The sequence below is a fragment of the Phyllostomus hastatus genome, unplaced genomic scaffold, assembly GCF_019186645.2.
Source record: "Phyllostomus hastatus isolate PE091 unplaced genomic scaffold, TTU_PhHast_1.1 phas_contig_137, whole genome shotgun sequence".
In the NCBI taxonomy this organism is placed as follows: Eukaryota; Metazoa; Chordata; class Mammalia; order Chiroptera; family Phyllostomidae; genus Phyllostomus; species Phyllostomus hastatus.
In genome coordinates, this window is record NW_025333583.1 from 3,367,333 (window position 1) to 3,655,690 (window position 288,358).

General features: G+C 42.0%; 1 protein-coding gene across 1 annotated transcript; it reads right to left on the reverse strand.

The window, feature by feature from the left end:
• Positions 1 to 20,273: 20,273 nt before the first annotated feature.
• On the reverse strand, positions 20,274 to 231,704 carry NYAP2 (neuronal tyrosine-phosphorylated phosphoinositide-3-kinase adaptor 2). Its single transcript, XM_045851867.1, has 7 exons — positions 231,638 to 231,704; positions 223,644 to 223,881; positions 134,657 to 134,958; positions 93,698 to 94,792; positions 65,836 to 66,042; positions 50,391 to 50,494; positions 20,274 to 20,917 (listed from the first exon to the last, which is right to left on the reverse strand). The coding sequence occupies exons 2-7, from the start codon at positions 223,862 to 223,864 to the stop codon at positions 20,690 to 20,692; spliced, it is 2,157 nt and encodes a 718-aa protein (XP_045707823.1). The 5' UTR covers positions 223,865 to 223,881; positions 231,638 to 231,704; the 3' UTR covers positions 20,274 to 20,689.
• Between the last annotated feature and the right edge of the window lie 56,654 nt (positions 231,705 to 288,358).

The following is a 288,358-nucleotide window of genomic DNA, read 5'->3' on the forward strand; positions in this document are numbered from 1 at the left end:
CCTCGTTGTGACAACCAAATATGTCTTTAGACACTGCCAAGTGTCCCCTGGGAAGAAAATTAACTCCTGATGAGAGCCACTGGGCTAACTGGACTGCATCTGCCACATAGGTCGCCCTCCCTGTGTGAGATGGTAGCCAGTCTCCATTGTCCCCCAAAGGGGTGACCACTGCAATCCATCACTGTCAGCTCCATCTCCACCGCTGTTGGGCTACAGCTGGTATCCTCTTCACGCTGTGGTCTGGGCTCCTCCTGTCTCCTGAGAATTTTTCTCTGGCTCGCTCTCCTCTCCTGAAACAGTTGGTGAGTTGTCCCCAACTTTACTTGCTACCCTTACATGACTGTACAGACCAATTTAGCTTTGAACCTCAAGCTTCTGGCACTGCCTTTGCATATGTATACATACATATATCCCAATCAAAGGTATATACACACACAGGCATACATATGTTAGCATGGATGCATTTACATGTAAGAATATGTGTATATACATTGTCATGCACAAACAAAAACATTTTTGCTAAACTGTAAGGGACTATATGCCTGATCTTCACCTCTAGTAAAATAATCAAAATCTTATTCAATACAGATGCTTCTCAATTTACGATGAAGTGACATCCTGATAAACCCATTGTAAGGTTGAAAATAATGTAAGTCAAAAATGCATTTAATATACTTCACCTACCAAATCTCAGATCTCTGCCTAGCCTAGCTTAAATGTGTTCAGACACTTCAATTAGCCTGCAGTTGGGCAGAATCTTCTCTTTCACTGCCCAGCATCACCAGAGAGCGTGGTACTGCATATCGCTAGCCCTGAAAAAGATCAAAATTCAAAGTATGGTTTCTGCTGAATGTGTATCACTGTTGCACCATCATCAAGCCAAAAACTGTAAGTCAAGCCACCAAAACTCAGGGACCATCTGAAGATTTCAAGCAAATATTCTTGCAGACCTCCTTCTCCAGAGCGAGGGAAATGTCAGGAGTCACGGAACAAGAGTAACTGACCTGCTTCCATAAATGTGGCAGGTGGGTTGGTATCTCCTTCTTCTCTTAACCCGTAACCTACCCAGAATTAGGCAATAAAAATCATTTTTCTATGGGTAGTATAAGGCAAGGGAAGGAGACGTACTCTTGTAGCCTAATGAGAGAGGGGCATTAGGCAAGCAGGTTAACCTTCAGTATGTGCAAGTCCGATTGCCACTTAGATCCCTTACATGAAAGTCAGGCTATCAGACTGTACCAGTAAGGCCCTCACCCCTTTCCTTCTGCATATCAAGTTCCAAGGCAAGTATTCCTCCCCTGCAACAGCCACTCTGGATGATACCAGGAAAACGCTTCACACGCTACATGCTGGACCATCCCAGAGGAGAAAGAGGCTGATGAGAAAGGTGGAGGCATGAAGAAGAGATGACTCCTGCTCATCACAGAGTCATTGCAAGTGGTTTTTCTGGGATCAAATGCTCAGACCAGAGGCTGGGAGATGGAAAACATAAAAATGAATAGAATAGAAAAAAATTATAGACTTTGTATGGATTGGAATATTGCCTAAACTTAAGTATGGCACTGATTAACCAGTCTCCAAATTTTACCTGCAACACCATTTTTGGAGCAATAAGAAAGCCTGTCTTCCATCACTAGGGGGTTATTTCTGGAATCACATCAATGACTTTATGTTAGAACTAGAATGTCCCAGGCTGGGGGGCACTTTCTGGTGCCATACTTAACTATCCAAGAACTGGGGCATCAATGGCAGTCACCCTACCACAGGTGAGTGATTAAGTGAAGAACTAAGGAATTTGATTCTGATTTGGGGTCTAATGGCCTAGGTTTAGGTTGTATTTTTATTTTAACTAATTTTTCATTTGAAACTCTGAAAAAATGTTTTCCACTCAAAAGTAATAGAATGTTTAGAATAATGTATAGAATGTATAATGTATAGAATGTATAGAATAATACAAAGGGACGTGCTTTAGGCAAAGGAGACAAAATTGTGTCAAGGGATATGAATTAGCTTTGCAGATTTATCTCAGAAGTACACTTGTATCTCATGGTCTTCTTGTTAAGCAGAATATAGTTATTACACTTGGATTCTACACAGTCCTGAATTTCCCTTACTGGTGTTGCAGAGGGACCCATGTGGTATATTTGGAGGAATATCACAAGTAAGGTTTATCTCAGACTAATTCACAGGTCACTGTCCTTATACTAGTCATGCCTCAATAAATACACATTTTTAAATGCACATATCATTGCAAGCAGATATCTTCATTCCATCCACTAAGTTGTGAGTTTGCACAAATAGCTGTATTCATTTAATCTTTCAGGTCTCTCTAGCACCCAGTGGGTATTCAATACATATTTACAGAAGACAAAATACCGGTTATTGCATTTTGGCTTCTTCTTACTATAAACTAATGAAAGTTTCAGTTTGACTTTCATGGTGTCGCGGCAGGGAACATTTTCCCAGCACCCCTGCATCCCGCCATGGCACAGATCTGTTGGGGAACTTGAAGCGCTCTTCCGGTGATACTGATGCTCTAGTTGCGGCCGGGCCACCCTGAGATGCTCGTGCTCCCGTTGGAAACCTTCCAAAAGCACACCTGAAACTGGGCTGTTGCCACATTTACCTTGGCTGGTTTCTGGGATATGATTTAAATCTTTCAAGGTACTATGAGTCAAATGTAAATGACATTATGAAATGTGTATCCGGCTGACTTCAAGGAAGCATTTGTTCCCATGCATTTGCAGATAATATCTTTGTTCTGACAATATACAAATCTTAGCACAACCCAATTATTTATGTGAAAAATTAAACTTCTAGTCTCTAGTGATAGTGATTTTTATCTGTCCCTTTGTAGAAGAAGAAATGTATCTTTGAACTTTCTTAAAACATAGTCCTGACACTGAAAATGCTTTTCCTCATTTATATCATGAGCCCATGCCCAATTATAAAATATCCACTGAAATATTTAAATATCAAATATATTGAATGATGTTTATTGTACATCTTTAGTATCATTTATTATATTAAAGTGATTTAATCTAATCCTATGAAAAATGATCAACAACTCCATTGTGAGATGAAGATTTTTCTGGATGAGTCATGAATCCATGATTAGAACAAAATGTCTGTGTAATTCATCCTTGCTTAATCTGCATAGTTATAAATAAAGAAATTTAAAACACTGGAAGAGAGGTCAAAGCGAGAATTCCCTGAGTGAAATTCAGTGGTGCTTTAGGGTAAAAGAAAAAATAAGCTGCTCAGCCACTCTGCATTGATTTCCAAATGCCAGCTTTGAGGATTCTTCTGGAAAGCCTTGCCATCATTACGATTTATGTACGATGCATTTGTCCACATGACTCGCCCTGTTACTATATGTCAGATCATTTCCCAGGCACTGAGGATATAGCCATAACCAAGACAGACAAGGTTCCTGCTCCCATGTGGTGTGAATTCTAATATGGAGAGTCAGAGAATAATGCAGAAGAATATTTCTGACAAGAGCATTCAAGACAATAAACACAGTGATATATCGAGTGTTACTTGGAGCAGAAGGGAAGGACCACGTATCAGACGAGATTCTCAGAAAAACCATGAAGGTGCCTTCTGATCTCTGATGAGAAAGATGACAGCAAAGGACATTTGCTAAAAAGCAGCTGAAAAGCAAACAGCAAGTACTAAAGAATTGAAGAAGTGAACTTGGCAAAAACAGCGTCACTAAGACCGAATCTTAGAGATCAGGAAGAGGTGGGCAATGGCGAGGGCACATAGGGACTTCCAGAATTTATGGGTTAAATAAAGGAAATTGGATTTTATGCCAAAGGCAAGAAGTCATCAATGAGTTTTAACCCATAGAGGGACATGATCCTACTAATATTTTTGAAACATCTCTCCTTCTGCCAATGTTAAGGTCCAAACAGAAAATCTACTGCATTAATAGTCTTGACTCTGGCTGGCTAATTGTCTAAGCCACAGCCCATGAAGTGTAATTAGCAACTTTAACTATGGCTTAGTTTTTAAAAGCTATCTTTTTTAAATTTTTATTTTCAAGCATCATCATAATCATTAATGTTATCTATCATTATTAGGGTATTCCTTCTATACGGGCAAAAACTGGAGCTTTACTGGATTTTTGTCCGTAAGAAGTTGGGCCTTAATATTCTTAATATTTTAATTCAACATATGACATTTTCTTTCTTTTTGTCTGTCAATGGACATTAATATGAAAAGCTGTATTCAAGCTAAAACAGAACAATTAATGCTTCAGAAAATCTTTTAGTAATGACCAACTACTGAAAATCTAGTGATAACTTCACAAATCTCCAAAGGTCATACAAAGCAATAAGTTTGAATCAACAAAAAATAATTGACAGGGAAATAAGTTATAATGATGTGAAAAAATATTATTAAATATTGGATTTTTTCACAGATATCAAAGTTCCAGAAACAAAAGACATTGTTCTTTCTCTACAGTTGTCTATTTTCTTTTTTTTTAAGATTTTATTTATTTATTTTTAGAGAGGGGAGGGAGATAGAGAGAGAGAGAAACATCAATGTGCTGTTGCTGGGGGTCATGGCCTGCAACCCAGGCATGTACCCTGACTGGGAATCGAACCTGCAACACTTTGGTTTGCAGCCCGTGCTCAGTCCACTGAGCTACGCCAGCCAGGGCCTACAGTTGTCTGTTTTTAATTTAAAACCTCCTCTTTCTTATGGCTGAGCAGTAGTCCATTGTATACACATACATCTTCTTTATCCCATTATCTATCGATAAACACTTCAGTTGTTTCCATGTTTTGGCTGTTGTAAATAATGCTGCAATGAATGTAAGGGAACATACAACTTTTATGAATAACTATTTTCATGTGATACAGGTACCAAATGGAAAAAGCAAATAATGCTGGTAAATCAAAGGTGTTTATCTTAAAACTCGGTCACCTAGATCACTACAGACTGTACCAGAAAAGAAAATATCAGGAGACTTAGAAAGCCAGAAAGTTTCTACTCCCGTGCAGTGTGAATTCTAATATGGAGAGTCCTAGAATAATGCAGAAGAATATTCCGGACAAGAGCATTTAAGATAATAAACACAGTGATATATCGAGTGTTACTTGGAGCAGAAGGGAAGGACCACATACCAGATGTGGTCCCAAGGGAGAAAAGAGATCCCAGGTTATTTTGTTTTGACAAATAAGTGATAGATATGTTAGTCATCATTTTCCAAATAAACTGAACCAGTAGGACATGTGTATACACAAACAGAGAGTCCTAACAAAGGGCTCACATGATTATGGAGCTGAACAAGTTTCAAGATCTGCACTTGGTAAACTGGAGAGAGACCCAGGAAAACCGACGCTTCTGTTTAAATCTGAAGCTAGAAAAAAAATGGATGTCCCAACTCAAAGGCAGTGAGACAGGAGGAATTCTCTCCTCCTTGAGAGAGCATCTGCCCTTTTGTTCTATTCAGGACTTCGACTGATTAGAAAAGGCCCACCCTTGAAGAGGGTAATCTGCTTTACTTAGTCTACCAATTTACATATTAAGTTCATCCAAAACACCATCACAGAAACACTCAGGATAACATTTAAGCAAATATCTGGACTCCCCGTGATCCAGTTAGGTTGACATAGAAAATTAACCATCACAAGTAGTAATACACTTTTTAAAGCTCAGGCCAAAATTTATTTACCCGTGGATTCTACCAATGTTTATTGGTCCACTGATGAGCAGCAGGTCTACTCTAGATGCAGAGATTCAGTGAGATGTGTGAAATAATCTCTGACTTTGGGGCACTGTGGCCCTTGGAAAAGAAGACATACCTACATAAACTAAATGCGGTGAGACAATTACCAAAGGGAATGGTTAGAAGGGGAGTGAGGTCACAAGCACGAAGTGGGTATTCAAGAGTTTCAACACTAATATTTAGAGAATGGTGATGAAAGTCTCGGCAAAGAGGAGGTGAACATTCTAGAGAGAGTGAGTGTCCTGTGTGAAGAACTACACGGATTGGCGTCAGAAAGGACGCAGTGGGAAATGCACGTGCCCTAGGGAGCCGGGAGGAGCCTGGGTGGCTGGAACAAGCCCGAGTGACTGAGGGAAGTTCTGTCTGAAATGCCTCCTACGCACTGAGCACTGCCCCGTGTGCCCTCGAGCCGAGCACAGTTCCCGCTAGATGAAAGGCAGCTCAAGAAGTCCCAAAGAATCTTGTTCCATTTTTGGAAAACTTTAGGTGGTTTTTACTTAAATTTAGACAAAATCTTTTTACTTCGCAGTCACCAAAACTTGTTCTGTCCTCTAATGACTTACTTAGCCCTCATAGCCCTCTCCTGGCTCTTTGGTCGAACGCCCATCAACTAAGCACCAATCCTGGTGGGCACCGTGCAACGGGCTGGTAGATGCCAGTGGACAGAAGAGAGGCTGCCCGTTCCTCATGAAGCTGAAAGTTCTCTAGGGAGGAAAGAAATAGGAAATCATATAAGATACATGCTTTTAAATATGATTACTGCAAAGAGTATGAAGTATGCAAAACTTAGTTGTCAAAGCTAAAGTCATGGTCATCCCTACACGAAAGCATCCCAGAGAGACATATGGAAATCTTAGGTTATTTTTATCATGGAGAACCAGCGACACCATTACTAAGCTCCAAACCAACTCCCGGGCCTACTGGAACACACGCATAAACCCATAGGCTCACCCAGGCACCTACCCGCTATTGTCAATCTCCACCTGGAAATGAGAAATGCATTTGAAGTTCCCTCTTGACCTCAGGATCCGACTCATTCAGTCATTGCTTCTGTCACTGACTAGTTAATGGAACTGCTCCTTTTCAGCATTGTTGTTCATTTGACTTAGAAATCCTACCTCGAACCTCTGCTATCCAAGTCCCAGAGTGAGATAAGGAATAAGAATAAAGCTGGTCACAGTTTCCCATTGGTTATTAGATTTTTATAGCATCTTCTTATAACTAAGTGGGAAGCATAAATCCTATCATTGAAATGAGATGACCCCATTTGCTTACCTGAAATCCAAGCTGCTTCTCATCATGCCAACTCCACTCCAAGGTTCCCCACATCCTCAGCCTCAAACAGAAAGCAACAGATGTGTGTCTCCAGGTTTTGGGTGAATCACAACCAAAATGGTTATCATATTGGAAGGGAGAGAATGAATTTTTAAAAACCCAGAAGGACAATGAAAGCAGATCCGTACCCAGAAAGTTCTGGCTCAGTTCTCCTGGTTGGCCCTTGTAGGAAAAATATTTGCAAGCTGCAGTAATTGCAACCCAAACAATTGACGGAAGGCTTTCCTCATCTGCCCCATGCACAGTGGGAGGTCTTCCCACTGAGTTTCTCTCCTAGTCAGTCCTCCTCCTGGTGGGAACCCAGCCAGGACCACTCACCACCCCACGTTAATCACACACCTGCCTCCGGCTGCCCGGACCACTGGCCACTCTGCTTCCCAAAGTCCTGCCTTCACAGCATCCACGCTCACTGCTGATGTGACAGAAACCCTTTACAGCTTCTGGCTGGCTGGGATCCTGTGCATCATGACCACGGCGAGAACAAATAAAGGCTGAAAGGAAACTAACGTTTGGCAGTGAAAGCGTTTTAGTAGAGAAAAGGGCTCTACACGATGAATTACAATAGATAAAACATTGAATAGCCCAGTTTTGGCTCTCATATTGCATTTACATATCACCTATTTTAAGAATACCTAGGCATTTATACTATGGATTAAAGGTTTTAATTCTACAATGAGAAAACTCAAATTGTAACAGCAGTTAAATTCAACTAGCTGTGTTTAATAGGAGTTCACTGGCTTAGAATGAACACATATTAATTCATTCATCTGTTTAGCCATTCATGTATTAATTCACTCAACAAATATGTATATAGAATCAACTCTTGGTAATACTCTGTTCTAATCAGAACCCCAAACAGTCAGAAAAAAAATGGGTTTTATTTTCTTATCATATTGGATTTATATGGCACAGAAAAAGATTGTATAATGTATTTTTTGAGATCTTTAGGAGTGGAATAAATACTATTTCTGGAATCAAACAAACAACAGGGTTATTACAGTTATATAATCTCATTCACTCATTTCATTTTTTATTCATTCATGTATTTGCTGAACATGTGTTGAAATTCTACTATTGATACTGGATGAAGCTAAGTTCCTACAGAGAGGAATAATGATCTCAATAGATTATTTTGGTTAAGAACCACAGTTCAGTGGGCTTGCTCAGGAAATGCTAAAAGGGGGACAAAATAGATCAGTCGCTTTGTCAAGAAATGGAAACTTTCTCCTCAGGCAACTGGGAAGCGCCGAAGATTTTTATGGATGAAGAGGAAGTAGCCCATTCAGAAGAGATTTTCTGTCTCCATCAGCATGCAGATGAAAAGCCTAAATATAACCTCTCTGTAGATTTGAGTCACCATTACACAAGCAAATACACGTCTGTCCAGGCAAAGCGCCGGGCGGTAAAACCCAGTATTCACAGAGCACTTCCACAGTGCACAGATCGGTTTTCAGAGATTACACCCACAGTTTACATCCTTGCAATGATAAAAAAAAAAGGAAGTTACAATTTCTCCTCCATTTCACAGGTGAAGAAACTAAGACAAGAGAGGTTAAAGAATGTGTCCTAAGTGTCTGAGTCTCTAAATACTGAGCGCCAGATTTAAAATCCAGGGACGCTAACATCCATGGATTGAACCACTACACCAAAAGGCATGACTGTTACAGTTCTTGAATATTGACTGGAGTAATTCTTGCTCACAGTAACACCAAACCGTACAGAAAAATAATAGTAAAGTTCTGAAATGCTTTCTTTTTTTTTAATCCCGTGCTCTACAGATGCCTTTTATTTCAGATAGTTTTTAGAATTTACTGTGGTTACCTTCATGATTTTCTATAACATGCTTATTAACATTTTAAAATAAAAACAGTATCAGTGTCTTGCCACTGTGATAGGAGGACTTAGCTTATATGCACTTTGACCCACATCCTCCACCCCTCGTCCCCGTGTTGGATAGTTGCGTCATCGCTCTTAGTGAGTGTCTATGTTGCCCTTGAAGACAATAGAAAGATACATAAAGTCTTATTTCTTATTCCGTAGGGTTTTCATGGTATCAGCAGGCCCTTCCCCACTTTCAGGATGAAATGGTCACTACCCTTACAGGTCACTTACGCATATTCCTCCAGTTCCCTCTCTCTTCCTTCTCCCACTTTGCCAGGGAATTTTTTCCTTTCTAAGTGATTAACTTTATCAACATTATTCACAGGCCGACTGCAGAGATTCGGGCCTCCATATGGTGACCTTATTAAGATGGTGCCAGTAGGGTTTTTTTGTTTTTGTTTTTGTTTTTTTGCTCAAACACTGCATTAGAATTATGTTTTCATCTCAGAAATTTCATGTTGGGACCACTGTGAAAGCTGAGAGACTGTTTCTACTACCAAGGTTACATTGATTTGATTCTATGGCACGAAATCTAACGACTATGGAGACTACAACTTTTTTGTCCATTTTAGTTTTCTCATTTGCAGTTTCCTGTTTTCCTTGTTTATTCTGTTCCTTTCCTTTCCCTTTCTGTTCCTCTTTCTCTTTTCCTTTTTTCCTCTCCTTCCTTCCTGTACCCTTGACCCCTCTCTTCAAACTATGCAGCTTGACACTATCCTTTGAGTTTCCAAACCTCTCATGCAGAGACGTAGCAGTTACTTTGGGACGTTTGGGGGCAATTAGGGTTTCCCCTCTCCCTCCCTTTCTAATGGAACGCTAGTAATCTGGGGGCTCCAGGGTGTTCAAAGCGTGGGGGAGGGAAGGTAGGGGGAGCTGGTCCTTGGTGCTCGCCTGCCCGTCCCCTGAGATGACGCGGCCCTAACTGGTCCTCCTCCCCGCGTGTCCTCAGCAGTCCCCCTGGTGCACATCCGCGACACTCGGCACTCCTGCTGCACTCCGGTCCGGAAACTGGGCGGTGCTGACGTCTGTCTTGAATGTCTTCACACCCCCATCGCACGCTTCTATTCCTGGATCACGCACGAGGGACTCTGTGAAGCTAGACACTCGGGTTTTAGATAGAAGTGCTATAAAAAGGTCTTCTCTTTTTCAGCTCCCCAAACTCCGTGGGAAAGCTATTTCCAGCTCAGTGCCTATGCTCCACCCCCTCTTACACCCACCCACATCCACCCCAACCCCGCGGCACTCAGGAATTTCGCTTTAGGGAAGAGTGGAGGGTGTGAGTACCTTTATCAGACCACCATCAGTGAGGTACTGCCTGCGTTCTTTTCCTGAACTTGCACCTTTGTCCCCAACCCTGCTATAGAGCATCCTCTTCTCTATAGCCAGGAAGACCCACTTGCCACACGTTTTCCCAGTCCATCATTTGGACCAGGACTTCAATAATCAGCTTCTTTTTTATAAAGATTTTATTTATTTATTTTTAGAGAGGGAAGGGAGGGAGAAAGAGAGAGAGAGAAACATCAACGTGCGGTTGCTGGGGGTCATGGCCCACAACCCAGGCATGTGCCCTGACTGGGAATCAAACCTGCCACACTTTGGTTCGCAGCCGGAGCTCAATCCACTGAGCTACGCCAGCCAGGGCAATAATCGTCTTCTTTTATTAACCTTGTCTTTTTCTCTTCTAATCCTACCCAGTGTGCAGAATATCCTTTTGACCAAACCTCTCTGGAAAACCCATTTGTTGAATGACTTCTCGGTGACTCTTAACACCGCGCTCCAGGAACTTCTGAATCTCAGTTTAGTCTCCAGCTGGAAAATAACTACACGGGCCTCCCTTTACTGCCTCGTGAGTTTTACCAAACACTAAACCTACACATTTCTCAAAGTAAAACTAGCCAATGAAAATATTTTCAAAACTGAACATGACCCAAACTGATAATAAATCTTCCTGGTTTAATTCCAGAAATAAAATTGTTTCGCATTTCAACCTCAGCTCAAGATGTTTAGACAGGAAGCCAGTTAAAAACACCCATATCTATTAGTTGTAACTTCTGGTCTCGGGCAAATTCTGGGCATTGGACTCCCTGTTGTGTTCAGGCCCCGACTTCCAGCTCAGCCCCGGTAGGGAGGGACTAAGGAAAAGAGGGCTGCTGGACTGAGGTGCCAGCATTTCTGTCTCCTGGGAAGCTGCGTTCCCAAAAGCTGCTAACTCCTGTGAGCGGGTGGTTCTCCAAGGCCCTTCGGAGAAGAGGTCAGCCCTCAGCGGTCTGCAAATATCAGACTTTTTTTTCCTTCTCAGTTTACTCTCTTTTCTCCTTGGAAGAACATTTACATGGGTTACGTAGGAGCTGTGGTCATCTTTAAATTGATGTACCAACAGTTTTCATGAAAGTTTAAAGAGTCTTCTCAAAATAAGAAAGTACTCATTGGCAGGTACTATGCAAATTTTTGAAGAGAAAGGTGAATCTTTAAAGTGACTCAGTTTTATGCTTAAAAATATGAAGGACATATTGTATTGTTGCTACACACGGCTGTACAATAGCCCTTTTGTCGTATATCCTTAGGGAATCCTGAGGAATTTTAAAGCAGAAGAGAGTCTTGAGACCTGGAACCATTAAGATCAACATACAGGAAGAGCGCTGCCCAGGTAATTTGGTAAAACCCTGTAACCTTTTAATGCCTTGATTGATGAGTCTGATAAGTGTTCGCTTCAAGCTTCCTGAGTCCATTGGCTATTAATCAGGTTTAATCAATATAATTCCACTTGAAAATATTAAGTACCATAAATTATCACCTTGATGGTTTTTAATGAAGTGCAACCATAAAAATCTGTGGCAATTTTCATAAGCAGTGGTCATTGAACAAAGCTGTTTTCTGGACGTGACATACCACAGCCAATTTACTTAAAATTGTATTCTGAGAGGCTTTTCCAGTTTTTCTGTAATACAGGCTGAAAAGTTAACTAGGCAATGAGAAGTTTCTTAATGTGCCTTTTAATATAGAAGCTAACTAAGAAAAATCAATAATGACCATTTATTTTCTCAAAATGAAAATAGAGTTTTAAAAGTAAGAGGGCAGATCTCTTCGTGATAAATACACATTTGATAACTTGATAGCCTATGGGTAAAAATAGCCTGATCTAAATGAAAATTTAAGGAATCAATTAATATCCTTAATGCTTAATGCCACCCAGAGGAATTTCAAAAGAAGCTTCTGGAAGTTTTTCACAGTTTATTCACGGATCAGGTTAACCACTGCAGCATCAATGACATTCAGCACAAAGCGTTTTTCCATAACATAAAAACATAGCTCCCGAAAAACACATATTATACATTTTGAGAAGATAAGAATGGTGGTTTATTATATGGTTACACCATCTCGTTTTTGGAAAGTTAATATCTAGAAAAACTGCGAGTTCCAGAAGCAAGTTTTTTGTACTGTGAGGCTCCTATGATGGTTCATTTTGTGTGTCAAATTGATGGGAACACACACACACACACACACACACACACACACACTCTTTCTCCGGAGAACCCTGACTGATACAGTTCCCATTTGCAAGGGCTCACTCCGTGAAAATTTGCATTCTTATGATTTTAAAGTAATGTTCAACGCCGGTCAACATTTACTTAAATTATTATTCCCTTTGGGGGAAGCAAGGTGGTGGAAAGTGAGTTTGTTTTAAAGCCAGATTTAAATTTCAGTCCTTGCTCTGCCACTAACTACACGAGTGATCCTGAACAGATTATTCTACCACCCTGAAAAATAGGTTTCTGTGTTTATGAAATAAGCCTAAAATTTTTAAATTAAAAAAAAAACCCCTCCAGGCTTGTGTGGCTTAAGTGGACAATATATGTGTATGTGGTAGAACTTCGTACACAACCCCAAAAGACAGGATCGCTCCCGGAGACCTGCTGCGGCACTGCACCTGACCTCATTAACGGTCAGGCCTTAGTCCCTACACGGGATACAGGGCAAAGACTCCCGGAGATTAATTTGGCCCCAGAGTTTACCACCTTGCCACATCTGGTATTCTGTTGAGATGCCAAGCAAACCTGAACTGGAGGCAGATTAGACGACATCAGAGGGATACGGATAGCAAGCCGATCCTTCTAGGGTTCTGCGTGTTTTTTCCCCGTGAAAGCAGACCAGCAGACCATGTTGATACAGAGTGTTCTCCGCGGTCCCTGCCATTCTCTTCAGAGTCTTCCCACTGTACAAAGAAACGTTCCTGTTCCGGGAGATCAGCGTGTCTTTAGGTCTGATCCCTGACACCTCCGCGTCAGATCCCAAGGGAAACAGGAGAGCGTGGGCTGCAAAGCCCCCTAGGGGGGAGCTGGTTTGCACTCCCCTGTCCTCAGAGCGGGCTTCTTTCGGCCAGTCAGGTGCCTACGACGTTCGCCCTGTTCGAGTATCCCCTGAACGTCACACCTCGTGGTCCTTGAGGTCTGAGTCGGGGGTTCCATCGGTGCCACCACCTCCAACCGCGACGTGAGTAATCACCCTGTTACGTCAGCTCTAAGGGGGGCAGGGTCAGCGTCGAGTTTCATTCATGACCGCATCCCCACCGACGGAAAGAAAGACGGACGTATAAGAAGCAGTCAACAAACACTTATTCCAGTGAATCTAATCAAGTCTTTTAATAACCTGGCTTCCTATTTAGAATATGCAAAAATTCTTAACTGTTACAAAGAAAAGAAGCGTTGGTCTTTTCTGTGTGTCCTCAATAACACGTTCGAGGGCCCTTGTGAGGAAATGTCCCTGAAGAAGACAGTGTCGAGCGAAGTGCCTGTGCCAGTGTCTCTGCGACCGGTGAGAAGATTGATAAGAAATGATCAATAATGACAAAATTTCTGAAAACCGATGTCCCCTGCACTGAGTTGTAACTTTGGGGTTTGTTCTGTCGTGGGGAAAGTACTGCCTCGCTGGTGTTAAGTCAGTCAATCTAAGTTAGATGCGTTGGTTCCACTCATGCTGCTGGTGTAGGGTGTTTGCATGGGCTTCAAAGTATCTTTGAATCTCCGTGTGTGATGAGTAGCAAACTGACAAACGTTGCTTGAAACGAGAGGTGGCGTTGCATTGGTTTTGCTTTAGAATCAGACAAATCTGACATGAGTGTCCAGAGACTATAACTGCTATCTGTGTAAGTCTGGGAAAGCCCTGTCAACTTCAGCTACTTTATCCAGAAAATAAAGATGATCATAGGGCTGAGGTAGGAAACAAGTCAAATACACTTAAAATGGCACAGTATCGGATACAGAGTGCGCAGTAGATTCCAGCAGTCATTATGATCATGATTGGAAGTATTGTTATTATGATGAATTAAAAAGTTACAGCTAACAATTACATAGCGTGACATGGTTTGCATTTTGTGAACTAAGATCACTTAGGCTGATTTTATCTCAGACCCCAATCTTTTGTTCCCTTTTTCTTAGAGTTCTCACACATTTCTAACAGATGGTATCTTTCCATACTTTATGCATTTATATGAAGTGCTTTACTTTTTAGCAAAGTGGACTTTCAATAAGTGTGTAAATGGACAGATATAAGTAGATAACCATGTAAATAATGTGTGTATTTACAGTAATCTTGGGCCATAAATCACAAAATGTCACAACACCTCATACAATTTTTGTCTTATGGAATCAAAGAGAGGAAGTAGGAGACACAACCTTGAAGGAACACATAAATCGAGAACTTCAGCTTTACAAGTGCACAGGCTTTGCCCTATTACAGTCTAGAACACTGGTACACAGAGGACTTCGATGAATACTTGTTGAATAAGTGTATATAAATAAACTCAATGATCATTAGTACATTCATGTAGCAGAGCAGTGGGCCAGTCACTCTGGGGGACAAAAGATTTACAAGCAAACACAATTCTTCTTTCTGGAGCTGACCATATTGTGTTAGAAAACGAACTCCCAAGAAGTAACTATTACAAGGCAGAGGGCGTTGTGATGGAGACTCAAGCACAATATAGTGTGTGTGTGTGTGTGTGTGTGTGTGTGTGTGTGTTGCAGGAGAAGTGGGTACTTGAGGGGTGTACATCGGGCCGTTCTGGGAGAAAATCTGACACAATCCTCATACTGGCCACAGGTCCTCTGTTTTAGAAGCTTGCTGAACTCCAGAACCTTACATGATCTATTTCAGGTGCTCAGTAACATCATAGTTATCGATAACCTGGTAATGGCTAACATACTGACTTGCTCCCTATTTAACGTCTAGAAACAAAACTGCATAAATCAGCACACTAAGTAGCCTTCCAATAAAGATCGTGTCTGCATACATAGGTCTAGGATTCATGGAAATGTTTCTCGAATGCCTCCAGCACATTTGAGACACATGCTGAGTAATTTCATTGGAATGAGGTGTAACCTGAAGAATGAGTGATGTCAATTCCCCTCTTATTTCGTGGATCACCTACTGGAGGCAGAATCCACGCGGTGACTGAGGACACTTGTGGGTCACATAACCACACTACAGACCTGGCCCTGCTCCCCCCACCCACCAATCTCCCACAAGACACACGATCCCGTGAACAACGTGAGGAGTTAAAAATGTGTGCGCTTTTCTTTGAGAAAGTTCTTCCTATTCTTGTTTCTTGATGAATAAACACCAGTGACCACAAAGTCAACTAATTTAAATGATTGCTTTTATTATAATTACACAGGAGCACAAATAAATAAGCACAAAAGTATTGTAAAATATTGTCGATGCACTAAAGAAAACAATTTGTTGTCAAACAACACCTGGTTACTTCAGTAGTATCAAAGTACACTTCTAGTTACATGTTACCTAGAAAAATCAATACAAAAATGAAGAGAAATGAAAACATCCGAGTTTATATTAGTATGTATATAGAAATGGCTAACAACACGTGGGTAGAGAAACCTGTTACCTAATGCTTATTAGCACAATTTTCCAGGCACATACCTGACATTTTTAATGTGTTCTGAAAAATGCAGTATGACATTCAGATTTTTTTGATACAGTAAACATGTTATGCTGGAATGGATGTTAAATGGTTTCTTTTAAAAACCCTGTCTTTTAAAAACGTAGTGCTGTTACCCACTAAAAAACATATTATTTTATATAATGTTCTCAATAGCTATTTGCTTCCACTTCTGGAAAAGAGCAATGAAGTAAACGTACAGCTGCTAAATACGTAAACACATTTTTAGTGCAAGGTAACACGACCTGTGACTTTACTGTGCTTCGATCTGTGTACGCACAGCGCACTCGACACAGATTGCTACACTACAGACGTCAACTGAAGGAGTCCCGAACAAAAGGAGTGCATACTAAACATTTTCCTATATATTATATACAGTATGTGTACTGTATGTGGGTGCGTACACGTGTAAATGTAGATGTTTTTAGGGCAGGCAAACCCAGCCCCGTTTGGAAACAGTTGAACACTCAAAAAGATCTTCATCTATGTGTGTAGTTGAGAGAAATCCAATGTTATCTCTGTAAAGATGTTTCCCCCTAAATGTCAAACTATATGTTTAAATGGAAACATACAGACATCATTTTCCAGTGTACACACATTTTGCTACAATGTACTTGACCCTAGTATCCAAAGATTTTAAATTAATCCAAACCCCACGCGGTAGTGCTCAAGTCCAACATAGGAAAACACGTCATCCTCTTACTGATTCACGGATGGACAGCAGTACGCATCCTATGTGCACGTGGAAAGACTTACACATAAATATACTTTGTACACAGACACTGATTACATGTTTTAGCATTTTATTTTGACTGTACATTTGATCTTAAAAAAAAGAGAATACTATAAACACAAAGGAGATGTCAAAACACATGTGATATTGTGTATCTTCTTGAAAATAATTGGCTTTGTTTTGAAAATATTAATGATTGCATAATTAAGCTTTTTAAAGGCAGGACCACATCTTTTTGAATGTTTAATGCCAAGTGCTTCAAAATGTTTTTTAAATAACTGATACATAAGCTGCTCACTCGTGAGCTGTCAAATGAATGATGCACCAATAGCAAATTGTCTACATTCTACAGTTAGCTATCAATTTTTCCATATAGGGAAGATGTAGGGAGTTATCTTAAGTGCTATTCAGTACCAGTTTTCTTTCACTTGCATTTGAATTTGGGACATAATGAGCTCTGAACTGCTACTCTCTTCTACTTCTATTCATTTGCAAAGGTGAATTATCTCTCACTTCATACGCCTCTTTTCTTAACTTCACAGGTAGCCATAATCAGTTTACAGGCGCTGTTCTGTTTTAGTCGGGTGACTCACCTTAACATGTAAGTACCATGAAAACTGCATCCTACATGCATTGTGTGGTTGTCTCAGTTAGTTAGTTAAACAATATCCCGATCAGTTTGGTCAGTGTTTTCTGACTTGATCCTTAATCTCACTTGAGAGAATTAACCCAAAAGGGGTGTGAGGGTGAGGCTAAAGCCAAGGTGTAGTAAGAAAAATGTTTCTCTCCTCTCCAGAAGCATTCCAAGAAGACTGTTGGGAACCTCGGTGTCTCTGAAGCCTGGCATCAAAAGTGAACTAGTATTCTGTCTAGTCGTGGCCATGCAATTGCCGTGTGTTTGAAAGTGCATATTCTGTTAAACGACAAAATGTGACCTCCTGATGTCTGGTTTGGTTTCACTCTCCCAGCGAGAGTGTGCGGGTGGACCTGTGCCGTCACGGACGCAGATCAATCACTTTACACTGCAGACCCGCTGCAACAGCCTAAGTGTGGGGGAGTGGGCAGCCCTGTTTCCACACAGGACGCTCGGCCGCTGGGATCGGGCAGACAGGCGGGGTTGATTTGCCTCCTCCCTGCAAAGACTTTTCTCACATGGAGAAGCATCTTGCTGACAGACAATAAAATTCTGTCTCTCTCACCTTTGCACTGTGAAAGGGCCATTTTTCACAGGTATGACCGCTTTCAACCTGATAACCATGCCATGAGAAGATTTGTTCTTTGGCACTGCTGAAAAAATATGAGCCTGTCATTCAATCATGTTCTGGCTGTAGATGGATTTTAAGAAAAGAGAAATCGTCCGACCCCATTCACAGATTGAAGTGTCCTGATTGACGGGCACTAGAGAGTAAGCTTTTTTCCTCTATCCTACTCATCTCCCCCCTCCCCCCCGCCCAGAAAGAAACGCTGTACTGAGAGGAAAGTTGTTGTGGAATGGCTGTTACCACACAGGCGAAGCCACAGCCGACAGGTGTGTCTGCACAGAATAACGGTTCTTGAGTCAACATCAGTGAAGCCACTTTCCAGATCTTTCCATTACTTGCCACGGAAAGCAAGATATGGAGAAATTAAATGGCAACTGTTGACTGAGATCAGAATTTCAAACAGGTTGCCTTTCTAGAAAATCACTGACTTTAAAAAGAAGTGCCTGAAACCTGGCACCAGCCTGAGTTTGGCGGAACCAATGGGGATGGCCGAATCCAGCCCAAGTCATGTCAGTGCCTCCGTTTCCTTCTTGACAAGTGGCCAGCATTGAAAAAATGTCTCGGCTCGACTCGGAGAGATATGGAAAAGACCAGTGTCTGAAAACCACACTTGCACGTATTGCCGAAATGTAAATTTCAAGGGGATTCTCCAGTCGTCACCCCACGGAGCCTGGCCATGCACCTCGACCCAGATCACCACAAAGATGCCGAGAACCTGTGTCTCTTACATCTGACTGACTGGCCTGAGTGTACGGGGTCCTGACAACTTAAATCAGCGTAACAACTTGGGTCAGGAACACATTTTATTTTAATTCTGATTTGATCTTAACACACTTCTGTCACCCGGAGCCGCGTCCCATGGTTTGTTGGGGTTCAGAACTGGTGAAATGTGGCAACATGATCAGCTTAAGCTCCTTAAGATCCCTCTGTGACTTCCTGTATTTGTGATTCTGCGTTTTTTTTTACCACCTCAGTTGTACAAGCAAAGCCTGAAACTCTAGAAAGCATTTTATGTATACAGTTGTCCCCCTGAGTCCTCAGTCACGCACATGCGCACACAGCAGATACACATGTTCCCACTTACCTGTTTCCTTATTTTTTTTTTCAGAATTCTCGCTGGACATCAAAATATACATTAATTATAAAATATTAAAAAATTATCTTACAAGATTTCAAAGGCTTGAAAGAAACTATTATCGATAAAGCATTACTAGGTTTTTAGCAATATAGGTTACAAAAATTCCCTAACTCCCGTTATATTTGGTTTTTATTGAGCAACACTGTACTATTGCTGTCAAAACCCTTACAAGGAAAACCACTATGACAATAACTTCAAACACATACCTTTCCTCTCAGAAATATAATACTCAATTGATTGTTAAAGAAGAACCACATACTGTCAATTTTAGGAAGCATAAATAGTAATTTAAATATACAAAATATATGTGATAGTTTCCTTTTTATTCATTTGTGGCAATATTTATATTCAACTAACAAGCTATTCTTAAAAGATATATATGCTTTGTTTAATGTAGATTTCACCACCACATACAACGGAATCCACCCTGTCCCTGATCCCCTGCCCTTCCTGTTTCTTCCGTGAAACAAAACAAAATCAATCCGTGGTCATACGTCTTTGGTCCTGGCGTCGTAATCGGTGGGAATGGGTGTGAATTGTGCACAGGAGATTACAACCCAAAAAATGTGGTAATAACTTGTTTGAAAAATTTAACAAAAAAAATCCTATTGCATTAGCATACCTCAATTTGGGGGAAGGTTGGCATTTAGAGTGCTGAAAGATGGAAACGCATCTGGTTGAATGTGTCTCATTTTCTGGGGGAAGAAGACGTAAGCATGGAAAGTTGTTTAGAAATAGTGACTGCAGTGGCTGTGATGCCACAGGTCCCAGCTTCCTGCAGGTCATCGGGCTACCTAGCTCTTGACTCCTCGTTCCTTCCCTTGTCACAGTGAACCCTGGTCTCCTCCAATCAGATCAACGATGCAAGGATGCGTGTCCCTAAGGTCAATTCCGAAGGAAATGTTTCTGCAGGGGTGTCCACATATATCCTAGTAACCTTTCCCTGGTGTCTGCCTAACCATTTGCTTAGTGTCAGGACGGTATGAAAGAGAAATTCTTATAAAGCCAAAGTAGCAAAAATGTTGGTGCTGATGGAATATGGACACCCAAAGTTAGCATCATACTTGCATTCATTTCCTGTCACACTCTTAAAAACTTACAAAGCAACAGGTGTTCTGAATGAATATGAGATTCAACTCGTACTTGACTAGCACCAGATCAGAGAGTATGTGACTGACATGATTTATAGCTGTGAGCTGTTAGAAGACAAATGTGGGCAGAAAAAATATTCTAACTGCAAAAATTAATAACAAAAGGCATCAAGGGATTACATATATAAAAGAGATAACAAACCAGTTAATACCGAAATTATATCATATAGTAAAACTCTTGATATTTCTGTCGTTTATATACGTATAATGTGTATTATTTCAGGTGTCACCCATAAACTAGTAAAATATGTACATCTTAATCTTTTCTGGATTCAAAATAATCCGTGATAAATAAGTGTGCCTTAATTGCAAGGAAATAGACATTTGATCTTGAACTTGCCATGAGTAGGCACAGCTCCCCGTGGGTTTTCCAGGGAAGTGCTGGCATTCCATTCCAACAAAGGAGACCTGTGACAGTTCCTCAGCACACGTCTGAGCCGACCTGTCTCTTCACAGTAAGTCACGTGGAACTCACGCCGTCCTGTGCACAGTCATATGGCCGTGTCCCAGAACACCGTTTGCTGTTTAGAATAGGGCGGCGGGCTGTACTTCTTTGCACCTGCACTCTTCTTCCAGCTGGGGAGGATAGGCATGCTCTCCTGTTTGCAAAGGCCCTTTTCCGTTTTCTGTCTAGCCTTTATCTCTTTGCACAAGCAACGCTTTTTCTCAATCATCTCAAGCATTGTATGGTCTCCTTGAAACCACTGCATGCATGCCACCTAGCAAAAAAGAAAGAGTGAATACAGAAGAAAAGAACGGAATGAAAGCAGGGTTGGGGGTGTTTTTTTTTCTTTTTCTTTTTTTTTTTGCACTGTGCTAGTAGTTGTTTCGAAAAATCTCAGCTGTTTGAAATTCTTGCAAAGCAAAGTTAAAGTATGGAAACTATAAATACAATGTCTACATAATTAGTAAACACTGGAATATTATTAAACAATAGTTTAGGCATGAGTACTTTTGCAGTATGTTGCCGAAGTCCACATCTGGAAATAAAACCTTCTTTTACCCTTTGAAGCAATTTGCCAAATATTTACCTAATTACATTCATAGATTTCAATATGTCTACATTAAATTATTGGAATTACTTTTTTAGTGACATCTAATACGAATGTGGTATGTTTTAAAGATTTTAATGAACATTTTCATTCTTAAAACTTGGGCTTTTTTTTCTTTTTTTCACTTGATTTTTATTGTTGACACTGTTACGTATGTCACCATCCCCTTTTTCTGGCTTATAAATTGCATATAGAATTAAGACTTTTAGTCCTTTTTACCAATACGAGGACTTTCAGTGTGCATCTAATGCTCGGCATTTAAATGCTTAAGTAATTCCTGTGCAAAGAAGTTTTTGTTATACTCCCCCCCAGTGCCTCTGCAAATGTCTAAACTGGGGTCACCGGTTTCTGGAGTCACACTGACACAGACCCTCCAGTTCTACAGCTTCAGAGAGGCGGACTCATCAGGTCAAATGGGGCCCAGGAAAAGATTCAGTGCTGACTATATATGGATGCACATACATATATTTTTGTTTTATAACGATTTTGTTTACTTATTTTTAGAGAGAGGGGAAGGAAGGAAGAAAGAGGAGGAGAGAAACAGCAATGTGTGAGAGACACATCAGTTGTCTGCCTGGCCCGCCACCCAGGCACGTGTCCCGACCCGGCGACCTTTTGCTTTGAGGGGCAATGCCCAACCCACTGCACCGCTCCAGTCAGGGCTACACATAGTTTTGGACAGATGGACACTGCTTCTGGGTGCATGTGGCCATGTCCGCCAGTACCTGATCTTTAGAACAAAGCTAGCGGTTGGGCCTGTCACACAAGGACAGTGATGTAACTGAGTCAAGGGGACGTTTCTATTGAATCGTTTAAGCACATCTACTCGATGACTAGAAAGAGTAAAATAGCTCACCCAGGGTCCCTGAGTCTGACGTTACAACCTTAGCGTAATAATCAGAGCAAATGCTTATCTAATGTTTACTCTACACCAGATCCCATGCTAAGCACTTTGCACAGCTGAATTCGTTTATTCCTCACAATGATGACGCTCCGAAGAAAGTATTATTAACCCACAAGGATGAGCAAAATGAGAGATAGAGAGAGAGATCTGGTGACTTGGCTAAGGTTACAGAGCCAGCGAATGGCAGAGTTAGGATTTGAACCCAGGAGTTCATCTGCAACACCCATGCCTTCGACAGCTACACTACACTGACCCTCAATGCACACACAACCGAAAAGGATCAGGAAAATAAATTAGGACACTGCCCTCACGTGCAGATGGGGACATTAAGACTTCAAGAAGTCCCATCTTCGCCAAAGCCAAGCACAAAGGTTTCGGCATGAAAGAGGCTGTATCAGATCCCCACAATTCCTGGCCCTCTGCGGGACGGCGGGACCTAGAGCTCAAAGACGAGAATCTGCTCCCGGAGGTTTCAAATTTCCCCCAATGGCCTCTCTGTCAGAATGACAGAACTGAGAACATCTCAGTTTCAGAAGTTGCTGTACGGATTCAATTGGATAATGAACATGAAGTCATTTTTAAAAACGGTTAAGGAATTGCCTGAGCATTATTATTCTGATACTGACAAATACCTAGGAGTTTTCCACACCTGCTTTCCGCCAAGCATTTGCAAGGAGCTGTATAGACGTTACATAAATCCTGCCAGATACACTGAAAGTTAGGATTCGCCCACCTACCACAGGCGAGAAAACTGACTCGCAGAAAATGTAAGGCACTAACTAGATCAAAGTCACAGCTCATTAGCTGTGATGTAGACGCATCAAACTCAGATGTGTTTGGAAAATGAATATTCTTTCTACTATAGCATGCTCCATCTCCTGAATATTACTTAGAAATCATCATAATAGCTATTATCTGTACCACTGTTTCCAGATGCTACTCAAAAATTCAAATATATTTATGGCTTTATGAGTCAATCAAAAGTGCTTATCAAATAAAACAAAATAAAAGTACTTGGAGTTCCAAAACCGATACTCTTAAAGTTCTTCTGTGTACCTAACTTGATATAAAATTGTTTGAAAGGATGAGCTGTGTCTTATGCCTTTTGGTGTCTGCTGGCCCCGAGCTCAGAACCTTGACCATGAGTGTTCCCTTTAAATGCAAGTCTAGGTGTTTGTTGACTTGTTATAATCAACAGGTTTGTGTCCCCATAGAAGACTGCCAGAGCAGCTTGGAAATTTTTAAAAAGATTTGTAATATTTTGTGAATGAATCATCTATGCAATAATAATACAGTCGCTCTAATTTGGTGGAAATACAAGCAAAATTTATTGTGGCTATAAATTGTTATAAATGGAATTGATAACACCCAGTTCTCAGAGGGTACGCCCCCAATCTCTTCCATGCCGAACAGTCGTTAAGCTCTCGATAGAGATTTTATGCACGAATAGAAGCCGCCACCATTAACAGTGCGTATTGCCTCTTAGAAAACTCGCCAGATAAGATATTTACAGCGTTATTTCAATATTTGCATAGCATTTACTGGCCCACACAAACATTAAATCATGTATTAGTTAATTTCTATGAGTATTTTAGGTTGTGAATCATTATACCTCACTGCAAAATAATTTTCCTGGATTAACTCTGTCAGCAGCATCACCAATACATCTCATCGCTGTCGCTACATTTTACATATGCAAAACTGTATCACACCATCTGCGATCAGTGCGTGGTTTCTGTCCATTAGAAATCGGTGCCATAGATAAGGATCTCAATTTGTTAAGAATAATCCATTATTTAGAAACCTAAAGATAGAAGCTTAAAAATAAAGTTATAAAGTATGGTTTTTCATGTTAGTTGCATTTTTATTCTAGCATATTTACATGTCCATATGATTGACTTGATGGTTTAAAGTATTAGTAGATAAAAAGCAACCCATTTTTTTTCACACTGACTCTGTAATTTTAACTTTTGGTAGCCAGGTGTCAACACAAATTCCACGCGAAAGCACAGCCCACACGAGGAAGAGAGCTAGGCAGTGTACGGCACTCCCAATCCAAGTTGTTAGAGAATAGCCAAGTAATTTTTTTTATTCTAAATCTTTTTACAAATGTGACCAGTGTGATACAGAATTCTCTCGTGTTCAATCTGCTACCAAACAATCTTTCTTGTTTAGAACACCGACAACTGTTATCACTTTGTTAGAATGAGGTGAGGGAAGACAAATAAACCTGCTCCCCATAATCACTTTCAAATAGCACGTTTCGAAATATGACTTTCCGGGAGGGGCACATTCTTTCCAATTTTTCTACACTGAACCCCAATGTTCCTGCTATGGCCATGTATATGGCCAAATCCCTCCCCTCTAAAATGTGTCTAAAAGTTATATTTCATTCTGATAATAAAATGTTATTCTTGAATTCATTAGTTTTGGCGAAATAAATAGCATGTTTAGCAATTTTATGAAATGTATTAAGAAGGCTACCCATGAAAGGTTTCATACTTTACTTAATCTTTTCTTTTATTATCAAATTCTTCATATCTGATTTAAATTTAGCTGTAAAACCCCATTCTACTTCATCCCGGAGTTAAATGAACTCTGGGTTTAGATTTACGACTAATTTCAAACTAAGCCCAGTAAATGAACTCTTCTAGTTTAGCTATTTAATCAAGTGGCCTTGCTCCTCATCTTTATTCCACCTGTGTTCATCACATACACCGTGGAGGGATAGAAGGAAACATACACAGGCAAGTTCGCATACAATGAGCGCAAACTGTGAACAATTGTTCAGGTGGTATGAACACACATGTCTTGGACAAGATTTTCATATTACCATGGTTCAGCAGAGACAATATTCTTGGCTAATAAGTCCATAAAGTCAAGTGGAGCTCCTCTTCAAGGTCATGAAAAATAGACCTATGCCCCTTAAGAACAGGCTCTGCGCACTGACTTCTCTCCAGAGGGCAGAGCAGGGAAAGGGGAGCAGAGGACCTTTCTAGTGGAGACACCTGGGTGGCACTACTCGCCCCACACCAGGTGATGAACAGTGACAAGTGACGCTGACAGCGTGCGCCCTTATTACAACGTGAAGAGAAAGGCCGGTTACGTCTGAAGATGTCCTTCGCTAAACCAAAACTCCCATCTAGTGATGAGAAAAACACTGAACAGATGCAAATGAAAAAACATTCTGCAAACCATCAGTCCAGCAATCCTCAAAACTAGGGAAGCCAGGCACAATATGCAACGTGGAGGAAGCTGTCATAGTCTAGGGAGGAAAGGAGACAGGACGACTAACACCAATTGATGTGGCCTCCTGAGAAAGACAGATTAAAAACGAAGGAAAGCTGCCCTGGCTGGCGTAGCTCAGTGGATTGAGCGCGGGCTTTGAACCAAAGCATCGCAGGTTCGATTCCCAGTCAGGGCACATGCCTGGGTTGCAGGCCATGGCCCCCAGCAACTGCACATTGATGCTTCTCTCTCTCTCTCTTTCTCCCTCCCTTCCCTCTCTAAAAATAAATAAATAAATAAAAATAAAGGCCTCAATTTCTAAAAAAAAGAAAAAAAAACAAGGAAAGCCAAATAAAGTACCACGGGCTTTAATAATAATGTATCAATATTGATGCACCAGGTGTGACAAACGTATTGTGGTTAATGTAACATGTTAACAATCATGCAAACTGGGTGTGGGTTACACAGGGACCTTCTGTAAGTGTTTTGAAATATTTCTGTAAATTTAACACTGTTTTGAGTCAAAAAATAGATATTTTTAAGAATCACTTGAAGAGACTCAATTCTTTCCAAAGAATATGTAACTACCTTTCATTCTTTAGATGGAAGCAATAGGCTGTCAAGGAGAGTTAAATGACACTGAGGTCTCTATTGTTTTGTGACATGCTTTTTGTGAATTATTTTTCTTTTCTTTTCTAACTGTATTTTGGAAACAAGAGGTCAGCTTGACATAGCAGAGGCGGCAAGCCAGGCCCTCAAAACCCCTTTTGGAATTGACATAACATGGAGCTGCAAGAGTTATAATTAGCTGGTCAGCAGATTCACAGATAAAACCACTTTATTAGTTAGTTGTCAAATAACAAGTGATCAAACCCATATTTTTGATCATTACATAGGAAAAAAAGTCTTTTGGTTTCAATGAGTGAGGTTTGCTACATGTTATCGGTTTTATAATATTTGGTATTTTGAAACTACATAGAGGTGACCCAATATCACATTGTTGTGTATGGAAAGCATTTAAAAAGTCTAGTCAAACAATCCTTGTGACTTTATAATTATTATCAACACCACTTATTGAACTTTTGAAAGTATAAATTCAAGGCCAGGAAGATGACTGAACACAAAGATTTTCCCCCCCTTTTCTCTACAGGTCAGAGTCAGGCGGTTTGAACAGATAACCTAAGTGTCTGCCCATTTGACCCTGGCTGTCAAGTTCACTTCTGTGACGTCGGACAAGTTCTTCACCCTTTTTCCTGCCCGAGAGGTTAGGAGAATTAAAGATTACAGATGAAATGCCCCAAACTTTTAGATGTTTATGATATTGTTTGAAATAATAGCACCTTTGGTGTAGCTTTTGCTTTTACCATAGTTTTTGGAGTTGTTGTTTTTTATTTTTTTTTTTTCATCTTTAAGTCTGATCTATTGACCAGGATTTTTTTTTTTAAACGTAATCTCTTGTAATCCTTGCTCATTTACCAGCAATGTTGACTCAGAACCTATGCTTTATGGAAGAATCATTAGATAACTTTACACCTGAGGCATGTTTGGGAGCTACAGCTTATTTCACGTGTTTCAATTGAACTTTTGGAGACAGACACACTGACAATGTGAGTGGCGCGTCTCGGCTGCAGAGCTGCGCGTGAATGCCGCGTGGTGAGTACACATCAGCTCCCCTCCGTTCCCGCACCTGAAGACGCCCCTAGTATACCGCCGCTGATCTACCACTGGACATGCAATGAAAAACGTGATGTGGTGCTATTTTAAGCCACGGATGTGATTTTTTTTATGTATCCGTGCTTGCCTGCATGATCAGTTATGTCAAATCCACTCAAAAAAAGGTTTAAGAATAAGGTGGTAAGTCTTAGCATGGCATGGATACACAGACACAAGAGAGTTCCACGTTCACATAGCCTGCTCATTTGTGCTGTCTGCAAAAAGGAGGAGAACACCTCAGTCGCCAGGGTGATAGCGGTGTCCTTCTATCAAGCCCTGGGGCACAAGTCACTTCCAAGGGCAGAGGTTGGTTTTAACTTTTGTGCTAAACAGTGACAATTGTAGAGGATCCTACACTCCTCCAACACACTGTGCATCCCTCTTATGTAACAACGAGCCTATTTGTGTGATGAGCATGTCGTATCTTCTGTCCTAGGAGACAGCGGAGGTGGACACAATGGATAACACAACAGGGTTGGCCACTTATCAGCTGGGAGATCTGGGATGAGTCACTTAGCCTTCCTGACACCTTGTTTCCTTATCTGTAAAATGAAAACAACTCAGACCTCGTGTTCTGAGAGGACTACAATCGTTTAGCTCTAACTACAAAGTAGACACAGAAACTGTAATCCTCTACCCCCCGTAGATGGTAAATTTTTTGAAGATGGGGCCCTGTTGTTCATCCTCACTTCCTTAGCCTTCAGCACCATGGAAGGAGGTAATAGATGCTCGTGAAATGAATGACAAAACAAACACGTGGAAGACTAGAAGTGTAATGCCCTCTGAGCATTTTCAGGAAATGAGCTTTTGATTTTTTTTTCATTTAATGAATGCTTTCATTTCTCTTTGGCTTCACTGAATCTAACAATTATCCTAAATTGTACAGGGTTTAAGAAGGTCTATTTCCTGGGAGTTTTGAACCCAGGCGGCATCTACCCTCAAACTCAGCGCTCCGTCCACGCGAGCCACAATCTGTGTGTTCCACAACTGAAAACATCTCCCTCGGAGCTGCGGGTCTTTGCATCCTTGGGTGCCTCCAGGATTCAAATCCTGGGAATCCTAGGGGCTCAGAACCCCTACCCTTTGGACTTAGGTGACACGGCAAACTGATGCTCCCGGGTTACTATATGTACTCAGCCTCCCTTGGGCATTCGCTAAAATGCAAATTCCTGGGCATTGTGTGTGTGTACGTGTTTATGTGTGCATGAGTGCGTGCATGTGGTAGGCTGCCAGACAGCCTTCAGAAGAGATTTTTAACCTTGGTTTAATGAGATGTTAATATAATGATACACAGCATCCCGTACAGTAATCACAGCAGCAGACCGCACAGTAACGCCCACATGTATTTGTGCTTCTCCAAACACATTCACGAGTATGGTGAGGTTCTAGTGTCTCTTGACTGGGTCACACAGAGGTGTTAGCTGATTTAATGAGTTGCTCTAGGAAGCAAAGCCCAAGAGAAAGGCTGTAGGAGGGGAGAACGCCCCGAGTGGATTTCCCACCACCACCAAAGAAGATGTCAGTTTCGTGAAACCATCATTTTACAAATTCCTGGTGGTACCAGAATTTTGGAGAAGAACAAAATTCATCCGGAAAAAATGAAAGTTTTCAACATTTAAAAGGCATCACATTTGCATATAACAAGATGACGACTGAATGCAAAAGGAAATTGCCAACATAGCATGCTAACTTTGTATCGACAAATGCACATTGGCAACTGTATGTGATTTAGCTCCTGTTCTCTGGGGCAACACTAGGATCGAACCTCTCCACCCAGCGATACATCATCCGTCCGGGAGTGAGAGACATGCTGTTTGCATCTTTGTACATGCATTTGGAGCACAGAGAGAATTCTTCTGTGTAAAGACAGAGAAAAATGCAGTGCCAATATTGGATGAGAAATAGTTGGTTTGTGATATAATCCTCAAGTATCTGAAATTACCTTAAAATATTGCCGCTTTAAAATTTGTATAAAGTTGTGAAGGACATCTAATAGAAGCACAAATGACATATGAAGTGGTATACGACATGCATATATCAAAATGCAGCATGAGGCTTTTCAGAGTAAAGCTGTCCAAATATTAAAAATACTATGTCTATGTCCATAGTCAGGACCCTATACAATCTTAAAAATAATTGCATGTAAGTACACATGTATCTAAGTATATATTCTTGCTTTGGCTTTTACTAATTTATTGTTATGAAGTGTTTGCCCTTGGAAAATAAAAAGGCAATAAAAAAATGGCGATACATTTTTCCCAATAAAGAAGACATGACATATTTCTCAGCAATTAAACCTAATGACTACAGATATAATTTCAGCTGTTAATTGATTAAGCTAATTGTTTGTAATAAAGAAAGATAAAAAACCTCTGAGCAGGTTTCAGAATTAATTTATGTTTTTAAATGAGCAAGGAGTTTGCAAGTGGAATGTCTTAAAGAGACATTCCCTGAAGGAGCAAAGAGTATTACACGATAAAATTCAATTATGGCGCATGCATTGATGTTTTCCACCAAGTATATTCTGTTAGTCACTTACATGAGCATTAATTTAATTTCAGGTTTAATTTTATTACAAAAATATTGGTTTTTAATAGTGCACAGAAACTGGACCACAGGAAAATTAGGGAGAGACACAGTCCACGCTCGTTTTATCTGCCAAAAGACAAGGCAGTGGACAGGCAAGCAGAACATTCTAATCCTCAAGAAACAAACTTTAATGCAAATCTCTGGAACAGCTACCGATCTTCTTGAGCTCTTATAACCTCGAGTAGAGCTGGGCAAGTGCATCAAACACATTTTCTTTCTCCACCAGAATGCACGGCCCCCTAGGAACACAACTTCGTCACAGAGCAAGACGTTCGCTGACTCTGCTGTTTGCTGGGTGCAGGCGAGTCATTTCCCTGGTTGGACCTCGTGCTGGGCACGATGACCAGAAGGCACTGACCGCGAGATGCAGGGCTGCTGCAGGCTCGCGGCCGTATTTTGTATGAAGTGCACACGATGTTTAACATTGTGAGCCAATGTGAAGTGAATCACCGAAGTATCCGTTGAGAGACAGAGAGAGAGAGAGAGAGAGAGAGAGACGGAGGAGGGAGTAGGAGGGGCAAGAGCACCTAGATTTTGGGTTTTCTTGAAAAAGGAGAGAAACCTGGGCCCATAGCTGTCTGGAGCTAGTTTCCTGGGGCTTCTGTGAGTAGGTGTCTCTTTCCAGTTTAACACGGCCTGCATTGTCATCTGTCACTGAGGCAAAGCGCCACTTGCCACTGTTCATTTCCCTGGCCATGCAACTTTCCACAGAATAGAAAAATACGCTCTGCACTGTGGGTTCTGTCGGCGTGAGGAAGGACTCACGCCCAGCGCCTCCCAGGCCGCTGCCTCCCTGTAGCTGCACCATCGACAGACAGGTCTCTCCACTCCGGGACCCCGAGTCGGGCTGCGTTTGCCTTTCGTCCTCCTTCAAACCCCTCCCCCCCGCCCCCCCAGGAATCACAATAATCCCCGTCAGGTTGATCATCGATCAACGGGACTCCTGTTAGAACTGAATTCTCTCAAAAGTAGTTGGACTTTTTTTCTTCGGCCAAAATTTATTCAAATTCTTCATGGGGTCCGGGTGGAAAGGCAGGAACAAATGAACACTCTGAACAACCCAAGTCAGCCTGTAAGGACCCAAGTCCAGAGTTCAACACGTAGCCCCTTTCCTTGCTGCCCTGATGTCTTCGATCCCCCCTTCTTCCCTCCTGCCCCCGCCCCCACTCGCTGCCCAAGAAGATACCCCCGCCCCTGCCCCCAGCAGCAAAACACAAAGGGCCCCGGGCTCCTCTAGCAGGTGAGGGAGAAGCCGTCCCCCCCTTCGATGTTCGGCTCGACAGAGACGCCAAAGGCTCCCACTCCGTTTGCATGGCGTGGGGTGCTATTTTCCCATACCTCGCACCCTGTCCTTAAAAAGACTTCTGTGGAAGTACACGCATGTCACTGTGGAAACGCCATACAGAGGGAGGGCCTCTCTGCGTCATTTTTAAGCGAATGTGTGGGTTCAGGACTACAAAACTCACTCAGCGTGTTACAGTCAAAACAGCCCATTCGCAGTTTCCAGGGAACCGAACTCCCCGGGGGGCGGGCAGCAGGGAAGTTATGAACTGCCTCCGTTTTTCACTTTATAAAGTTAAAATCCCAGTCTCTCCAAAAGTATGATTATGTGGGGGCGATGAAATATATCGTATACTTATAGTAAAGTTATGTAAATAAAAGACAGTACCTCTGCTATTTAAAGATTTATGTTGACCATGAAATTCCTTGAATTAAAGAAAAATGAAGCTCTTGTGAAAACTGAGCACTAGAACTCCAGAGAAAAGCAAACTATTGTGGGAAGAAGAATGCGGGGAGCAAGGGCATGGTTGGCAGTGACAGCAAGGCAGGCTCTAGGAATAAACTGCAAACCCTCCTCGCTGGCGTGATAGAGCCCCAGAATCACCCTGGCTGGTGTGGCTCAGTGGACTGAGTGCTGACCTGCAGACCACTATGTCGCTGGTTCGATTCCCACTCGGGGCACAGGCCTGGGTTGCGGGCCAGGTCCCCGGTGAGGGGCATGCAAGAGGCAACCACACATTGGTGTTTCTCTCCCTCTTTTTCTCCTGCCCTTCCCCACTGTCTAAAAATAAATCAATCAAATCTTAAAAAAAATAAATTAGTGAGTTTTTTTGTTGTTGTTGTCTTTAAAGCAGAATCAACTCCATACTCTCATACTCAACAAGGCAGGGCCTTGAGAGAACTAGAGTGCTTTCACTGTCCTGAACTTGAACAACACTTTGTTCTCGGCCCAAAATACCTTTGGTTAATAAGGAAGAGAGACCTCTTTTGTCAAACTTCACGGAAACAGCTTTTGGAGGTTTCCATTGACATTCTCAGTGGGCGTGGAGGAGACCAAACACTCAGGGGGCACGGGAGCGTCGGACACAACGAGGGTAAGAACGACAGGTCAGCTGACCGGCTCAGTGTTTTAAATCCCGCGCTGACTGCCTTACAGATCACTGCATCCTGTGTCTCCGCCCACGTTTACTAAAAACAGCTGCGAATGTGTCTGTATGGTAGGTAGGTGAGGAGACAGAGGTCCAGGCTGGCTGGTGAAGAACAGGAAGTTCAAAGCCAAGGCCGATGATTCTAGGACCTGCCATCTTTCTCCACACCAAAGGATTCTCTCAAATTAGAAGAAAGAAAAAAGTCAATAACAAAATAGCCTTGAAAAAGAAATTAAAACCCCTAGAAACTCCACTCCAAACGTGAAAATGTATTATCAGTGGTTTGCAGTAATTAAATAGTGTTTTAAGTCACATTATATGGTAACGAGAATTCCTGTAATTCAATGTGATTATCAAATGTTCTAATGAATCTTGTAGACAAAATTGCAAAAAAAAAAAAAAACAAAACCCACCAAGGCACTTTCTGTATTATATCTTGTAATTAGTGCAAAACATCTCACTTACTAGTTTTATTTTTTTCTAAGACCAGATTTCAAAGTAAACAGTGTTTTTCATATTTTCTTTCCCACCTTTTTCCCTGCAATAAAGTACTTGCTTTTTTAAAGCATTCCTTAAAAATGAGAGCATGCCTCCAAAAGCAATTTGTAATTATGTCCACACTTGCTAAGCTGCATTTTTCCCTGAAACATACTTGCCAAGTTTCTCATACAATACATTTAATATCTTTCCCTTAGCTGGAAGAGAAATAAAAATCATTTACTCATTGTCCTTGGAGAACTGAAAAACGATAACAAAACCAATGCAGTTGTCAAATCCATTTCATCATAAATTGCCATTATCCGATACTCTCCAGGCCTATAATTATAGCTCATCTTCATTACAACCATTTCCCAGATAAGGGACCTGAATCGGAGAGGTTAAATAATGCGTCCGTGGACCTCAGCAAGAGGGAAATTGGGCCGGGACTGAACCCAGAGATTCCGCCCATCTGCCCGTTCACCCCCAATCTCACCACAGCGGTCGGCAACGCGCTTCGCAAATCCCTTGGTTTCCTGCCTGGACTCCTCTGGGCTCCCCACGCTCAGGTCTCACGCCTTATCGTGCAGGTCAAAATATTCTGAGAACTAAATGGTCTTTCTTTGTATCGTCACTCACTTTAACCAAGTCTCACAAATGGAAGGGAAGGTTGCCTCTTTCCCACGAAATTTTAGAAAAAGGTCCCAAAGAACTTGACCTCTGAAGATAGAAGCCATGAACGGATTCTAAGTTTCGAGAGGAGCGATTGGAGCCATTTCATCATGAGTAAGCAACGCCCAATGAAAGTCAGCAATGTGATCTACGAGGGCTGTGAACAGTTCTATCTTGTCAAGGGTTTTGGGAAGCCAGTAATAGATAATCATTTATCTTTCTATGGAAATTAGGAATCCCATCATTCTCCCCTTTTAGCACCTAAGACTAGAGTTTCGTCCCTCGCTTGGCTCAAACACCATCTATTCTAAAATCAATATGCAATTAGAAATATAACCGCTAGATTACACCTCACGTTCAAGCTCTCTGAACCCGCGTGCCACCCCCCCCCCCCCGTGCCCTTGGCAAACATCAGCGAATCTTCGAGACCGTCCCACCGGGACCAGATGTAACCTCTGGTTCTCTCTCAACGTGCTGCTCCCGGGAGAACCTGCAAGGGGGTGAGCTTTGGGGTGTGACTCGTCCCGCTGTCCCATCGACTAATGGCAGACACAGAGGGCTTCCTGGTCTCAGAGAAAGGAGAGAAGTCAACCGAGCGACGACAGGTCACGGGTCCTGGACCGAGGCCAGTGCATCTGGACCGAAGGTAGCTCTCCATCCCGCCCTGCTCGTGGGCTTGGCTCACCCCGCGCCCCCCGGTAACCACAGCCGCACCGAGACTCCGGGCCCTGCGCATGCTCAGCAGTTACAGCCCCACGGGACAGGCGTGACTGTTCCTCGTCAGTGGTTCCCAAGGAACTAACGTCCCCACTCCCCACCCAAGCTTCTAGATAAAGATAAAGGAATAATGAACTCTCCTGGGAGGGACTAACAGGAGCTCAGACTACTTTTTATCCTAATTTCTCAAAGCATTTCATTTGCAAACACCAGAAAGCACAGCCCTCTTAAACAAAGACAGGTCAGAATGCTCGCTAACCCTCCGAATCCACGCGCCACAATCTAACGTGATCCCAGCGCCCTAAACTCTTCAGGTTACACACGCGCGAAAGTCTCGGTAGGAAACCCAGAAGCGCTTCCTGGACCTTTGCGGCCTCTCTGGACCCAGCATCTCTCGCAGCAGAGAGAGCTCGTGGCTGAAACTCCTACTGGGCCCAGCTCAGGTGCACTGAGACCCGCAGCTTCGTGGCTTCGGCTGACGCCCTCCGCTCACCACACAGCCTGCATGTGAGCCCAAGGTCAGCTCAGCTCGGCAGCAGGGCACCTGCTTGGTCATTATGTCCAAGGTCAAGGTCAACAGAGAACTGTAGGTAGCGAGTGCAGAGCTGGCTGAAGATTCCTTTCGCACGTTCACCGTCTCTGCCCACGGACAGTGGGACGAGGCCCTACCATGGGCGTCCCAAACTGTCCCTGTGTCACCGCGCGTCATCTCTCGAAGGAGGCTGAACTTTCTGGCTGATGGCTCAGAAGTGCCAGAATGCTGTGGTCCACACGGTCCCACGACCACACGTCAAGAGAGTCATTGGATGCACACATCTAACACTGCCTGGAAAAAAAGTGTAGTTGCTATTGATTGATAGTAGTAATCCAGGGATCGTGTTTATTTTTCTTTAAAAAAAAATGGCTATGACAAGTGAAAAGAAATTTTAGGGAAATTGATTTTAACCCAGATCACTGTCATTCTGAAATGTGCACAGCATTTTTTGAATTATGATTTGGTGTTCCCAAAATAATTGCCTAAAGCCTATAGTAAGACTTTTAGGGAAAATACCGAAAGCGTTTTTTTCCGAGGAAGGGATAAACTAAGTCAATAGTGCCGCTTTGTGGTGATAGGAGGGAATGCACCGTAATCAAGACCATTATTTGAGAAGGGTCGTTAAAAAAATTCCTATTGTATCCATACAGGCCTACAGACTCACGCACGTCCTTGCCCTTGCCTTCAGGCAGAGCTACACTGGAGTCACCTCCCAAGTTTGGGAACCTGCTGTGGTTTGAAAAGTCTCCGAAGCGAAGATATTGTGACATCTCCCAGTGCCACATGCCAGGATTTCGCTCTCAAGTGTAATGAAAACCGCACACTGCACGCGCCCATTTCTCCAGCTACACCTGCGTCTTTGGCTGAGCTGAGAACCGGATGGTCTCACTGTTTGATTGCTCGGCGTCTGTGCAGATCCTTAAGGCAACAGAGTGGGAGAAGGAACCATAGCAAGATCGCAGGACATGGATCCGGTCAGAGGGATTCATTTTGAAGTCACACTCGCAGATACGCAGCCCATTGTGCAGAGCAGACGCTGTGCTGTATTGCGCCGGAGTGTGCCAAGCAAAGATCTCCGCCTGAAGCGTGTTGCAGCTTTCCCGGGTGAATTCCTGCCACCCCGTGACCTCGGACACTTTCGCACCCGCCCCACCCATCTCCCGGGTGGTGTTCAAACCGGTCTAAACAAGAGAGAGTTTTGAATCACAGTATCTATTCATTAAACTTCTGCACAACCTCAGACCGCAGAAAAGAACGAAGATTTCAATGTTTATTTTTTGCTTTAAAATCTAGCATAATTATTCCTTTTGTAATACTGAAAGGAAAGTTACTTTATATTTTCCTCATCTAACACTTTACATATTAGTGGTTTTGATTTTTTTAAATGTTATTCACTGTAGCAATTTCCCAACAAATTTTTTTAAAGTATAAAACAAACTGAAGCCCTGGCTGGCGTAGCTCAGTGGATTGAGCTCGGGCTGCGAACCAAAGTGTTGCAGGTTCGATTCCCAGCCAGGGTACATGCCTGGGTTGCAGTCCATAACCCCCAGCAACCGCACATTGATGTTTTTCTCTCTCTATGTCCCTCCCTTCCCTCTCTAAAAATAAATAAATAAAATCTTAAAAAAAGAAAAAAACAAACTGAAATCTACCCAGTAGCTCCTGGATACCAGTTTTCATAGGGTTGGTATGAGGGGACTGTGTTTCTTTATTATGCTTTATCTTCCCACTAAATACAGTATTTTCATTAAATAGTAGAAATAGCAATCACACTATTGTATTAATATTGTTCCTTTGGGCAGTTAAAAATGTAGGATTCTACTAATGGCTCCGGACAGGGGTTGTTTTTGTAATCCAGCCTGTGCAAAACTTATCTTTGGCCCACATATTTCCACTGGAGTGAGCTTTAATGGGTGGATTAGCCATACTGGTGTGTTGTTTGTAGTAGTTAAATATGTGAAATGGAGAGACTTATTTGGGAGTTTTAACTATAAATCAGCACATTCAAAGGAAGATCAAACTCACATTCCATTGTGACTTTTGGCCTTTTCTCTAAAAAGGAAAGGAGATGCATGAAAATCACCTTTACCCTAAGTGCATGTACTCTGGTTTATGATTTCAGGTCAATAATACATATCGTAAACAAAAAACCCCAACTGCATTTCCTTACCTAACCATGTTCTTGCATAGTCTATGTATATTTTCATCTAAAATTAGCAAACAAAAAAGAGGGGGCACACCCAAATAGCTCCCCGCCCCCTCCCCAGGAGTAAGCAGGGCCCAGCATTAATTTGGTAACTTGTCAAAAGATTTCTAGTCCTCTTCCTCCCTCTAGTGGTGAGGAACGGTATAAGCTTTTGCAGTAAGGATCCACCTGATGTGTACAGGAAAGAACAGTACATCCAGAGTCCCGGATCCACCATTTCTAACTGCGTGAACTTGAGGCTTCACGTGACCTTTGTCTTTCCGTTTTCTCATCAGGCATATAGTAATGATTATGATTTGCAAGGTTATTGTGACTGGTCACAAGGGAAAAGGTTAAGTCAAATCTGTTCAAAAACTGATGAAATAAAATGGGGGATTTTTTTCTTTTTTCTTTTTCTTTTTGAAAAAATCCAGGGGGCACACTAACTTTACTGAACTGCACTGGTCCTGTGGGGGGCAGCCTTAGCCTCCACTGACCCTCCCTCTCGGCCCGCAGAGTATTTCGAAGGCAGAAAGGGCTTTTACCAAGCGATGAAACACCACGTGCCACCTGAGAAGACCTCCCTCCACACTTAGTTTTCCTGCTCAAAATGTTCTGTTCCAATCTAACCACAAAGGGACCATCAGGATACATCAAAACGAAGGGTTCACCTGAAAAAGGAGAAACTGGCCTCTGAAAATTTCAGTATCTTAAAAAAAATCAACGAGGCTGAGCCATATTCACGATGACGAGAGATTAAAACAAACACTGCAAACTAAAGGTGAGGTGTCAGCTCGGACGACGGGACCCCAGGTCGGGAAGAGACGCAGCAGCAGGCATCTGTGGGGATTTAAAAACGGGCTTTCGACGAGCCTGTAGCTGTGAATCATTCTAATTTGCTTGCTTTTTGGGTGCGACTGTTTAGAACAATATCCTCAGTCTTAGGACACACATCTTCACACAGTTAGAGATAAAGTGTCAGGATTAAAGTGTATTTGCCTGTGCGCATGCTGGTGTGTGCGTGTGTGTGTGTGTGTGTGTGTGAGAGAGAGAGAGAGAGAGAGAGAGAGAGAGAGAGAGAGAGAAAAGCATGCTGGTATGCTAGCTTGCTGATTTTTTGTCATTAATTTTTTCCCAAAATAAAAAAACAATGTAAAACAAACAAATGCAAGTTTTTAGACATTCCATCAGGTGAGGATTCCTTTGGGTTGCTTTCTTTTTTGTCACGCTGACTGGCCAGGAAGATGAGCACGCCTACAGTAATCCCCCCCCTTCAGCGGAGGCTGAGATGATGATCTCAGGTAATTGGGGTTCGACTTACACAGAAATAGCTCCTGAGAAAATTTCTGCCTAATATATTAGACAAGCAACTTTCCCTATTTGTAAAGTGGGAGTAATAACAATCCTCATGTTTACAGTACCTAATTCTCCATGAAATTTACTATTTGCTTTTTATCCAGTTTTCCCCAACTCAACATTTGTTACAGCGACTGTAGTGCTAAACTGTTTGTATTTGTCTAAATTGTATGGTTCCAGACTCCCCACTCCTTTGAATCCTTCCTACCTCTGTGATAGACTTTCCCCTTCTTTTATTAGAATATTGGTCAATTGTCACTTCCTCACCTGTAACATCATGCCTGACCCCCTTCAAAGGTAGACATCGCGACTCACTGAGCTCATCTCCCTGTCTTCTGTGTCCTCGCTTCTAGCTCACTAACTGCACGGGTGTGTGTATGTGTGTGGCCTTTACTAGGCTAAAGTTCCTTGGAACTCGAGGAGGTTGCATCACACACTGAGCATCTATCAGAACCCCCAGTGATTAGCTGGTGGACAAGGGGAGTTTGATGAGTGACTGTAAGAAAGCAACTTGCAAATTCGGAAGTGCTAATTACTGCACAGTTTCGATGATAGTCAATGGCACCTCTTCGTTATGAGTCATGACAGTTACACAACAGTTGTTAATATTTGGTTGGTGGGACAAGAAACAGTGGACTCACAGGGGGCATGGGACACCACGGCTAGATAATTTGGGGTAAGGTAGGTGATTTTAGAGCATGGAGGCTTTGGATAAAGAAGGGAAAATGGCTAGGGTAAAGTGGCCAAGAATTCATTTTATTCACACTACCTTTTCGCCCAGACCCCAGATGGCTGTTTGCAGGACGGCGGCATATAAGGTTCTCAAATCACTATTCAAAAGTTTGCACCTCGCCACATTCTCCCATGAACCTTGTTTCCTCGGCTCCAGCCACCACACCCAAAGCCCCTGGGGGCATCCGGGAGGCAGCGGGGGGGTGATGGGCGGAAAGAGGAGGAAAGAAAAGACACTCTGTGTTTTACTCCACGCCCAGGGTATGAGTGTACCTCACCCCTGCTGGAACCTCTGCTAACCATCCCTACTTTTACAGGCGGCAGGGAAGATGCGATGCTGCCCTCTGCTGGCAGTTTTGGCAAATCTCCACACTCAGTTCATTCATTCCGCAGTTGTAGAACGAGTTCCATTCTGGGACTCATTATTTTGAGAAGACAGAATAGCACGGAGGTAGGCTTTCTTTTAATACAATACGCTGTAGTAGCAAATAGCTCTTTGTCACTGAGAGTTTTCACACCTTTTTTTTTAACTTTCACTTTTGCTTTGCATTTTAATTTGACTGCAGGAGTTTTAGAAATTCTGTGGGCGTAACACACGAATTCTGTGTGCTGAATCAGCCAAGGGACAAGTTCTCCTGTGTGTAGGGAACCTGCTCAGCAAATCCGGGGCAAAACAATAGGGAAAAAAAAGAGAAAAAGAAAAAAGATAAATGGAGATTTCGGGTTCGATAACCTTATGCAAAATTGTGTAATGATAAAATCTAAATGAAGTAGCATGTACCTATATAGCCTGTGTTATTGTGATTTATAACAAGAAGCATAGACTTGGTTTTCTCCTCCGTTTTTTGCCGAGAGCTCCTAGAAACCCCAGGAAATTTCTGGAATGAGAGGTAGAAAGTCTTCTGTTGTGTTAATGAGGTGACTTCGTTAAGCACCGGTGGAGCCAACCCCGTGATTCCAGGGTTGGAACTTTCTGTCTAACCCACCCTGGCCTCAGGGAGAGTGAGTTCAGTCACCAGGCCGCAGACCTAATCCATCAGGCCTATTTAAGGACGCCTCCAGCCCAGAAGGACTGGGTTCCAAGCACATCCATCCTGGTGACCGAGTGGCTCTCTAGGGAGAATGGAGCTCTCAGGGAGCACGGGAGCTCCTGTCCCCTCCCCATGCCCTGCCCTCTGCATCTCTTCCATCTGGCCGCTCTTCAGTTAAGACCTTCCTTTACAACAAGCCTGTGTTGTAGGCAGTGGAACGTTTCTCTTTGAGTTCTGTGAGCTGCGCTAGCAAATCCATTGAACCCAAGGAGGGAGCCATGGCAACCGCTGATGACAGCCGTGTGGTCAGGCAGGGCACGGCTGATGACCCGGACTTTCAGTTGGCATCTGACCCGCAGGGCAGTCTTGGGGGCCAAGCCCTGAACCCCTGGGCCCTGGTTCGACCTCCGGGTGCAGGGTCAGAACCGAGTTCCATCATCAGACACCCCAGAGGAGAAGGGCTTGGTGGTGCGGGAACACCCACACCCATCAACCCCCGAACCGATGAGTTGTCAGCCCGCTGGTGCCATTCACGTTTCACGCGATTTGGAAAGACAACGTTGTCTGTTGAACAATGAGTGGGAAAGGGCTTCACAACCCCGTCCACTGGGGACTGGAAAGGTTTTCCTTTGCTCCCATCCTCATTCACGCTCTGCCCTAAATGCACACCTGCATCGTTACAGCTTACATGTCTGAAGTAGTCCCCGTGATACACCGCTTCTCCTCCTTTAAAAAATCATTTCTGGGGAATGAACTTAACAGAGATTCCCCCTCCGTGTGACCTGCAGTCACCGTGTGACCTTTGCAGTGGCACTGGGTGCCGGTTTTCTGCCCTGACACTTGTCTCCCATCATCCCCCACCAGCCCGTAAAACTAGTTAGTTAACCAGTTGAGGTGGGCACACCTGGTCACCAGGTACACAGCGCCTCCTGTCAGGAGCCCAAATGCGTCTGCAAATGGTGACAGCAGCCTCACCATGGAATGCTTATCTCTTTCCACCTTTAGCATTAACGAAATTATTATTCCATCCATATGCACTGAGACAGCTAGGAATTTCCTAGATAAAAGTATGCATCCCAACCCTCAATGAGCCTGCCGTCTAATGCAAACACTTAGGGTTTGCACCTTGGGTGTCAAAACAAACGCTCATCGGCAGAGTGGAGAAGGGGTTTGGTTTCCAAACATATTCCAGAAGAACGGAGAGCAAAGAGCCACGCGCTGAGCCCGATGAGCTCAAGGGGAGGCCGCACGGTGGGCCCCATGAACTCCGAGACCCAAGAGACCACACGGGGGGTGGGGGGGGGTCTGGAATGAAAACTTCCCGACGAGAAGAGAGTCATGGGGGTGATTGTCCTGTCCTAGGCCAGCACCTTCCTTAACGAAGGTCAATCTACCTTAACCGAGTCTGTTGTCTTTTTGCATCTACGATAACATGCCTTTGGGATGTCACGGTCATTTCTTCCCTGCCCCCAGACCCTTCAGGGCACCATCGCTGCACCAGAGCACAGACCACAGAACCCTTCATCGTTCCTCTCGACATCTTATTTGGTGACTGTTAACTCTTCTACACCCACCGACGCAACAGAAATACACGTCCATTCATTGCACTCGTTATCCAATCCCCGAGGTTTCCTCGCTTGGCTGTTCCCCACTTCCCCGACCTGTCTGCAGTGGATTTCGCATAACCCCCTTGTGTCTTACTCTTTGATTCTAGTGTATAAAATAAAGGGAAAAACTGCCACTTTCGGGAGCATTTTCTCAGTTTCTTGAGATTTCGCCTCCCGGCGACTGTCATCAGTTTGGCTCAAACAACTCAACAAGAACCCTGTACAGTTTGGACGCCTCTCCCATCCACAGAAGCACGACAGGGCAGAGCCTCCCCTTTGCGGTTTTCACTGAACATCTGCAAGTTAAAAGCTCTGAGAGTAAAGGAGTTTATCTAACATGACCTTTCCCCCGCTGCTTTTCTGTTCTGGATAAGAGAACAGAGGGTCATGTTCTCCTTCAATAAAAAAAATAAGATTATTTGCTATTATGTGCATGAGTACGACATACAGTAAAGATAGGCCGAGAGGAGCGATGCTTGGGAGGGTTGATCCCAGCCTTGATAGGTCACTAATAATTCCCAGGACCCCAGGACCCCAGGTCCCGGGAGGGTGTGCCAACAAGACGTGTGGGAGAAGGCAAATCGCAGCGGCATCACGGAGGCCTTTAAACATGGGAAAGGGCCGTGGAGGTGACGAGGAGGCACGTGAGGGGTCGTGGGCAGAAGCGGGACTGAAAGGCCAGGACCAGATCACACAGGCCTGGACGTCCGTCCACGTGAAGCCGCTCCTCCTCCACCCTGTAGGCCGTGGGCGGATTTACGGCGCTTGGCCTGGAGATGTGCACACGGATCCCCTCTCGTGGGGAGAGAGGGCGGGCGTCTGGGGTGCAGGTGGAGCCGATGGACCAGCGTTCCTCGGGGACAGGGTGAGAGGTGGTGAGCGCGGCCTTCCTGCAGGTTATGATACGCGTGGATCCGAGAGAAGCCGCGCCACTGCGGTGTGGGCGTGGCCGCCGCTGCCCCCTCTCTCCCGGTCCCCTGTCCTCCGTTTGCCCGGTGTCCCCCAGGCCACCGGGACTCTCAGAGGGGTGAGACACTGTGCCTCAGCCCTCATGGCTCAAAAAAAAATGTTTTTAAAAAAGAGTCTGTGGGTTAAATGAATAAACTACTGTGGATCGACATTTCAACATTCTATTTAAGGTATGCTCCCACGTTCATTATCCTGTTTCACTCGGACGTGGAAGTCAAGTTGGAAACTCCATGAGGCCTGGGGACCGTGGAGCTAAACGCTTCCAAAGCACGTCTTCTCCACGGGTCCTTGTTCATCGTCTAGGGTTACACCAGGCTGGTGACAGCACAGTTGAGGGCCTTTCTAGGTTGCGTCCGGAGTAACAGGTGGCTTTGGCTGTTTTGGCCTCTGCAGAAAGAGCCTCTCCCCCTTTGGGTATCCAAAGTTGACTGGGCTAGGTAACATCACTCTTGACACCTTTTGGCCCTTCAGATAACTTCCTTATTTCCTGGGAAGTAAGTCATTAAGTGCAGCATCCCAAACACCACCCCTGCCAACACAGCTGGCAACCAGGGATTGTTAACTCTTTCTGACGCAGCCTCTGCTTTAGAAAACAAAGGCTTCGGAGCGACACCACGGTATTCTGTTCCCCTGCAGAGTGTCTGTTCACAGGTTTGCTGTGGACGCCCAGGGGCCGGATAAATCTTGGTGAATACACTACCTGCCTTCTGTGTGTCGCTGGTTAACTCTGTACCAGTACTCTAACAGCCGGTGTTAGCATGTGCTTGTGTGTGAGGGATGCATTTTCTTTTCAGAGCAAGGAAAGGCTCCTGTAGGTAGTTAACTAGTGATGCACAAAAAGGGAAGCAAAGGGAAGCAGGCATTGAATTTCATCCGCCGGGGAGCATGGGCCTGTCTGCCCCACACCCCGGGGGGGGGGGGGTTGCAATGTTTCTCCAGCGAGGTGACTAACTCTCTGCCCTTTCCTGCTCAGGCACCAGAGTGCCGGGACGCACAGCAGGAGATGCTTGGCCAAAGAGGCCCGTTGGTCCAGCCCCGGGACGAAGGATTGGTGGGGAACAGACCCATCAAACACCCACGGAAACTTGGGAAGCTGGTCATTTTGAAAAAACTGACTCTCTCTGTCTCTCTCTCTCCCCTCCCTCACTGTGCATGTGCGTGTTCTCTCTCTCTTTCACCACCTGCTAGCACACTCAGCCCATTTGTTCGCACGCTCTCTCCCCTGGGAGCACGCGGCCATGTGAGGGCAGCAGCTGCTAGGGCCCACAGCTGACGGCACGGGCTTCCCAAACACTGAGCACTGATGGGGAGCAAAAACTCCACACGCAGGCTTTTGTTCTGGCCTGGCTGCAGACACAGCTCGACCCTTTCCCTTGGGGGACAGACAGAGAGAAGGCACAGGGGTAGCCTTCCACACCAATAAAGCATCTTTCCACACCACAGTCTCTCGTGTGTGGGTCCTTGAAATGCTTTCCCATGAGCTGCGATCCCATGAAAGCACCTGATATCTACTGACAACAGAAAGTTGGATGCGCTCAAATGTTTGTGCTCTCCCACGGGCACACACACAGGCACGTGCACACAAGCACGGCTGACCTCTCACAACGCTAGTCCACGAGCCACAGAGAACGACACAACCACTGAGCGGCATCTGTCTTCCTCCCAGGGGGTACAGCCCCAGCCCCACCTCACCCTCGGGGGCTCTGATCTTAGGTGGCACCTTCGCTCAGCTGAAGCCTTAGGTGAATCCGACCCTCTGCTATGTAGCTTTTAATCTAAAAAAGTAAACAATGCCAGACCTGGAAAAATCAAAGGATAACAAAATAAACGGATGAATGACAGAGAAGGAAGGTGAACTTTATCATGAAAGCACATTTGGAGAGGCAGCTATTTCTGGCAGAAGATAAAATGATGTTTTAGTAGACAGAGCCACCTGGGTGTACAGCTCACGTCCACAGAGCCACCTATTGGCTGTTAGACAGGTGAAAACTCTCTGGTGTCCATTTTCGCATCAATGCACCGGGGGAGGTATTACCTACGCCCTGTGTAGGCTGCAGTATATTGTCATGTATATACTATACACGACAATAACACATGACGTTATAAACACTGTGCCACCGGCACGCACGAGGTGTGGGAAAAGTAGACGTGAGTATGTGAAACACAGTTTATTCTTGTATTTTTACGTATGGATTATTGTATTACCTTCCATACGAGCAGCTGTACACCTCCTCTTGCCCCGTGAACAAGCACTCAACAAATCCACCTCCACCCGAAGGGTAACGTTTATCTGCGGCACAGAGGGAAGACGATGGTTGGTCCGGCAGGTGAGCTGGGTGGAGAGACTAGAGACCCCCCTGCTTCCTGGGTCGGGCACTCAGGGTGAGGATGCATTTTTTTTTATTCTGAATCAAGTGCAACATGACTCGGAGCCAATACTAATAGTGTGTAAGCTTTGCTCCCTAATCCACATGCAACTTAAGTTGGGGTTAAATTTGCCCTCTAGTTAGGAAGACGGCTCACTCCGGGAAAGACTCGTAAGCGATGTGTTGCAAACGTGTTAGCAGCAAACAGAAGCATGGAAGGAACTTTTCCATCAGCCCGTCAGGCTTTCTGCTAGTTTCCTGTTCAGTCTGAAAATCAGCGTACTGCTCGCCCTTCCTGGAGACTCAGGTTGGACTCAGGGAACCCCAGGGCACAGAAGATGCCATAAGTCCCAGTGAAAATAGCTGCCTCTCACATAGAAATGTTACTTATCTAACATAAACATGCAAAACTCTCAGATCACGGGGTGTGATTTGTTATTTCCCCCCTCCCAGAAGTACAGAAAGGTGTGCTCAAAAGTTAGACAACCCCAAACCGCAGGAATAAAGTAATGAAAACAAAAGAAAACAAGTATCATCAATAACGTTTTTCATGGGTTTCTGTAAGCTTAATGTCTATTATCCCAAGCAGTATATCTTTTCCGTCTCAAAGCACTTTTATTAGATTCAGGTGTTTTTAAAACCCACGTACAAATTGCAAAGCGCACTTCAGACACTAGGTGGCGGTATGTGTCCACCTAAAGTTCTGCTGCATTCCCCGAGCGAGGCTGGCCCTCACGGGCTGATACCGGTTTCAATAGTTAACAGCCTCGGGTGCGGAAGGTTTCTAGGACGAGGACTTCTGCCAATCACTGGCAGCTGATCACGATCATCTTATTAACGTCTCAGCTGCAATGACCAACCTTCAACAGCTGTCTGTGTACCACTCGCGCAAGATCGACAGCGGTAAACTGGTGACCTGACCTCTAGGCTTGGGGCCCCGGCTTCAGGTTCTCCTGCACTGACATGTGGGATACATCTAGCGGCTGAACTTTTTCAACAGCCTCCCAGAGTCTCTATTTTCTAACTGTTGATAAACACTGACGTAGCATTGGAAACGTGAAAGCTCCGCCTGAAACCACGTGCCATAATACACCGTTGGTGAAGCTGGAGTCTTCGGCTTCCCTTCACATAGTAAATTAGCTCACCCTTGGCATTTGCCGAGGAATAAATGAGGGCCCGAAAGATTTTTTAACACATATATTCCATCGTCTGACTTTGCTTAAGAAATACAAAGTAGTGCTGACGGACAGCCGTATAGTCACACACGCTCACCGGGCGAGACCAAAGGCTGTTCAACTCCAGTCCTGATGTTTACATAACAATCTACAATGCATGATCCTCAAGACTTTCTGCATTCAAAGGAAAAATAAAAATGAAAAACAAAATGTTTAAATCAACGTAAGGGGACTTAAAATTACACTGAACACGCGTCTGGGTAAATTACACGTGCACATCAGAAAACAAGGCGTTGAAAACAGCAGCCGGTCTGGGGATGTTCTGAGTAAATGCTGACCTCGGTGACAAACTTATCCTGTGCTTCTGCATCCTTCCTCCCGGCCCTGGCAGCTCACAGCTTCCCGTGCAGCCTCCAGGGGCTCATCCCGCTCACTCACACTTGAACTCAAACAGGAGGGGGAGTGGTACTCCAGAGCAGGAGGCGTGTCTGGAAAGAGACCCTTCGTTGATTTGTACTCACTTTGCTTCAAAGCCACAGGTGGGGTCCCCAAGCTGAGAAGCCATGCCAGACAGACTCCCTGGTATACAGTAAATACCTGAGCATCTAATTTTTTAGTTGGAGCAGAAATAATGAAGAAATCACATCAAGTATATCAAGGACGGGTGGGAGAAACCATTCTGTCTCAATCGATGGCAATAGGAAGATGCACTGTCTAGAGAATTTAAAGTCACTAATGAAACAGACTAAAAATCTGTCTTTATTATCACCACAAGCTAGCCATTCCATACCAGGTCAGTGGTACCACACGGACAAAACCTGCCCACCCCACTTTGGAATACCACTGAATACAAGGACTCTCCCGCTTAGGATTTTGCAGCAAGCAGGAAAGTTGAATTTTTGGAAAAGGGGAAAGCAAGAAGGGAAAGGAGAAAGAACGATTACTTTTCTAGCCAGTATTGTCTGTCCAGGGCTGTATGTACATATGTCTTTGATCCTCAATAACGAGGCAAGGCAGATAGCACTGCCCTCCTTTGACGGACAGGAAAGCAGACTTTGTAAAGCTGAAGAATGTATTCAGGGTCACACAGCTAGTGGCTGGTGGGGCCAGGGTTCTCCTAGAAGTCTCATGTCCTCTGCATCTCTGGTGTTTACCCAGCAGAGTAGTTAAGACTGTAGATGTTGGCATTTAAGAGGTACAAAGCATGGACAAGGTACATGATGTCCCTTTGACGCCCTCAGCTGTGCTGTGGGATGCTAGCTGCACCCACGGGGTAGGACAGGGCCATGGGGCACCCCTCCGATGAGGTGGGGGAGCTCTCAGCAGGCCCCAGCACAGAGAGGATGACAAATGGCGCGTGGTTTTCACCCTGCAGACTTCATCTAAGAACCGTAAAGAACTCTGTACCCCTTCCGTGTGTTAAAGGAGGCTGGAGTCTATACTTCAGCTACCTCATGCTTTTACCTGCAGCCCTGGCGGGCTAAGCTGACACCTCGGATGCTGAGGACAGGGCCACGTGCAGGTTTGGAGAGGATGGCAAGGTCAGGTGGAGCACACCCTCACGGTCCGATTGCCCCCACCCCCACGCCTATCCGTCCACTGGTTGAAGACTTCTTAGAGGTCAACATCCTCTTGTTTATCATACTCTGCTTCCTACTCCTTGGGAATAAATGGTAAGATTTTTGGATGGGGGGTGGGTTGCAACGAGGGCAAAGGGATGGCTTGCTTGATTTCATTCTACTCAGCACAGGAGTTATTGAGAGACTGGCCCTGAACCCACTGCCCTTTCAATGGGACCCGACTATTCCACCACTTGAAACACGCACAAGGTAACAAGCATGTAAAGCCTAAATAACATGCTAGAATTTTCTCAGCCCCTCCTGTAGTCACTTGTGAAAAGTCATCTGGGTTTCTGAATTCTTGGCATGAAAGTACAAATCAAATAATGCCTACTTTTCCTTATGCACATTACTGCATTTGGCTGCTACTTCAAGGTAATAACAAACTCTCATTTCTTTTTCTAAGTATGGCACCCACTACGGAGAGCTCCACAGAGTACGGAAGCGTCACAACTTCATAAACCAACCAGCCAGGCCTGTTCAGGTGGGTAAAAGCATTACAGAAGGCAATGCTTCTGGTTGGTTAGTTGGTTAATTGGTTTGGCACCTGCATTATTTTAATACAACTCTGCCATCATAAATGACAATACATGGATATAACCACTGACACTCCCATGTGTAACATGAATTTATTCCACATTACACAGGGAGGGCCAGATCCAATCTCTTCAGTAAATATCATTCTTATGACAAAGAACTATAATTTCTTTGTAACGTAATCTTTGTGAACATAACACTTTATTTTGCAGTTTGAAGGTAGTGCAGATAAACCCCTCTCCCCTGTGTTGCTGACGTTACATTACAAATTTAGTGGCATTTTCCACGTCCTCCAATTGGGCTTTTTTCATAATTGTAAATACTTGTCGGGTTACCTTCCACACAGAATGAAAGCAATGGGGCTCATTTTAAAATCTACTGCACAGCTTGTGTGGTGGGGAGCTATGTGTCAATGCAGTGAATTCAGCTTTTGCTGATCGGCTGTGTGTTCTATTCCTGCTTCCACCCCCCCATTTCCATCATATGATGCAACCCTGAGCATACGATCGGACCAGCGGTGTCAAGGTGCCAACCCAGTGCAGACCGTGCTCTCCCTTCAGGCCTGAGAGGAGGAGCTGGAATATTGCAGAGTCTCAACAACAACAGAAATGTTTGCCCAGCACGTGAACAAGGAGTGGTGGGAAAGGGGCCTCTTCATCACATTCAGCTGGATGGTACACAACTCCCCTAAAACATATATCCCGCCCCCTCATCGTCTTTCTGGCACAGCTTTCTCCCGTCACCAAGCCTTGAATGGATGGAAGCGTTTGGAAATGTACATACAACTGATCGGATGAGATCTTGTAATGGGTGTGTTCTGGGTCTCCCGGATTGAGGGCGGGAATATGGCATGCATAATCTTAGCAAAACTAGTCACATCTGTAATAACAGTAGCGCGGGAATGAGAAAGAGAACATATCATTGACGTTTCTCTGTTCTTTTTTTAAATCCTCACCCAAGAATTTGCTTTTATTGATTTTAGAGACAGAGGAGAGGAGGGGAAAGAGAGGGAGAGAGAAACATCGATCAGTTGCCTCCCATGTGTACCCTGATTGGGGTATGTGCCCTGGGTGGGGATCAGACCCTCGACCCATCGGTGTGTGGGATGTTCCAGTCAACCAGGCCACCCGGCCAAGGCAGAAGCATTCTTAATATTCGGTTTTGTGTTTCTCACGGAGGTTTCATCCCTACTTTCATAATTTACTATTTCATAAGGGTTTTACAAATGCAAAGATTAAAGCTGAGAAGCAGAGAGATTCCACTCCAGGATGATAATACCCTATTTCACACCAGTGACAATTACAGGTCAAAAAATTAAGTTAAGGTATTGAATTTCTATGGGGTGAATTACAGATAGTAACATGTAATAATTTTCCCCATAATAAATTCCCCGTATACAACCATGTATCCAAATGAACATCAGAGCAACATACTGTACTGTGAAGGATTAGATGATGTTTTTGCTTATGCCTTTATTTTTTGTCTCGTTTCTTCAGGTGATAATAGAGATCTCATTGACCATGCATGGATACTTAGACATCCCCTTTCTGAGAACATTTCTGGTATTATTGGTAAAAGAGGAAAATGCCATTTATTTAAAGATTGCCTTATTAAGCTACAGTATTTGGTAAATCTCTAGATTATCTCGTACGCCAATTTGTCCTCATGGCCTAAGAGAGAAACTCGCTGCTACATTCAATCCAAATCAGTTGGTATATGAATATTTATAAGGACATCACTATTCACAGTGTCTTACAATCATGCTCCAGGCTAAATAAAAATAAAAGTTAAATGGCCACAAATGTTACAGTATAATAAGGTCAGAGCTAAAAGATATGTACAAATTCATTGACGACATCTGTGCATCATAGACAAAACATTGAAAAGGAAATCTACATAAAACAAAGTAGGTAAATTTATCAAATGTTGATAAATTTTCAGAGACAGTATAAAAAGTACACAAAACATGGAAGAGAGGAAGAATTTTTAAAAAAAAATAACCACTAAGCCAATACATATAGTACAGGTTTACTACATTTACGTTACAGAAGAATGGAAACCAGAGACACAAACGGTTTGGTAACAGCAGAGAGAGTCCCACCCAATCGCAGGGGAGAGAGACCCGCCCCTTTTTGGATGAGAACACAGACCGCCACACTCCTCCCCCGGCAACCCATACACACAGGGAACTAAAAGCAACGCAAACGTCGTCTACGGCAACACAGGACAGACAGAGGTGGGAGCGTTTGGCATGTTGCATCACAGGAAGTCAATCACGATTGGCTAACGATGATGGTACCTGGCTCTGTTGCAGGTCACTGGCTTGCCTGAGAGGGCTAACGGACGGAGGGGGCACGCCTGATGTGGACGCAGACCGGCCCAGCTTGCAGCTTACTTTCGGCTCTGTGGACAAGGGGCAAAGAAAGAGCAACTGTTAGTGGCGCAACGTTGGCAGCCATGACTCCCATTTTATCTGAGCGAGCGCTCTTCCCGTGCAGCGAACAGTCCTGCTGCTGGCTGGTCGCTGGCGTTGATGAACCCGTGCCCTGAGCGTGCGCTCTACAACAGGGGCCTTCTCTGACCATGCGCTGCTGGGAAAGAAGGACAGACAGATCACAGACGGCCAAGGCCTTGTTCCCGCGCACATTTCACTGCCCCAATCTGGGTTCCTTTGGGAGTGGTTACTGGAGCCACGACACCCCATTAGGGGAAAAAGCAAGTGAAGTGACAATTTGTGGTGCTTTATGTTCAGCTTTGGTCCACAGGGCTCCTAACTCTGAAAATGTCTTTTAAACCCTCTCCAAATTTTAGTCGTCTTCCCTCCCTCCCTTTTTTCCTTTCTTCCTCTGCTCTCTCTCTCTCTGTCTCTCTTAGTTTGAGGTCTTTATTACTGTGCTTGAGCTGACTACTTTCACTAGGTTTGCAATGTAACTTCTCTCTCACTTCTCTTAATTTGTTTTAAATTTTATAACCAGCTTCTAAGACTTTTGCATTCTTTCGTAATAACGGTATTTTCAAAATGAGAAGCAGTGTATTAACTCTTCTTTTATTTAAGGAGCCCAGATGAGCTGCCCAGGCCATTGACAAAGGTACTTCGAAGATTAGAATTTAGGGATGGAAAGTTTCTTTGACTTTATTCAAAGAAACATAGAATTCAGAGTATGCAGAGAATGTTGACTTTCAGATGTACTTGAAGTTATTTGATTAAGAAGAGAAAAAGAAGGTGCAAAAAGAAAAACCAAAGTTCTGCTTTTATTATAATCTTTTTTGTTACGTGTTAGTTTGGAGTTCCCGGTATATTCCAGCTTCCGTTTGAACTACACTTCATATCTCTGTTCCCAAAGACACTCTTTGAAATTACAGAGTTAGCTGTAAATGCTCCCAATTTACAAATTAGAAACCCGAGTCTTTTCTCCAGCGGTCAGTGCACCTACAATGCTCGCTGCCGTGTGGATGAGACCTCTGGTGGAGAGACCACACAGACGGGAGGCTGTTGCAGCCTGGTGGTCCTGGAAAGGGCTAGGCCTGCGTCCCTCATTGGGCAGGTCAACCATCCATTCAAACTTTCAACCCACAGACATTCCCCGAGCCCCTGTGGGAAGCAGCAGCCCCCGCGCCTGCAGAAGCAATGAGTGCAGAACCGTTGTGACAGGGAGTCACGGGAAGGAACGTCAAACTCTAGCTTTAAAGGAGAACCATCATTTTCTGAAATGAATAAACAAACAAATAAATAAATAATGAAGTGGGCCTATTGCTTTAAAGAGGACAATCGACAGTACTTGTTGACAATGATACATTTGATTGAGCTTTCAAGCAAAAATTAAAGTTATGGAAAGCTTGCACCCACCATCGTAAGCGTGACAGCAACCTAATACTTAAAGGGCTTTTCTTACGGGATCAGTGGTGATGTCAATGAAGGCACTGTAGTGGTTTTTATAAAACAAATGGGTTGCCATGTGGAAGATTTGCGTGACTTAGTGAACCAATATTTTCTCAAAGCACGATGCTATAAATCATGTGGTGGTAAAAGACCCATTTAAAGTTCAACACAGACTGATGGGTTTTGATATAACAGGGCATGATGGGCTCATCGATATGTAACGAACTTTTCTGAAACTGCCATTCATTGACTTTTAGAAGGGGTATCAAAGAAGAATATCTACAAGTGTATGACAAGGTGATTAAAAGTTTCCTTCCTTTTCAACCACCTATATGTGTGAGGCCAGATTCCCTCCATACATTTTAAGTAAAGCAACATATCACCGCAGACTGAAGCCAAAGTGGGTACGAGAACCTACGTCCCACTGAATCAGACGTTCGATGTACAAAAATGTAAAAGTGTCAATCTGCTCACCATTTTGCAGTTTTGGAAATTACAGTTATTTTTTTATAAAAGATGTTATTTATGTTCATATAAATGATTTTATTTTTAATGAAAAATATTACTTCTCAATATAATTTCCAATATAATAAATATTATTATTTTTCACCTACACTAAGGAAAGCTTTTGGGGGTTCTCGGTGATTTTTAAGAACATAAGAAGTCCCAGGACCGAAGGGTTTGAGGACTGTTGATTCATAAACTCTTGAGCTCCCAACAGTTCTCCGAAAAAGGTAATGTTTTACACAGTGCATTTGTCAGTGGAGTATTCCAAAAAGTCAAAACAGGAAAATACCATGTTGAAAACTCCAAGGAATTGGGGAACCTCCAGTTAGGACATTTTCCCCTAGAAAAGCCTCTATGGCAATGTCCAAGAAGAGCTGAGACTGGAGGGGAGCCATCCAAGTTCAATAACTTAATACAAGTTATTAAACCTGTATAATAAGAAGGAAGCACCAACGTTCATTCATGGGTTTTTTAATAGTCATAAATGAAACCTGCTGGAATAGCTGAAATGACCTCAAAAATACTCCTGATGGGTCATGAGCTAGTTTACCAGGGTCACTGCTGAGGCCTAAACTGCTTTCTCTCAAGGTCAAGGGTCCCCATGGCTCAGCTGCCATAGCTAGCCTCATGGCTATGAGGCAGTCTCGCCCCTGCCTCACAGCAGTAAACTCTCTCTTTTTTAAAAGATTTTATTTATTTATTTTTAGAGAGGGAAGAGAGGGAGAAAGAGAGAGAGAGAAACATCAATGTGCAGTTGCTGGGGGCGGTGGCCTGCAACTCAGGCATGTGCCCTGACTGGGAATCAAACCTGCAATGCCTGTTTCGCAGCCCATGCTTGATCCACTGAGCTACGCCAGCCAGGGCATTAAACTCTCTTAGAGCCCCATGCCTTCTCTTACTCCAGGGTTTCCATCGAGACGCTGCACTCTGCCTGGCGCATGCGTCGGTTCTCCCTTCCTCCCCTTCCCTCCTTTACTGAACTGTGTGTTCTGGGGGGACAGAATCCCGCCTGTCTCGTTCCTTTCTGTGTTTCCCCTGAGCAACCTGCTAACTGATTCTCGAGAAGGACTTCAAGTATTCATTGAACACATTATTTTAAGCCATAGTTTAAAGACTATAAAGTCATTGCCAAAGATAAAATATTTGTATGTTTATTATTAATATAAAGAACTTCCCCTCATTTCTTTGTCTTTCCCAAGTTTCTAATAAAAAGGCAAAAACACATGGACCTGTCTTCAATTGAACTTAACATAAGAAAAGAAAAAAAAATCAAGGGAAATTACAGTGCCTGTTGCGGACAGTAGATGGCAGTGCAAATATTCTGGTGAGTTTGCAAAGCTTCTGGAACTAGTCTCTGTAAAAAGCCCAGCATAAGTTAAGAATTTTTAGAATTGTTTTTGTAATGTCTTCCATAGCTTTTCATTGAAAGAGAAAGGGCATTCTTTGTGAACACAGTTAGTGCAGTTTACCCACAAGGCCTTTCCAAAGAAAGCCAGCCACTGCCAACTGGGGGCCATGTCAGGGCGACAGGGCAGAGGGTAGATTGCCTTCCCTGCAGTGAAAGACAGGAGAAGCTTGGGACAGTCACAACTCATGCCAGTGTATTGTCACCACATTTTCCAACCTGACTGGTTTGTTGATTTTTTTTTTTAAAGAACCATTTTATTTTTTAAGGATTTTATTTATTTATTTTTAGAGATGGGGAGGAAGGGAGAAAGAGAAGGTAATAAACATCAATGTGCTGTTGCCTCTCGTGCACCCCCTACTGGGGACCTGGCCCACAACCCAGGCATGTGCCCTGACTGGGAATCGAACCAGCAACCCTTTGGTTCTCTGGCCGGTGCTCAATCCACTGAGCCACACCAGCCAGGGTATGACTGGTTTGTTGAGAGTCAAGTAAGGTGGAGACAACTCTTACATGATCTAAATTTTATGCCTGGTTAATCATTTTTCCCCAGTAGAATGAGAGAATAGTTGGAAACTTGGAATTTCTCTACTATGAATGAAATTAGTTACTGTCAAGCTGTATTTTTTCTGGTAGTTTTCAGGGTATCTGTATAACACACAATATTATAGATTGTGTATGTGTTTACTAGAAATCAAATTTAAGTTAGCTAACTTTGCAAGTGTGATCCCATAAGATCTTAACTTAAAGCCCGTAAGTAGTTTCATATACAACATACACAGACATATTAGTTCTGTCACCCACTTCCTTGACTCCGGACATTTCTGATCATTTCAAACAACCACTTGCTAGAAAAAGTAACTGGAATAAGAACATACATTGGTTTAGAGAAAAGCCTACAAACTACTGGACAACCGAGGCCAGCCCTGTCTTACGGAATCAGAGGCAAACGTGCGTTCTAGGGGCGGGATCAAGTGCATCACAGGCAGGTCGGCCTGTCTGGGCAGAGGTCATTTGTCATCCCGCATAGTGAGCTGTTCCACTGAGTGTCCTTACAGGTTTGCTGAATGAGCAACTAACTGGACCAAAGAACAACCAGCATGTACAGTGTCGCTATGTTTTAGGGGGAGAAAAACCCCACACACGTAACATGGTTGCTCAAGTGCTTGAGAATTCATTCTTTGATCTATCAGACACTCAGCTGTAACCATCGCTTAGTGACAGGAGCAGAGACATTTCATGGTGGAGAGTGGAGGAAACATCTCTCCTTTGGGTTTCTGAGGCCGGTTATTTGGGGCAGCATATTATCCTCCTAATTCCGTTTCCCGGGGTTTAGGATGGTAATACATTAACTGACTTGGTAAATCTGATCCCTGAATTTAAAATCCATGATGAGTTCAAAATCCGTAAGTGGCTTCCTGTCATCTCTAGGCAAGCCCAGCATCACCGACGTGGCCAGCTCAGCCTGTCCCTTGTCAGGCTCTCGGGCCCCTCCCTGGCCACAGTCCCTGGCCCTCCAGCCTCCCGTCAACCACTCTCCCAGGCACCCTGGTGTCACACACAGGTCACTGCCCCCTCCTGGGTCCACTCCCTTCACTGTTATTTCGCTCATTTACCTAAATCTAAGTTCCTGTGTCATCAAGCTGTCCTATAACATGCGCAGCAGAGAGTCAGATGTCATTTTCTTGGGGGGGGGGCTTTTGTGACCAATTAAAATTATATTTTTGACTTTTGTGATTAATAGCAATCTCCCCCTCTGGCACAGAGTCAATGTATAATAACTTTATATTTAAAAAAAAATAGGTGAATACATGAATGGATGAACCAATGAATAAATTTATGAGCCCAGAGGTGGAAATGGGGAAGCCCAACCTAGTTAGAGTATGGGAAGAGAGCTGTACTATGGGTCAGGACCCCCTATTCATTTCTCGATGCGTCCACTACTTACGAGTGAGTCTGGGCAATTTGCTGGGTTCCTCAGCGGCTTCATTGTAGTCACCTAAACAATCAGATCACAACACCAACCCACAGGTGTACAGTTTTTTGTGAAGACACATGTGTTTTATAAATATGTTTTATAAATGTATTTTAAAAGTGAACACATGGTAACAGATATAAGAAATTATTTTAAATAAGAGATGCTCCACAGAGCTGAAAAAGTTAAATTCCACAATTCAGATTAAATGTATTTTTGCCATAATCTTAGAACAGCTTTTGGAATTATATTAGGTTCTTTTTTGTTTAAATGTGTATATTTAACTGTTACATTGAACATAGTGGACCTTAAATGTGATCAGAAAACAGAGCGATTCTCTTTTTTTTTCCCCCCACAAATCAGTTCCAAAGTCTCAAGGTCTCTCTGATATCTGGGCTCAAGCCCCTGAGCCTCTAACCACTTTCCGAGGCTAGAGACGAGCATTAGGTTAAGGACAGCAAAATGCATTTTGATCACTTCCTTTGCAAGTTCTGCTTTTGTGGTCTAGCTCTTTGCTTTGGGATGTGAGAGTCATTGCCTTCTATTATTTTGTAACCAGCTGTTAAAAACACCTGCTTTGGTTATTTAAAATGGTTAACTCAGTCCACGTCCTCCTTCTCCAGTTGCTTCTCAAGGCCCTCCCACCCGTATCAGGAGAAATGCAAATCAAACCGTTTCTCTGGCGAAGACCAAGTCTGGCAGGCAGAAGTCACGACTTTCCACAGAGAAATGAAAGCGGGGCTGTTGGCAGTATGACTCACGGTACTCCCCAGAGAGTCTCCAAATGAGAATCTTGTCCTGTGTTTACTCCTAGAACTTAGAAAGGGGGAGTTTAAACTCCGGAGTGTGAAACTAGCGAGTAGCACCTAGCAACGGGATGTGGCCGAGGTTCCCCGAGGAAACAGCCAGGCACCCAGTTAGGCCTGGGAAGTCAGGCAGATGCGGAGAATTGTCCACTGGGGCCTGAGCCGGCTGTGCTGAATGACGGACTCCAGACCATGGCTACCGAGTCCACAGCCGCCTTGGGCTAATGTGGAGTCCAGCAGGAAGTCAGTCCGCCCCCCACAGGGCAGCCCAAATTGCAGGGGTGCCTGAAGTCTGCCAGGCTGGTTTCTCGTTCCTGTTGCGTGATGGGAGTGAGTGGAACCAGGAACTCGGTCCCTATCGACACACAGGCCGAGGTGCTGCAACATGGGCAGCTGCAAACGATGCTTCAGAAAGTGCAAACGTGAATCAAGATGAAAGAATGGATTTTCACTTTTACTTTCCCTTTTTGTTTTGTGGTGAGCATGCTCTACTCACATGATAATAATAATAATAAAGCATTTCCACTTGAGGGAAAACCCAGCAAACTCTAAAAGGCCATGGTCTCTGCATCAGTGAATTATTTTACACTGCACCCAAACTCAGTGACTTGAAATGACACTCATTTCGTTGTGCTCATGGGTCAGCTGGTGGTTCTGCTGGTCTTGGCTGGGCTGGCTCGTGCACCTGTGGTCAGCTGTGGGTCAGGTCAGTGTTTCTGGTGATTTGCACTGTGCTTTCTCACACGTCTGGGCGTGGGCAAGACGGAGATCAGGGACTCCCGACTTTGTTCCAACAGGCTACCCGAGGCTCATTCAGAGGGTGGTGGAAGGGTGGGAGAAGGCCAAGGGGAAGCACTCACAGTCTCTTGAGGCTCAGAACTGACACTCGTTCATTCTGTCTCACCCTGTTGGTTGATGCAAGACGCAAGGCCAGCGCAGGTTCAAGGGGTAGGAAACAGGCCTTACATCTTGATAAGCAGTTACGGAAGCACGTTGCCTAGGGTGTGAATGCAGGGAGAGGGGAGCAACTGGGACCTCACTGCAACCACAGCCTCCAAAGAAGCCAGGCCATGGGAGAAAATGGAAGAAAGAGCAGAAAGATATTTAGGGATTATGTAGCCATATCGAGGCATTTAATATTCATCGGGTTCTAGAAGGAAAGCTTTCTCATCCCTACACCGATGAGTGAGCTGTAGGGGAGAGCCCTACACTCTCCACCTCCCCCGGCTTAGCTGCCTGTCTCATGTTCGTCACGCTAGTATCAAATTTTATAGCACTTTCTCCGGGAAGCCTGTCGAAGTCCCTCCCTTTTTGCCAGACAATATATCATGTGACTGCGCCGAACATTTTTCCATCATAACATTTATGAGAACTGTTTCATTTTCTGTTGTTTCATTTTCTGTCCTCACTGCTGGACTGTGAGCTCTGGGAATGCAGAGGCTACTCCACCACATTTTACCCTGCATCCCTGCACCCCCGCACCTGGCCCCTGCACAGAACAGGTGGTCCTGAAGACAAATTTGTTAGAAAAAGAAACAAAAAAGGGAATGAATGACTGAATGAGCAGATGAATGAATGAATTGGAGTATTTATTAAAGAAAATATGTGCATTCGCATACATCAGTATTTTCCTATTATCCTTGCCAGCATGGTTTTAAATTCCAAGCAGGGCATAAACATTGCGAAAGATCAAGATTACTTTTTGGTAACTGTGTATCATGCAGCAACCAAGTCTTAGCACCTGCACCTTATTCTTTCTTCAAATTTCATAAATGCAGACTCGAGGCAGTTTTACTAATACTCTGTGTCGCTGAGAAAACCTTGTATCATTTTTACAGCGCACTGAGCTTCTGAAGGAATCATTCAACTCTCGGTCTTGGAAAAAAATCAGAGAGCCTTTCCAGTAAAGTTAAATGGGAACAGAACACACTTTGCTATAAACCAGCTTTGTACTCCGTGTTTCTACACACTTTTAAATTTAATCCTCGTAATGACCTTCGCAGTGAGATTTCCTTTATCTTTTCTGTTAAGATAGAGGAACTGGGGTACAGTGGGGTTATGTCATTTCAGATCATGCCCATCAAAGTATTGATGTATTAACATTATCGTAAGGCATGGCTGACTTGCGCTAAAAAAGCTGCATAGCTTCATTATGGCTTGCCGGAATTATCGTCATGAATGCTGCTCCACTATCCCCAGCCCCGCTGCCCAGTTCCGAGCTGCTCTCCTGCTGTTCACTCCTCGAACTCTGTGCCCACCGGACTCCTCTTGGATCTGAAGGACCGACTCAGACCTTCCGAGCCGTGGCTGCCAGGAGGTTTATCGGCAAACTTGGCCAGTCATTCCAGCATCACCAAGTAAAGTACAATACGAATTTCAGAAGTTTTAGGAAGAATGCGTCATGTTTATAAATCATCCGATAAAAATTCAGTTGTCAAAGTCTACACTCTTGGACTCCATTGCAGTTCCCATTCCTGAATTCTGGTTTTCGGTGGGTTCTGTGAAGTGGTTCCCATTCGGCTAGGTCTCCTTCTCAGGTATCCCCCTCTTAGGCCTCTGCTGACACCCTGACATCTCTGATTTCCCAATCTTCAAAGACATGATCAGAATACGAATTAGAGCTGCAAATGTCTTAAGAGCCATAGTTTCATGGGTGTGGGTGCACTAAGTTCCATGTTGAAGCAGAGCTGTTACCAGGGAAGCATACCATGATGTTTTTGCTGCATTGCTCTTGTTACGTTTTCTGTCTCAATTCTGCTCAGTTTAAGACCCCACTCAAAGGCCACTACTTAGAGCAAACTTTTCTGTATTACCTCAAACCAGTGATTCTTTCAGCTCTGCTGCAAAGGTATCTGCAAACGTGTCTGGAATCATGGTGATGACTAGTGTTGACCTAATGCTGTGTCCCACACAGCATGCTAAGGGTGCCAATATGTTATCTCATATAATTCTCACTTTTTTATGAGTTAGTGCCACCATCATCCATCTTCTACAGATGAAGGTCAGAGAGACTAAGGGATATTCCCAATGTCATCACTAATAAAAACATCAGAATTCAGATTTAAATACATAGCTGTTGGATACCCAAACCCTCTGTAGTCAACTACTACGTTACACTTGATGTTTGCATTTATCATTATTATAAAATATACAAATGTGATGTGCAAGAAATGGCACGTGTAAGATGCACATCTGTTGTTCACTTCTCTGAACTTGTGAGCACGGGACTCCTCTTGGATGTCAAGGGCTGCCTCATGAAGGGTGGGGAAAATGCTTTTCTGAAAGGGGCCACGGTAAAGCCCAGAGCTTCCGAGACCAGAATACAGAAGCGTTCATCCACACTGGTAAGCACAGGGCCCCTCAAAGTACAGGATTCCGTATTTTGGAGGTTGGAACCATAAAGCATAAAATTCCGCGAACCTGGAGAAGACCCATGCAAACCCTACTCCCCCTGTCCTCCCTCCCAATCAGAGGCCAGGCCACGGTGCCGGCGTCTGCAAATGTATCTGCCAGGAAGGTCTTTGCTGTAAGTCATGGAATGCCAGACCTCTGTTCCTCTTTCAGGGTTAAGACGGTCCCCCTTCTCTCTCAACCATCAAAGGCTATGTGGTTCTCTCTAATGCCCAGTTCTACCCTTAGCCCAGCCTCCTCAAGGAGCTGCAGTTTCTGGAAAATGAAAGCAGGATGGACAAGATGTTTACCGGCACCTGCCGGTTCTGCTATAAGCCAACTTCGGGGTCAAATCCATGCCTCCCCTGGTCATCCCTTGATTTTACAAACCAGAGAGTGTATGCTGACAGCCTTTATGTCTTATATGGTCAGAAGAAGCAAATTATTCAATTCAATGTTTTTTTAAAAAAATGAGCTATATTTTAAAATTGAGTGATTTCACATCATACAAACTAAATCTGGGAATTCTGAGCGTTTCTCACGGCGGGCATCAGCTGGCACGGAGTAGCTGCTGTCCCCTAGAGACGTCTTTGGCTTTCCAGGTCACCCGCACCTCCATCCCTGTGTGCTGATGTCTGTCAGTTTCCAGGGGATTTTCCTGGCAGTGGAGGAGTATTTCTCCACACCTAGGATTCTAACAAATGCGAAAACATATCACTTAGACCGTCAGGGCTTCACGTTTCCAGAAAAATGGACACGATCATTTTCTTCGTGAGAGCAAAGGACATTCCTGTGTATGGAACGGGCGAGCACCCCATGCCTGGTTTGAAAGAGTCACGTCTCCTAACGCACTCGCCAGTATTCCGGCCTGTCCTGCAGGCGCCACAGTTACCATCCCACGGTGGACCTGCCCAGAACGGCAGACACACACAAGCTGTGCACCCAGGAGCTGAGGTCTTTCTGAGACCATCCCACACAGGATGAGTTCAAGGTCTTCTGCGTTTACTTCCCAGAGTGCTTCTTCAGTCTGCCGGGGTGGGCAGGATGAAGTCTACTCCGCCTTTGTTCCCCTTCTTCATCCCGTGTGGAAAGTTCTCTCTACGTATGTCTACCCAATTAATAATAATAATAATAATAATAATAATAATGAGTTTTTTAAAAGACCTGATATAATCTTGGTTTAAAACTCAATGTCTCCCACTAAGTCCTCCATGTTTTTTCAAGACTGCACTAATTTTATTTGTATGATATTAAATCTATAGTAAAAGGATAGAGATAGCCCAGTGCATAATAATAAAAATAATGCATTTAATGATGATCTAACTAATTTTTATTCAAGTGTTTTGTTTCATAAGGAAGCATGGTAAGGTCTTTGAGGGACGGAGACCAGGTTTGATACAGCTTACGGGTGTTATGTTTGTGGCGGGGGTTTGAGTGAGTGAGAGAGTGTTTGTCCCCCCAAAACCTTTACAGAGTTGGGTACACGCTGCCTGGAAACTATCTGTTGACTGATTCAGTGACTGAATTCTGAATTTTTGTCACTACCATACTAACTTATGCAATTTCCACTCTCCCCCATTCTTTACAGGCACATTTGGGTCCCAGTCCTCCACTGCCTTCGAGAATCACCCTCCAGGGAATCCCCGGTTTACTAAACAACTGTGATTCTAATAAAGGACCGCGGCAACCAGCGGCAATGTTAATTAGAATTGAGATCTGACACATTCATTTGTTTTACTTCAGCAATTGCTCCATTCCTCAAAAGAGCTATTAAGAACAACTTTCACAAGTGGCTAAACCACTTTTGGTAAAGTGTGTGTATGTGTGTGTGTGTTTGTGTGTGTGAGAGAGAGAGAGACAGAGACAGAGAGACAGAGAGAGAGAGACAGAGAGAGAGAATGTGAGCACGCCAGGGACAAAGTTGATGGGGGTGGCGGTGGGGTTCACAGGTAGAATCTCCTTGGCCTCCACCGTCAGGTGTGGGGTCGAGTCCCTCTGTTGTTCTGGGAGGAGGGCCGCTATTTGCAGCTCTAGCGTATTCTGTTAGGAGCTCACTAGTCAGTGGCCCGGTGGCAAGGAGACAAGAATGGGTAGGAAATGTGAAGAGCAGAAGGAAAAAGAATAAATATTGACTCTTTCATTCCCTTGTGCTCCAAAAGAGCAAATCCAAAGGGCTTGCCTTCTGTAGTTATTTGTCTGTTCTGGACAAAGACCCTCGTTGGTTAAAACATCAAAGGCAAGCAAACCTCGGATATTCTATTTCACACATTTTGCTAGCGAACTATGGCATTTTTAGAATAGCATGGGCACATATTAGGTTCTTTCTTTGCAGAGAAACAACTGCCAACTTAAGCATTTTTCATTTTCTCTCTTTTTTTTTTTGCCTTCAAACCTGGTGTGAGGACATACTCAGTGGATATAATGCGGTGCGATACTCTAAACGTTCAGGTCATTGTAATGTCCTTTTGAGTGGGCACGTCGACAGTTCCGCTTTCACGCGAGAAACGCTGACTTGCACTGACTGACACCGTAAGTGACTGCACACTTACCCTACCTTTCACACTGCTTTTAACGTGGGTGCAAAAATGTCGTTATAAAAAAATGTGACAATCATCTTCCCTTCTGTCACCTTTGCTTACCACCTCCCTGATCTAAGGTGGGGAATGGGAGGGACTACAGTTGTTTACGGCGTTCCCTGTGGTCGGCAGACAGTTTACTGCTCGACAAACAGCTGACTTCGGAGAGCAGATTTCAACGCCAGAAAGCCAAAGAGACACTTCAGGAGTTGGCAGTGGAAGAATGTCCAAGTTTGTTAGCAATTTTGTTTACACTCTGAATTTCTTGGAACATTCACGCCACAGTGTCACAGACATATTACCCATTTTTATGCAACTTACTAAGTCTTCAGTAGAAGTGAACTGTGGACCATCTCATGGTTTTGTCTCCATTTATTTCATAGGTTCTTTGTCCCTTGCCCACACTTGGAAATGTTTGGATTCCCCAAGGTCTAATCTCAGCTTCCTTCTCCTCTGTTTCCTGTTTAGAATCATCTAGTCCAGGGGTGCCAAACTCATTTTCACCGGGGGCCACATCAGCCTCGCAGTTGCCTTCAAAGAGCTGAAATAATTTTAGGACCGTATAAATGTAACTACTCCTTAACTGTTAAGGAGTTGAAATTACATTCAGCCCTTTGAAGGCAACCGTGAGGCTGATGTGGTCCCCGGTGAAAATGAGTTTGGCACCCCAGATCTAGTCGTACACTTTTAACCATCTCTAATCTCAATCTCTAATTCCACTAACTCTCTTTATCTGAGGACCTGGAATTCTAATCTTCTCAATTAGATTCCCAGAGCACTTCCCACTTAACACGGTCACAGCCTAAGTCCCGGCCCGCCCACCTAAACCCTGCTCCACGTCTCCTTGGCCATCTCTGTCTCAGCACATGCCCCACCCCTCCAACTTCCCCGTGCTTGGAGCTGTGCGGTCACCACTGGGCCTTGAATCATGAACACTGAATCACATTACACCTGTGTTCAAAAAATTTAATTGACTACAAGATATGCACCACAGAATGTTCAAAATGAAACCATGATATGGCAGATACTGTCCATTGCTCATGCAACATCACCCCCACCCACATTTTCCCTGCAAACAGACTGCTGTTGTCAGTTCTAGGTACAAGGCCAAGGTCCCTTGACTTAGGGGAAAGGAGGGCCTTTTGTAAGCCCATGGAATTACCACTGCCTTTCACACAGTGACTGGTCCAGAGAGCATGTTTCCAAGTTCTGCTCAACTGAAGGAAAGGGAGAGTCTGCAGGGGCATTATGCTGAGAGCTGTCACAGCCACTTGTTATTATGAAAAAAAAAATCAAGAATAGCAGGACTGGAGAATGAGAAGGACAGAAAGTTCCCAGGTGGTCAATGACTCACTGAACAGTGACAGAACACCTGGAGCTCCCTGCCTCCAGAGCGCATGCTGTGGTCAGCAAAGGTCATTGTTACCTAAGCCACTGCTAGTTGGTACTAACATACACAGTGCTTTGGGATTCTTACTACCTGGGCCCAACCTGCTTTGAAGTCTCTTTACTCAACACTTCCCACTCTTCACACCAGACACACCAAGTCCCACCTATAGCACTTCAGGTTTTCCCCCAGAAGGAAGGAAGCAGCTCTTGATGTTTCAAGTGCTAGTTCAAAGGTCACATCCTTAAGCAATGATCATTTAATCTAGCAAAAGCCCCTGATTGTTTCTGCCCAAAATATACCTTCCCCCCATTAATGTCTCCTATGGTTTGCATGTAATTTGTATATAATATTGTACATTATATTGCAATGATCCATCTGTCTTTCTCACACTTGACTTTGAGCACCCACGTGTACTCCCTGTCCGTTCAGATCCTCGAACAGTGGTGGTTACGTAATGAACACCCAGGTGACGCTTTGGTTTTCAGAAAGTAGATCTTTGGTCACAACAGCAGGTAGTGCGCATGTTTTTCGGTTAGAACTGGTACAAATTCAGAAAATTTTTAATATACTAATAATAAACGCAACACTAATCATAATTCCCAATTGAATAGAGGTGCAGACTTTTTTTGGGAGTGGCATTTTTTCCCTACACAATACTATCTGTTTCTTATCTTTCTTTTTCTTTTTAAGAAAATCCACAAATATCTTTCTCTCATATACCTATACATAGCTATTTATGCTTTACTATCAAAAACATTTTTTTAACTTTTGCTAAATTCACATAACCTTCCTTCCCCTGTGAGGTTTGCACTCATGTGGTGAAGGCGGTTATCCACACGACACCTGATGTGCCTGCGTCACCAAAGCCGTAAATTGCATTTTAATTCGGGGGCAGGCTGTTTGCCTGAGGACTGTTCTGGAAACGTCCCTTCCCAATTACAGGGATTATTCATCCTGTTTCAGTTTTACCTTGTGCGTGACTGGCAGGGAGACCACAGGCTAAATGAATGTGAATGGCTTTCCAAGATGAGTATCAGAGCTGAAAATAACATTAAAGGACTGGCCTTTTCTTTGGAGCCCTAAGACTCTTAAGGCACAGAAACCTGAAAACTACAGGAGGCTGCTCGATTATTTGTCTTTATTTCCATGGACAGTTCTCCGTAAGTCCATCATGTAGATGAACCCGTTCAGAGCTTTTGAAACATTGAAGTTTAATAACACTTCTCTTTTAACAATGCAAATTGCATTGCAGATTTTAATGACAACTTGTGAAATCTAAAGGTGTGGTAGATTATAACTTTCTAACTCTTCTGACTTAGATTTGGGAACGTAGTCCCATGCCCAGTGCCCGGCTGGAATTCCTCAGCTCACCCCTTCAGATGCCTCGTGACATCGAGTCCCTCAACTGCCTTCAGATCATCTTTGTTACACTTTTATCCTCAGTTTTACTCTCTGTTACTGTTTTGGAAGCAAAAGAGGCATAAACTTGAAATCGTTTAAACTCTCTAACTGAAAACTGCTGCAGATGCGGACTCCAGATGTTTTAGGTCAAATTTAGTGCAGACATTATGAGTCGTCAAGGCTGCCGCACCACACGGCTCCAAGGAGCACCATCGGCTCCTCCATTGTCCGCGTGAATAACGCCCCCTGGAGCGGTCCCAAATGCCCTTCCCTTCCACCGTGAGGGGCTCTGCGCGCTGTTGCTGTGAGCGGAAAGTGGTATCTGCGGCGATGGTTCTCTCCAAGTGGTAACTGCATACAGGCAGCTCCTAGGGACCCGAGAAATACCATCTGGGAGATCACGATCATTCTCACCTGAGCTGTGGTTTCCTGCTAACAAGGTGGGGCTCACAGAGCACCTTCCCAGTCTGCTGGTGACCACAGGCGGCCCTGGTGTCCCGTCCCACTCCTGAGCTTTGACAGGCTCTCGGGAAGACGCCCCGTGGTGTCCTTTGTCCTTGCTGTCGGGCTTTGGTAACGGCTCTGTGCTGTGGCTCCGCACTTTCAGCTCTTCTGTGGATTCTGTGGACGAATCGGGATTACACTTGGTCAAACAGAAGTCACACCCTTCCCGGGTTCCTTTGAAAAGCTGAAGAACGATTTTCTAGAACATTGTCAATATATTTTTCAGAAAATTAGATGTGTATTAGAGATGACAACATTTAAATATAATGGATGGAGAGATGCAGGGCCTTTTATTTCTGAGGAATACAGGTCCATCTCCCTGGTAAGGAACTTTCTCCTGGGAAAAGGAGCAGGTCAGGGAACCTTGAGGCTCCTTTAGTAACCCTTCCCTGTGCTTATTTTCAAGGGAACCTCTGGAAGTGCTCTCTACACTCCCTGTCTTTACTGCCTCGGCTTTTTTCACTGCACTCCCCACTGTGACATAACGCATTCCAGCCGCTCTGCTCGAGCTGTGCTTGCTGCTATCCCCTTGGCCTTCAAGGAGGCACATTTAGAAGACATTGTTAAGCCATTTGACAACTCCTTGATACTCTCTTATTTACATCTTCAATTTACTTAGCTCCTCTGATGGCCCACCTTCCTGTGTTGTGTTCTGTGTCTCACACCAACCACTTCTGTGTCATCCATACCTTCTCTTCCCACACACATCCCTTACGTGATGGTTGTCCCCGTGGTACAAGCTTGGGCACTGTTCCTCCCACTCCAGCTTCCTGTGATGTTCTAGGATTCAACTAGCAATCATCTGATTGTTAGAGATTTCTAAATTTTTTATCACAAGCCTGAACCATTCTCTGCAGCTTTGGACGAAATATCCGACTTCCTGCTGCATGAGTCCCCGTGGAAAACAAATTCAACATTTCAGATACCGAGCTGACACCATTTCTACCAAACAATGGTTCTTCCTGTCCAGCCAACTATCCAGCTAAAAGCTCCCTCTCTCGTTCTTTGACTGCCACTCCCCAACTCCATCAGTCAGCAGATTCTGCAGATTTTATTTCTAAATATCTCGCTTTCTTTTCTGTCATACTTTGTATTATGTCTACCTCAACTGCTACGGTTCAAGCTCAAATCTTGAAGTATTGCAACTAGTCTCCTTGAGTCTCCAAAGTACAAGCTCCCAATACTGCCAACATGTTTAAAATGAAAATACGCTCAAGTGTCATTTCTGGGAAAGGATGGGATAGCCATTCTGCAATGCACGTATGGGAGTGCTTAACAATGCATGTAATAAAGATGGTTTTAAGGGTGCTACCCCCTTGCTACCATGACAACGGTGTTCTTTCAGGAAATAGCCATTCTACAATGTGCACAGACACACAAAAACAAAAATGCAGATATACTCATAATGTACCCCTGACTGAAGTCCTTCCAGAAGTTTCAAAAGATTCTCCACCATCTACTCTTCCTTTTCTCTCTAACTTTGTTGCTTCCCCCAGAATGGTGTATTAAAAAATACCACTAAGTTTGTTGTAAGTTTTTCCAATCCATCCCACCTCTAACAAAAACAATGTTCTTTTTTGTAGTTACTATCTCCTGCCTCTCCTGCTTTGAATACCCTTATGTCCTGTCTTTGTTCGGCTAACTCTCCACAGTCCTGGTTACTCAGTTGAACTATTCTCTGAAGCCTTCCCCACCACACCCCACCCTGTGCTGGGGCCTATGGTCATCTCTGCCCTGACGTTGTCTTATATCAACTTTCTGTTGCTCTTATCAAGAAACACCATGTTCTTTAAAGGCAGGGTCTGAGTTTTATTTTGTTGCTTTATTTTCATTTGGTGTCTCCAGCATCCCTAGCATATTGCTCCACCAGTATTTAACTGATTAATTAATTTAGTAGGTTTCTGAACTCCTCCGGCATCTTTCTGATGTGTGCAGAAAACACAGCATTCTTAGTGGAACGAGAGAATCAAATGAGTATTATAAGTGTATTGAAAGTGGCACAAAGCTAGTTATATTTTCAAAAGTCTGATTATTTCATAGTAACAAGTTGTAAAATCCACCAGATTGAAAGTTTAATTCAAATAAGGAATCTCTGAGAAAATCTGTAGTGGACAAATTCAGAGAAATGATTAGGAGAATCTAGTGTTTTCTCTGTGTGTAGGTTCAAAATACCCATCAACTTTCAGCCGGATGATAGAAATATCGCACTCTGTCTCCCCATTACCTGAGTCTGGGGTCAGAGCCAGCACAGGCTGTAAAATCGCAAGCAGCCCTAGGTAAGGAATCCAAGAGCCCAGCTTTGCTGCTGCCTTGGCCATGTTCGAGGGCTAATGAACCATGTCACTAAATATTTGGTTTCTTCTCTCAGAGTCTCATTTTTCCTCACCATGAAACAAAGATAATACCTGTTCCGACTAACTTCCCCGTTTTGATTAGAAAGATCTAATGATATTCTACATTTTAAGATATTTTAAAAACTAAAAAGTAATAGTAACTTAAATAAATTATAGCCATTTGTCCTGTATGACTTTAATTTAGTCTTTGTACATTGGGACGAGATGGTCACTGAGAAGCTGGGCATACACATGGAAAGCTGCCAGCCACATATAAAAATAGAACCCAAAGCCATTATCCAGCCCAGGAGGCCCACCTACTATCTCTAAGTCATACTCTAGAAAGTCAGACCTCTATCCCCTGCAACCAAGCCAGGAAGCCACACAGGTGTGGCAATTAGCCCAAAGCAGCCGGATTTTTGGCCCAACCTCCTACATAGGGCCAACTGGAGAAAGTCACATATATACCCAAAGTTAATCACATGGGAAACCTTGCTTTTAGTTAGCCTGCCCATGGCTTCCCCAGGCCAACAGCCTACACTCGGGGCATATCTGAAGCTTTCCTACTTTCCCGCTGGAAAGCCCTCCCACTCTTCTCCCTGCCTTTGAGTCTCTGCCAAGTGTAAGTGCTGGTGGCTGACTGCCTTCAATAAGCAGCCTTTGGCTATTCTCATGTGTTTGGCCTTGGTTTACTTACTCAGTGCTATAGTCCCTTTCAGGTCCAAGATGCTATGCAGCTACGTAAACATGTGTCCTGGGTATCATGCTAGGAGCTCGAACTTAAACCAGGAGTGGAGTCTCAGGACCACCTCACAAAGAGTTCTGGTCTTTAAATGAGCCCATATACAAGCCTAAGTCCCAGTACCACTGAAATCAAGTACAAGTCAAAATATTTTAAAAGTAATGCATTCTGGCATTACAGCGACAGTGAAATAATTTAACCAACACTTGCTTTTTGGTGTCCTAAGTCAAGTGAACAAAACAAGGATCAGAAAAGAACATCTTAGATGATTTCCCAGCTATTTATTCATAGTTCCAAGGAAAAGAAAATGTACTCTGGCTTCCAAATGTCACAGCCTCAAAGCCTAGTGACCCATCTGTCTCACCTCACCTTCTCTTCCAGGTTTTAAACAAACTGTAAGGGTGCTCACATGTTTGCTGACTTCTATATTTGTTTGCATGATCACCATTAAACATTTACCACTTTTTTCCTACATGCAGAGTCTTCTGTCTCTGGAATGGGCAGTAACCAAACTACAGCAAATGCTGGAAGTTAACGTTGGGTCGAAGACGGTTCTTACAGATTAGGACAACATTTTAAATAGAAAGGATGTATGTCAACGTACCTCCATCAACATCATTTTGGGTTTTTTTCTACTTCAAATTACTCTCATACATACACCAGGGAAGTGAACTTATGTCTCCAACCTAAACTAAACAAAAGCCCAATGCAACTATGGAAACAAAAAGGAGCCTTTTTCTCTTCTTTTCTTTCTTCTTTGTTTTCAAGCCCCAGAGGTTGGTTGTTGGTGAATTTTGGCAGCTATATTTAGAAAAACTGGAACAAAAGGATGGAAGAAATTGTGCTACTCAGAAGGCAGAACTGAAAAATCGGTAAGAAAATCATCAATGAATTTATGGAGCATTGTACTTGAAAATAAATCTGGTTTCCCAAATATCCATGTGTGGCTTCCTACATTATGCATTATCTAATTAAAATAAATATGAAAATCTTCAGTATTAACTGTTGAAAAAAGACAAATGGAAAGTGGATAATCAGTCTAAGAAATAATACAGTAAAATGTATGGAAAGCTCCAAGACATCTATTCAGAGGGAAAAGATGTATTTATCCATGTCTACCTGTTTCGATGTTTTCTTAAAATCTGTCCAAAAAATCATTTTAGTACCATAAATGTTCCTATACCAGATCTTAGGTACTGTGGTCGAGTTTCATGTGAAATCTAAGTTCTCTTCACAGGTCCAGCCCCCACACATAGCACAGGGCCAAATGCGAAGAATGTGTCCTTTCTCTGTTCATCAGTCAGGGACTGAACATTGACTGTTCATGTAATATCTGATTCTCACATTGAAATCGGAGCTTGGATTGAAATCTTGCTGTGAAAAATGCAGGGATTACTGCATTACATTTGTCATTAAACTTGTGTGTTGTGCATATTATTTTCTTAAACTTCTTACAGTGTTTTCCTTAAATAACGCTAAATAAGAATAAGAGCCTGGGAGCAATCTTTTTCACGACCAAAATATTCTCTCTGGGATTCCAATCTATCACACATCATGCTGCTAACTCTGAAGTTCATTCTCAAAGTCTTCCCGTTTTCCGCCTCTTTATGCCGCCAGTCTCTGTGTCTGCATCTGTCTCCCCGACTTCTCGTTCCTCTCTCTCTCCTTTCCTGTTCCGGACCCTGGGCCACCGCGTCTGACGGCTTTCATCATCCGGTCTGACCCACACCTGACACGGAGCTTCCCTGCCATCTCTGATCCACTCTTCCTCATCAGTGTTCACTCTCTCAATAATGAAATGGTCGTGAGGGGTCTCACATGTCCCCACAGCCCGAAAACCTCTCCCAAGCTCTAGAGACAAAGAACACAATATAACACCAACGGGTCTTCACATTCGGCTCTCTGGGGAACTTCAACGTGTTAAAGCTGACAGCATTATCCTTTCTTTAAACTCTTTTTCTTTTTCTGGCTGGAAAAGTCATATAATTGGTGATTTATAAGTCTGGTCCTGCCATCAGGCTCTAAGCTTCTTAAAACTAAAGACTCCATGTCTGATAGAATCTACAGTGGGAACAGGCAGGAGGAATGAACTCATGAATGCTTCATCCAGGAAAGTTAGCTCATTATCAGTCCCAGATCTAAACGCATTTTAGACTCTGACTCAAAGACTCTCTTTCTGTCTCTCCAGTCTCACAGCACCTGGGCCATCGCTTAAACCAATGACCCTCACTGACAAACATGGATGAGTTACTATAACTGACATTATTTTCTTCGTTAACTCATACATGTTTCTATTTGACTTGCTAATGATAGAGCCGAAGACAAGATATGTCCCTGGGAAAATAAGTGTTATTTGGAAATATGACCAGTGCCACTAGTTTCATAGGGGAACATTAGATTCTGCTTTCTTTTCTTTTTTTTTTTTTGCAATATTTAAAAAGATTAATTTGTCCTATCATTTTATTATTTCTATGAACATCTAGCTGATTCAGATAATTTAGATAAAAGTCTTTTATGTCTGGGGTTTGCGACTGTTGTTATTCTTGAATTTTCACACTGTCACATGGGAATGGCTTGGTTACAACATATGGACTCTAATTGTGCCTGGCAACACAGATGCCAAGTCTCATGTTGCTGATGAGTGTCTGAGCTTCCTGTGCGCACAATGAATTCTCCAGAACTACCCCCTCTTATTGGCATAATCAGCAGGATAAAAGTCTCTCCATCCCATTCCAATTGCTGAACAATGAAAATAATGAAAGGTGATCACAGAGGATTATTTAGGCAGAAAAGACAATACATTGGAAGTGCTAAAGGAGGCACTGAACTAAATTGCTCTATCAGACAGGTATGAGATTCAGCCATCACATTTTAGAGCTGAAAGGGACCTCGGAAATCACGTTTGCACATGAAAAGCAAGGTGCTAGTGTGTGTCTCTGCAGAGATGGTGTCCGGCCTTTGCTATGACAGTGCCAGGGTAGGAAGGGCTCCCACCTAATGGGAAAGCTTGGCTCAACTGTGACCACCTTTAATTGCTAAAAAGCTCTTCTACAGAGCTCAGGTCGGCCTCCCTCCGGGAACCACCATTTGTTGGTGGTTGGGAGTCCTGTTTCTGGAGCAATTCAAAATCAGACTTTCTGTTCTTAAGGAAACACCTTTTAGAATCCAGAGGGAGGGAGTCTGTCTCTCCTGAGTCACTCTTCTTCAGAATACAGACCCAGAACTCTGACTCTCCTGGTCACCTGGCCTGGACACTAACTGAGTGTCGTGGTGTCTTTTACAACCTGGTGTCTGGAGCTGATCCGAGCCAGACAACCTGACTTGGTTGCCCTACGAGTCCAGGCGAGCACTGGGGGCTCCTCCTGCACGTCTCTTATTCCGTCTCCTGAGTCTCCAGGGAAACTAGGGCAGAGGCTCCGTGTCTCCACAATAAAAAGGTATCAGGGAAGGGGGCAATATTTTTTATTTTTTTTATTATTACTTCTCTCTCATGTGCACTGTCATCTGGGTTGGTTATGTCAATTCCAACATCCAAAGGGTGCCATCTCTAAATATAAAGAACAATAATAGCTCAGGTGTTTGGAGATTTCACAGCTTTAAATAAAATGGGAAAGAAAGTCCAGGTTTGTGTCCAGAAGGCACATAAGGTGAAACCCTAGTTTTAATAAATTAGATGAGGCACATTACTTAATAAGGTAATAAAATAGATGAGGTGCATTGAAGTAGGATAAAATGTGCAAAGAATCCTAAAACTTTTATAGGTGTAGAAGCAACTCAGATCTTTCACGTAACGTGCTCAAGGCCACAGAAATGGCAAACAGCAAAGACCTGATAAAAGGACAGGTTTCCTGGTCACACACAGCATGTCTCTTGCCATAAGTCACTCGAACTTACTATTTATTTTCAACCGTTTTTTTTTGTGGTTGCAAGAAATAACACTTATTCACAGTCATGAAACCACAACTGGAACTTCCAAGACCATGGTTGGTCTTTAAAAATTCTCAATTAAATGTTCAGATGATTTAACCACTCCCCCCTTTTTAAATCAATGTGTGAGAGGACTGCAGAGACAGGCCAAAATTATCTCTACCTAAAACACCTTTACCGAAGCCATCAGGCGCGTAGCTCAAGTGTTGGCCATTTTCATAACACTGTCTTTAAGAAATCCTAGTATTTCAGAGCAAAGAGACACTTTGCTCAGAGAATGTGATTTATATTTCCGTTTGTTCTCGAGATACAGAAGCAAAGAGGGCCGTGGGCAGAGACTGGCCAGAGGCTGAGCAAATCTGACCGTTCTCCCTGCGTGTCTTGTTAAACCGTGCTTCCTGGCTGGGGTCTGGCTGTGAGAACGTGGGTGGGAGGGGTACACACGACCTCCAGGTCTGCTCACAGGACTTCCCACAAAATTCTCATCCTTTTGCATTCCCCTCCTGCTGGCTGGGATTTTTTGAGGTCCTAGGTGCTGGAGGAGTCACCAGATGGAAACATCCTAGTGACAATGTAGTTGATTGTCACATGACCGTAACATAGGTCATGACCCATGACATAAAATAGAGGTAAGTCACATTGTACTGAGCTACTGAGGTTTTGGAGTTTTTGCTACAGCAGTTGGACTCTCCTAGTACAGATTTTTGACAGATACTGTCTCTCATTTTTTTCTCCCATAAAACATAGTCTAAATTTAAAATCCTTAATTTTCTAATGAAGACAATATTTTTGTTGGCATGTGAACATAAAGAACAGAGAGATTAGTTAGGTTGCCAAATATAGCATAGGAATTCAGCAAGGAAGGCCTCTCTCTTAACTCTAGTTGTAATAAGAATACCTTAAAAGCTGCCATCAGTATCAAAGGAAGACTCTCCCGGGAGAAGCGTCCAGAAAGGACCAGGAGGGAGGTGTGCGAGGAGTCGCACCAGGTCAGAGGCTCATTCTCAGCACCCTCTTGAAGCCCACAGGATTCCACACCCCACCGTCCCCGCATTACAGTGCTAGCGACTTCTTACGCATCTTTTTCAGCGGGGTGTACGGACACTCATGCAAAGGCGCGGCAGTACAAAATATTTTGTGGTGAATCTTTTTATCACCAATGGTTAGAGTTTGCATCCAAAACAGGTGAACTCATGACTGTTTTTACCAAATGAAGATCACTTTTTGGAATTCAAACTCTATCGTCATTTCAATAACGAGGTAATCATTTTTTAAACTAACTTCGTTGTCTGCTCTCAATCTGATGTCAAGATTTACAGGAATACTAGACAAGGTGACACACAGAGTTAATTAAGTAACTACCCTGAATCCAGAGTCAATTCTTCGAGTATTTAAAATGGAACATAATTATAGGAGGTGTCCTTGTTCAACCATCTTTTTACTTTAAAATCGAGCATAAGAATGCAAACGTATCCCTACAATTTACCACGTTAAATGTGTACGCCCACAGCTCTCTTCGGTCCCCATAACACCAATGGCTGCCTTTCATTTTTCTTTCCCGTTTAGGACCTGGCAGTACTGAAGCTTCTCCCATTCCCTTTACACCAAATTCTCCACATACCTGACAGAGAAACTGCTGCGGAAAACCTCTGAGAAAAACAAACAGAATTCTCAAATACTTGACACACAGAGTTTAAGAGGATAAGCCTTTATAACCTGGGCCAGGCACACATTTTGACTTCAGATGTTTTAAAATATCTGTATCTTTGGACAGACTCCAAAATTATATGTCAACAGTTACAGAAGACCTGATAACGAAGTCATTCTTAAGTAGGACACAAGGCAGCAAAGTCACATAAAGAAAATCTAAAAAATCTTTTAAAAATCTTCTTAAAGAGGGCCACAGGGACTCAAGCGTGTGGTTTTTATAGCCCTCCTCCCTACGGCTCCATCATAGTCATGCTGAATACCTGCATCACACAAAGATCTCTGGATTTAATTGTTGGGGGAACTTGACCCTGGGATGGCTCTGCCATCATCTGGGTGAGACTGGGCCTGTTTTCTTACTTTCTGTGTTTCTTTGTACTCTTCCCTCTAATAAGGGATTCATACCACAACATCTCTAAGATGCCTTCTGGATCGGAAAGAATATGTGTGTATACACACACACACACACACACACACACTTCATATATATGCACACCATGATGTGTGTGTGTGTGTGTGTGTGTGTGTGTAGAGAGAGAGAGGCCAAATCTTAAAATCGCTTGCTTTATTTCCTCAGTTTAAAGTGAAATAGGATTCATGTGTGTCTAAATACATCATGGAAACGATATTTGGTGCAAATGTCCAAACCCAGAAGCCTGATATTCCTAAATCTACAACCTTGGTTTACTTTACGATTTTCAAACTAAGTACTAATACTGTGGGACAGAAGAGGGGGTGGTTTTTCATACAAAATATCCTCAGGTGCAGCCAATGGCATGAACAATCACACAGCCAAAACGCTGAAGAAAAACTCCAAGTTCAAGGAGAAGTAACAATGGTGCAAAGAGAATTAAAAATAAAACAAAACAAAACATGACTATAATTTGAGTTGCCCTTTTGTGAGCCATTCAAGAAGATTTGACTTTATGAGTCGAATCACTGCTTCCTAAGGCCAGTGGGAGAAAGTAACTAATTATCTATCAGATGCAAGAAATTAAAATGAACTTTTTCTTCTACAGGAAAAAAAGTGTGGAATTCTATCCGCGCCTCTCCAGCGTTTCTGTTTTCATCTATTTTTTAAAGTGGTGATGTCAGCACAACCCTTTGAACAACAGGAGAGGAAGAGAATGACTAGAAAGATCAAAGCAATGCTCTGTTACCAGACACTTTATAAACTGAGAAGACTTTGTAATGTAGGAGATTGTTACATATCCTCAAGACTGAGTTAATGTGCATAGGAAATTACTACGAGGCATTTGGGATCAAAATTGAAGTTGCTGTTGCGTGGCGTGTCGCCACATTGGTGTAGAAATGGCTTCCGTGCTGTTGGAGGATATGAACTGAGCTAATAATGCAGTGCATGGATTCATACCAGCAATTTAGCAGCCGAGTGCCGAGGGTCCATACCTCTGAATGCTGCGATCTGGGAAGCCCCAGCTGCGGCATCGCACAGTGTAAACAGAGCTGTCTTAGGGGTAGTGGGGCCCTGGGTGCCAGTTCAGACTTAGCCCCTAATTAGCTATGAGGCCTTGAGCAAATCATTTTCCCCTTCTGAGCCTTCATTTGCTTATCTTTAAATGAAGCATCTGGGCTCGAGGATCCTCAAGTTTCAGATTTTACAGACAAATACCAGAGTATATTCTATACTAGAGTTTTCCAATGATAAATGCTTATTAGAAAAATTGAGGAGTCTTTCAATAGTACTCATGCCTGGGCCACAATTAAATTAGATTATGGAAGGTTGGGCCTTGACACTGGTGATTTTTAAAAGCTCACAAAGGTTTTGCCCTGGCTGGTGTGGCTCAGTGGATTGAGCACCGGCCTGCGAATCAAAGGGTCATAGGTTTGGTTCTCAGTCAGGGCCTGTGTCTGGGTTGTAGGCCAGGTCCCCAGTGGGGGGCACGTGAGAGGCAACTACACATTGATGTTTCTCTCTCTCTTTCTCCTTCCCTTCCCTTCTCTAGAAATGAATAGAAAAAATCTTTAAAAAATTCAAAAGCTCCCGTGAGTTTAAAAAATAAAGTCAAGGTTCAGATCCACTGTTCTAAACATAATCAAACATTTTTTAACAACATTTAAAATACTTTTCATTATTCTTTTTGTAGACTGGCTGGGTCCTTTGTTTCCACTTCTTTTCTATTTTAGCTAAAAGCAGTTTAATTATCTTTTCTTACTCAACAGAAAGGAAAATGGGTAGAAGAAAAAAAACCAGCTAATCTATTTTATATTTATTAGATTCCTTGAGAAAAAAATTATTGTTAGAGAGGAAAAATATTTGACCACACCAAATTTTAAGATGACCTCCATCACTCATTTAGTCATTTCTGTGATGATTATCCCCCATCTTCATAAATAAGGAAGGATCAAACTGCCAAAGCTAGGAACACACATACACAGGCGACCCGTGAGTGGGTTGGTGAGAATTTGTTGAATTTTGGTCCTTTCATTTGGCTTCTTCACCTAGGCTGCCTTATCCATGATAAGGAAACCAGCCGTTTAAAGAAGATAACCAACTTTCTAATAATCATTAGAAGATAAGATGTCATTCATCTAAGATAACCCCAAACTCACACTTCTCAGTATTGTCTATTTTCTATGACTATGAGGCCTTTTTTTTTAAAAAAAAAAAAGGTCATAGTTGCCTCTTCTAATTTGTCAAGGAAAGACAAGCTTTTCCGCTGGTAGGTGGGAGGTGTGTGGGTAGTTGAATATATGCACAGGTGCAATCAACTTTAATTAAGACTCAAATCACTTTAACAGGCAGATGGAAAAATGCTTTAATCTTCTGTAAAAGAAACAGAGGCATTCAGGCACTAAAAATATTAATGCATGGGAAGAAAAGTATCATTTCCATTTTTCCTGAAAGATGCAATTCTGAAAATATATCCATAAATGTTTCTGAAGCAAACACTAAATGCTAAGAAGAATAATTTCTTCATCACAAAGGGTAATAAGGGTATTTCATTTCTATCAGAGTAAATGCAAAAACTCAGGTTGTTGTAATCACAGTTATTAATAGCTGTACTGGGGGGAGGTTAAAGAAGTCACACCTATTATGGTTTTACGAGAAAAGCAAGGCAGGGATATTAAACCTTTTAGGGGAAATTTACTGATGGCTACAGAACTGAATATATACTGTACTGCATTTCCTGATGATTTTCGTTCACAGATTTTCTAGATAAATATGGTTAGAGAAATAAATGGTGTCTGGGAATGATTGTTGGCCAATCTGAAATTTTTATAGGATTCTTGAGGAAAATAGTCATATAAATTTGAAAGAGAAAAATGACATTTGCACAGGAAAAGTCTCCAATGAGCAAGGTTTGACTTTTGCCCCCCAGATGGCATTTTTTAAAAAAAGAGATTATTTATTTACTTGTTTTTAGAGAGAGGGGAGTAGAGGGAGGACGAGAGGGAGAGAAACATCGGTTGGTTGCCTCTCACACACCCTCAAACAGGGACCTAGCCTGTAACCCAGGCACGTGCCCGACCAGGAATCGAACAATAGACCTTTCAGTCCTTCGGCCAATGGTCAACATTCTGAGCCGCACCAGCCAGGGCTGAAATGGTTAGTCCAGAAGATCCAGTAAAGATATAGGCAAAACCAATAGAAACATATTTAAATGATGATATCCATAGTCAGAAGGAACTCTGAAGAGCTAGAACTCATTTCAGATTGTTCTTCTACACAACATTGTACTTTTGCTCAAGTAATTGAAGTTCTTTGGATTCCAGTTTGTGAATGGGAAGGAGTTAAACAGGACTATTCCTGGGGTCTACCAGACATTCGTGGAGCTCCTACGATGTGAATCACGAGGTAAGGACAAAGAGTGGGAGTTAATGATGTTATTCTCCACTGTTTTCTTTGGAGCCAAGGAAGGGAACATACAAGAGTTCTTTTCTTGGAAATTTTATGTGGCAATATCATTGACTTCTCCTTCCCTTTCTACCATTGTGACTTTTTTCAGCTTCCTTTTACATTAGGTGCATGCCACCTGGACCCTTGTTTCAACTCCTGTCATTCTTTTTTCATCCTTGTCTTTCATAGACACACACATGCATGTGTGAGCAGTGTAATCACAATGTGGCTCAGGAATAAAGGTGCTCGTTTTTCTTTTTTGTAAATTAAATGAAAAACAGAACCAGGGCCTGGATTAAATGTTATTTCTTATTTCTGACATCAGGGACACTTTTTATTACCATGGTATCTTCTTTCATGAGTTATCTGGTAGCAGGCTTCTTTGTGGCAAAATCAATCAGCATGATGAACAAGGCCGCAGAGCATTATGATATCCACTGTTTTGCATTAGGCTCATGGGTTAACGATAGGAAGGAAGCCATGGGGGAAAGAATGGAAGGAGGATGAGGAGAGAGTGCTACTGTAATACAAGATGGTTTAGATGAAGCTGTAATTATACCTCAAACAAAAAACAGCCATCTCCTAAGGGTATCCAAACCCAGTCCTGGATGCCTGGGCTTTGTGAGCTTCAGAACCTATGACGATGTTGTGACCTGGGCCAGGAGGGCCAGAATGACACCATGCAGAGACAAGGAAGAAGAGGAACAGAATATCTTCCTCAGACACTCACCTCTCAACCTGCCCATCTTCTTTACTATTTATATCTCTGTAATAACAGTTTTGACTGCCAAATCTTGCCTCAGAAGGTACTCTCTCTATTAATAAATGTATCTCTCAACTTCATTTGAATGCTTGACTGACATTTCAAAATAAACATTCTGGCATCTGGAATAGTACTTGGCGCACAGTAGGGATTTTATCAATGTTCACTGAATGAATAAAAGACTGAATTATGCAACACATAGTTGAAATATGTATGTATTGTAGCATCAAAAAGAATAAAATAATTGGAAACAAACTTGACCAAGGAAGTAAAAGATGTGTGCACTGAACAGTATTCCTTCCAGTAGTTTTACAGGCTCACCCCACTGTCGCCTAGTATTCTAGGATTTAGCATAGAGCTGACCCTCTGTTTCCTTCAGGTCTCATCTAGACCACTTTATGTGGCTGCATATTACCTCCCTGCAGGGAACTAGCTTGCTCTTTAAAAGGAACCCCTCCCCAGATGGAGACCCAGCATGCTCAGCTGCCCTGATGGCCGCCTGTCCAGCTCGTTCTGTTAATGTTCCTGTTTCATGCCCTAGCATTCAGCTCTCTGACATACAGGCCTTCATAAAGATTTGCCATATCCTATATGTTTTTACTTTCAACAGCCTTGGAACACAGGTGTCTGAAACCCTTATTCTGGTCGATTCCATTTTGCTTCTTTGTAGATTATATCTGAATGCAAGTAGGTGCCTTTTAGGCTTTTCTTTTCCTTCCTCATCTCCACACCCAGGGGCTGCTGTTCATTGGACGCCACTACCACTGGAGCTGCCACGTGGGCTCACAACCCCCCCAGGGACACGGCACGCGGGGATGGCTTCCCTCCTCGGGCTGCATAGCCTCCACACACTTCTCTATCCTTAGAAGAACTTTTAAAATTCATAAAGAAAGAAAGAATGCTGAAGCACAGGGAAACCCACGTTTTGCACCAACACAGCTTAGGAGCTGGCCTCACATGACAGCATCTTGTGAGTCTTTGTAAGACTCCCACTGATTTCACAGGGAAGTAGGTCAGGACTGCTTTCAACTGGGAAGCCTCGTGCTGCAGGTTTCACTGAGCCATGAGGGGCGAATATTAAACGCTGACGTGCAAAGCAAACCTCTGCTTAATTAGCATCTGGGTACAGACATGGCTAGGAAAGTCATGGAAGTTAATACAAGATGAGAAAGTTGACAATAAGCATTTCAACAGCTATTTCTGAGTCCGTAACCTTTCCCTCGTGAGAAATACCACGGATGGTCATTTCATGCCTTACCTCTTGTACGAGTTAATCATTAGAAAGGAGGTCAGCATTCTTTCTGTATCTCTGGCTGCACACTTGTTTTTATATAACATTGCAGTGTTTGTTGTTGTTTTCTATATTGTATTTTTCAAGTGCTAACTTTAATTTTTTTTCTCATGATGACTAACCACTTTAGAAGGAAAAGAGATTCTATCTGAATCTGCTTAGAGGCAATCCTTCACACATCGGCCTTTTAACCACCCTCCCTGGACATACTATTTTTTCATAGTAGGTACTTTGGGTCTTGTTGGTTTCAACCTTATTCATTGGTTCATACCTTCTTGGGAGCAAGCTCGTATTTAAAAGATAAAGCATTTGTAATCAAATGATAAAAATATCCATTTGAAAAACATGTCAACCTGGTTTTCCTGAATTTCCTCTTTTGCTGATAAGTCATCTTTTACGATCACAGGGTAATGTTGCTGCCCACCCTTCTGTACGATGACAAAGGTCTCTCTGATCTCAGAGCTGTTTTCTGTACGGAAAGGGCAACGGTGCTTCACCAGGTGTGATGTCCCTCCTCCTCCGATGCTGGGACGTCACCCAGCAACCTTCAAACAGCCCGTGTCCCGTGGGAACGGAGGGCGGCTCACACTCTCACCGACGCTTCGTGCTCCTCACCGCAGCTCTCGGATGAGCCACTTAAGATGTCAGATCCTTTACCCAAGCCAGACTGAAGAGAGCTGTGCAGACAACGCAGAATCTCTACAAATTTAATTCCTTTTGACCTCGCTTCATTTTTAATAAAATATTTATTCTCTCCACAAACATCTAGAAGTCAGTCGCCCCTTAGAATTTACATTTTACAAGGTCTCTCCCTCTATACTCTATTCTCTAATTTTTAACAACAGTCCTGTGAGGTAAGTAGGAAAATAAAACAACTGAGACTTGGAGAGTTTGCCTGGCCCTAAAAGCATAGCTCTTCGGAGGCAAACGTGTCTTCGGACCCAAGGACATTTGACCCCCATGGTTTTTTCCTTTCGCATACCTCCAGGGACTCCTCAGTCTACCTTCCATTACAAAGAGATTGTTTTTTAAGATGGTCAAACAAAAAAAAATTTAAAAACAGAGACAAATGACAATACATTTTTAGTTTCCTTATTATCTTCTGGAAATTAAACAGTGGAAGGGTGGTACCCAACACCATGTACAATCTAGCTGACAGTTTCTCTCTATAATGTAATATCTTAACATTGCTTCCAGAGCCATCGAGTGAAAATCCATGCCATGGTATTTTCCATGGACCCTACTAAAATTCTTTTTATAAAATACTGAGATTGGATCATGGACACTTCCTTCCCTTTTCTTGCTGAGTGCTGTCTGGTTTCCCCAATCAGTCCAGTAGGACTAATTTCCCTTCTGATGATTTTACATGAAAATCACCTAAACCTGGGCTCTCCACTGAAATTCCTGCAGTGTTCAGTTTTGAAGCGCCTTCACTGGGGGTGATCTCGGTATCCTGGACAACACTCAGATTATTTGCCATATTTGGAAATCATGATCGTCCTGTTAGACTTTGTCACTAATAGCATGTTAGCTTTGGTGAAATCAATTAAATCCACAAATATAGATTAATTATGCAAAACAGTCATAGAGGCAATAGGCATGTAAATATAAAGTCTTTGCTCCCCCAAACTTGCCATTTAATTGTGGAGGTTAGATGCACACGTATCCACTTTAGTTCGGGAACACACGTGAAGGGGACTGTGTGCCAGAAAACATGCTAGTGGCTGCACGTACGGACTCAGCATTGAGTGCTGGCAGTTTGGCTGGGGAGGCAAACATTTACACACTATTCACAGCCCCGTGTCAGTGATGGTGTTAGAGGATCTTTTCCTACGTACGTCGATGAAGGAGCAGAGCTCCACAGATGGAATCAGGGCGGAGCCCATAAAAGATTACTCATGAGGGTATCATACTGCATGAAACCAGGAGAAATGTCTTGAGATAGAGGAGCTAACAAACACAGCCATTCTGTGAGATTTAAGACAATGAAGAGTGAGAAGAGAACAGGACCAAAGACCAGTTAGGAAGCCCTGAGTGACTCCGGAGTGAGCAGAAGAGGACGCTGGGTTGGAGGACATTAAGGATAAAACGAGGGAAAAGAAATAGAGGCAGCAAGTCCAAAATATTCACATGGGTGGTTTGGTTATGAGAGGAAAATGGAGAATCGTGGCTGGATGTAGCCACGAGGAGAATGCAGCCATGAGGAACCACTGAGCCATGAGCAGCCAGTAGGAAGATCAAGCTGTTTCTGCTGAGACATCAATGGACAACGTTATGATAGTTTACCTTAAATGATAATTTATATAATTTGGTTTAGAAACCAACGTGCATTCTGCGGGCTTCGAGGGAGCTCATCCATCATCCAAAGGAGGACCACTGTGAGGCAATCTGGTTTCATTTCTCAGGCTTGAAATTTCCCTTTGGCCAAACTGACAAACAGCTCATCACTTTGACTTCTATCTGTTGTTATTAATCACTGGTAAGGGGCTGATAACCAGTCGATGAAAGAGTGAAACTAGACTGTAAATATAGAGGCCACTGTGATATTTGGAATGTGGTAACTTACAGAGATCCATGCTTCCCTTCCTCTCTGATCACCTTGTTGGAAGCTGCTGACATCCCAGCCCCTTCCCAGCCTTCTAGTTCTTGGGAACCCTGGGTCTCCTATTTGAGCCACAGGAACAAAACAACATTAAAACCACCACCCATAGCATTATGGTGGGAGGTAGGATTCAACAGTATGTGAATGCCCCCATTCTCTACCTGCTGACTCTTTCTACGTATTATTTTCTGTTTTTTTCTTTCTTGACTTAATTTTATCATTTAAATCTATAACAAAAGAACTGCTGCCAAAAAGAAAAAAAATAGAAAAGTGCTATTTTATTGAATGCAATTGAAAGTTTACCAGAAGAAAATGGTAGGAGGAAGTTTACTCTGCAGATCAATTGTCAGATAATATTATAGACTTCTGGATTTAAAATATTTCCTGGAAGTTCTCAGCTCTGGGCACATGTGGCTAGAAAGGATGTCTGTTCTAAAATTCATGTTACTCTCATTCCCTCCTCCCCTCTCGGATTCTCCTTAATCTTCCCACTCCTTTCATCTGGGAGTAGCAACGGCCCAGGTTCTCCAGCTGATTGGTTAGTCAACCAGGAATGAAACATTTAATGTAACGGGCTCCCATCAGCTCACAACAATAATGAGCTTCCCTCAGCCGAGAAACACCATACACCACTCTAGACACTCATTACATTTGGAATTGCCACCCATTTACTGAGTTCTGAAAAATAAAATTTTTGAGAGTGAAAAAAAAACCCTTTTCCAATGCTTTATAACTGAAACCCATTTGTACCCAGAAACACATGCATTTAAGACCACCAGTCACATAATAACCGCTCCCTGCATTCACGCAACGCCTTTCTGCCAAGAAGGCAAATGACTTAGTTGAATAGGTTCTTCACTCTTTTTGCTAACTGAGTTCAGTAATGAATGATGTCAATCAGGGGGGAATTTCTTCTTTAAAATGTTGCTTTCTATTATTTTCTTTTTAAAACTCCACCTTTCTATCTTCCATCTTTGAGAAATTATCGATTTTCAGAGCTCAGTCACACAAAACTGATGACAAGTTAACATCTACGAAATGATCTACATTTAAATGCTTTTTGGCTATATTCTTTATATCTATCTCCTAGTAAATCTGCCTACAATGGGATGGGTGTTTTTTAAGATAGGACACTTAAGAGCACAAGCAATGAATTTAGTATTTAACATAATGCCTTTTTGGTTGAATAACTGGATTGATTTCAGTGTGGAATTTTCTAAGTCATGGATCTGATTTCTTTTCTTTTATTTGATTTTTTTTTCACTTAATGGTCAAACATGTCTCACATGGCTCTTGTTTCCTGAAGCCCACTATCCCTACCATGCCTATGAATTCAACAAGTTCCATAAATAGTTATCAGGTATTAACTTTAAGAAATCTTGCATTAGGCCAGGTGTTACATGAAATAAAACGCTAATAAAAAGGGATGGCCTTTGTCTTCCCTGGCCATTTGTCTTAATGGTAAATAACACAGAAAAAAACTTTGTAAGGCACATACCATTATAAACCGCTCTCAGAACTTGAAGGAGAGATTATTTACAGACAATAGCATTTAAAAAAAAACTCTACAAAACAGCACATAGGTTCTTAGCAGGGATGTAAGATTTAGGTTTTGTTTTACTGGGGTTATTGGGGAAGTCCTTTCAAAAAAAGAGAACACCAGCAGGAAGGGGAGCATTTATTTGGGGATCTACAGATCATCCAGTAACCCACAGAAGCACCCAACACGGCTGGAAGAGACTCATACTTTTAACATCCAATATTTTCATTTGAAAAATGAAACATTGAGGCCTGCAGAGATGAACTGACTAAGTCTCTAAAGTCTCAATGCTCTTCAGTGGTTGAGGCAAGATGGAAGCCACCTCTTGGGACATCCGGCCCCTGTCCTAGCCTTCCAGATCATATTCACTTGGAATGTGGGACATGCATAGGGGAGTATACATGTCCGATAGGAGCCCCTATGTGTACCTAATATTTTAGTGCTTATAGATGTCAAAGTGTGGAATACACACAATATTGAACATGAATCAGAAACTGTATCTTCCGTTTCAGGCATTCAACAGGACGGAAAGAAATCTGTCTTAGTACATTTCACATGTGTAAAATTAAATACAACTGAGTGAATCTCGATTTTAAAAAAAAATAGACAGAGGTAGCTTTACTTCTGAATTGAAAATGCGTTTGAATTTTATAAATCAAAAAGTAGAGAGGCTTCTTTCTTAATGGAGAGAACTGCTGATTAAATTGCGATAAGCAATTGCACTCACAGGCTCAGCAGCCAGAGAATACAAACACTGGGGATAAACACGTCTGCCTGCATCCATCAGAGACAGCTGCGGTCTCGTCCCAGCAAGGTGAGCAATTATTTATGAAATTATGTCTTCTTCAGTGGTTCCATGTTTCAGTCCTAGGAGGAACTAAACGAGGGAAACTGACAATGTCATGGTCCCAATTAACCAAGAAGTCCCAGGCATTTTCAAACTTCGAGGGATTTGACTTATATTCTAGTGAGCCTCATCATCCTGAAACAAAATGTATTTGGCTTTAAAAGTAATAACAGTTATATAGGTCAGGGTATTCTTGCAGACCGGTATTTATTTTTTTAACTTTATTTTTCTCGTTCACACTATTACAGACGTCCCTACTTTCCCCTGATTAGCCCACCACCACTCAGCCCCCCTTCCCTCTGGCCATCACTTTGTTTATTTTTAGTTTTACAGATAAGTGCCTGATTCTGTCTATGACCCATGAACACAAATCTAAGACAAAAGAGGTGATGCTCAAAAGCATTTTGCACAGGGCTTTTTTGGAGTTTTTGTTTGTTTTACTAGAACCGTTTCTAAGTGAGTGATGCTAGGGCCCATTGCCATTGGCTAGGGGCTTTTAATCTATGGACTGCTTTTCCCCCCTGGGGTAGCCACAGGCCATGAAGTTACTGCATAGTTATGAACAAGAGGTCAGCAGCTAAAGATACAAGTGCTACACCCCTGAGGTAGGGTCATCCAGTTGGTAGGTCAGCACTGAAGTCTCAGAGAACACAGAAATGCACACACGTGTCCTTAAGTTAGGCCCACAGCCACGGAGGTGAGCTCACAGAGGTGAGAGTTAGGCTCACAGAGGTGAGCACTCAGTCTCTTTGCTGGGTCATTTGGGTGAGCCCAAGGCCCAGCGGGGCAGACGGCATGCCGTCAGGAGCAGCTCAGAGTCCTGGGCTTACAGAAGAGCCCAGGGCAGTGACCAGGATATTCCAGAGTGAATCTGGGAGGATGCTGCAAGGTGTTCCACCCCCTTCCTAAATTGTTGACAATCAGTAAGTGGTCCATGCCATTTAGGGACAAACTCAGCTTTCTCTTATTAATAGATAGTCCTGGGAATGGTAAGCCTATGAGTCATTAGAGTTCCGATGATAACTACTACCTGTTAATGGCAATAGGGAAGAGAAAAAAAGTTGGGGTGATTAGCCAATTACAGATAAAATATCATTAAGACCAGAAACTCTGGAGCTAAACAAACTGGGTTCAAGTCCCAGATTTACAACCTATGTGACTCTGGGTAAGTTGTGCCTCCGTTTCTTCCATTTTTAAAATGACAATGTTAATGTCACTCACCTTGGAGTAGAGCTACGAGGACTGGATGGATGGACGATGCTCAGGACAGTGTCTGATACAGAGTAATCGGCAGTAAAGTAAGTATGTGCTACTATAATTATGGAAGCATTTGCAAGAAAAAGGTTGGATACCACACTCCCTCCCCAGGTTCTCAACGTTTGCTTCTTTGATGCATCCCACCCTGGGCTTAGTTGGTCTTAATATCATTCCTGGTACAAATGATATCATTTTCCAAGAACCTCCCTTGTCCCTTCATTCCCCCATTAGCATGGTCAGGTCTAGCTCCCAAGACCACTGGCCCAGTCCCGCCAGCCAGACCTCCTCATTACTCTCATGGCGCCTCCCCTCCCTGTCTTCGGTGTCCCTCAGTGAAGACTCCCATTCTCTTGCCTGGCCTCTGAGTCACAGTGTTCTGTCTGCTCTCCTTCACTGATTAGGCCATGGGACGGGTTGTCCTCTCTAGATAGCACACCCTTGTCCTGAGTCATGGCCCCATCGGGGGACCCCATTCTGTGCTGGCTAGTCTCCCCCCTTAAATGGCCTGGACCCATCTCGGCAGATCTGTGGGGTAGGAACTGTTGCCACCCTGGCTCCCAGGCGCCCCCACCTGTCTGACTGGTAGCATCAGCCCCTGCCTGAAAGGGCCCTTACCAGTAGTTCTCAGACTTAACTGCTGAGGGATACTGAGATAGGACACGGCACAGGACTGGCACACCTATGACAGAGGTCCTAAGGAAGAACAAGAATGGACATTACTCACAGATTGTCCACCATATGCTCTGGGAGAACCTACAGGAAGTAAAACTGTTTTCCCCGTTGATCCATTCAGATGCCCCTAACCGTCTTCTCTGCAAGCTGCCACCCAATCAGCAGCTTACTTAAGGGAAGGAAAACATTCACCGTTTCAATCTGTCTGTAGGTTACTTTTTCCCCTCTCTCTTTCTCTTACATAAATTCTATTTTTGACTGTGTTCAATAAAAACAAAGTTATAGATTTCTCTTGCCTACAGGTAAATGGCACAGTCCCTTATTTATTGGCGATAGGAAGCATAACTATTACTAGGGTTGTTACTAAGTGGTCAATGACCCAGGGCTAATCCCCAGGAGTTCTCACAGAATGGTCTTTGATAAGGCTCAGGAGTCTGTATTTTTGACAACATCCAAGTGAACACGATGCAGGGAGTGTGTGGATCACTAAGCTTTCAGTGTCCTTTGTCTGCTAGGCTTGGAATAACCTGAGCACTTCCTCCGGAGTCTGAGTCCATCCCCGTGGTCCTGGCCTGGGAGCGTCATCCTTACCCAGGACTTGGCTTTAGTTCCCTTCTGAGTACTGGACGGAGCCTTGCTAAGGCAGAATCCCACCACAGTGTGGGACCCGGACAGGGAGGCACCCAGCAAACCCAGGGAGAGGAACCTGACAAAGGAGATGTGTAACGGAATCTACAGGCCTTGGTCTTGTCGGGTCTTCTGGAATCCTCCTCATGATATCCCCTGAGATATCGTCAGGGATTCTTGGTGTAGCTCAAGCCCCAAATGCCTTTAAAGAATCCCAGTGCTGCCCTGGCTGGCGTAGCTCAGTGGACTGAGCACAGGCTGTGAACCGAAGTGTCACAGGTTCGATTCCCAGCCAGGGCACATGTCTGGGTTGCAGGCCATGGCCCCCAGCAAGCGCACATTGATGTTTCTCTTTCTCTTTCTCCCTCCCTTCCCTCTTTAAAAATAAATAAATAAATACATCTTTATTTAAAAAAAAAGAATCCCAGTGCTCCAGATGTTGGGGATCCAACCCCCACCCCTGGACAGGCGGCTCCAAGTTACCAGGCCCATAGAAGTTCTGCCCAAAGTCAGCACGCAGGCCGGTCAGCAGTTGGAGGCTGGGGGCTCACCCAGGCTCCACAGTAAATGAGAGATCTAGGGTTGTGGACTCTATTCTTCCCCTTCCCTTTGGTTTCTCTCTACAGTTGGCCCTCTGTGTCCATGGGTTCCCCATCCAAGTATTCAAAAACATTCAGAAAAATATGTTGCTGATGTTTTCTGCATAGGTGGGTCTATGATGATTGCGTCTGTGCTGAAAATGTACAGCCTTTTATCTTGTCATCATTCCCTAAACAATATGGTATGACAACTATTTATATTGCATTTACAGTGTACAGGGTGGGCAAAAGTAGTTTACAGTTGTGAGTGTGCAAAATAGAGTTTATTCTTGTATGATAATATATTCATTATTATATTATTTTCCTTATGAACCACTGTACACCCACTTTTGCCCAATGCTGTATTAGGTACTACAAGTGTTCTAGAGATGATTTAAAATATATGGGAGAGTATCCATAGATTATATGTAGATGCTACACCATTACCATAGAAGGGACTTGTGCATCCTCAGAGTTTGATATCGAGGGAAAGCTGTACCTGTTTTTTTCCCACCCACTCTTTGTCAGCCCCTCCTTTCACAGGAATGAAAAGGAATGAAGATAAATTCCTTACTTATTTTGTTTGCTGAAGTTTACTGAAAAAGAATATTTTTAATAAGCTAAAGAGTAGCTGTGGGTTCCCCTAAAATAAAATAACATTCACTCCATGGCTTCCGGGACAGCTCCGTTTTCGGAAAGCTGATGTTTCTGGCCAGTTCAGATACGAACCCGAGGATCCCATTTAAGACTTAGTAAAGGGGGTGAAAGTGGCCTTTTGAAGTAAAGGTCACAAAGTCCCCACACGGAAGATCAAACACCTAAATTAGACGACAGTCTCTTCAGACCTGTTTGGGTATCTGGTTTCATGGCCCAAACCACACCTGATTCATGGCGTGATAATGCAATGAGGAAAAGCCTGAAAGGAGACTAAGAGAAACAGGGAGGGGAGGACAGGCCACACGCATCAATAAAGAGACTGAAAACCAAGGGAGGAGGCAGGAAAACCCCAAGAAACAGATGTAAGAATTTAAGTGAGTTTAACTGATATAGCAGTAGAGGGCTGCTCAGCTTGACAACCTCTAATAGCCCCTGAGGGCATCCGAGTAACATAATAATCAAGCTATCAATACCGTGTCACTATTACAAATGACCAGGGGCAGTGACAGTCACCTCTATGTGAGGCCTTCCTGTTCAGATCACCGTGCTAAACACTTTATGTGCACTAGCACATAGTAGGCACACATCAAGGATCACAACAATGACTCTGAATCATGAAGATGGCTATATTATGTTAGTATACCCTTCTTTTTTCCCTAAAAGTGGGATAATAAATTAATACATTTCAAAAATTCCTTCCAAAATCATTCCTTTTAAATTTAAATTCTTTCAATATTTCAGTTAGTGAAAGTAAGTTGGATCAGTTGTTTTGCCAGCAATGCCTAACATTTTAGGCATCATTGGGCCTCAAGTGACTTAAAAGGGAGAAAAGTGTGTGGGGATGGGGGTGGAGAGTATAGGGGTAGATTTTTTGTTTTGTTGGTTTGCATATTTCGGGGGGGATGTTGTTTCTGTGTTTTTGTTTTACTTTTGTATTATTTATTTATCTATTATTATTATTTTTTTTTTAGAGAGGAAAGGGAGGGAGATAGAGAGAGAGAGAGAAACATCAATGTGCAGTTGCTGGGGGGCATGGCCTGCAACCCAGGCATGTACCCTGACTGAGAATCGAACCTGCAACACTTGTGTTTTTAACAAAGTGAAAGGAAAGGAAAAGGTTACATCTGATTCCCAGCCTTATTTCATCACACCTATAAAACCCATTTATATCGATAATTGTAAAAATATAAGATCTAAAAGTCTTACATAGGAGTGTTTTTAGAAGGCTGAAAATGAAACGTAACAGCAGGAAACTCCGCATCTCCATGGATGTGGAATATCGTTGAGAATGGGGAAGCTCTTTGCCGGCTCTGGCTCACCCTGTTCGCTTTTTCCCCATGACTATGCCTGGGGAGTGGGCCCGCGCCACTTCTTCCGTTTGCTCCTTCCTTGGCCTCATTCAAGACCTACTGTTCTACAGATTCTAACCAAAGGGTGTGTAAAATAAAACCAGTAAAAGAAAGAGAAAAATTACAGGTAGAAAACGAGCAGTCGAGTCCCCAAATCACTGCAAAACATGCTGGTACTTCAGCTACTTCTCATGTACACACAAAACTGTACAGCGACAAACGACAAGTTAATCACTTCTGACATGCCTCATATCCCCCATCTCACTGCACAGATTTAAAAAATACTAATAACCAATTCAAATCACAATTATTATCATTAGAGACTATCAAGTATCCTCATATATAGTTAAGCAGTACGACAATGTCCCATCGAGTAGGAAACAATGCTTCCCAGAACAGTTAATGGAAAGGCCATATTTAGAAAATTATAAAGGGAGACAAAATTGATTCAGAGTCTACCTACCCCTATTATCTCATTTTATCTCTTCCTGTTGCTTCATCCCCATCAAGAATTGTAAACTCTTAAGATATGAAATTATTAAATTAAGTGTGTCTTTTATAGCTTACTAGAAATAAGAGTTGAGGCATATATTTTATCTGACATAGATTTTTAAAAATTAAAATAGGAATAAATGTGCTTTAAATGGAATACCAGAAAATTAGCAAAATCGACACTTCCAGTAAAGCCAGAGGGGTATGGAGAATAGAAATACCGGTCTTACTTTTATTCCTGAAATATAAAAAAAAATACCACTTGAGACTCAGGAGCCATGAATGTTATAGTACTTCACATCACTTATTCTGTCCCTACGGTATCAGCAGGCGTCTACAAATCCTGTCTGGCAAGAGTGAAGGGGAGAGTTGTATCACTGAGCGTTCTGCCATAGTAATTACAGATTAACTCAATCATCATCAATTCTGGGTCGACTTTTTGGAGCACAGAAAGATTCTGAGAGCCCCTATGATTTTGTTAGCATCTGATAGTGTCTGTTTTCTCCCAGAGTCAACAGTAAAAAGCATTAGGTTATTTATCTGTGCTATCAGCATTTTCCCTCCTTACCAGTTATATAAAATAAAACACTGAAGTTAAAATAACTCAGGGCATGCCCTTTCTCTGAAGAGTTGGTACATGGGAAAAAATTCAGTCCTCGGATCCCTAAAAGCTATAAAGAGCCTGGATCACTTTCCCACGTACAAGCTTTGTTTCAGAAGCACATGTAGCTCATTTTGGAGTCAAATGGAGAAGTCTGTGACATACAGCACATAGACTGATTCTAACAGATGGATTTTTCTTGAAATAACTTCATTAGTTAATCATTTCTTCTGCATATACTTTTTCTGGCTAATTGATAGAGCTGCCAGCTGGTGCTGGGAAGGATCACCCAGAGAAATGGGTAGGTAAGGAAAAACTCCGATCATCTTACCAAGTCTAGGACAGCACATCCATGACTTTCGCCATGACGTATTTGAGAGTACATTTTTTTTCTTTAAACTTTTTTTCCCTCCCTTATCCCCCCAGATCTTACCGGATCTGTGTTTAAACTGAATTTATCATCTGTAAAAACAAAACTTCACCCTTTAATAAATATCGATCGACCAGCTTTTGCCAAACTTGAAATCGTCGACTGGTGATCTTGTGGGCCAGCTGATCCTTGTGGGTGGATCGGGGGTTGTCCTGTGCGCTGCGGGCTTTTAAGCTGCATCCTTGGCCTCTACTCACAGGGTTCCAGCAGCATTCTCTGTCCTGCCAGCCAAACCTGTCTCCAGACATTGCCCAACATCCCTGCGGGCAACGCTGCCCCAGCTAAGAATCGCTGTTCTTATTTTTTTAATTCAATTTTTAAAATAACTGGATGTATGCAAGTATGGGTATATTTAACTCCAGACATGTCTAACATATTACATATTGTTGACTTTTAGTCAGGTAAATGAAATGTGTTTTATTTTGTTTGAAGGGGGATTATTGATGCAGCTAATGCTTTCATAAATCTCTCTGGGTAAAAAAAAATAGACAAGATAAGTGGTTTATAACTACCAATGAATATTAATAATCTAAGGAGTGTCATCATCTTCATCATCAAAATTATTAAGGATTTCTTTTCCTTCAGGGAAAGTCTTTATGTGACTGTATGAATAAATAAGTAAGAAAATCCTGTGTTGGGATCATCTGAGATATAAACGGTAAATTATCAGCCCAGTTGCCTGAGGCATTTTTGAACAAGGGGAAGCAGTGTGATTTAATGAAATGGACATTGAGAAAACTAGATCTGTTTCGACTTTACTCTGTATTTCTGGGGTGATTTGGAGCTCACAAAAGGATTAGACATTCAGGTACAAACATTTCCTGGTCTTTGAAATTCGGTACTAAATAGAAATGCTAACTATCTGTCACTTAGTGATTTCCCCCTGGTGTATATGCGGATGGACACAGGAAGACAACCATAGGAGTAAGATGCGCATCACCACAGCTGCAGGAGAGAAACAATGAACCTCTTCTAGTTTAGAGAGAAGGTCAAAATGTAACAACGTAAAGTATGCAGAAAGCCGTTGGTTATGTTAAAAAAAAAGACCAAATTCCATCCGAATTGCTATCTTTCCAGCAAAGGTTTTCTAAGAGTAGCTCAAGCAGGTTTTTAATACAAGATAAATTTAACATTGATCAATTCTGTGTCTGAATGTATAATTTCTCCCTCCAAATCAAGATAGTTACTTAAAATTTTTAGTGTCTGTTTTCTTAGTTAGACTTCCCAGTGCCACTTAAAGAACTTGGACTTTCCATTTTATTTTTAAAAAATTATTCTTCATTTAAAATGGCTAGGTTATATGGTGCAGATTTTCACTTTCGGTTTTAGATCACACTCTTTGCTTGAGCACAGCAGAAGAAAACTAACACCTTTTGAGATTTCCACTAAATGGACTGACGGTCAGGCACTGCCTACAGTGCGTTATGAGTGCCTAAGAGCTGCGTGCGATTTTAAGCCCCACAGGCACGCGCTGGGCTAGCGACACCTGCACACTTACTGTCTGCGGGTTCCTTAGACCTGCGGCCGCTGGATGACTTCCTCAGCAGGCTGCGTCCCGAGGTAAAGAGGCTGGTTAGTTCCTCCAAAGGACTCGTGGGCGTCCTGGACCGGGAGCCGCTGCTGGGGGCCGCCCCGTAGGTGTTGACCGAGGCGTTGACCATCTTGCTCCCGTCCTGCGACACGGGCCTGGTGGTCGCATGAGGCACCGACGGAGAGCTCCTTGAGAGGCTGCCAGAATGCACGGCGTCGTAGGGGGGAGGCCTTTTGAGGCTGAGCGGGGTGAGGGACCTCCCCATGCTAACAGGGGACGGGGAGGCCGAGTGGCTCTTCGGGTAGCCGTGCGGGGACTGCGTCCGGTACAAAGTGGACGGCGGGGGAGGGGACGAGGAGAGCACGGACGCAGTGGCCCCGGGCCCCAGGGCCCCGCTCTGGTCCTTGTCCAGTTTAGGGTGGCTTGAGGCGTGCGGGGGCAGCGAGGAGGGAGACGCCCCGGCCTGTTTCAGGTAGGACACGTTCTCCAGCACGGGAAGCTTGGTGACCTCCAACGGGGTGAGCGGGGACTCGTCGGAATTGGGGGAGCACTGCGCGGGGGCAGGCGGGAACACCAGCAGCGGGGGCCTGTGCGAAAGCAGGTTAGGGAAGGGCGGGGGGATGTCACAGAGCAAACCCTTCGGGGTACAGGGCACTGAGGACTTGGCGAAGTCCAAGTCAGGCACCGTGGGAGTAGCACACTGCGAAGAACAGCTGTGATGGTCAAGGTCGCACTTGGAGTCTTGGCCCAAGTCGTCAAAAATGGGGTATTTCATTTCCTCGTAGACGGCCTCACTCTGGTCGTCGTCCTCCCGCCGGAAGTCTCGGAGGATGTTCCCCACCATCTCGATGTACACGGGCTCCTCCTCCTCGGGGTCCCCCGCGGGGCTGCTGACCCGGGAGAGGGAGGGGTCGCGCGTGAGCGAGGTCCTCCTGGGCGCGTGCTTCTTCATGTACGTTTCGTCGAAAGACGTGCTGAGCTGAGTGTTGGGGTTCCGTTTGGGTTTGGGAGGAGGGATCTTCTTTGAATATTCGTCACTGTTGGGTCTTGGTTTGGCAGCAACTAAAAAGAAAGAGAAGAAAGTAAAGTCGATGAAGACAATGGTGACGTTTTCAAAAATGATTTGCCCTCGGATTTGCTATTGTACACTTTTCTAAAAATGATTTTATTTATTTATTTATTTATTTATTTTTAGAGAGGGAGGGGAGGGAGAAAGAGAAAGAGAGAGAAACATCAATGTGCGGTTGCTGGGGGCCGTGGCCTGCAACCCAGGCATGTGCCCTGACTGGGAATTGAACCTGTGACACTTTGGTTCGCAGCCTGCACTCAATCCACTGAGCTCCTCCAGCCAGGGGCTATTGTACACTTTTGATGGGAGGGATAGTCTGCTTTATTCCTGGCTGGAGGTTTACACTAAAATTCAATGAAAGTCGATTATTTCTCGTACTTAGAAAAACCTGATGACAACAATAGTAATATTTATCTCACACTAATGTTAATAATCCAGCACTGGTACATGCATTAAAGCCAGGACTATTCGTCCTTTTGTCTCAGAATTTTTAAATAGAAACCTTCAGAGGCAACGTGTTGGATTTAAAAAATCACAAATTTCATAAAGATTAATCTCCATGATTTAACAGACAAGCTCAGGGGAAAAAATCTAGAGTTTCTGTTAGCACAAATGGTCAAAAACACCATGGGTTCTGAGTCCTGTGAATGACGTGGCTACTGTCCACAGTCACATCTTGCTTTCATTTCAGATAAAACTGTCTCAGCCTGGCAGACTTAATCTCTGCTCTGGTTCAGATAAGTAACTTCTACAGAGATGGGCCTGCAACTTCGGGGGAAATTGAGGTGAAAATCTCACAAGTCTAGACAAGTTAATCTCCAAGTCCTCAGGTGTTGTTGATTAGGGTGCATTTGTTGTCATTCATAAGATTTCTTATGATATCCCAAATGCTCTCTTGGAATGCATTCATTGGATGTGTTGTCCCGACACATAAGAACCCCATCGAGAGTTTTGCCAGGGAATAATCCACAGGGTGACACGTAAGCTTCAGGAATAATTTTTGGAAACTCACAGATAGGTGGCCCACTGCGTTGCACAGCCTGCTGGAAGTCTGCCCGCCCCCCGCCGCCGCTGCCCTAGTCCTTGTGATAGAACACCAGCTTCTGACACCTACAGTGGGGTGGAACAGGCTAGCAACATGTCTGTGACTGAAATTAATTGTTTAGCACACAGGGAAGGTACTGAAGTCTTGTTATTATCTCATTATCTCATTGTGTTGATATATGATTACAGTGATTATCATTATTATGCAATGTGGCAGAATGTAGTGGCTGGTGGTAAACGGTAGCATATAATGAAAGTTGACAATATAGCTTCTAGGTGTAAAACTATGAGAAAATAATAGGCTCCTCTGCAATTTGCAGCCTTAAGGGAGGAGGGTGTCAAGGCACAAATTGGGAAACACCTGAAATTGCCTTTGTTTTTACCAACTAGCATACTTAAGACACAGGAACTCACTATAGGAGAAGCAAAGATTAGTTGGGCAGCTACTTTATGCATCAATCAAGCCTTCAGAGAAAGGGAACCAATCAAGGATTATGAAAGTGGCCATGCCTCTCACTTTTCTAGGTCATCCCTGTTTTCAAATATTCCATTCTGTTGCGCCATGATGTTAATTCTACTCACTATATCGAACAGCTTTTTGAACTGAAGGTAAAGTATCTAGCCAGGGGTGTCAAACTCTTTTTCACCAGGGGCCACATCAGCCTTGTGGTTGCCTTCAAAGGGCCGAATGTAACTTTAGGACTGTGTAAATGTAACTACTCCTTAACAGGTAAGCAAGAGCTCGGCGCTGCTGCCGGGTAGAAACAAGGTGCTGGGCCGGATAAAACAAGGTGGAGGGCCGGACTCGGCCTGTGGGCCTTGTGTTTGCCACCTGTGATCTACACTTTTCCTTTAACTCAGAATAAACTAGATGCCATTTTCTAGGGGACACAGCAGTGGGTGCTTTTAGTTCCCAAAGCAAAAAGTCTAAGGACATCCTGGGGTGAAAAATCCCCAAAGAATTCTTTAGGAGGGACCCAAAGTGACCAATAGCTCTTCTCTGTATCCTCTAGTAGTTTTATTTTTTGTTTTTGAAATCTACTGTGTATATTAATTTTCACAATTTAAATGTCACCAGGTTCTATACAAAAGCCTGAGCCCCCAGAAAGTGAAATTTTGCATCCTTGAACAAGGTTGACTTAGCTCTGGAGGCACTTGGAAAGACGCAGGACCAAGGAGAACAGATGCCCGCCCAGACGATTCTTCTGAAGCTTGTTTCCTGATTCTCCACCTCAGGGCATCACTCTAAACTGAGTAACTTATGCCCTGGAAAAGTGTTCGCCTCTGACTCTGGGGTTCTCGGGACCAAGTGGTGTGGCACTGGGGGGTGTCCACAGAGGGAAGGAGTCTGGATAACGAGGTGCTCTGTGAACGGAGGGCTAACGGGAAGCCAGGAATTAGCGTGTGTCCCTGTGATGGATAACTCCATCGTATGGAAACGATCACACTGTGAATTAAGATTTTCATTTGTCTCCCTCCTAAACTATCCACTTTTGCTTTCTCTGACCCTTCGCTAAAGGCAGACATTCCAAAGCAGACGTGGGTACTTGCATGGAGAGAAACAGGACAGGCAGAATTCAAGCATCTGCTGCGCCTGAGCCTAGGTGACAGCAGCAGTGCACTGCAGGGAGGCCAGAGCCCGGATTCTCAGGAAGAGTGGGGGTCAGTGGTGGCGCCGGAGTGACACGCTACTCAGTAAAACTGCAGCTGCGTGGACAACCCTGGAGCCAGTATCCTCCTTCCCACACGGATGGGAAGGCGGCCTTTGGGATGAGCAAGACCAATGCTTGGGTTGCATTCCAAATGTCAGCAAATTACATTCATTTTGTTTGCCAAACAGAACAGAAAAAAAAATGGAATAAAGACTTTTGCTATTTATAAAATGATTGAAGAAAGAGAACGCTCTGTTCTAGGACACGATACAGTTAGAATTAAGGTGAAACACTCAGAAGAAATTGAGAGAATCCATTTGTACTGTGAGAATAACCTCAGTCCCAAACCAAGTGCAGATACTGTCTGATGAAGGGGAATAAAATATAACATATATCTCTTATGGCGACTCTGAGATAATCAAAACTGACAGTTGCAATGGACTGAATCATGCTTGCCCAAGTCCAAGTTGAAGTCCTCACTCCCAATGAGATGGTACTTGGAGCTGGGGTCTTTGGGAGATAATTAGGTTTAGATGAGGCCCCAGGGGTTGAGCTCTCATAAAGGATGGGATTAGGGCCCTTCTAAGAGGAGACAGCAGAGTGTGCTTGCTCTCTCATTCTCTCCACCGTGCGAGGGCATAGCAAGAAGGTGCCCATCGATAAGCCAGGAAGAGTTTTCACCAGAGGCCAACCTTAATCTTGCATGTCTGGCCTAAAAAAATGTAAAATAAATTTCTGTTGTTTACGCCACCCAGCCTTGGGTAGTTTGTTACGGCAGCTCAAGCCTACTTAGATAACTGTATATTTATTAAGCCCTGCATTAAAACCCTGCTCAGCTGAGTGATGAGCACGCATTTTAATTTCTTCCTTGGAATTGGAGTGCTTTAACCAGCTCTGTTATTTTAAGAATTAATACAACCCTTTCCCAGTCTTTTAAATACAGTTTTTTTCCCTGCTCCTGCCCTACACGTCCTCACCCCTGAAACCTCGTCACTGAGAGCACATTACAGCTGAAGAAGAGGCGCTATTGGCAGGTGAGCACTGCACCCCGCCCCCCCTCCCCCCACAGGACCTGTGGTTATGGTTCTTCTTCTCAGTCTGACTCAGCAACCTCTGACTTGGGTCAAGGCATTTGCTGTTCGATTGCAGCCCATTTTCTGGATGCTTTTTGCTTGCTGTTGCCATTTGCTTTGGCATTTTTGACTCCTTGCTCCACTCTGTTCCGCTGCCCACCAGCTGCAGCGACTCTCCAGCCATCCTTGCCCAGGAAAGACGCACTTCGTTACGTGGGAAGCTTCTTCCCTCTCCCCTTCCCTGTGCGTTGAAACGCGCCTAAGGCAGGCAGACGCATACAATTCAAGCACGATGCACTGGTCTCTTCCTGTGCATCGAATCAACTTTGAAATGAGAATATTGAGGCTTTCTGAGACAGTCAAGTATTAAGTAAATTACGTATGAACGGGATGGATCAACAGATTCATTCCTTAAAATCCGGACACTTTTTTTCCTTCGGGCATTATCTGCTTCCCATTCCATACCCGATTTCAATGGCAAGCCTGTCTCGGGAAAATCAGAGGAGGGTGCAATTTTTTTTTCTAACGACCTGATTTTTCTCTCCACTTACCATTTGTAATCTGTTTTTACCCTAGTCCAAGTACTGAGTAAATAATTTAGGGAAACACATGAAATTTGTTTCCACTATCATATGTTTTTTCTTTTAAGTTGTACCCATGTAAGGCAAACTCTGAAATTTTAAGCAGCATTGTCACATAATTAATTGTACTTTGCCCTCACTCTAGGGAATTAAGAATTGAAGAAAAATTCACGTTGAAAAAGCCATTTCTTTAGAAGGTACTTAAAAGTAGTCTTGTTATATATACATGGGCCCTGAAATACTACTAATGAAAGACAACAGAAATTACATTGTAAATTTTAACAGTCAACTATAATATAAAGGTGATTTTTATTGCTATTAAATGAACTTCAAATGATTTCTAATAGGTCCAAAGATAGAAGCAATAATTCCTATTCAGCGGCAGAACACAAATTTCAGTGCTTAGAACAGTATGTGACAGGAGCGTGGAGCAAGCTGAAAGTGACATTTCTGAAATGAGGTCTCTGGGAACAAAGGTCGGGCAGGGCTCTCTCTCAGTCAGGCCCAGAGGACCTGCCTTTCACAGCTGATCTTGGAGATCCGCTATCTCCCTTGTCAACCTAGCTTTCTGAGATAAGTTTTTCCTTATTTAAAAAAAAAAAGTGTAGGCCCTGGCTGGTGTAGCTCAGTGGATTGAGTGCGGGCTGCGAACCAAAGTGTCTCAGGTTCGATTCCCAGTCAGGGCACATGCCTGGGTTGCAAGCCAAGGCCCCCAGCAACCACACATTGATGTTTCTCTCTCTCTCTCTCTCTATCTCCCTCCCTTCCCTCTCTAAAAATAAATAAATAAAATCTTTCAAAAAAGTGTAATTCAAATTCAGGCTATTGCATCTGTGGGTGCTCTCGACCCAAGATGCGTTAAAAGAGATACAACACAGGTCAGTATTTCCTCTCCTAGACAGTCTCTGGTCACAGAATCCCAGAATTCCAAGGTCTTTCAGAGATTATCCAGTCCAAACTCTATATATTACTAAGGAAGAAACATAAATTCCTAACCAGCTACTTTTTAAAATTGCTTAAATCCCACAATTTATTTATTGTGTGTGTGTTTTTATTTTTATTGAATGTATTGGCTTGATGCTGGTGAATAAAGTTACATAGGTTTCAGGGGTACAATTCTGTAGCACACCATGTGTACATTATATCGTGTCTCCACCACCCCAAGTCTCCTTCTGTTCACTCCCCCATTTACCCTTTTTACCTCCTTTTCCCTCTGATAATCACCATACTGTTGTCTGTGTAGGAGTCTTTTCGGTTTTGTTTTGTTTAATCCCTTCACCTTTTATGCCCAGTCCCCAACCCCCTCCCCAACCTGTTACACCTTTTCAAACAAAGGAAAAAGCTGTGCTTGCATTGTTTTGATCTCATTGTATTGTGTACGGCATCAAGTGTTATTTTAGGTCCTTTGGGCCTATGCTATATGGATGGAACCGTAACTTTTAACTTAGCCCCAGTTAGCAAGGTGTATGTAAATGGGGGATTCAACCCAGGAAACGGGAGTCCGGTGAAGGGAAGTGAGGTCCAGGCTGTGTGATACTGGCGCCGGCTGATTCCAGAAGGTGACAGACACATTTCTCACCGTCAGCGGCATTGTGCTTACAATAACTCTCTTTTCACAACTCACGATTCTACGGGTAGGAGGGATATTTTTATTTTCACAGTCACAAGCCCCACAATACCATCTGCGAACAATTCCTTTTTCTCTTTCTTTCTTTCTTTCTTTCTTTTTCAGAAGGTGTTTGTAAAGGGATGGGTGCTGCAAGTGCCCCCGGTCTGTTACAGGGAGACCAAGGAAGGAAGCACGGTAATTGGATTTTCAGTTGTAGGCCTAGTGATGGTCTCCTGGATCTGGTGATGATAGAAACAGAGAACTCACATCAAAGCTCGGATAGAAACAAGCTAAGACAGGGAACGGGGTCGCCAGTGTGGCTTTGAGGTCGAGTGGGACTGAACAAGTCTTGGCTTAATCTGGGAGACATGAGTATCTTCTCTCTGCCTCAGCCAAGCCACATAACTTTTGGCAAATTATTTGGAGTACACTTTTATTGATGCTCCCTTTTGTCATATAGACAGTAAGGGACCTTGATCAGAACCACTGTTGTTTTTTTTTAATTACTCATTTCATTAGTTATAAAATAAAATTGAAGTTTTATAAGCAACATTTTGAAAAAAATAATTAGAGTAGATTAGAAAAATCTGAGTGTGATAGGGTTAAAATGTTGCTTCTTGAAATAACATTTAGTTATGCACATATAATATTTCCTAGGTGTCACATGTCTCTTATCACAGGTTATGACGAGGAAAGTTTGACCAATCCTAACGCAGAAACTCTGCGGTTGACGGTCTTCAGTCAGGGCTCCCTCCATTCTCCCCCTGCCTGTCTGTGCAAACTGCTCCACATGTCCCTCAAGGGGTAGAGTCTACTTCTTCTCCTTCTACAGCTTTCTGCTTCTCCCAAAGGAAGCCAGGCACCGTGATTACATGTGACTTGCATGTGAAAGTCCGACTACTCTGAGATCACCGTGCTGTGAGGAAGCCCCAGATAAGTATGGGAAAAAACCAACTCCCCACAATCAATAATAAAAATGAAACCACAGCCATCTGACCCCAGTTAAGCCGCCACAGCGACTCCCCAGCTGTTTGAGTCATCTCAGGTGGCAGCGCAGACGCTTTTGACCAGTGACACATCGTTCCTCCCCGCTGCACCCTACCAAATCCCTAACCCACAGAAATAAGAACAAATAAGGTCCCTGCTTTTGTGTCTCTAAATCTGAGGGAGCTTGTGATGCGTGTGTATGCATCTGAAACTTGTGGCAGCAGGCCTGTGCTACCGTCACAAAAACCTTAAACTTGGGTATTGGCTTCGGGACGGGGTGGTGGCAGAGTTCTGAGGATGGTGAGGAGACTGTTGGGAGGTTGAAAATGAGTGAGGAAATCGCTGTGACTAGAGGCTGAAAACAGGAGAGCTATGTTATACTTGGCAAAAAAAATGGCAAGACTATTTCCTGTGTGATGCACATATTGTAAAATGAACCTAATGAAACTGTGGACGTGACTCAGCAGAGTTCTGCAAGAATGTGGACATATCCATTGACTTGTTTTAGTCAGGTATGACAAAGGATTGCAGGAGAAGTTGAGGGTGGGGGGAGAAGTCAAGGGAGAAACTAACTCTTCAGTTCTCAAGCAAAACTGAAAGGAAATAGTTCCAACAGAGGACTTGCCGTGATACCTTCTCTGAGTGGCTGAATGTTTTCAAACTAAAAAATGGTTACAGGGCAAGGGTCACACCCAGAGCTTTGCCAGTCACATGTAATCACAGAGTAATAATCAAACTAAGGCGATGGCTGTCAGAGACCTTGTTGAGAACTCTGGCTTTGAAGAATCTAATAAATGTTCCACAACGCCCGGATCATAACCCTGGGAGACAGGCCTGACTCAAATCAATTTGCGTTTCTGTCTTTTGTGTAATGAAAACAGAGTATAATTTAATTCGCAGGAAAACCACAAAAGTTATAAAGGAGTTTTGCCAACTTTGACTAAAACAGGCAGAGACAGGTCAAATTTAAATGTACAAAACCTTCGGGCCCCAAATGTTTCAGGGGTGGACAAGAGCTGACAAAACTATTCAGCACTACAGCTCCGATCCAGGCCATTTCTTTTTTTTTTTAAGATTTTATTTATTTATTTTTAGAGAGGGAAGGGAAGGAGAGAGAGAGAGAGATATCAATGTGCAGTTGCTGGGGGTCGTGGCCTGCAACCCAGGCATGTGCCCTGACTGGGAATCAAACCTGCGATGCCTGGTTCACAGCCCACGCTCAATCCACTGAGCTACACCAGCCAGGGCCAGGCCATTTCTTATAGACAAGAAAGGATGACTTGAGAGTAGATCTAGGAGCTCCCAGAGCAAAGCCAAGAGCCACAGAGGACCCAAACCAGGCAGTAGAAACTGAGCCTTCACCTGCAACTAATCTCTGCCCTTGGAACAGGGAGAACTGCGTACAAGTGTGCAAATGAGCCGGTGACTTCTATGGGCCTCTCTCACCTCCAGCCCCTACTTTTAAAAAGAAAAAATCTTCACCCAAGGATACATTTATTGATGAGAGAGAGAGATAGGCAGACAGACATCAGTGTGAGAGAGAAACATCAATCGATTGCCTCCTGTACGTGCCCTGACCGGGGATTGAACCCACAACCTTTTGGTGTGTGGGACAATGCTCAAACCAAGTGAGCCGCCCAGCCAGGGAAGCCGCTCCTTTTTTTTGAAAGGAACTGTACATTGCAATTTTTCTGTTCCAGACCCACTAGCCTATGTCAGGCTTTGCAGAGCAGATAAACTGTATTTTTAGTTCAAATGCCTCTGAGTATGAAGAATTGCACCCAAGAAGCCTCATGGCACCTGGGCATGATTGAAATCATGAAATCCTTCATTTTTAGCTGATATTGTAATGCAAAGAAACACGTACATGACAGGGTGACAGTATTTTGCCTATTGAAAATATTGGGCTTAGGAAGAAAGCTGTGGCAGATTCTTCAAAGGCAGCCGCCCCTCAAGTCTTTCCCTCTTTGTATGTATTCTACCGATTAATAGGTAGAGTTTATCTTTCTCTCCTAAATCAGGGCTGACCGTGACCAACAGAATGTAGCATCAGTGATACCAAAACAAGTCTTGTACTTCAGAGAACTGACAGTTTTCACTTCCTCTATCTTGGAAGCCAATCGCCACGCAAGACCTCTTAGACCAACATGCTAGGAAGAAGCTCAGCCTGGTCATGTGAAGAGGCCGTGTGGGGGAGAGAGACAGACCAGGCGTGACTGAAGACTTCTTGGGCCTCCCAGCTAACCCCACCGGCCAGCTGAACACAGCCAAGTAAGAGAGCCCAGCCAATGTCACACAGAGTAGAAGGACAACCCGTGTACCCCGAGTCAACTCACAGAATAATGAGAAATAATACATTGTTGCTGTTTTAAACCATAGCACTATGGGTTGGTTTATTACACAGCTACGGAGAACTTAAAAAATGCCAAAATTAATTTCCTGTTTTGGTGGATCTCATAGAAAACGCTACCGTTGTTTTCCTAGAACCCCAGTGTGCCGCCTGAGGAAACAAAGGACATCCTTCCAGAATCGAGAAACGAAGGAAGTAAGCTTGCCTTCTGAGCATTAGAAAGTCACCACAGGGTGATTCAGAGAAGAGATAGAAAAGCAGAGTATATATTTGCTGGTCAAAAAGGCTGGATTGAAATCAGGGCAAAGGTATTAACAAAAGCAAAGGAAGAAAAACCCAAGGGGAGTATCCGGCTTCAAGGAACATAAACCAGGAGACTCAGAGGGAAACATGGTCCCCACCCCCAGCAGAGCCTGGGGGGTATGGTCCCCCGTTACATCCCTGTTGTGCGTACAGACCCAGCATGCTAGTAAACCCGGGAACCTCTACTTGTATGACTCTTAGGAGGCCTTCATTTTCTAACTTCAGATTCACCCAGAAACCTTTTGACGATTTTCCAAAATAGTACGCATTATCTTCTCTATGCCGATTTTCATCAGACACAAGCAATGTGGAACATAACAATTTTTCTATACTGCTATGATCTGAATGTTCACATCCCCCAAACTCACGTGTTGAAGTCCTAACAGCCAGTGAGACTGTGGAAGATTTGGGCATTGGGGGCGTGGCCCTCATGAAGGGAATTAATGCTCTTATAAAAGAGAGACCCCGAGAACTCCCTGGCCCCTCCATCATGTGAGGGCACAGGGAGATGCCAACAATTTGGAACCTGGAAGTGAACTCTCATCAGAGTCCAGCTGTGCTGGCACCCCAATCTTGTGCTCTCGGCTTCCAGAACTGTAAGAAAGAAATTCCTGCTGTTATTCAGTTCCCCAGCGTGTGGTATTCTGTTGTAGCAGCCCACACAGTCTGAGACCTATGCCCATCTCTTTTGAGCTGGCTATGGTGACACCTTAGTTACTCCAGATATCTGATGAGATGCAGTTTCTGGGCTGACAGGTGGAAGGCCAGTCCTGTGCCTGGGCAAATTCACCAGAGTAACACCATCTCATGGGGTTCTGTCCAGGAGAGTAGCTGGCAGTCCCAAGCAGACACAGCCCCCTGTCCACAGTGTTTATCACAGTGTCTAACTTGCCATTTCTGAGTCAGGGCAGTGTCCTGATTCCAGATCCTCCCCTCCTTCTCTGGTCATGGGATGCTCGTTAGACACTGCAAAGGAAGGACATGCGGCCGTGCTGTGGGCACTTTGTTGACCACAGTGATGCAGTCTCTCCAATTCCACCTGCTATCACGTATTTTACATCAGTCTCAAATGAGCAGAGAAACGACCTGGAGGTGATGTACCGACCAAGTGGAGGAACTATTGTGCAGGGGTGAACCCAGCTGGTCAAGGTGTTAAAGTATTAGGTCCCACGACTGACAAAAAATATTTGCTTGATAAACTTTAGTCAGGGATTTGAACTTTCCTGGAGGCCCATAAGTGCCCTTGCTTGTAAAATCCAGTCTTAGCAGTAACCCTGCCGAGTCAGTTTCCTTAGAAGCCTTCCCCGATAGCTGATCACCTTCGATATCTGGTCAGGGTCTCCATGCTCCGCCCCCCCACTGGGGGTGTCTGATTACCCAGGCCTCCGTCAACAAGAATGCAGCCAGAACCCCCATGCCTCTGATGTTTCTCCTTAGTAATTTTCTATCTACTGACCCCTAGCCTGTTGCTTGGTTAGACATCCCCACTTGCTCATGTTGTATTTAAACTCGAGTCATTTCTACACTGAGATGCTTTTTCTTCTATTGCAACCGTCATAAATCAAATTTGTTTTTGTTACCACTCTGCAGCTCCGTTCTTTGTTTGACATCTGTGAACTATGCATGGCCGGCTTCTTTGTGGTGTTCACAGGTTAGCATAAAAGTCACTTACTCGGAGAAGCCTTTCATGACCACCCAATCTACCCTTATCACACTGGGTATTTCTCTTGTTTGTTTCTCAGTTGCTTTAGGTAGCCTTCCAGGTGCCTGGGTATGTATTTTCCCAACTTGAGAGCAACGGTTCCCTGTTTGTTTTGATCTTTGCTATATTATCTGTGTAAAGTGCCTAGAAATTCACAGGTTCTGGTTCAATATCTGTTTAGTGTCCAGTGAATTGGTAGACCTCGGCATTCTCTGAGTCAGCATGGAGTATTTCACATATTCTCCAGTGATCGTCATGAGGCAAGAGCCCTCCTAATCTTCCATTTCCTTCAGCATTATTTGACTTCAGAGGCAGGGAAGTGATAGGCACTTGGGGGATAGTAACGAAAGAAATGAAGGTGAGGATGGAAGAGTGGTCAAGGGAAGAATGTTGAACTGAACATTACATGTGAGTAGAAATTGAGGCTAAACAGTTTACCTGCCCCCCAAAAAAGCCCAGAAAAATTAACTTAGTAATCAAATGCTCCTCTTTTAGTTCCCTTACACAAAGGTGCAGGGGGGACATGAAGGAACACAGGGCCGGCAGAATTCACAAGGTAGGTCCTGCAAGTTACAACACTGAAGGGCTAATGACTTTGTCAGCATTATACTAGCCATGACTTCTGGGATTATAACAATTATTTCTCCCTCCCCCCACAATAAAAACTTTCTTGGTTGATACAAAAATGTCACAATGTAAGAAATAAGAAACAAAAGTACCTTAAAACTTCTTTATCCCCTCATCCTTGGTGTGTATGAAAGAGACGCCGTCACCATACTGGGATGTCTCCGTAGTAGTAAAGATGTCTGTGTTATCACAGTGTGCCAGATGTCCGATTATAACCAAACATAATTTCCCCCCTTTTTTCCCTTGGCATTCTTCATACTCCCTTTCTTCTGGCTACCAAACTACCACTGTTTCCCATATTTCTCAGGTGTGTGTGTGTGTGTGTGTTCAGACTCTGCTCCCACATTTTCCTCTGCTCTTCCAACACCTGACCCAAACACACATCTTCGCACCTTAAAAGGCCCAATTAAAGGATCACGACTTAGACCCTTCCCTCTTAGTTTTTTCATTTGTGTTTCATCTCTTTCTTTTTTTGTGACTTTCCTCATTTCCTATCTTGTTCTTGGTTATCAGCTTCTCTCTTTACCAGAGACTTTAAGACAGAATTGATTCAGCTTTCTGAAACCCAAACAAACTTAATAGAAAGAACTGTTCTCAATAGGCATTTTTTGGTAACTACTATATATAATTGTTTACTGAACCATAAACTACCAATGCATAATGATTTAAATTTTTCAATGCTTTCTCATATATTCCTTCAGATTGTCTTCTTTCTCTCTATTTTCAATAAAAGTTTATCTCCTGAGAGTCTTTAGGGGTACTTAATCTTAAAGACTAGCTTTATTTAGAAACAGAACTTCAATGAAGCTATATGTCTACAGGACTACAGGTTCCCCAAACCTAGAACGCTCTTGGTTTTATCTCTGCGTACCAGCTGCCTCCACCCAGTGGTCAATCAAACGATACTCAGGAAGTCCAATCTGGAGAAACAACATGCGCAGCTAAAACCCAGAGATATCTGCCTTGCTAACCCACTGGTTAGAACTCTTTATCCCTTTGCACAAATAATTTGAAGCCATCGGCTTTACAAGTTCACAGTAGCTGTTGCTCACAGCATTACTACCTGCAGAGAAAGAAGTCACCAAATAAGCTAATTTACCGAGTCTTGAGGGAAAAAGAGAAATGTGATGACAGAGAGCAGCCATGGGAAATGCACGATGCTGAGCACCCAACAGAAGCTCCGTGATTGCTGATTCAACCCAGGAGGATATTATGTTGAGGGAAAGCAAGTTGGGATAAAAATCCGATTAATGATTGGAACATTTCCCCTGTCCCCGGGGCACCCCGGTCCGTAGAAGCGAGTCCCCCCAGTGCCTTAGAGCCAGTCTCTAGCGGGGATTATCTTCTGTAAGTCTGTCCTGACGGAGATGCAAAGATAGGAATGTTTGTGATCTTCTCAAGTATTTGAGCACACAGAGGAAGCAGCGTGGAATTGCAGAGCCAGAAAACGTTTCATTCACTGGAGTTGTGTGCGTGTGGGCTAACATCGTCTCTAATGGAAGTACAGTGATAATAACAATAATAGTCACAGTAGTAAAAATAGTAACAGCGATAATAATACGTACCACGTATCAAATGCAGTTTTGGTATCAAGCAATGTGCTTTTGGGAAATTATTTAATTTAGTCCCCTCAATATCCTTATGAGTCAATACTACTATAGACCCCATTTTATAGGCCCTGCAATTACACTACAGAGAAATTGAAGTATTTGTCCATGTGGTAGACACAGGCTTTGAACCCAGCCGATCTGATTCTAGTGACCATACTATCAAAGGATAATTTGTCTCTATAGATGATGATACGTATTTGTTTTACAAATATATAATAAGGGCGTTTTAACTATTTCCAAAAAGAAAGCATACCACTACACTTCCATGAGTCAGGTCAGCCTGAATTTCAATCCCAATCTATTAGTTGTGTAACCATGGGAGGTGAACTCTAGCCTCCTTAAGCCTCCTTGCTCTCCACTGTTTAATGGGTATAATGACGCTTATGCATACAGGATATTATGAAGATTTAAAGGACACTATACTTGAAGTATCAGAGTACTTCATGGGCCATGGGAAGGGCTTAAAAAGTAAAATGACTATCATTACCAATTATTATCAATATTCATAAAAAACCTGTCTACGTTGGAAGACAGGCAAGGAGAGGACATGCTTTCACACACACACACTTTGCATTTCTTCAGCACTGAGCTATAAAAATTAATGGTGCCAATGACAGAGACCCTACCAGTTCTCGGAAATTGTGAAGTGAGTGATTGCCTAAATATATATAGATTTTATGTCCACTGAACTAGGAGATCAATATTTCAATTTCCTTCTGTATTAAGTTTATATCCTATGTCTTTCTACATAACATAATTTATTTTAAAAGATGCAACCTTTCCTTTAAAATTATATGGGCTTTAAAATGTTCTGAATATTGCCATTTCAACATTGGTGTTATCAGCTTAAGCCGAAAAAAAGATGGTTTTCCGTGGGTGAGTTTTAATTTAAAAATGCAATTAAGATCAAAACAAAAGAGAAAATGGAGGACGTAGGTCGCAGCTTACGTGTGGCAAGACGGGAAATTCAACAGATTAACACCTTCCATTGGAACTCTTTTTTTTCTGAACCACAGATATACCCCTTAAATGACATTTGGGGGTAGTTGCTGTGCTTCTCAAATTTAGGAAAAGTGTGACTAGTTTCTTAAAAAAAAGAGAGGCTATTTCTAGAACATGAGGTGGCTCATCTCAAAGATGTCCTAAAGTTTTATGCCATATGCATGTCATGAACGTGTAGATTTATAATGTCTCTTTATGCTTCCATGCCTGGGTATCCTAGCAGGCCCATTATGCCTGTATAATGTACCTCGCACTTCTACAGAGTGTGCTTGGACGGGGAAAGGATTTCCTTTTGTTTGCGCACAATTCGTACTTAACCCCAACGACCCTATCATTCTTCTCTAGAAGGCTATGGAGGCGCCATTTATCTCTCTCCAAATTCAGATGAGGAAAATGGTCTCATTTTAGCCAGGGGGGTTTGACACAGGCCAGATCCTCCCTGACCATGAGGAACAGACTCTGGTCTGTGTTGGTTCTGAGTTCTTTGAAGACACAACACCAACAGAACAGCACTGGACAACTGGAGCGCACAGACTGACTTTTAAACCTGAGGCCTCAATCAGCTTCGTTCTTTCTTTCTCATCTCGTTCGTCAGTTCTGTTTAATGCACAGTCATTTCAGAAGGGGGGGCCCCAGACAGGCAGAGGCGGGAGGCTCCGAACGGTGGGCCCCACCAAACAGTTCTAGAGCCTTCCTTTCCTCGGGTGAATTCACCAGCAAGTTGAAACAGTTGCAACAACTGCAGAGGTTATTATTTGGCTTATTAATAATAAAAGTCACTAGGATACATTCTGAACCAAAACATAACAAAGAGAGGTTACCCAGTTTGTATTTTTCCAGATGATTCCCTGTGAGCATTTTCCTACTCCGTCCCTTAAACATCCACCTCAACATCAGCTGGGAATCTTAGCCTAAGAGTTAAACTTCAACTTGTAGGCATTTTGAGTAACCATTATGGGATTAAGCAAATGCACCCAACCAAATCTCAAAGTATATTTTCAGATTTAAATTTGTATTTCTATGGGTGTATACATACACAGATGAAGGTATATGTACACACCCATGTATATGCATATACAAACATAAACATGTAACATATGTATGTAGATGCATTTATATGTCTATTTCCTACACACCCAGAAATGCCCAGCTTTGTGATAATAAATATGGTTAGTATGCTTGATCAGACCCTTGACGCATGAAGCTGTAATTACTATAATCGGTTAGCTCTGACCAGATCACACACTCACTCCTCCACCTCTGCCCAAAACCTGGCAATGCCTCTTCATAATTATTAGAAAAAAATATAGTCTTTCAGCATGTCACTCAAAGCTCTTTTCTTCAGCCACATCTTATGGTGCTCATCCCTTTGATAACCCCCTGCATCCAGAAGCCTCTCTTTCATTGCAGCTTGGTCTCTTTCATTGATTCAGACCAACAAAGTGATTGTCCCCCTCAGACTCTCCTGCTAAGTGGTCCCTACACCAGGGACGCCCTTCCCAGCCCCCTCACTCCCCTCGGCCCTCCTCCTGAACTCAGGCCTCGCTTTAGTTTTCTCACTCAGGGATGCCTTTCCTGGAAACTCAGTCTAAAACTGTTCTCCCTGGGAATCCCTCCCCTGTTTGGGTGCCACCATTTCTAGGAGCCTGTTCATGTATATGCCTGACGGTTTAACGTCCTCGTCTCCCCTCCCCAAACGGGAAAATCACATTTGTCCTCCTCACTTCTGAAGCCTCGCTGCAAGCACGGTGCTTATTTTAGGATACGCTGAGAATTTTGCAGTTACAAATAAAGAGAGGTAAACTTTCACATTGCTCATCCATTTGGAACACCTTGGATTCATTTCATCTCAGAAATATTTTGCAATAAAGGAGTAAATGGTTGAGCCTGTCTTATCATCAGACATCTTATCTGTGATCTGTGTAGAGAAAAAACTCATTGTAGTGTGAGAAGGAGGAAGAGCTTGTCCCAACTGAAATAGGAGATTAAGATGCAGTCCCCGTTCACCCAAGCTAAGCTGGAGGTTTGGGCACAGAAAGTAACTGCAAAGGATCTTGGTGCTGGAAACGTACAAGGAGGGAGGCCACAGGGGGGGACTTTGAATCTTAACAGGAACAAGGTCTGGGGTGGTGCCCCGAGTTTCTCTGCAGGCAACAAACTACGCGGCACAAGCGCCCCACGTAATTGGGGACGGGGCTGCCCCTTGCACATCCTCAACTCATAATGTTCTCAAGTCCATTTGCCCCCCGCAATGCTTTTCAAATAGCAGAATGACCCAGACAGGGCAGACCAACTGTTCTCTGCCAACAGGAATGTCCACGTTACCTTGGAGATGAGGACACTTGACAACCCAACCCATGTCCTAAAAACATCAGATAATTACCTGAAAGTACACAGCGCTTAGACCAGAAAATAAGAGCTTTCCAATGGTTTACACCAGCAAGCTGCTTGAAACAAATCCCCAGATTCCTGAGTCACAGAAGTAATTGAGACTTTGGATGCATATGGCAAATACCCTTAGACTGAGCAGGAAGCCACGGGACCCGGAATTCGTGATTGTTTTCTCTGCGTTTCTGCGCACAGATTCCAACGGAGAGCATTGTTTTCCTCATTCATGGATCATTTGTTAGACACCCACACAAAGCAAGCAGCGACTGTTCCTTCCCCCAGTGAATTTACCATTGAGAGGGGAAACAAAACATATATAATTTCCAACTATTTACCAGCAAGTGCGACTCACAACTGACAAAACAAGTAGGAAGCAGCACCAGTAACCCACATCGCTGCCCCAACGCCTCCCCGTCTTCCAGATTTCTAGCGAGCTTTTCATCACACTCTAATTCTTGAACTAAGGTCCTGTTTGTTAGGTCCAGAGCTTTTCCAAGACAGGAAGCCAGACCTCAGTTCAAGGATGTCTTTGGCATTGTCAGTTCACTGCCACGAATCTGGTGAAAACCTGGTCCTGATACAGGGTTTCACCGAATGAAGCTGATGCAAAAATGTGGCCCCTCATTGCAAGACCCAATCCATTGGGGTGAGCAGGTGACTTGCCATTTAATTTCAAATAATGTAATACATGTAACGATAGAGTGACATGTGCAGGCTACTAAAAGAAAAATACGGTTTTATTACAAAACCCTGATTCCTATATTGCAGCCATGTAGGTGAAAGAAAGAACTGTCACTGTGCCCGAGCTCATGGCCACTCCTTCCCCCGTGATGAGACAAGCACAGTAAACCGTCATTGCCCCTGTGTTTGTGTGTGTTCTCCCGGGAACGCTTGCTCCGTGAGAGCCCTGCCAGTCTCCATCCCCTTATACACCTAGTGTCTCGCCAGGGTTCGGGGCCACACTAGGAGCTCTAGGACGTGAGCTTCACGGGGAGCTGCTGTGATTTGGAATGGGAGGCGGTGTGCAGTCCTACGTGTCCCCCCGCGCTGGGCGTTAACTAACCCCTGTCGGTCTTTCCAACGGCTTTTCCTACCCTGGTCCTCCTCCGCTCCCTCTGCTGCAGCCGCACGGGCCTCCCCCATCCTCATCACCAAACGTGTTCCTGTCTCAGAGCCTTTGTACTCGCTCTTCCTTGTGTCTAGAATGTTCTGCCCCCAGATAGCTGCATGACTTGCTTCAGCACTTTATTTCAATTCTGCTCAGAGGGCCCCTTTGCCACTTCATTGAAAAGAGTCCTTCCCTTGCTTCTCCCCCCTGCCCCGCCCCTCAACCACTCACTCTCGTATCTCCAGAGCACTCATCGCTAACGGCCACCCTATTATATATTTATGACTACTTGGCCTGCTACCTGTCTGCCCACACTGGAGCACACACTTCACAAGAGAAGGGATTTGTTTTTAGCCACTGTTATATATGCCCTAGGCCTGTCCCAGTGCCTGTCATCTAGTACTTGCTCAATAAATACATATTTTGTGGTTTTATTTCGAGAAGCCATCAAACAACAATTTTTGGAAAGTATTTCTTTCGTTGCCTATGTCTCTGTCATCACAGACTTCTAGAACAAATCCATTCATAGGAGCTGGGATGAAATAGACAGTCAGTTTTAAAATAATAAAAAGAATGAGAATTCAAATGGCTCAAACAAAAACAGCTTGGATGATAATCATTTTTCCGGCCCCTGTGCGAACACCCCTGCCGTTTTGCTGAGCCAAGTCACACGCAGAAAATTCTGAACACATCACAATTCTCTTTCCAGCTCCCGCTTGCACCAGAGAGTTTCTGTTCCAATTGAACAATTACACCCTCTAAAAATATGCCCGATCATCTGGATGCAAATGCAATATTTTGTTGGTAGGACAGATACCACTCAATTACTCAGATCTTATTCAGATTTTGCTAGGAGTGTGGCTTTTCAAAAGGAATCGTGCTGCTTTGGTGGCAATTCTGCATCATGTCCCAAATGCCCCGCAAGAGGCTCCTCCTTTGCCTGGAAGACCGCACTTCTAGGCACGCAGCCCGAGGAGAGGAGGAGAGAGGCAGTCACGTGTGGAAAGATACGCGCAAGCATCTGTATCACAGTGCTGCTTCTCTCCAAATAAGTCAGAAACAACATCAATACCCACCAAAGCATGTGCACTTACATTATGAGACATTATAACTGTACAATAAAGTACTCTGCAAACATAAAGATAATGGTGTAATAATGTACCTATTTACACAGAGGGATAGTCATGCTTACAGAATTACACAGTTTTGAGTATGTGAAACACAGTTTATTCTTATTTTATTATTCATTAATTATTGTATTCTTTTCCATATCCACAACAGTAGACCTACTGTTGCCCAACCTTGTATTTTTGTGTATATTGTATATTATATATTTATGTTTCCATGACTTAGGGTAGTATAACTGTTCCCTATCATTGTTTTTGCATATATATATATATATATATATATATATACACACATATATATATATATATATTATGGTTTTCATGTCATAATGAGTTTTCATTTTTAAAGTATGGAATTTTAATATTATGAAAATGGTAAGAGGATAAAATAAAATGTATTCCTTTCATTCACAACATGCATTCACAATAGGGCAGTATCTTCCTCAAGGGGGTGAACATTTGTTCTTGGAGCAGAGGCAAAGTGGCTTACTCATTTTGTGAATGAAACACAGATATCTTTAGATATCTACACAGAGATGTAGATCTGTAGAAATCAATAGCTATACGGTCTGTCGGCAATATTAAAATGTCATGGTGGGTGATTAGGAAAAGTACATCTAAAAAGATTCCTTACAGAGGAAATGATGAAAAAAAGCGGTTGAAAAATGTTCCTTCATTCCAAGTCAAACATTTTAATGTTATGCTTATGTATCTTTTTGGAGGTATTATAGTTTCTTCCATTTATGTTGCACGTCATTACTCTCCCCTACTCCCAGGAAGTGCAGAGTTAGACCCAACCGTGAGTGTGGAGAGAGGGCCCTATGTGGATTTATGAGGAGCTTCAGAAAGAAAGCAGAGGAATGAGGTTACTAGATCACTGATGGCAAAGAGCTTCAGTGTAGGAGTTCACTGCAGCATCCAGTAAGCTACTTCAGGCACCTCAAAAGCAATCCTTAGCCATATTTCTGCTTTTTCTAATTGAGGTCAGACAATGGGAAGCTTTCACTAATCCCCAGACATAGCACGTTTTTTTTTTCTTTTTTGGCATTTGTACAATGCCTTCATTTAAGACCTTCCTTAAAAGCATCCTCTCCATGATAAATGAGGGCCGGAGCTGCCAAGCCTTCTCTATGCTGACACTCATGTTTCCGAAGTCAGGATTATGATGAGAGAAGCACAATATCAAAGACAAGGCCCAGGTCAGTCCCCAGAGCTGAGCCACTGAAATTAGAATGATCACCAGTTTCCTTCCAGGAACACTTTGTAATGCATCAAAAGGACAGAAGGGGACGATGCTAGAATATCAACAATAAGGAAAAAAATACAGCCTCCAACCTTCCATTATAATAAACTTTGTTTCTACAGGTTGTCATAGAGCAACTTCAAGAGGTGACTCAAATCCCATTATCAAAACGGAATAGGCTGAGTAATCCAGGAACACATCATGAAGAATGCTCAGTCCCCAGATGCAGCAAGTCCTTGGTCCGAAGCTGACTGGTGACACAGTACTGAGAAATACTCTGGTTCTCCTTAGCCATTCCCAGAAGTGACTCTGTGTGGTGGGTGATACTTCCCCCATTCTTGGAAGTCACAGTCATCAATTTAAAGAGAAACCGTGGGAGGGAGAGCACGGGCAGACCCAAAGATGTTCGAGCCCTAACCTGCAACCTGTGACTGTATACAGGACCCTCCGTGGCAAAGGGAACTTTGTAAATGGGATTGAGTCTAAGGACTCTGAGATGGAGAGATCAGCCTGGACCACCCAGATGCGTCCCATTTTACCTTATGCATCTTTAAAACAGAGGACCCGTCCTCTGGCTGTAGTCAGAAGAAGAGCTGTGACTACAGAATCAGGGGCAGAGGGATGTGGCCTGAGGACTCAACCAGGTCTTGCTAGTTTGGGAGATTACAGAGGGGGGCATAAACTGAAAACATTATGTGACTTTTAGGAGCTGGAGAGATCAAGGAAAGAGATTCTCCCCCAGAGCCTCCAGAAAGGAGAACTGCCCTGCTGACACCTTGGTTTCAGCCCGGGGAGACTGGTGTCAGATGAGACCAAATTGGCAGATAACACCTTTGTGTGGTTTCAACCACTGAGTCACAGCAGCAACTGGAAGCTAATATAAAACCAGGGGTGGAAATCTCAAATCCACATCTTATTGATTTATCTACATCAATGGTTCTTACTCATACTTCAAAACACCTTGACTGTTGGTGTGACGAAGTTAGTCCTTGCTCCTTGGATCACCCCCTTGGAGAGCACCACCAGGGGATCAAACCAGTCAGTTCCCAAAGCAATACAGAGGCACAGACGTAAAATATAGATAAGAAAGTCATGTTCCCAAAGCTCTTGTTCAATTTTTCTCTGGATCTTTCAAATTAACACCATAGTGCATTAGGCAACATTATTCCTTCATATTTGCTCAATTGGGTCTTTGTTAAAAAAAAATAAGGGCCCTTCAAACAATATAATTCCACCTAATCTTAAAATAACTGAACAAATTATAGACCCTGGCAATCAGCCTAGCCTATTTTACTTGGCCCTTTTTGTATTCATCCAACAACTTACATATGATAAATGGATTCAGGAAAAGGAAAAAGAAAAGCTTTACAAGTCCTTTTGTTACAGGGACTCTGGTTAGAAACGTATATTTGATTACAGCTGCACAGGCTGTTTCGTTTTCATCATTTTGTCCGCAAATACTGAGGAGGCCATCTCTGACCATGCATTTCCTGCTCATTCCCCTCACATAGGCATATTGTCCAGGTTTCCATTTGTTCACAGTATTAGCACTCTCCGAAATCATATTTACATTGTGGCTCATGTATCTGCATTTTCCACTAACATATAACTTCCATGAACGTGGAGAGTTTCTTTATCTCCTTCATGGTATACCCTCATTTTGTGGAAGAGTTGTTTGACATATACTAGGCAATGATTAAATAGTGTTGAAAGGAGGGATGAGTGGATAGAGCAGAGAAGAAAGAAGATAGCCAATGCCCAGAATGCAAAGAAATCTTCAAAGAAATAGTGAAAGCTCATACACCTCAAGTGGGTGGTTATTAATTAGAGAGATGGAGAGGAGCAAGGATTCCAGATGACATCCCCCAGGCAGACCGTAACACTAACCAAAATCCAGAGAGGAGAACAGCTGTGGTGTGAGAAGAGCACAGGAACTAGCCTAGAGAGAGAGGAGCAAAAAGGCCGTGTTGGGCAGAAGGAAGTTGGGACTGTTGAATATTAAGGGGGGACCTAACAGCTTTGTCTAGTAAGTGGGAACAAACTAAAGAAAGGAAAATAAAAAGATGGCTCTGGAGACTAGTACTTGAAAGTAACGTCTCTTTACCTGTGAACTCTGAATATCAAGCATCCCACACATCAGTGGCTCCTCTATTCTCAGGTGAAACCATGTGAAATACCATATTGAACTCAGCTCTGTGTTTGACTCTGTCCAACATAAGCCCGTGAGAGCTGTCAGTTGTCAAGATATGCACTCCCCCATCACACCCTGCCTATGTAAGGAGGGAATGGTCTTCCTCCCTTTGTTGAGCTTAGCCACATGACTCAGGCCAATGAAATGAGTGTAGACCTCATCTCTTCTATATCTCAGAAGAGAATTTGAATATGTATGGTTTGAGTTGGTCTCTTTCAGTCATGCTCAAGGGAAAAGCTTGCCTCATTACTACAGCCTGCCCATGAGAATGCATGTTACAGCTGAACTTGGTCATCACATGTGATAGATACAGTAAACAACTCATCAAAATGCATTCTCCCCCTGCTATAGCATAGAGCTGTTTTTAAGAAGTGACTGTTCAACCAGAGACAGTGTTGTATTGCACCCAGGTGGAGCCATGTGGCAGTTATGATCAAAGAAATGGACTCAGTGGAAGTCATGTCTGTCTCCTAAAGACCCAGATGATTAAGAAACCATCTCTTTCCCATTCGGCCAGCGAGACAGTGGTGACTGAGTAGCCCCACCAACAGAAGAGCCATCATGAAGTTTCTGTGCCTGAATTACCACAACGGGGAAGGCCACTCCACACCATAAACACCCACCTTTGGACAGTTACGTGAGCAAGCACAAAACTCCCGTTTCATTAAACCACTAAAATGTAGTTTGCTATAGCTGGTATTAGTCTGTATGATGTATTTGCATGCAGTAAAATTATATGTACTCTAATTATTAAAATGTATTCATAGGATTATTTCAGAATCAGAAAAATTTTATGTTCCCTGACGATAATGTTCCTCAAAGGAGAATGTTCACTTTTTTGAAAGCTAGCTTTCCAATATAGTAACATTTTTAATTTCTTTTAATGAGTAAACTTAAGAAATCTTTCAATGTTCCAGCTGCTGAGGAAAAGATGGGTGAAAAGATCCCTGTTTTCAGAGAGTTCATATACTGGTAGGAGTCAGACAATAATCACAATAAATTAGCAAATTACATGCTATGTTAGGAGGTAATGCCGTTGATAGAAACAAAGAGCAGGATAAGGACTGCTGGGGTGTATTGTCAGGACGTGCATGTGTGTGCACATGTGTACATGTGCATGCATGTTTGTGTGGTAGGGGAGAGACCTACATAATATTTAGAGGACCCCTGCCTAAGAGGAATGGAAATGGTGGGAGAGAAGACCCGCACCTGATCTCTTCCATCCGTGTTCCTCACCAGCTCCCTTAGTGATTCTAGAAACGCTAGGGTCCAATTGTCCCCCTACCAGCTCTGAATGATTTGGATTGATAGACGATTATTAGGCAAAGGAAGAAGAAGGAATTCATCAGGCTTAGACTGGTTTGTGTGACAGGGGTCCCCTGTGTACAGAATGGGGGACAGTTTCCTATTGCAGAAGCCAGTGGTGGCCTCCACGGGCACACATACCAGCCCTGTTAGTTACACCACGTACCATTGATAATGAGATGGATGGGCCTTCAGTCTGGGAGTTTTAATGACCTTTAAAGATCAACTATGTTAGTATGAACCTAAGACCTGACTAAAAGACTTTAACAACAAAGAATTTGGGTTGTGATAGTAACAGTAAAAAAAAAATCAGGCATAAGAAAGGAAACAAAAGGGGGTTGTATGTGGATTAGCTCAAACTTGACCTTACTTTGTTCTGCATAGAATTCCAAAGAAGGGAAGGAAACAGCAATACAGTAAAAATCCAACTCAGGTGCACAACATGTATTTTTAAAACAGAAGGAACAAATGCTGGTTTTCCCCTCCCACCCTGGCCTGTATCTATTTTGGCTTCTCACACCTCCTTCCAAATGCCTGGTCCAAACATCCACCCTTCTGGAATAAAGCGGGATCATTTCAGTCCACATATTATCCTCTAAAAATCACTCCAAAAGCATGAACATATCTTGTATGGAAAATAAATAAAGATAAAAAAGGAAAGTGAAGGAAAACTGGAAAATGCTCACAGTTTCTGGAAGCTGCTATAGCATTGCATTTAGAAAGCTGTTATTGCTTCACAAATGCTGCTCAAAATTCCCATGATATGCCCATTAGCTGTTATCAAGATAAATATTTTTGGTGACAGTTTTATAGGTGATTTTGTACTGAATATTTTTTCTGTACTACAAATAGTTTATATTAAAGCCACAAAGAGAAAAAAAGGCTTGGACTACTTCAGAGTATGTCTTACTTAGCTTAGTGTTTTTATTGCCACTGGAAAATGAAAAATCTGGTACAAAGAAAGGATTAGCAATGGAGGCTAGGGGACAAGATTATTACAGGGTAATTAAATGTCTGTTTTCTTTCATTGTTTGGAAATTTTTTTAATCCTTCATAAAATTTGATCCACTTTTCACCTTACTACAAAGCCCAAAATGGAAGACATGCACATTTTTCTGACTCTGGAATCTTGAAAACAATCGTTATGTTCATGAAAATGAAAAGTGGAGAGGACTTGTCCATTCCTCTTTTGAAGCCGACGGAGTAACATATTTCGAGGGCAAAAGATCAAGACATGTAAAGTCACCTTCCACTTGAGGATCCTTCCTCCAAGCTTCTGGGGTCTAACGTCCTCCTCCCTTTGCTCGCAAAGGACAGTGATGGGTCCTGGCAGTTGCTACTTCTGGGTTACATATGTCCGTGACCTGTTGGCCTTTTCAGTGCATCTGGATCTGTTGACTCTGTTCCTTACATGACATTCTCTGGGTTTAAAGAGCAAGTGCAGTTTCTAAATTTGTTTCTGGACACTAATACAATGAAAGTTTGAAAGTATGAAGGAATTTTGGAGAATTTTTCACTGAAAGGGGAAAATGGGGGGAACTTGTGTGGGGAGTGAATGAAAAGAAGAGAAGCAACAAGTGCCTACAGAATAGAAGGTAGGGTTCCAGCTACTTTATACATTTCTCAGCCACTAAAATAAATTTGTGGATGCCAAGGACAGTGTCTAATACCTTTGTTTTTTTAACCTCCAAGGGTTTAACACATTTTGTCTTGCAATTATTGTGATGGACCGATTAATTCTTAGAGGAGAAGAGCAAGAAAGTCTATAAAAGACAAAAGAACAAATATTACATACAGTGTCACTTTTCTGCTGTCTACCTACTTTCTCCCAGAGTTAGACATTTGGAAACGATCTTTCCAATCTGTTTGCCTCTTGCATGCATTGAAGGACTGCTAAAGAAAATCACACAAAATCATACTAATTGGAGATTTTTGTTATTTTCTATTACATTCATGAATACAACTCTACAGCTCGCACAGGTACCCAACACTGCCACAAAATACTATTGTCTTTCCGATTCCCATAATGACAGCCTTACTTCTTTTATTTCTGTTCCAATCAACTTTAAAGAGATAACATTGCTTTGTTTAAGAAAATAAAAGCAACATGTGATAGTTACTTTAGTGCCCCTCACCCTGACCCCATGAACTTGACCTCCTGGCATGCATGACTTTGTACAGCCTCTTTCACATTGGCTCTGATCTTTACTATGTGACTTGCTTGGCCAATAGAGATGTTAGCAAGGATGACACAAGCATATGATTAATGGACACTTGAATGTAAGGTGTGTCTTCTTAGGAAATGCATGGTCTTGGAAGCCAGCTGCCATGGTGCAGAGAGAGACTACTGAATCATGAGAACTCACATGAACACAGACCCTGAAGGTTGAAAGGCCATCTTCCAGCCAAGCTCCCAGCTGAACACAGTAGCATCAGGGACTTCAGCTATACTACATGGAGCAGAACTACCCACCTGAGTCCAATCAAACCCCACAACACTGAGAAATAATAACTCATTGTTCAACCCACCAAGTTATCAGGTGGTTTGTTACATGGCCATAGATAACTGGGACAGGACTAGAGAGAAGTTTCTTCTTATTCACATGGCCAAATTAGGATAGAAACCAGATTTTATACCCATTTCTTGATTTACTCTTCCGTGAGCCCAGAGGAAAAAAGCCCTAATCCCATCCAAGGCCAAGATGAGCTTTAAATCTCTTCCTCTGTCAGTTCGTCAGGGACTTTCCTCCTTCGGTCATCTCCTGTCTCGTTATCAGCCATCTGTCCTTCTCTTCTAGATTGTTCTCACCACAGTACTATGATGCTCTTGTTCCTCTCACAGCCCACACAAGCATGCACATATAAACCTTACTCTGGTCCCTCACCTCCTTCCAGTTACCACCAATTTCTGTTTCCCTTTTAGCCAAACTTCACAATAGATTACATTTGCCATTTCTCTCTTTGCTTATAGTCCATTTTTTTCTTCAGTCCCTCCTCAATTCGGCTTCTGCTTCCACCAGTCCCCAAATTATTGTCCTGATCACCAGTGACCTCTATGTCGCCAGATCAAATAGACACATTTCTGCCCTCAACCCAGTTCGACTCTCCGTGACTTTCCATCATTCACCACCACCTCTTTTTCTCTTGGATTTAGAAGTATCTCGTGTTTGCTTCCTAACTCACTAGCTCCTTTTTCTGTTCCCTGTCTTCACTTACACTTGACTAAAGCCGAGTTCCTCTTTCTGCAATAAGTGCATGTTTTGTCAGGGTCAGTTAAAGGGTTATTTACAGGCCTCTGATCTTCTGCTTCCTCTCCAAAGGCAATTCTAAGTATCTACTTTAGTGGCTAAATATCACATTTACCCTAATGACAACCAAATCTATAGCACTAACTCATTCTCCAGAGGACTGTATACCACTGTTTACCTTTTATGTCTGTTTAAACATCAGCCAAACACCTCCCGCACAGCAGTCTGAAACTCAGTCCTTTTCTAATCTTTCCCACCACATGATTCCACCAGATACTCACTTACTCAATCTAGAATCATAGGATTTATGCTTGATTCTCTAAGTTGCTCCTTAAATAAACATTTAATTGATTACTTCCTAGCACCAAACATGCATTGGATTAACATTATGCTTGTCCTACATGAGTTCAGTGCTTATAATTAAAAAATAGACATATGAATGGTTAATTACAATACAACTGGAAACATGTTTTAGTAGAGACCAGATAAAACATGCCCAGAAAAGAACAGATAAAGGTCAAGGAACATTTGAAGAAATGGAAAAAAACTTGTTTCTAATGGCAATGTTCTGAGAAATTTTTGCTTTAATTGCAAGAAACGTTCAGAATTTCATCTGTCGTATTACTTGAAGCTAACCAAACAAGTTAACTCATAATTATCCTTTAGAAAGAAGAGTGCTCAGGTTTTACATAAATGTTCTCAAAGGCACTTCCTCATGGAGAAATCTTGTTGAGCTGTGGGTTCGGACGTTTCCCTTCCTCACCAGACATCTTCAAGTTATTTTCCCCTCAGTGTTCCCAGAGAGCATGATTATAAAAAACCCAATTTATTTCTCTCTCCTCATTCTTGTTTTGCTCCTCTTCAGCATAATTTCAGAATTGCAGGGAACTCAACATTCCCAGGAAACTCCCTACTCTTCAGAGACACGTGAGCATTATGTGATTGAGTAGCGAGGTACACTGCTTCGTACACAGACATTTTTATGTTAAGCACTTAACATCTGGTGACAACCAAGTATTTAAAAACTGTATGCATCTTCCACACATCCTATTTCACCGAGTAAATTCTAGGAAAAGATTAAGAATCACAGACAGTTTCGCCTATCTAGTGTGGCAGTCTCTGGATGTGCAAGAGATATTCAAAGGAAAATAATTGTGCTTCATTTGAAAAAGTATTAAGAAGTATTCATGAAGTGTGTCTCTTATTGTACCTGTTGGGCTTGGAAATGCCACAGATAGTCTTGAGTATTGCAAAGAATTTCTCTCCAATTCAATAAACAGTCCAATAGAACAAATAATTACTGGCAACAGACTTAAGCTGGTATGTAATGGTGAAAAACAGTCAGTAAGAATGGTCTCAGTTCTTTCCTAATCTTTCTAACGACTATCAGATAATGTATCTCTGATGAGTAAATGTAATATTAATCTCTGCATCTTTACCTGCAAACAAATAAAGGTCAACTTCAGTAAATATTTATTAAACATGGCATGCTTTGGGAAATTAGTAAGTAGTAAGGATGTAAACAAGAGTAAGACCTTTAAGAACACACAGCTTAAAGACGAAGTCTTACCCAAAGAAGGAAGGAAGGAAGGAAGGAAGGAAGGAAGGAAGGAAGGAAGGAAGGAAAGAGGGGGGAGGAAGAAAGGAATAAAGGGAAAGAAAGAAAAAGAAAGAAAGAAAGAGAGAAAAAGAAAGTAAGAAGACAATAAAACAGCAACGCCAATTGTGGCACTCTACTATAGAAGAGAGCTCATAGGGAAAAAAATACTTAATTCTGGAAAAAACAATCAAGAGGAATTAGATACATCTTCACTCAAGGAGGTTGCGGCAGGAACAAGAAGAATGTGAGAAATTTTCCAAGAGCAGCATTTCAACACAGGCAAGGCTGTGAACCGGGGGCAAGGGGCGAGGAGGGCTGATGCATTTGGAGAGTAGGAGGGAACACCGAGCCCCAGGGGGTGGGCGGAGCCTGGGCTGAGAGGGAGATCAGGGCTGGGCAGGTCCAGGTCTCCAGGGCAAGCCGGGTGTTTGGGGTGCTCTGGAAGGCAGCCTTCATGTTAAATATGTCCTTTACTAGACTCGAGGTTTTGGAAACATGACAGTTCAATAGAACCTTTTGCATTTATTTACTTGCTGAAATAGCTGTGGCTGCTATATTTATAATTTACGGATCCATAGATCCTTTACTGAAACTCAATCTTGGCTTATAACTTCCCAGATTATAATAAAAAATGTAAATGTAATCAACAGCACACATTTAATGAGTTTTAACCTATAAACTCATTTAGGATCTTTTCCTCACAGATAAGTTTTCCCAGATAGGATGTGTATATGCTAAATATATCTACATCTATATGTATGTCTCTGTCTCTACCTATATGTCTAGAGCTATATCTCGAGTAAGAAGGGACTAAAAGTGTGAATATGAGTACCTGCTCCAACTGAAAAGGTAGCCCTTTCCTATTTCTCACTGAGTAGCTTGGTGCAAGCACTCACCACCTCTCATTTGCGTCACTGCCCTCGCCCCCAAATGGCCTCCCTGACTCTGCATCTGACCCCCAAGTCTGTCCTCACCACAGTGATTCTCTCTAATACATGGTGCTGCTCTTCTTTCTTCCCCGCTCCTCTCCATGGCTTCCCAGGATGCAAAGCCCTAGGACTCCAAGGAAGATCCTCCAGGCTCTTACCTTCTTTGTCCTCTCTGACCTCACTTCCTGCTCTTGTCCTTTTTACCCACAGTGCTTCCCCTGCCCTGATCTCCTTGCTATATATTATACCTTCTGCTTTTGGGACTTTGAAGCAACTATTTTTTCTACGTGGAACATTCCATCAAGCTATCCACCTAAGCCACACCCTCACCTCCTTACTGTCTGCGCACGTTATCCATGGACTATGTCTCACTTCTGCATGTATCCTCTCGTCCTGCTTGTGACAAAGGATTAGGCCCTTTAAATATTTTCTCCTGGGACAGCTGGCATGATGTTATGCTTTGTCAGCAGAGGATACTGAAGAGGTGGAAAAGGGTTTTCCTTCCTGGCTCCAGTGGCTCAAAAGCCAAGTTCCTGCAGAGCAAGGGGCTTCCTCATGTCCAGCTCCTGCAGAGAATGGAGCTTCTCTGGCACTTGGCTCCTAAAACACCCCAAGGTCATCAGCGGACTACAGCAACCCCTCCGCCCCCCAACCCAGGATGGCCTTAGAGTGGAGCACCTCTGATGGGAAACTACTGTGAACAGTTTTCTCCAACACTCTAGATGATGTTTCCAAGCAAGTTAAAAGAAAAAATCCTGAAATTGACATTCTGTAAAATTCACTGAGACTCAGTACAAGAAGGATTTGGGCTCCCCTAAGCTCTTTTTGATTCGTCTTAGTTTTCAGCTGTTCTCATTAGATGAAGTTGTCAGAAAGCAGAGATTTCCAAAGGGTGATGTGTTCCCATGTTCTTCTCCATATAGTCAACTTAGTTTAATACATCTTAGTAGCAAAAATAATTTAAGAAGAGCTTGCCTTAAATCACTGTCTTCCCACTTAAGAAAAAGATCACAGAAAGCAACACATCTCATGAAAACTCTCGGTAACAGACATAGGGCCACATGATACAAGCAGTTTGTCTGCAATAAGTGAATGTGACGTGGAGGTCAATGAAAGGCAAGATTTATGTACACATGCAGCCATCCTGCCTTAAGTAGTGGCTTTACACAGTCTTCTGGAAGGGAGGGTGTAAATCTTCTCAGAAGCTGGATTTCTGTAGGTTGGCAAAACAGAATTAATCTGGGCGGATATGCCTGGCCTGCAAGGCTGCCACAGGAATGGCTCAGAGAAACTCCGGCATGGAGAAGAGTAGGAAAGATGAACACTAACTTCCACAAGCACTTAAGGGAGAGAAATCCCAGCTCTTTATTATGTCACAATTGAGAAACTTGGGTTGTTGAACCTTATCTAAAAGGCATAAGCTGAACATTCTTTAATTATAAAATGAGGATGAACTAAAATTTACATGGTGCCAAGTGTATTTGCCACCATGCATAACTAATTTCTGTGCACACTAAGATGTGGAGATGCAAAAACAATGGAGGAAACACAGCATTAGATGTTGCACACCTAAGAAGAGCAGACAACAATCTCGTATTTTAAATCATCCCGAGAGGTTGCTGTGTTGTCAGCAAAGCTGGGACCGAGGCAATGGGTAGACGATGTCCAAAGCTCTGACCCTGATGGTTGTGAATCACTGTGCTTTTCCTCTCAAGTCTCCAAATGCCGGAACTTCTTTTTACATTAAAGATACTTGAAATGCATTAACTCTTTCAATTAGTACCCTGGAAGACTCGTTTGTAAAATAGCACATTTAAGGGCCAGACTGAAGTCAAAGGAAAGAGGAACGGCTTTGTAGAGAAGTAAGTGAGGAAGAAGACCTGTAAGAAAGACAGGCTATCGACTCATTTCCTCCATGTTCCTTACAAAATCTCAGTGATTTAATGATTCACTACATTACTCCATAGTGCTTTAGTATAATTGCATGGATAAATCTCTATCCAAGCGTGAGGCCAGCCAAAAACAGAGAGCATGGAAAAGTTGTAATGAGGGCTGCATTAGTGACCCCCGCTTCATTCAAGGATGCATGCTTTCTGAGGTCCATTCATCCATAATTGGAAATGAATGCAGTGCTGCAATTCATAAGCTGCGTAACTTGAGAACATGCAGTCTCATCTTCATTTGCCATTAAAATGCTACTTAACAGGCAAGTGGAGTTGTTTAGTATAAATTATAATCACCAATCCCTACAATCCTGGGGTTCTGGAGAAATCCACAGGTTAAAGCACCAGGGAGTACTATATCAAGGCCACTGGGCATTGTCTAGGCCACACCCATCTGGTGTTTTAGGGGACAGTGACAGTGCTGGGTCAGTCTAGCCCACTAGGTCTACAAGAGACTCACGCACTAGGAAGACTGGCAGGGAGGATCAAAGAGACATTTATTTATATACACTATAATTTTTAATATCTGCACCATTTTTGTCAATATTTTACGTGGGTTTTCTAGAAGTTCTTGGGTGTAGGGGCTGCTAAGCTAAGGAATGTATTTTCTCATGTCTCCCAAAAGAGGCTGAAGCCAAAAAAAAAAAGATTTTCCCGCTTTCAACTCAATGGAATAATGCAGGCATTTTGCAGCGGGGCCCACTCCCATCAGACGGGAAAAAGAACAGTCAAAGAGAGAAGTGGGGAGGGGAATTGTCGTTGGCCCTATCTGTTTACTGATCATTGAGACTGTCCTGTGATATTTATATTATTCTACTGAATTATAGTCTCCTTCTTGCCCTATTAATTCACTTCCCACAAGTTGATTTCTGAAGCATCCAACCACACAGTTGGATAGTTTCTAAGAAAACAGCATATACATCTTCTTTGTATCTGAGTCGGCAGATTTTTAGGCCGGCCCATGAGAGTCCTGACCTCTGGGACTTTTATAATTCTCTGTCCTTGAGTGCAAATGGGACTGCGAATTAGATGGCGTTTTTTTTTTTTTTCCTGTGATTAAGTTACAGGATATGGAAAGAGAGGTGAAGGGAGTTTCCAGTTATAATCAAGTTTCCCAGTTTGTTGACTCTGAGTTCATCACAAGGCAAGTTATCCTGGTCCAGCTATTTAAAGATCCAGGCCTTCCCTGGAGGGACAGAATCCAAGGGAGAGAGTCTCTCTCTTTCTATCCTTGAAGCAGGAAGCTATCATGTGTTCCACAGCCTCAGGGACAAGAATTCTGCCTACAGTTTGATGAGCATGGCAAGAAAGCTGACCCAGTTCCAGTGGCACCTGGATTCCAGTCTTGGGCAACCCTGGAAGACTCTTGACCCTGAGAAACTGTGAGACAATGAAGGTGTGGTATTTTAAGGGACTTACGTGTGTCAATTTTTGGCATAGCAGTCAAACACCCTCCAAATCAATGCCCTGATCACAACAAACTCTCAAGAAATGCGAGTTTGTTGGTTTCTTATTAAATTATCCATTGGAGCCAACAACATGGACCCAAATCCTCTTACGATGCTGAGACACTGAGATAAATGAAGTCAAATCCAGCCGCTTAAGAGAAACGTGATGGGTGAAACCACTAACGAGGCGGGGTAGTTTTCAGACTAGAACCACCCATCGTGGCGAGCGAGGCCCGAGAGATGTGTGGCATGGTGATTTGACGTACAAACTGTTTCATTCATGGGCTTCAGGGTAGGCTGAGAAAAAGATCACACACTGGAGATGTACAGCTCCATCTCCATCTGAGCAGTGCCTGGTTTGACAGATGGCTGTGACACTGGGAAGCCTCGCAGCTTCTGACTGTCAGCCTGGAAAGAGAAATCCAGGAATGTGGGCCTTCACTGATAATCGCCTACATCTCTCCACCAAATGCCAAAATGATGAAGATCTGGAGAGCCTGTTTTGCACTCCCTTGGTGTTTTATTACTGCAGCGCCACGAGGGGCGTCGAGCCCTTCTTGGGCACACCTCAGGAAGTACGAGTGCCACTTGGGATGCGGACAAGGGCCCAAAGCAGACGCGGTGCTCGGATTTACGTGAGCCATTCAAACGCCACTCGAAAAAACAGTTCTGGGCCCTTTGAGAGAAGAAAGGCTGTTAGTGAGAAAGAAAGGACCCTCTCAGGAAAAGATCCAAACAAATTCAGAAAGAGCTAAGCAGAGACTCAAAAGGCCTAATTTGTCAGCATCTTCTGGGTGTCCATCATCCCATTCGCTTTGGAGGTCTCAGCAGGAAAGTTTGGAAAGCCACGGGGACTGTCCTAACCACCCTCCGCTGTCCGAGGCTACAGCCTGGCGCTGAGAGCAGGAGGACAGAAACGTTCCTGAGAATCTATTCTAAGCTACGTGTTTCGCTCATGTATTTCACCCCGCATATTCTGCCCGACCACTTGATAAGATGCATTGCTTTTCCACTGCTACGTAACAAGTGATCACAGACACAGCGGCTTAAACATGAACACCCCTCACTGGGTCACAGGTCTATAGATCGGAAGCCTAGGCACACAGCCAGAACCCAGAAGGCTGGGTTCCCTGTGCAAGGTATCACAGGCTGAGGTCAAGGCGGCACCCACAGTGAGTCCTGTGGGGAGAATCCACTTCTAAGGTCATTACTATTGTTGGCAGATTTCAGTTCCTTACAGTTACAGGACTGAGGCCTCCGGGTTCTTGCTGGCTTTTAGTTGGGTCATTCTCAATCCTTAGAGGCCACCCACATTCCTTGCCGCATGGTTCCCTGTATCCTCAAGGGATAGATGGTGTTTCCAGGGAATATAATAAAGGGTGGGCATCCCAAGGAGCAGAGAATCATGGGTAGCATCCTGAATTCCACCTACCACACAAGATCAGCATTCCCATTGCACTTTGCAGAGAGGAAACTGAGGCCAAGAGAGATGTGTGCGTGCTGGCAGTGCCGACCAGAAACCAAAGTCTGTTTGCCTCCACTGCCCTGTTTTCCTAACATGTCATGCAGAGTTATAAAAGAAACAATTAAGATCACTTGATAAAGCATCAGAGATCTGGGTCAGTCGCTGAGGAAGGGATGTCGATATGGGGCTGGCTCTGCCTGGTGCTAATGTAGGTGCCCAAACTGGGATTACGACCCGGGACACCTGGGAGGGCCCAGGCGGTAAGCACACACAACCTGTTCGCGCACTCTCTCTCCTGCAACACCCGCGGGTCGCTTCGGGAGCTTTACATTAGTAGAAAATCAGAGTCAGGCATCTTTCCAACGTCAACACCAAACAGCAAAAGCGCAACACATATCCTTGCAGGAAAAGTCACATTATTAAGCTGGCTAAACTGTTCCTTCCAGAGCTAAACAACTAATTACAGGGAGGAAGCTCTCCTGGTTGTCATGCCAGACTTTCTGGTTTCTAGAAATAATTTCTTTGAGTCAGGGCTTGCTTCATGATGTGTAGAGGGAAACACAGCCTGAGATGGAGAGTTGGCAGCAAAACTGGTAGGGAGACGAGGGAAAGGACCAATCCTGTTCCTTTTGCCACGGGATCCCCAGGCCTGCAAGGCGGATGCTACATGTATCCGCTGACAAAATGGAGGCATGAGAAACAACATTGCTAGAGGCTGTGATTTACATTTTTAGGTCACCTTGAAGGAGAAATGTGTTTCTGTTTTTAAAGCTGCTACCCTAGAGTGACCTTGGCCTTCCTCCCTTGGTTCTGGCTCAACCACACCGTTCACGTTTCTAAGGGCATTCATGATTCCAAATATTACTGCAGGAGTTCCAACTTGGATTCACACACATGACTCAACTAAACATTTCTAGAAGCTAAAAATCAGAAACCAGGTACACTATCCCAGTTCAAAAACATCTCCTCGTTACTTGCCAAGAGACAATCATGAAATAAAACTGTAAGTTAAGGACTGGGAATGACTTGAAGGAAGCGTTCATAACAAATGAAAGTTAAAATATTTAGTGGTTTGTCAACTAATAGTATAGACTTGTAATAAAAGCATAAGAAAAACTTAACTAAACATATTTCTTTTTTAAGGATTCTAAAGTGTACAGGTACTTGAAGTGCAATAAAAGTTTGCTTTCTTCATTATACTAAGTATTAAATTAATGTCATCATATTGTGAAAAGATTATTTCACCTGGAAGAGGCTTCCTTGCCTATTTGGGTGATTATGTAAAATGTTTAAGCCTCTAGCACATAGAATGTGTATACGTGTGGTCTTTCTTTTCCTCTCTTATTTATTTTTAATATATGTGCTTCACCAAAGCAAAGTGCCATGGTATTCAGGGCTATAGTACCTGTTAGTCCAGGTGATAATTCCACACTTAAAATAGCATTCACTTGTATTTGTATAGCAATTTCTGTCACCCACGCACCCTTGCAGATCTTGGCTCACAGGGCTGTCATAAAGCTGTGAGGAGGCAGGGTGCAGTCAGTATTCACTTCTTTATACCCATGGTTAAGGTAAAGGAACTCTCTCACTGGGTCATTTGTCCGAAGTCACCATTTGCATGTCAATTCTAAGTACAGTGTCCTTTGCCTATGCCATAGGCTGTGCTGTCTCTACCAATGATGCTCTTCAAGAATGGGTGTGTGTTTCCTTGAGCAATGGGAATGGTGGTTGTGAGGTTTCGCGGTTCTGCTTTGTCTGGATTGCACGTGGGACAGAGATTGAAGGGACCCTCATCCTTTGTAGTTATCTTCCTTTACTTTGTCTAATATTTCCTCAAACTAAGCAGGGACTACAGGGAAGCAATAAAAAAGGCAATTATTGCCCATTTGTCTTCTGTACTATATATGTTTAAAAGATATTATTGTAGACATTTCTAAAATAGCATAGTAAATATATATTTTTAATGAGGCAAGATAATTTTTAAAAACTAAATTTTATGGTTCTTGGTGTGTGATTTTATTTTGTTTGTGTTCATCATTACACCATTTTTTTCCTACTCTGGAAAACTGTTTTGCTACAAGTCCATTTCTTTTTAACTTTTATCCACAGGGAAGTCATAATCCCTTACTTAAAGAGAAGCTGGTTACCATGGAAATCGTTCTAATGCCACTGAATCAATATTTTGATTTTGCTGACATTTAATATAAAAAGAAAGACTAAGACTTATAAAAGTCAGTTTTCATTTTTGTTGTAATTTTGATAGGAAGAAAATTTGTGAAGAAAACATATGCTACATCATAAACTCCAGTTAACTGACAATTATAAAGAACTGAGAATTTGCAAAAGGAAGATCTACATATTTGTACAGGTTTGGCTTTGAGCGCACACACACGAATGCATTCACTGGGACCGGAGGTTTATGCCCGTCTCTGAACTGAGTCCTATTGTTACAGAAGTCGTAACGTGAAAGGAGAGATTTGAATGTATCCAGTTTTACAATTGCCTTTTCATTAAGTGTTTTGAGAAGGCAAAATTTGCATGGAGAATCACTCTTCTACAGAAGTTGACCATTTCTGCACCAGGTCCTAACAGTCCCTCTGGTCCACTGACCCTCCTCAAAGACACACGGCAGCTGAAAGCTCCTTAACGCACCTTCGGAGCTCCTCTTGGTGTCGAAGCTGGACCTAGTTTTAATAAACTTTGCTGCCCATCCATCGAGCAGTCTTCCAAGTCTAACTTAAGTCTTTGCTGCTGCTCTAATTGTATCCTTAGAAGAAATAAAGAAAATGGAACCTCTACTGTTTGATAACGAGCTACTGAGAACCCTAGATCTTTAGATGAGCAAGGGATCTGAAAGAATTAGGAGCGTTTCTATTTCAGGAATTAGCTACCTAAAGCATCTCAAATGAATGGCCATCAGTTCTGTTTTTAAAACCACTGAATTGCCACCCAAATGTTTCCTTCAGGGGAAAATCATGATGACTTTCAGCTGGTGTTCACTGGGAACACCCCAGGTCCCCATGCCCCATGGGGGGCTACTCTGAAGTGTGTATTTGACACTGCTTCCAGGACTGTTTCTAGAAGCATTATAGTGCTTGATAAGCCCCTCCTTACTGACTGCTTTCCTTGTCTCTTCCATCTCTCCCCTCCTCCTTGGCTGGTTCTTTATTCCCTTCTATTCTCGGATCCCTCTAAACTAGTTCAGGCCCTCTTCCTTCAGACACCACTCTTCTAAATGAGTCAAGTTCTTCTGCTAACAATCTGATGTAATTGATCACATAGTTTCCTGGTACAGAAGCAGGAGAGAGGTAACCTCTGGAAACAAGATCACAGAAAACAAAAAGGAATGAAAGGCACCATGTGTCAGTATCAGAGGAAATCTGAGAACAATATTGAAAATGTTCAAAAGGCAGATCTCTCGGGCCCCTTAGTGTATTAACAAGTAAACCAAACACCTGAATTGTTTCTAAAAGCATATATGTGTTACAGGTTGAAGGACATACTGATGACCTTGAATCATGAGAAAAAAAAGAGAGTCAAATATGCTAAGGCAGCAGAAAAAAATAGTTACATGAATAGACACAGATATACACACACCACCTCTGTTGTGCTGTTCATCACAGCAAACCAGACTGGGACCAATGCAAGTATCCATCAAGGAGGTAACGATTAAAGTACTGTGATAGACACTTCTCTCCTTAAAAATGGTGTTTTTTTTAACAAATTGAATGCCATAGGGAATAGTCATAAGAAATTAAATGATAATACATAGCACACAACTCTATGCACAATGATTTCAACTTTGTAAATTTGTGTACACATACATGTCATTTACATTTGTATTCTCTCACACACACACACACATATATATACACACTCATGTTCCATTTTTGCATAAATGGGTAATAGGAAAAACTGAACCTAAGTGGATACTTTTCTATATAGCATGTCTGGATTAGCTTCATCTCCAAGCATTTATTTATATTTTTCAGTATGCACTGAAGGTCCTATTCTTTGGCTAAATAGGCACTTGGGCACTAATGTGGGAAAAAATGAGAGATGAGGGTAATGGGAAATACGGGACATGCCTCATGGCCAGCCCCCCTTACAGACTGGGTTTCAGCCTCTGTGGAAAGATCAGACCAGGAAAAGACGCAGATTCCATGGGGTCTGGGGAGCCCAGGTGACAAAGAAACCTGCCCAGCTGAGGAAAGGACCACCTACCTGGCTTCCACTCAAATGCAAAACACTGTGATGCCCTCTGTGCTGGGTGCTGCGGTGGAGAATGTCAGGGGCAAACAGGGTGGGAGAAAGGCCAGGGGACCTGGTACAGCCATGCTCTCACACTGGCCACCAGCAGCACTGGGAACCATAACGTGTTTTCCACAGCTCACACACAAAAATATTTTTTTAAGATTTCATTTATTTATTTTTAGAGAGGGAAGGGAGGGAGAAAGAGAGAGAGAGAGAGAGAGAGAGAAACATCAGTGTGCGGTTGCTGGGGGCCGTGGCCTGCAACCCAGGCATGTGCCCTGACTGGGAATCGAACCTGCGATGCTTTGGTTCGCAGCCCGAGCTCAATCCACTGAGCTATGCCAGCCAGGGCTCACAGAAATCTTAATGGGCTTCTAATCAAACCAGGTTCGAGACTACTCTCCTGCCACAGGAGTCTCAGGAAAAACTCCGGAAAGCTGAGACTTACTGATCTAAGTAAGGACCAAAGAGCTGATGAGATCCGGGATTAGCCTGACCTAATTTATAGTCATAGACACCAGCCAGGAAGCTGAGATATATTTGATATATATATATATTTCACAGCTGAGGGAAAATAGACACTGAAATATATATATATGTACTTCCTTCATACACACACACACACACACATTCACACACACACGAAGGAAGTATACCAAAATGTAAAACTGATTATTTTAAGGAATGAATACATTTTTTCTTCTTTATATTTCCCTGCATTATGTTTCCCCAAATGATCACGTACTCCTTCTTTGGTTATATAAACAATACCTATAAAAAGCAAGATAACATACATTTCTAGGCAAAATAATTTCCTAATAATTTGAAGCTTTCAGGAGGTGAGAAACCCATATTGCCTTCCTGTTCAGATAAATCCAATACATTTTTCTCTGTGTCTTTTGACAGCACTCAAACGTTAGCTTCCCTGCGCCTTAAATCCTGCATTTGTGGGACCTCAGAAAGATGGAGGACTCTGGGACCCGGGGAGGAGGACAGCAGAGGCTCCTTAGTAATGTAACCCTCGGCCTGAAACCCTCTTCTAGGGGAAGGGGGCCTGGGGCGGTTTACCTTCCGTGCGCTCAGGGGCTTTGCCACCCTTGCTGGCAGCTGTGCTGTTGACCGTCTCCGACGACGTGCTCAGCTTGGTACTGGGGTCCCGCTTGGGCTTGGGGGGTGGTTGTTTCCGGATGCCACAGCTGCGGTCATCATCTGTGCCCCCAACCGAGTGCAGGGACTGTGACCTCACGGAAAAGCCACTGGAGCAAGGATGGGGAAGTCGGTCCTGAGGTGCAGGCATCGTCATGAATCCCATGCGGAAATGTTTGCCCACGTAACTTGCTTCGTGGCCTCGCCCTCCTTCTCCATCTATGCTGTAAGAGAAAGCAGAGCGCAATCCATGGAGAGAAACCGAGCCGGGGCATGCAAGGTCAGGGGTGCAGCCACTTTTATCAGAGGTGCTAGTTCAAATTTTAGCTCCATACCGATGCCCAGACATGCCCATTAGCAACAAAACAGGCCACACTTTGCACTAAACATGACAGCACAACAAACGTAACTTTACTGCGATCAGAAATCCTAACACACTTCCTGGTACCCTGGTATCCAGATACTCTCGAAATTGTACTCCAAAGAAAAAAGCGCAAAGCACATTTCATCCTGGATTGTTTTTCTTCCCTTTGAGGTAAATTGTGCCGGTGGCTTAATAAGTAAATAAGAATTCATGACAAGGAGTTGTAGACTGTCTTTTGGCACATGATTGAGGTCAAGTGGACAGCCCTTGAGACTCTTCATTTCATCAGAGTCACCCCGACTTTTACCTAGTTAATACAGTGGGAAAGATGAAACAAACGACAAAGCTGGGGGTTTCTGTTACCAGGCACAAGGAGGAGAGAGAAAGGAGAAAGAGGAAGGGAGAGAGGAAGGAAGAACGGCAGGAAGGAAGAGTAGGGAAGGGAAAGGAAGGAAGGAAGGAAGGAAGGAAAGGTGGGAGGAAGGGAAGGAGGGAGGAAAAATACTTGTTCACATCACTGATGGACTTGTCAACCTCCTCTAGTTCTCCAGGAACCTCACTTACACTGCAACCTTAGTTCTACTATAAGCTAGCATCACAGGATAAAAATAACATCATCTCCTGGCTGGCGTAGCTCAGTGGATTGAGCACAGGCTGCGAACGAAAGTGTCGCAGGTTCGATTCCCAGTCAGGGTACATGCCTGGGTTGCAGGCCACAGCCCCCAGCAACCACACATTGATGTTCCTCTCTCTCTCTCTCTCCCTCCCTTCCCTCTCTAAAAATAAATAAATAAATAAATAAAATCTTTCAAAAAAATAACATCGTCTAATAAAGAGGCATATTTAAAATAGCATCTGATCCTAGGGTAGTTCTGTACACCTAATAAATAATCAGAATATACAAAGTTTCCAAATGTAAGTTTCTTAAGTTTTATATAGAAAAGTTTGAACAAAAATGTAAAAACAAAAAACTCTAAGGTTGAATCATATGGGAAATGACTCTTGGGCCCTTCTCTATGACAATAAGTAATGGTGACTCTTTTATAAAGAAAAAGGATATGAATATTAATATGAACTTTTAAGAGATTTTTCTAGCATTTTCCTCACATTTTCATTTGTCATTAGAGGAAACAAAAATAACCATTAGAAACATTTGACTGATTTCTTAGACATGTATATGAATGCTAAAAAGTATCTTTGAGTGTATGAATTTTGGAATCCTGTTGAGTCTACCTTTCTAGAAGTTTATTTTAGTTTTTTTTTAAACCTTAATTGTAGTTGACTCTGTCTTTAAAACTTTAAGAAATGCCAAGTAAGGCCTTGCATTTCTCTTTATCCGTCTTTCACATCACTGCTGCACTTGTCATAAAAATATCATTCTGGTAAAAACAGCGTGAGGTTTTCCCCTCCTCACCTGAGGACTTCTGGCAGTGAGATGAACATGATGGGCTCAGCCAGCAAGGGTTCAACGAGCACATGAGACTCTGTTTTGGGCATGTAATTCTGATGACAACTTGCCACTCAGCCAAAAATAGTTTTTATTTTTATTTCTTTTTTTTTTTCAGAATGTCTTGAGTTGATATTCGGATTCTAGGCACTCCGTCTTTGTAAAACAGAGTGGACGTGGCTGGGAGCTCCATGCACTCATTAGTGCGGCGGCTGTCCCGAAGCGTGAACGCAACCAAGGAGCGCGCAGTGGAGGTTGTCACTCCGCGGTGGTACGCATCCTACGTCGGCGCGGTGTTTTCATGCCTGCTACTTTCTGTGCTTTCAAGAACATCTATCAGAAAGTAACTAGAAGCTTGCTCAAATGCAATGGTTTGCCAAAACTCGTTGAGAATCTCAGACAGAAGAGAGGTGGTGAGGCTGGGGGTGGGCATGGGGCAATGGGAAGGTCTGCCTTTGCTTTGTGATGATTGTGGCCTTGATCTTTCTCACAGAGGGTGAGATACTTGACTTCCTATAACTTTGACTTCCATCGTTTCCCTTCCTCATGCCCTTTCCTTATTTTCCTTGCCATTATCACTGAGCAAAAGGTGCTAGGTACTTGAGGGATTTATTGAGACGCTTATCTTAGTCTCTGTAAGACAGACACATGTGGGCATTAATGCACGTTACTGATGCACATAGGCGTTTGGGAGACAGTTACGAGGAATAATTGCATCAGCAATTTCTCTGTTACTTCTGACCTAAATAGGGCCTGTACCTTACCCCAAATAGATAATTCAATTTCAAAAATACCTTTTTTTTCCAGCATAAAACACTTTCATTGACTCTCTGTGTTTTATTTCATACACATACATGTACACACACAGACAGAGACACTAACACTTCTTGCAAAGGGTAATTCAGTGTATGCATCAAATAATAGCCACTCTCATGTGCAGGTTTAATTGGACTGGGCTGGGAATGCAGGATGAAGAAAGGTGGGTAAGATAAGTTGGATACAAAGGCCATTGTCCACGTCACAGATAAGGGTGCAAGCAATAAAGGTTATGACACATTAGGTTCAAGAGGCCAGTAAAGCCAATTAGTTGAAAGCAAATTGAAGATTGTGGAACATACCATACAATTAATTCCTGAATTCCCTATAGAAACACGTAGAGGTTCTAAAATAATATGCAGATTCCTGGGCCTACACTAAGGACAACTTAGTTGAATCCTATCAGTTGAATCAGAATCTGTATAGGTGTAGTGGGTTTGTATTTTTAGAAACTATATCCAGATGTTACTTTTGTAGCTAATCCAGATACCCCCCAGCAACATTAAGAACAAGAGTAAGATCTGCTGAGGAGCGGACATGTGTTAGGTGTAAGTTAGAAACAGCCAGGAGACACAATTACCCAGAAGTGGGACACAGGAGACTTGTCAGAGACCTGGTGACATATCATAGGTAAGAAGAAAAACAAACATAAATAAATGAAAGGTAGAGTGTATTAAACTTTGTTAGGTTGCACTACAGTAACAAACAATTGCCAATTCTTACTGATTCACAACAGCAACGGTTTATTGCTTGTTTGTAACAGTTGAGTTGCCGTGTATCAGCTGGAACTACACTCCCGATGTCTTTACTCTAGGATCTAGCTCCCATGGGATATGTCCCCGGGTGGACAGAGGGAGAAAGCTTCTGCTCAGATGAGGCATCTAATTTTTCACTCATATTTCATTGGCTAACACCAGTCTCATGTCCAATCTGGATGTGAATGGGGTGGGGAAGGGTCCTCCTCCCACAGCAAAGCACTGCAGGTTACACGGGAATATGCGGGGATCAGAATCTTCTTACAGGGAGGGGACCCAGTACCGGTACAGCAGCTGTGGTGCATGCTGCAGAGATGTCCCTTCAAGAGAGAACTTGCCATGAGGAGTGAAGTTAGCTGACAACCAATGAGGCACTGGGGGGATTTTGTACTTCTTGCCACCATCGTTCTGAGCTTTACAGGGTCAGAGGTCCTTGTCTGCACATGGAGCACACTTTTTCTAGGAGACACATCAAGGGTCCCATGGAACAACAAGCTCTAGCTGCCTCCTGAGCGATTTGAACTTCCTCCACAGAGCGGTCAGCGGGCGACAGAATCAGTCTCCACTGCGGAAGAGATCATGGGCCCCCATCAGCAGGGGGAGGCAGGGCTGCTGTCACATGATGGGAGAGAGAGAAACATGTGGGGGGCCCCTCTTGATACTCTCTTGCCCAACTGTGTTTTTGAAACATCACATGCAGTAACTCTGGCCTGGGAAAGTTTCGGTGGCTAGGGGTTCCAGCCTCTCATGCAAGAGGGATTCGTCTCACCACGCAATAAGCTACTGAAACCAGGAGAGCTGTTAGCTGAGGGTGAGAGTATCAGCCACAGCTCCCATATGAATTGCAATGATGAGAGCTGAAGGTCATCGCACTAACCATCCTTTTATAAAGTTCCCCTCAGGAAGAGTCTCTTATAAACTATATATAAAAAATAATGTCCCCAGACCTACAAGAGAGAAGCATCTGCTGAACTTGAGACAAATTGTGGTGGCCCATCAGGTACTGGTAGGTGGCTCAGATCTCTGTCAAGAGAGAAACTTCTCTAAGAACAGAAGTTCTCTGGCAGCCGCCACCAGCTACAGTCCTCAAATCTGGGGCAACACCTTAGTCAAGGCGCTCTGTTCCTGGAAAGCTTCTAGCCAATAGCTGAGTGTGTTGTGGTATGGGACCTGGCGGCTTCTGGCCAGCGTGGGAGTCCTCTATGGGGCAATCTCTGTATCTGAGTTCCACTGCCGGGCTGGCTGCGACGTGCCCATCACTACGCTGAGGTCTGGTGGAAGGCTCTTCCTATCCAATCATTTTCCCATCTCCTTCTCCTTTCCCAGCTGTCGAGCCTGCATCTTGGCCTGAGGCTTGTCCTGCCCGTTCCTGCTGCCTCCCTCTCCCAGACATCCTCCTCCATCAATCCCTCACCATTTTAACCCCATCCGGCTTGGAGTCTGCTTTCTAGAGGGCGTGACCTGACACACTTGGGAACAACCATACGGCTTACGACATTCAGAAACCAAAGAAGAAGAGGGAAGTGAAAGCTTAAAAGCCAACCTAAGACCGCAGAAATAAGAAATGCCTGTGAAAATAGGACCTTCTCTGGCTTCAGACTGGGCATTGAAAGGGTGGCTGGTGAGGGAGGAACCAGCTCCCCTGGAGGGATGCTTGGCTGGAAACGCAGTTGTATGGGGGCTGCGGAAAGCAGTCTTTTTGCAAGAAGGCTCTCACACTCAAGATAGATTAAGCCTGACACATCTCATGTTATAAAAATAAAAATAAGTTTCATAATCCTGAATTTAAACAAGTATACTTTTTTCCTCACATTGTGTAGGCAATGTTGCAAGATCTCATTGTGTTGGTTCGTTTTTCCCTTATAAAACACACACACACAAATAATGAATTGCTTAAGTTGAGGGAGGTTGTTTACCCAGAGGTAACTGATAAAATATTAGTAAACTTCTCACCCAAGCAACTTATTGCCTAATGGACAGACCTGGGTAGCTGTGCCTGGAATCACTGAGCTCTGGGCTGCACCCTCAGTTTCCTCATTAAGCAGCTGCACAGCATTAGCTACTGGCCCCCAAGACCATTTCCTTACCTGTTACCTAGTAGACGTGGCCTCATGAACTTGTCACCCAGTTTACCTGAGGTAACTGTACCTGAAGCACCGAACACAGAGCCCGATATATAATATGTAGTCAGTACTTTCAGCTTTCAGATTCCTACTTTTAAATCCAGACCTCCCGATTCTCGTTTAGGGAATTGTCATTTGCATTGCAAGGCCATGTCTCTCAAGTGCAGTAGGCAGTACCCTGTGACCTCAAAAATGCACAAAGAGTCAAAACAAAATCCTACATTTAACTCAAACTATCAAGATTATCTAGGCAACTATACTTTTCATGCTCTCAACTTTCTTCAACATTTGCTTCAGTTTCTCAAAGCGCCTTTTGATCGAGGCTGACAAGGAAAGCCATGCAACCAGGATTTCAAAGCTGCTTTGACGCTGCTATTCGACAGGAGTTGTTATTTGTCTGGCCGTCATCTTGAAAATCTATCCGCATTAATGCCTTGTGTCTCTTCCTAAGAACCATTTCCTTTCAGAGATCAAAAACACGACCTCTGAGAAGGGTGGGCTGCCAAGGTGAGATGTCACCTCTGAAAGTGACAGGGTTGTGCCTTCAGTGTGTACTTCAGAAGCAAACATGCCAATGTTTCACAGGAGAGTCTTCCTTGAGAACCGCTGGAGAAAAATAGCATCCCAGGCCACGTATACCTCCTTCCTTCCAGCATGGCTAGGGAGTCGGAATACTCACTAAAGGGCTACCTGGGAGTTGGTGGCTTGAATATTTTCTTTTTCTGGGACAACTCTGTGAAGCTGAGTTCAAAATTCCATCTGTGATACTAATGCATAATTCAGTCTATTTCTCCTTGTGCAAACTTCTGAGCCACCTGGATTTTTTTACGTTCATTTTTCAAGGAAAAGTATTTATCTGGTATCAGTGAAGGGACACATTTGACTGTAAAGTAAATTGGGGGAAATCTGAAAGGAAAATGGAGGCTTTAGCTGTAAAGGAGATAATGAAATCCACCCGTGGGCAAGTGGATGGCTCCCATCCACTAACCATTCAAATCTTTCACGTTAGGTGTTTTGCTCTAAATGAATGAAAGGAAATCAATATTTAGAATTTATCATTAAGATTATGACTTTAAGAGTTTATAGTTGATGTTGCCTCCTTCTTGCCTTCTCCTCGGACACAAGAGGCCAAATGCCAGCGACCCTGCTCTGCCTGGGGTGTCCCCTCCAGGCCACCTTCTCTAGAACGTGCCCCCTTTCTCCTTCAACACCAGCCACTCCCGGGTGTCGTTTCCAGCTAAAGCAATCCATGCTCTTGGAAAGTGGTGCAGAGTAAGAGCCAAGAGATTAATGTATTACACCTTTTCCTGTGTTGACAGGCAATATGCCTCAACCCCAAGTCAGACTTTCAGGAGGGTCATAATCGGTTATATCTGCAACAGTTTGGGGCAGACGGAACTCATCGTGTAATTCATCACGTTCACATCATCCCAGCCCCATGGGGCCTTTGTGAGTGCAAGTGACTGTTCGCCCATTCACCTTGACCTTCTGGAGGGCAGGTCTCCTGTCTTCATGCTCATCACAGTAGTCACTAGAACATTCTACACGCTCAGACATATTTGTTTTATGAAGGGAAAATAAATGAAAAAAAAAAGAAGAAAAAATCCACTTTGGAGATAGCCAGATAGAAGGCTCAGCTACAGAATTTCCTGGACATCCGTCATTTGTGCTTCTTAAAAATTCATTCTCCCTGTTCTTGGTAGTGGGAATTCCTGTGTGGAGACCAACCTTCTTCCTCTCAGTCGGATCTGTTACTCGGACCCAGCCAATCAGCCACTAGATCCCTCTGGCCACCACGACCACTGCGGGGACTGGCGAATGCCTCAGGTTGGTCCGACCACAGTCCACACCATGATCCACCTCATTCTTCTTGCCACCAGGAAGGGACACCACAGGGACCAGGTCGGTGGCATTGTAGAAGACCTGGATGTACTTGTGCCTGCAGCTAGGACAATCGAGGACCCTTTAGTTATGTCAACTTCGAAATCCCATTTTGCTGAAGCCAAATGTAGTTAGATTTTCTGACGCTTGCTTTGGGAAAAGTCTTGAAGAAACCAATATAATGCAGCAGTTACTAAGCAAACATTTTGGCTAATTTATGTCAGAACGTGCACTGAAGGCCAGGTAAGGACTAGGAATGGCACAGAGCAGGAAGTGAATGCATCAGACTAATTATCGCTCGAAAATATGTTTCCTGTTTAACACCATAAATTAAAATAACTAACTGCTTTGTATGCTTGCCCCATATATACAATTTTAATCACGCAGTATACTTTGATGTGGAAACTCGGCTCCAGTAAAATTAAGCTGCGTTCCTATTTTCTTCCAAATTGTTCACTCACCATTACCCTTAATAGCTTCCCTGAGCCCCAATTGCTCATTCAGAGCCATGATATGTGGATGTTTTTGCCTTAGGCCCAAACATTTGTTTTCACCACTTTGTATCCTCAGTGATATCTATTTCCTACTTTTGTGCTCCTAATATCTTAAGACTCCGAGATTTCTTTCCAGACATGAATTTCCTGCATCTGGCAGTTTGTTGACGTTGCCGGTATCTCGAGGTCAAGTGCTAAAAATGTCAGCTTTATATACCTTTTTATAGACTGCTGGGATAAACTATTATTGAAAAAGTAAAGAAAATAAAATGATACAATAAAGTCACCGTCCCAAAGATAGGAAACCCAGATTCCATTAGTTCCACATGTCACACTTAAAACCGATACTCTTAAGCATCAAAAATGTTATTTTTTTTCTTGCTAGGATATTTCAACTCCGCCCAAAATGGGGTATCTCAGAAATAATCTGAGATTTCTAATCAACCATTCACTAGCTATCTAGTTTTAGGTAAAAGGCCCATCATGTCTGAGTCTCAACTACTTTTATAATGGGGGACATACTTCTCAGGGTGCTTGTAAGAAATTAAAGTAAGTTAAAAAAAAATTTCAAAAGCACCTGGCAAAGTGGCCAGAAAAAGTAAAAACTATTCACATATTAATTCACCTCCCCCTACCTTGCTGATCTGCCAGGGAACTCTATCAATTTTCATCTTTCTTTTTCCGGCAATAAAAGAGGCATTTTAATGTTTCCACCCTAATACTCCAACAATATAAATGAATGTTGCTTATTTCTGTAAGGTGGCTTTGACTGTAATGATCAGGTAATATGCTTCCAAGTCCAAGTTGGGGGTTGGGGAGGGCGGGGTGGGGGGAGATCTTCTGAAAGGTGAAGGGAAAGGAAGAAAAATAAATAATTCCTTTTTTCTGTCATAACAATCAGGTATTGCCTAGAACTAGGCAAACTGATTGCATATATTCTATGGTTATTACTGTCGAAATCTCATGACATTTCAAGATTTTCAAGAACATTAGGGCTCACGGTAATCACGGCTGGGGAGTTCTGCTTGAAAAACAAATACGCCATTGCTTATCACAAAGTATTTACTTATCACCCAGAGCTTGAGGTGCATGTTGCTGTCCATCAATTTGATGCTTAGTCATAACAATAAAATGAGGGTGTTAGATTGAGGAGTGGAGAGATATTTCTTTAACCTTTATCGAAAGTCCTTTTATTCACTGCTAAGATTCTAAAGAGGCAGGACAGGAAGATAATGCTATTAGGCTCAGAACAAATTTTATGGAATGACTTTCAGAGACTTATTTTTACTTGAAGCATGACAAGTGTTTTTAAGATTAACATATGTTATTATATATGGCACTTGGGAATCTAAAATTAAAGCATTCTTATTTCTATACATAAATAAGATAAGACTCCTCTACCCCTTGAAGTGTCGTGGCTTCAGGAAGAGAAGATATATGAAAAATTCAAATCAAATCATAATATTCAGATCCAACTTAGAATATAGTTTACAGAAGTTAACATCGTGGGAGATGTTTTCCAAAAATTCAACCAAAGAAGGGGAGGTTCTGGAAAGTATATTTTATTTGTGTCTTTAAAACTGACATAAGCTTTGAATATGTTTTGAGAGCATGCCAAGGCTTTAGAAATGAGTTTGGTTAACCATGTGTGGTTCCTTTTCTCAACCTAGAAGTAAGAACTAGAAATTCAGAACATTAACATATAGCGGCCTCGAACTTCCTCAGCAGAAGGGGCTACCTTAACTCCAATTTAAAGTATAATAACTGGTTTCCCTTTTAAAAGGTATAATGTTTATGGGGGAAGAAACAACTCTCTGTGCCGAGTCATTTAATTCTTTTACTATTTATTCACCAATATCTGAGTGCCTACCCTTTGCCCGTCAGTGACCAAAGCAGAGTGGCCCTTGTCCTCAGGATCACAGGCTACTCAACCAGCATGACCTCAGCACCATGTGGTCAGACGCTCACCCAAAGGAAGTATCGGGCAGGTGCAATGAGGCCCTAACCAGACTGGAGGTCTGGGAAGTCCCTCGGGAGGAAGTGGCTTTTCCATCTGATGCAGAACATGAGTAAGACTTAATCAGATGAAGGAGAGAAGGGAGAAGAGCATTTGTGTGCTGACGGTTGAGATCTAGAAAAGCTGAGAAACTGCAGAGACATCTGCACAGAACTCGATGGGAGCTCCTTTGCCTTGGTTTTACAATGGCTGGAACAATGTTTGGTTCAAGCAAGCACGCAATAAGTACATATTAATCCAATAAACAGAGAAATATATGATTGGAAATAATTCAGAAACAACTCCCATGTTTCTTAAGTACCAGATGAATGGTTGTGACATTTAAAAACACTGTGCTCCGTTTCCCCCTTTCCTTCAGCTGCCATTTTCTTAATTCCCATCCCCGTGGTAAGAGTTAGTCATTTGAATGCAGGGATCAGCTTAATCCTGTCCTCTCCGTCTCCCCTGGTCTGCTTTGGTTGGGGTGCTTATCATGTCTTAACTAAATTAATGCAGTTGCCTCTTAGCCTATCTTTTCCTGCAAAGCTGCCAGATTTACCCTTGTAAACGCAGATTTGCTCCTGTCACTCTCTAAGTGAAGACACTTTGGTAGCTTCTCCAGCTCTTCAGACCAAAAATGCAAACTTTTATGTGACACTGGAGGTGGTCGGAGGTTGGAGTTCTCTGCCGAGTCTCACCTGCAGCACGTTTCCTCCTGATGTCGAGATTGCTCCAGTACAGCATGCTCCCCCTTAGCCATGTTTGAGATCTAAGACAGAGTTCCAAACTGAGCCTGTGCCGTGAATGGTGGTGAGTCTCAAGGACACAGAAAGGATAAATCATGACCTCAGCCAGTAGTCATGCTGCTCTCTCTGCTGGAGCTAAATCATTCCTTCAGCTCAAATGTCTTTTAGGACTTAATTCAGGTGTGCTTCCTATGAGGAAGACTCCCATGGTCAGCAAGGTTTTCTCGAGGCTGAACCCAGGGCCAGTCTGCTGGGCTGCTGGAAGATTCTATGCTTCCCCATGTTAGACCACCTCCTTTAGGGCATAACAATGGCCACCTGTGAATTGATCTCCTCTATGAGTCAGGTCCCAGCAATATGTTGCAGTTTAAAGAGTCATGAGGGAGAATGAAAAAAATATACTTAAGAAAGGTCAGAAAACTCTAGCCTTTTATAGGATCACTGTAAAAATGAGCTGTCAGTTGATTAAAATACTGGGAAGTTTCATCTTCTATATCAAAACATAAATTATTCAATGGCTTTCTAAATAATGTTTTAAAGTTATCTGGAAGCTACTTAAGGTTACCCTTCTTAAAAGTTAACATAATACCACATTTCCAAGTCGTGCAAGCCCCATAATACCTGTTTCAAAGCTCTAAGACCCCGGTTGTGGTAAATCTAAATTCTTCAGCAGAGCACCTTACGGTCTTTTTCTCTGAGAATACTGTTGCACTCCAAGGAGAGGTCCCTTCGTCTTTTCTCTCCTCTCCAGCTTTGAATTTTTACACACCTTTACCTACACAATCTTGCAAAGGTCTTCTGACTCAGTCTTTCCCACCAGGATTTTTGGATACATATTTATTGTTCCTCTTGCTCATCCATTGGTTTATTCTTAACAGCAATCAGAAACGCCGCAAAACATTTCAAGCTCCCCTTTCTTTAGAAACTCCGTCTCTCACACAGTTGTGAGTTCCTGCCCCATCTCTCTCATTCTTTCTCTCTCCCTTCCTTCCACTCTCCCTGTCTTCCTTCTTCCCTTTTATTCTTCCTTCTTTCCTTTCTTCCTTCTCTCTCATTCATTTATTGAATCACTCATTCATCTGTAATTCACAAATACTTACTGAGTACCTCTTTTGTGGTCAAAACATTGTTAGCTGCTTGAGATTCACCTTTAAACAAGGCATCAGATTCTCAAAAGGCTTGTCTCCTTGTGACAAGCCCACAAGTCACACCTTCTCTGTTATCTGTTGTGTTCGGATTTCTACCACCAAAGAGTCGACTGGAATGTTTTCTTTTTTAAGTCACTTTTCCTCGCTAATGTGAGATGTTTGTTTACTTCTCTGTCGGGGTTCTTCCTGGCCTCTGTAGAGCTGTTTTCTCTCATCTAGACCACAGCTTCTTTCTGAGATGTCCCATTTCCCTCGTCTTCCCTGACATTACCCTCTTCCATCCCTCATCTTTCTGATGGTTCCTACTTGGTATCTTCCCTGAGTTATCGTCTTGCCCTCCAGTGCTGCGGTGTAGACCAGGGTGCTGTTTCCATTATTCTCCTTTCTCTGCACTCATCCTAGACAAATACCAGATTTTAAGACTTCACAGCTATATCTTAGCTACATGATTTCTCAAGCTAACATTCAACTGTTTCTGCATTCTGAGACATATATTTGCCCTCCCAACAAAATGCTGGATATTTCCAAATGGATATTCCTTTGACACTCAAGGTCAGGATGTTTCCAAACAAACCCAGCATCATCTCCCTGCTCCTGCTAATGAAACTCTGTCTTAAGTAGCATCATCACTGTCTCCTCCATAGACACCAGCGCTTCCAAGTCATTTTGGCACGTATATTCCTTCTATGGGCACAAATTCAATAGGTCAGCAAATCCTCCCTGTTCTCCCTGGACCTCACACCGGTCTTCTATCTTCCAAACCATACACAAAGCTTCTATTAACTTTTTGGTCTTGGCTACTAAGTGATACCTTGCTAAGATTCTCTATTTCAATTTTCCCTTGCACTAATTATAAACCTGAAAAAAAGGTTCTAAAAAAGGAAATAGGATTACTTCATTTTCCTTTTTTAGAATCTTCAGGATGACCTCAAAATAGAGTCCACTTCCTCTGTAAGACAACTGAGGCTTTGCATGATGTGACCAGCCTTGTTTCCGTCTTGTCATGTTAACCACTCATAATTCTGTCCCACTGGGACGGACTTCCTCTTCAAAATAGGCCTCCATACCAAAAAAAAAAAATTCCAAGCTCAGCAGGGCCTAATTTGAATGCCACTTCCTCCCTGAATCTTTCATCAATACAGCCTCTCTTCTCTAGCTTGAATTTCTTTTGTATGAATTTTTCCTTTCTGCCTCATATTATAACTGTGATGTGCAAACCTAAGATTTAGAGTTGTTGGGGATAGGTATTACATTTTGTACATTTCTTTATTTCCAGTGCATCTGGTATATTTCTTTGAGCATGAAAAGTAACATATAAGTGTTTAGGAATTTAAATTAAGTTTAGACATTCATTAAAAGGAATATATAGTTAATTATTCTAACATATTATTTCCAGGGATGTATTAAATTAAAGGGTTACAGCTGTTTGGAAAATTTTGCTTCACTAAGATAAATCTGACAGATGAAATTTGTTTTGAAATAGAAGTTTGATTTGGAAGGAAGTGAAGAAATCAAATAAAATATAGAGAATAAGTACCTATGTCATCCAGAAATCCCCAATGTCTAAAGAGAACTGAGTTCAAGATCCATAATTAAATAGTCAAGCCACTATTTTTTCCAGGAAGCACCTGCAAAGTGGAAAAAATCTATAGTCTGTGCATCCCCATAAAAAGGCACTATAAATCTTGCCCATACACACACACACACACACACTCTGCACCCACACTTTTTATCCCCCCTACTTAGGAGATTTGGTGTCTAGCTCTCCTCCTAAATCATCATGTGACCACTAGAGAATTCATTTCCAAACAGATTCATTTAAGTATCAAACGGAGCAGTAATACATAATCCAATGGTCCCTAAGGATATTTGTGGGTTAAATTAAGAGTGTAAAACAAGGTTGTATCCATGAAGCATTTTTTTAAGGAACAAAACAAAAATATTCATACATTTTTCTATTGAACACACTACCTTGGCAAACTGGTGTAGCTGAGAACTGGTGATGCTCCTTGGCATTTTAAAAATCTATTTTTAAAGGAACAATACAAAAAATGGCCCGCAATTCTCAAAACCAACCTTCCATCCCTCATCCATACGATCCGAGTGACATGCAAATGTGAATCGCTAGAGATACTACTTAAGAACCAAATGCTCGCTCGTAGATGCATTAGTTACTCTAAATGGGATGGCCAATGTGCGGTCTTTACGCGCAACAGGTTGCACATCAGCTTAATGCACCCAAATGTAATAACATGATAGATTGAATTATAGACGCCATTGACTGCCTACGCAGAGGCCAGAAGCCTGGCTCCCTGATTTTCTAGAATGACTTTCCTGGAACAACTCACTTCCCCTGATTGGTTTCCTTCAGACAAAATAATTGAATCTAATGCTCTGTGTCAATGCAAGCACTTGGATTATTTGTTTTACGGCTTCATGGGGGAGCCCTTAGGGGTTTCAGAGTCCGTTGTTAAAATTTGCCTTTGATCAAACCTCACCCTCTCTTACGCATCTTTATTCATAACAAATTAGACACTATTATCGCAACAGATTAGCAACACTTTTAACGCACACAGTGCCTCTTAAAATAAAAGGCAACAATTCCGCTATTATAATGAATGCAGGATCTTCATTGGCCTCATTATAATATTTATCATCTGTTATTTGTTGCTCCTGACAGCCCAGTGAGCATATGCAGTACAATAGTGAAAGATACACACCCCTCAGGGTACACAGTTTAATGGAGAGCACATTTCAATCCAGAGTCTACCCTGTGAAAAGAAGCCATTCTATTATTGCACATGTAAGGGGACCAGGGAAGTTTGCCTTCACGGCTGCCTCACTGAAAAGGCAGTTTCTTACTTGCTGAAGAATGGTTCAACTTAAGGAGGACAATTGACTCAATGATTCTTTGGCAAAAATTGGGTTTCTTCCCATTTATAGCGGTCATTTGTGGGGATGTGTTTCAATTTTTGCTTACAGAGTTGGCAAGCCTTGAAAAACATAGGATTTGAACCCAGACTGGAGTCATCTAAAGAGATCTGAATTACAACTCATGGAGCTTAAAAAATGGAACATGCAAAGGTGTATGTTTTAGGTTAATTTAGGAATACTACATACAATACAGTGTTAAATATATACACATTTCCTGACCACTCTCTTTCTTGAAGTCTCTGCTAATGCTAAGAGATCTTTTTTTTTTATTTTACCTATCTCAGCCACCACTCTCAAGGTCAGAACTTGAACTTTTTGATTACCAATAATCGTACCCCCTCCATAACCTTTATCTTAAGCATTTATATCATTGATTACTAACATTTGTTTTTCCAGCTTACTACCTCTGCTTGCTTAACCTTAAGTCTTCTCTGACAGTTGTTTGTTATATCTTGTCCACTGGTCTTGCAGTCTTCTCTGTGTTCTCCCTCCGTTAGTGTAAATCTTATCTTTCTGCATGCAGCTTAAGTTTTATGATCAACCTTTGTTATCACTCCCTTCAAATACCATCCACACTCTGTCCTTGTAGGCAGTGTTCATGTGGTGAGCATGGCTGTGTCAGATGCAAGGTCATGATCAGGAAGTTCAGGGTAATAGCAGGAGAGGCTGACATCATCACATGCACAGGTGACCTGAAGCAACAAACCAGATTTGGTCCGGGGCCTTCTCCTCTCGTCTTTCTGCCATAGCGTTACTAGGTGGGTCTACTAAGGATCCACTTAATGAGCACTCCCTTGTGCAAATGCACACAATAGCATTTGATTTTAAAATATTTTACAATGTGACAACACCACACATATTTAATTATATTTCCTGCCACTAAATTCACGCATATCCATGCTCCCCTGCTGACCTCCATCAAAAACACAGATACTGATTAATTAATACATATCCAACCAACTTAATTAAATCTGTAATTATTAAAAGCCCATCTGTGCTAGATAAGGTACTAAGTCCAGTCATTCAACAGAGAACAAGGTATTGATCTTCTCAAAACTTAGAGTTGAGAAGTGGAGACACATTTTAGACTGTTACAATGAAGGAAATATGGTGATATGAAAGAGAAAGATGGGAAGGATCCCTTCAGATGAGGGGATGAATGAATAATTCATTCTTCTGCAGAAGTTACGGTCTTTATTTCTTCAAATTGTTCCTACACTTTGAACTCCAGTATCAATTCACCCTCCAAGAGACATCAATCTATTCTCACTGATGGTTGATTTCTCTAAACTTTTCTACTTCCTAAACTCACAGACGTGCAAAAAGAAAAGACTTTTTTTCTGATTTATTTCATGATCTTCATTTTTTTGTTCCCAGATAAAGTTAAAGTTTCTGGACAAGGAAGGGAATGTTGTTTCTTATTTGTTTTTAACTACCAGAGGCCCTCACAGAGTCCTAAACATTTAGAAGACTGTTTTAACAACAACAAAACTGACCTATTAATATTTCTTTACAAAATATCAAAATAAGCACATGTGTAAATTGTATGCAGTGGAGGAGTTACATGAGCACTATTCATTCATTCTGCATGATCAGCAAATAGAGTATTTTGGATTGTTTTTGGCCCAAATTTAAAGAGTTTAGATAAAGTTAATGCGTTGTTTTTGGTTGGCATTATTGGTTTTTACTAATACTAGTAGAAGAAACATGAACATAAGAGAATTCCATGGTTTTCTCTTGTTTTACATTGCACATTTCGGTGGAATCCAGGCAGACAAGACCCTCTCAGAAGGATGAGGGTCAGAATGCGACTGCGTTACATAAACAAGCTCTATGAGCGGATGTCAACCCGGTCCACCTCTTCTTCCCCACTCCACCCCAGGCCCCAAAACACCCCTGACAGGAGCCTTAAATAACATTCCCCTGGGCAGTCACACCGAGTTCAGTGAAATACACAAGAGAACAAATCATACCTTGACAAATACATGTGGGACACTTATTTGCACCTCATTTCTTCCCAACCTCTTTCACCCTCTGTAGGATCCAGCTTTCTGAAAGGAATGGAGTTTAGTATGTTGATATCTCGTATCTTCTTTCAAAAGCCACGAGCAGGCTATGCAGCAGAGACGAACGGCTGATTGGGAACAAGAAGGTGAAAGCAGCAGCACTGGTCACCTCAGAGGAAAGCATCAGTGACTGAACCGACACAAGGGGCAGGGTTTGATGGGACTAAATGCATCACAGCAGCTGATTCATCCTTGCCTTTTAAAGTCATCCTCAAATTCAGGCAAATACTTCCCATTTCCCCGCATAGATATAGTAAGTCAGGTGACAGAAACTTCGGTTCACATTCAGTTTTGTGGTGAGACACAGCCATTGAGTAATTTGTCTAGCTCAGTGAAACTCAGTGATCTATGTGTCACGTGCCCTCGCGCTGGGGAACTGCCAGTGTTCCCACCACTTGCAGTAATGAAATATTTTTCTTCTGCAGGGTGCTGAATGCTGTCATACATTTCATGTGATGTGTTGCTACAAACACATCCACATTATACAAATTAAGTAACTGAGTAATAAAAGAATGAATCTACCAGGAAGAGAGTAGAGTTGAAAATGAGATTAAAGAGGTAACTTGAAATATGGGCCTAGGCCCTGGTCTCTGCCAGGACTTCACTTTGAGTGGCTGGAGAAGCCGCGTGAGAGTCTTCTAGTTTACGTGCTGGAACCGGGGCCCACTGGAGTGGCAGAGCCTCACGTACACGTCTTCCCACCTTCCCAGTGACTTCACCTGGGTAGCTTGAAATTGGCCACAGTGGAAACATTACATGGGGGAATCAGCACATGCCACAAATCGGAGCTTTTCCTTTTTTCATATAAAAGTGATTGTCAAACTTTCTGTCTGCTGTTTTGAACAAAAGAGTGACTTGGTATGAGCTAAGTTTCCAGCTAATGATGGGAGCTGGGAGCCGAAAACACAGGGGGAAGGATCAATGAGAAGGCTACTGCGCTACTCCAGATGAGAGCCCAGTGATGGGGACTTGGGTGGTAACCATGGAGATAGCAAGAACAACGTCCTTGTCAATCTGTCGTCAGGCAAAGCAGAGCAACTCTACCAGTTGTTTTGGGAAAGTATAAAAATCGACACATCTGTGCAAAATCTCCCATTGTTTTTACGTTGGCCACCTAGTATGTGTTAGATAAACGTGGCTATAAGCAGATTTCATGCTGGAGCTGCCAGTGCGTGGCCTGCACCAGCCCGAGCTTCATCGGGAGACATGGTGTGATGATGTCACTCTTTACCAGTATGTGTTTGGAGAATTCATTTTAAGCATACCATTTTAAAAATATAAAAGTTGCAGCCCTGGCTGGTATAGCTCAGTGGATTGAGTGCGGACTGGGAACCAAAGTGTCCCAGGTTCGATTCCCAGTCAGGGTACATTCCTGGGTTGCAGGCCACGGCCCCCAGCAACTGCACATTGATGTTTCTCTCTCTCTCTCCCTCCCTCCCTCCCTCCCTCCCTCCCTCCCTTCCCTCAGTAAAAAATAAATAAATAAAATCTTTAAAAAAATAAAAATATAAATATAAAAGTTGCTTTAAAAGTGTTATTACTTCAGCAGACTCTACTATGCACCAAACAAACTATCAGGATACATCATGAGAGTAACATCTAAATTATCAGTCTTTTTCATTCCTGCAAAATACACTTATTCCTCAAGTAATAAGTTTATCACACTCTCCTTTTGAATATGCAGTCTAGTCTGATTATACCTATTTTATGAATGAAGAAATGCAACCTGATAGGTACATTGACTGGTAGAGTCAATTCCAAATGTTTCACCTCTACAGCAATCTGCCAGTTTGCACCGTGCTTACATTTGAACTGAGGATTGATGACCTCAGATACTACCTTTAATGAGTTGGCACAAGGCATGGATTAAATTAGTCATAATAATAATGACAGTGATAATACAACTATGCATACCTTAGGGGGTATTGCAGCTTCAGTTCCAGATCACCACAAGAAAGCAAATATCAAACTTAAGTGAGTCAAATCAGTTTCTTGTTTCCCAGTGCACATAAAAGTTATGTTTATACTGTCCTATAGTCTATCAAGTGTGCAATCACATTATGTCCAAAATGTACATATCTTAATTAAAAAACAATTTATTCCTAAAAAAATGCTAAACACCATCTGCATTTTCAGTGAGTCACATTTTTTTTTTGCTGCTGAAGGGTCTTGCCTCAATGCTGATGGCTGCTCACTGACCACAGATCACAATAAAAAATCTAATATCAACAAAAAATTGAAATATGACACTATTGAAATGTAACAAAGAGACACAAAGTACTCAAATGCTGTTGGAAAAATGGCACTGATAGACAACACCACAAACCTTCAATTTGTAAAAACAAAATTGCAATATCTGCGAAGTACAATAAAGCAAAGAGCAAATAAAATTAGGATGCACCTTTAATCAACTATGTTTAAGGTACTATCCTATACGTGAATCACCTCTCAACAGCCCTGTGGTTTAGGGTTATTATTGCCCCTGTTTGCAGAAGGAAAGATGGATGTAAGAACTCTAGGTAGATTGTCCATGGTCTCGTCTCACAGGCTGAGACCAAGTTGGTTTTGAACCAGGTCTGCTTATCCCCTTAGAGCCTGTGCACAATCTTATGACTCATGGAATGCAGGATTGCTTTTTAAAGAAAAAAATTCTAAACATAGAGTCTTAGAATACAAATATAATGCTTGACAAGATGGCTTGGTTAAAACAGTATTGCTTCTGACTCCTTGATAGAGATGCTTCTGTCAATCAACATGCAAAAGGGTAGTCCCTGTGACCTGTGGACATACAAGGCCTTTACTCTTCCTATCATGCACCAGCCTCATGGGCCACTGAGTCTCCAATATGTGAGGGAGCACATGAACCTTCTCTTGGCCTTTGCCTCTCATGGACACATCTTTGCCCTTGACCTGTTCCACATGGACCCTGGACTCAACCCACATCTGTTGGTCCACACCACCACCTCCTGCACTATTTCTGTTCATCATCTCCTGTTTCACAACCAGATGGAATGCAGGCTTCCAATCTTACCACCTGAGAATGTGCAGCAAATATAAATGAAAGAAAGTAACAAAAATAAAGAAAGTAAATGGTTAAAGCATGAGCTCTCACAGGCTGGAAAAGGTTGTCTTGCTTTAAGGAAGTGTCATAGATTCAATGGCTTTTCTAGAGAAGATGAGCCTTTCTGAGATCATACCCAATCTGAAAATGTCTCCTACCAATACCCATGCCTGTAAGCATGTCTTATCACTTGAAATGCTACTAACATCAGATGGAGTCAAGACCCCCACTCCCAGGTCAACCCACTAGAGAGAAGTTATTTGTAGTAGATGGCTTTGCACACATGTTAAGGAAGAGGAAACTTACTAAGTTCTTTCCAAAGACAAATAACCATAATAAAACTATAGAAATATGTGTGATGAAGATTCTATAGTCAAGTCTGCATTTTAAGAAGTTGTTAGAAGACTGCAAATTCACAGACATTTAAAATTCTCTGATTTAGAGTAAATAATGAGAGAAAACATTTTAACAGATGGGGTGGGGTGATAGTCTTCAACACAAAATATGATCCGTGCGTAATAAAGGATGATAGGTCTGAGATGCCTAAAGGAGCAGATGTGGTTTTAACCATCAATGGGACATTTCTTTTAAGCACAGCCTGGCTGAGGAATTCACTCACTCTTTAGAGAGCAAGTTGATCAGAATTTAGTTCTTACATTGTATTTCATAGAATGTTATTGCTTATATAGTCATGCTACAAGTAATGAACTATATGTGCTACATCTTCTATAATGCAGCAATTTTATTTAAACTTTTTATTTTGTTTTGTTTTTTTAAGTCCCATGTTAAGAACTCTTTGAGCACCATTAGCAAGGGATACTGGATGGGCTAGATCACATTCAGAAGACTCTGAGACTGGTCCATCTTGATCCTTATTCTGTCCCCAGAATCTAATCCATTACAGAGAACATGAACACCTTCAAGAAGTACTGGCATAACAAACCAAACAAGTCATTCCATAAAAGCAGGCAAGATTGCAGTGCTCCAGGTAGACATGTCTAAAAATCAACATAACTCCAAAGAAACTTGTCATGCAACTCTGCACACATATCTAGACATAATTGAGATTGTCTTGGCTAATAGCAAACTTCAGGAAAAAAGTCAGCAAGTCTACATTTAAGAAAAGACAAAAGTATATGGAAATTCTAATTCACATAATCAGTTATCTCTGTTTTACCAGGACCCATGCAGTCCTCTAGAGTCAGCCCTGAATAAACCTCCCCTTTAGCCTCCGGATTGCTAAACCTGGTCTGGGATTATCGAACCTGCTGAAGCAACATGCCTTTCTCAGTCTCCTTGACGTCTCTGTCACCCCAGAGACTTCGCTGGAGAACAGGAGGTACTACTTATAAAATTTAATTTACAAAGAAAGTCAGGGAGCCTTCCCTTCTTCCTCAAAACTCCCCCTTCATTTAGCAGCAAGCGTCCTAGATCACTACTCCAAAGTATTGTTCTTGGAAATGACTTGAAAATTTCTCTGCAAAGATAATGATTATGGGTCTCGTGTATTGCTGAGAGTCTTTATGTTGTAAGTAATCAAGGGAATACCTTTGGGACAACATTGCATGTTGAATGGCATAGAACAAAACAGAATAAAATGGAAATTGAATCTCAGAGCTAGAAGCTACTCTAGGTCCCCAGAGCATTTAGTTCAGTGTTTCTTAAAGTACTCCGACAAATAGAAGCTACTCTAGTGGATGGAACGTGAATTTAAAAAGTTTCATGGTCAAGTTATTAAAAACAGCCGCATTAAAGACAGTTCAGCAGGTTTCTCAGCTTCGAGTCACAAGGATGAACATGATGCAAATGTGCTCTGCGACTACCCAAGAAGCTTTCACAGTTTGCAATGTTCCCCAAGTGTTTTGCTGGGAATCTCCCAAAGCTGTGAGCGTCCTTTTGGGAATGGACTTGCAGTTAGTGGTTTTCAACCCTGCTGCACATTAGATCCACCTGGGGAGCTCTAAAAAATGCTGGTGTTGGATCCCTTCCCAGAGAGATCTATTATTTAGTCTGGGTCAAGGTCCCAGGCACCAGCGTTTGAGAAGCTCCCCGTGGTCTCATAACAGGCAGCCAGGGTTGAGAAACCTTATACTGCGTGTGAGTTCAACCCCAATGCTCTGGACATGAGAGAACCCCACTTACTCACACACGCAGATCCTGGCTGGATGGCCCCATATTGCTTCCATGACCCCCAAGAAAGCTGGGGATTTCGGATGCGGCAAGCACTGCTACTTGTTTTATCTCTAAAGAGGGCAAGAAATTATTTATTCTACTTTTAATAAGGAAGGGAAACCAATGTCTTGTTTTATCATTAATCACCAGCTTTTGGTGAACGGGGCAACTCATGTTTGAAAGAAAAAGGGGAACCTCTAATCTCTGAGGAAAACAACTGCAAAAGTAACCACGATGTGGACTTTGGAGTAAGTGTGCAGCTGAATGAGCGAAACCTTCTATTTCAATGCGGAGTTGACGTCACCAGTCATCAAAGAGTTTTGTAGATGAAGTAGGAATGCTCTTTCCCCTGGATTCTTAGCAAAGCTTTGCCGGAAGGCATTCGTTTCCTTACCTGGTGGCCCACTTCCCCATTTACTCAGTGGTTTTCAGTGGGCTTGTTGTAAGGGAAGTCCCTGTTTCAGTACTACTGACAAACTCACCCTCAGCCACCATCAGAGCGAAATTCATTTCATGACAAATATCTCCCAGGGCTATGCAGACCTTCCTGGAAACTGGCTAAAATCTGCTCTGAAAGAGGGTCCCTTATGAGAAGATCAAAGGGAGAAGATCAAATGGCCTTCTCAGTAGTTTGGAAAATAAAAGTCCTATCAAAGAGGCTAAATAGGAATTCCTTTAAGTCCACATGATTGGCTTACAAAATGAGCAGCCCAATGTTGCTTCTGCTAAATAAACAAAATCTGTTAATCATATTTTTAAAGGCCAAGGATTATCATTCTCTTCCTGGCACTTACGACTTCATCAGACTGACACTGCCAGGCGTATTTGTTCTCCTTCAAGCTCTGCGGGAGGACAATGAAGATTTTTCTCTGTCATTTTTGCTTCTAAGCAGCAGCACCGTTATGCGATGGAAGACATAAATTTTGTTTGAAATCCTACGATGATCCATCGATATGGGTCAGAAGGACGTTCTTAAGAGAACAAAGAGTCTTGTGAATGCTGAGTCCAAATTTCCTTGTCCTTTCCTCTTATCCCAGGTACCCTGGAACTGTTGGGACGCCAGTGCTTCTAACAGGTGTGCCACAAAACACAGAAAATGATGGTGAAAGATTTATTGAGATACTGCCTGTGCAGTTGCCCCAGTTGTGAGCTGGCGCAGGGGGAGTGTGTGCACGGGATGGCGATGGGAAGTAACAGACAATGATCGCTAGTGTATCTGTCAATGCTAGCGAGCAGGCGCTCGTAGACAGCACCCCCAGAAATACTGTAGGTGACTTCGTAGTGTAGGTTAAGCTGGTCTAGTAAAGCTAATGCAGAATGTGTATCCTGTCAAGGTGAAAGCAATCTATGAAAAAAATAGAAAAGAGGCAGTAGAATAAAGCGGAGATCAAGGTGAGCCGTGAGGACCATCGTGGCCCCAGCGGCCAGCGCCTCTGAGGGAGCCCGTGTGTGTGTGTGTGTGTGTGTGTGTGTGTGTGTGTGCTGTCCCCGCCCACCACTTCCGGCCCAAAGGCACGTGTGCGGCCAGGGCCGAGACAAAGCTTGTCGTGGCGAGAAGATGCCAAAATTCTTCCTGAAGGAAGTTGAGCCAGACAAGGGCCGCTCAGTCCCCAGAGAGTATCCAAGAAGACAGAAACCAGAGGAGATAGATAAAAGCGAGAGGCTGGCCTTCGCTGCGGGATGGTAACAGGTGATTTTTGCCTGTGCGTACTTTCAGCAGAGCTGGTCATGTATTTCTGACTCTCGTGTCACTTGTCTCCCACACTGTTGGCGAACATTCCATGAACTGGCAAGGCTCTTCCTATCTAAAAATTTTTAATGTATGCATCTCTGGGCGAGAGCTGGAACTCAGATGTGCGTGGAAGAGGAGGGAATGGCTGAAATCGGGTCATTTTCCCAAAGGGAAGGGCCCAGAGGGATGGGACCCTGAAGAGAGGAGGAGAGCAGAGGGAGGGCGGGAATAGCGAGCTCTCCAGCCCGCTGGAGGGAGCTCCAAGGGCCTTGCATAGGGTCATCCAGTGTGGGCCTTGATGGAGCTTCTTCCTCTGTATTTAAGAACAGCCACAACTATTTATACTGACAATGAATTTATATGGAGAGTGCTCCAAAATAAACCCAGAGGTTTTTTTATTTTCCAAAGGTTACTTATGAGAAGCAGCAAATGTCTCTGTGGAGGAAATCAGTGGCATTTGGAAGCAGAAATCATGTCTACCTAATACCATAAGCCCTGCTCAGCAGCAGGCAAGGCTCAGTGCCTACGCCTGCTCGCTCCTAGGGCTTACACATGGTGCTGCTTGCGCAGGCCTTCCGAGAATTCTCTATAGCATCAAAGCTTGGAACATTTACCTCCTACAGAAACGCTAATAGCTGGCAGTTTTCTTCTCAGCTCATCTCCTTCTATAGCTCCCACCCTTGGCTCTTCTGTCCCAAGTCTGCTGGTGCTGGGAGCCTAAGAGCCGTGAACGCCTTCTTGCCTGTACTGTCTACCTCTCGCTTCTGATTTGTTTTGCACGCACAGCAAGGAAGATTGTCAAGATTCTGAGTCTCCTCTGTTGACCTTCATCCTGAAATAACAGCCAGGAGAAGGAAGGCTCAGGAGATGATGGTTATTCTAACCAGAGCGCTATGCACTTTGCTCAAAGTTAGCCTTGGGCTTTAGTTCTCAAAGTGGGGGCAGTTTTGCTCCTCAGGGGCATTTACCAATGTCTGCAGATGTTGCTGCCTGCCACTATGCCACCAGAATGGCTTCTGGCGTCTAGTGAGTAGACGCCAGAGATGCTGCTAACATCCTACAGTACATAGGACAGCTGTCTCTGTAGTGAGGCACCCAGTCCAAAACGGCACTGGTGGCATTGCTGGAAAACCCTGACCTAGAGGCTTCTGAAACTTTGCCAGATGACTTGTCACTCTCCACTTAGGCTCACCATTTTCTCATTTCAGCAATTTGCAAAATACCCACCTTATTTCCAGTGTTGCCCTGAGTGCAGCATTGTGGAATTCAATGACTGGGAGCAAGGTTGGTTTGAATGTAACTCTATGTGCTTTTCCTGGCCAAACAAATATCACATAAACTGACACACCACTTCTCTCTAATATTGTGTCTCTTTTTAAACAGTCCTCTGGAAAATACAAAATCGAGAGGCTAAAGAGAGTGAGTTTATCTTAGGGACCTCTCACCCAGCTTCCCTCTCCAGTAACCTTTCCAGATAAGGTCCCTGAGTTAATGCAAACACAAACCTAATGTAGGAGAGACATTACTGACCCGTATGGAGCGTCAACGACCCACGGCTAGAAGCACGTCAGTGCATGTCTGAGTAGGACCGCTGGTGATCTGAACCTTCAGAGGGCCTCAGAATCACTGGAAGGGCCTGTTAGAACACACACCAATGGGACCTACCTTTCGGGCTTCTGATTTGGTCTGTCTGGCAGGATCCTCCATTCTAGACAGTTTCCAGCTGATGCTGATGTGGCTGATTGGGGACCTCACACTGAGAACTGTTCACCAAGTGGGATTCCAAAGCCCATGTTCAAGTGGTAAGTCTCACTGATAGAGTTTAGAGCAGGAATTAACCTTAGCGATAACTCTACCTCATCCTCCTACAATAAGGAAATTCAGCCTTAAGCTAGTCGACAGTAAGCAGGAGCCCCATGGTTGAGTAGAAAGAGTAAAGAGTGTTGTATCAGAACACCTGGATTCCAGGCATAAGACCCTTTAGCCTGCGGGCAAATTGAGCTAAGTAGTTTTTAGGAAATCTTTTCATTTCTGATCCTTAGCCCTCATTGGTAATACAAAAGGCTGGCCTCATCTACCTCACCTACTTCACAGAGTCATGGAGAGAAAGAAATGAGATTTTATAAAATGCTAAATGATATTAGATGCAAATGGATGTAAGGATGCTTATTGTTGGGCAGCTAGTCTGACGGCACAGAAGCAAGGGGCCAGGCTCTGCTGCTGGCCCAGTGCGTTGCTCAGCTGGAGTGTACAAACTAGAAAAATACCTGCTGGAACGGCATCCTTTCTATGATTCTACAGAATGTGTCCTTCTTTCAGAGCTAAGATAAAAGAACAATGGGGACAAAGACATAGAGTTGCTGTTTGTTTTTTATAAACTGTGGCGGAGCTTGTTTGAAAATGTGGGCCCCCGGGGCCTCCCACAGCAGAGTGCACTACCTGCACTCGGAAAGCACCATGATGAGAAGCTGACCTCTGGAAATACTTCGGGAACGCTCGCTGTGGGCATGGGGGAAACCTCCCTGCTTCCTACGCTGGGCATTCCTGGGACCCTCAAGTTTTCCTCCCAGCGGCAACCCCAAAACACACCTTGGCAGGTGTGAGTCCTTTCATTTTAGAAATTGCATTCATTTAAAACTGGAAACTAAATTTCCTATATGTATTTATAGTTTATCTGATTCCTTAACCAAAAGAAGGAGTTTACTTCTTGATAGCATTTGAAACAATTTAAAGCACGCTGATTACGACAGCTATTTTCCTGTGCCTGAAATAGAGAAATGGCGATAACATTTTTCATCATTTAGCAATTATGTTATTATATTATTTCCATATAAGCCATTTAAGGCTCAAATATAAAGAAAATGACTTTAATTCTCCATGTAAACTTAAAATTAACAAATATTTTGAGCACTAAGTTAAACATTTATTTAGAGACAATTTTCTCCTTCAGTATACTCTTACTATTTTAAATAGTGTGTGTATATGTCTGTGGCTTATGTCCACTTCATATTCTTTCTGTGAGTCAAAGTTACAGTTACAAAGGAGGTGTTTTGACCAATATTCCTCCCCAGTGCTTACCAGTTTCATAAACAGCTCTGGAACTAAGCAGAAAACCAATGGTTTCTAAAGTCTCTGCTCAAAGCAGGGCCGGAATTTTGGATAATGGGTTCGCTTACTTTTTAAACAATTAAAAATAAATGACAGATTTCCCCATTAGCCGTCACCTGCTTGTGAATTACCAATGTGGCAAGCTCACGCAGGTGCACCGGAGCAACGCCTTTGTTAGGAAAACATAAGCCAGTCTCTTCTCAACAAAAAGATGCAATATTTACCAGCTGTCGGAAGAAGTCCTGAACAGTCCATCGAATCCCTGAAATAATGAGTCCACAGGCTTCCTCCTGCCTCTCCACACCATTTCATCCATTTGTCTTGCCCTATTGTTCTTCCCATTTGCAGCAAGACTGCACATTTGTTTACCTAAGTCTTTTGCTCTCTGGGTAGGACCGGCTGGGGAAAAGAGCTGCCTTAGGGATTTGGCTTACAGACCTGGCAGAGGAAACTTCAGTTTTAAAGAAGTGATGATCCCTGGAGGGGAGGAGGGATGTGGCAATAGGGAGAACAGGCAGGGTGGCAGTGAATGCGGCTGAAAGAAGATAAAATAACATTCCGGATTCGGAACATTTGGTTTTCTGCTGCCGCTGAGTAAAGAGGGAACGAGTGAATGAGAAAAGAACACCAATGAAACAGACAGGGACTACCGATGCATGTTCCAACGTGGATGAACCTCAGAATCATTTTGCTACTTGTCAGATGCGAGACTACATAGAATCGGATTCCATTTACTTGAAACAGAAAAGGCAAGTAGAGATTGGCAGCAAACAGGAAGGAGATACTTTCCAAGCATTGGAAGTATTCTAAAAAAATTGTGTTTAAATTTGCTGATGGTTGCTCAACTCCACACGTTTACTTAAATCCTCATATTGCACTCGTAAAATAGATACTTCTGATGTGTAAATTATTTCTCAATAAAGTTATATTTTTTACAAAGCACTTTTCAATAAAGTTTTTTTTAAAGGGAATGTAGAAGGGGCATATGGTGCATTCTCCACAGCTTCTTTTTTTTTCTTTTTGAAATGACTCACTTATCCATCACTAGGGACTGCCTTTGTCCATTACTATTCCTGTAAACTATTGCAGACAAAATGAAGCAGCAAAAAAGATTTTAAATAGTCTATAGTTGCTATGATACCTCATCACAGGAGCGAAGGGCAGGATGGGGAAGAACACCGGAAGAGCCAGCCAATGGTCAGAATGGACGACTGTGTACTGAGCTAGCCGACGGCCTTCTGTATGTCGACCTCTTCTTCCTCGGACCAGCTGCTGTGCCATCCATACAAATTGTTTAAGGGCATCCAGCAAACTGCCCCAAATTCTTATATGTAAAAGCAGATAGAAATATGTTTTCATAAAGACAAAGTCTCTAATGGATCTTTGTCAAATCATACCCAGTGACACTTCAAAGGTCTTACGATCCACTTGGTAGGTCACTTCCAGAATGACCTTTCAAAGGGACAGAATGCAATGGCATAGGAATTATGACTATGCTTTCTGTGCCAGGGTGAGAAATTTGTGTAGACTGTTGCTCTCTTTAATTTTATTCTCATTACTCTGCCTCATGCCTCTGTGAATCATTGCTTTTTGTCAGTTACTACAGCTGTCATCGTATGTGTGTGTGTGCCTGTGTATTTGTTGTTCTTATTTTGATGTCTCCCTCTGACAACCAAATTACAGGCTGCGGGGGCTCTGTGACTGCCTCGTTCTCATCTCCGGCACTTAGCACAACGTTTAGCCAAGCCCGGATCCCAAAATATTTATTGAGGAAATAATAAACGAATGCTTAAGAGTGGCTCCTTGCTTCCCAAAGGCCCACCCTGAACCACATCACATACTTTACCTGTTTTTATATTTTATTTTACAGAGAGCATTTAGTGATTTTTTTACATTTCGAGAAATATTGTTTTATATCGTTGCTGAAGGGAGGTGGCTCAGAGGAGACGCTGTTAATTTAAATCTGTCAGATGAGGTTGAAAGTAAATAAATTAGAAACTGGCCCCAAACCTTGATCCCCATGTTCTTAATTCTGAAACAGTTCGATTCCTTTTCAGGACATCACAAAACTTGGCATTCAAAAATTAGTATTGAAGTTTAGAACAAAAACATAAATACAGTAAAATGTATTAATTTCACATGGGTTAACATTGAATGTCATTTAAAGCATTTGCTAATGAATAGTGGTCATCAGCTGAATTGACAATAAATTGGAGAAAAGCAATAACTGCCAATTTAGTGAAGACAGCTTGATGATCAATAAAAACAAAGTAACAAGAGGTACATGGAAAATCTAATTGCTTCTTGAGAGAAGATTAATTATATAAGGCACTACTTTTAATTGACAAATATTTTTAAGTAAAAATATTCTTAAAGAAAGAAAAACTAGAGATCAATAGCCATCATCCAATTTTCCCCTGATTTCTTCCTTTGATTTCATTGTACATGAATTTAGAATGATTCTTATCTTAATTTAAATTTCAAAGAGATGTCAACTGAAGGAAGAAATGGAAAGAAAAAGATAAATTACTGTCTGGGAGTCTCCCATTGAATTCGAAGTTCTTACACCAAAAAAAGTTGTAAGTAAGCAATAATGTTATTTGTTCTAAATTTAAAATAGTTAAATCTGAAACTTCATACCTGGACCATGTTATTGAGCTAAATTATAGCAACTCTTTTTAAATTTTTTTTAAATTAAGAAATCAATAAATTATAGGAGTAAGAAAACCATATTGTCTTTTCATTGTTCTAATTGCATCCAACAAGCTTTAAGTCACCTCCAACACATCACTGTATATGCAATTCTCTTGTTTAAATATCTTCAGTGGGTCTATTTTGCCATTCTTTTTAGTTTTGCATTCAAGAAGCTCCTTAAAGTTTTCTCTGCCATCCTTGCCATGCATAGCCTCACAGCACATCCCACGCAGCAGTCATACAAACTACTTCCCCTTCCACAAGGCCTGCCTTCTTGTTCCTCAATATTCCTTTGCACTATTTCCTTTTTTGCAAGTTTACCTTGATTGATGTGTACCTATCCTACTGGAAATATGCATTTCTTTACAGGGTAATTCAAATGCCCTTTTATCTAAGAAATATTCCCTTAAACTCATTTAGTTGACAGCCATTTTCTACCCGCTCCATTTCTCAGTATGTCCTCAATTTTTAACAGCCCATTTTTGTTTGGTATTCCCTCTAAGATGCATAAATGTTTTTGCAAGAATACGTGGAAGAGACCACGTATTCTTAATTTCTAGAATTTCTCTGCACTCACACTTCACAAAAACTACCATAATTGTTGTTACACAGTAGACATTCAATAATGTCTGTTGAGTTAAAAAATAGTTTTGAACAAAAAGTGAAAAGAATAATACTTTTAACAAGAACATATCTTTCAGAAAGTAATTTTCTTTTTTTTAATTTCCTTCTTTTTTTGCAGTTTTTTAAAAGATTTTATTTATTTATTTTTTTTAGAGAGGGAAGGGAGGGAGAAAGAGAGAGAGAGAGAAACATCAATGTGCGGTTGCTGGGGGTCATGGCCTGCAACCCAGGCATGTGCCCTGGCTGGGAATCGAACAGAAAATAATTTTCTAAAATTTAAAAATATCTCCAACTCTCAGAAATGATTGTCTAAGGTAGGAATTTACATCTTTATAGCAACATGGATTCCTGAGAAAGTAATACATATTTTGATTGCTTTAACTTTTACCAAGGTTGCATGGCCGGTGAAGTTCAGTAGACAGTTAAAGAACTAGAATTTCTTAATACAGATTCACCTCTGGGACTGGCTGGAAATTGCAGAGAGAAGCCTGGAGGTGGAATAATGTTTGCATTAAGAAGATATTTGTAGCAAACAGGACTGAGGCAAGAAAATCACTTTGGGGAAAGTGATTTAATGAAAGTCCATAACATATTCTGAAAATTTAAGATGCCTTTCATATGCTAACAACCTAGCTAAATTTACCCTTTGACTCTTTTCAAGTTTACCTTTAAGGAAATGCCAGTCATACTACAAGACACATAAGGTGACTGCATAAGCAAGTAAGCATCGGTCATTCCTGGTGGATTTTTTTAAAAAAGAAAAGAATGGCTCTTTGGAATTCTAAGCATTTTCCTAATGCATTGTAACAGATCCAAAAAAGCTGTTAGAGATGATTAGCTGGGCTGGATGACCGGAATCCATGGAAAGTGGGAACTTGGGCATGCCAAGCTGTTTTATTGAGGGACGTTAGCTATGCATTGGGAACAGTGCCTTTTAACTATCACCGTGCATCGTTAAGGGTGGTTCACATTGTCTGGATTTTTTCATTAAGTATTCTCCCAGATTCACTGCATAAGTAGATCAAGTTGGCATACACTAATGCTCTGAAGCAGAGTGTTAATTTAGGGCGACTTGTATTTTAAATTAAGAATAAATGACCTGATTTTTCAAGAATTAGAAATTCCCATGCAAATTATTCTAAAGTCAAAGGGATGGATTTGATGACAGTGGGTTTATTTAACTGAATTCCTCTGCTGGCCAGAGGGTAGAGAGAAGCTCTCCTGCTGGAAAGCCTTGCTCCTTCCTCAGTGTCTCTCTCATTAGTTCTTCCTTCTTCTCTGTGTTTTCCGCTTTGGCTCCGACCCATAGACTGTTGCCCAAATTACCTGTGGGAGACACTTCTCCCCCTGACTCTTCCCTCACATCTGCTGTCATAATGGTAAAACACATTGGCACCCCAATGCCACATCTCAAATTTCTTTACACTGATTGGATTCTCTAAGAGAATCTTAAATTCAACAAGTCAACATCCTTCCTCTTTACTTTCCCTCTTGAAACACTTTTTCTGTGAACTGTCCATAAAAAGTCATCTTCCCCCATCCGTGATTTGCAGACACTGTTTCTGTGCTAGTGTGTGGCAAAATAGATATTTTGAGATTTCCTATAATATTGTTTAAAAACTACTTTCTGAATTAGGGTTTAAAATATACTTTTTTTCCTCTACCTTCCCATATGGTCCTTGGTTGTCTTTTCATGAATTACTCTAATTTCTAGTCTCCTCATCCCAAACCTAGCTTTCAGAACCACTGCTTTCCTGAAAATTTATTATCATCTATTTTTATACCCAGATTACTCCTGACAAAAAAAACTTAAGGTTAGGTTGCAAAGAATAAAGACAATATAAACAATGAAATGATTAGAAATAAATATTTCCCACCTCCAGGCTAAAGTTGTAATCATTATTGAGTTTGATTCTAGCAAATTTGTCTTGTATATATATTTTAAGGAAATTAGTCTTTGGCTTTGCTACTCAAAGTATGGTTCATGGACCAGAAGCACCAGCAACATCTCAGAAATACAGACGAGGGAGATCTTCAAGTGATTTATATGCACATTAAAGTTGGGTGAGCGCTGTTTCAGAGGTGTGCTTCTACAGGCGCCCGCATGATACCCAGGGCTCACACAGGCTGACTGTGATGTGCACGACATATGCTACATAACACCCTGGGTACGTTTCTCACGGCCACTTTCCTCCAGAAACATAGGCAGAGATGACTGCAGCCGGTTCATACATGACAGCAAAACCCAATCTTTAAGACTATAGGAACTTTCTGGGACAGTGGTTAAATATAACCATTTTAAACATTACATTATATAAGTACACAAATCATATTAGGAATGAAAGTAAGATAGTAAAAACCCATTACTTCCCAATTATGTTACTACTATTTGTAATTTGAAGTTACTTAGGCCTGTTATATCTTCCCTCTGAGGGTAGTGCAATGCTTTATCATGATGCTTATCTGTCTCTTTTCAACTCTGAGTTGAGTGACCTGTGGTTGGCAACTAGAAACCAGTCACAACGGGAGTATGTACACCATGGAAATCCACCAAATGCTACAAATTGGGGCTCGGTTTATTGTTTCAATCGACTAGATTTAGGAAAGCAACAGAGAAAATAGTAATAATGCAGATTAAACTTAAAAGTCTGTGAAATATACAGTCACATACATCTTATTTTTCTAAAGAGCCTGTCAAGTATTCACCAGCAGCACATCACTGGGCAAAGACATATCTTCTAAGTAAAAATGTTTTCAGACATCTACTGAAACCAAGGTAACCTACCCTTTGGGTTTTCTTCAGTTCCTCTAGACTTCACTCACAATTTTCTCTGATTCTGCGTGGAGCTCTCTAGCACCACGAAATCGTAAGTCATTCCATCACCCAGGCTCTGACCCCACATATGTATTGGAAAATCACCTAACCTCTCTATGCTTCTTTTCCTCTCAGTATAAAATGAGTTTGTATTCCAGAAGGGACTCTTGAATTTTAAAAGCCTCTTTCCTTTGTACCAATGCTCTCCAATTGCAATGCATGCCTATCCCTCACAATCTGCCTCCTACTGCTGCAGTCGGTGGGACCCCCACTCCAGATTACTCCACTACTGCCCTCTCTCTGACACCCCCTCTCATCATCTACTCCTTATTTGCTGTCCGTTGAAAATGCACAACCAACGATGCAATGATTTTCTCCAAATGAAATTAAAGAGCAACCAAGTGAGAGCCTGAACAGCTAGCTGAGCAGACTGTAATATTCTCAGAGGCATGGCATCAAGTTTGGGTGGTTCTGACCCGATTCCTTCTTCACTATAATTCATGGGAGGCACTATAATTCATGAGTCAGTTTCTCTGAGTTTAAATCCTCGCTCTGCTAGACACGTGACTTTGGGCACGTCCCTTCACCTCTTTAATCCATTCATAAAATGAGGATGAAATTAGTATGGACCTCCAGGGGAGGTAGGGAGATTCAATCGGATAGATAAGACATACCCAGCAAAGAGAAGAATCAACACTCATTAAATGGCATTTCCTTATCACTGTTTTGGACCTCTTGGTGAAGTTCTGTATGATAAAATTAGCAACTGAGTGATGCCTGGGTGCCAGCTGCATTTCAGTGGGTTTCCTGAAGGTTTTTCCCGGTCGCAGGGGGCTAGCTGAGTCCGGCTTTGAAGGCTAACAGGGCCCGGCACGGTCCCGGCCTCGCTGTTTGCTGGGCCTGACGGCGAGCGTCCCACCTGGTTTTCTCTCGTCAAGTGAGACAACATGTTTCACAGGGCCTGCTCGATGATTAAACAAGATAATTAATGCCTATGTAACCCCTCCACCCAAATGCTGGAACCTCAGAAAAACTGGCTACATGTGTTCACTAAAATCAGCTGCAGCCGTGCAGGTATTTTGATGGAGTGGTTGACAGACATAGCTCTACTAATGTGTGACTGTATAGTTCAGAGACCCACTCCAAATTGGAGTAAGATAAATCATTTAAAAATATATTTACATACAGCTATGCCTCATACTTTCTTGTCCATGGAGGGTGAAGAAACTACAGGGAAAAAGCCATGAGAGGTGTTTGTCAGGAGGTGGAGGGATCGAGGAAGACGGAGAAAGCACTCATGGTCTCGGACACCAGCGTGGCGACTGCGGGGTGGGCAGAGGAGGATGAGGGGGATACATGGTCATGGAAAACATACAATCAAAAGTCTCAGATTTCTTTTCCTTTGTCTATCACCTCAGCAAGATTCAAGAAGCAAGATCACAGAAACAGGTTTTCTAAGCAGCCAAAACATCACAATCCATCCCCCCTCTTCTGCCTGCCATTCATTCACGCACGTGGACGCGAGTGCGCACGCACAGGTCAGGGCAAGGAGAGCGCGCGCGGCCTGGTGTTTGGGCCGACAGCTACAGGGTTCGGGGGACGTCCACGTTACAGCACGTTCAAAACTACGGATGTGCTTTCTGGCAGGCGTTTTCTACAGACTGGCTGGAATCTGTTGAATTTCCATAAATGACAGAGATTTGTTTACATCCCTTTGGAGTAAATTAATGGCTGATCTTCAGCATTGCTTCAACATATATTGTGGGCAAATTTTCAAATATACCGATACATAGTAATAAGATTCAGCATCTTTCTTGTCATCTAAAAAGAAATCAAGCCCTGGCTGCCGTAGCTCATTGGATTGAGAGAGGGCTGTGAACCAAAGTGTTGCAGGTTCGATTCCCACTCCAGAGTACATGCCTGGGTTGCAGGCCATGACCCCCAGCAACCACACATTGATGTTTCTCTCTCTCTCTCTCTATCTCCCTCCCTTCCCTCTCTACAAAAATAAATAAATAAAATCTTTTTAAAAAAAATTTTAAAAAATTAAAAAATCATGTGTCATGTAAGCTGTGTGTTAGATGATATATATGCATGTGGGTGCATACATATATAAATATGTATGTAAAGTCTTACATAATATAAACTATTTTTTACAGTTCTGACATGCCAATGCTATCACATGTGCTAGAGTTTTTGCTTTTGTTTTCTATTTAAGTTCTAGTCGGGAAGAGTTGGTTTTTAATACTTTAGAGTGTAAGCAGGACAGACACGCAACACCCTGTACTCTGTGGGAAAGGAGAACTTCTCGGCAGGCACCCACCACCCAGGAGATGTTTTTATTCAATTGTTTTGTACCCACCGGAAATGCTGAACAAACCTCTCCTCAGCCAGAGCATCTGTTTTAGCAACACCCAACAGAGACTCGGAAGAGCCTGTCCCACGTATGCCAGATTGCGCTTCTCTCCTGAAAGTTGGCGTTTCAAATTGTGCAGATGAAGAGGTCAGAGTGAACCCTCATGGGATTGTACTTTCACATCCAGTAATCAGGGGAATGGATATGCATATGCCTGCGTGTTATATAGCACGGAGCAGATGTGGGAAAAAGTAGGGAATTGCAAACATTTTCTATAGTAATATTTCAGGACAAGACTGTTACCATGTTTCCTTTAACCATGAAAAAATTGGGTCACAGGTAACATTAGGAAAGCATGCTCATTTTTAAAACTGAGCTCTAAAGGGAAAATGTGCAATACAATCACACACCACTTGCCTGATAGAGGAGCAAGCTGCACTCTATTTCATTGTGAAATCTTTGGAATAGCCTACTAGCTGTTAGTTAGTGATTTCCCCCTTATTTTGGCCAACCGAAATCATTTTTGCAGTGCCCCCTGTCCAGGTGACAAAGAAACTTCTAATATCAAAGCTAAAATTCAAATGTACAACAAAACATGTTAAATGTATGGGTTGCATAGAACTATTCATTATCGCAAATAGGAGGAACGTCCTCATTCGTCTTTTAAAAAATCTTCTTCCAGTCCTCAGTCTCCCCCTGTCACAGGCTGGAGGGTGCTGTCCAGGAGTTTGCTAGAATGGCTGGATTACTGAAGTCAATTGTCTTGTATATTGCTGCTAGATTGTTTCTTTATCACCTCCTTTTTTTCTCAATGATTTTCTGTTGTTTAGATCTAAGTTTCTCCATGGCCTATTCAATCACTTCCTTGATCTGAATGCCAATAATTTTGAGAATATACTGCCCACTTGAATTGAACCTGGGGTTTGAATGAACTTATTTTCTTTTCCCACCTGCTATTTCCGGGTCGTTGTTCACCCTTCGTTTCTCACTGTCCGATCTGTGTTTCCTGTATTACTGTCCCAGGGTTGCCATAACAAAACATGGTAAATGAGGGAACTTAAATAACAGAAATGTAGCCTCTCTCAATTCTGGGAGCCAGAAGTCTGAAATCAAGGATTGGTCACGCTCTCTCTGAGGGTCTGCAACTGAGTATGTTCCATGCCTTTCCCTTAGCTTCTGGTGTGTCTGGAGGTCCCAGGCTGTCCTTGGCTTGTAGACACATCACTCCGATCTTTGCCTGTGTCACCACATGGCTATCTTCCCTCTGTGTCTATCCGTGTCTTTTCTCCTCTTCTTACCGGAACATTAGTCATACTGGATTTGAACCAACCTTATTCAGCATGACCTTATCTTAACTTGATTATCTCTGCACCAGCTCCGTTCCAGTGAGGCCACATTCACAGGTGCCAAGGAGTTAGGACTTCAGTGTATCTTTTGAGGGGACACAATTCAACCCATAACAACATACTCACCTCTCAATGCTCAACATATACCCCGACTTCATGAAGAAGGCTCTTCTCATTTCTTCAGCTCATACTTTTGCAAACCTTCAGGAAGTGAATGATTCACTGAGGCACTAACTATGGTTGCTTTGTTCATTCCTGCATTTCAGGAGCCTGGCGTAGCAGCTGGTACATGGTAAGAACTCAGTATTTGTTGAGCGAATCACTGTATTCAACAAGTACATGAATTTATACCGTACAATTCAGTTATTTTTGTGTGCAATGGCATTGCTATTTGCTTCCTTTAAATTAATTGTTCCTTTGAAAGAATGGGAAGAATACTATTTCATCCCCAAGTTGCGTCCCAGAGCCACAGAGTCCAGCATGAAATTCCCACATGGATGATAATCTGATAAATGCTTTGCTAATTAATTGGTTTTGAAAAAAAAATCTGATTGAAAGGCAGTGAGCCATCAATAGTCTGTTCAGAGGCATTTTAAAAAAAGTGAAAGCTATTTCAGGCAGGAAAAAGGCTACTGAGATTAAAGCAAAGCCAAATAGATTGGTGAATAATGTTTTGTTTATACCAAACACAAATTGTCTGAATATTATAAAAGATTCCAGGTATCTAACTGATCAGAAATAGTTAACACATCATGTGGACATATCTTTCAGACTTCAAGTTTTGATATTTTGGTCATATGTGTCTCTCTCCATATGTACATTTTATTAGAGAAATGACAGATATCTGTTTATAAACCCACTTTACTGCTAAATAACATTTTACATTGCAAGATCATAAGAGCGACTCCTGCAGCCCCAACTGTTAACTCTGCATAACTCCTAATCAGTTTCACAACAGGGAGCAGAGCAAGGTTCCCGCCTGCGGTCTTAAATGTGGCAAAGAACACTTGCAGTGAGAGAATTAAAATGATTTTCATCTTTCTATTAATGTCTTTACCTATGTAGTCCATTTATTCCCAAAGGAAGCCCAAATGCTCACTTATCACCCTGAAGATAAAATATCTGCAAATTTCACAGGCATCCAGGCCACCCACAGATAATAAGCAAACGAAAAGGAACTGATCAAATTCCCGTAAGTCACAGATGGGGAGAGGGAAAACAGGGTTTGCCAAGAGGCCATAAATCTTCTGCAAATGCTCGGAGGAGAAATGGTTTGGGCGAACGGTATATTCCAAAAACACGGTGTATGTGTGATTTTGTTTAGTTCAACGTTGTGTGGTAGCATGCAAGTAGGGCAGGCTCCTCCACGCACCATCATGTCACAGGCACTCATGCTATTAAAGTGGCTGGTTAAGGCCACCAGTTTCCTATTTGCAATGCAAATGAGCAAACAACATGGTGCTTTCAATTGTAGGTGAGCCTTAATGAGCCTGCTGATTTCTTCTGGAGAGCACAGTTATTTTGTGCTGAAGAAGTAACTGAATAGTTGGGGAACTGAGCATTTATGTCACACACGCACACACAAAACCCACAGTGGGCGGAAGTGGTTGAGTGTAAGAAGAGTAAGCACAGTGATTGTCGTTCAGGAAAGAGTGCAGATTTTTGTCTGCTGAAATTGGTCCACGGAACATCAGACTTGCTTTCAACAAAGCCCTCAAAGACCCAGAGTGTAGTTTTAGAATGTATATCGGTCTAGGAAACAGCCGATAATATATAAGTGCCTTCATGAGTCTGACCCAGAGGTGTAATTCCAGCACACATGTAAGGCCCAGAGGTTGACATTGCACACATGGGCGTAGGTGCACGAGAAGCAGTTTCACACACATGATGTAAAAATCTCTAAAAGCTATTGTGGAGTTCAAGCACAGGGGACCCCTTTTCTCCCACTGCTGAAGAAAATAAGGCCCAGAAGGTCAGTCCACTCTTTAACCTCTCCTCCTTTAGCTCTTGATTTTATGGGGATCTAAGGAAATTTGTTATTCCTCTTGAAACAGATCTTTATGTACTTAAAATGGTATATGTCATTGCTTCTACATATTGGATTTCTAAATTTGTACCCTATCCAACGGTGAGATAGAAACGAAAACTCATAAATTTTGCCAGAAAGTGGATCAAAAGTCTTTAAATAGCTCATCTCATGCTGAGTTTACTGTACAAATAGCATCCCAAAATGAGCTGGAGCACTCTGGCAGCAAGCAGCAAAGAGGGAAAGAAGTGTGCAGTGCAAGTCAGGCTGAATGGATTCTGGTTCGTGCTCACCTCTTCCCCTTCGCAGAATCAGGGCACATTGGTTCCTCCCTGCCCAGGCTACCACCATACCCACAAACCATCTGCAGGATGGAAGAATGCTAGAGGACTACAACTGATCACTTTCTCATAGTCTGCATACTTAAAAGAATTAGACCATTTCATACTAATGAAATTTTGGCTTCTCCTTAATATGGAAGACCTGGCAACAATGGATCCAATGGTTTATAGGCTGGATGAGAGCCTGGGTGTACCTTTTCTGGGGGCTTATGCTTCCATGGTTGACTGCGGACGGCCCCTTTCCCTACTGGATTAGAATTGGAATGTGTCCATCATTCATGCGATTTTCCTGGCCCCCCAAGGTGTTTTCTGTTTTGTTTTGTGTTCTTTCCAATGCAGGAAATATCTACCTGTTTCCCTGCACCTCCTCCCTCCAGGCCGGCACTGGTAGAAGAGAAGTGGAAGGGGTGAGAGCTGCAGAACCCGCCCGAGGGAGAGGACCAGCTACGATGCAGTCCTGAAAGCAACCTTGACCTCAGGGAAGCTCTGGAGGTCAAGGGGCTGTCAGGTTTGTCTGGAGTTTGGGTTTTGCACCCCTGCCTCTACTAGTTTCTGGAAGTTGGTTGTCCCCGGCTGAGCACAACCCCCAACCGCTGCGAAGACGAGTTTTCCATGAAAGGGCTCTGAGATGCAGGTCAAGTCCATCACACCTGAGAAGTCCCTTTGCCCCCTCCTCCGAGTCCCCAGTGCTCCCCTCCGAACCAGCACTTCGAGTCGCTGCCTGACCTTCGCTGCACACTAGCTGTGTTAGCAGAGCTTTTCTGAGGGCTCAAGCTTCTTTAGCTTGGAAAGTCATCAGAACGGCGTATCTGGCTGCCTCTCCACGTAAGAACGGTCCTCCAGGATCCCTGCAGTGCACATGGCTTATAATCTGGAGCCAGATAAAACGCTGTGCTGACCCGCTGCTGCCTAGCACTCTCCATCTGACTGCTTTCCGAGTCTCCTGCAAGAGACCACCAGAGGTATTTCCTACACAGGTGTAAAGGAAAAGACAAAGTGGTATGTGGAAGAAACAACTCCAAATTACATGATTGAAAACAATTTGTCCAAATGGCACAATTTGTCCAAACTGCGCAATGAAACATTGGTCTAATTACGTGCTGGCATACACTTTAGAATACACTAGAGGCAAGTTCTCCTGCCCTGACATGTTTACTATTACAAACAAAGCTAAAGAACACCATTTCCAAAGTAAGAAGAATTCTGAATAATAGACCAAATTATTCACAAGTAACATGCTAAGCAAAGGTATGTCAAAGTTACAAATACATAAAAAGAAACACGATTGATTGATTGATGATGTATTCAATTTGACAAAATTATTTCTGCAAATTAGTTCACTACTCCATTATCTATTGTGAAATAGATTGCAGAGCCTGAGGAGGAACCAGGCCTGTCTTCATCCCCCACCCCAGCATTGACAGCAGGGCTGTCCAAAGGTTCTGGCCTTGTGATGGCAGCTAAATTCAAGCTCAGGGTTGGTGAGGTACAGGTTCAAGACTGCCCTTAGCAATGCTTAGTTGGAATTCACAGTGCTAACATGTACTGTATACAGCTGGGGTCGAGAGAGAGCTAACAGACAGAACAAGGCCATCCTCTTTATGTGACCAGTCCTCTCCTACTCACGTCCTACCCGGTCTGCTTCATGATCTGAGTTAACTCTGGTCCCCAGTAGGTTATTCTTATTCGAGTTTGCATCTTCTGCTGTAGATCACTAGAGAACAGGAACCAGTCAATCACAATCATTTACACGTGTATAAATCACTAAAATGTCCTGGATTAAAATTTTAAACCAACATTTTTAAATGCTCTTGATGTACAGTCACACGCCTCTAGAACATGAAATAGGTCATTTTTTTTAATGCACCAACAGAAGCTACTGTGGAAAGCGGTACTAAACAATATTCTGGTCTTACTACAATTCAGCGTTGCTCAATATACTTCTATTGTCTCACATTCCGATTCAGGTCAGCCACGTTTACAAAGTCAGGGATTTCAGTGCGGTGTAGGGGAGTCACATTTCTGCGGCGCTGGCCTGGAAATATGTGGTCTAATAAGATCAAGAAGATGAATAGCAGACGTGTTTCTCCTCTGACCCATATATAACATCATCAGAGTTATAAAGCCATTCATTGGGAGGGAAGAATGGGGCACTGCAGTTTTCCAGTCCGGGCGGGTACATTTGGTCAGGAAAACAGGTAAAAATGTATCAAGCTACAAAAGAAAGGTGAAATCAGGTCTTGATGGAATGATTGGGGGAACAATGCAAAGAAAGGACTGGAAGAGACCTCGTGGCAAAAAAATGGTTATTAAACAAAGAAAATAAACGCATTTTTCATTTTATTCTTTAAATCCAAACTTTAGTAGTGTTTATGACTTAGAACTTCAGACTCCCTTTTTCAAGCTTGATAATGATCACTGCCATGTACATTTATTCAGAAATCTCTAGAGAAATACTCATATATGTAGAATGACAACTATAATGAACTAAACCTATGTAGTAAATAAACCTATGCAAATATACAGTATATATATATATGCGCATATATATATATATATATATATATATATATATATACACTCACACAATACACATTTATATGTTCAAGTTCATTTTCACGTGACATACACACAGAAATCAAGGGGGAAACTCACTTCCTAATTAGGATCAACCATTTTGGATACTTACATTATAATTGATCGGTGCTGATGTCGAGACACCCACACCTAATTATACTGTAATCTGTGACACAGAAGATACATGTTTTGACTCAAATGAATAATACAACAAAGATACATAAATTATTGTCTTTTCTAAATGTTACAGCAACATGCTTAAAAATTAAAAATGCTTAAAGCTTAAAAATTTTATAAAATCTATAATAATTATTATTATCATCAGTAATTCAGAAACTTGTCAATTATCCCCAACATATCTATTTGTTATTAGTTATCAACAGATAATTGGATGACTTGTTTGCTTTTATCAATGAACTTTCTCCCATCTTTAATCTATGTAGAATAAAGGAATTTTAGAAAAATTATTGGTAGACAGAAGGATCCTTAGATTACTCTCCTATCCTGTGATATTCTCCTAAATAAAAATATAGTAGAAACTAAAAGCAAAAAGCAGGACAAAAACACCTGAGGACCAGTGATGAAAGATGAAAAGTAGAAATTGAAAGGACTTCCATCTCTGAAAGCACAGAAAGAGACTAATTTATTTTTCAAATTCACTCAGACTTCTTTTTGCCACAGTTTATTCGAGGAACCAATTTTTCTCTACTGACCCATTCTTACCATATCTTAGATGAGGTTTTTGATAATTTTTGGTCAAAGTTAAGTCACCAATGAAAATAACTCACCATTAGCAACACTAGTAGAAATTAGCATCAGTAAATGCAAGTAGCTGCTAGCATCTAAAATATACTAAATTGATGAACAAGACATTGTTGTCTTATTTATAAGGGAAATTGGTATCTTTCAAGAATCTATTAACAGCTAATATGATGGGTGACAAATGATGCCTCTACAAAAGTACTGTCGATTGATTGGCTAATTCATTAGTTGGTTAGCATTCACTCCACCACCAAAAAGGTTTGACTGAGAAATAACGCCAAGGGAGCTGGATCTTTCCACCCACCTCCATTGCTAATACTCTTTAATTATAATCACCTACCTCCGAGTGAGTTTCCAGGGCACCAAAGTACAAACTTGGATTTACTTCTACTCCACTAACTAATTAGAGCATCTGCTTTTTACTTTCAAATGCATATGTGCTTAGTTATTTAATTTAAATTTCAATATATTAAAATAGTTGAATAAAAGTTTATATTAGCCAGCAGACATAGGTCATCCATTGGTAGAAAGAGACACTCCTTTTAGCTAAAGAGATATCTGATGTAGCTTTTTTAAAAAGCACTATGTGAGCATCTGGTGGCGGGGTGCATACCCATGAGTCATTGGGGAATTTGAAGAGGAACAGGACACTCCATCTCTACTGTAACCCAGACCGTAATATCAACACTATGTTGTAAGCAAATTTTTGTGGGGAAGATAACAAAAATAGCACAATAGAAAATTAAAGAAATATTAAAATACACAAAATGTAAAGTCATTTCTATCAACAGGTTAAATTGTTCGGCTGTATAGTGAATCTTTCTTGTGTAGTGGGTAGGCTACAATAGCGCAGAAAGCAGCTATGAGTACTTCTCACTCTCCCCTTGCTCAACTCACTTTCTGAAAGTGTGAGTGAACATGGGTCTTTCTGTCTCTAAAAGGATAAAGAGAAACTATACAGAGAGTAAATGTAAGGTTCTGAAACTGGCCATGGAGATGACCAATGAAAAAAATTTAAATGGAATTCAAATAAAGTGTGTGATTTATACCTAAGAAAGGAACTGCTATTCACCATTTCCTTATGGGTCTGCAGAGAAATTAACAAAAAAATAAGTAGAACTAGCTTATAACTTCCTGGCTAATTGGTAAGAAGAAATTAAACATTTATATTTCAAAACAACCAAATATTCACAAACTTGAGCTACAGTTACTGAAGGCAGGACATGACAAGTCACAGCATTTAACCGAGCAGCGGCTCATCAGAGCGGTGGCGGAGATGTGTGATAAGGTGTGAAATGAAGCAGAGGCTCCTGCTCTGGGGTAACAGAAAATCTAGAAGGATTTTCTTGTTTAGTAAGAATCAAAGGTCAGAATTCTGTTTCTCCAGCACAAAACAGCATTATTTTGTTCAAATCTAAGACAAATCTTAGTCTCTGTTATAGTCTATTGAAAGAAAAACACTAAAATGAACTTCTTTTCTAAATGAAAGGATTAAACTTATGCTAACATTGCATTTGATCAGAAATTACAATCAGCCCTGGCTGGCGTAGCTCAGTGGATTGAGCGTGGGCTGTGAACCAAAGTGTCGCAGGTTCAATTCCCAGCCAGGGCACATGCCTGGGTTGCAGGCCACGGCCCCCAGCAACCACACATTGATGTTTCTCTCTCTCTCTCTCTTTCTTCCTCCCTTCCCTCTCTAAAAATAAATAAATAAATCTTAAAAAAAAGAAATTACAATCAGATTTTATCTAGAGGCCCCAACTTGAATGTTGAAATCTTAAACACAGCTAAAGAGAATGCCTTCATCGAGGTACATTTTCAAAAAACGATCCCGTAGGCGGACCCCCCTTGGTATTCTGCATACTGTTTATTTTTTCTTAAGTGGCAATGAAAACTAGTCAGTTTTACACCTAATCAAGTAACTAAAGAAAAAGGAGAGAGAATGAAAACCCAACAAATGAGTTGCCAGAAAAACATTTTATAAGTAGTTCCACGTTATTTCTACCTGATCAAACACTTTCTCTCTAGCAAAACCTCACATATGAGCACTGGTGTTGCCACTGTGGACTCGTTTAGGCATGAACACTTCTTCCGTGACATTTACCACAGAAAAGCAAACGTTTCATTAGGCACAGTCTTTTTCCTACCTGCCTGCCCCATGACCTTTGGTCTTGATTAACATAATAATGAATCACATTTATCTCTGTGTATTCACAAGATACTCTTGGGGACAATAAAATGGCATAGAGGATAATTGAGTCATCTGTTCAATCATAATTATGAATAGCTAAATACATTCAGCCTGGTGGAAGTTGATGAGTCTATCTTGTTTTCAGACCCAAGGGTTCAAATGTTGCTCTTAAACTTGTTTTAAGTTTAATTACATTACTTTTAGTTTTTCCTATTCTCCTTATAGCATATACATCAGCAGCTTCTGTAGTATTAGGTTAGAGTTTTTATTCCTTTATTTGATACTCAAAGATAACCGCAATAGGAATGAAAGTAGAATTAGTTCCAAGTTAACTTCTTTATTTTTTCCATAGAGGGGTATGTTATTGAAGAAGAAGAAGAAGAAGTATATTGGTATAATATAGAAAAGCACACTTTTCTGTATGAATAAATATTAGCATGCCTTCTAGCAATTAATCAGGGAGCCTGCTTAAAAGGATGCGAAGAACTGGCACTAACTCTGTGTAATGAAAGACTGCCTTGCGTTACTTTTGGAAATGAGTGGAGACCGACATAAGGCACCTGGCAGTGATTAGAAGGACAGGAGGAGCCAAGGATGCACACTGCATTCGTTCTGGAACAGCCCCGGACCAGGGCCTGCCACGTAACACCGTGTCAGTAAAGGAAGAAAGAATGAAAGGCAATGGCAGAGCAGAACTCCAAGCCAGAATCAGGTTCTCAGTCTAAAGGTAGGTGTCCGGATGGAAATCAGAGGCCCAAGAGATCTTGGGCTCTGGATCGGAGCTGATATGAGAAACTATCAGTGACCAGTGGTTCATCAGGAGATGTGCTCTCCTGAAGGAAGTCTGGGCAAGGCCAACACAAATCCATGGGGTCCTATCTGGTTGACTTAGAGTTTGTTCGTTTTGAAGGGAGAAGGCCAAGTGCTTTGCTAACAAAAGGGTAGATTTTTATGCAAATGTAATGTGTGGCAAATGTCTTTCCTCTGAGAACTCCACCAACAAAGTAAATAATGTGGCTGCTTTTTGTACACTTGGTCTCCAGGAGGCCCACCTGCCTGGTAAAGGAATACATTGATTCGCACACACAACGACGCTCTGGAAATCCCAGAGGGTGATTCCTGATGAAGACAGCGGACCTATCACAAGACTCTTTAAAACTTATTCTCTCTTTTTTTAAAGATTTTACTTATTTATTTTTAGAGAGAGGGGAAGGGAGGGAGAAAGAGAGGGAGAGAAACATCAATGTGTGGTTACTGGGGGCCATGGCCTGCAACCCAGGCATGTGCCCTGACTGGGAGTCGAACCTGTGATGCTTTGGTTTGCAGCCCCTGCTCAATCCACTGAGCTACACCAGCCAGGGCTTAAAACTTATTTTCAAATAATAAGTCTATGTATCACTTCATCAACACTGAAATTTGAAGAATCTGTTGATAATTTTAAATAAGTTTAGTGAGCCTCTAACCAAAGTGTAGAGGAATGGAAAAGTGTCCTTTGATCTTCTTAGGGCTCCTGACTGCTTCTGAAAATTTAACTGACAGAGACAGATTCATAGGGAAAAAGCAGACAGAGTTATTTAATGTAAGTTTTACGTGACATGGGAGCCCGCATAAGGAAATGAAGACCTAAAGAAATAGGAAAACCTGCTTGCTTTCACATAAGGTTGAAAAAACAGAGGTGTAGGAAAGTGACTGAAAGGAGATGAAAATTATTCACAAGCCCTGTTTGTATAAAACCCCTTCAGTCTCAATTTCTTATCCTTGATGTTACGAATGTCACTTTTCCTCCCAGTACAGAAGGGTGCCCTGCCCATTTGCGTCTATTGCGTCTATTGAGTTTAGAAAGAAAAAGGAAGGTCAGAGTGCCCTTCTCGTACCTGATGTTTTTTACGTGCCCTACACTTAAAATACTCAGCGTGTCAAAGAAGCATATTTTGCGATGACATGCTCTGTAGTCCTTCACAAGCAACGAGCCTCTCAAATGTTTCCACTAACTAATTGTAAAACTGGAAAAGTGTGCAAATATACTCCTAGGGAAAGGAAGAGGTGTGTGAGAAGACCCCAATACCTGCCAATGTTTCCTTTAAAATCTAGGGTAATATTTTATCTTCTTCATGACATAACCACTTAAAAGAGGAAAATAATAAGATGCCTAGGAAGATACACCATGTTTACGCTCACGTCACAAACACTGGCCATTGGCCATTTTCTATCTGGCCCGTTGCTGATAAAACCACGTGATGAACTACAAGGAAAGTTTCGTTGGACTCTATATTGAAGGGGATATGCAAGTCATTGTTTCTCAGGCACGAAATGGTGTCCTGCGCCGATCACGTGTAGCTGAGAATATAAATGTGGGCATGGAGATGAGTCCATGTTTGGGATGGGTGCTGCACGGCCCAGTGCTAAAATAATCACCCAGCCAAACACAAGCTGGTAAGCCTCCGATCGCTGCTGTAACAGATGACCGTGGATGTAAGTGGCTGAAACAATCCACATTTATTTCCTGACACTTCCAGAGTGAAGAAGTATGAAATGGGCCTCGCTGGTTAAAATGAAAGTGTCTGCAGGCCTTTTTAGAAGCTCTAGGGAAGAATCTGTTTTCTCACCTTTTCCACCTTCGAGGGGCTTCTGGGACTCCCGGGGCTAGGGACCGGTCCTCAGTGTGCAAAGCCTGCAAGGGACAGGCGGACCCTTCCTCACCCCCATCCCTCCGACTCTCCTGCCTCCCTCTCCTGCCTCCCTCTCCTCCATGGGAGGGCCCTTGCAATTACATTGCGCCCACTCATATCATGTGGAAGGACTCCTTATTTTGTTGTGAGCTCTTAGGAACCTTATTTCCTCTGTAACCTCAATTCCACTTTCTTACATAACATGACGTAACGTATCCACAGGCTCCAAGCATGAAGATGCGGATGTCCTTGGGGAGTCATTGCTCTGCCCACCAAATTAAAGCTCAAGCCACTATCACCATCCAAACAGAACCCCTGGGACACGAAAATAAATCTGTCACTGTATCAGAGATAATTCTTGTTGGGAATGGTTGCAAAAAAATCTATTAGTCAAATTTTAAAAGTCTCCCATTGCAAATCAAAACCACTAATGTCCTTATGTAAAATATTAATAGATTGGCACTTTTTCTGGGAAGTGTCCTATGTGGTGGTAAAAATTTTACACCCCTGGCATTTTAAAAAAGTAATTAAAAGCTATTTTGTTGGGCGTAATATCATGTAATGTTCATAAAAAGATAATTCTCTTAGAATTAAGATAACTTGTTCCGTTTTTCTGTTATGTATGTCTTTATAATCATTAATTGTCTCAAGCAAGGATTGATATTCTTCAAGATAGGAATCACCAGGAAGCTTGATAGGAAAAACAAAGAAAAACCGAATCTTAAGGCCAACCCCGCTGAATCAGAATCTGAATTTTTATAAAATCCCTGGCTGATTTGTGAGCAGATTGAGGTATGAGACACTGATACAGCAGAGTCTCTTAATATAAACATTTATATTAGCTGTCAGCATGTTTCCCTGTTTATGTAACTGTTTAAAAGCCTTTCATTAATGTTTTGTACATAAAATTAAAAGCTTTCATCATTATGGTTTTATTTGTACAATAATAAATGAACAGTCATACTTCGCATCATTGATAGACTCTTTAACTTATAAAGAAAAAGCACTGTGAGTTATACCTAGAACGCTCACCTATATTTGAAAGTTGAGTATTCAAGGTAGTTGCACTGCAAAGCTGGGTGACTCGCTTTGGTTTATTACTGAGATGTGTATGCTGACGGGATTTGAAAGTATCTTAACCTCAAAATAGTTGCTTACACAAATTTAGGAATTCTGTGAATTACATTGAAATAGGCATTTTGGTTACTCACCTTCCAAAGACCAAGGATAAAGCCAAAGCTAAAGAGTAGATGGTGCCATAACACCAAGGCTGAAACTGAACTCTGTGTGTGCCCTGGACAGCGTGGTTCAGTTGGTTGAACATCATCCTGCAAAGCCAAATGTCGGTTTGATTCCCAGTCAGGGCACAGGCCTGTGTTGCAGGCCTGGACCCACCTAGGGCATGTGGGAGAGGCAACCGATCTATGTTTCCTTCACACACTGATGTTTCTCTCCCTCTCTTTCTATCTGCCCTCTCTCTAAAATAAATAAATAAAATCTTTTTTAAAAACCCTGAACTCTGTGCATGTCTATCAGTAGATTTTATTGTCCATTGCATTGTCTTAGAAAGAAAACAAAAATAATTTATAGCTAGAGGCCCAGAAACATAGAACAGACTGACAGCTGTAAGAGGGGAGGGGGAAGTAGGGACTGGTTGGAAGAAGGTGAAGGGATTAGTCAAAGAATACATATGCATGAGCCACGGACATGGACAAGGGGGTGAGGACCAACGGTGGGGGTGAGGGGCATGCTGGGTAGAGGGGGGCAAAGAGGGAAAAAGTGGGACAACTATAATGGCATAGACAATAAAATATGTAAATTTTAAAAATGAACTAAACTATAACCAAAGACTGATCAACATAATACCCCAGGCAGTCTTTGGCTGCATATCTTAGAACAAATCAAATTCATTAGGAAACTTTGAAGTTGTCTTTACATATCTGAGTGGCTGTCAGATGAAAGAGAAATGAGAACTATTACAATGAAATCCTCAGGGGTACAACTGAGACCAATGTGAAGAAATTACAGGAAGGATGATTTTATTCCTCGTAAGAAATAAATTCCCAACCATCTAAGGCAGCTGCCCAAATATGAAACGGGTGGCCTTGGGTGTGAATAAATTATTTTCTGACTTGGGTGGTTAGCTTTAGGTGGAATGGCCACTTGACATGAGCACCGCAAAGGGGTTTCAAGGCTCGTTTGCAGGATTAACAATGACAGGTGACACTTTCGGAGCCCTTCCTGAGAGTGTGCTGCCGCTGTGCAGGCTGATACACTCAGAACATTAACTCTTTACTCAGGACACCTCTGTAAGATGATGGGACCGGTTTCTACATGTTACACAGAGGCTTGAAGAAGTTAAAGAACATAAGCCAAGTTGTGCAAGTAGTGAGTGACAGTGGCACAACTGGAATCCAAACCAATCAGATTGCAGAGTCACACGACACTTTGAATAAAGCAAGATAGAAGTGAACCCTCACCATCCACTTCACTGAATCAATGATTTCTGGTAAGCAGTGCTAAGAGGAATCAGATGACCCCACCTTTTAAGAATGGTGCTTTACATCTTATTGCTTTCAATGTATTTGACACGGGTAAACCATTTAATATTTCTCAATAAATTAATGTATGTGTGTCTATCAAGAAAGAGATCTACAGATATGACAAAGAGAGGAGAACGTGAGAGTTTACCTACTTACTGCAGTTATTGAGAGATTTAAGTAATTGTAATGCAACCCAGTCAAAAACATGTGGTTTAGGAGGAATTCAGGAAATGTTTGTTGAATGAATATACAAATGAGTAAACTTTCCATTCTTATTAATACATCATATATCATTGAAGCTAAAAAAAAGATTATTTGGCCCATTATTTTTCTCTTACATTTATTAAATGTCACAGAAATTTGTACCTGTATAAAATGAGAAATGTGGGCTGAGCAATTCAATTCAAGCTAGAATTAGCCAGCAGTTTTTATCTGTTCTAAAGTGGTCCACCTGTTACTTTAAATTACTGTCTTTGTAATGGTTTCCGTGAAGTGTACATCACCTAGTACACCTAGATGAGTAATAATTTCCAGCCTGTAAATTACGTTTGCAGATAATGATGGAATTTTGCCAAGTCTAAATCATCTAAGTATAACACAAAACCTCTTTGGTTGCATTTACCTGCAATGAAATAATTCTCTGTGTAAAAACAGGCACATTTTGTGTTTCTGCGTGCATAATTATTAAAACGAGATATTAAGTTCTCCTGTATGTAGCCATGGTGCCCCATTTTGCTTTTTGGACACCACTCCTCTCCTCTTCTATGTGGTATTTCCTTACCTATTCCAAGGATATTCCACACGGAGCATTTAGACTTGATTGGAATATGGGGGGCAGGGTTCCAGCCATACTGACTGGTTTTGGGATGACCTATTAAGATCCATGACATGAAGGTGGATATATTCTTTTTACTCATCCTCGGCTGGGAGGTGTCAGGCACCCCATGGATCCTGAGAGGTGGGGGAAGATGAAAGAGATCCAGGAGACTGGGTCCTAGCAATGACAAGATTGACATTTGTGGATCACTGACCATGTGATATTAGGCACTGTTTTGGGCATTATACATGTGTAAATGCATTGTTTAATTGCAACACTCATACTCCTGTTTTGCAATTGAGAAAACTGAGGCACATCGTTTGTAAAGCATGACAAAGGATACGCACTTATCAAAGGGCAGGATGGGGATTTGAACCTAAGAAGTATAGCTCCAGGAAGTATGACCTTAACCACTATCTTTTCCCCTTCCCATGGCATCATTTGAGATAATGCCAGTGATATTGGTGTACATTTCAATGTATTAAACTAAAAAATCCCACTAGACATTATGAGTTGGGTTTTCCATGACTTCTAAAAATCAGACCAGGCCCTCAGAAACAGAAGCATGTACCTGAGTTTCATTCTTACATTCACCAACTTTAGAAATACTGCACTGAATCTGCTCTCCCCAGCCGAGTGTTTCCTACCGAAGTCGTATTTCCAGTGTGGAGCCTTCCCCACCCACTCCCGTCTCCAGGGCTGCTCCCCACTCTACCGCTACCAGACCTGCCCTGCGGGAGGTCATGTACCACGGCACATGGACAGTGCTGATTTCTTTGTTAGTTCTAATATCTGCCATCTTCTCCCAAGTGCAATATAAATTCTTAAGGACATGAAGGCCAAGGCCATGTATTATCTTTCTCTGATTCTGCAGGTCACCTCTTGTAAAATTATTACCTAATAAATATTAATTAAGTATCAGATTTTCAGAACTAGTTATGGTACATAGAAAAATTTGGGATGTGGCTTAGGTGCTATGTATTGAGGCCTATCTTATTTCCTTGGGTACAAGGTAGAAAGGGGTATTTTGAAATAAAAATGCATTTTATAAAAATAGTCTAGGTTTATTTTGCAGTTGTGCTATTTACACACATTTAATTATCTTATAGTATTTTTCATGGCTGCATAGGTTTCACTGCGTCAAGAAACAGCTCTCATGAACTCAAACGCATAATAAAACTTCCCTTTATTGCACCATGCCTCAGCTCTGCACTGTGAGATTTCTCCATATTTGCACAGCATTTCAGAGTTCACAGAATACGCATTGTTTCATCTGACCCCCACAACAAACTCATGAGGTCAGGACTACCGCTTCTCTTATATAGCCATGGAAAATTAGATTTAAGGAAAAATGACTATTAGTGAGTGAACAGTGCAAACTTTAACACCTACACCTCACCTCATTCACCTATTTTATTTATTTCACCTTCCCACCTCACCTACACCTATTTTATTATTCTGTGGCCAATAGAGTATCTGTCACATAGCAGATGCTCAGCAAATACGTATTTATTTGACTGACTCTTGCCTTCATAATTAAAAATATATTCACCTGTTTATCAGGAATACTGACCTATAATTTTCTTTTTTATATACAATGAAATATTACTCAGCCATAAAAAATGAAAGAAATATTGCCATTTGCAACAACACTGATGGACCTACAGGGTATTATGACAATGGAAATAATTCAGACAGAGAAAGATAAATACCATAGCATTTCACTTACATGTGCAATCTAAAAAACAAAATAAGTGAACAAACAAAACCAAAACAAACTCACAGATTCTAAAACAAATTGGTGGTTACCAGATAGGAGAACGTTTGGGAGAATGGGTGAAAAAAGTGAAAGGGATTAAAAAGCACAAATTGCTAGTTATAAAAATAGTCCCAAGAACGTAAAGTACAGCACAGGGAGTTTAGTTAACAATATAGTAAGACCTATGTATGGTGTCAGGCGAGTGGTGGACTTAACAAAGTGATCACTTTGTATGCACAGGTGGCAAACACAAGGCCCTCAGGCCGAATCTGGCCCTCCACCTTGTTTTATCCAGCCTGGCACCTTGTTTCTAACCCAATGGCAGTGCCGAGCTCCTTGCCCCTAGTTAAGGAGTATTTACATTTATGCATTCCTAAAGTTACATTCAGCCCTTTAAGGCAACTGAGAGGCTAATGTGGCCCCCGGTGAAAATAAGTTTGACACCCCAAGGTGTATAAATATCAAATCACTATATTGTACACCTGAAACTAATATAATATTGTATTGTAATCACAGGTATTCAGCTAGATATTAATTAAGGGAAGAAAAGAGAATTAGACAGTGAGCTTAATAAACTGGGGATCATAAGCCTGTTTCCTGCACCAGGAAGCTACGGCTTCGCACCTCGAGGGATCAGAGCATTGCTCTGCCAAGGAGATCAACACTCCCCCTCCCCCCTCTGATACCTGGCTGCTGGGGGGCTCAGGGAGAGGTACTGGAGCACAGAGGCCTGTCACTCTAACTAAAGGGTGGATCCGTTCAAAAGCCCATGCAAACTCGGGAAGTTGATTGGTTCTTTTGAAACAAGCACCTGATCCATCTCAAACCCAAGCTAATACAGTAGTCCCAGGGGAACAAAGGAGTGCTCTCCCCACCCCGCAGCAGGTAACACACAAGTCCTGGGCACTCATGCATTCTCTCTCACTCGGGAGCACATGGCCATGTGGGGCTAGCGGCCAACAGGGCCCACAGCAGACTGGGGGGTTCCCCAAAGGACTAAGTTTTAATACGAAGCAGAAGGTCTGAACACTGGCCTTTCTGATGGCCTTGCTGAAGACACCGCTGGACTTTCCCACGGCAGGATGAATAGAGATGGGGCACCGGAAACCCGGGAGGCGGCTCCCATTTCCGCTTGAGTAAATTTTCCCACACCGCAGTCTCCCGTGCGCAGGTCCTTAGAAAGCTTCCCTCACTCTCCCGTGGAGGAGCCTAATTTCCACTGACAACAGTATGTCAACAGTAATTGAAAAATATTTTTTTTTCCTGGGAAATTATCCAAAGGAACCCAAAACACAACTTGAAAGATCATAAGCACCCCTATGTTCATTAAAGTGTTATTTACGATCACCAAGATATGGAAGCAGCCCAAGTGTCCATCAGTAGATGAGTGGCTAAAACAACTGTGGGACATTTACACAATGGAATACTACTCGGCCATAAAAAAGAACATTTTGCCCTTTGTGACAGTATGAATGAACCTAGAGAACATTGTGCTAAGTGAAGTAAGCTGGTCAGAGGAAGACAAGTACCATAAGACTTCAGTCATATGTGGAATCTGATGAACAAGTTGAACTAATAAGTAAAACAGAGACAGGCTCATAGAGAGCAGGATGATAGCTAAGGAGTGGGGGGTGGAGGTTAGGCGGAGGAAGGACTGAGCAAGAAGGGACAAAGGACTCATGGACACGGACAACAGTGTGGTGATTGTGGGGGGAGGGGTATGGGGACTCGACAGTAATGGGGAAAACATGATAATAAAAAATGCAGAAGAAAAAAGGAAACAAAATGGCAAAAAGCACTTAAAATTATATTATAACAACTAGATAAGGCAATGCTGGTTTAGGTCCATTAGCAGTGGACAAAAAAAAATGTATCTGGATTGATCTTTATTGGACAAAAAAAGCGTTTCTTTGATGCTTTCAGAGTAGAAGGTATTCTTGATTGGTTAAGCAATATAAACAGGGGTAGAGGATTTGAAAAAGTGACATTTGAGAACCTTTTTAACAGTGATGCATTTGTTGGACAGCAGGTACCCTCTGCAATAAGAAGGTTAGTTAGCAAAAGTAAGATCCCACTGGCACATTTTCTCTACTGTTAGCTGACCACTTTAAGAAGTGTGGATGGTTTTGTGCAAATATTTTTATTTATATAAATGAGTTTACATTCAGTTTAAACATCTATTTACACTAAAACCATTTTAAACTATAATGTACGTGTACATATGTGTGCATATATGAACATATGTGTATATTTTTTTAGTGTGTTCCAGTGGATACTACAAGCTACAATGAGGTATTGTCATGAATAGACATCTGTGTGTCCCCGAGGAGTTCGCCATGCAGGCTGTACAGAAATGCTCTATCAGAAGCACACATGTCCCTCCCAATCACCAGAACTGACTCAGACCTGAGTGTTACACCAGCCAGGAGGGCAATGAACAGAAACGGAGCTCACAGTTTGCAAACCAATTTGAAAATTAAGAACCGGTTCAACTTAGAATTTGCTCATTGAATCCCTGCTGGCTCAATTTGATTCTGGAGCACGACAAAGACAATGGCTTGTCACCATTCAGTGCTTCTAAACAGTGATAATGATTTGGAAGTTTGGAAGGTGCAGCTTCATTGGGAGCTTTCTGGGAGGAGAGGAGAAGCAGCAGGGCTCAGCATAGTCAGGGCTGGCTGCATCTATGCGAATCCACAGACATGTAAACACGTAGATTATTTGAGTTCCAGAAATCAACACTTTGGAAGCATCCCATAACATAAGGACAAGAGGTTTCTCTAAGAACTAATTTATTGCGCTGGCTGCCGTAGCTCAGTGGATTGAGAGAGGGCTGCGAACCAAAGTGTCGCAGGTTCGATTCCCAGTCAGGGTACATGCCTGGGTTGCAGGCCATGGCCCCCAGCAACTGCACATTGATGTTTCTCTCTCTCCTTCTCCCTCCCTTCCCTCTCTAAAAATAAATAAATAAAATCTTTAAAATATATATTGTTGCTTAAAAAAAAGAACTAATTTATTTACTTGCTTCTTTTAAAATCCATAAGTAAAGAATGACCATAGTCACGTAGGAATTTTGTTAAAAGAGAGGGGTCTACTTAAACAATGTAGCATCCTTCACCACCCCTTCCCCTGAATGTGCTGATTTGAATAAACCTCCCTGTTTCCTGTGATTCCTCCCGACTCTTGCAGTGTGAGCCTCCACAGTCACAGCCATGCTCTTGCTCCTGACCTTCCACGCTTATTGATGACTGTCTCTGGCCTACAGCTCGTGTCTCCAAAACCAGGAGGTGGTGTATTAATTGGCTGAAAAGATTCCAACTCCTCCACTTGGCCAAATTTTTCCCCCCTACCAAAATGCTTTCTTTACTCTGCTTTCATAGAGCTGGATTTCTCTTCAACCCGCCCTGGCCATGCACTCGGATTTTGCCAGCAAAGCTGAAAAGGACAATCTCAGGTGACCACAAACTGGGACCACTTCCCAGCTTCATTTGCTTTTCCATCACAGGTTCCATTTTCCTAAATTCTGCTTTAAATGGAATCCCCACCTGAGTTCCTTTTAAACTAAAGATCAGGCCCAAGAACAGCCACAGAAGTTACATTTGTTTGAACAGCTGTTTGGACCTGCTCTCCCTATACTCGGAAACTTCTTTTATGATTTGTCGGTCAGGGAGCTACAAGTTCAAGTGGCTTATATTGAATTCAGCAAAACTGATGCAGTGGAATGTAGAAGACATCGATTTTCCCATTCCCTGGCCATTTCCAAGTGCCTCCTAGATTAGTGCTCTATAGATTTATTGTATTTGATCTCTCAGCCTCTTCTATCTAGTCCTTTTGTCTGATTCTTTCACCCATTTTACATTAATTTGAAGATGTGACAGTAGAGTCGAGGCTCTAACCTCCAAGTTGGGAATGCATGCAGCATGATTCTTATCTGTATTTTCCTATGTGCAGTTGCTTTTCAGGGCTAGCATTCTGCAGCAGGTTTAGGGTTTGCACCTCACACTACATTACCCGCAGACAATTTAGGTTGTCTTAAATATCGAACTTCTCTAGGTCTATGTAATAGAGTTGGCACTTAGTTGATGGGAGTATCAAATACATTATTTTAAGATGAACAAGTTTAATGTGCAAACAATCTTCTAAGTAGTAAACAAATGTTTTTAACAAAACAAGGGGGAGGTTAAATGATCGGTTATGAAATTCAAAGAACAATGGGGTGGAATCTAGGGATGAAAGCAGCCAGGTTAACAGGGTCCCTGACCACCTAGCTTGCCTCTATGTACAGAGCATGCGGGCCAGGCTGGGCCCCAGTCTCACCGGCGGCTCCGCACAACAGCCTGCACTTCCTGCCGCAGCCAGTGGGCTACACAGTCTGGTGAGGAGCTGCCAGCGTCAGTGTTGCACCCTCCTCACCCCACTTCCCGCTATAGCTGCAGGATTCCCCGTTAGTCTGCAAACATGCTTGGCTGTAGCTTAGTCTTGGCTTCACAGTGGAAGAGACTGTTCACACCGTCTCTCACAGGGCCTCGCGGGGTCAGAGCAGTCCCTGTGGGGAGCAGACACCCTGCTGATCCTGGCCTGGCTGGCTGTGTAGCAAGACACTTTCCCACTCCATCCGGGCTCACTCCATGCGGGCTCATTGTCTCCTTACCAGCCAAATGTAGCAGCTGCAGCCGGAATCCTCGTGGCCCTGCTAATCCCCCTGCTGCTGCGTACAGACTGCTCTACCCTTCAACAGGGAAATTTCAACTGCCTTGAAGTATGTGCTGTTTTTAATGAATCAATATTACATAACTGGACATCTTCCAGTGAATTTCTAACCACTAAATATAGTTAACATATGTAGGTACCATGGTATTAGGCCTTCTCATTCTGGCCCGTCCCTTTTTCTGCTTCACATTTTCTCATTTTAAATTTAATCAGCAATGTAATGGTTTCTTCACATCTCCCTCTACCCAGTGAAATTAGTTACTCACACTGGAGAGAATTATTTGTTTCTCCATCCCAGAGTCGGCAGAAGGTAATTAATACAAAGAATGAAGGGAGGAATGAATGAATGATAGAAGTTAATAATACTCTTTGGATGTTTCCTAAGTCCCATAAACTTTCCAAGTTATTTAATTACCTAATTATCTCAATAATGCCATAAATTTGGTACTAATTTTATAGATTGGGACATTTAGACAAAGAAAGGTTACATAGCCCAAAGTAAGACTGAATATTATTTTGTGGAAAACTACTAAAAAAAAGTATTTGACTTGCATTTACATGTATATATACCTCTTTAATTAAAACTCTTTATTCCTAATATCTTCTTTCCAATATTTTATAGGATACTCTGACTCCAATTCATTTTTGTTTTAGACCAATACAAATTTAAACTATCCAGATTTTAAGTCTTCTATATGTATCTTTTAAGTGCCATTTTGAAAGGTATCACAGGTCACGTAAATCACATGTTGGTCATTCACAGTAGAATTCAGCTAATGGAAATCCCAAATGACACAGTAAACTGTATAAACACATACACACCCAGCGTCAAAAGTGGAGTAAGAGAGAAGCATTGTCTTTTCCAGATGGTGCCCTAAAACCTTTGTTACTCTATAGTTCCAAGATCTGTGTACTCAAAGAAAATTCAAGCTCAAATTAAGCATCAAAAATATTAGTGAATGAGAGCAACTTTCATACTCAATTGACACAATTTTTGATATGTTTTAAAATACCAAAAGAACCAGATTTTGATACATTTTAGCAATTGGGTGAAGGTAATGTTTTGGCAAAACTGGCATGGAACTCAAGTCAACATTTATAGTTAGGGCTGTAGAAGCATCTTCAGATATTATAAGTAGCTCAAACATGTGTTTAATGTTTTGCTCCAGAAAATGTCAGTTACATACTTCTATAACAGTGGTCCCCAACCCTTTCTGGCACCAGAAACTGGTTTTGTGGAAGACAGTTTCTCCACGGACCAGGGGTCGGGGGACGACTTTATAGCCTGCCGCCCGCTTAACTGTCGCTTTCCGCTGACTGAGACGGTATTGATACGAGTCTGGAAGCAACCGATTTATCATGGTCTCTGTGCCGTCAAACCTCGCTGCCAGCGATGATCTGTATTTGCAGCCCCTCCCCGGCGCTAGCATCCCCGCCTCAGCTCCACCTCGGACCACCAGGCATCACAGTCTCTTGAGGAGCAGCGCAACCTGGGTCCCTCACACGTGCAGGTCACGTGGGGTCCGTGCTCCCCTGGGAATCTCATGCCCCCTCGGATCTGACAGCAGGCGGAGCACAAGTGGTAATGCGAGAAGGGCTGTAAATACAGATGAAGCTTTGCTCAGTGGCGCCGTTCACCTCCTGCTGAGCGGCCCAGTTCCTAACAGGCCTCAGACTGTTACTAGTTTGTGGCCCAGGGGGTTGGAAACCCCTGCTCCGTAATATTTTTGGCAAGATGTACTTTCTATGGATTAAGTCATGTGAACATAATTAAAGTTCACTGTCACATACTTCATAGCTAGGTCAAAAACACAGAAGGGGAAATGCCTTTTTTCATTCCATGTGTTTTATGTTAGTAAAGAGAGGAGAAAATTCTCCCACATTTTCAGTATTTCTTTCTGCAACTTGATGGAAGAAGCTGATGAATGACATAAATAAGTGGTATCAGTTTTTAACATGTCATCACATATATTATGAGCATTACTATCTAGGTTGGAGAAATATCTGCATTTCTACAGTTCCATGCCATTTTACCATGACATTAGAAGTCATCAAACAAAGGTGGGGAGGTGATACTTTTCCAGTGACGTCAGACCAATGACGACTGGATTAAACTCAGAAATCCACTTTCCCTTCCTTACCACGATGCAAATTATAGCGATCCTTTATTATCCCAATGAAGAACTGCATCCTTAAGAAGTTTACTTTACATTAACATATATTATTCTCTTAATTTTGATACCTACATTTTATATTACTGCATCACCTCTGTGTATGTGAGTCTTAAACAAATAAATTGCATAATTCAGGTGTATAAAGATATCTATGCAAATCTTTGTAGAAAGGTTTTTTTACCTCGTAGAAGCACTTCAGTCTACATCACAACTTTAAGTTCCTGTATGCTCATATCACTCTAAAATACCACAGATGGTGTGGTGCCCAGAGGACGTGTGGGCTAAGAGAAGGAAACACTGAGCTCAGGATGAGGGTAGTTGCTCGTACCCACAATCGAACTCATATTGATTCTGGCCATGTGGGTGTAGAACACAGTGGACCACACACGATGAGTTTCCATAGGAAGTGTCAATGCCATAATGAAGAGAGGAAACCCATCTCTCAAGGAATCGATGGCTTGCACAGTGGTTCTGGTGGTTGGCTGCCACTTGAATATATATAGTTTCAGTCTTTTAACAGAAGTTCAAAAGAGATTATCAAAAAGTATGACCTAAACAGATGATTACCACTAAATGTTTAACTCATTCAATATGGAGCTACCCGCTGAAATAATTTGACTCCACCCAGCAGGTACCTGCTCGACTTGACGTGAGACTGTGCAAAAGAATGTGCCCAAGTTCTTGAGGCTGGCGGGTCACACAAGACTGAGAATGTGACTCTGCAAAAGTTTGTTAATTCACTGGGCCAGTGATTATTGTCTTTAAGTCTCAGCAAGCAACTCATAAAGGCACTTCACCAGTCCAAAGGGGAGGGAGTCGAAATTCTGTGGAACCATGACGATACGGCTGCACCTCAAAAGAAACCTCAAAACCTTGTGTGGAATATTTGTGTATGATTCTAAGAAAATACAGTTGGTCTAGGGATGAAGAGAGCCTTCTTATCAGTGTACAGGAGGTTTCTTGTAAACTGTAGTTCTATTTTTAACATGAATATACATTTCCTTTTTTTTCTTGCCATGCAATCATTTATGTATCAGAACCATCATTTTGTACCAGATCCGGCATTGGTTCTGTTCCAGCAGGACATACTGATGTGCACAGGAATCTCTGTCCATATGAACACCAGACAGGGCCCTCGCTTGGCCCCTTATGCCCACCCCGTGATCTGTTCGTGCACAGGGAGTGGGTCTGTCCCTCAGGGAGGGCATCAGGTTAACCAAATCCCTGCAGACTGATGCATAAAACAATGGAATATGGGAATCCCACTGTTTTGTATATCAAGGGTCTCCCATTCATCTCAAATACAATTCCCCCAAGCTGATCAAGATTCTTAAAATTCTGGACAAACTTGCCTTCATCTGTCAGGAGGGCTAAATCTTTTGGCAAACTGGAGATCATTCAACCTTAACCCAGCAGGTCTCACGGCTCAGTTACCTCAGACTCTGTCCCAGGTGTAACGCTGCCCTCGGGAATCCTCTGCTGTCTTCTGTCCCCCCCAAACGTTCAGTCTTCCCCGCCCCCCGTGCCTTGCATCATGCACCTCAATTTTCCCACACTCTCCTTAACCTCGTTCTAACTTTGCATCCTTCCCGGCCCTTAAATCATTCTACCCCATACTCTGTAAAACGTGTTCCAATAATAAAAATCTCTGAGCAGTCAAAAGTCTTTCCTAAGTGTTTCTTAGGGCTCCTTAGCTGACAAGAACCACATCTCCTTTCATAGGAAGCTATTTCTGGTTTGTTTTCCTTGGTTTGGTTTGGTTGGCTCTCTGCTGAGATGGGAACCCAAACCATTACATTCCCGCATCCCCATGCTTACCTCTCCATCGCGTGGTTAAAACTGTATTTTGCAGCATCGCTTGAAATTATCCGCTAAGATTTACATGGTGTCATTCTCTCATGAACTTAGTGTCCAGTGGAGCCCCTTCAAGTACCCTCCCAATGGGACTCATGACCCCAATGTGGCATTATCATCGTCCTGCGTGCACAAAGCTGCCACCCGGAATTTAGCCTGCCAGGCTCACGTAAAAAACATGGGTGGCCTCTTCATGTTCTTGGCATTTGCTTGTTTGCTTCTTTTTCACCATTCCTTATGGATGATGGGGCACGTGGGTCACCGTGACCCCATCCACCCCACATCTTGCCATCATTCTTGGTGTCCTCTGTTCGATAAACACTGACTCATTGTTATTTCTCCTCTTGCCATCCTCATTTGCAATGACTTCAAATTCTGTTTAACTTCAGTGACTCACCTCTGTGGTTACAGTCTGAAATCTGCAGTAACCTGGAACTTCTCACCACTGAAGTGGTGAGTCTAGACACCATTCTGTGATAACTTTTTATCCTTCCAGCTCTCACTACTCTTTCTCCTACTCAGGTTCTACTGCCTTCTACTTTAACCTCACTAAAACCCCAAACTTTGGACTTTCTGCTTTTCTCGTTACTTCTGAGGCCATTTTTGGCTTAATGCTATTCTTTATTTGGCTTGGATTCCGTGGTCTATCTCCTTAAATATACTCTTTCCTATATCCTCAACTTTTCCCTCAAGTACATCCTTTAAATATAACCTCTAAAAACATAACTCATGTAAATTTGAGGTATGTAATGCATACATTTATAGGAGGGTAGATTTGCCTTCTTTAAACAGCCTCGTCCAAGATTCTTGGAATTACTAGAAAACCCACTACCCGTGGGGTCGTTTGTACACTCACGGTCTCCATCCCAAACGCAGGCCCGGTGATGCTGGCCTTCCCCTGGTTTCCTCACCTGGCTCTCTCACCTCGTCAGCACATCAGCAATGCCAGGCTTTCTCTACGACCCTCAAACCTTCAACCGTCACCCTCCCACCCCTCAAACATGTCTTATCGACTCACTCGGACTCACACACAAACACACATATTGTCTGGCTCCTGCTTCCTTCTCTGGCACAACTCACTCAGCCAGTACCTTTTTGTTCAGCCGCACGACAGAACCTCTTTAAGTTTCGTGAGCCCCCTGTGCTTGGGACCTCTCAGCATGTCTGTCCTTTTGTCCTGGGATGGTGTTTTCCTGGGTCACTTCTACTCATCACATTGGTCTGCACTGACACGCTGCTTTCCCCAGGAAGACTTGCTTGACGTTTTAATTCTGGTTTGGGTACTCTACCTACGTCCTTGCAAGGCACGTACATCTTTGCATTATAAATCCTAGTGCCACAAAGAAATGGTCAGTGCTAAATACGTAGTAACTGAATGAGTACATAGATGAACAAATATTTAGGTTGTCTTCCTGTTTCATCTTCGGACTTGTCACGGCATTATTTTAAAGGGAACCACCACCCTTAATGCTTAATTCCTTTATTTAGAAATGGGGAAAGGAGTTATGTGAGACAGGAGCTATTATCTATTGAAACATCTCGATATGTTTATCTCTAGAAATTAAGTCAGGGAAAAGGCCAATATGAGAGCACTGGGCATTTGTCAATGATTTTGCCATACTTGCCAAAAAAGGTCTTTGAATTCCCAGCCCAGAGCTGGGCGGCTGAACCTGCGGCTGTAATGCCATAGCAGAGGCAGCGCACTGTGAAGGACGGGGAGCATGCATGTGTCTTTGATAAAGCTGAGGCTCTGGCCAGAATCTTTTATTCTGTGGCAGGCACTTAAAACCAATGCAATAGCACTATAAACATACCTACATTTATCCATGGTGCTATTTAATGTGTTACTTAACTTCATGTGAACTCACTTGTACCTGATAAAACTCACTTATACCCAGGAAAGTTAAATATTCGGAACCAACTAATAGAATTTTGATATACCTAGTAGGTATTCCGTACTGGGCTGGGCAGAGGAAAGGGTTCAGGAGACATAAACTAAGATACAAGATAGATTTCTTATCAAGAACATACTCATGATCTAAACAAGTACACATGAAAATAGCAAAGAGAAATCATGTTCTAAACTACTGTATTTCAACCATATGTATGGTCCATATCAGTGCAGAGAGAGAGAGAGAGAGAGAGAGAGAGAGATCAATACCATTGTTTCATCTGTGACTATTTGAATTAATATCCTCATCCATAAATTATTATTAAAAGAGTGCTGAGATGATGCAATGGTTAAAAGCATATTTTGGGGGTACGGAAGGTCTAGGTTTAACGTGATTTCTGAAACATATCAGCTCATGGGTATTAGCTACCTTACTTAAACTCTCTAAGCCCCATCTGAGAAGTGATTAAATCTGAGGATATGTATGAAGCACCAAGTCGAGTGAAAAAAGACCTCGTGACCCTATTTAGACTTGCAAATATGTTGATTTGAGCTCACTTAGCATGGTGGAAAATGTCCCTTCTTTTCTGAGGGAAGTCCAGAACAACCCCATGCAGTATCACTTGTACCTGTGTAATGAGATGACCAAAAACAAGTGCGACCTAAGTGCAGCATGCTCTCAGAGCAGAGAAGCAGGCATTACCAGGTGCTAGAGGCAGGTAGCATGGTTTCACTAGTAGACAGGGATGACCCAGCTGCTAGTTAGCTCATAAACCTGTCTCAAAATATAGTCACACAGATGTTTCATACCAGCTCTAGCTTCAGATGATTAGAACATGAAGGAGAAGAAAATTTCCTTTACATCTGTCACATACGGAGTCCTCCATAGACAAATGTTTTTTCATTGTCGTTAAGCCATTCCAGGTGGCTTTGGAGGAGGACATGGGAAGTGCCCAGGCTTCAGCCCCAGCCTACACCTTTTCAGAAGTCACAGGTGCTTGCTTTGAGAAGCTGGACCCCAAAAGACAAGAGTATTCTAATTTATATCTCTGGGGTGCAATATAGCTTGCTGAATTATATTTTCTACTTCATAGTTCAGCTCTCATTTTCCTTTGAGGAGCCCACCCTAATTCTTTGGGGTGGTTTCTATGGTTACCTGAGCCATCTGCTGCCCCGTGGGTCTCTGCTGTCTCAGCCCCACCGCCAGATCCCTGTTGGGGGAGTAAGGCTGTGATATGGCAGCAGGTTGGAGAAGGAGAGGCAGGAATAAGATGGGGAAGACAGTGGCAATGGAGGAAAGGATATATACAAAGAAGGCAGATTTCGATCTGAGAATTGCAAATTGGGAAAGGAAGTTTCTACGCTTCTAAAAGGCAGGGAGGCAGGCAAGAGTGGCGTGTGCAAAGGTCAGGAATCTTTTTAAGTGCTTTATTTGAGGGAAACAATCAAGATTAACTTAGAAAGGTGGGTTTGGGCCAGGTGATGACATATTTTATGCTACGAGTTAAATTGTGTCTCCCTCCAACACCAACAAAAAGTGAAAATTCACGTGTTGTAGTTTTAACGCCCAGTGCCTACGAACAGGACCTGGTTTGGAAATAAAGTCATTGCAGACGCAATTAGTCAAGACGAGTTCACACTGGAGTAGGGTGGGCCCTCATCTGGTATGGCTGGAGTCCTTACCAAAAGGGGGAATTGGGACCCAGACGCACACAGGGAGGGCACCACGTGAACACAAAGGAAAAGACCGGGGTGGGGCCTCGACAAGTTCAGAAATGACAGAGATGGCCAGCAAGCCGTAGGCTCTTCCTCACGGCCCTCACAGAGGACCAACTCTTCTCACGCCCTGGTCTCAGAGTTCTAGACTCCAGAGCTGTGAGAAAAGAAATGTCTGTCATTGGAGCTGTCCTCAGCTTGCTGTACTCTGTCATGGCAGCTCTGACAAACTAGTATGTTTTGAATGTTGGACTAAGAGTTGTTTGTTCTTTATTTTGTAGGCTAGAAAGGCACAGAAAATGTGCAGGGAGAGACCTGCTCTGACCAGCTGATTTGGCCATAACGTGTCAGATTGACTAAACATGGGGTGCCGGAGCTGGAGACAAGGAGGCGAGAAAGAAGCTCCCAATGCAATTTCAAGGCGCAGTGGCTGGGACCTAGCTGGTGGTCAGTAAATCAGTATATCTTACATCTATTAGTACTTAATATCTGGTATATTACGTGCATCCCCTGACTGAGTTCTTGTAACCATTCCCTGAGGGAGGTAGTACGGGTATCTCTCTTCTACAATATGCATGCTGATGGTCCAGTAGAGTGAGTCATGGGACCAAACATCAAATCCAGATCTGCTTCTAAGTTCCAAGCTCTTTATCACTACGGCATATGGTCTTATAACAAATATATGTTTCATAACCAAATGCGTATTTGTACATGCCTGTGTTGGTATGCATGTGCTTAAGTATCACAGAAACAAAACCAAGAAGGGTAGCTGCTATAGTATCAATCATCCCTTTAAGTTACTGAAGTGTATACATAACAAGAAAATTAATTACTAGAAGGAATACCAACGTGCAGAAAATTCATAAGCATTTTTATTAGTAGTAATGATATACAACTTACGCTGCCGGAAGAAAACTAAATCAGGAGGCGGGTTATATCTATGGGCATAAGGAGATTGGCGTATTTGAACCGTCAAGTCAAATTTTAAACAAAACTAAGGCTATTAACCTCCATATTGACTACGGATTTTGAAGACTTTAACTAATATGTAACATAGTATTTGACTTTCAGGAGTTCTCCATTTGAATTCACCCTGATTTGTATTTATAATGCAAGTATAGTCGAATCTCAGTCGACTTATGGTTTTTATCTCTTCACATAGGTTACCTTCCCATTCTGACCTCATCCTTTATGGCTATAGGGATTGAATACAATACAAAGATACATTTATTCAGCTATGCCTTTGCTTAGTTTACCTCAATGCTCATTTGATTACTGAAGGTCTTTGATGGTGAATAACAGCTCTCTGGGCTGTAAATTCAGAGGAGAAATGACAGCAGAAAGAACAAAACAAAGAAAAAAATAGCATATATACAAAAGGCTAGTAAAGAAGTCACCAGCTATGGGGACAAGATGCGCAAAGAGCAGTATCATGAGCGAAACTAACCTTTCCACATCCCAGGACACTTTTCAGGCTTGTCTCCGGGAGCTCTGCAGCCAGCTGTGCAATAGCTCAGGAGAACAATAGTGTTCTGCCCAGCGAAGGAATCGATGCAGCGTTGATGTCTGGCACAGATAAGCAAGTCTGATCATATCTGAAGGGTCTCAAGTTGCTTTTTAAGCACACCAGTGTCAGTTTTCTATATGTATGTGTCACACGCACACATAAAAGTGTTCTGATTTATTTAAAGGAACACATCAGATATATTAAATTATAATACATAACCTTGCATTACCTACAACTAGGGCACTGTCCTTAGAGTTCTCTCGTATAAAATAACACGGTGTACTCAGAGCAGAAAGTTTACAGAGACAATTTATTATCAGAAAATACCAGCTGGCTCACTAGAGCACCTCCAAGTTCATGACATACATTGTGATACCTGTTTCTAATGCAGGCACAGAAAAGACAATCAATCAGTATCAGTTGAATGCATGAACTTTTTCAAAATACAGGAACTTGCTTCCCCCATCATGGCAACCTAAAGCATTTTTTTTTCAAATTTCTCCTATTATTTGCTTAAGTATCACACTTTCTAACTCAAAGAACAGCCTCTTCTTGCTCCCAAATGCTCAAAGTTCTGCTAGGATTCTGAAAAGAAGTAGGTTTATTTCAGTCATTTTTGCTCTGAAAGACTGGTGCTACCATGGCTGCTGGCTGATAGAAATTCCAAAGCAGATTTCAGGCCCTTAGGAAACTGTTGTAGCAGAGGGCGGGTGGCAGCTGTCCCTGAGGCCACTTAAGCTGCGTCCTCACTAGGTACACAGTTGTCTTTATGCAGCATCCTTCACATCACAGAGGAGAGCCCTTGCCTGTTCTTCCCAACTGTTCTAAAGGTAACACAAAGAGCGCTTCCTGTCATAGTCACACAGACCCACCCTTATCACTGAGCAGGAGAAACTCGTAGGCAGTCGGATACCAGTCATTTTTTTATTAAAATACATTGGCCCATGTTTGGTAATTACGAGGATACATGTTATTCCCATTCATTCATTCTATTCCTATTCAGTTCTACATCCCACAAATACTGATCTTAGCAAAATACAGCTTAATGAAACAGCTGACATTTTATCACTTGAAGTGCTTGATTATAACAATTTTTAAAATCATTTATTCAGGACCACTTGAAAAAAAATTGAAGACTATTAAATCACTTAGTATGGGACTTCCTTACTTGACTTTGTGAAATAAACTAAAAGGTATGCATATAATGTCACTTAATATAATATTTGCTGTGAATTTTTTAAAATAGGTTAAAATTTGCCCTTTAAAATTATTCAACTATATATTTCTTAATTTATGATGCACTATAATTTTTCAGCAAGTTTGCATATTCTAACATTTTGGGAATGAGAGGAAATACAATATAAATACTGCTTTTAAAAAGAAGTGGCTTTTTAGGAAATGAATGAATTTGGTCAAATTATATAGATCATAGGTATGTTATTAGAGATTCAGTAAATTATGTTTTGCATTTCAGTGTTTTGGAGCCTACGCACTGTGTATACAATGTCTTTTCTGGGAAATGGCAGTAGCAGAGACATCAAGATGCTCAGTCAAATTCCATTTTCCTGCCCAGCTCAGATCTACAGTTTCCAATGTCCCTTGCAGTTCTGTGTGGTCATGTGACTAGGTCACAGCTCACGAGTTATGAGTAAAAACAAAATATGCACTTTGGGGTCATGCCTTGAAATGCAGGAACCTAGCTCCTATTCTCCTTCCCTGGTGCTAACATACAGATATGGCTGGAGGAGCCAGAGCAGAGGTGGGTCTTAGGTCACAAGAGGGAATATTCATGGAGGAGATAGATGAGAAAACACACGAAGCCACCAAGGCGCCTGGATCCAAACCATGGGGGAGATGCCCTATCAGCCCTGGACCATTTCTGCCTGGACCATCACAGAGGAGGTCTGCAAGGGAAAGAGTCTATTATCTGGCTTACATCAAGGTTATTTTGTCCTGGTAACAAAAGTTGAACTGGTATCCTAAAGTAGGATTCTATAAGATGCGGGGCCGAATCAGAGCTGGCTTCAGCTCTCAAAAGAAATGATCTAGCAGAGAGGATATATAGATAAAGACACAGACAGAGATGTGGAGCTATTTCAATACCAGTACCCAGATGGCTGTGTTAACTTTTTTCTAATAACCAAATCTGAGCGTACGTGTATATGTACAACACATACAAATGTGTATGCAAGGTCAATGATCAGCTTCTGCAGTGGAGACCTTTAAAATTATCATTGGTATAAGTTCAGTGCCTTCACATACACATTTACAATATATATCTTAGAAACATTGTTTATTGTTGTCTCACATTTGATTCTATTTTTTATAAACATCAGACTCTGCTCACTATGGGAACTTTTGGTCAACCCTTCCTACACTCAGCTCCTCAGCCTTCCTGTTTTAAACAGTAGATATTGATGCCTCATGGTCCTGCTTCCCTTATGTGGGCTTCTTAATGCATAAATGCATTTGCAAATGAGTTCCAGGAACATGCTAATGATATTTTGCTCTGGATCATTTCCAAAATGGTTGCAAGCAAACAAGCTCACTTAATGGGGGAAGGGATGGGAGAGAGACAGAGAGAGAGAGAGACAGAGAGAGAGAGTTTAGAGGTAGGCAATTATCCAATGGCTGTTAATTAAAAACATTTGCACATAAACGTGATTACTTGGGGAACAGCATTGGAGTCTGATTGACGGGCATTGGAAATTGAAAATGGAATCCCTTCAAATTCAGAAGCTTTCCCACAAATCACGAGATTCATTAATTACTGTACAAAGGATCTCGGGAGTTGCCTGTTTGTAAAATCTTGAGGCTAAATTAGAGGGGCAGAGTCAAGAGACTACTGTTTGCTGATGTGGTTTAATTCTTTATGGCCAGTAGCATATGGAAAATATTCAACGGCAATGTGTTTAATCCAAGGGGACTGAACACCGCTCTAGGATTTGAAATAACTTGTGCAAAACATGGTGCCATTGTATTTTTTCATCACTATTTTTAAGAGATAGAATTGATATGCATAACATGGTCTAAAATTTTGTTTTGTTTTCTTTTGTTTGCTTTGTTTTCCTATTTGTGCCTGTATTTATCTTTGTTTTGTTTTGTTTTAGTCAAATGGATAAACTAACTACTTTTCACTTACTGGATAACTTTGATTTTATTAAAATAAGGGTTAAACAAATAATTAAAATGAAGAACAGAAACTACTAAATAATTTGTGCAAATTTTGATCATTTATGCTATAGATATTTATGATATTTTGTCAGCCTTTGGAAAGGCTGTTTGCTACTCACATGCTAAGACACTGAAAGGGAAGTTAATAAGATACCAAATATTGCAAAACATTTTTTGATGGTCATGGAGATTTCAATAGAAAAGGTTATTTTGAGACCCTCTAAGATGATAAATCTTCAACTCTTTAGAAAATGGAAAAGTGGAAGGGAGAGAAAGAGCAAGAAAAGGCGAGTGAGGAGATCAAAAGGAAGCGGAGACTCGCAGGAGTCAGAGTAACACGCAGTTTATCAGTTGACGCTGACACATTTCCTTGGCAAAAGCTGCTGACTGTAGGCAAAGTCACGTGGCTGGGCGGCGAGCGTGTGTCTGCTTACGAGCCCGTGAAGCTCTTTGCCTCCAGACTAGCATGTGTACCATGTGATGCTGGGGTTGCCATGGCAAGTACATAGTGTGCAACTGAGGGGGTTTTTCCCCCCATATACTCTGCTCTAGCATAGATGCACCAGAATTCAAATGAATACCGTAAGAAAATCACTGGAGGAAGAAGCTTTGTGGGCTTTGGCTAAACATTCAGCACTTATGTTAGGGTCTTTAAGCAAATGTGCTACATCCATTTATTGTTTTGTTTTTCTCAAACATAGAATTTATGTTAGAATAGTCAAAGGATTATCAGCCTACAATTTAAAAATATGTTAACCATAATGCCGTTGTTTTGTCATTCACCACCTTGAGGTTTATATTACAAACATGTTTTTAGTTACCTGAATTTTTTTTATTTTAAAGAAAAAGATCATTTTTGTTGTTCTTGAAATTGTCACAAACGATGCAAGAAATTCCAGGTGGGTTGAAATGCTATGAAAATTTGTATGCATCATTATGGATTTAATATGAAAGCTGCCCTGAGAACTAGGTCATGGGTTTGCAGCCTGTAGGTCACTTTCTGGGTGCTCAGAAGGTCCTATGGGTCTCTGCAGTATCGCTCCGGAAGGCAAGCTTAGCATTTGGATTGTTCGTTTAAAATCCTGCCAAACCTGCCCAAGTGACCTGCCAGAACTTCTTCACTCAAATAGAATCAACTGATGGGCATTTCTCATCCCCAAACCCCACCCCCAAAGTAAGGCATCATTTCTCTCTCCTTATTCTCCTCTCTTTCAGGATCGTTCTTTGGAGTCAGATATACCTGAGCTCTGGCACAGCTCTGCCACTCGCTAGGGGATCTTGGCAAACTCCTCAATGTCTTTAAGACTCCGGTTCTCCATCTGTGAAATGGAGCCAAGGATAGAATCTTCCTCATGGAAATGTCATCTGGATCAAACAGACATAGCATGTGTATCCAGTGTGGAATAAGCCATCAATCAATGATAGCTGCTCTGTGATCTCTGTGTGATTACTTACATCTTTCTTCTTACATTGTGTGTATTCTTGAAAACTAACTATCCTAGGGTTTCAAAAATTCCCCCAAAGTTCTTTGAAGTTTTATTTTCCATCTGGATCAATAATCCAGCTGGAGAACTCAACAGTAAGTACAGTTCTAACGCTCAACTTCATAATGCTTTCTCAAATTCCAAGCTTAGGGAGGGCAGGTTACCAGTAAAATTCCCTTTGGAAGAACTAGCCTGGATGGTGACAGTTAGGTCAACAAAACCAATAGACAGACTAACAGGGTGTGGACAACTGTGGCCTGGCAGGCCAAACCCGGCCCTCCCCCTGCTTCTGGAAATGAAGTTCATTGGAACATTGTCGTGCTCATCGGTTCAGGTACTGTCCAGCATGCTTTCACATTGTGACAACAGGCTCAGGTAGTTGCCACAGACATCAGGGTCTGCAGAGCCTGAAATAATCACTACTTGCAAATGTTTGCTGACCCATGGACTAAAGTGTACTTGAATAGGTAAGTTCAGGTAGAAAGAGATGGCTCTTTAAAAGCGGAGTTGTGAAATAATGTTCCAAACTCCAATTTCATCATTCCAATCTGCAGCTTCATTCCTATGTTGTGAAGGAACTCAATTCAACAGGAAAGAGGGAGCAATGGTCAGCTATGATTAGGACAAAAATGAATATTTTAAACTATAATGATCATGAATTTCATTCTCTTCTTCACTGCCCAAGGAAGAAGAATGTTATGTTACCAGGCCAGCCCAGGAAGCTGATCTCTTAGGCAGAGATCAGGGATTGCGCAAAAACAGAAAAAGGAAAAACGAACCTCTCTTGCCTCCCCATCAACTCCCCCCATCCAGAGAGAGCCTGAGTTGCCTGGTGCAGGACTATTACAAGTTTATAAATGGGAGAGTCACTGTGTTGGGTTTTCTAATGAGATCAAATAACCCCTTGGCTATCCTTTAAGAGAGTCCAGCAAGGATCTAAATCACTTTACAAAACATTCAATATGTTAAACTCTCATTCTTTTGAATCAGATTCTGTGCCAGAGTATGGCCATCATTTGGCTCAGTTTTAATTTTACATGGGGAAATAATTACAGAAGATGCACTCAATGTTAGAGTGGAATTATAAAGAATATTATGAGAGTAAATAAGACAAAACAATCAATAATGTCTGTGAAGACCAGAGAAGGTTTCAGACAGATACTGCCTGAGCTGGTTCTTGAAGGAACCGTAGAGACTTATCCAAGACACAAGGTCACAAAGGGTGGGAAGCACACAAACATGAGTAGATGCTGAACTTATGGAGAAACTAAAAGTCTTCTCTGGCTGGAGAGCAGGGGTTCATTTAGCAATATTAACATTCCATTTAACCCTCCCCACCATCTGGCAAAGTGCGCATATGTTTGAGATTTTTATAAGTAAGGAAACTGAGATAATTTGAAGGTAAATAAATTTTATTAAAACGCACAGTTTGATGCAGTGTCATTATTTGTAGCTCACCTGATATGGTACAAAAGCAACTGACCTATTTGTCAACAATTCCATAAATATTAAATAAGAAATGGTGATTATTGGGTAACACTGAAAACTTAGCCTACCTGGATGTACCTTAACATTCACCCATCTATTTGGAGTTTTTTGGAGGCAATTTTTTCTCCTGATATCTTGAGTAGGTTTTTCAACTTTCCATTTCTTTTATGCAAAGATTCCCTATTTTATTGCCCAACTGTTAACTATGTCCAACAAAAAGCTAAATGAAATGAGATAATTTAGGTCAGTTAAACCAGGAAACTAGTCTTGCTTCTTTTTCTAAATTCAGCAACAATTTGCTATATGACTTCCGAGGATTCACTTCCTATTGGCAGAGATTACACTTTAATCTAAATCTAAGAAAAATTACAAAATGGGGGTTTGTTACCAGCCCTTCCCCACTCTTTCCAATTCACAATCTCTTTGCCCCTAAAAAATACTGCTCTACAACCTATTAATAGGAACAGTTTAATAAATCATTCACAGTAAGGCAAAACTGACTAATACTAATTGCTATCTCTTCATTTGCCTTCTAAGGAGGGAAGCAACATGCAAGCCAATAGAATAATTTTACACATTTGAAATTTGTGACATTGGTTATATCAAAGGAGATATTTTCACAGGCCGGGGCTTAAATTAGCATCCTGCACTATAACCACACTATGTTACTAACTTCCTATTAATTCATAAATAAGGTCTCATGATATCAGTCAGTGATTCAATACACTAAGCAAATATACTTATTATTCTAGGTGTTTAGGATACAGCAGTGAGCAAGGCAAAGCTCCTGCCCTCCTGGTGGGCATATTTCAGTGCATATAAGTCAATGCTCACTCAGCACTCACTATGAGTTCTATGTTGAGCCCTCATCAATTTTTTTTAACATCCATCATGAGCTATAGGTGCTATTATTATCACCACCACTTCATCACAGAGAAAACCACAGTCCAGAGAGTTTGAATAATTTGTTCATGGTTGCACAGCCAGAAAGACTTAAGGACAAAATAGGTCCTGGGAGGAAGCCTGATGCTGTGGATCAGACTTGCTACATTCTCCCACAGGTCCAGATGAAAATGTGGGAAGAAGATAAAATAAGAAACAAGAGATAAGTATCCAAGAAACTCAGTTCCTAAAGAACATTACCGTTCTCCTTTGAATTCAGTTAATAAGAATGTATTCCTAATAACCTACTTCTACCTTTTATTTTTTTCTTCATCTGAATGTTAACCACTGTCACGAATTTAAACTTGAATTTATACTTCAATATTCCTCTCTGTCTCTCTCACACACATATGCACATACTAATTATTCCATTTTCTTCTCAACCAGTCATCACACTGAAAATTAAACATTTATATATAACCTGTTTATAACTAGCCTGATTTCATTATTAAAAAAGATTTGCTACAAAATTATCTTCATTGAAATGTCTGCTAAAACCTATTATAGTACAACTCTTACTTGTTCTACAAAATCTAAACATAAAACAAGCATAAAAACCCAAACATTTATTTCTGCTTGGATTATTCTTTACACAACTGGTAATTTCCATCCTGCTACAGGGCAGAAGATATAAATTCTTAAATTAGGTAGACTTCGGTTCAAAAGTCCATTCTCAGACAGAAACTCAACAATGGATCGGCCTCTTTAATCTCCCCCTTAACATTAAGTTCCCCATTCCAAGTGTGTGTCAAGAATTTAATTGCAGCATGAAATTAACCAGTTATAAAATACTGCACTTGTGCCCTTGCCTTCTAAAGCAGAATGCACTAAATAATTTGCTTAATGGCCTCTAACATGAGGCCTCAATTTAATAACCAAAGTGCCCTTCCGTGTTGGGTAAATTCCTGGTGAGAAACGCTCTGTGTGTGATCTATCGGTGGGACACACACACACACACACACACACACACACACACACACTCTCTCTCTCTCTCTCTCTCACACAGTCACACAGAAAAAGGGCAGCCGGCTGCACCTTTTGTATGCGTGCCCGTGCACCCTTATCCGCTGGTGGCGTCCGAGCTCGTCCTCATTGACTCCACAGTGGGAGAAGACACGCGTGTGCCAGGCGCCTGCCTCCTTCGGCCCGCTCTGTAAAACGGCAACGGTGCTCTCACGACTACTCCTAACGAGCATTTGCCGACTAACCGACTAACGTGAATTTGCAGACTTGGATAACAAAGGAACCAAGGGTGGTATTTCAGTGACCTGGCTAGAATGTTTTTGATCTCTGCTCTCCCTGTCCACTTTTCTCCTTGCCTTATGCCTAATTTATGCCCATTTAATGCTTGGGTTTCTGTGTGTCCTGACCACATCAAAATGTCTGCCATAGAAATTCTGTAAGTGCGTTGGTAATCAATGTCATTACTTATATTTACCCGTCTAAAATACAGAAGTCAAGCCCAAGGGCTTTGGAATTCCTTCAAATTATAATGTCCTCTTTGGGGGCCTTATTTTATATTTATTCTATGACTCCAACAAAATAATGGCAAAGCATAACTCTGAAGCTCTAGATCTCAAAAGACATTATTAAAAAGTTTTTTAAAATTCTGTGTTAATTTATAAGCCCTGTATGATGGAAGACTTTTCCCACAGTACATTTAAGGTGGGATGTATTATTTAAGCAGCTGTATGCTTTATTCATAGATAATAATCAGGGTATGAATAATACAAACTGAGGCTGGAGAGCATTTACAGAGAGTGTGCAAGAGGGATGTTTGATTAAAATAAAGTACTTATACCTGAACAAAATAATTTAATGGAAACTTTAATTTATTGTCCCACTATCATTTTTATTACAAAATAACACTTTCTATGTTCATTTTTTCCAATCTCTCTTAACAATTTTTAAAGAAGTGAAGGAAACTCCCCTTTGCTCCGAAGTTCAGACATAAGTGTAAACAAAAAGTAAACAAAATGTTGACTTGGAGACATATCAGGCCTGGCCTGAAATGCACGACATTGCATTTCATCCTGAATCTTAGAAACGTGTTTCCCCATGTTCACCCGGCACAACTGTAGGGAATGAACACTCATTTCCATCATTGGTGATATCTCCACAGCTCATGCAGTAAAAGGGTGAGGATTTTGGTAACCAACCCGACTGCCCATCAGATTGAAAGCAGTGAGGGTTTCCATACACACTGCGCCTTGTTTGCCAGAATACGTTGCATGCTCATCAGGAACTAACAAGAGTTCCTAGTCTGCACAGGGAAACAGTTTTATTCCGTCAGGTTGATTGTTCTGAGCCTGTCCATTAAAACGGGGTTTCATCCGTTGGACCGGGATAACATTACATGCATAAAGTTAGTAAAGCACATCTTTGACAAATAAACATGTGCCAGGAGCAGATCAGGCCACAAGATAAAGGATTTGTCTGTTCGCCCATGAGTTCACTGAGGCCATTTCATTTTGTTCCCAGGTTATTGTTCCTACAATAGTTCATACATGTCATCCAGCCTGAACTGAGCTCTCATTCAGCTCCGGGGTGACAGAGGTCATTCTCTTTTCACGTTAACTAAATCACAGTCTGCCTCACACCAAGATTGCCAATTGTACTAAATTAAAGATAGAGGTTATAGCTGAAGGCAACTTACCCTGGGGATTGTGTTGACACCTTTAAGCTAACTTCTTTTTAGAATCCCAAGTCACATTGAAATGGAGAGGCTTGGGCAGACAGGGTCACTGTATTAATGATAAATCCCCAAGCAGCATTCCTTCCTAAAACCCAACACCATCCTAATCTCCCATCCCTCCACTTTAATGCAATCATAGAACAACGCAGGCTTAGCGTCTCCACCTCATTTCAAAATGCTCTCTGACGTGCACAGTATCTCCTTGGAAACCTAACCTTGAAATAAGTATTAAAACACTTTCCCTTTTACTACAGGTTCAAAAGCAGGTGCTTTTATTTGAAGGTCATCTGTGAAACTGATGGGTTTCTTTAGAAAAATCACTTGACGTCCACTCAAACCCAAGAGTTCCACCAGGACACATTTTATGGTGACTCTAGAAAGCATCTGTTTATAACAATGAATGTTTCTGACAGCTAACCATGGGGAAGGATTTAGTTATGATATCCATCACTGAGCAGCATCGTTCATGGGTAGAAACCAAACTAAAATGCTGTAATTAAAACATCCAGGGAAACATTGAGTTACTCTGTTTTCTGCTCCCTTTCATCTTCCTTGTCCTGCGGCTGTTTTCCCAGGATGGGTACCTCCACCCTACAGTAATGCTCTCATCTGACTTGGCGAGCTGCGTTGGTTACCTTTTCCAGTTGTATTTTTAGCTGAGGCTTTAGGCAGTGAGCTTAGTTGGATTACTCCCTGCCACTTTATTTTTGGTCGATTGGTTCACAGTGTCCTTGTCTATTGCTTATCTCTCCAATGATCTACCTTTTTGTTGCGGGGGGGGGGGCGGTTTTCATTCAGATAGACATCATTCCCCCCCTTCACCTGTTTAATCCAGTCTAACCCTGTGCACAAAAACTCGTCGTGAGTTAGGGAAATTCAGCATGGCATGTGTTATTGGTATTGTGACTTGAGTGGCAGCCGACCAACACGCAGGGAACAATCTATCTACTAGAATTAGACTAGACATCACTAATGCACATGGCAGATTGATGATGCAGCTTTAGTGGACGAATTCTTTATTAATGAGATTCAGTATGATTTGCTAAAAAGGCTTTTAGTGGGCAGTCCTTTTCTCTTCCCCTCCCCCACCTCTCTTTATCCCATTTAATCTGTTGAACCACGTACCATGTTTTGGAAATGTGTTTCTCTCCTCTATTTTTATTCTAAATACCTGGGCTTTTTAAATGATTGTGCACAAACGGAGCGCATACACACATAATACCTACACACATATCAGATTGGAATTGAAGAGCATCATAAAAGACAGGAAGTAAGAAAAGAAATTAAAATCCTAAATTATTAAGAAGAAGTAAAAGTAGTCCTGACTGGTGCAGCTCAGTGGATTGAGCATGCAATTGTGAACTAAAGTGTTGCGGGTTCAATTCCTAGTCAGGGTACGTGCCTGGGCTGCAGGCCAGGTCCTCCTCAGCAAGGGGCATGTGAGAGGCAACCACACATTGATGTTTTTCTCCCTCTCTTTCTCCTTCCATTCCCCTCTCTCTAAAAATGAAAAAATAAAATCTTTTTAAAAAAGAGGTAAACATAAAATTGTATGAAAAAGAAGAACCTAAGAACAAATTTGATATTTGAAAGAATTCATTTCTAGAAATGAATGACTATGTCTTAACAGGGATTCAAACGCACACGGGATTTTTTTCTAAATGAGGTATATTATTTGCATTGATCTGCTGGGAATTGGGAGTTGCTGAGGTTTGGGGGTTTCAAGCAGGGATCAGCAAAACTCCAGAGAAAAGTCACAAGCTACCCACCTGTTCCCCCTTTGTTTCATTAGCCAGAGGCCAGTGGGCAGAAGAGAGTAATGGACATTAATTACAATGAGTTTTTTATAAAGCTCTTTAAAAGTAACATAAGGGCAAGTTATTTCAGATTCCAGTCTCACCCTGATCAAACATCCCAACTCTTTAATTTCATACCTGGTGAGAAAGCGGGCGGGATGGAAGGCAGTCACCTCCTTTTCCCATCACCTTTTCCTGTAAAGCTATTTCCTCATCATCTTGTTTTTAATTTCTCCATCGCTCTTCATTTTATGGTAAATCACAAAATATCATCCCTCTCCCAACTGAAATAAAATATTAGCTTCTGCAGAGATGGTTTCTTTAAAATGATCTATACGGTAGCTTCCCAGTAGCTTGACAAGTGATTCCCAGTCCCGTTCTGTCATTTATCTCCAAACAAGCACTACCGCAATGGTGTATTATGAAAGGCATTCAAACAATTTTTAAACTTTATGTGACGATCTAACATCAAGCATCCTAGGCGGTTAAGGATCACTGTGGGAAAATTCTGAAAGGCTCAAATGTCTCCATGTGATTCTGGAGCTGGATAGGTCAGTTACAACCTCCACATGAAGTCGTTGGTAAGGAAGAACTCTCTCATGTGCAAAGGGCAGTTGGAGCCTGTGTGGGCCCAGCCTCCCCCAGGATAACAAAGCTGAAACTGAAGCAGCATTTATACTGCAGTGTTGAAAACATACTTAAGTGGCATTTACACTGCAGTGTTGAAAACATACTTAAGTGGCATTTACACTGCAGTGTTGAAAACCTAACTGCTCTCCAGGAGAAAAGTCAAACCACACAGTGTCTTTCTTTTAAAAGTCATTACAGATCATTGACTCTTACAGATATGTGGTAGTCACTTTTATCTCCGTGATTCATTATTTCTCTCTCTGTTTAGTTTTAGCTTACATGTTATAGCACATTCACAGAAGGTAGGCATTTCCATGGAAAGAGTAAAAACTTAGCAGCTCATAGGTCAACAGGGAAAACTTTCAGGGTAGTTCCCTGAAAATATCCGGAAATTCATTAGTGAATTGCATTTGAAATACCACAGCTAGGCCAGCTGATTTCCTTCTCCCTTGGGAAACCCAGCATCAGTGCACAAAGCGAGTTGATGCAATCTCATCTGACAAATGTTTCAAAACCTACCATGCACAGGAGATAGTTTCTCTGCTCTTGGAAGCCAGTTCAATAATTAAGGCAAAAATGACCAATTATTGCATTTTTTAAAAATCTATTCATGTGCCAAAATTCTCTCAGCACTCATGTAATTTCAACTCTTTTAGCAGAAAGAACAAAAATATGTGTACATGGAGAAAAATTAAACAAGATGATAAAGTAAGAAATACACACTTGGGGGCTGGCTACACATGTCATTTGCAAATGTTCCAAGCAAATAATCCCATTTCTTCCCCTGTGGTGGTTTCTACCCTGAATGAAGGTAGAGTCTTTTTGGACACAGCACTCTATGTTGTTATGAATGTAACCACTCTATGTGATGAAGAAGAAAATGATAACAATGACAATAAAAGCAATAATAGTAATAATAATAACAGTGGCTATCAATTCTAAACAGCAACAATGTGTTGGCTATTCTACTAGTTTCCCCATCTGTGGTACATAACTTTTTTCCTTAATGCAACAAAATGAATATTATTTCTAATGGACAAATTAGCAAACTGAATGTGAAGAATGAAGAGACACTTTACGTGTCTCACTGAAGCTAGGAAGTGAAAGAAACAGATGTGACGTTTTGTCCAGACACTGGGATTCTCCCTCTCCTCAGTCACACACCCCTATACCCGCACACACGCACACACACTGTTATTCCTGGTTTCCGTTTCATAGTTGGGTCATAATCTACCGGTTTTTTGGAAACCCAAGAACAGAAAAGGTATCCAACATGCATTGATGAGAAAATGATGTCTCCATCCCTGCAAAAGGCCATAAGCGAACATCGCCAATGCTAATAACTGAATGTACCCATTGCCGGAGTATTTTTCAGAATGGCAGGTGTTCTGCAGGCCTATGTCTGGCTTTCATCTTGCTTCCTGGATTATCAGGACTAAGACCAGTATCTCGGGCCTCGACTGGCGAGTGTCTGCGAGTGTGGATCCAGTAGCTCTCACACTCAACATCACCCACTCCACCAGCTCGGCACACAGGAGAGACCTCCAGGCAATGGTTCGCTTGCTGTGGTTAGCCTACACCTTGCCCTCTTCTGTACAAACATTTATATAAGAGAAAGAAATCTTTTTTTCAATCTTAAATGTGTGTGTGTGTGTGTGTAACTTTTAGGGTCTTATTAAAGTGTTTCACATGTCTATAAAATTATTCAATCTCGTACCTACAGATTATCAGATGCAAAGCATGACATTCTTGCAAATCGCAGAACACTGGAAGTCTAGCGGACACCTCAGACTTGAGATGTGCAAAACCTTTCTCAGCAAAGGCCTCCTCCTGCTGTCTTTCCCCTCTGCTACCGAGAATGCCATGTTTTTACCTTGCTCTCACACCTCACACCAATCCATCACCAAATTCGGTCAGCTGTACCTTCCCAACGTGGCTCCAACGGCCCCGCACACCTCCCCATGCAGAGCGGCTGCTGTGATCCACGCCAGCATCGCCTCTCTGCATGACTGCTTCTATCACCTTACAACGGCTGTCCCTGCTTCTGCCCTAGCTGCCGCACATAGTGACCAGAGCGGCCCTCCTTTCACTTACAGAAGTCACATTGTGGCATTCTTCCTCTCCAAACAGTACAGTGACTTCTCGCCTCATCTCAGTTGACTGAAAGTCCGTGACCTCCACGACCTGACAAGGTCTGACCCCATTACTTCTGACCTGATCTTCCAGTCTACTCCCTCCCGTTTTCCATCTCCAGCCACCTGACCTCCTTGCAGTTTCTCCAACTTGCCAGGGGTGCTCCCACCCAGGAGCTCCTCCCCGCATGTCCCTTCTTCCTGGAAATCTGCCAGCTGGAGATATGCCGGGTCCTTCCCTCATTTACTTCACTCCAATGTCACACCCTTCCTGCGTCTATGCTTCACCCACCTGTATGAAATGACATTCTTTCCACACCCCGGGCTCCCATTCCCTAGTTTAGCTTTCTTCAGAGAACTCATCACATTTTTAATTTCCTTTACATTTTACTTCTTTATTTATTGTCTATCTCCCTCGGCCCATCCTCACCACATTGTAAATCCTCTGAAAGCAAGCAAACACTACTTACTCCTGTGTTCACTGCTTTATCCCGACCACCTACAGCAATGCCTAATGTATAATAGATGGTCAATGAATGCTTAATGAAAAACTTCATGCAGAAACAACACAGCTCTGCAACACACATAAACCTCAGCCTGATAGAAAATTAAGAAGTCTCCTTGGTAATGTTCATCTTCATGGCTGAACCACTTAATTTCTTATTCAAACATCAGGATATGCTGAGTGGTACACTTAGCCCCAAATCAAAGACTCAAATGCAATTTACTAATTAAAGTAATGGATTTTAAATGCCGGTCTTTTTATTTTTTTAAAGCGTCTTCCTCGTACAACTTATTGAAAGCGCTTTTCAAAAAATAGTTATTTTTTTTCCTTTGCTTCCTGGCAGGCTGGTTATATTCAAATTCTAGCATGAACATGAATATTCCATCGTGCATTCCAAATATGAATGTTATTGAGAATAACTTTTAACTAGAGGCATGTGTTTCGAGCAGAGATTCATTTGGGGAGGGGGCTTGATTTTCCTTTTATCAATTCATGAATTAAAATTAATTTCAAGGTGACCCATACATGTATAATGAAGATGTTTTCTTCAGGCTGCCTCCGAGTTGGATGGAAACCTTGGAGCTAGTTCATTGGCATGCTCAGTCCCCACTCCAGCAGCTTCATTTGTTACATTAGACATGTTCTCTAAGCCGTACTGCATTTTTAGTAGTTAAAAAAAAATCCCCTGACTCACAGCCTTGCTCCATAACAATTCCTTTCCCTCACCTTGGTTTTTGAACATTTTACAAAGGCCATAATTAGTTAAAAACTGAGACTGTCCCTCTGACAGCCTGAAAGGTTTAAGAAACAGCCCTAGATTGAAAACTTTTGCTCAATGAACTTATAATCATCTCTAAATATTTAACACTACTTCTAAAGGAAACATTACCTTACATTTTCCAGTGGGCTTCTTGTCAATCATTCATGTTCTCGTAGGTTTGCATGTTCGGAAGGTCCACTCTTCACTGCAATTTCCTCAGTGTAAACAGAGCTTTTAATTCTCATGTTGACTGACAGCCCAAATGGGGTTACGTTCTGAAAAGCCCCTCCTCTTGCCAACATCTGTCTGTTTCAGCTATAGAACAGACACTGAGCTCTTTAAATGAAAAGTCAATGCTAGGTCGGGGATGTAATTAAAGTTGAAACAATGGAAACAACCGAAAGTAGAAACAGCTCTCAAAAAGCTACATGAAAAGAAGAAGGAGCCTTGACTTAACATGAGTCATTAAAGGTCCCTCTGTAGGTGGCCTCCAATCTGTCTTGGCAGGTGACTGAATGAAAAACCCAAAATCATCCCTATTACAAATGCAAATGGTATGCAAATTGCAAACAGCCAAATGCTAAAGTTTGTATGAACTACTTTAGGCTTGGGGTGACCCTTACTGAACACCGTAGGCCAGAGGACACACTTCATTTTGACTTACAAAGTGAAATGGTACAACAGCCAAAATGGACAAATGTCGTGTCCTTAAGCGAAGCGGAGAAAGTTAATATTTATGAGCGTAAGTGTGGTCCTTAGATATGTGCTCATTAATATTAACTTTCCCCACCAGCACTGGAAAAAAATTAGAACACTTTTAATAAATCGATTCATTTAGGATCAGCCTTGTAGATTTGGCTTCTGACTTAATAAAGTGCAGTCAGCAAGGGATGGGCAAGATGAGGTATTGCAATTTCTCCCCTAATCATATGGCTCCATGAATAAAAGTCTCCCCATGCATTTGGTATTGCAACCACTATCTGGTTATCTCGTTGAGTTGCGAGAAAAGACAATTCAGATGAACACTTTTAGCATAAAAACAAGCAAAGCAGCTTGTGGTCCTCTGAAATGACTAATAGAGAAGTGATTGGAATTAATCACAAACACAAGAGGAAGCTGAAATTAGAGAGGGTTATTAAGATACTGTCTGCTGTGTAATCTCGCCCCTTATCAACACATTAGCTTTGTTTTCTCTGCCTGAGCGCTGAGTCCTACAGCAAAATTAGGTCAGAAATTCACATCAGATCAGATCAGCTGATCCATTCCAGTAAGACCCTGACATGCCTCAGGTTTGAGTTTAATTCTACACGGATGTATGGCTGAGGGCTTTTGGGGTTTGTTTCCTATGCTCTGAGCATAGGAGCTGGAGCTAACTGGTATTTCTAAATGTTCTAACGCTAGCTGTAGGGTATTTCCAAACGTTGGCACCATTCTGTTTCTGAAAGCTGCTTCTTTTACCGATAACTGTCCTCACTTAACCTGAGAATGGTGTTTCACCATTTCTTTTAATATACAAATAGGGTATTTCATTTTTCTACATGCTTCCAATTAAAATGAACCCAATAATATTATGTATTTGTGACTTAAGTAGCTATTCATGCTGTGCTGAATGGATGCATCATTCACTGAAATGCACTCGAATAAATGTTCTTTCTTCCTATGGAGTCTCTGCCACAAATCATGAGTATGATTCCAGAAGCTATCACTATCTAAAGAGGATTCAGGCTCCTGTTCACATGTCTCTGATAAGAGGTGTCTGTGGCATTATGTCTTTGGGTAATCATTTAAAATATCAACCAATTCAAAACTTTGGCACCAGGACCATTTATTTTTTAGGTAGCCATGTTTTAATAAAGGAAGAGTAGATATTTATTTTTATTTTTACTTCTTTCTCTCTAATGAAGTTGGTCTAATGGATGGACCCTAGTCATCCTTTGTTTCTCTCTAAATAAAGGAAATACTGAAACCTTCAAATAGAGAGAGCTTCAAAGTATCCATACTAATATACAACTGCATGTATATTTAAGGAGCTGTAAGTAATCTAATTCCATTTCTGACTGTCATTTTTAAAGAGGAAATATAACCTCATATAGATCCCTTGAGGGCATCCAAAGGGAATAGAGACATTCCTAATCAGCCTAAGTAGTCCTTTGTGTCAGAACCACTTTGCTAAAGTCAAGAGCTGTCTTCCAGATTTGCAATGTTTGGGAGAATTTCACTAATGTAACATTTGTTTCATTAGAAAAAAAATGCAGCCCTTCCCTATAATAAAAAACATACTCAGAAACACATGTACTAGGAACAAATTTTCGGGTTGCCTTTATTTAGGACTATTTCCTAGATTTGTAAAGTTTTATTCAATTTATTGGGGTAATGTTGGTTAATGAAATTATATACATTTCAACTGTACAGCTCTACAATGTATCATCTGTTGATTGCATTCTGTGTTTACCATCAAAAGTCAAGTCTTTTTTGTCACCGTACATTTGAACCCCTTTACGCTTCTCAACCTCCCTCCACCCCTCTTTCCCTTTGACAGCCACGCTGTAGTTTCTAAAATACTGTGGTGGATGGCAAAGTAAGATAGTGCGGGGACTAGTTCCAGAATCCAGAAAGCCTTCACTTGAAAGAAAGCCTCAAACTTAAGCATGCCGTTGGCATACCAGATGATCTTTTGATTGCCCATCCCCCTCCACGAATGACCTCACTTGGTATTCTATACAAGATGCTACCTATAGATGGTGAGGCTCCTGATCAAGACTCATGCTCACAGGAACACAGAGGTATTGCCCTATTACAGGTTGTTTGTGGCCAGACTCCACGCTCATTGTTCAGGTGTCTCCTTCCTAATGGCTGGTGCCTGTGCTGAGTCAACATTTCAATCAATATACCCATCGTCCCTCTTCCTTAAATGTCCCTTTTCACCCACACACGTGTGACAAGCCGGGGTTTTGTGATGCATCTCAGGGGAGTGCATTTATTTGAAGCTGTTGGTTTCGTGTGTTTGTTTTCTTCTAGGCATCTTAACAAAAAGTAAATGTCATTTAACAGTGCCTGCACAAAGCCGTTAGGATTTAAAATAGCAGAAATGATGAGCTACTGAAGTAAGTTTTTATTCTCCATTAGCTTTTCTCTGTCTTAGGTCTTTCTCTTTCTCACCAAATATTATTTGGAGCAGTTAAGAAAAAAGCACAAATAGCATCTTCTTATTTATTTAGAATTTTCCACCACAAGACTTTTCGGTAAAATCCTATCTGAGAAATGGAAGTGAAGGAATAAGAAAGTCCATGGCGACATGTGGCTCAAGTTAGGTTGAAAAATAAGGAACTGGGTTCAGAAAGCCTAAGTGACTTAGAACACTGAGAAAGTGATGAGGATTTTTTTTTCTCTAAGAGCTCAGTGTTTTAAGCTTCTCAGCTTCAGCACAAAAGGCATTTCAGCACATATGTGATCCAGAAGGTCAATCATATGAAATCCTATTTCCATTTTTTAGGCAATCCTTGCCAGTCTGCACATTTCTGAAATTGCAACTGGCATATTTCACAGAGAATTAGCATCCATGCCTTTTCAAGGTCAAACATGCCCATCCTTCGATTTGGAGCAGTTCCATCCTATACATTAAATCATACTGTGTACCAAAGAAGGCATTCTGTGGACATGAGAGAATTTTAATTGAGTAGACTGTATTCATTAACATCACATGGAGTTTTCCCTCCCATTTGGACATAAATTGTGTGTTAAAAGTATTAAAATACATGTGGAATTTAGATAAGGGTGTTCTGCTCCTGTGACCATCCCTGAGCCCCCCCCAAATGCCTATGGAACCAGGGTCGTGCTATGAAGTTTTTTAAAAATATTAAAAATATGTTTCCTATTATGAATGGTTTTTTAAAGGTTTTATTTATTTATTTTTAGAGAGGGAAGGGAGGGAGAAAGAGAGAGAGAGAAACATCAATGTGCGGTTGCTGGGGGTCATTGCCTGCAACCCAGGCATGTGCCCTGACTGGGAATCGAACCTGCGACACTTTGGTTTGCAGCCCGCGCCTATTATGAATGTTTAAGCAACTCTAAATATATACCATGAGGATTTCTATAATATAGAAAATTATTACATTTTTAACTGTCAGAACCCCAGGATACTGATCACGATAAGGACGGAATGAGATCGAATTTGGACCTCTCAATGGATACCGCGATGGGGTAACCTAAGATCTGCAGCGCAGCCAGTGGAGGCACTAAGCCACACAAGTCAGTCCCCGCCTCCTGTCCAATCATCAGCCCTTTGGCTCCTCCGATTTTTCTCCTTCCAGCCTCTCCCCCAACCACTCCGGAGGCGGCTGTGTCCTCCTGCTGCTCAGGGTCCTGCTTTGCGAAGTGGAAGACATTTGAGAAGTCCCAACAGTTTCGGACTAGTACTTTTTTCCCTTCCAAAGGCATTAGCATTTTAAATTAGGGTTCCAGAAAAATATCTGGGGGAAGGGTGTAGGAAACCGTGGGAAGAATTGTCGATAGCAAGACACATACTGCACCTTTCATTCCCTAGCACATGCAACAACGAGGAGCACCATTACGAAACGGTGTCTGGTGTGTGAGGACCCAGGTCTGGGGCCTGTTTATGCAGGCGCACTCATTCATTTATTCAGCATTCAGTCCTCCGTGCGCCGTGGCTTCCCTTCTCCCACGATGGCGGAGCGGCTGCACTCCCATCTGAGACACTGCAGATCCCACCCTTTCTCCCCTGCGCAAAGGCGTGATCACGGTAGATTCCCTTCCTTCTCCTAAGTCCTTAACGTTTCCCTTTCTACTTCCATATTAGTATTTTAAACAAGCTGCATTTCTCTCTTCTTAAAGGAAAAACAATGGAAAAACAAACATTTACCAAAAACCCCACCCCCTTCAACCACCCTTTATATTCTTGAAATAGTTTTTAACCTCAATCTTCAAAGTAGTTCTCTATATTGTGTTGCAATGCCTCTTTCCCACTCCTTTGTGAACCCCATCCCAGTGGGGTCTCTTCCTCAGCCATCCACAGAAAGCGGTCTTGTGGACAACACCAATGTGCTAAAAGGTGTCGGTCAATTCCCAGGCTTCGACATAGTGTCGTTAAATCACACACACTCTCTCCTCTTTGTTCACTTCTGTCACTTTACTCAGAGGTGCTGCCCTTTTTGTAGTTCTCTGACTCTCTCCCTGGCTGTTCTTGCTGGATTTTTCTACTGCTCCTTTCAAGTAACCAATCAGGTGGCCCCAAGGATGGTCCTGATTGTTCTCGCCATCTGTATCTGAGTTTTGGTCCTGTGTATTCTCAGCAAGGCCCGTGACTGTGAAATCTACAGGCTGAGATGCTGCAGACTGAGACCGCCTTTGATCTCCACCATGAATCCTGGATGCAACAGTTTATCCAGAGTCCTCCACTTGGATGTCTCGAAAGGCTTACAAAATTGGTTTGTCAAAGCTGAGTTCCTATGACACCATTTAACCTAAACTTACTCCTCTTCCAGTTTAGATCATTTCGTTAAGTGGAAACATCATTCTTCTAGTTGTTTAGGAAAAAAAACACAATGTAGCAACATCAAAAAAAAATCTTGAGAACCATCTTTAATTCTCTTCTTTTCCTCAGCTTCTACATCTCATCCATTAGAAAATCCTGATGCCCATAATTTGATTATTTTATGCCACCTTGACTGCTACTGTCCTAGTCCAAATCACCATCATTTCTCACCCAGATTATACTAAAAGCTTTCCCTTTGAACTTCTTGCATCCAGTTATTACCCACCTATCTATTTAATACAAAGAATACAGCCATCCATGTAAAATATTCAGTTAGGGCATGCCACACCATTGCTTAAAAATCTCCTGTGAATGTTTTTCTCCCTCTGAATAAGACATAAGAGTTTATAAGTCTCTACATCGCATGGTGGCCCACGACCAGTCTGCACTTACATCCTTCCAGTCTTTGGCTTGGCCACTACATGATGTTTCTTTATGGAATGCATTGAACTTGCTGTTGTTTCTGCTTAGAATTCTCTTGCAACAGGTAAGCTACATGGCTCACATCTCTGGCGGTACACTTCGCCTAGAAGTGTACTTCTATGTGATTTTATTTGTAATGAAATTATCAAAGTAGTGCATCCTTACCTAGCTTCTCTATAACCATGAATAGTTGTCTTAAAATAATATTTTCCCTTAACATCATCATATTCGCAGAGAGTAAACAAAAATATTAATGCCTGATTTGGATGAAAAATCCACCATTTAATTATCAAAATGGCTTAACTGTTATTATTCAATTATCCAGATAATAGAGTTGGATTAATTGTCTAAATTCTGTATCTTTGCACTTACTAACTCCCTTGAGGAAATATGACTCCATCAAACACTTGTCTCTACCCACACCCCTTAAACACCCAAACATACACACTGGGAACACGGTAATATTCTTTGGAAAAGTGAAAAGATGTCTGCTTTCCTTTTGATCTCAGGGCCCTAGGACACTTAGCCTCGGTTTGGAAGCTGCAATGTGGGGCGCCCTGCCTTGCTGCCAGCGGGTTTTGCAGCACAAGTCACATCACTCGAGCAAACCTGGGGCACTTGGTACCAAACAAGAGCTGCCATGGCCATAAAACTCTGTACAGAACGCACACACGGAGCCACACTTGTCTTCACACAATTCTAATTAATGAGGAGTCTCTTTGCAACCTGGGGAGAGGATGATGCCTGTCATAATGTCAGAACTATAAACAAAGACCACAAAAGGTGGGAGTTTTCATCAAGCATTAGCTCTTAAAGTGTTTGTGGGTTCCTTTGGGCTTTTATCAAGAGACTGCTCATTATGAATTTTTATTTAGAGGACACTGGAGTCTTTCTCCATCCCATCGGCACCTTCACAGCACAACACTCAAGTCAGTAATTTTTGGTAACTGAGGTGAGGATCTAGCCAACAGGATGGGTGTGTTTCTGTGACAGCCGAGGTGCCATTTTCACTCCGTCTCACTGAGTCTACGCCAGGCGGCAGCATCACCACCTTGGCACCACTCACAGATTTCCTGAGGAGTGCAAAACTCAAAACACTTTCATTTATATTTACCGTTTTATTGCTTCTTCTTGCCTTCGGCGTTTTTCGTTCTTCTCCTTCAAGTAGGCCAGGTTGGTTTCATTCCTTAAGCGATCGTTCTCGCGAGCGATGTCCGAGGCGTTCTGGATTACCAGGCCGTCGTAGGCCTTCATTCCCATGTCCTCGATGTACTGGAGAAACGTGTCCAAAGGGTCTTCCTCCGGATTGGCGTTCATCATCTTGGAGGATCTCATGTGAAAAGGAACACTTCCTGCAGGACGAGAACAAACGGAGGTGAAAGGGTTCCGCTGATTCTTCCTAATGTCTTGTCAGCCCCAAACTCCAATGACCATGGTAAAATCAATTTGGAAATTATAAACGAGCAGAATATTCCAAGTAAATATTAAATGAATGTTGCCTGAGTAGCAAACAGTTCCTCAAAGTAACCAACTATCAGGGAAAAAAAGGCGAAGATTTCACATGGAAAGATGACATCAGACTGTGTAGTACATGAAGAAAAGCATTTGGTTTGTGTAGAGTCCTGATTCGGCTCCTCACAAATGTGTTCTTATACCAACGAGACGTATAGGATCCCAGCCTCATGTATTTCTAATTACCATACAAACTTTTCTGTTCAATTTTAAATAAAATGATATAATAATTATTTGGAAGAAACATTCGCATCATTTGTGTTTTCTTTCAATGTTAAATTCAGTTTATGAATCTGAACTCTCCGTGCAAAATACAGTGGTCATCAAGCAAATACACATTTCTAATACCATTTGTTTTGGCAGTAATCCCTTTGGACCCTTCCTTATTTTTCAAAATGGCTCTCTCCAATGGCCTGGCACTTTAACTCAGATATCACAGGTCACCAGGACCACGTTAATCCTGACTCGTCTCGTAATTCAAGCAAGGACAACTGTGGTCATCATTGCCACATGAAGGGTTCAAAACCTCAGCCACAGAAAGGATTCCTGAAAACCAAAATCAGATCTAAACAACAACAACAACAACATAGGACTTTGAACCAACACATAATACGCTCACTTACTAAATAAATGATGGGCATACTTTCTCTTACCACTTGCTACTGTGAAGACCAAGAGAGGTGATGACTGTAAAGGATTTAGCACAGAGTTCAACACTAGTAAGCATATAATAATGTTAGCTAATATTCTAGTAAAAGTGTAGGAGGAAGACTGGTAGCAATAACAGTTTCAAATGTATTTATGGGCATAGATGAATGAGTGGATGGATGGCCAGCAGGCTATGAAAATCATTATAGAGCCAGCCAATCACAGAAATCAGTACAACCAGGGAATAAGGAATGTGCTTTCGTCAATCAAAAATAGAACTGAAGTTTAATTAATTACACATGAGGTAAGTATTTTACCTCTCTAGCTTAATAAGTCTTACTGTCTCCACCTGCATGTTCACTGTATTATGGGAAATTGGCATAATTGAGTCAGGTTGAAAAATGTAAAGCACACTCAACAAGGGGACAAGTCGGCCATTTAAAAATATATATTACCTTTGTAGCTCTTTTATTTTCTTCAAAAGGCTCCAAAATATTTTTAAAATATCAGCCCAACTATTTACTGTTGAAGTCCTAGACTTTCATTTCTGCCATTGCAAATCATGTTTATTCTGATTTTTTTACAAGTGTAATCGTGTTCCATAACCTGGATTGTAGCTATGGAAACTTCACTTCTTACCACAGTTTATTAGCATTTTAGCTGCCAGTCAATCCATATGTTATTTGAAACTCACACTGAATTTAAGGATATATCCCCCAATTTGGGTGAAATTATTGAATCTAGAGGATAGAAGAGCTATTTGTTGACTCATGATTTTTTTTGTTATGTTAAGTTTTATTATGTTTGATTTGACTCTCAGCCACAGCGGGCTGGCAAATGAAATGGTCTTTAATTTTAACTATCTAACCTAATTGAATTGTATTTTAATATCAGTCCATCAGATTAGATGCTTAAGTGGTGGACATACAGAGGAATAGAAAATTACTGCTACAAATGATCGCAATTTTCGGGAAAAAAATGCAAGAACATGATTCTCGGGAAGCGAAAGCATTGCCATTATTGAAAATTCACTTCTACCAAGGACTTCAGCACTAAGCAAGCCTGGATAAAAAAAGATCCGCATAACTTTATGGCAATTAATTCCACCACAGTTAAGCAAGCCAAGTCAGTATTACAAGGAATCTAGAGGTAATGCCCCAGGGTGAAAGATTATCACTCCCACTCTGCCCTCCAGCAAAATTGTATATTTTCCATTGTGTAAGGCATTACTCATAGGTTTTTATTTCTTCCCTTACATTTTCCTCACCATCCAAATGACACTAGCGATTCTTTATACAGTTTATATATTCCTAACTCTGACAAGGTTAATTGTGTGCCTCTGAAAATTAATTATCTTCTTAAGTAGTCTTTCACATTGGCTGGAGTTTAAAGTATGTTTATTCTGAAAAAATACTACATAATGGCATCATAAAATATTTATACTATGAACAGTTGTATTGTTAGATTTTTTTTAATGGAGATGAAAATTTGGGAGGTGAAAATCAACCATAAAATCTAGTAAAACTTCAGAGCAGTGAAAAGTGAATTAGTGTTTTGTGAACACACTTATGTCATCTAGTTCTATTGAAGTATTTGATTCTACAATCATTCATGTATTCAAGTATGTCTTGAGCACCTCGTACAAACCAGGCACTGACAAAGGCAGAACTGTCTTCCTCTAGACCATCACACTGCGGCATAAGAGCACAAGGAGTAAACAACTTCAATTCAGTATGACGAGAGCACTGGTTCAGGTGACAGTGTTGGCATTTACTAGTGTGTCATGGTTTATGGTCACCATTTTTGAGAATGAACAGAAAAAGCCTTTTCAACAATTATATCTAGTCTTCAAAAGCTAAAATTAAAAATAGATTTGGACCATACTAATGTTTAACCATCACCCTTCTCTGCTTCCTTGTCTACATGGAAAACCTTTGGTAAGGCAAGGGTGGGGTGGGCAGTGAGGCCGTCCTGTGAAGGGCAGAGCTGGAGAGTTGAGCAGCATGGCCTGAAAACCCCACTCACACCACCCCTTAGACCTCCGACTCTGTGCACGTGAATTCGCCTCTTTCAGCTTTAGTTTCCCCATGTTTCAAATGGCGGTTGGAACAGGACTTGCTTTTTTTGTTGTTAGAAAAGGCATGAAGTGGTCAGTGAACAGGATCATAATTATCGGGTAGTTTTCACAATTCTTAACCAACATTGTGATGTTTAGTTATAACTTCTCAAAAAACACATTTTCACCTTGAAACATAAGTCAGTAGAATGTTCAGTGCAGTTCAACTTTCTTCGTTACAGATACACAAATGAAGGCCCGTGAAGGAGTTAACTGATTTGCGCTAACCAGGCGCATGGGGACAGGCCACTCCTCTCTGCTGCCCCATGTTCCACAACCAGAAAAGAAGGGTTTGGGGGTGTATGTCCCACAGATTCCATCCCTGTCTCTCAAAACATTCTGACTCCATCTTTCCCAATCCAAAGGCATCTCTCAGGCCCCTGAACTCTGAATGAGGACATTCTTGGCCTCACTAACGAGAAGTGAACCGTATGTTAATTGTCTGCCTCGCTACGGTTGCTACCATTTTCCTGCAGTGAGAACCCACAGCCAAGTAGGATCATAAATCTATTTATCTTTCAAACGGTTATATTTATGGCAAAGATAGATACTAAATAAAGTGGCTTTTTTTACCACTAAAAACTTGGCTGCATTTTGAATGTCGGATATTAAATCAAGTTCATTTCTGGCCTTTGAATGAAAAATCCTATAAACAAAGCATTTTATGAAGACTTGACTTGGGCACCTAATTCCTGAAGTTGCATTTTAAGAGACCATGGTTAGGGAGCAAATGGGCTCCTTGTTTCAGGTAGCATCTTTAGATACTGATCAATCAATCAATCAATCAATCCAACATTCTAGACCTCAAATTATTTCATGGGATACTTGTGACAACAGAGTGGGTGAGATGGAGGGAAATATCTTGCATTTGTACCTTTAGCCCCTTTATTTGAACTAGTTTCTGTCTGCAGCCAATTTTGCTCGCAACAAATTAGACATTTTAGTCCCACCTAGAGCACTGGATGAAAGCTGGCACCCACAGGGCAGATAGGTTTTCCCTGGACTGCACAGCATTGATTCAAATAGTGCAAGGCCTCTGTGACTGTGTCCTTTTGCTTGGAGGTTCTGGTCAATATTTACAGTTTGTGTCAGGGACTCTCCAGGGAAAGCACCTAAAATGACCAAGATCAAAATTGCCATACAAATTGTTTGACTCTTTTTTTAATTGCTATATTCTGCATTTGTAAGAATTTGCCTTTCTTTAATTCCTGGATCACTGTATTGAGAATCACTGTCATTCTAATACAAACCATACCTCTATTTTATTTTATTATTTCACTTTTTTATTATATTCCTATTGACCACACCCTTCCTCACTAACACTCCCAAACAAAACAGTGAGACTTGCCAAAATTTGAAATTTCACTCTACTCAGCTAACATACATCAATTCCTACTGGTGGGATTAGGGTTATATTAAAAACCTAAACATCTAACTTTTTATTAAACTGACCATTATTAATTTTCTCTTGTGGAAAAGTATCACTATACCTTCCAATGCTGAGCCTAGAGCTGAAAGTAGCATTGCATCTCTTTAAAATGTTTCCACTGAAATCAAACTATCTAGAACATGTATATGTGGAACTTAAAATATGCATAAGGATATCCAAGTGGAACCCATGGAAACACACAAAAAAATTCACTTATTTTATTCTTGTTTCTGTAGCCACTACTTGTACCCAAGGAACTCGAAAAGCTGAGATACTACATGATTTTTAGGGTTAAAGCCCCACCCCCCAAAATTGGAGCACATTTTTGAGAAATAAGCACTTGTGAAAACTTAAAGATCATACCTTTGCATGGGTCATTTCCTTTGTAAGTCAAGGAATCAATTATGTGTGGCCTCACTTCACCAAAGCATATTTAATGTGGCACTAACTGATATCAAGATTGGCTTCCCTATGATGTAGAAGATTTTTTATTAATTATAGGCATTGTTGAAGAGGCAAAAAAAAGAAGTCAGATAAATACTAAGATGCATTTTAAAGTACTTCTCTTTTTCTTTCTAAAATTCAGAACAAATTCCTTCTTCAATGTAGTCCATGCATTGTGACATCAACCACGGAGGCTGCGTAAGGACAGGCTCTTACTTCTCAGGCAGAACCTTCCTACGGGCCACTCACCATGGTTTACCAGAAGCAGGCTCCTCATGTACCTGTACCATCTGTGAATTAGTCCACTGGCCCTCATGGGTGCTGGTTCTTTTCTTTTTTATTCTTCAAATGTTTACTTGGAATTTCGGAAAGGGAGCTGTTCTCCATCTAAAACTTTGGTTGTCTAAGACCATAAGTTAGGAAATCTCCATGAATCCAATTATTTTTCACATCCACTAAGTGGTAGAAGCACAAAACCACTTGTTAGGGAGAGAACTCCTCCCCAGTTCCTTGAAAAGCTTCTTAAATGTTAGGGCACAGTTAATCCTGGAAGTTAATGAGGCAGCTACAGTTTATTTTGTGCTGTTATTATAATGTTATTTGCATTGTCTGGGAAAATAAAAAAATAGACAATGAATACATTTGCTGATGGAAAACCCAGACATGCACCTTTACTTCACATTTATGTATTGTATTTTATTTGCACAAGGTAAGGTTTTCTGGTCTCCACCTCTTAGCTATTTCTGAAGTTTTCAAACCACACCTGTCTCCATGTTTTGAGGAAGTTATTACAATTTAAGTTATTAAAATTTGATCTACCCCCATTCTAGTCACTGCATCTTCTTTGAGATAAAGAACTGTATTTTGCCCAATAGTGCAAATTCATCCAAATAAAAGTTTTCCAAGGCAATTGTTGACTATATTTTTTGTCCACCAGGAGATAAAGATCTTTCACATTTTTTGCATGTACTCAGACCAATTTAAAAACACATTGTGAAAAATATAAGTATTTAAATAATCAAGATTCATATACATATGTAAAATATGTATGCAAATTAATTTCTAACATTTGCTTACTTCACATAGGACCAAATCAACAGACTACATTGCCTGGTTATAATCTATAACCCATGTAAACTATGTCAAAATTGCTTTTCTGATAAAAATCTCATAATCTGTCAAAATTAAGTCCTGTGATTTCACTTTGACTATGCTTGAAACCCTACCCTCAACCCCACAAACTGTCATGCTCATTTTCTCATTCTCACTGTCATCAAAATGCAGCTGTTCTGCCCAAAATGTGAAATGTTAGCATTAAAACCAAGAGAGCCTGTGGAAGTGACTACAAAGACACTGATTGCTTTTTTCTCAGAAAGCATATTACTTTGCAGTGAGTTTTTCTCTACCCTCTCCCTTCCCCAAAATGGGTAAAATGGGCTTAGATCATGTTAATGTTGTAGCATGATAAATCAGAAATTTCTCCCCAATTTCCAGGTTGTCATGGTGCTATTTGCCCATGACCTAAAGAGACTGCACATTTCCACTAACATTAGGGATTCATGCAAAATGTCAATGGCTGAGATACTTTTCTGAGCCTTTGGCCAAGTGTTTTCAGATGCTTGCAAGGCAGTGTTTGCAGAGTAAATGTAGTCAGTATAATAAATTGCCGACTGGACCGACAATGCACACCATCTAATTGAATCGGGAGTCTACGACTCATTTGTTGTTTCAAACAATAGCCAGTCTTCTGTGTATAAGATTCCTGCACTTCTCCCTCTAAACTTTTCAGATGCTCTAAGTCCTTGAGCTTCTCTAGAGTTCCCTGGGAAGTTGTAATATTTTTCTCATGTCTGTTTTCATTAATTTTCTAAAGTGTCGATTTCCTTCTCAGAGTTCCCTTCTTTGCTGAGTTGGCAAACATATGTTGCACTTTCCACATAAAAATAATTTCAGCGTGTGTAGCTCACGTCTTCTCATATCAATTTGCTAAGCCACTTGACAATACAGACAACAAGGTGGGCACTGTTTAAAATGTGAAGAATTAGGAGAGGAGTTAATTTTCACTCTTGTTTTACAGTTATTATTCCACACACTTGATTATAAATTCTTACATGTTAAAGTGACCAAAACTACATCACAGACACTCTTCATTTGGATATCCTTATTTTTGGACTATATTTAGAAAAAGTCCAGTTATGTGATGCCAAAACATTTTAATTAGAAAATTATAAAATTTTCCAATGAAAAGGGATAGTGTTATTTCAAGTAATATTTCTTCCAGGTAGGGAATGCTTACATTTCTTATATTTAAAATATTGCTGGCAGTTGGAGAAATTACCATAAAGACACCCCAACAAAATAAGTGTGTGTCCCAAGTAAAACAAGTCCACCTAAAGTTCTATAGAAAATATCCATTGTGCTGAGACTAATGAAATCTTCCTGATAATAAGTGGTATTAAAATATGTGTTTCTTAAAGATGTTTATGACTAGTGAGTTGGGAAAAAAGCAATTTCAGCTTTAGTGTATGTCTAATAGTTTGTCTAATTTGTGTGTGGGGGGGTACAGTGTCTTTTTTCCTGAGAATGTAAAATATTTATGGTATAGAATAGCTGACAAATAGCTAGCATGCACAATATGAATGCCAATTAATACACTGGGAAATATTTATCATGATTTTAATAATTCAGCATGGCTTATTTTACCGATGAAAATCCAGGTTTAACCATTTCTGCAGTAATGGAACTAAGTGGGCAAGACTCTACAGCATAGCCTGAGGCTCACTAAAGCTCTAGATGCCTTCACTGTGGCTTTATTTCTGCTCCACATAATAAGGCATGCAAACTTCAGCATCAAGTATCCCCAGCTAAAACCCATTCCATTTCATAAGCAGATTGCTTGGTGTCTTTAGTGCTGGATTCAATTAGCATGCTTAGAGAATCTGAAAAATGAGATACGTACCAAAATTTAAGTCCCCAGGGAGAGCAAAGTGCAATAATCAGGAGGTGACTTGTGTCTAGCAGAGCCCTCTCTCACGGTGGATCCCAGGGCAGCTCTGTAGGAGTAATCCAGCACCATAAGAAAGAGACCTGTAGTTAGCTCAGTTTTTCTTCAATTAAAGTGCATTGTATCTGGATGGGAAAAGTGTCCACTCCCAGAATCTTCATCACTAGAGATCAGAGCATTCTTGATGTTCTTCCTACCAGATAAAATGGCCTTTAAAGTTTTCTAGGAGGATACGGTGGCAGAAGACAGGTGTTTGCTTCCTTAAGTCGACATTCAGAGAAAAGAGGGCATCGCTAATGGGTGGGGATGAACACGCAGCCCCTCTCCTTCCAGGTCCAGCTGGGAAGAAATTCAGTGATTTTACCCACTTTGCTATACAGATGATTACAGGACTCAAAGCGATCACCCAGGCGGGCTAAGGTGCCTCGTTTGATTATATGCTGTGAAGACAAAAATAAATGAAAACAAAAAATCAGCCACATTCTCTCTAAATGTCTCCTTTCAGCCAAAAAGATGCTCTTTCACATTGCCACTTACATACAGAAGGTTTGGAGCAGCCTAGCTTGTGGCATGGTCCCTCCCCCGTGACAACCAACTCTCTCTCTCTCTCTTCTCATTCTCTCTCTCCCCTCCCTCCCTCCCTCCCTGCTCTGACTCCCTCCCTTTCTGCTTCTCCCTCTCTCCTCTCCAGCTGCCTTAGTCTGTTGATGCTGCTGCTGATTAATCAGGGATTCTGAAACAAAGAACCTACCTTCTGAAATAAGCAGTAATCTTTCTTCTCTGTTTCTGCAATCCGTCTGCATTGAACGGCAAAGCTGCCAGCATTCTAGCACCTTGGATAGTTCCTGCTCACTAGGCCCATTGGAAAAGGAAGAAGCGACTGAAGAAAGGACAAGAAACCTGCAAGCAGCATCTTTCTACTTCGGGTTTCGGCTCCCCGGGGCCTCCCCTCCTCATTAAAGGCCTCACATCAAGGCAGCAGAACCTCTCTCTTTTATCTGTCTGAGCCAAAGTCTGATTAGTAAATAATATCATGAAAAGAGGATAAAGAAACCCCTTCATTTATATCCACTGCAACACTAATTCAGTCTTTATGGAGAAGAAAAGTATAAATCAACCAAAAATAGATATTTTTTTTTACTACACAGGATGTTTATAAGCTTCTAACCCCTGGCATGTCTAATAAAAATGTGTAACAACTTAAATGGAACATCCAGACCTCAGTTTGATACCCTTATTTGATATCAATTTTGCCTCCACCCTCCCTGTGCAGCCGAGCCAGGCACACAATTACTGCTGACGTACTTCAGGCTGCTGCTTGGGGAGAGAGGGGAGGAGCCTTTTAACCTCATCAAAACAGCTTCATGCCACCTGCTCCCATGGCATGAGAACAAAACTAGCCCACTTAGAAAGAGCATGCACAGCGCACACGTATGGCGAATAAAGGTCTCACTTGGAAAGTGTGATTTTTTTAAAGCAAAAATGAGATGTGATTTAACTATGACACATGGGTCATTAACTCCTATAAACTCATTGTGGAAATTATTTAAAGTCACATCCTATCTCCTACGTCTCCTGAGGACTCTCCTCATTTTGTCCTTAATATCCTACCAAATATATATGTGTGTGTGTATACACATATATACATATATATCATGTTATGAAATGCAACCCATATATGTGTATATATGCAAAATAAGCGTGTATGTTGACACACACATATGTCAAGTCCTAACCTGCTTTTGCTCAGAGTAAAATATATTATAAAATATATTGTAGTTATTTTAGTGTATATGTTGGTACTATGGTAAAATAACAATAAGCAATAAGTGTCTGCTTAATATAGACTAACATCAATTTTTAAAAAATTAATTTTATTACTCAATAGTGACCTGTAGATATTTTTCTGTCACATTTCCCCCAATAATTCTTATTGTAAATTACCTTCATTTGCAAGCTGATTTTCCCAAGGGTTACCCTAAACATCTAAATTCATAACTTATTTCTCAGAAAAAAATATGTTCTAAATGTAAAGTAATTTTTTATGCACCAACAGAACATTTAAAAAACGCCATATACTTAAGTTTACTTTCTTGATTCTTAAATGCTGTACTATGATTTTGTAAGTGTTGTTTTTTGAGTTTGTCATTATCTGGGGAAAATAAAATCAATAACTGACATTACTGTAATACTTTCAGTTTCCACATGTCCTAAAGTGCATTCCTAAAGTAAGTCACATATGTCACTTAATTTCTGATCCTTGTGCATCTACTTTAGGTAGGAACAGGACATCTAAGTAATGCACTCGGGAAGATTAGATAGATGAGAAGAAAGGGAAGTGTAATTGGGAAAGACCAAAAGCTACCTCTCTCTCTACCTCTCTCCTTCCCTCCCTTCCTCTTCCTTCCTTCCCTCCTTCTCTCCCTCCCTCCCTTCCTTTCTTCTCCCCCTTGCCTCTTCTCTCTCTCCTCTATCTCATAATGATTCTGAAAACTTAGCACATTGTAGAAAAGCAAAGTGCCTCAAGTGCCACTTAGAAACTCATAGAGGCCTCCACACTGTGAACAAGAGGTTGAATAATGTATCATTATTTTTGGTAGTGAAGTGTTCTCATAGAAGTTGTCTTTGAGCACATGACCGAAAGCAGGGAAGATTCTTTACAAAGAAATTCCATGACAGACCATTTGGGATGTAGAAATATTTTATCATGACTGATAATTCTATGCGACTTGAAGGGGGCATATTTTTGAACTGCAGAGCACTTGAATAGATACTAATGTAAAGCCCATTTCTACATATAAGAACATTGACACCAAGATAAGTATATTGACTTGCTCTAGGACACACACTCATTGGCTCACTGGAATTAGAAGCCAAGGTCATTGGGTTGGCTGTGCACTGTCACCTTTGGCCAACACAGTGTTTCTCGGTCACCTTGATTTCATGCATCACAATAATTACAAATACTAAAGCGAGAAGAGATTGACTTATGGTCACTAACTATACAGTGAAACTGCTGTCTTACTTCAAAAATCCCAAAAGTAGGATTTTTTATCCCCAAACAGTAGGGAGAGTATATTTATAACAATATTCAGTCCTTTAAGTTTAATATTTTCAGGTTTTGGATAATTGATAATTAGAGTGCTTTTTTTCTTTTTACAGAATAAGGCTTGGGAACCATTAGTTCAACCCCATTTTCTCTAACCCACTCTCTCTTCATTCCAGGCCACAATACCCATTCTTCAGGTAATTTCTTCTCCAGAGATGCATTAGTGTGCAAGTATTTATAACTCCTTTGAGGGCTAGTGTCGAGAAGGTCCCTAGAACTACATTTTTAGGTCTCACTGAGTGAAACAGAAAGGGATCTATGCTTTTAACTAATCATAGAAGCACATTTAAAATTCGCTTCTCCTTATTTCAATAATATTCAGAGAAAAATGCATTGGACAAAAATAAGTTGAAAATTCTTACATTAAGAATAAAAGCATAGAGAGGCCAACAAAGCTCAAATTATAGTCATGTGTGGATGTATTTATGTTCCTAAAATATATAGATGTTTCTTATGTCAGTAGAAAACCAGTCACTGAAACGCTGCATGACTTATTTTTTTTTTTGAAGTCCTTAAGTAAGGAGAGAGTTGCCTCTTTCTGTTATACTGTACTGACTAACAGAGCAATGATATTGGGGTTAAATATGTCACTTCCACAAACTCAGACAGACAAGGGGAGTCAGAGCCCTGAACGTGCTGTTTTGTCTATAAATCAGCCAGATGGTGGGGAGTGCTTTCCGTATAAAAGTGATGCAAATGAGAAAAGTGAGAATTCAAACTGATCAATCTAGTCACCTAAATTTAAGGGGTTCATTTAAATATATCATGATGTGCTCTGTAAGTCATGTCATAATTCAGTATACTGTCTTCTATTTCTTTCTGTGATCTGCAATCTTCCTCTTATTCTTTCCGCATTTAGCTTAAGGAGATGACACCTCTGTTATAATGAAATTATTCCACCAGGGAAAAAACTAATCTCCTTCCCATCCAATCAGGACGTCTGAGCATTCTGGTAACAGCATGACATGAAAGTCTTGGTAGACTGAGAACCATATGTTCCTCATGATCTTTGCCCATACAACAACAGCAAAGTCAGCAGAAGTTGCACGCACAATTTGGGCATCATAGAGCACCAGATAACGATACAGTGCTCCAGGATCCAGAACACTGAGTAACTGGGGAACAAATGTATTGTCTAGCAATGTACATAAAAACTGCACTTATACTATCAAGGAAACAAACGGGTAATAAATGGAATATTCCCATGACAAGAAACATATGAATTGACCCAGGGATTCCCCCTTTGTTTTACCAGCTGATATTTTCCAGTAAAGATTTCAGAAGATTTTTACATGCATAATAAATGTATTTATTACTATACCCAAAAATAACTTTTTAAAGATTTTATTTATTTATTTTTAGAGAGGGGGAATGGAGGGAGAAAGAGAGGGAGAGAAACATCAATGTGTAGTTGCCTCTTGAGTGCCCTCTACTGGGGACCAGGGCAACCCAGACATGTGCCCTGACTGGGAATCAAACTGGTGACTCTTTGGTTCCCAGTCCGGTGCTCAATGCACTGAGCCAGACCTACAGGGGCTGTTTTAAAAATTCTTTAAAAACAGTCTCCATGGTCTCGCAAATCAAATCTGCCCACTCCAACCAACCATCTCGTCTTTGAATGGATAAATTCTATTTCAAAAAGAAGGTTTATCTTACCCCACCAGTCTTATTCACCGCAGTGCAGACTTACTGTAATCAAACTTGATGCTTTTCTCTGTGCTATGAAATACCCCATAAATAAAATACAAAGTCATGTGGTTTTTTTCATATTCTGCCAAGTAAGACCTTGTACTTTCCCCAGGTGTGCTAGTCTGAGGTTCCTGAAAGGGCAGGACCCTTTCTGTCCATTCCCAGGGCCCCAGCAGGCTGGCTGCCCCTGGCCGGGGGCAGGGATTTGCTGGATAAATGTCCTCCTCCAGATCTGAGCCTATGGCACGGCCTGTACAAGTAGAACTTTCCAAAGTACCCCTGTATGGAACATGAAATTCTCTTTTTGAAAAATAAACTAAAAAATAGAAATTAAAAAAATAGACATAGCCACATTAAAACTCAAATATTTGGGGAGGGAAAGTATTTCCAAAGGGACTTCATAATTTCCTACCTGAAATAGAGGATAATTATCACTCTAAGATTGACTAGAAATAATGAGACAGAACTATAGAAAAGTCAATTAAATATTAAAACATGAGGATTTAATTTAGAGGGAATCATTGTTTTCCTGACAGACTACCTTTGTCAACGTAGGCTACTGGAACAAAATACCACAGTCTGGGGCCTTACCCAATATGCAATTCTTTCTCACAGTTCCAGAAGATGGGAAGTCCAAGTTCAAGTTGCTGGTAGATTCACTTCCAGCTGAGGGCCCTTTCTCTGGTTTGAAGCCATCCACCCTCTTGCTGTTTTCTCACAGGGCAGAGGGAGTGAGAGTTCCTTTTCTCATAAAGCCTCTATACCTATCATGGGGGGGGCTGCCCTCACGGCCTCATCTAAACTTAATTACTTCCCAAAGGCTCCACCCCCAAATACCATCACATTGGAGGTTAGAGTTGCAACATACAAATTTGGGGTGGAGGGTGGCAAAACATTCAATCTCTAAGAGATATGCTGAAGATGTGGGGAACAGAGACCTTCCTTCCTCTTGACTAGTAAGAACCAATCTTGTAAATAATTATTTCTTACTATATTCATTTCAAAGTGAATGCAATTTTACTTGAAACAATATATGTTGTTTGGTGAAACTTGAAGAACTATGGCTAGATATTTTCTACACTAAATATTAAAACATTCTGCACAAGGACATTGATTTTATTGCAATTTACAACAGAGCTGACTATGAATCAATAGCAGAGGTCAGAGAGTCCAGGAAAAGCACATATGGGTATTTAGCACATGATAAATATGCCACTGCATATCAATAAGTTGTACAATTAAATAAACAGAGAAATGTATGCATACGCATATGAGGAATTTTTATAATCTCTTGCATAATAATAAATCTAGATACTTGCCTTTCTAAGGCTGATCCAAAAATCTGCAGTGTCAGCATCATCTGGGGCTTGTTATATAGATGGAGCTCAGGTCTCCCCTCAGACCATCTAAGTCAGGAGCTGAACTTGAACTTCTGTCAAGTAGATCAGTGTCCATACTGATGTCCGAGAAGCACTGTCTAATCGAAATACCTGTGGTGATGGAAGTGGTCCACAGCCCCACCGTTGGAGATGACCTCCACCGCTGCACACAACCATTGAGCTCTTGTACTGCAGTTAGTACAACTGAGGGAATGAGTTTACATTCTACTTTGTTTTAATTAATTTCAATTTAAAGCCTCCATGCGGATAGTGGCTACCGTATTGGACAAGGCAGCTTGAGATCTCTCCTTGAAACATGCACATTAAAAACACTGATATACTGAAAGAAACTTGGATATGAACTTGAGTGGGGAGATGACCCATCTGAAGATGACATCAAAGTTGAAAACAAACAACAACCAAGAGAACTGAATACAGAAAAATGCAAAATGTTTCAATGGGAAGAGACTCAAGTTATCATTTAGGTGCAAAATTGGAAAATTATTTGCAACAATATGAGCACTAAGCAGTTACACATTTCTCCCGTATTAGTAAAAAATAAAGAAAAACTTGCAAATAAGCAAGAAATAAACAATGCAGTACTAAACAAGGACAAAGAATAGGAATAAGGCAGTCACAAAACAAAAATTTGAAATGACACATCAATACAGAAAGAGATGTTTAATAATAAAATGCAAATTAAATCACAAATGGGTCTTAGTTGTCATAATTTCCCATGCCGGTAAGCATGCGGAGAAACAGATAGTTACGTAAATGTATGCAGCCAAAATGAAGCAAAATCTGCTAAGTGTTTTAATTGTCCTAATGAGCACAATCTTTGAAATAATAATTCTACTTTAAAGATTTGATCATTGTGCACAAGTATATGTTTGGGGCCGTTCATCGTTTATAAGAGCAGGAATCTGAAAACTCTTTACACAGTCAACAATAAAAGACTGAAAAATAAATGATCATGAAAGTATTCAAATTAGGATCTAGATCTACACTCACTCACGTGAAGGAGGGTACGGTGAGAAGGGCAAGGCCCCGGCTCTGAAGAGGGACAGTGAGGCTGGGGTGCTGCTCCACCCTGCGTCCTGACTGAGTGACAACGGGTGAGCTTTCTGCCTCGGTTTATTGATCTGAAAAAGACAATAATATTAGCTCAAAGTCATAATGTGTATGAATATTGAATTAGTTAATCTGTGTAAAAGGTTATGTAAACAAGTCTCTAACGTTTCGTGTCAGCAGTAAATGCTAGCTGCTCTTCATAGATGGAGTAATCACAGTAATCGTAAGCAGTACTTGGAAAGGTAACCAATACTTTGCCCAGAAGCCCTTTGTGTCTGTTTTGAAATCCAATGGCTATTTCTCATCTTTTATCATGCCACTTGAAGCCTGTTCCATCTTACCTACCATGACGCTGTGTTCTTCTGTTTTCCTTGTATTTCAGTGACTTCTTCCCTGGCCCCTAGGTTGGCTCTCTCTTCTGCTTAAGTTCTAAGTGTTGGAATGCCCCAGACCCCAGGCCCAGCCACGGCCTCATCCTGCTCATTTTCTTCCTCATTCCCCAAGCTTAAAGAGAAAACCAGCCAGTCACTCGATGTCACATCAACCGGATTGCTTTTTCTGCAAATACTTATCACCATTTGATATTATCTTCACACGCACACACAAGCAGAGACACACACGTGTACATCAGGTATAGTTTTACCACTGTTTTCATTGTATCAGATTATTCTTCCCAGAACACCTGCATCATGAGAACAGGTATCTTCATTGGCTTGCTCATCTCCACATCCCAGCACACTGATATAACAGAGCAGGGGCTGAGATATAGGAGGTGTTGAACTAAAATATGCTGAATAACTGTGTTACACAGGAAATAATGCAATACAGTATGTTATATGCATGTCTATAAAACATTCATGCATAAACATAATATTCATAATAGCAAACACAAAGTGTTTATTATGTGCTTTATTTAAATTAACCATTCTATCACCACACAGATCTTATGAGACAGGTACTCTAATTCTCCTCATTTCACAAATTTACAAATTAGAATATTCAGGTAGAGTTTAAGCAATGTGTCTAAGTTTTCATGACTATTACATGCAGAGGGAAATTTCTAGTATAGAAAATATAGCGTAATGGTGTTTACACCTGGGCGGTGGTCTTTTTTTTTTAACTTAACAAAATGGATGTAGGTGCTGTTTAGGTTTCTCAAATAAGCATATTTATAATAATTTTAATGGTAACATAGAGGAAAAATGTAAAATTCTACCTTCATAACGTCCCCACCCTCCCAGGGAAAAGAAGCCTGTGGGTTTCCATTCATGTTTCAAACGAGAAGTCTGGGGCAGGAGGATTTGCGAAATGGAAATGTCGCCAGTGCCTTACTGAGCCGGCAGTATCTGTAGCAAGGAGATAAAAATTCAAAAGTCAGAGTGAGTAGTGTAATGGCCAGATAGGATTTGGGGACAAGTTACATGGAAAGATGGGGTTGCAGGTGGAAAGACAACTTGTCTGATGAAAATGTGTAAAACGGTGTTTGGGAGGCGGCGTCCTCCAGGACCAAGGCAGGTCGGTTTTCAGCTCCTGCTTGCAATGATCCTGAGCCAACTCTTGCCCAGTCTGCCCATCTCTGCCGCATAAGGTGCTGTGACCCGTCTTGCCTGAACGGGGATACTATAGTCTCACTGAAGCTCAGACAGTGTTGGTAAGTGTTTACCTATCAGTAATTGGAGAGGACAGTGGAAGAAGCAAGCAGCAGCCTACGTGAGGCTGCTTCTCCAAGCCCGTTTCCTTACCTCGTTTAGTTAACCCAGACACAGTTATTTAAGGAAATGTTAAGGAAGATGAAGGAGGTTATAAGAAATGTATCATTCAAGTAAGGCCTGAGGTGCTAACCCTGCATTGGGACATAATAATTAAAGCAGTAAATCCAAGATTATCTTTCCTAAACATCTGGTCTTCTAACTCTAGGTTGACTCTCAACTAAATTTTAGGTGCTCACTGATCCAGTTTCAACTTAACTGTGCTGTCATTCTCTCTCTGGGTAGCTGGCCATTTACTCTGAGGTCAAATTTAAAGACAGAAACAGGACCTTAAAAATAATCCAAGATAACCCCTTCATTGAACAGATCAGAAGATGGAAGACAGGTTGTTAAACAGCTTGCCAAAGAACAGTTTTTTTTTTGGTGGGGGGCGGGTAGCTGTCCAGGATTAGTTAGATTGCTTTCTAGTTTATTACGCTTTATTTTTGTTCATGATGTTTTTTTGCTCTTTTCCCAGGAAGTTTGGAAGTGTAACAGGGTGTAGCCAAGGGGGAGCGGTAAATAGGGATTTGAAATGGGGCCCAGAACGCAAGGTGTTCAGGAAATATTAGGATGTCCTCACCCCCCCACCCCACAGGTGTGGGTTGGGGGAAGGGACACAGGAGCAGGGCCATTGAGAGCTGTTTTGCACAGCAACAGCTTTGCAGCTAACTTCTGGTGTGGTCATTTACCATATCTATAACCTTTAACTGGTTTCATAGATACGTTAAATAGCTGTGGCCAGGCTCTGAGTCACAGGGATGGAAGGAACTTCCCCCCAAGATGTAACTGGGAGGCAACTCCCCTGAGTTATAGCACCTGCGTAAGAGCTTGGAGATGATTGGCTCCATGATAAGGGCCATGCCTGCCCAGACTCATGATGACAGCCCAGTAAAGCTGGAAGTATATTAGAGTGCTGGCAAGTGTAGCCGATTGTGGGAGGACTCGGAAATGGGGCTGCAGAGGAAGATGGGCGCAGGGATTGAAACCCAGACATGGCAGCCATTGGGGAGAGAACCACGCAGCTTTGCCAGAGTGGCAACTCCCGCAGCCATTGTGCAGAGAGGATCACTCAGCTGTGGCAATAGAAAGGAGAGCCACGAGGCTGTGGACATGTAAGAGAGCCACGCGGCTTTGCCAGAGTGGGGACCCCTGCAGCTTTAGAAGGGGGAACCACCACCCGGCTTTAGCAGGGATCCCAGTGACACAGCTGATGGTGCTGGGAACCGAGGGTGGCCTACCAGGCAAGACAGATTACTGGGAAGAACCGGGGGCTGCCTGAGCCACGGACTTCTATTTCTTTTCCTGTGATACGGTACCCCAGACTGGGCAAAGGGGAGAAGGAAGGACTATGTGTGTTTGTGGGTGTTTTAAGGGACTTTTGGATTTTCATGAAGACATTAGGTCACTACTTTAAGTCTGTATAGTCTGTATAGCATTAAATAAACATTTCCCTTCCTTTTCACAAATCTCTGGCATTGAGAGACGTCTTTCCCACAAGGTAGCAGACATAACGAACCTGGAGAAGTTCCTTTCGGTAATAGTATATTGCCTTTGCCCCTCCTTGTGTTCTGTAACAGAAGAATGAAGCAGACCATTTCTAATGTAATCGGGGAATAAATTGGACTTTGTACAAAGGTGAAGTCAACGATGAAATGTACATTGAGATCTGAGGAGTATTAGCCACACCTTGGGAAACAATTGTGAAATTGTTTCCTGGAAATTTCAGGCACCCCTTTTTATTTTCCTCACCTTGAGTCCAGTGTACACCCTCAGCCAACTGCCTCCTACTCTCGCCCTGACTCCTAGACACCACACTCGAGAGAGAAGCAACGGTCTCCAATTTATGCTCACGCTTCCCTCTGTTTGAAAAGCTCTCTCCCTACACGTCTGCATGGCCATCCTAGGCATGCCCTCCTACCTGTCTCCCGAGTGTCTGCACTCAGTTATCATCATGGTACCCACTGGGCTTTGGAGCCACGTCACCTGGGTTTGTAATCTCACACAACTATTTAAACTTCCCTGTGGTTCAACTTTCTCATCAGAAAAAAATACAATAGGACATACCTCATAGAGCGGTGATAATTTAATAGACTATTACTTGCAAAATGCAAAGCAGTAATTGCTATTACCCGCTTTTATTCTGTTTTATACATTTTGTTATGTGTTATTATCTTAATATACTTATATACTCACTTATTCATTTATTTATTGCTTGTCTCTACTGTTGTAGTGAAATTCTAAGAGAGTAGGGGAATGGATTTTCCTTTTCGTCTTATATCCCAAGTACTCAGAAAACTACTTGGCAAAGAAAAGCCCCTTGAGAAACACATGTTAAGACCCTGGTCTTCGTTCACATTCCAGGGAACTTCAGTGTGCTGTCGGGCCCCTTCCATCTCAGTCTCGTTTCCAGGCGCTGGTGAACCTCTCTGCTGATGGAAGGCGACTCGGGTCTCAGCCAGAGGGCGGTGAAGGGCATCGGAGACCCCTGTGGACAGGTCCCCGATTCTGTGTCGGCGGGAGGCACCTGTGAGCACCGAGAAGCGTCCCTCCTCAAATAACGTTCCCAAATGAACCACAGTAGTTTCTGAAATTCTATTCATTTCTTCACTGAGGCTCTGACTTTACCAGGGGGCTACACAATTTTCAACGTTTGAAGCATCAACGACCTTAATATTTTTTCTCATTATAGATAAGCCTCTAACAACAAAAGCAAAATTTGTGTTTATTGTCCTCTGAATGTATTGGCCAAGGCTTGTGCATTTACCCAGACAGCCAGACTGATAACATCATAGAAAGGAAACTTGGAGGCAATCTCGCTCTCTCTCCCTCCCTCCCTCTCTACCGCATCGTGGCTTGGGTTCCTTCCACTCTAGACTAGCTTTATCCACAGAGCAGGAAACACGACTGCCAACAGTTCCCACCACCCATAGTTCACAGTCCCCATCCCTGAGGGGAATTATCCATTTTTAAAGTTTGAGGGCAGAAGAGGTGGCGGGGGGGGCGGGGGGGGGGCAGGAGAGAACAGACCTGCTCCCTTTCAGGTCTTGACCAGAAGGATGACACACAAATCACATCTACTCACATCGCACAGCTCGGGATTTAGACTTGCAGTCAAACTAGCTGCAGGGAAGACTGGGGACCATGTCTTAACCAGGGCAGCTCTGTGTCCACATACATGTCGTAAAAATCGACTAAAGGAAGAAGAGGGGCGTGGCCATTACAGGGGAGCTCGCGTGGGACCAGCACGGCGAGGAAGATGAGGCACGAACAACGCAGCACTGTTGGGTCCGTGTAACTGGAGCAGACACTGCGATTGACCAAAATTAGGTGGTTGCCCCAGAAAGGAGAGGGGATTTTTTTAAAACATCAAAAAAATTACTTTGCTACCGCAAAGAAGGCTTTTACTTTCAAGTTTGTATTTTTTTTAAACCACACATTTAGCAAGCTAATTAAAATTAAGGCCAAGCTGGTTTAGTTTGGGGTTCATCCACTGTGCTATGGTAGCTTTATTTTTAATAAAACATAAGTAAGGAAAAGATGAATAGGAATGGTTGTCAGGGAACCCAACAACTTGTTCGCTTTCAGGGAAATTATTGGGGTTTCTTTGATACAAGCACCCAATTTTCTAAAAGCCTCTTATTAAGGGATTTAAAAAAAAATGTACTGTGTCCTTCCAGGTGAGTAATCACTCACTCACTGGGTGAAAAGGGGGACATTAGAGACATAGAGTAATTGTTCCCCGCAAAGGGTACATGGCGGACACTCCAGGGAAACCGCTCCGCTTGCACGAAGCACCCGTTTCAGACCCGGGAGCAGCAGGGACTGGGTAGACCCTGACCCCGTGCACTTTCAAGTGCTCCCCTCATTCCATTCAAAAAGCAGACACGCTCAGACGCCTATCAGGTAACTAAAGGAGAGGCAGCCCGAAATATCTGTCAGCACATGAGCATCCCTGACGCGTCACCCAGCGTGTGCTCTGCAGAGACGTCTCTATTGTGTCCACCTAAATATCTTCCGTTTTTTAAATCTGATGCGTAATCCTCTGTATTGCCTCCTGCCAAAATAGCTATTGTATGTTTTAACTGGGAGAGGACGGCTGCCACGCAGCTAAATTGGAAGCGCGGATATTTTTAGTGCTCGGTGAAAGGACTTACATAAAGAGCTCTTCTAGTCACCCTTTTGGGATCCTCTTATGTAAAAGGCCTGGCACGAGTGTAAGGTATTATTATGACTATAAAAGCTCCTCGCTCTGTAATCATAGGAAAGGCAGTATTATGGAGAAATACCATGCAGTTGCGTGGCAACTGAATCCTGGTGGAGTGCGTTACCACGCAGAGGAGTTGCTACGTGTGTTTCGAAGCAGCCCCGCCAGGACGGCACCCGGGCCACAAGCAGGTAAGCAAGCACCCACCTGTTGCCTCAGGATGTCTTCTCCTCCATCTGGGTGATTGCATGGAATTCGAGCTGAAGAGAGGGATTTTGCTTCCCTGTGCTGAGCCTGGACACCAGGAAAGGGTGTACTGTTGGACAATCTAGCACCTTTCTTCATCGTGAGAGAAGGGAAAAGCACACGGGTCCTCGTGTGTCCACAACAAGGGGAAATCCACAGAGCAGCTTGTGCGAGATCCTGGTGATTATGGCAATGTAAACAGATGGGCCTAACCTCTAAAATACATATACTAGTGCAAGGTCTTCTCTAGTTAAAATAAAATGCAGATACTTTTTATTTGGTAAATGTCATGGTTTGCCTGCATCTTTTCTCTCTTTTTGCAATCAATGAACGTTGATCTGAGAAACTATTCCTCCCTCACTCTCAATCCATGTGGTTCAGGTGGGGCCAAATCCCACTTGCTGCAGAGGATGGGGAAGTCCTACAGAACTAACCAATTAGGATAGTCCATTCCCCTGAGGTTGGCTCCAGACTTAGCCTGTGACAAAGCCAGGGCAATGAGACTCATTCCTGGACTTCTTCTGCAACTTCTGAGAAAGAGGAGCTCTCTTTGTGCTGGACGATCTTAGTCTGCCGGCCAGTCTGCCCCTCGATGGGTGCCTTGCCTCCTGTGGATACATGTTTCTCGGGGTGAAGCCAGCAGAGGAAAGCAGAGCCACAAAATATAGGACTCGGAGAACCAACTGTATCGTTGGAACAACTGGGTCCAGCTGGAACAAACGTACTGTATCTACATCTTGTCAATAGACAATTTTGTGTGTGTTTAAATTTAAACTTGTTTAAATTAGGTGCCACTTGGAATGTTTAAATTTAAATTTAAACTGCCGCTTGGCATGAGAAGCTTCCCTACCAGTGTTTATCACACGCACCAGCTTTGGACTTACTAGCTGTGTGACCTGGGGCAAGTTGCATACCTTCTCTGAGCTCCCCTTTCTCTGCTTTTGAAATGTGCATAATAGTGGTGCTGACACTCACAGTTTTGTTAGCATTATGTGAGACAGTGCGCGTCATACCCAAGTGCCTGGAGTGAAAGCTGTGTTCAATACGTTGTACCTATTAAAGATCTGCAGAGGTCTGTGTCAGAAATGACCATGGTATTCACGTATGCAGAGAACAAGCCTCTTTCAAGGATGGTTCAGTCACTCAGTCCACTCTCCCGGGCCAATGGTCCTTGCATTTCCCTTAACCTGACGAACACTAATTGGCCTTTAATTGGTTCAGAAAGATTTCTCATGCACCGACCTCCCTGGAGCTGTGTAAGAAGAAGGTATAGCCATCCCTATTGAAGAGACCTGGAGGTTTCCATCTCTGTTCTAGGGCTGGGGTACTCCTCCCCCGGCTGGTACCCTCAGAGCACACATCTCTCCGTGACAAAACTGGCATACTGAGCTTGGGCCTTCAGAGCCATGCAGGGAAGTCCCCGACACAAAAACTTGATGTTCTGCCCTGCTGTTTCCCTGGAGTCACAACACACCAGGTACTGGGATCTACTCTTGGGAATTAAATAAAAGGAAAATATACAGAAATGACCAAACACAAACTAAGATTTCAATCTAGTGTCCCCACAAAACACAAATATTCATGACAAGCGCTGTGCTAGGACAGAGGCCCACACGCTTTCTGAGTTCACAGAGTTCTTCAGTGTCTTTCTCTGGTCATCTCACTTATTGGTCAGAACCAATACCTATCATTTCCATCCTTTAATAGTGGGGCCCAAACATCCAGATAACTATTTATATTGGAACACTTAGTAGCTATTTGAAAAAATGATGCACATACATTGAACAGAATATTTTTATTTTACTCTAAACTATCCACGATTATTTTCCGAAAGGTCCTGTGCAAATATTGAGCACCACACCATTTCTTAAAATGTAAAACCATTTTGGGCACCGCCACCTTCCTTCTTGTCCCAGGATGGTTGTCGCAGGAGACCTGCCTTCAGGGAGAGCCGCCGCCGACACCCAGCTTCACAAAGACACGGCACCGCCGAAAGTGATGAGGAAGCTGTGAAGCCAAAAATATCTGTTTTCCCTTGAAAACTCAGAAATTAATTTCTCAGGCATAACGGATTTTTTTTAAACCAATCTTTTTTTTTAAAAAAATATTTTATTTATTTATTTTTTAGAGAGGGAAGGGAGGGAGATAGAGAGAGAGAGAGAAACATCAATGTGCGGTTGCTGGGGGTCATGGCCTGCAACCCAGGCATGTGCCCTGACTGGGAATCAAACCTGCGACACTTTGGTTCACAACCCGTGCTCAATCCACTGAGCTACGCCAGCCAAGGCCAATAAACTTTCTTTAAACCATTTCCAATCAATCCAGTTTTCTTTAAAAGGCAATGCGTCTATCCCCATTTTCCTTGTTAGTTCAGTTTGATTATTAGATTCCACATATGAATGAAATCATATGCTACTTGTCTTTCTCTGACTGGCTTATCTCACTTAGCATAATGTTCTCCGGGTCCATCCACGCTCATAGGAGCAGCGCAGATGACAGCTAGTGGGGGCAGGGGCCGGTTAGGGGGTGCAGGGTTTAAGCGAAAGTGAAAAAGGACTCATGGATATTGACAGCAGTGTGGCGAGTACTGAGGGGAATGGGGTATAAGGAGACTAAAGACAATGCACATGGTAACTGTGCTTCCTATTCTTCCTTTCTGGGAACTTGGGGAGAAATGACGGGTAGATGTAAGACTGTATTTTTAATCACGTGGCCCACATCCTTGCCTTATAGACCAGGGATGCAAGTAGCTGCCAGAAACTTTAGGTGTGACAATGAGCTTGCAGCCTGAGCAGCTCTGACTCAGTGCACTGAACAAAAGCCCACGTGACTTCCGTTCCATCTTCTATGAAAGGAACAGAGCCCTGTAGACTGAGTGGAACTTAAATGAACACGCATGCCAAAAGCTACCTTCAAGGGGAAAGCAAGGTTGTCTCTACTCAAGGGTAGAGTTGGCTCTGTTACAATTCAAACATGCCATAAAAATGCTTCATGATACATTTTCACGAGCCTCGCCCATCAAAAGCCCCCACGTGCCTGATCTTAAAATTGCAATGCTAATGGATCAGAGTTTGGAGAGAGATTTATTTAGCAAATTAATGGGGGAAATGTTCATCTACCAGCAACGGCTGTAATACATCGAGCATTTATAATGTGCCAAGACCTGTGTGGAATATATGTGCATCTGCTGAAATCTCAAACAGCTCTGCAGAGCCGCTATGAGCTGCCCCAGTTTCAGAGACAGAGGGCTCCACTGTAAAGCGTCACACCGTCACGTGAATGGAAAAGCAGAATGGGCATCCAGATAGAGATAAGCCGAGGTCCATGGTCTTACCTATTTAAAAAAAAAACAAAAAACGTTTAACAAACAAATTATTTCTAAAACATGTTGTGCTTTGATTTGTGACATGATACCCAAAGATTTTAATGTTTGCATCCCAAGAAACTCCCTTTTGAAGCTACATGGCAAGCGTCAGGGATGCCTGCCTTGGCTGGTAGCCCAGGTAGAGAGGGGAGACAGACTAACCCTTCTCATGCTGCGTGCTGACAACCTCTGGGATCTGACCCAGCCAAGGTGGATGTCGTCGGGAACGCTGGTTGCCAATGACCCCGTCCTCAGAGGTTTCGGACAGCTGGCCTTACTGAAACATTACTAAAAGTGTGTACGACAGAACTCTGACCTGCCCGGGCCGGGGAAGTGCAGTTAGCAACCAGGTTTAACCTGAATGTCTTCATCAGTTGAATTCATCTGATGAGGAGCACACCGACATCTTTTAAAGGAGAAAGGAAAAGGAATGACACCATCGAATGAATAATACAATTTTTAAAGTGTTGGTTACCGTTTTGGGGAGAGCATGAGAAAACACAGTAAATTTTGAAATCACTTCTGACATTATTTGTAAATCAGTACAATTCTAAAATGGTCACACACCATGGCAAAGACTTGTGGTACTGACTTACTTTTAAAATAAAAAAAATAAACTCCTTTGTGAATCTACTCATCAGCAGTTCTACGGTTAACGGTCCACCAGTGTTGTCGTCAGTGCTCCCCCCAGCCCCCTTGCACAGCTCCATTCCTCCTCACTCAGCAAAGCAATCCTCCAACAACTATGTGCCACACAGCGAGCCAGCCCCCTCTCCAAAAAGCCTGAACATACAGAAGCGCCAAACTACCGAGTAAAGCAAGGTATAATAAACCCTCGTAAGTGTCAGGATGGAAGATATAAAACAGGTATTCACCAGTCACAAAGAAATATATTTGTATTTAATACTTAAGTATGGTTTTCTTGTTCTCAGTGGTTTCCCTCATAGATTACATTATTGTTTATCGATTACGTGTCGCCCACACTTCTTTTGAAGTACAGTCTTTCCCTACATCAGTGACTCTGGGTTTGACCATGGGACCTACTCTGAACTTTGGAGGGTGGAAATTGAAAGGAGCGCCTGTGGTCTGGCTCATCTTCAGACACTCTCAGGACAAACTTCAGCAAAGCATACTCAGGTAGTCATTGCAGGACCAACCCAGACAAGCCCAGCTGACTTGTAGCTTTCTGAAACTGAACCTGTCCAGGCAGCCCACAGACCCATGGGAGAGAAAAATAATGGTTTGTTGGACAGAACCACTGTAGCTTCACATGCCACCTCACTCCCCCTTCACGCATGTCTAGTGACAATTCACTCTAGCCCACTTGGACACACTCTACAACTGAGTCGTTTTAAGGGTCAACTTCAGTTATTTTTCTCTGTCTCCAGGAAGCACAAAATTCCCACTTCAGCATGTGCACTCTACTGGCGAAGATTTTCTCTTCCTGTTCCTCTGGCACATCGTATAATTTCATATAACTTGCGTGGGACCCTCACCCAGCAGGTCAAGAAGGGACCAGACCGTCTGTTTGCATGCCTGTCTGCATCTCCAGGTGCACAGCATTCATATTTGATTCCCTAGAGCTCTGCTTTATCTGTGTCCACCACCAGAGTTATGGCTGTGGTCTGTGATGCTGCATGGTCTCTAGCTAATTATGTCCTGGTGGCGGCTCTCTCAGCACCTCTGATATTGTCACTTCTACGTTTTCACAGGCAAGATGGTCTCGGGTGTTCAAACAGGCTTCTACATAGCATTCTTAGGTGGCTGAGACTGGGGAGGCCCACCCACTTACCCTAAGTCTAGCTCACGGTCTCATCAGCCTCTTTGGAGAGATAACAAAACATGAAATGCTCCCCAATAACATCTACGGTGTATCTCCAAGCCATCGGAGAACCTGAGAACACCTCCAGAAATGGAGAGAGGTCTTTGCCCTCTCCTGCCTAAGCCTGCGGCTTGCTGGTCCTTCCCTGCTCCCACCGCAGAGCCCTTAGGAGAGTGTCAACCTCAGCTCTCCAGAGTTTCCAGATCTACCCTGAGTGGTCTGCTGCTCTTTGCCATTAGAGGCAGGACATTTAGATAAGAAGCAGTCCAACTGGGTTAATGAACAAGAGAGTAATTTCCTCACTGCCAAGGCAAAGATTAAAAAAAAATCAAATTTCTTTATTTGCAACTTGGTGTGAATCTGGGAAGTGAAGAAAGAGATGCTAAATTTTGGGGTGCAGAAAAGAAGATTAGAAGTTACTCATCAGGTAATCGAGAGTGTGGTTTCCTTTTAAGTGAGTACATCAAAAGAATAACTTTGATTGACAGTTTGGATTTGAATGGTCGAATATTTATCTACAGAATGTAAGTTCCACGAGAGCAGGGCTTTCATTGTTTGGTTCACTGCAAGGACATAAGGAGTGTCCGTTGCTTTAAAAAAAGTATAAAAGTAGCAGTGAGTTGATACAAGTAAGCCAAAAGATCCACCCCAACACACACATTTAACTTTGACTTAGAAATAGCTGACAAATTTGGGATCAATTTAAAGATCGTAGCTTGGATATTACTTTTATTTTCCCCATTTTCATTTTTTTAGCCAACCAAGTGCAAGCTCTTCTCCTTCCCAGAGACGTGCAAATCATCACACAGATGGGCCTGGCTCTTTGGTCTTCAAACCCCAACATTCTTTTCCTCCAATTGTGTGTGCGCATCATGGAAAATTAACGTGTTCATCATACTTAACATTTTTCTATCCACTAAAAAGAAATAACCCATTATCTGTAATGAAATCCACAAGGTCCTTTTTTTCTTAACCAAGAAAAAAAATAGAACTATTTTGAATGCTGTAGCTGCAGTTTTCATAATATATTTTCCCAGGATAATAATTTGATCTTGATTCCTAGCTAAAATCCCTTGACTACCTATGTAGTATCACAATATTTACAAAAGAAATTTACGCCCTGGCTGGCATAGCTCAGTGGATTGAGCGCGGGCTGTGAACCAAAGTGTCACAGGTTCGATTCCCAGCCAGGGTACATGCCTGGGTTGCAAGCTATAACCCTCAGCAACCACACACTGATGTTTCTCTCTCTCTCTCTCTCTCTCTCTCTCTCTCTCTCCCCCTCCCTTCCCTCTCTAAAAAATAAATAAATAAAATCTTTAAAAAAAAAGAAATTTACAAAGGAATTAGACTGTTTAAAAATTTGGTTAATTTCCTATGGAAAATATAACTCCAACTCCAAGGAAAAACTGGTTTGAAAAGGCAACTTCAGGGATATATACATCCTCTATTGATTATAGACATTCCAGGCAGCAAATGCCCATTGTAGCAGCTGAACTGAAGGCACAGCTTCTACTTTATTCTCTTGTGATGTATTCATTCCCATCTCCACCCCTTCAGCCCCAAAGACCCCAGGGCCACCCTGGAGGAGTGGAAGAAATCAACCCCGTTTCTGTTTCCTTCTCCGTCCTCTCCTCAGGAACCTAGATTGGATTTGAGAAGAACAATGCTGAATTTCAGCCAGCGGTCAATGCAAAATTGATAGATCAGGACAAGAAAAGGCCTCCTTTCCACTCTTAGAGAGTGAGGCCCATGGTCTCACTCACACAGCACCCGGGTGTGTTGGAGCAAGCACTCTGTGATACTGCTTTGTGTACTGATATGAAACAGGAGAGGTGACTTTGGTAACTAGCCTGGAACAGAAAATATCAACCCGAGGAAAATATAATGGTTGAGAGGTTATTCTTGATGCATCTCTGCTGTCTCTGCACGTCCTGTGAGCAGAGGCATGGCCTGTCTTTCCTCTGGTCTATCTTTTAAAGGATGTTTGCATGGTCAATAGTTTTGGAAGACAGAGACATTGTGTCCCTTCAAAGTCAACAGCAGGGTTATTTATACTAGAAATAAAATAAAAGTATAAAAAATAGTGTCTCACCCTGACTGGTGTGGCTCCCACAAACTTAGAGGTTGCTGGTTCGATTCCCTGTCAGGGCACATGCCTGAGTTGTGGTTGCGCGCCAGGTCCCCAGGTCGGGGTGGGTGAGGGTCAGCTGATCAATGTTTTTCTTGCACAACCATGTTTCTCTCCCTCTCTTTCTCTCTCTGTGTCCCTCTCTCTAAAAGTAAATAAATAAAATCTTTAAAAATAATAATGTCTCCTTCATGGGCAAAGGACAAGCATGCTTACTGCTCCTTGTGAAGATTGCTCAGCTAAGGTTCCCTAAGTTCAGGGTTTCTCTCCTATAATACAACCTTCTACGAGAGCAGGCATCACCTGGCCCTCTTCACACCATCCTAAGAGAATCGAGGCCCCAGAGAGCCAGTGCACATGCTGATACTCTGGCTGCCCCTGCTGCTCAAAGAAGCAAACCATCCTTTGCAACTTATTCAGGAGTCTCGGGCCTTCTGTCAGCATCCACAGCACTGTGTCAGGCCACCTTGCTGACTTTCCAGAAAGGTACACTTCCAGGTGTTCACAGACCTTGACCATCTTATCACCAGAAGCCTAAAGACAGAGTAGACCCAGGTGTGCCTCCGGGCTCCAGGACAGCTCCTCTGTGATTTTGTTCTGCTCACTCCCATGCATTGCTCTAGTCCATAGATGGCTGCAGAAGTGTTTGCAAACTGGCCTTGTACATGGAGGGAAGCAGAGATCCACTACAGAAGGAGGCAGACCAGACCATGCCGGTAGGAGGCGGGGGTGATACCCAAGAAAACAAGGCTTATCTTGGGGGACCGCAAAATGAAATGTCTGCATCTGCCCTCCAGAATGTTAAAACTTTATGCAGAGGCCTTAACTTTGTTCATGTATCCAGTCCAGATGGTCTCAGGGATCATATCCTTGAACATAGCTCGTAGGATGGGAATGGTGGGTGAAACATACATCCCAAGGCCAGGGAAAGGGGTGAGGAACCTCAGATGGCCCTGGTCCAGCTGGCAGGTCCACCTGCACTCATGGCCTCTAAATGACCTTCAGCAACACTCAGAAACAACTGGCTCTCACAATGGTATATGCCCCCTTTTGCTAGCGTGTGCCCTGAGCAGTCAGCAAGGGACTTCACCAGCATGGAGGCAGCTCCTTGGCCAGCCCTAGGGGTCACATGCTCATTCCTATAAACTATGTCAGAGACAGAGAGAGAAAACAAAGGAATATGAACTGAGTTTGTCCGGGGAGCGGGGGGATCTGTATAGGGATTTAGGAAAGGGGAAGACAGAGAGTTTTTTGAGGATCAACTATATTCCATGTGGATATTGAAAGTGGTGGAGATGAACATTGTGGGTTTGTAAGATAGTTCACTGCAAACTAAGAGTGAATCTCTCAGCCTGGCCCACATTCTTCCACTGGTTAGAGCGTCATCCTGTTAGGTAGCAGCTAGGAATGAGTGGCCACAGGAGAAATAAGGGCAGGACCCTCGCCATGACAATCTAATGAAGAACTTAGTACAGGAGGCTAGAAGCCAAAGGAAGACATGTGTCACCGATAGCCCAGCAGTCCTGAGCTCGGTTTAACAAGATAGCCGGGTGTCCCATACACTACAAGCAAAAGAGGGCAAGAGGAGGGGACAGTCCTTGAACCTGTGCTGAGAAAGGGGCTTCTGTAACAATCTAAGATTGCCAGGTATCCTGGACATCACAAGCGGAAATTGCACAGTAGGAAGACGGGGCACCTATGCTGGGAGAGGGGACCTCTCTAAAAATTTCATTAACTAGGACAAAGAGCTTTTACTAACTAAGAAAGAGAGCCTTTGTAGCTGCACATTGCTCCCAAGATTTAGAAGGGGGAGGAGGGGTACCTCCGGAAGCTAGCTAATGTATGTAACTCATGAACCCTAGTAGTCTGTGCACTTAGATTAGGTAAGTACGCACTTGTAGCCTCAGTTCAATTGTATAGAACGAACTTACTAACAACTTTCTTTCCTCTATACATGGGGCTTGTAGACTAGCCAGGTGCCTGATTATAGCTTTGTGCTTGTGTGTGTTTCATAAATAAACTTGCTATATCTCATTTCCACTGCATATGTTTATCTCTCACTTGAATTCCTGTCTTGTGGGCGAGACAAGAACCAAGGCAGGAGAGAGAGTACCTTAACTTTAGTCTCTCTCTCCTCACCAAAACAGTCCCCTAGACCAACAGGTCACAGGTTCAAATCCCAGTCATGGCACATGCCTGGGTTCAGGTTTGATCCCCTGTCAAGGTGCATAGGAAAGGCAGCCAATCAATCTCTCTCTCGCTCTCTCTCTCTCTCACTCACACACAGTCTCTCTCCCTTCATCGCTTCCTCTACAAGCAATAAAAAAATGTCCTCAGGTGAGGATAAGAGAAAAAAAAAGAGATGAATCTGCCTCTCCCTCTCCTCACACTTAGTAGTGTGGAGACACTAAATATAAATTGCTGTTGTGTTCGATGACTAGTATAGGGTTTTTTGAACTACCATTTCCTGTGCAGAGTGGGCTGCGTGGAATGTTAGAGTAATGTTTAATTGATGCTTTGTTGAAATGGGAAAGTGCGCAAAAACAAATCTCCAGAAAATTACATAATTACAAGTAATAGCATTCCTGGGATAATATTTTGTTTCCAAGTGGGACACATGTTGAAGTGCTGAGATAATTTTCCACAACAACACAATGGGAGTGGGGGATGGGTGAAAGGTTAAAAAAAAAAGGTGAAAGACCAGAAAACTTCTGGGATGTTAGAAAGCATAGCCACCCTACGAGTGCTTTCCTAGCCTCCTTCCCATTTACAGGCCCAGGTGTCACAGGTGGGCACAGGTAACCAGGTCCTTGGTGATTAGGACAAAGAACTGAACTGAACACCCAGAGTTTATAGCAGAGAATGAGGGAGCAGGGCAGCTCCAAGTAGAGACTGACCTCATGGGCTGGAGGGACTCTATTCTTACAGGGCGGATCCTTCCTGGCTAGTTTTGGTGGGCTTTTACTGCGCATGTACAAGTAGTTGTATTACTTTAAAGCTACTGTGCATGTGGTCTCCCATGATTTTCCCTGATGGGCCACCAGGGAAGAAGATTCCACAATGCTACCAAATTGATCCCCCCCCTTTCTTCTGGGGTCCCCCTGTACTAGGTTCACCTTTCCCTTCGCCAGAGAATTATAGCTCTCCATGTTAGAGATTGGTGAAAAGGAAAGGAGTTATTTATTCAAGTTATACAGACTTAAGAGTAATGACTTAATGTCTTCACCAAAATCCCAAAGTCCCTTAAAACACCCACAAACACACACAGTCCTTCCTTCCCCCCTTTGCCCAGTCTGGGGAACCGTATCTCAGGAAAAGAAATAGAAGTCCATGGCTCAGGCAGCCCCCAGTTTTTCCCAGTAATCCATGCTGGGCTGGTAGGCCTCCCTCGGTTCCCAGCACCATCACCTGTGTCACCGGGATCTCCAGCTAAAGCCGTGTGATGATTTTTCTCATGGCTGCTGGGTTGGGGGTGGGGTCCCCACTCTGCCAAAGGTGCGTGGTTCTCCTTCGCCATGGTTGTGAGTCTGGGTTTAAATCCTTGCGCTAATCTTCCTCTGCAGCCCCATTTCCAACTCCTCCTACAATCGGCTACACTTGCCAGCACTCCCATATCCTTCCAGCTTTACTGGGCTGCCCTAGTGGGTCTGGGCAGGCGTGGCCCCATGTCGTGGAGCCAATCATCTCCAAGCTCTCAGGCAGGAGCTGTAACCAGGGGGAGTTGCCTCCCAGTTACATCCTGGGTGGAAGTCACTCCCTTCTCCCTGACTTGAAGCCTGGCCACAGCTATTTAACATATCTATGAAACCAGTTAAAGGTTATAGATATGCTAAATGACCACACCAAAGGTTAGCTGCAAAGCTGTTGCTATGCAAAACAGCTGTCAATGGCCCTGCTCCTTATGTCCCTTCCCCCAACTCACACCTGTGGGGGGTGGGGGGGTGAGGACATCCTATATATCTTTCTAATATTTCCTGGACACCCTGAGTTCTGAACCCCATTCTGAATCCTTCTTTTGGGGGCCCCCTGGCTGTACCCTCCTACACAGGAACTTCCAAAAAGGTGTTATCTTACTGTCTTGACTGTTGTCTGTTTCCCGAGGTAATTGTCTCTGTAAGACTCAAGCAGAGGGTAAGGTCACACATCCACTCGATTGGGCTGCAGGGTGCCCGGACATTTGGTCAAACATTACCCTGGGTGTGTCTGCCAGGGTGTTTTTAGGTGAAATCAACATTTGAATCAATAGGATGAGCAAAGCAAACGTCCCTCCCTCCTGCGGGTGGGCCTCCTTCAGTCCCTTGAAAACAGGACTAGAACAAAAACACTGGGTAATTCCTTCTGCCTGAGTGTCTAGCTGGAACTAAGGTCTTTTCCAGGTTTCAGATTCCCACTGAAGCCTCAGCTGTTGGATCTCCAGCCACCTCGAACTCACACCATCAGCTCTCCGGCTCTCAGGCCTTCGACTCACACTGGAGCTACCCACGTCAGTCCTTCTGATGCTCTAGTTTGCTGACTGCAGATCTGGGGACTTCTCAGCCTCCATAGTCACGTGAGCCAACAATCAATCTCCGAGTGTGTGCATTTGCACACACATCCTAGTGGTTCTGTTCCTCTGGAGAATCCTGACTTGTTAACATCATAAAAGATAATGATGTACAAAACACATTTTTCTAAACCAAATAATATGAATTAAGCAAATAATAAAGGGTCAATATTTACATACTGTGCTCCTTCCTGGGATTTCAGTAACATTCCTGATCCACTAAGAATAAGGTCAAGTGCATTTGAACCCAAGAATGGAAGTATTCGTGCCACAAGGAAGCCTATTCTTTGAGTACTAGAACATGGATATTCTCTTCAATGGGGCACAGAAAATAGACTGCATAATGAAGTTTTCCTGCAAATGTACTCCCTCTCATTAAGGAAGATATTCACTTTTTTATTGCCCCTAATTACTCTAGTAGCCTAAAGTTAAAGACTAGCTACATTGAAGTAGAAAAAAATGCATGAAAGTAAAGGGAAACAACATTTCTCCCAGTTGGGGCATTGGTTATTAGCAAATATAGTCTTTCAAACATTAGCCGAAACAAGCACAGTATTTCCTATTGCTTCACTATAGGTTTTAACAACATTTATTTCAGCTTTAGGTGCAATCTAATGAAGTTTAAAAATCCAGGCAGCTGTTGTCGAATTAATACATTTTAGAATGCATGGTGTTTACACATGCATTTTTTTCAGTATAAAGAAACATAGGCTACGTATTGAATCTACATATTGAAAAACAAAGTATATAGTTTCCATTAAATATATAAGGCTATCATAGTAGTAATTCTATAAATAATAGTAACATTTGAAGAAAAAGGCTAGTATCAACTTTCCCTCGGATTTGGGAGATTTAATATGAAGGGGAAATAGCATTCTTAGTGTCAGTTGATTAAAAGCACATCTTGTAAATCTCTGTGAGTCATCGCTGCATCCCAGTAAAAGCCACATAGATCTGATGTTTTTAAAAATGTACTCAAATATTGACAATTTTAGAATGCTCTATGAAAATAAATTAAGTGTAAGGAATGGAGACATAAAGCAGATATGAAAAAAGTCCTGCATTAGGAAAAATAAGTTCTGGTTCTTTGCTAGGGAGGAGAGAACTAATGAATACACAGAATCAAACTTAATAAACACAGGGCAAGTTTAATACATTTGCAAAAAATTACATATACACAATACTTTTCTAAAAATAAAAGGAAACTTTTTAAGTCACCAGCATTTTAAAGTCAGCAAATAATAATTACCATTATATATAAAGTACACTAGCATTGTGATATTTTCATTTATAAAGTTGACTCATTATCAAGTAGTACGAACAACATCAAGATGTAAGAGGGTACAGCCAGGGGGCCCCCGAAAGAAGGACTTGTAGTGGGGTCCAGAACTCAAGGTGTCTAGGAAATATTAGAAAGATATATAGGATGTCCTCACCCTCCACCACAGGTGTGAGTCGGGGGAAGGGGCACATGGAGCAGGGCCATTGAGAGCTGCTGCGCACAGCAACAGCTTTGCAGCTAACCTCTGGCCTGGTCGTTTAACATATCTATAACCTTTAACTGGTTTCATAGATATGCTAAATAGCTGTGGCCACACTCCAAGCCAGGGGGATGGAGGCAACTTCCCCCCAAGATGTAACTGGGAAGCAACTCCCCCTAGTTACAGCGCCTGCATGAGAGCTTGGAGATGATTGGCTCCACAACATGGGGTCACCCTGCACAGACTCATGATGGAGCCCAGTAAAGCTGGAAGGATATTTAAACCCAGACTCTGCAGCCTTTGAAGAGAGAAGCATGCGGCTACAGCCATGTAAGGAGAACCATGCACTTTTGGCACAGAGGGACCGCATCACCTGCCCCTCCACCCCCGCAGCCATGAGAAGAATCACAATGCGGCTTTAGCAAAGAATCATCACGCAGCTTCAGCAGAGAACCGCCACGGGGCTTTAGCTGGAGATCCCGGCAACACAGCTGATGGTGCTGAGAACCAAGGAAGGCCTGCCAGCCCAGAATGGATTACTGGGAAAAAACGGGAGCTGCCTGAGCCACGGACTTCTATTTCTTTTCCTGAGATATGGTACCCCAGACTGGGCAAAGGGGGGAAGGAAGGACTGTGTGTGTTTGTGGGTGTTTTAAGGGACTTTGGGATATTGACGAAGACATTAAGTCATTACTCTTAAGTCTGTATAACTTGAATAAATAACTCCCTTCCTTTTCACCAATCTCTTACATGGAGAGCTATAATTCTCTGGCAGAGAGAAAGGTGAACCTAGTACAGGGGAACCCCTGGAGAAACGGGCGTCAATTCGGTAGCATTGTGGGACCCTCTTCCCTGGTGGCCAATGGGGGAGGATCATGGGAGACCACATGCACAGTAGCTTTAAAGTAATACAACTACTTGTACATGCGCAGTAAAAGCCCACCAAAACTAGCCAGGAAGGATCCGCCCTATAAGAATAGAGTCCCTCCAGCCCATGAGGTCAGTCTCTGCTTGGAGCTGCCCTGCTCCCTCGTTCTCTGCTATAAACTCTGGGTGTTCAGTTCAGTTCTTTGTCCCGATCACTAAGAACCTGGTTACCTGTGCCCACCTGTGACAAAGAGATCTGCAACCATCAACTCAATTGTTGTGGGCGTTGTTAAAGAGAATTGCTTATTTTTTTTAAATTACTGTATAAACCTTTATTCACCATTTTTGGTTTTGATTGAGAATCTGAGGGTAGACGTATTTATAGATAAAATTTCTTAACCACTTAAAAGAAAATATAATTTCTATATTATATAATCTGGATTAGAACACAATATAAAATTCAAAATGACCCAAATTCTACAACAATAATAGTAGAGACGTAATAACTTGATAACAATCCCATGAAAATGGCATCAGCACATTCTTACCAATGCAATTAGGTGCCTAAATACTAAAGTGAAAATATATGTATATATATATGAGAAAATTGCACTGGATGGAGTTAAGCAGACAAAGGAAAACTTCATTCAAGTCTATTGCAGTAGGAGAGATTGAATTCAAGCCCATTGAAACAAAAAGTGGGGGAGCTGTTAAGCCCTGGAATGAGGTAGTGACAACGTGCTGGAGGACATCTGAGGCAGGGGCAGGGCACTGGCCAATGCGAAGGTCAATATGAGCACTGACGGGTATCTGTGTTTGCTAATCAGTGCTTATGAAAGTTGGGTTCCTGCTCTCCCACAAAGAAGAAGGCATTATCGTTCTTGATGATTACATTTCTAAGAGATGACTCCCAGATCCCAACTAACCAATCAGGTTATGCTCCCCATGTTATAAAGCTCAATGTCTAGTTCTTTTTTGATCCCACTTCCCATCAATAAATAGCTAAATACTGATGGTAACAAAATCAAATATTTATAAAATGTTATAATGAAATTTGAAGGAAATAAGAGTGACATCGAATTTTCCCTTTGAGATTTGTATTCAGAGTCTAGAAATCTCGTTTTTATTTTGATTTCCTTTTCAAAAATTCCCAGATAGAAGACAGAGTGTCCATCTAGTATTGGGGGATGAATAGAAGGTAAAGATAATTCTAAAGGTCATAGGAAAGGCAAAACCAGCAGTCTCAATTCGTCCTTGGAGAATCAACTCGACAATCTAAATCGGTTTCTTAGGAGACCGGTATCAAGTTGTTTAACAAGAAAGTCCATGTTTCCAGGATTCTATTCTCTTCTCGTCTAAAAATATCTTGGAATGTGATAGTCTTGAAACCCCTTTGAAACTTGGCTTAACGGAAAGGCGTCTCAAAATACATGTACTGCTTTATTATGGAAGATTTGGTGGGGCTTTTATTTCACGCATTATTTCAGACAATGAAGCCAGAAATTCAAAACATAAGCAAATAATTCAAAATTACCCTTGCAGAGCTAAAAGTGGGGCAGTGCTCGTTGTGAAAAGAATATTGAGCTGAAGCACAATGAGTGATATTTCTGGACTTGTCACCAGTGTCTGTGGCAATTCATGTTGATTCATTAGGGTTCAGCGCTCTGATATGAAAATTGAAGAGGCTGGATGACATGTTTTTGAAGTTCCTTTTCAAATTTAAAGAGAAGTATGTAAAATTGCATGAATTGAATGGCCTTGATATCCTTAGGATATATGAATTCTGTGACCATCAAGGTCATATTTCAATTACCTTTTAGTAAGAAGACATATAATCAAACTATTAGATTCAACTTAAAATTCTTATTATAAAGCAATTTATCAGTGCAGCAATTATCTAAGCAAACCTGTGAATCCCAGAACAATCAAACAGATTTTTCTGAGTGATTTTAGCCAACTACCAATAACCAGAATGGCCATACATTCAAAACAAGTGGTGAGCTTTAATTCATTGGTTGCCAATGAAAGGCAGAATAAAAATTTACTAATACAGGTCCTCTTATAAGGGCTCGTTCTTCAAGCTAGACCAACTTTAGTCCTTGATATTGTCTGGATAATAGATTCAATGTCTTTCTGTCTGTCTCTGACCCTTTCTCACTCACATCTAATGAACCAAAACAGTCTTTTTAAAAAATATCATCTTAGTTCTACCTAAACATTGATAAAATCTTTAATAACATCTACTTGGATATTGGAGAAATGGTGATTCTGGCTTTCTAAAATATCCAAGTTCTAAAATCTCTGATGAAAATGTTACTGACAATTCCCTAGACAAAACACAGTGTCTGGAGACCCTAAATGTAAACAAAAAAAAATTATGGGCATACATATATTATTGTTGAATACTTATAATACTGTTCTGAACACACTGAATAATATTGTTAGAACAATGAGATCTTCCTCTGGATGGTTAGCTCTACTGGTGCTGGCAGCCTGTCTCTTTAAACCCCCAGGACTTAGGACATGGTGCGTGCTCTGTGAATGTCTGCGCAATTAATGGTGAATGAATGAAGATCCAGAATACTTCTGGATTTAAAGCATATTGATCTGGGTTTTTTCCAGCTTTGGCTGGTGTGGCTCAGTTGGTTGAGCATGGTCTGCAAGGTGAAAGTTTGGCAGCTTGATTTCTGGTTAGGGCGCATGCCTGGTTTGCAGGTTTGGTCCCCAGGACACTTGGGAGGGACAACCCATCAATGTTTTTCTCACACCTTAATGCTTCTCTCCTTCTCTTTCTCCTTCCTGCACCCCTCTCTAAAAATAAATTTTAAAAAATGTCCAATAATTATCTTCATCTATGCTTTAGTGTTTTCAAAAGCCAGGTATTATGATATCACTGAGTATTTTGATGATGAAATAATTATGAAGTCATTTTATTGTATACAGATCCATTAAAATATTATTATAATTACTATATGGCATAATACTTAAACATTTAACAATTTTTTCAATTACAGTTGACATTCAATATTATATTAGTTTCAAGTATACAGCACAGTGGTTAGACATTTATATTCCTTACCAAGTGATCCCTCCAATAAATCTAGTATCCACCTGACACCACACTTAGTTATTACAATATTATTGACTATGTCCTCTATGCTGTACTTTACACGCCCGGACCATTTTGTAATTGCCACATAGCATAATATTAAAAGTGAAAAAGGGCCTCAAACTCAGCCAAGTAGATGCTCTAACCAGTTCCAATGTCATCTGGAACTTCTGTGAAATAGGCAAAGTCTTTTGATTTTCCTTAAAGACAAGAGTGAAACACAAATATCGAAGTGAGGAAGACCAGAGCGACATGGATGTGCACAAGCTGCTAACATCAGGTTCTTTCCGAGCTAGACAGAGAAAGGAATAAGGAGAATAGGCTAAGTAAGGGAGCTGACAACTCTGTAAAGAGGGTGAAGATTCAAGTTCCCCCCCAAACCAGCCCTCAGAGGGCCATGACTTGAGCTGTCTATAAAGTGGAGTTTTTAAGAGTAACTTTTTAATGTTAAAATTTTCAATAACTTAATTTTCAAATTGTTTCCCACTGTACACTCAAAGTGGCAATACACGTAAGCAGAGAGACTGTATTGTGGGGGTAAAGACTAACTGATTGCGGTCTTGACTCTAGGATTCCATAGCTGAGTGACCTTGAACGAGTCATCACTCTGAACTCGATTCCTCCTTTGCAAAACCACCATGGTTTTTCCAGAGCATACAGTCACTATTCAGTGTTGTTTTCTACCCACCATACCCACCTCGTGTAGAAGAATTACCTGAGCTTCGTGTTTTTATTTTAAACCACCCACACGACAATGTGAAGAAACATTAAGCAGAGCTGGGGAAGTAAAGACAACTCCTGACGCGAGGTGGGCACAGCGGGGTGCATGGATTCGGAAGCGCTAGCTGGTTAACACAGCTTCCTGTGGGCTGTCAGCTTCTACCACATGCAGATGGAAGAACTTGCCCTTCTGCGCTATTTGGAAGGAAGCAGCATATGCACACGTAAGTTATTATCCTTATATTATGCAAACCCTCTTTTCTTCTAATGGAAAAATATTGCTTGTGAATCTCTACCCCACAGAAGGAGGTGTCTGCGTGTGAGTCCCCACAGAGATTCAAAGAATTAACGGACTCAAGGGTATTGTTATAATGGTTGGCAAGACATATAAAAAGGAAATTTGGTTTGATGATATTATTAAATCTTTTATTTTATTAATAAAGTTTTCACTGCCTTGGAACCTACACTGTATTACTTGTTAATAGTACTTCCGTAAATAACTATTATACGTATATATATCATCACATTGTTAGCAGGAAGTAAAGGAGAAGACTTAATTTTTTAAAAACGCATCTGAAAGGATTTTGGTAATATTAAAAGCATAAAGTACAGGGACTAAGTAGTCTCTTTAAGTAATTCATTGTGATACCATGTGTATCTCTTAGGCTAAATGCTCTGCATAGTATGTTAGCGAGGCGTATTATCAACTACCTCTGTATCAAAAATAGGACAAATTGGAACTCAGTCATCATTTACTAGCTATGCTATAAAGTCACAGATATCTTAGAAATCTCGGTACCCAGCACCTCACATTGCTTCCTCAGGAGCAAATGGGTTCTAACCACACTGGTTTTTTTCTAGGCTTTGTACTCATTCTACTCTTGGCTCATCCATTTGGAATGCCCTGCCCACAGGTCTTGAATAAACTGTCTCACTTTACATATCGCCTCTTCAGGGAGGCCTCCCGTATTTTAGTGGTTTTCCTTTCATCCTGAAACCTGTTTTATTCCAGCAACATAAGCTGATTGTATCCCCAATGTCTGGAACAGAGCCTGAAACTTAGAAAGCAACAGATGTTAAATGAATGAATGGTTAAATTATCTTAATTTAACCCCGTGTTGTGGAGGAATTCAAAACCAATACGAGACAAAGGTGCTCACGACCAATAAATACATGGTTGAGCAAAGGTAGGTTTACAGTTGTTCACACGGAAAATACTGCAATAGTTGATATATAATTGTACAAGAATAAACTGTTTCATGTACTCACAATTGTAAACCTACTTTTGCCCCATCTTGTATTTTAAAGTAATTTGGAATTCCATGTCTCTTTAAAAAAACACACGCACTCCTGTGGAAAAGGCAAGAAATACTATGAACAAGTGGAGTGGTTTCTCCTGCCCCAGCTATGCCAGGTAAGCCTGGCCAGGTAAGTGGGCCCTTGTGGGTGCATTGGCACCTCCCTTGCTGGCGACGGGAAGGGAGGAAGAAAACCAGCAGGCCCGGGTGGGAGGAGTGTGTGGAAGGATGCGGGCATCTCCTGGAGGTTTTCCCAAGCTCTGCCCACTGCCCCGCCCTGTAAAGGCGGTGGGAGTTTCACAACATTCTCTAACACGACTGGCAGCTAAACGGGCACCTAGGATCTCCCTTTATTCTGCCTCACAGTCCACAGCCTTGGCATCATCAGTAGAGCTGCCCCAATGTTTTCTTGATGTAAAATAATTAAAACGTATGGAAATACAATACTTCTCTCAGCTACTGAAACATTTGTGCATGTAAAAAAGGGATATTATCACTCAGAGCGGGGGAAAGGGAGAGAGAGAGAGAATAAGACTGAACCATTTGGTGAGTTGATTATAAGGGCCATAAGGTTTTTTCACCCTAGTATTCTACACACTCAGGAGAGAAAGAAAGAAAATCACAATATTTCACTTATTTTGAGGTATAAAATATAATTACACATAATATTTATTCACTAATTATATGTATGTAAAGAATATATAAAGAATTAGTGAATAAATGTTATATATCATTACATCATATATATATCATATAATATATGATTGATTGATAGATACAGCACGTTTAGCACAAACTAGCTCTGCCCTACACCCAGTAGTGCACCAAATGGCTAAGTCCTCTTATTTTGTAGGAATTACAAGCTATTTTAATTGGGAAAGGCAAAAATAAATGACAGATTTTGGTAAGTACTAAGAAGAAAATAAAGCTCTATGAAAAGTGTGATAAAAATAATGGGAGAATGGTGGGGTGTTTTGACTTGTGAGATCAGGAGCAATCAAAGGCCGCACCTCCATGGTGGCTAGACAATTCTGGAAACAGAACATCATTGTCCATGATTTAATTGAATGCCTTTCTTCACGATCATATTTAACACACAGAGTCCCTTCCCTGTAGAAATTACACTAACTCTGAAAAGTGTCGCAGAGAGAACAGCGTTCTGTTGTCTCCACCAGGCCAGTGCTGCCCGGGCACATCACGAAGGCCCGGGGGCGGCGCTTCTGCAAGGCTCAGCTCTGTCTGCGTCCTTCAGTCCTCTCTGCTCTCTCTGCTTTGACGACGCTGCAGTCTATTCATCCTCTGCCCCCTCCTCTGGAGGAAGGATCCCGTCCTTCCCACTTTCCAGTCCCAGGGTCTGCTCATAGCTGAGCTCTCGCCTCTTCCTTTCCTTTGGCTTAGTTCATTCACGGGCTGTTCCCTGGTGTCACTTGGCTTGACCCAGCCCCCTGGGGATGCATGTCCCATATTCTCTGCTCAGAGACAGTCTTCACCCAGGGATGCCAGTTATATACCAGGAAGGGGTGTGTGTGTGTGTGTGTGCGTGCACGCATGTGTGTGTGTAAGGTAACTCAGGCCCATATTTCTTAGCATTTCCAGATAGTCCAAGGGCGTTGAATAACATTAACTGACAGGGAGCTGTTCCCGCAGAAAGAGTGGCCAGCACTGTTTCCGAACAAGGCTGTGATGTATCCTCAAGTGTCAGCACCTCAGACTCAGCATTGCTTCCAATCCCTTTGTCTCCGAGTCTGTGTGAAATAGATTGCCAGCTTAGCAATGTCCAGCCACAAGGTGGAAGAGTTAGGTTAAGCTGCACATCTTAGAAATGTCCAGCCACAAGGTGGAAGAGTTAGGTTAAGCTGCAGTGATTAGGATATCCCTTAGAAAAGATATCCCTATTATCTGAGTAGTTTTAGTAAATGGAGCAAGTAAACTAGGCAAATGTGTAGTTGCAATTAGTGGATATATTTAAACACAATCTTAGTAATTATCTATTAAGAACAGGAGTCAATAGCTCTTCCAGGGACCTTGAACAAATTGAATAGTCCTTCTTTAAGCTAAAAGTTTTTCCAGTCTGTAAACCAAGGTTAATACCATTTCTCATTTACTGATCTCAAAAAATATGCCCTGGTATATATTATGTATTCTCAGATTCTCCTGTAAAAAAAAATTCTACATTGACAGAAAAAAAGCATTACTTTGTTAAAAATTAATAATGTCTTGACATTTACCTAGCACCTCTAAGAGTTGGAAACTGATCATTTCAATCCACACAGAGAAGCTGAGTTTTGGCTTAATTTCTCCCCACAGGTACACAGATATCACTTTCCCTGTTTCCAATATCAGGCTGTGTTTGTTTTTCCTGGCCACATTCCTAACCTCTTTAGATTAGTTTTAGGTTACCTTTTCACCCTCTCTTATAACTCCAGACCACCTAATGTAGAATCATTAGGAAGTTTAATGAAGATATTTCTTTCAGACAATTAGTAATGATGTTACAGGCAAACCTTTGTGTTACTATAATTGCATCAAACCCAGGCCTCTCTTCAAAACAACTGTCAATACAAGAGAGCAGGTGTGGCTTTCTCTGCCACAAAAGGTGCAACAGAGAATGTAACAAATTGGGGGGAAATGGGATACAACATGTTTGCTATTATATTCAAGTAGTGACCAAGAAATTTAGCCAGACTGTCAGAAACAGCAGGGTAGCTAAATACAATAATTTTGTTTGCTTGTTTCCTGAGGTCATTATTAGGAATGTGATGCTGTATTAGTCAAGGCAAACACTCAGAGTCTCTTCTTTATAGGGATGACTAGATGGTATTAGAATAACTATTATAATATCTAGCATGGACTGAAGAAATAATGGGCATTGCGCTTGGTACTGGAGCACTTAGAACGTCTCTTAAGACATGAACCCTGATTGTAGGAAGTCCACATTGTGCTGGGGACACAGAAACATAATTAATTTTTGGCCAAAATGGGAAATGTCAAATGAGCCATGCAGCACAGAGTAGGAAATCAACTGGGTGACATGGGAGAAACTCAAAGAAGGAATGACATTTTCACTGAATTGTTAAAAAAGAATTTGATCAATGGAGAATGGGGAGTTTGTCAAAGGGACACGTGTACATGCAAAGGTAACTGAGAGAGAGGCCCTTCATTGTGCTGCGAAATGGCAAGCTGGCTACTGTGGTTGGAATGAAGTGTACTGGTGGTCAGGGCAAGTGGGAATGTGGGTGATATACGCTTAAAAACAGAAGATCTTAAATGCCTTGTAAATGGTTTGAGGTTTACCCCGTAGGCAACTGGGTAAGGTTGGGAGCAGCACAGAATTTCAAATTGGGAAATAAAATGATTAATTTATATCAACATTGATAATTAGAAACATCGATCTAGATCCTTCCAAATTTTCTAATAGAAGCTATTTCCTTTAGTTGTGATAAATAGATATTCAAGTAGAAAGTCCACAAAACACGGATGGAAAGTGGAGTTTTGCTATTAATTTTTTTTCCCCTATCCATGAGATGGAATTGATAGTCATTAAAATACAGTTCACTCTTCTTTAAAATAAGGTCACATAAAATGCATGGGTGAAAACAGCACTAAACTTTACAGGATATTACCTATTGTTCTCTTATTTTCCAGTTATGTCATGTTAATTAAAAAGGCTTTCTTAAGACTTGCTGGTGAAAACCTGTCAAATTATATATATATATATATTAGAGAGAGAGAGAGGGGAAAGGAGGGAGAGAGGGAAACATCAATGGGGAAACATCAATGTGTGGTTGTCTCTCGTGCGCCCCCTACTGGGGACCCGGTCTGCATCCCAGGCCTGTTTCCTGACTGGGAATGGAACCAGTGACCCTTTGCCACACAGTCGGTCACTCAGTCCACTGAAGCACACCAGGCAAGGCTCAAATTATATATTTATATTTATCTAATATATTTATTCAATTTTTGTAGTTGTTTGAGAAATAACTAAGATTTGCTATTAAAATATTTCTAAATCATTTAGAAAATGTAATTAACATAATATTGGTGCTGATGACATATGATTTTGCAGTGAATTAGGGTTAAAACCTGACTAACAATTCTTTTTTTATGTCCTCTGATTACAAATGATGTAAAAATAGGATTATTAAATAGAAATTATAAACAGCTGTAAAATGTTTTAAATGAATATGTAAGAAAAACATGTTTGGCTGCTTTCCTGCTAAATAGAACGTCAAAAAGTTAGTTAATAAGGCTTTAAACTAATCGTGCTGAGCATGACACCATCCATTCAGTAAATTCAGAGGTTTGTTAGCTCAATGAAGAAATGGAAATTCAGTTAAACCACTTGTAATGCAAACTGATTAAATATATGACCATTATCCATTTTACTGGCAGCTGTTCGCTATTCCCCTGAGGCTTGCAGCCCTTCTGTTGTCAATATTTATTGAGCATTTGCAAAGATTTAGGCACTGAACACACCCAGTTCTTTTTGTTGCCCTGCCCCAAAGAGAGTGCCTTCTGGTTGGGCATCACCTTGCCTGTACATACATTAAACATGGCATAGCAGAATACAAGAGCAGTTCCACTGAAATATTCATTCAACCCATATTCTTCAATGCTTTTTGTGTGCCCAGTACTATGCCAGATGCTTCAGATATGTATTCAGACTTCTGCTCAAGATGGAGGCATGGGTAAACACGCCTCACCTCTCTGACAGCTACAGCAAAAATTTACAACTAGACTACAAAACAAATAACACCCAGAATTGTCAGGAAATCGGGCTCTATGGAAGTCCAACAGCCAAGGATTTAGAGAAGCCACGTTCACCTAGACGGGTAGGAGGAACAGGGAGGAGGAGATATGCTGAGAGGCGTGGAGTGGTGGGGAGATATGGAGGTGTGGATTGGGCAGTTCCACATCCACCTGTGGTAGGTAAAAACTGGGAGGAATACATTGCGAGGGAGGGATCCCCAGCCCCAGCACAGACCACCCATACCAGGGTTCCAGTGCCAGGAAGATAAGTCCCCATAACTCCTGCTGTAAAAACCAGTGGGGTTTGGAGTAGCAAGAGAAACTGTGGGATTCTCCAGAGACTCCTCCTAAGGGGCCTGTAACCAAATTAGGACTTACACAGACCCACCCCCTCTGGGATTCAGCATCAGGACAACAGCCAGAAGAGCACCAGTAGCATAGGGGGAGAAACTGAAGTGGCTGGAACAGGGCCAGTGCTGGGAGACAGCTTCCTCCCAGGCAAAGCTATGGAGGCCAGGCAGCAGCATTGTCCCCTCTCTGAGCTCCCCCTGACACACAGCCACAGAGCTGTGAAGCAGGTTGTCTAACCCTGACAATACTTAAGGCTCTGCCCCATACAATTTACAGGTGTGTTTTTCTATAATAGGCCATGCTACTTAGACAGGGAGTCAAAGCAGCTCTACCTAATGCACAGAAACAAACGCAAGGAGGCAGCCAAAATGAGGAGACAAAGAAATATGGCCCAAATGAAAGAACAGAACACAACTCCAGAAAAAGAGCTAAATGAAATAGAGATAAGCATCCTACCAGATGCAAAGTTCAAAACACTGGTTATCAGGATGCTCCAGGAACTCACTGGGCACTCCAGCAACATAAAAAAGACCCAGGCAGAAATAGAAGCTACACTAAGTGAAATAAGGAAAAATCTTCAGGGAACCAACAGTGGAGAGGATGAAGCCAAGAATCAAATCGATGACTTGGAGCACAAGGGGGGAAAAAGCATTCAATCAGAACAGCAGGAAGAAAAAAGAATTTAAAAACAAGGATAGTATAAGGACCCACTGGGACATCTTTAAACATACCAACATCTGAATCATAGGGATGCCAGAAGGAGAAAAGGAAAAGCAAGAAATTGAAGATCTATTTGAAAAAATAATGAAAAAATACTTCCGTAATTAGTGAAGGATATAGACATACAAGTCCAGGCTGCACAGAGAATCCCCAAAAAAGATGGACCCAAAGGGGACCACATCAGGATGCATCATAATTAAGATGCAAAAAGCTAAAGATAAGGAGAGAATCTTAAAAGCAGCAAGAGAAAAGCAGAGAGTTGCCTATAAAGGAGTTCTTATAAGGCTGTCAGCAGATTTCTCAAAAGAAACTTTGCAGACAAGAAGGGACTGGCAAGAAGTATTCAAAGTGATGAAAAGCAGAGACCTACAACCTAGATTACTCTATCCAGCAAAGCTATCATTTAGATGGAAGGGCAGATAAAGTGCTTCCCAGACAAGGCAAAACTAAAGGAGTTCATCATCACTAAACCATTATTATATGAAATGCTAAAGAGAATTATATAAGAAAATAAAGAAGATCAAAATGAACACTAAAAAGGCAATAAATTCACAGCTATCAGTAATTGAATCTAAATAACAAACTAAGCAAACAAACAGAACAGGAACAGAATCATAGATTCGGAGTTCGTTTGGAAGGTTATTAGTTGGGAGATGGGAGGGAGAGAATGGTGGAAAAGGTGCAGGGATTAAGAAGCACAACTTAGTAGGTACAAAACAGACAGGGGGATATTAAGATCAGTCTAAGAAATGAAGTAGCTGTCCTGGCTGGTGTAGCTCAGTGGATTGAGAGTGGACCTGTGAACCGAAGGGTCACCGGTTTGATTCCCAGTCAGGGCACATGCCTAGACTGCAGGCCAAGTCTCCAGTAGGGGATGCAGGAGAGGCAATCATACATTGCTGTTTCTCTCCCTCTCTTTCTCCTTTCCTTTCCCTTTCTCTAAAAATAAATAAATAAAATATTTTTTTTAAAAAGAAATGGACTAGCCAAAGAACTTATATGCATGACCCATGGGCATGAACTAAGGGAAGGATTACTGGAGGGAATGGAGGTATCAGGTGGAGGGGTGCAAAGGGGAAAATTGTGACAAATGTAATAGCATAATCAATAAAATATAGTAAAAAGATATGTAGATATAGCAAAGGATATCTAAATAAGATTTGCATAAATATTTTCTCTAGCTCCATGAAATATATAGCCTATCATATTCTACCAGCCAAGGGAGGCATTAACAGGTAATTAAAAATGTCATAATTGTTGAGAAAATTAGAAAAATAAGAGAGTCATGAAATTCCATAATTCAGGCACTAGGTTAATTTGGGAAGCAAACATCTCATTACTTGTAGTTTATTTAGTTTTGCCCTAGTTACCTATTTGTTTTTATTTCTTAGTGTTGAGATTGGTGCATTTATTTGTTCCTCCCATCAAAGTTAATCAGTTTTACAGCCAAGTCTATCATAGCTTTTCTCATTCAAGTAATTTGGAAATATTCCATTTATTATAGAGCCATTGGATAGGACAGATTTAAGTAAGGAGTTTGCATACTGCTACCCTCTAGAAATAGCTTATTATTTTGAATTATAAATTTCAAGGTTTAAAGTGCAGTAAAGATTATAGGGATGAGAGACAGGAGTCTCGTTCAAGAATATTAGAGCTGATAAAATCAAGAGTAAAATACATGAGAAATGAAAGGAGCATTTCAAAGTGACATCAGATTTTTAAGCAAACATTCTAAACTATTTTTAAAATTGGCATTGCTATTAATGTAATCATAGATAATGGGTGATATAGCATTTTTAATTAAAACTATACTCAAGAATTAATAGAAAAGACTTACATCTAAAAAAAAGGAGTCAAAACATTAGAAATCTGAATGATTATCTTTTTATTACATTTTCCAAGTGTCACTCCTGTTAACTTTTCCACACCCAGCTTTATATACAGTATTTCAACAGTCAAACCAGTTTGGAAATGAAATGCATAATGGTCCATTAGTTTTAAAGAAATCTGAGGAAAAAAGTTCACGTGGCTCTTTTATCAGTCAGAATTTTGATCACCATTATCATGCAGAGAGGATATGAATGAGGGGTGAAGTGAGTTTTCAGTCAATGCAAAATACTAATAAAAAATGAAGGTGACATTACTGCCTCTTATCTGCTAAGTTTCGTTGTTCGTCCGCCTTATGTCATTATCCAACCACATTATCAGTTCCTCTCTCCTTGTGTGTTTCTTATACTTAACAATGGTTTAATTATACTTACCCAGAATAATATGGAGAACAAAATGATTACACACTACAAAGGATATTTAATTTCCCAATGTTGGCCACAAAAGTTCCATCTAAATGCCCCCCTTAATTATGACTAGGAGCCTAGTCCCAGACGATCCACACGAACAGATGGTAGTGCTGTCCAGGTCATTGTCGCTTTCCAGTGCTTTCACCTGGTTGATAAAACATTTGACCAAAATACAGTCATGAGGAATACATAGATTCCCTCTTTTTCATTACACATACCTCTCTTCGTTCCTTTTCCTATTGTGGTCCATGATTAATTTACAGCAGCTGAAAGCTGACCTCAAAGAAAAAAACTTCCCTCCTGCTATTCTTTGATCACCGTGGCAGCTACAAACTGAAACACTTTGCAGATCTCAGTCTGGGCATCCAGGGATATGCAGACTGTCAATCAGCCGATACGTTCATTGAGCCCCCTGTGTGTGCAGAGCATGGCTCTGGTAGCTCTGGGACATGGCAAAGGCACTGAAGTTTCTGCAGAAGCCCCGACCATCAAGGGCTCTCCGAGTAAAAGACAGTAATCAATTCCAGGATGAATCTATGACAATATAAAGAGGATCCATCCCTGCTAAACAGTTTTAAGTGAACTTGACTCTTCAACCTCTGAGCTTGTGCTGCGGTACTGATGAGATTGCCTGTGACATAATTGTGATGCAGCTTCCCAGATTCAGTCCTGCCCAAAGAAGTCAACATTCTAGGGAGAGAATGCTGAAAACCACTCCTCTTGGAGTGAAAAATATCACCCTATACTCAGGAAGAACAGTATAGTATTCTTTTGACATGGGCAACTGCATTTCGGTTAACAATATTGTATACTTGAGACCTGTTTTGTCTTTCAGCAGGTAGCTCTGTTGCACCATTTGGACAGCCTTATAGGAGAAATATTTGTTACCCATATGTGTGGCATTCCCACATGGGAAGAGAGGGTCACAGATTAGGATGGATCAGGACTGGGAGCATGGGATTTCCTTTTAGGGCAATGGAAATGTGGTAAGACTGGTTGTGGTGATACAACTCTATGCTATACTAAGAGCCATCAAATCATACCCTTTAAATGGATAAATTATATGTGAATTATATCTCAATAGTGCTGATAAAAAAGTTTTTCTAAGTGCACCTGTGGGCTTCTTGTCAGAAAATAACTACGACGAGCCTTCTAGCTCCTTTCTGGATTGATTGTAGTTGACTGTTTACAAGATTCAGTTACTTATTTCCCTTAGTCAACAAACTGTAAAAGTGGCTTTAAAGCTGAGCTTTTAAGTGTCTGAGTCAGATATTACCTAACACACACGCTTTAATGCAACGCAACCTTTTTAATTACCCAGCTGCATTCAATTATCCAACACGCAGACAAAACATTCCGGTGTTCCCATCGTTGTCTGCCTTGGAGGGGTTCCTCTTCTCATGCTTCAGCTCTAGTCTGCAACGGGCTAGCGCGGGTTCTCTCTTCCCCAGACAGTTGTTAAACAGGCTGTACTGTTCCTCAAGTGTGAGGTTGGAGAGAGCCACTGAGTTTCCAAAGAGTCACTTTGCCACAGTTCCTTTTTTCTTGTTAGTCCATTATAAGTACATAAAAGGAGCTTTACACTGGATAATATTAGGCCTAAGTCATAGAAAATGCACGCATTTTGTGATTTGCTTGCTTTCATCCTTTCCCAAATGGTGAAAAAATATTAGGTTGTCAAAGCAGCACATGGAAAACTAAAATAAAGCTAAAACACATCAAAATACCCTCAAAGTGCATAATAGCTCGAGAGAAGGAAATGAGGGACTAGAGTAGGGAGAAATGCTGGTATGAGATGCCGGGTACATATGGCCGCCTGGCTCTCGCAGCCGCAGGACTGAGCTGGATGAAAGCGGAATCACAGCCTCCGTTTCCCCCGCCCAGCTCCCTGTCCCAGGGTTTCTTCTGCATTGCTTTGGTTCTAATGCAATCCCCAAGATATAAATGGAAAATGCGAAACTGGTTCTTTAAGTTCATTTTCAACTTCTAGTGCCATTCCTAGCATACAGAAATTCTGAAGTTGAGGTCAACTTCAAGACCAATTTGAGGCTCTGAAATTAACCCAGATTATAAAAGCGTTCAACAGAGAAAACAAGGACCTCCAAAGGGTTCCCCAGTGTAGACCTTCGTGCTCGAAACCAGTGCCCCTGGGTCACGATAGCCCAGTCTTTCACACTTAGGTCTAATCTCTGTCTGACCTCAGCAGGGAATTTTTTAAAATGAAGGTACAGTTAGCATATAACATAAGTTTCCAGGGTACAACACTATTCAATATTTATATATATTGTAAAACGCACACCACAATAAGTCTAATTAACATCTGTCACCATACACATATATGACTGGCAATTGATAATATATTGGTGCATTAGTGGCAGCTACTGGAATCAGCAAGTCTCTGATGTCTTTCCTAGCTCCTCTTTCTCCTCTCCACTCTAAGTCTTAGTATTCTCTAACACTCAGTAGCCCCTGCTAATCTCTGAATTTTCTTTGTTGAGACAGATGCCCTCCTCACGGATTCACCTAACACAGTTATGGATACCACATCCTTAGCTCCAAGCTAGTCTTCTTATTCAAGTGGCAGGACTCGAAATGCCAGACACTTCCTCGATTTCTTAAAAGCATCATGTCCACAACCAGAGTCTCCACACTTGTTCATCCCCTGAAGACCCTCCCACCCTAACCGCTGTTGGCCACCGACTGGGACCACTTTCTCAGTTTCCAGAGCTGTAAATGCTAGATGTCATTTTGAATCATCATTTTTCTTCATTTCTTATATCATCCAGGCACTAAGGCTTATTGATTTTTTAAAAATTGTTGCATAGTCACATAATTCTTTATATTTACCCTGTCATTTTCAAAGAATAACATCTTAATAGACTTTCCCCTGGATTCCTGAAACAGCTGGATTCCTCTTGGCTGATTTTCCCTTCCTTCCCAGTTTCCAATAATCTGCCCTGTGCATGATAGTCCTGGGTGCAAAAGTCTTGCTGCTGGTGGCCATTCATCTGATGCCTCTGTGTTCGCAAATCAAAAAATTTATTGGGGGAGTCCTTTAAAAATCTCAATTTCTCCAAATACTCTTTTCTGGCAAATTAAAACTTTTAATACTACTGTTGGGATTATACCCTAAGGATCCTGAAACATAAATTCCAAAGAACTTATGTACCACAATGTTTATAGCAACACAATTTACAATAGCCAAGTGCTGGAAGCAACCTAAGTGCCTATCAATAAATAAGTGGGTCAAAAAACTGTGATACACTTACACAACGGAATATTACACGGCAGAAAAGAAAGAAGGAGCTCCTACTCTTCGTGACAGCATGGATGGAACTGGAGAGCATTATGCTAAGTGAAATAAGCCAGGTGGTAAAAGAGAAATACCATGTGATCTCACCTATAAGTGGAGCCTAATCAACAAAAACAAGCAAACAAGATACAATCAGAGACATTGAAATAAAGAACAAACTGACAGTTACCAGAAAGGAGGGAGCAGAGGGATAATAGGGGAAGGGCCATCAAGCAACATGTGTAAAGGGCACGTGGACAAAGCCAAACGGGGTAGGCTCAAGGGTGGGAGGTGGGGAAAGGTGGAGCAGGGGTGCGTGGTGGGTTGAAAATGGAGACAACCGTACTTGAACAATAAAAAAATAAAAAATTTAAAAAACTTCCACAATCTCCCTTTTCTCAGAATCCCTACAGAACATAGAGTTTGTTTATATAACATAAATGATCAATTAATTATGTAAAGCTTTGCTTTGTGAATACTTTTTCCTGAGAGTCAGTGGAGGTTCTTGGGTGTAGGGATTAAGCCCTTTGTGCTTTAACGATAATTATAACAGTGGATTAAGGATAACGACACTGATTTCCACAAGTCACTCACAGGAAGACGGCACAGCTATTGTTGGAACAGAAGCTGATGGCTCCTGGAAAAGAACAGTGACCCAAGGCTGGCTGGCAGGGGTGGGAAGGCTTAGGGAAAAGTGTCTTCCAAGGAGATGGCAGGAGCTAAATCTGTGAAGATAAGGGATGCAGCCAATGCGAGGTTGGAAGAAGCAGTAACAAGCAGAAAAGGGGCTTCTAGGGAGTAGGTCTGTCAAGCAGTGGTCAAGGAAGTTCCTTCAGTTAATTTGACAGCTTCTAGAAGTAGAATAAAGACTGGAGAAAAAGAAATAGTAGTGATTACACAGGGAAGCTGAAGATCCACAGCCTGTCCCTGTGAGACTGGAGTTTGAGATTTGGGCTTCTTAGACCGGGGAGTGGGATCAAGGGGCCAGAAGTGGGAGTTCATCAGGAAGACGGTAGTGGCCCAGAAGTAGAAGAAGGGTGTGACAGTTTGGAGGATTAAATCCTTCCTATGCAAAGAACAGCTTTTTATGGGAAAGGCGCTAAGAAGATGGATATTCTCTGTATACAGGGTGAGGCAAAGGTAGGTTTACAGTTTTCATATGGAAAATAATACAATGCTTAAAAATAATAATACAAAGTAAATCCTGTGTTTCCTGTACTCACACCTATAAACCTACTTTTGCCCCATCCTGTATCCCCAGATTCTTTCCTTCCCTCTCTTCCCCGTGCAGCAGGAAGTGAGCAGTTCTGACTGTGGAGGCTAACCCACCAGCCCACACGTCCCACATTTTTCAGTTAAGAGAGTTAATCTACAATCAATTCAGGCGTGTCAGACATACAGAACCTATTTTCTTTCTTCCACTTCCTGGACCAGGACAGGAGAGGAACAAGGGTGAGTGTCTAATCTGAAGACTGGGTCCAGGGATCAAATCTAGATGAGAGTGGGAGGGTCCTCAGAAGGGGAGACAGAGAGGCAGTGGCCCATTTCACTTTGTACTGAAGACTTTCTTCAGCACCAGCCAAGAAGGCAGAACATACTGCCTAGAGAAAGGGAATCGGTCATCTGTTCAGAGCTCAGTTTTCTGTCCGAGGCTAAAGATAGGATACAATGTCTCAAGCCATTTATTATCTCAAATCACAGGGGCTGAGCATGCTAGCATGACCGAAGCGGAGATGGTCTCATAGAAACTGGAGAACTGGACGTATTTCCGAGACGAGTTTGCTGCACCGAGACCAAATCTGTCTGAAGTAGGGGCACTGAACAAAGTCACAGGAGAAGGAAGTCTGGGATACTGGAACTCAGAGAGCAGAAGAGATGCTGGATAAGGAAAGCCCACAGAGGCTCTTGGCAGGAATCAATTCCCTTGTCAGTTCTCTAATAGTGGGGACCCTGCTGAGGCTGGTTCACCATTAGATGCTCACTGTTTTGACAAGATTTTATAGGGCACTTTAGTATCTTTCAAATCATCAAGCTTTTTAAAGCATTTACTAAGCAATTTAGTGTACAATTTTTCTATATTTTAACACATTTTCCCCTGTACTCACAGTGGTTTTGCCTATGTCTAAATTCTCAGTATATGTTCTCAGTGGCTTTCATTTAAGGGGTCCTTCCAAAGTTTTTAATGTCATTTTCATGAAACAACAATTTTTTATCACATTTATTTATAAACACTTTGTATAACACTGTATGAAATGTGAAAATTGCTATAACAACACTTGGTACAAAGAGGTTTGGTAACAAATACAATTAACCCTTCGTGTGTGAATGTTGAATGGTCAGATGACCACATAGGAAACAATCTTCTGTGAGCAATTCCTGTACCTTTAGCATGTTTTATAGAGAGAACGGTTAACATAGATGAACTAGGTGTACCAGTTAAGAGGAAAATAGTTGAAGGATCTACCTTATGTATGTTTTTGGCCATTTGTTTTATGTGAATAAAATTATCCAATATGTATTTATAAGCGACTTGCTTTTCTCACTTAATGACACAGAATTGTTATCTTTCCAGAACAGCAGCTTAAATCTAACTCATTCTTTTCTATCACTGACTGATATTTTATAAAATGGAGGTGTTAAAAATCCAATCAAACTTTCTTTATTGATAAGCATTCAGCTTATTTCCAGGTTTGGCTACTTCAAACACATTTTAATAGAGATCTTTACAAATACATTCTATAGGATAAATTTTATGAAGTTTTTTCTCTTGTCCTTTAATTTCTACTTTTAATATCTTTGAGTTTCAAGTACATTTATACACTATTTTCAAACAAGGCCAGGGGCTCAGAATAGATCATTGTATTTTATGTTTACACTTGAAAAGGTTTTTGACCAGTTTAAAAATTTCAACCAGTATGCAGAGAAGCTGCTGATAATGTTGAATCCACTGGGGTTCAGAAAGCTATTATCCAACTGTTGGCTGGAACAGCTTTGTAAGCACATTTGCCTGGTCCCTGTACTTCCTGTGTATGAAGAGTGCTACATCTAGAACAGCTCTTATTTATTCCTGTGATTATTTTTTTACTAGAAAATTTGTCACGGAATCCAAAAAAAGAACACGTAAAACTTTGCATTGAGACAGTAGGGAGAAATATGAACATTTTAAACACATAAAATGTTAATATAAAATACTAAATGGATTCAATTTCTTTCAAATCAGAACAATGTTATCACATAAAAGTTAGGTCTGTTTTTAGTTTCCCATCATTATGGGAATTATTTTGAGTTTTATGGTTATTACGGGCCTGTGGGCTGTAACATACCAGCATGTAATGCATTCTCCTTAAATAGTGATCAGCATTTACAAGTTATTTTAGTGGATTCGGGGCTTATAAATATCCCTGGGAAGTATCAGGGCCACCAAGTTACACGGCTCTTCTCTTTATCAACCCTCATCACCTCCTGCACCTTCTCAATCAGCTGCCGTGTGGAATGAATGTCTAAGGCCTTCTGATTGCTGATTCTTCCAGATGCACTTCTGTGTGCTTCAGCATAAAGGAGACCTGATGCATTAATATAATGGTCGTTCTCCTGATTATCAACATCCAGTGCTGCAAGTTTTACAATAACCAGAAATATGGAAGTTGAGCTTTGTTCTAATTTTCTCTTTTCTCATTTCTGACGTGCTGGTCTGTATAAGCCAGAGATGCTGAGACGATGGAAGCCTGGAATTATGAAAACATATTCTGCATCCTCTCATTTATTGCAAAAAGAAGCACTTCTTTCCTGTCTGACTCTTCCAAATTAGAGAAAGACATATTTTTAAGGAAATTGCAGGATTCTATTTAAAGAAGTAAATCTCTACGTTAACCTTTCAGAAAAAGTATGCATATCTCAATTTTAGTTTTGCCTCCGGCACTCACAAACCTGTTTTAGGCAAGTGCAATGGTGAAGTCTGTCTCAAAGTTTTCATTAATGCTTGGCAGACACAAATGAGCGACTTCAGGTTTATGCCGGTCATGTAGTATACACACAAAAAATGGCTGCATAGATCAAAATAAATATTTGCATTTGATAGAGTGTCCTTATCTGCTGTATTATGGTAAAATCTTGATCATGAAAGTCCACATAAATTTTCAGCCCCTCAACTGCTGGATTAAAAGGAATGGAATTGTGTATTTCCATTGATCAAACTACTTGCTAACAGAGACCGAGCTGTGATTTTGATGACTCAATATTTCCTAACTGTTGTCTTTATGGGTTTTTTTTTTTCCACTCGGGATTTCTGCCAAAACCACTGCATGCCTAGCCGTTGGTAGACAGAGTAGAGAAAGCTGTTGCTTGTAGACAGGGCCTCTCTGCCTCTTCCAAGTCAGTGATACACTGGTAGTGCCTAACAAACAGAGCTCAAAGTGTATAGCCACTGTGACTTGTAGCATTTTCTGATTCCCACGGTGTGAATACTGCCAGGGTGCATGGTTTCCAACGTGTAGCTCAATGAAGATTTGGGAGGATGTGTTGACAATCGGCTCTCCTGAAACAGTAAAGGCCTCAACACACCAATTGCAAGTGTTTTACCCTCCGTCATCCTGTTACGTCCACCCGAGTGGAACCGAGCGGGGGATGGATGCTGGGCTGTAGAGATTAAGCGGGGAGTTGTATTCCTGATTCACAGTTGTGAGGGGAAGTGGCGAAAGAGAATCAGAAAAGAAGTTAAGTTTCAGGTGCAGTTTTCGTAAGACCGTTTTTCCAAGTCAGAATCACCCTTTTTTCCCAGTATGTTTGAGAAAATATATTAATCTACGTTCCTAGGTGGCCTAGGGCTACCTGGTGGAACATGAGTCATGATAGGTACCCAGAGGCTTTTCCTGGTGGGGGAAGCTGGTCCGTGACCAGCAGTGGAAAGCAGCTACCACATGCACAGCAATGCCGGCCACTTCGGGTAAATCAGAAACTATTCAGCATGACATGGTGTTCCCATACACCTGACACAGGACATCAATGTGTCTTGTACTCATGTGTCTGAACATTTATCCTGCCCCTTGAACTTTTGCAATGCTTTGTGGTGACTCAACCATTTATAACCTCACAGTTCACTTGTCATGTGGGCACATTATTTTACACTCTTCTCAGAAGCGTATTACTAAGAAACGTGGACAGTAAGGATGTTTTGAGTTGTGAGCGCATTCCAATACCACCTCGAACTCTAAAACAACACAGCCAAACAGAACTTTCTGCACTGATGGAAATGGTCTACACCTACACTGTCTGACTGAAAACTCAGTTTCTCGATTGAGCCAGACAACTTTCCAACACTCCGTTGTCACTTAGATAAATTAAATTAAATCTAAATTGAAATGGCCATGTAGGGCTAGTAGTTCCTGCATGGGAAGTGCAGCTCCAGCAAAATTAGCACCTGGCCGACCATTCTGTCCCCTGTAGGAACAAACGTGGCATTTTGAAAACAAAACCTGTTCATGAATTTTAAAAACTGTTTTTCACTATCAGTGGCAAAAATAGAAAGAAATTCTATAGGCTCTCATTAGAAGCTGATGTGTTCACAGTTTCCAGTACCGTTTTCCCTCTCATCTAAAACATGTTGAGTCTTACAACTCTGCTAATCCGAAATTTTAAATATAGAAAATGCATATTTTCTGTAAAAACTTACTCTGGAAACCTCAGTTAAGGTTTAGAAAGAGCACGTATTGAAGTGTCAAGTAAAGTTGTTTGAGTTCACAAAGTGGATTCCGATGACCCTGTGATTTTGCAGTGTTTATTAAAATTCAATACTTTGAAATGCATGCTCATTGTACCATTTAATGAAGGAACCTATATTTTTCAGCACAGAGTCTCACTATTTGTCACAACAAGAATGTCAAGTATAGATGAATACTTAGCTAAAAGAAGAGAGAATAAATAGTAGAAACAAGGATAATTAGGGTGGTAAAGACATAAATATTTGAAAGAAATCTTACTTGTTCAAGATTCATTAAAGTAACCAATGTAGCTACTTACTTTTTTATTATTAGTTTTAAAAAATATATGTTTCTGGAAAAGTTGCTTAATATTTATAAATGTATCTAAAATCATCTTATAAAGCTAAATGAGTATTTATTTGAGCACTAATTTAATTCTAAAATTTAATTTCATTAAAAAATGTCTGTAAGCCTGTGCCTATCCTAAACTTGTCAAAATAACTCCTCCACCTGTTTCTTAAAATACTTTTAGAACTGGCTTAATACAAGACAAAATACAACAAATCAGCAATAAAAAATATCTGTAATTAAAATGATTAACTGACATTTATAGAAATATACATTTTTTTATTATCTGAGCTTCCATTCTGTAATGTTGATCTCTTGGAAAAATGTTTGAATTATCCAAATCCTATACCCAGGAAATCATATGCATTTTGCTTACCTATGAGCTTTGAGAAAAGCCCTCCCAGTCTCACCAATTAAAACGTCAAAGACGTGCAGAAAACAGTTTGGCTGCTACAGTCAGTGATAAGGAAACACAGGCTTAGTTTAATTCATTCTTCTAAAGTGCCAACTGACAAGCTTATGTTGAATTCAGTCCAAGCTCAAAAGTATAATTGATGTCAGCCCAAATTCCCAGCCAAAGACAAACACTGAATCTGTTGCTGTTGGCTTTGTTTGGGTTTCAGGGGCAGGGCCCCTGCCATATGGTATCCTAGGGGCAGGGTTTTTGTTATGGTGGTGGGCATGTATGTGTGTGCTTTTTAATATTGCAAGCATCCTTCCATTGCAAAGTAAATAAAGAAAAGGCAATCCACTCACTGCCCCAACCACTGTAGACCACCAGCTGCTGAGTGCTATTAAAGTTACATAGGGCATTAGCAAATAGAAGTTCCTGTCCAAGACAGTGCCTCACCAATGAATTCTTTGTTTGCCCTTGACATCTTGTTTCCTTTTACCAACAAATGGCTGTGCATTTATAATTAATGAATTGACACTATGTCATTAAAATAAAATTCAAAGTATTTTGCACCAGAGCAGTGTACGTTTTCCAAGTTTTGTACCTAAAGTGTTTATTTAATCATCACTGACTATGATAGTAGAACACTTTATACACACACACACACACACACACACACACATTCGGTTTGAAAATAGCAAATCATTTGGACCTAATGATTAATGAATAGTTTGTAGAAGTTATTAAATAATTAAATATATATCACATTATGATCAATATATTTAGCATTATATTCAATAGACTTGAAAAATTTTAGCTGTTTTCCTTGCTTACATTACAACCCTAATTATCCAATCAAGTTATGATCAAGGACCTATGAAGTTTAGGCATTTCCCCAGGCCTTATGGGGAAGACAAGCATCAAACAAAACAGAATTTCTACCCTGAAGAAACAAACATTTTTCATGTCTAAGAGCAATACCTGTGAAGCAATCATTGATCTCAGAGGCAGAACATGATCAGTAAATACATGTACTATAGGATGAAAACTCCAGGGATACAAATAAATCCTGGGAGTTTCCATAAAGGAGATGGGACTTAATGCAACTTTAAGGAATAAATAGATCTTACACAAAAGGACTTGGGTATGAAACATGATTTCAGGTAAGAGTGATAACTTGGAGAAAGCAGACAGGTGGGCAAGAACATGCTGGGTAATTACAGACAGCAGCATGACTAGCCAGGAGGAGAACAAGGAGTATAGTTAGAAAAACTGAACCAGAAGGATTTGTTAGACCCTGGCTTCAACGCATTCAGACTTGATGCCATGGAAAGGGGTTTTCAACAGGTCTGGGGTTAAAGATCAACATCTCTGAAGGTGCCTGGGTAGACAAGGAAGGTGGGTTCTCAAGCCCTGAGTGGCATAGCTCAGTGGATTGAGCACAGGCTGTGAACCAAAGCATCACAGGTTTGATTCCCAGTCAGGGCACATGCCTGAGTTGCAGGCCATGGTCCCCAGCAACTGCACATTGATGTTTCTCTCTCTCTCTTCCCCACTTCCCTCTCTAAAAATAAATAAATAAAATCTTTTGAAAATTAACTTAAAAAAAAGGTGGGTTCTCTAGGACAGCTCCATGCTGATCTGTTTTATCTATGGGAAGAGTTTGTAAGATTTTGTTGAATAAATGATATTTATTATTTTTTTAATGTGTTGATAGACAACAGCAAACTTTTAATTCTTTAAACCCATCATAGGATAAACTTAGCCCCATGGGCTGTCACTGTACTTTCTGTTGAAAGTGTTAAAAGCACCAACATGAACTAAAGAAAGACTATAGCAAACTTAGTGACTGAAATTTTCTGGAGGTAAGGCTATGTCAAGGGCTGGCTTGATGACATCACCAGGACTTGGTTTTTCTCCATCACTTGGCTCTGTCTTCTGTTGTGCTGGCTTCATCCTCAGGGCCTATATTTTGGGCCCCTTTCAATTCCAGGGTAACATTATCCTGAGTACAAGCTACAAAGCAGAATAAGCCTCCTTAGACAGGTCATGTATTAACTCTGACAATTATTTCAGTTGGCTAACTTTGATCCTGTATTCCTGAAACCACCCCCCTGAACCAATTATGATAGGGGTACATGGGGTTCACAATTAGACCTGTGTTTCATGATCTTTCTCTGGAGTCAGGAATAAAGCTCTATCTGAAACATACTGCACGAAATCAGAGGCAGATAAGTTCTGCCAAAATTCATGTTGTTCCTCCTTATACCAAGAATATCAATATAGAGCTTCCAAAGAACATACAGACAAATGTCCAGTATAGGGTGACTGACCCACTGCGATAAAGGTGAGTTTCTATCATGGATGAGTGAATGATAAACACAGGAAAGTCCCAAGTACACAGTAACCATGGCTGGCTTTTTATTATCCTTGGGGCAGAAGTGATCTTTTGTAGTGATTCAGGGCTACAGGATATGTTAGGAAAAGTGGGAATCAATACAGAATCAGTCAATACCAGCACACCTTGCCTAATGAAGTGTAGACTATAAAACCACCTATTTAAGACAAAAGAGGGATGGAATATCATTTTAGAAAGCAAAATAATAAATAAGTAAGGGTATTTTAGAGGTTTCTTTTTTTTAATTTAGCCTCTCTATTACCTAAAAAATAATTCACAAGAAAAAGAATCATGCTTTCTTCAGTTTTCATAGGACAGCCTACAAATCCTGGATGAGATGATTCCACGGCCATAAAAGATGATGAGGATACAATGTCTTTGCCATCACCATGAAGAAGTTATGATCTAGAGACTGCATGGGTTCTAGAAGCAGTTGTTTATGGAATAATTTGAATTCCGTGTGAACTTTGAAGAGAATTTTCACTTCTCTACGTCTCAACTGCCTTATGTCTAGAGACAACAATAATTCTTATATTTAGCGTTGTGTGGTGCGATAACCCATGAAAGCACAGACACTATGTTTAGCACAGGGAAGAGCTCAGTAAATGTTATACATCTCCCCTTCCTTCTCTTCTCTCCTTTCTCATCATGGTTGCTAACACTACATGATACTTAAGGTTATTTAATCACTAAAATACTGATTTTTCTTTAAATCTATTGATTTAATTCATATATATTTATATTCTATTTCTATTTTAGAAGTAATAACAGTTATTATGAGAACTGAAATTGTAAAAAGAGGGGAAAATTGTCATCCATATTCTGTCATTCAAATTTAAGTTACTACTTAATATTTTGCTGTTTTCTTCCCTTTATTTTCTCCAGTTTAGTTTCACAACTTATTTTTGTTGTTTTTTTAAGAATAAAATGCTCTTTATTTGTTCAAGTTGCCTCCACTTTTTTGTATGTTTGTACATACAGAGGTTATAGTATCTCTCATAATTTTCAAAAAGTCTAAAAAGTTACCCATATTTTTATTCTTAGGTTAATTCTGTAGTTAGTTAACTAACTGGGTAGTTAGACCTTTGTCAGAGTTGCCTTTCTGAGTTTCTATATTTGAGGATCAGGAAACATTTTTAAATTCCTGCAGACTAAAGTAGCATTGAATAGCTCAGTCTGGGCAAAGAGTGTCAGAAATAATTATAATCACGTGTAGATTTCACTATAAAAACCAATAAACAAAGATTCTAAGATGAGTAAAATATTTAGGTGTCCTCAAAATGACACATGTTCAAAATGTATTTATAAGTTATCCTGAACTCTAAATTAACTTTAAAATCCAGGCTAAGCTAATATGTAAGTAACTCATCCACTTTAAATAAACCCTTTGGCAATCATCTTTTTCCCAAATTTCAAGACAGAAATATTAAGTAAGTAGAAAAACCATAGGCACAGTTCTTTTTGGAGGGCACTGACTCTTCGAAATCTTGGACACATTCCTGAGACAACTAAAGAATCGTTTCCTCTCTGCCGCAAATAGGCCATTACTGCCCAGTAGTCAGTAGCCCCCGAAGACAGGGTGTCTTCACTGTTGAAGCTCAGCATCCCCCAATCCTGACCCCCGGCAGCAGGGGAATGAATCAGTGAGCAGGCAGGGTGGGGGCCAGAAATAGCACATGGAACATCCTTAACCCATTTCACTCCTGCACTCTCTATCCGCCCCCCGCCCCATTCTGTCTGCATGAGAGCTGCAGGCCAAGGAACTGCGGACCTCAATTCAATAGAGCTTTTGATACCAACATATAAAAGGAAGGGTTTGCCTTTACCATCAACCCAGCCCTCTACCATGGTTACCAAGGGCCTCTATTTCTCTTGTTTCGCTGCCATTCCCATTGTCATCTCATCACAACCTCGTCAATTTACCCATCATGCAAGATTTCCACATCTCTCATTTCTTCCCTTTTTTCTCCCACTGTCTTACTAACTGATTCCCGTTATCTGATTCTCTGTCCTAAGTTGGTGCAGGGGCCTTCAGTCTGTCTCCCTGGTTTCATCTGCCCAGGTTCTATTTATTCTCTACTCTGCTGTCAGGATGGCTTTTCTAAGTTTTCAAATCTGACTATTCAATTGTTCTGCTTTAAAAATAAACAAAAAGACAAAATCTCCATGGATCCCATGTACCACTGGGGTAAATGCAAACTCCTTACTATGCCATAAAAGTCTTTTGTGACTTGCTTCTAGTGCACAGTAGGGATGCCATCCCCACCACCCTCCCTCATTCCTCAGCTGGTCCTACGACACCTGCCTTGCCCACCAGTCCAGGCGGTCCCAGCGTATGCTCAGCACACCCTTTCTTCCCTTACTCGCATAAGTTTGCATGTGACTTTTTTTTCAGCACAGGAGAGAATGTCATAATTATCATTTATTGAGCCCACTTAATTTTCCAACCATGTAATCTGTGCAGAATTGTGTGAGTATTTAATACATTATTGATTCTCTTTTGTAGGAAAAGAAACAGGAGAGGAGGAAATGATCAAGGCTCAGGGCCACAATTGATGATGTTGTGGCTTCAAACTTTTGCCTGAGAAATCTTCATGTGGCCTTCAAATCTCATTTTAAGTTGAACTTTCCTCCAAAGATAGTGGACGAAACCTTCTACACCATAGTTAGCAGGGCAATCCCCCCATTTCTGTATGGGAGGCCAGGGGAGCCACCCATTTGAAAAGAAAGGACAGCGGTGGCAGCAAGATTTATCCTGAAGCTTTGTTTCCATAGTGAGTAGGCTGCTCCACTCCAGGCTTTATGCTGATGAAAGGGATGGGATGCCAGTGTCCCCAGCCAACCTACGAGTTGGCATTGCGGTGTATACTCTTTTATGATACAAGTTGTATTCTAATTTCTCACTAATATATTCACCTGCCAGACTAAAAAAAAAGTGAGTTCTTCAAAGTTGTGCACAGCTCATTCAGCTTTCTATCTCATGCCTTTGTCAAGGACTTGGCTTTACAAAGGGGTTCAGTAAGTGTTGGTGAATGAGAGTAGGACTGAACACAATGACATTTTCCTGCCCTAAGTAGAGCAGAGTATTTTCCTACTTTAGAATAACTTCACTGAACTCCATCAGAGGCCGGTTTGGAAGTTTGGTGTTTTCAATGATCAAGAATGAAGGCTCTAACTATCTTTTAATGCCCTACATGGTTATTTTAGTAATTAGGTTTTAATACAGTTAAACAAATATGTCACTTTAATATCTAAAGTCAATGATCTGTTCATCCAAGTGCCATAATTTGCTCCTGAAATGACAGCTTCGCAGTTAATCCACTTCAGTCACAGTGATGGCTATATTTCCATTATTATCATTCGATAAATTAAGCAAATTTTTTTACAAATTTTAGCCTGGAACTTGAATAGTTTGGAAGAAAACAGTCATTGCAAATTGTGAAAGCTGTAAGGAAACAGCTTTTGTTCTTTTTTGTCATCTCATAGTGGGAACTCATCAAGGCCAGAGCCGTGACTTTAAAGGGAAAACAGAGAGCCAAGAGTCAGGTACGTAGTGTCAGATTGTGAGGGAGAAAGTTGACAAAGACCGCATGCAGATCAATGTTTCTTCCCATGCTCTGTGAAATAAAACAGGAGGTGATCATACTATT

What these genes read in the sequence shown, in the direction of transcription:
- NYAP2 (XM_045851867.1), bottom strand. Translation starts at nt 223,864, where the DNA reads ATGAGATCCTCCAAGATGATGAACGCCAATCCGGAGGAAGACCCTTTG. An exon ending in GTCTAAGGAACCCGCAGACA is followed by an intron (nt 66,043 to 93,697) that starts GTAAGTGTGCAG and finishes ATTCGTCCACAG; the next exon opens with AATCCACAGAAGAGCTGAAA. An exon ending in AGCAGGAAACCACAGCTCAG is followed by an intron (nt 50,495 to 65,835) that starts GTGAGAATGATC and finishes CCTTGTCCACAG; the next exon opens with AGCCGAAAGTAAGCTGCAAG.